Source organism: Orussus abietinus, unplaced genomic scaffold (assembly GCF_000612105.2).
Source record: "Orussus abietinus isolate OABI.00-Male unplaced genomic scaffold, Oabi_2.0 scaffold31, whole genome shotgun sequence".
Lineage (NCBI taxonomy): Eukaryota > Metazoa > Arthropoda > Insecta > Hymenoptera > Orussidae > Orussus > Orussus abietinus.
Genome location: NW_019394774.1, coordinates 613,115 through 889,461, shown reverse-complemented (window position 1 = coordinate 889,461; position 276,347 = coordinate 613,115). Strand labels below are relative to the sequence as shown.

The window sequence follows — 276,347 nt, the reverse complement described above, 5'->3', positions numbered from 1 at the left end:
TGGAAAGGCTGTCGCCCCTCGTCACCGTCATCGAAGATTCGCCGGAATCCCCAGAAGGCTACGGGCCGCGCGGCATTACGAGGGCCCTTCGAGTTTCCCCCATGGGCCGCTCGCGGCGCTGATGGTATATCCGGCGCATGCGCGAACCGGCCCGCATCCACGCTGGCCACTCGTAGCGCTGCGCCGTGAACGGTGTTCGCGCATGCGTGAAGGTACGCGCACACACGCCACTCGCCGGCAGCAGAAGCCGCGTGTCCGTGTAATCTCTCCCGCGGTAGCGTCGACTAAGCTCGGCTTAGCCATTTATAGACCGTTCCGCCAGGCAGTGGCTAGGAGGCTCACTTTTTTTCTCGGTCCCGTTCTCCCTTTTCCGCTTCCTTTGCGACGTCGCGCAACCGCTGCGCGAACCAGCGGGGCCACCGACGCCGGAAGTACTACACAGAGAACTCGAAGATTGATCGTCGGAGCGGAAACATCGAGACATATGTATGAGCGTGTAGTATATTGCATTTAATGTACTTAATACGGTCTCATCGTATAGATGTTATTCCTAACGGTCTCGGCTATTCGTTGAATAATATTTGATGGAACACCGCGGGTTCGTACGCGAGCGATTCCGCCCATAATGGCGGACTCCCGAAAGTATATCGCAAACCGCGGAGCCCCCGATTCGACGAGTTTAACGCGGGGATCGATGGAAACATTTCCCGAGGGATAATCCGGCTGTGACCCTGCGCGACAGGGACGCGGCCGTCAATGGGAATTAGCGACATCACCGACACGGATTGCCTTCACCCCGACACCTCGAGCCCCAGCCCCGAATCGACGCCTCGTCGATTATTCAATGATCCGTGGGGCGACGTCGCGGAACCCATCGGAATCGAAAATTTCCATGCCGACTCGGAAAACGGAACTCGCGACCGGGACGTCCGTACGAACCGGCGATACCGTCGAGCTCAACTTCCGCGAGGGAAAATGGCGGGGACAAAAGGAGCGAGGACTTTTTCGAAAGGAAAACTCGAGGGGGCCGGCTCGAAAAAGCGGGATGAAAAATTCCAAGGACCCACTCGAGTCCGGCCTATCGAGTCCGTGCTCCGATTCGCCGGGACGTGCATGCTTTATTGCTCGCATTTATCCTGGCGCACAACCGGGCCGAGATCGCGCTGTCCATTTGAGCCCTCCGCCGGGCACAAAGAGATACAGATATTAAATCTTCGGCGCAAACTCAAGAGCCCGTGCACGCGTCCGTCGAGTATCGTAATGCCGCCATTGTGCCGGAGGCTTTGAGGACGGATCTCGGGAGCGGGATGCGCATGCAGGTCCGATCGCTCGAGGGGGTGCGTACCCCTGGAACTCGAGGCTCCGAGAGGACGACTTCTTTCATCCGGCATGCCACTTTGCTATTAAGAACTCGCTCGAAAGAAATCGACGCTACCGAGGAACTTCGAGCGACTTCGTCGAAGTGGCCCTAGGTGATCGGAACGCCGAATCTGCGTTAAGGGGATGCGAAAGTGCCATCCGAGAGATACTTTTCTCCGAATTGGATGTACCGAAGCGTTTCAAACTCTATAACGTTTATATGAAAGCCATAAAGAAAAGCCCGATACCCATGAAATTTCATTTGTCGTAACAAATTTGGATAATGTCTCGAAACAAATTTTTTTAAATTGAAATTTCATCGGTGTCAGGACCTCTTTCTTACAGCTTTCGCGTTTATATTGTAAAGTTTCAAACGATTCGGTGTACCCAGTACGGAACAAAGGTTCATAAACGAAACCTCTTTGACGCCACTTCGCGTAACCTTAATTTTCACGTGTATAAGTAGACACGAAAGAATCGCCCGAAGGTGTGCGTACCCCCTAAACCCGACTCTCGAGTTCCTCCAGATTTTTTTCGCATACGTTATATATTCGGAAAGAAAATGTTGCACTGTTGCGAAGTCGCGTCATTGGTCAACATTTTAAAATCCCGGGCGAAACTGTTAATTTGACATGCGAAGTCGATAGCACGAACTCGAGAACAGGATCCCCGAAACCCTCGTTTCCACGAGGACGAAATTTCGCTACGCCATTGAGAACTCGCTCAAAGAATCGGCGTTAAATTTCACGTATATCGGTATCCCTCGGATTTAATTGGAGAATCTGCGTTGGACCGTGCATATAGACCCCAGGCAAGTCCGACTTGTCGTTTCCGCGATCGCCCACCGAAGTGGTCCCAGCGGGCTGGAACAAGGACCGGCGGTGTCGATTGCAGGGGGCCGGAGGAAGGAGGAAAAGGCTCCTGAAAGCAAGGCGGCATCCTCGCCTCGCGTGACGCGGCCGGACAGGTTAACGCGGCGGGAGCGGGACGGCGTCGCAGCCGTGAAACGCTTAGCGAGATTGCGGCCGACAATACGACAATACGCGCGCGTGACACGCCCGATAGGACGCGGAGGGACGCGGAGGGCCGCGGACAACGGGGCTGTCGGGCTCGGGGGCAGACACTGAAATCCCGCCAATTCCGGGGGCGGATTTCGCCCCGCCCGGCTTTTATCGCGAGTTCTCGCCCGACGTGGCGGAATACCCGCGCAGGGGGGGGGGGCGGAAATGGAAAACGCTCGTTAGCGGCCGTGCGTCTCCTTTTTTATTTATCTCGTTGCCCGTCCGCCTTTGGCCGTTGATTTCGAGTCCACGCGTAGGCCGGCGACCGGTGGGTATTATCGTGGGGATTTGTATCGGCGAACTCGAGATAAGCCGGACGACTCCTGCGGAGGATTTGGTCCGGTCGGCGTCGATTAGAGCGCGGCGTCGCGCGATGAGATCCCTTCTTTCGAGGCAGGACCTAGGGCCAGTGTTCCTCCGGCCAATAAGCCACGGGCAGTTTCCGCCGGAATTCTTCCTGGCGGAAAGGACGCCGACGTCCTTACAGGGACGCTCGTCGGCCGGGATGAAAGAGCCGACTTGCAACTGCAATGCCCGCGACAAAGGAATCGACGATGCGAGGCTCCGCGGACAGATTATGACCTGCAAATCGGCACACGGTTCATTTCACTAATGCCCATAATAATCTAATAGATTACGATTATCTGTTTAGTGCGGTTCGTTTGCGTCCGGCTTGCAAGGAATACCGGTGGAGGCGGCCTCGGCTCTTGTGAATGAACCCCGAGGAGGATCTCGCAATTAACCTGGGATCGGTGCACTCGAATGCGGCTCTAGGTGTTGCCCGATGGTTCCTCGAATTTCACCGGGATCGACGTCGAATCCTATTCAAAAATGATAATATATAACCGAGGAGTAATTCGTGGTTATTCGCTCGAGGAGGGTCGACCGACTGATTCGTGCAGGAAAAAAAAAATGATATACGCTGATTCTTTCTTTTTTCCTTGCGATCCATTTAGATTTGAAATTTCTCTCAAATCCCTTTCAAATCACGCAGGATCGTTCGGTAATCAAAGAGACGCGCCTTCCAGGATTGTCGGGGATTATCAGGGGTTATCGGAGGTATCCCGGAATTCGAGGGGTCGATTCGCGGACGGAGCCTCGAATCCACTCGACGACAATAAAACCGGCACGAGGAGGCCGGGCTAAACGTCGATCTTTTTGTCGGGAGGCTTTAGAGGTCCACGCCGAATTTAGGGGCGGATTTAATTTAATCGGGGCACCGGGGGCTGAAGGGGCGACCGACGTGTATCGAAGGGGTGAGTCGCTCGAAGACCGCCGGTCGGTATTTAGTGGCGTCTGCGGTTGACGGGTACGCGAAATTCCCACGAGCCGCGAATTTCCGCGAATTTCCGCGAATTTTCCCGGAAACCAGTCGAGCGGGGGAGTTTCACCCCGGCGAGTCGCCCTGCAAACGTCTTATCGGAGAAACAACGATTCCAAATGAGATTCGAGGAGAACGGGGAGAAACAAAAAAATTCAAGGGAACCTTTAGACGCGATCGCCTCTTCCCTGAAATTACGAGCCGCCCTTCTCTTCTCCTTCTTTCTTTCTTCCTTTTTTTTTTCCAAAATTTGGCGATTCAGCGCCAGTGACTCGGAAATGAAAAGCGTCCCGACGAAAGCGCCTCTTCCCTTTGAAGGTCTATGCTAGTTCGAAACCTATCAGCCCTCCATTAGTCTCAGACAAATAAAGAGGGAATTTGGCAACAATTTCTTTTCTCTCCCCTCCTGCAAGAAAATAGGGACCACTTCCGACACAGTGGCTTCCCTTCGGCCGCGTTCGCGCGAGCGTCGGTCCATTGAGGAGTTCAGGATGTGCGCTCCAACGGGAAGCAGGTAGTGCCGTTTCGCCGCAGACATAATGGCGGCGGTCCACCGGGGCAAAAACCTGAATGGGCTTTTCAGACGACCTGGAAACACGTTTCGGGAATTATGTACGCGAGTAAACGGTCCTGGACGGACATCAAAACGTTTACCGAGCCGCGCCGCCGCTGCCATCTTGAATTCGAGAATCGATGACGACTCCGTGACGAATATAAATTCTTGACAGGAGGACGCGACGTTTAAATCCTTGACTTACGTGGCAAGGGGATAGAAAAGACCCGTTTCACCCTCGCGTCCTTTATTTGCTAAAATAACTAACCGAACTACAGGTTTTAACCCGTAAATTTGAAATATTTTCAGCGCTACCCCGGCGGAGTCGCGAACTTCCGCAGGGGAGCGGGAGCGGAAAAACGGGAAAAACGGGAAAAAGCGGGAGAAACGGGGAAAAAACGGGAAGTCCCGGTGCATTATGAATACGTAATTTCCTGCCGACAAAGTCCCGCCCCGGCAGGATAATTGAATCGTCGCGTTTCGCGAGGGCCCCCCTTCCGCATTGTTCGCCGATAACAACCTCGTAAACGCAATATTACGAGCGCCATCTATAGACGGCCGTCTATAGACCGACTAATGGACTCCGACGTTTCCGAAGAAGTGGGTCCAAGGTGACAGGGAGACCGACTCGTCGTTATTCGGCACCTCGAGGGTCGCATCTCGAGTCGAGAGCCTTAAATCGGCCAGTGGTGGCGGGACCGCCATCTTCAATTTTATGAGATCAGAGGAGCCGGCGAACTCGTATATTTCACCTACGATCGATCCTCATTTCGCGAATAACTGAATTTTATTGAAATCGTCGCAACCAATTAAGCCCCATGAAATTTCATTTTTTACAAAGAATTTTAGAAATATCAATAAGTAAATTAAAAACCATGGTTATAGTTTCGGTATACGCGTTGTAAGGTTTGTTAACGTTCAACGATTTCATAAACGAGACCTCGCTGACGCCTTAATTCGTGGAGATAAGCATAGATTAATCGTGGAAATGCGGGGAAAAAGAAAGCAAGCTCGTCGAGATTCCGACATAAGACGGTAAGAAAGTTCGGAGAGATATAAGCGCGACCCCGAGAGGACGTTACGCGAAACGCGAATGGAAACACTCGGGCCGATCGACGCCAAGTGGTCTTCGTTGGGCGCGTTTCGAGAGGGTCGCTCGTCAAAGACGGCGATATAATAACGAAGGGAAAATATGTCGACACCCCTGAGAGAACGAGGCGCGTGGAAATCGCGGTTCGGTGGAGTGCGGCCATTGAGGCCGAAGGTACGCCGACATTCTCGAATCCGTTTAATCTTGGTCCGCGGCGCGTAAGTGAAAGCTATCTCCGGTGAATGCGAAACGAAACAAAGCGAGAAACAAAACCGGAGTCAAAGTCTCGCCCACGGGGCGAGATGGCAGAGGCCGCCCCAAAGGCGGCTTTGATGACACCACCGCCTCGCACTCCAAGTGTTTATGAACCGCATCTACGCGCGCTCTCTCCTCTGATCGCTCTGAATACGGGGACGAGTGCGCCGCCCCTTAGTCCACTTTCGTTGGATAATTAACCGGCTACCCCTGCCCCGGGTCGATTTCTCCTTTGCCTCGATTTTTTCCTTCGTCTCTCGTACATTCGGATCGCGTCTAGATCCACGCAGTGGTCGATTTCGTCAAAAACTACGAGGTATCGATAGCGACTCGAGCTTCGAGGGTTCACGAGCCGCATTTAATGAACTCTTTCTTCCGATCGCGGGAACGAATGCACCACTTCTTGTGCACTTTTCTTGGATAATTACCCAGCCACCCCTGCTCCGCGTCGATCTCTCCTTTGCCTCGATTTTTTCCTTCGTCCCTCGTATTCTCGCGACGCCCCTGGATTTACGAATTCATCGATTTCGCAAAAAAATGAGACGGTATCGACGGCGACGATTCCGCCGCATCCGGGCATTCCGGGCATGGACGGCGAAGGCTAAGGAGTCCCCACGCGGATGGGTCCCCGGGATCGCGCGAGTTCCACTCGAAGTCTCGACTCTTGTCTCTCCGCGGAAGGAAGCGCGGAGGGAGGCGTCTCGATTGTCGAAGGAATCGATACCATCGGCCGGATCGCGGGATTCGCGGGATTCGCGAGAGTCGCGGGGCGAGCACTCGAGCCTCGGCGACGTGACGCTCCCGAGAGCGTCATTATAATGCAGCGGCTTGCAGTTTCGCGCAGCCCTCGTTAGGTGTCGCCTTCGAGACCGCACTCGACTCCACCTTCGCGGCGATACGTCCCGATAAGGGAGAATCCCTCTCTCGAAGTGCGCACGGTATATGGCGAACATCTGCGAAGCAGCGCGCCCGACTTCCCGCTTCGCGAACGAGTCAAAGGTCGCGAGATGGAAGTAAAGACAAGGGGAAAAAAAATGGGAAGAGGCGAAACCGATTCGTGACTCTGTCCATCATCCTCGAGGAGCACTATTAATTAACGATACGTACTTTTATAACGGATCAATAAGTGTATTGATGTTCTGAAAATTGGTCGTTAGCCCGGAATGAGGGTTTAACGGTTTAACGTATATATTCCTCGTGAAGTTTTTGACACTTTTGTCTGAAAATATTATTTCCTTTGGGATTCCACGGAACGTATTTTTTTCCTGCCGAGCGAGTCGGCTTCCCGAAAAGCAGAGTCGTAAGCGTCCCTCGATTTTCGGAGTTCCTGCGAGGCGTCGGCCCGTGGATAATGATCCGGAGGTGCACAATGAAATCCACCTGGTGGGGGAGGGAGGACGCATTGCCGACACCTGATCCGCCAATTATGTGCCCTCGGCTCGTTATCTGCGCCGACACTCGTTCTGCGAATAATGCGCCGGCTTCCTGCCGGGCAGCGGCAATTTATTCCGAGGATTATCCCCGAGAGCTTTCCGAAAAGACGCGCCGCTCGGGAACCCTTCCGCCATTTTGAATTTCGCGCGCTGGAAGGAGAAGCGAAGAAATCGATGAGCACCTTCCTCTGCGTATCCGAATAACGAAAGCGTAAACAGGGAGACAGGGTAAAACCCGCGTAAAACGTATCGAGTATAACATCCCCGATATGCGTACCTCTGTATCGGATTTAAAACACGCGTCGTTATTCGTCGGTACAAAACGGCGGCCCTCGAATTCGAGAGCGCGGCCTCGAATTTTCGGCGGGGGGAGAGGGCGAAATTCCGCGGATTTCGAGGGCGGCTCGGAAGCGCGTAATCTTTGAAAGTAATCGAACCGTTAAGTCTTTGCCGCGGGCTCATCTGAGCGAATTCCCGACGCGTTCCGGCGATCCGAGAGGGCGCCGCGCACAATGGCGGCACAAGGAGCATAATGCCTCGCCGATATTAGCAGGGATCAAGAGGGTGACGAGGAGGTGTTGAACCGTGCCCCGATGGAGCCGAGGGTCTCTCTTCCGTAATAACTTACAGTTCACTCATCAGTTACGGGTTTTAACCAATTACGGGGTATTACATATTAACTCGAACGCCGTCGAGGGTCCCGCGGCCGCCATGTTGGCCACGCGGGGCCAGCGTCTAATTTTTTCCTCCCCCGGGATGAACCGCCCGACTCTTTGGAATCCCGAGGGCATTTTCTCCCTTTCGGACAATCGCCTCGCGGCGTTCTTGGGCAAAGAACGGAGCTGGATTTGAGGAAACCGGAATCGCGGAGGAGCGGCGTCGGGCAAAGAAGGACGCGGGAAGTTCTATTTCGGGGTGTTGAGCTCGTAACGGAAGCAAGGAGGCACCGACTTAGGGAACAGCGTGACGCCCCGCCCAGGTGTCAATAATCCTCCCCTAATTGTTCGTCTCATGCGGTAATTCCCATTAAATGCCGCTAAATACTTGTTTGTATACAAGCGCCCCGCGGCGCATCCCCCGGGGGGTGAAAATCGGAGAGAACGTAGCTGGGAAGCCGCGGGAGAAAAGTTTCCACGGACGAGAGACTCTCTTCTCTCCGGCGTCCGAATCCAAAATGGCGGCCGGGAGTGACCCGGAGACCCTCCTAAATCCTGTCCCAACCTTGACGTACGAATTTCTCTTCCACCCATCTTTAATAACCCATTTGTTAGCGATAAATCCTCCCCGGCTCTAGAAATAAAGCTCCACTGCCTCGAACTATTGATAAAAACCCCCGACTGCCGATAAACCGGAGCCATAAATCGCGGAGGTGGAAATAATCGTTTGGGGGCGAAAGGTGGGCCCGCGTTGCGCAGTGGCGAGGCGATGCAAAATCGTTAAACCTCAACGAGCCCGTAAAGAGCGGAGCCGCCGTAGATAGGGCCTATATGCCGTAACGAGAGCGGGGTAGTTTGATAAGGGTCGAGTAGGTGGCGGATGGGAGCGGATTTAATGGATGGAGGACAGATTCCGTAGATACATCAGAAGGCTCGCGGATATCTCCCGGCACGATCGGGACGGAAGCACGTCTCCCTTTCTCCGTCCCTCTCTCTGCCCCTCTCGCTCGCTCTCGCTCGCTCTCGCGGCCCGCAGATCGCATCGAGCCTAATGGCAGATGATGCGTCGGACCTCTCGGCCCGGGTCGCCCCCTCTCTCCGCGGTTTTTCCCCTCCGGAGGAGATCGCATCGGGTCGCGCGCGTCTTTCCCTCTCTCTCTCCCTCTCTTTCTCGCCCGTTTACGAGAGATCGAATCGGGCCTCGGCCTGCTCGATGTGCCTGAAAGATTGCACCTCTTCCATCTAAGGTGAACCGGCACTCCACGAGTGCTGATCACGACCCTCCCTTTTTTATACGGTATACAGGTCGCGAGGCACGAATTTTCTTAACATCTTTTTCCAACGATTTTTAGCCGCGTTTTAGCTGTTTTAACGAAAGGAAAAGAATATTTTTTAAGGTGATATGAAAGTTCGTCAAACTTTTCAATGTGAATGTGAAGGTTATAAAGAAGGTCCTGACACCCAAGGAATTCTAATGTTTTGAAAATTTGTTCACGGACATTTTCAACATTTTTTTTTTTTTTAAAGTATGACATTTTGTAGGTATCGAGATCTTCCTCGTAACCTCCACATTCGTGTTGTAAAGTTCTAAATGATTCGGTACACCCAGATCGGAGATAGATTTCATGAAAGTGAAAGGAACATTTTTTTTTTTTTTTTCTGATTTAAGGAAAGGATATATGTAATGAGGGTGGGGAAATGTAAGGCAGCCTTTTTTGAGAACGGTGAGGTGGTTTTCGATTAATTATCGTGATGTCTCTTTTTTGGACAGTGACTGAGCGGTGGTCTTTACGTGGACGAGTTTATTGCATTGGATCGACTTATATTTACAACGGGGGACACGTACATATGCACTTTCATCTGCTCTACCGATGTTACATATATCTACATACATTACTTCGTAATCGGTCCTCTTAATCCTAGATAGTTCATTGTTTATTGCGGCGTATCTACTTTGCCGGGTTACAGATGCAAAGATGGACTTTTGATAAGGGCTCGCACTCGAGGCGATCGACCGCCGGTACGAAATGGAAACAGAAAACGAGAGAGAAACGACCCTTCCGATTCCTGATTCGATCAAGAAGTAGAGAGAAAACACCGAGCTGGAAGAGGGGCGCAAATGCCGTATACGTACGCGATAACGTTATCATTAATCAGCTAGCATATCAGTCAATTCCGAAGTTCGCGGATTCCCAAGCCCTTGAGTTTGGAAAATTGGACCTCGACCGGTGGGCCGAGAAAAAAAAAAAAGAGCTACGGTTATGCATACTTTACCCTGAATCGTATAAACGAAAGAAAAACGGATAATTACCCATAGCTGCACGTGTAATATTTATAATATTTATATACCGTCCCGAATATCTCCGAAAACGCGAACGACACTTCCCCTCGCCACTATTGCAAAGCCTCCTGCCGATCGCAATTGTTTGTGCGGTCGCAATACAACAATTACATCCGATAGTATTAAGAGACCAGTGTTCGCCGAAATCGCGAGGTGTTTGGGAAAATCTCGTCGAGCGTAATTTGTCAATTTTACGGGGATTAAAAAATAGGAGAGTAACTTCCGCCCGAGAAGAGTCCGACTCGATTTCCCTCGCGCCGCCATTTTGGCGAACACTGGCGCGTCTAACTGACATTTCATTTGCTATCTACCTTAATGCCTTAAAGCTACTATCACACCGATTTATACATTTGACTAATGGATAGATAGATATGCGTCCCTTCCTCCGACAGCATCCGACCCTTTCGACCGCCCCATTACTCAAAGTAAATCCCCCCATTAATTGATACATCGATTTAACAAATGAATTTCGAAAAAGTGTGAATCGATGTCAAAGAACACATCCCAGCTGGGCCTTCTCCCCTTTTGCTCTCCGCCTGCGATTTCCTTCCCTCCACATAACATCTATCGCTAATGTAACACATTTAATATACACACAGGGTATTTACAAATATTTACAAACAAACAGCCACTCGGGATACCTCGATTGCACCTCCTCGATTAAACATACCGCGATTGCCCGTACCAATCGCGAGCGAATCGATCCGTCGCACGAAGATGGCAACGGATCAGAAATTCGCGTTTATTCCGCCGTAATTCCCACTTTAATCGCGCCTCCCGTCAATGCCTCCTACTAATACTTATAACTTTGGTAAGGAAAGGACTACCCGGAAAAGAAAAAACTGCCTAGCCTTCGATATAGCCGGAATAAGCGTTATGGGAAACAATGTTCTATTCGCTCGTTTTCGTTTTTTCCTATTTCTTTGATCCTTCCATTGACATTGTAGGGTAACATCGGTTCGATTTACCCTCGGTTCGCTTCTTTCGACCTCGCACAGGGAGAAAGTCTGGTAAGCCTGTACAGGTGTACCACTTCCCACTGGAGCTGCGCACTTCAACAAGTACGGGCCCTCTGGGGGCATATCGAGAACACAATGCCGGTTTACTAGCGGATTTCAGGCCAGCCCGACAGATAATTCCACGAGGACTCATGCTTTGCGAGTCGCCTGCGAATTTTTCGAAAGAGCTTCCCCCGACCTCGAAAAAGAGGATCTCGAAGATCCGAGGCCACGAGAAGAACGACTCGGCCCGAATTCCTTTTGCCGAGGCTCTTGTCAGCGATTTTCGCTCTTAGACCCCGAATTAACAATTCCAGAAAGATCAACGATCGTCGAATCGGCCGAAAAGGTACTCGATTACGTCGTTCCAGTCTACATGTAGAAAGCCCGCGGCAGGGCGAGAGTTACTCTGCGTCATTTACCCATCGATCAGGTAACTGCTCCAATTAGCGACCTCCGCGTTTCTCGCGACGCTAAAAAGTGATCCAGAAATCCAGGGGAATTAAAATGACCCGGGAGGTGCCGATAAGAGCCAATTCCCGGACCCCAGGTTACGGAGTTCCAGCCTCATCGCGACACCCATTTATTACGGTTCGTCGGATGTTCTTTGGTATCATTCCGGAAATGCACGACGATTAGAGTCCCAGGTCGCCGGGCTCGGCCCATAGTCGAAGCCGCGGCCACGAGGGAACACCATAACCCAAGCCAATCCCCATCGGCTGCGTCTACCTTCGCCCCGGGGGCTCACTCCGGGGACCTAGTAAGCTGCGCCACGTCCGGTGGGTAGCACCCAGGAGTCAGAATCAGCGGACAGTGAGTCTTCCTCGCGAAGTGTGCGTTTTCCTGTCACAACATCTTGCCGAGATATCCGGTGGTCCCGGGTGGAGGCAAAAGAAAGGGGCTGACAAAGGAGTGCCCACCGTGATGAACGGGCGAGTAGCCGGTCTGCTGGCCATGGTTTTGGGCGCCTCCACCTAGCCCACCCATGACCGGCGATCCCGAGTCGTGCAGCTTCCTCATGTGCTTCTTCAGATCGAAGTTCCGGCAGAACCCCTTTCCGCATATCTTGCAGGAGAACGGTTTCTTATCGTTGTGCGTGTGCATATGAAACGTGAGATTGTAGATCTGGTGGAACGCCTTGTTGCAAATGGTGCACTTGTATGCCTTTTCGCCGCTATGGGTCAGCTTGTGGTTCTTGTAGTTTCCCTTCTGGTGGAACCCCTTGCCGCAGAACTCGCAGACGAACGGCTTGTAGTTGGCGTGGATCCTCGTGTGGGTGTTCAGGGTGGAGCTGCGGTTGAACGCCTTCCCGCAGGTCTGACACTTGTGCGGCTTTTCCGCAGTGTGGATGATCTTGTGCCTGCAGAGGGTGCTGGCCTGGCGGAACCCCTTGCCGCAGATCTTGCAGACGAATGGCCGAGCCCCCGTGTGGACGGGCATGTGTCTCGTCAGGTTGTAATGAGCGTTGAACACCTTGCCGCACTCGGGGCAGGTGAAGGTCTTCTGCTTGGCAGGGTTCACCTCCCTGGGGGCAGGACTTTTCTTCCCGCGTTGGGCTTCCGAGGAACCGCTCGTCAGAGGATTCGCCCTCGAGGGTTCCTGCAGGGTCGACGGGGACGAATTTTGCGACGCCCCCGAGGACGCCGTCGAGGCCGGCTGTGGAAACGCCCTCAAGAGCGGACTCGGGTGGTAGTAGAGCAGCGGGTAGTGCTGCAGCAGACTCTGGTGCCTCAGGGTGGGCACGTACTTCTTGAAGGCCGACTCCAGGTGTGCCGAGTACGACAGGGACGACAGGTTCGTCGGCTGGTGCAGGATCGTCGGCGGCGTCGGCTGCGTCGGCTCCGACAGCCGCTTGTCCGGCTCCATGATTTTCGCTATCGAGAATGTCAGGTTCCTGCATGGCGTCGGCGAAGACACGCGTTCCGGAGGAAGGCTCGTCGGCGTCTCCGTGCCCGTGGTGGTGCTCGACGAGAACGGCTGCATCCTGGATCTGTAACGCGGACAAACTTCGTTAGTCAGGGATGAGCTCGAAGGCGTCCAAATTTATAGCTACGATTTATCGTTACGACTTATCGCTACGATTTATCCCTACGTACGGAGAAATCTGTTACCCTACGTCGTCAATTCGTCCCGGAAGAGGAGCCCACGCGTCATCGAATTTTTAACGACATACGGTACGCTCTCGAGTACCCTTGAATTAAATTATGTGGGCTGGACCAACGGGAATGAAAATGGCAAAAGCTGCCATTTTTATGAGCCCATTAAATAGATTGGTCCAAATTGTCGCAGCCTCGACCTGGAAACGAGTTTCTCCAACCTCGTCCGTTCCTCCCCGATCTACTCCATACACCTTTATGACGGAGACAGGGGGAGATTTAATGCACCGCGTAATAATATCTCCCGGATCGTAAAGAAGAGACCTCGAATGGATCCGTACTTTTCGCGTGGCACGTCGCGCTTCTCCGCGGTTCCCGAGGACTCCACTGCGGGGAATTGTTGAATTAGTAAAATATCCGAATGCGCGGAAGGGTGCGCCGCCATTACCGAGCGAAAAAGGGGCGAATGCGGATGAATGACTCGCGAAATGGTCAGCACGGTTAAAGAGCAAGCTCCGGGGAAGGTACCTCAAGGTGTACGCCACGGAAAGGTAGAAACGTTTGCCCCACATAATGCCGCCATATTTGGACTTGGAATGACGGATGGAATTGAATGGGGTCTCCTCGGGCGCCCCATGAAATACTCACACCGCTAGATGGGACTGTGCTCCCGTCTCCTGTCCCCGTTTTAATGCGGGCCGCGAATTTCCGCCTTGTTCTGTCCGTCCCTCCGAGAAATTGGCGGCCATCTTGGAAGCGCGGAGGATGGAGGCATAAAAAGTCTCGAAATAACTATGGCGACCCATCGACAGAGATACCGAGTAAACCAGGGGCTGGAAATTCGATCTCTTGGATCTTTTTACGATGCGACATATGTCACTCGTATAGATATACGAGGACGATCATGGGGTAGTGACCCTTGCCGTCGGAATCTTGGGTTGCCGATCTTGGAATTTTTACTCGATATGTGATTAACACTCGAGAAACAGAGAGAAAAGGAGAAAAGCAGGGTCGGCGGGGTGTAAAAAAAAAGGATGTCGAAAAATCCCCTTCCCCTCGAGCAAAATAGGGTCGAAGGACCCCTGATATTCCCTCCCTGACATCTCGCGTGTTGTGTCGGCTTTCGGGAGCCCCGCCCATCCTGTAACTTTCAATTGTTGCCACTTCCGAGGCAGCCCTAATTGTTAGAGGCCGGCGAGGAAGAAAAGCTGCACAACCGGCGCGAAACCGCCCCGGGTTTGTCCTTCCTCGTCGACCCCTGTGTTACGAACGCCTCTGTAACCCGGGAACCCGGGAACCCACCCTTGTGCGACGGAGCAACTGTCGACTCGGCGTCCTAGATAGCGGCGTTGCCCCGCACTTGGTTATCTATGTTTTATTCTATTTTTCGTGATATAGGGGAAGCTTGAGGGCGAGAGGAGGGGCAATGCGCGCGTCGATTGGCTGCCGCGGCGCGGAGTGGGGGAACCTGCCGCGGAGTGGGGGGCGTCATTGTTGCAGTCCGCGACGTGCGGTCGAGGCAATCGGTGTCGCTCCCCGCTGCCCGCCGGCAATTCGGCCAATTTATTTCAATCTGGACGAAACATGGCCGATGCCGAGGGGCCATTTGGCTCTTCCGATTTAACTCGATTCTCTCGAGGAAGAATTACGGCTGACCACGTGGTAGCTGCGACCTTGCCCGTGCAACCGCTCGTTGACTGTCAATTTGTCTCCACCGGTAATCTCAAAAATCCGTATTTACGCAGGACGGAAAGTCGTCCCCTCTTCTTTCACATTTATCCTCGTAACGTAGGTTGGTAGCGATTTCTTTGCCACGGTGGGAAACGTCGCGAGAGGGTCCACGTATGGTCCATGGACACGGGCTCTAATAGTAGCGTGGCGTACACCCTCGTTGAACGGGCCGTTTCGTTAATTGATCTCAATCCGGATGAAACATGGCGGACCTTTGAGAGGCCATTTTGCTATCATAATTGAAATCAACTCAATTGGCAGTGGCTCCTACGCAGCCGGCCACTGGCTGGCATTTCGAATCTCCCGTCTCCTCGTGTCTCGCTTAAACGCATCTTCGAGTTCCGTAACGCATTTTTTTCCCGTGTAATAAAAATTCGTTTCGCTAGAGGAAAAAAGAGCGAACGTCATCCCGCTCGATTCTTAACCGAACGAGTCAGGAGGAAGGGAAGATAAAGTCCGTCCGATCGATGTTGGCATTTTCAATCTCAGGAGGGCCAATGCTCGGCTTGCTCGAGGAAATTGAGTCGGTGTTCGATAACGATGCTCCTCGATAACGCTCGACGGGTCTCTCACCGAGGCAATTCACGGCAGGGCCGGTAAATCGGGCGCGTCGCTAAATGTGCAAACTTTGCCGATGCCGTTACCGGCGGACCGGCGAATCCAATCAGCCCCAATAAACCGTCAGGCGCCGATGAACGGCCGCGTCGCGGACTTTAAAGGAACCCGAAGGAGTGTTCCTCCGAGGAAACTTGAAATGGCTTTGCAAATTTGCTCGGGCGCGTTGCCGAGCCGTTAATTACCGCGGCCACCCCTTTCCGCGCCGTCCTCGTCGATTGCGCTCCTCTTTCAATCGACTTCCTCCTCACCTCGACTGCCGGCGTGTCGCGTGCGCCGCCATTTTGGATAACTAATGCGCGCCGCCATCTTGGATAATTCGCGCGCGACTCGAAACTCTCTACATAAACCTAGATATATTTTTTTAAATCGAGAGTACCATTCGCCCAGTCACGAAACGCGATCCAGTCTTTCGAGGGAACATTCTCCAGTCGGTGGGAAAGGATGAGTAGGACGGTGGGCGGCTCGGGGCGCATCGCGTGTGGTGAATGCATCGATCACATCCCCTTCTGGAAGTGGGTACGTCGGTTCATGAGCTCGCCCGACCATCGTTCTTCTCTCTTAAGTGGCGATAAGAGAATAAGGCGTGCCAAGAGGCTCGTTGCCGAATTCTTCGGAAACCCGCTCATCCCTTATCGACACCCGCTCGCAGTCTAAAAGAATCCCTCCGCGCCTTTAATTGCACTTTTTCCCGGTTACCGCTGTTCATCGAGAAGTGACTCGAAATTCGGTGGAGGTTATTTAACCTCTAAGTAACCGGCGGTAGGGAACCCCTTGGCGATTAGGGTACCGCAATTTCGAATCGGTTTATGGGCGACGTGGGGCACCGGTTAGGGCGAGGGTGTCGCCTGACCGAGTCGTAGGGTCTAGGGTGAAGTAGGGATGCATTGTGTCTCCTGTCATCCTCAGCCGGGCCTTCTTTACGCCGAATGCTAATTATATGTCAACCGTTCACGCGCCAAATCACGGAAGGCCGAGTGTCGGAGGAGGAACAATGGGCCTCGCCCTAATAGGCCAGACAGGGAAGAGCCTTCGAGGACGGCCGATGTTCCCCGAGTAAGTTTTTCGGCAACCCCACCTCTCGTACCTTTTCCACCTCGACGCATGACTAACCCTATCTAACGCGAAGTGTTCTCGTCCAAGTTGTCGGAGCCCGGCGGAAGGGGACGCAGCGCGAGGTCGAAATTCCGGGCCAAGTGAGAACCGCGGAACTGACGGGTGATTTAAAGTCCCGAGGTGGTAGAGAGCGAGAAATAAGTAGAGCTTTACTGTTTGTCGAGAGCAATGGTTGCCTGAATTAAGTAGTTTCGCCCTCCGAGAGGCGTTTCTATGTACTTTCGGGCCAGACTTCACCAGACGACGCCTCGAGGGAGCTCTTTCGTCCGTTTCGAGGAGCAACCTCGAATTTTCGAAGTGGCTTCGAAACGGAAACTTGCCGAGGCCAATTATCCAACTTTGTTATCTCCGACTAAGAATAAACAAAGATATCCGAGAAAATAAAGGCCTTCGCGCAGATTCCATGTTTTTTCTTGTATATATATTTTCTTATTTTCGATCGAACCTATTTTTTCAATCGATCGTCCACCCAAGCCGACACGATAGGGCGTCGAATTCTCACGAGACGGCTTCAGATTTCACGGGGCGGCGAGTTCGAAAAAAAGAAAAAAGAATCCGCACATATGAGCAAACGGTCAGGGGTTGAGAAATCGTCGCACACGTGCTATCCGCGGTGAATAAAAGGGGGCTTGCAAAGTGGTACTCGGGTCCCCGGCGGCGGCGCCGCTGGACGCGCCTCCTCCAATCCGCGGGCCGCCCGAGGTCACGTGCTCAGGCGCTGCGCGCGGGGGGTGCGCAGCTGTGCGAACCGCGGGGGTCCCCCTCTCGCCTGCGCCACTGTACACCGCGAGGTGCCTCGTTATCGCGAGACTCGTTTTTATCCACCGCGCGCCTTCGATTCCCGGCCACCCCTCGCTGGGAGCCTGTCGGCGATCGCCCGCCGCCATGACACATGCCCCCTGACGTTTCACGTCCAGATCCCGAGCGATTCGTTTATAAATTCCCCAGAAAATATGCGCGACACTTAGCCGAGCCGACGCGCGCATTAGACATAACCCCAACGTCTCTCGCGAGACCGAAGGTGCGAGGGACTCGCGCATTAGGCATGACCTCAACGTCCCTCGTGAAAACGAAGGTGCGAGGGACGTTGAGGTTATGTCTAATGCGCGTTTCCACCCACCCCTCGCATGCCCCTCGCAAACCAACCCCCCGCTGTCCGCACGCGTTCATTTCGGATTTCGCAGGCCCCCACGACGCGGCGTGTAATCCGAGAACCGAGGAGCGTTTTACCAAATAATGGCAATAACAATAACCGGCGCAATAATGAACGGGATAGAAGTCAGGAAAACAATCGCCCCGTCATTCTCCCAGGTCGCATTCAAACTCCCCGGCGACCCGACTCCGCGAAATCGAGAATTCCCCCGACGGAAACGTGTCCAGGTTTCCTGCGCCTTTCTCGAGCAATGGCGTACCCCGATCGGTTCCCCTCGTCGAGTGTTGAAGAAAAAAGGAACGCCGATGGTCCTTGCCCTCGAGGAGGGCATCGAGTCCTCTTTACACCCTCTGGCTGTCGAGGGGCGATTATTTCCCGAGATTCTAAGAGTAAGTACGCTCGAAGATTCCAGAAACGAATCGGTAGGTTTAATACGCGAGGTACGAGTATGCGCGTTTCCGGGGTTGAGGCGACACCCGGCGGCCGCGCTCCTGCACCGGATCCTCGTCTCAAGACAAGACAAGAGCTCGGGCAGACGGAGAAGGACGCAGGAGTGGCTCGGAAGAAGAGAGCAGCCCGGGTGGCGGGAAGTTAGAGGTTAGGTTGCGCCTCGCTGTCGACGGCGCGGGGCACGCGCCACTCGAGAGGGAGCTCTCCGTCAGCCGCACCTACCCGCCGTCCTTCGAGACGAACCTAACCTCTTGCATACCGGGTGACTCTCGTTCCCCTATTTCTCACCTTTAAAATAATCGTTCCACTCATCTCGTCTCGGTGATTTCGACCTCCGACCCCCTCGCTGAGGTTGGAATCGACCTTGTTTGTACTTCCCTGATTTGCGCATGAAATGAAAATTGGTTTTAAAAAAAATCCATTAAAGTATGCGTACCAGACCAAGACCGATTTTGCATATCCCTGAACGCGATGGGCCATTAGGCTTGTTCGTATTAATTGCCGAACTTGACGTTAAGAATTCGGTGCCGTTCGCGCAAGCTTTTTAATGTGGGAGAGAACCGCTCTACCGAGTTTCCCGATTAAATCTTGTCCGTCGTTATGCTTTGGGTACTTTCGGGACACCTTGTACGGTGTTCACCTCGACAAATGGCACGCGAGACTTCCGCCGGTCGGTATCGGGTTTGCCGTCCCATTCTCCGGAGCCCGCAGCCTCCCCGGGCGCGGAACCGAGAGGGCCGACGTCTCGCGACTGAATGCCAGCGGAAGCGGACATGTGCCGACGCTCGCGGGCCCCCGCGAACCCCTTTGTCAGCGGCCATTGTCTCGGCAGGGGGCGGGGGACGTCTTTAAGAACCGCGGCGCACACGCCAGCCTGGCCCCCGTAACGAGTCCCGGAAGATCGGCGACTGCCGACCGGCCGCCAGTTGGCGCTCGCTTCCGATCAGCTGCCGCCATTTTGGACAGGGTTGCCGAATCTCCGAGATTCGCCGATCCTCATCTCGGCGCGGCGCGAGAATTCTGTCCCCCGTATCGGGCCCTTATCGGATATCAGTTATGTGCTCGATTTGGGGTGCGTGCAGCCTATTACCCCCGTGATCCATTGATAAGCACGTCAAATACGCCAACAACACGCTCGCCTGGGCAACCAACCCCACCGAGACTCCAACTTCGAGACTCCGGCTCGATCACGAATGCCTCCTGAGATTGAAATCGCTCGATTCCACCCAACTCCACACTCTGCGCCGTCTCCGACCGAGTGCTTCCGGGAAATGGGAAATTATGGGGTTTTACCGGCCAGACCCGCCAGAAACCAAGGTTTCTGGATAGACTCTAGGTTACTCCCACTCACCTGGAGCGCGCTTGCACTTTTTGAGACCTAGAGCAGGAATGTAATCGGGGCCGATCGTCCCAACCGTGATTGGGATGAAATTCCTTACTCTTGAATCGGTGCAGTGTTGTATGGACAAAAATCGGGATTAACCGAAGATTAAAATCCATTTCTAGTAACCAACCGAAATCGAGTGATTGACTCTAATCGCGCGTTAAGTAATCCTCGATTAACGATCTTAACCCGAAAATCCGTGCAACCGGCCCCGGGTCTGCACTGAGAAAAAAAACATTGGGACAAAATCCTGCAATTAAAATACGTCCATAGAAATGTCAGATGGAATGAAGAAAATTTGTTTAAATCAACGGCGTCAATTTTTCTTCTCGACAAGATAATTGTTTCTTGCAATTGTATATTATTCGGGCTACGACATATATTTGTTTCACTGGATTAATTTTCTTTTCAGGGTGTGAGAGTACGTCGCCGCGGATCTAGAAAAATCGGAGAGGGAGGGGTTCGCTCTTGGAGCGAGATTGTCGAATTTATGGGCCGGTTTGGGGCGCGCACCCCTTGACGTTCAACCACCTCCCCGTAGGAAATCTTTCCGGTGTTTACCGATCGCGGGAACCTCTCAATCCGGACATTGATTACCGCCGAGTGGTTCTCCCGCGAAAACCCTGTTAACGTCTCCGCCCACCACTCCCGTGTTATCCTTTCTTCGCGTCTCTCCCCCTCGCTCCCCGTCTCTCTCGCCGCCCTCGTGCGCGTCGCCCCGTCTCTCTTCGCAGAAATAAGTACTCGGCGAGCCTGGGGGGCGAAGTGCCGGAAAGAACTGGTCTAACGGCTGCCATCTGCCACCCCCAACCCTCGGGGTCACCCGGGGGTCTTTTCGGTCTCGAAGGCAGCGCCGACCTCGCGAGTGGCTCGGACGGCTCAATGCCGCGGTCGTCCCCGAAGAACCCTCGCCGTCTTTATTCCACTCCGAGTCATCGCCCGACGCCCTTCCTCCGCGATTAAATAGGGTATTACGCATTAAATGTCGGCGCGCCAATTTCACGCGTGCACGTACTTTCGCGAGGTCAGGTCGCACGTTTATGCCCCTTAATCCAACGTTTGGCCGTTTCGTGGGGATATCGTTTATCGCGCCTTGAGGAACGCATACGGATACATAAATCAACGAATAAATGAAACCCGGCGTCAATTGGCATCGACAAATCGAATTATCACCGAAATGTGACGAATGCGATGCTAATAATGCGATGTGGTTTTTCTCGAGTTTTATCCAAACCTAACTTAATCTGCCCTGACCTAATATGATTGGTTTGATTTATTCGCTGATTCGTGGATCGGTGTGTGTTCTTCGAGGCGCGATAAACGATATCCCCTCCTCGATAAACGGCCAAACGTACGATTTCAATGCGCCGGACCGGCATGTGACATAAAAAGACTTCGACCCTCCCCCATTTCGAGCAGAAACATCGAAGCAGCTGGCCCGTTCGCCAAATTCATTAGAATAATTCCAAGGAGCCGGCGCGTGCCGGCGTTTCCCCTGGACCCAGGCTCCGATTGGCATACCCGGGCCGGACACGTGGCCGGAAGCCGGTGCGGCTCCGGCGTTTCCGCCCTCGCTGAATGCCGTCTCGACGGCGTATCGTATCGCCTCCTCTCCCCCTCGTCTTTTCTCTCGAGGAGTTGCCGGGGGTGAAACGGCAAAAATCTATACCCGAGATATCCATTTCTCCCCGGACGAGGTGCACGCGTCTTGGGAGAGAGGTCACCCTCCCGCGATTTCGAGCCCGGTGGAACGTGAGCTTGGTCCCGGCTCGAATCGAAAAATTCACGCTCCTCGATTTACCCCTTTGACCGGTGAGTGCCAAGAGAAAATCATGACATCGCCAGGGGTAAGAAGAGAGATGAATTTTAAAGGCGCGACTTGGTAGAACGAATGGAATTGCCGGAATGATTAAAATTAGTAAAATTAGCGACCTCTCGCTTAATTCCGTTGAAAGGGATGAAACGAATTGGGACTCGTCCCGATGGGCACCTTTCGAGATCGAGACCACACGGTCCATTTGGAAGGCCAAAGAGTCCGGCCACTTCCGGGCGCTCGAGGGGGGTCCACCGAATGACGGATTCGAAATTGAATTCCCGGCTTTCTCCGGGAATCAGACGCAATCCGGGAGGCGCCCTCGAGGGGGCGTCGCTTGCCCCAATGGCGGAGCAATCAAAGTGACCACTCCATGAATGCGACGGCCATAATGGACCGCGGTTAGGGGGAAACCCATTTGAGATTTCGGGGAGGTGAGAAGTTTATTTAAGACCAAATCATCCTCCGTCGATTAAGGTGGGCGCCTTCTCGAGGGCCGAGAACATCGACGGGGTGGGATCGCGTTATTGCTTGTATTGTGCCGCACCCCTGGAGACTCCATTTTCCGGAACCGCCGACTACGGGGAAGCCGCGATTTCGCATTCGCCTCTACTTTCCAGCCGAGAGCTCGGCGAAAATTAAAATTAAAATCACGGTCCAGGAGAAATAAAGGAGAAAAAGTGAGAATAATCGGCGCAAGGAGTCCGAATTTCTCCCCAAAGACGAGGAACGACGCCACCGCGATGACTCGAACCCCGACCTACGCCAAGAGGCCGCGATTAATCGGCACAAAGGAGCGCCTTCGGCCCTGCTCGTAAACCGTACACGCTGTGCCCGCTATATGGCCGAAGATACGCATGGACATAAATTCCTCCTCGACCCCGAAGAAACGCTCCCCCTTGCGGCAGGTGCCTCGGTTGCTTAGATAACGCTCGCGCTAATTGCGATCCGATTTTTACGGGCGCCTTCACGCCGTCGCAACAGGTCCTGTCGAAATTCCCAACACAGGAGAGCTCTCGTCCCATGAATTATGCATGCCATCGGCATATATCCGCGCAAATGCGTGCATATTTGTTCACGGACGTGTGCACGTACCGGGTGACCGGCTGTGCAGCGAAACCGGAATAAAAAGTTTCCCCGGTAGAATGATGGATGATTCCCCCTTAAAACGACGCGAAACTAACGTCAAAGAGGTTTCTTTTATGAAACTTCTCCGAATTGGGTGTACCGAATCGATTCCGACTTTACAATGTGAATTTTTTAGACCATAAGGAAGATCTCGACGCCCAAGAGATTTAAATTTTCAGAAACCTCCTATAAAATAAAAGGAAATGAAATTTCACGAGTGCAAGGACCTCCTTTAGGGTCTTCGTACCCACGTGGAAAAGTTTGAAACGATTCGGTACACCCAGTTCGGAGAAAAGTTTCATGGCCGATTGATCCACTTTCGCATCCCCTTAACGAATCCACCGCAGATATGATTCCACCGTGCACTGGCGTCGTTACTTCTTTTTATTTTTCTTATGACAAGACCATGCGCATTCGTCGCGGCGTCCACTTTAGGGCAGTCCACCCAGTAGGTGCACGCACGCATTCGGCCGAAGGAGCCCTATCGGGGCGTATCAATCTTGTCAAGTGAGCAATGCATATTCTTACGAGCACCGGACAGTTGCAGCGAGGCTTGAGGGTGGACAATGGCCAGTGGGCATCGTTGGCTCATGCATATGCATTCATGTGCGGTACCACCGGCCGGATATTGCCACCTGCCGGCCCTCCTTCGATGTGGAGGTGCCTTTAAATTAGGACCCGCAAATTCGCACGGCATAGTGCAGCAGAGAGGGATTAATGAAAATAAAAAAAAAGCTTGAAAATAATCCCGATCATCGAGAAATGTATGGGAAAAAAGTGTAAGAGAAAAAAAAATGAAGGGAGCTCTTTTCCGCCCATGGTGGGCCGAAAGGAAGGCCTCGGCTCATCCGAGCTTTGAAAAGCTCTCAATTTCTGAGCAGCCTATCCTATCTGATGGCGAGAGCTGATCTCGATCACGATAGAGCACCGGGGTTACTTTGCCGAGACTCATCCTAACCACCCCATGGCCGAAGGGTAGCTACCAGGGGGTGCCGAACGTTTAGTGCCTGCGAGATAGGCGGGTGCGCATTTAATCATAATCTAATATTTAAAAGGTAATTTCACGGCTTGTTTACCCCGTGCAACCTCCCCCGCGATGCACCTCCCCCTGCAGCCCTCGAAACCGTGGGAGACGCCTTTTCCGCCGGGTTTCCAGTTATGGGGTTTCGGGCAAAAAGTCGTGCCAGGGCGAGGCGAGGTCGGAAGGTCCACGTGGCCGGCTAGGGGAACCCCATGAGAACGGCTATTAATTCGTTTAACGCGCATAAACAAGTCAGCGATGGTTATTATCGCAGATAGCCCGTCGCGATTAATCGCCTGCCGTTGATTCACCCGGGCTAATTTATTCGGGAATTATACCCGCCGCCCTTTTGGCCCTACGTGAATAAGCATGAACTTCCGGGGCCCGATTACGCCCGCGAAAAACTCGGCCACGTGACTCCGAAATTTCGCCTCTTCCTGGGACACAAGTGCCCTACAAGGGCAAAAAAAGAAAGGAGAAAAAAGCGTCTCATGAGACGATCGTTTCCAAACCTCTTACCCGGGTTAACGAATGCTTATTAATGTTAAATATTAATTATAGGGCCGCGTCTTCGGGGCTGGCTTTTATTCGGAATGGGGACGCGCGTACTAACTAGCCGGGGCGAAAAAATAATCCGACGCACGGGTTCAACAGGTAATTTTAGAGTCGACTTAACGAGCCGTTACTCCATCGCTTCACGCTACTTTGAGGCGAGTCGCGTTAAAGGTACGCGCTAACGTGGCTCGCGTATGCTTATTAGTCACGGCACGAGGCGGCCCGCGGTGTGCGTGGCGACTTGAAAAGGCCCTCGCGTAATACATCATAATTCCCATAGCGTGACTGGACTCTCCGGCGAGATCCCTCATCCAGGTTTACGTGCTCAAGCGCCTCGAATTATAACCGCCGCTTCTCGAAACGCCCCCCCGATCGGTCGAGGCATCGTCCTAACCTCGAACGCAGAATTCAAAAGCGAAATTCGAGAGCGCGAATAGATATAAATACAAAAATGACTTCTTTAGTTTCCGCCAAGGGCCAAAACAAATGCGTCGAACCGTGGCAGGGCTGCAGTTTAAGGGAAACCAAGATGGCGGCGCCTCGAATTGCAGCGCTGCAACACGGAATTCGAGAGTGCGAATAGAAATAAATGTAAGAATGACCAGCAATTTTCGCCAAGAGCCATAACGGGGGCTATAACGGGTGCCATAACAAGCGATAAGGCGCGAATTAACATCGAACTCAACGCATATCGTCGATTTTATGCGTCGAGCCGCGGCAGGGCTGCAGTTTAGGGGAAACCAAGATGGCGGCGCCTCGTTTTCGCGGCAGGTTGCGCCAAGAGGAAGTGGCGCATTAATTCCGAGCCATCCAAGGCAGCCCTTTTTCCCGGGCCGTGTACACACGCGTGCAGGGCGCGCACGCTCCCTCCGGGCCGTGTACACGCGCGTATAGCGGCGTTCGTGTTAAAAAGCCATGTACGCGGGGGCATTTACCCTGGTTGGGAAGTAGCAGTTACCCAAGGCGGAGGTGTTCGAGGGCCGGCTGGTAATTTGTAAGCAGATACGCGATAGGCAGTAACAGCCAGCCCGGCCGACGCGACGGGGCAAGGGGGAAGACAGTAACGACTAATTTGTTTGTCATAATTCCTTCTCGATTTATGGCGGCCACTGTTCCACCGATGGATCCCAATAAGGGTCTCGATCGTTCTCGAGCTTTTTACGCGGTCGTTAAACCGCGCCTCCTATATCTTCGGTTAGGTTGAAGCGGTTTTTCTTTTAACGTAGTTCGATTTAATACGGGGGCGTTAAAAACAAATTATCCCGTATCTATGGGTAGAGTAACGAAACCGTTTTGATTTTTAACTTTGGTCGATTTAAAACAGGAGGCCTTAAAAGAATCATCCCGTTCCCAAGGGTGGATTAAGAAAACGGTTTCGATTTTTAACTCGACCCGATTCAATCCGAGAACGTCTTGGGTTTCTTAAGAACCGTCGAATCTCGGCACGCGCCGCCGCCTCGGATCGGATGTCTACAAGGCGTGACATCTGTAGGATGCCGGAAGTGGACGATCCAGAGCCGACAAAGGCGCGGGATTAGCGGGGGAGATGGGCGGTTTTATGGGGCTCCGTGATGTACATTGTACGGTCCGTGGGGTGGCCCGGTCTGAATGGGGAAAAAGGCGTTTACACGGGCACGGTTTGAGGGCTCGCTCGGACCGTGCGGAGGCCCCCCTCGTGAGCACGATAAACTCCGCGTAGAAACCTAATTAATGTCCTCACAGAGGCCCAACCGTCGGCCATTGTCCTGGCACAATGTGCGAATATCAAATGCGACTGATCGGATCGGCAAACACGACCCCCACCCTCCCATGCTTAGACAAAAACCATTAAACTCGGCGAATCCTCGACGTTCAAATTTTCTTACAATTTTTTTCACCAAAATTTTATTGCAAAAATTACATTTCAGATGGCAATTTTCTCGAGATTAATGGATAGTCTTTCGATTTATCACGGGTTTAATTTAGGATGAGGCATCCTTAGTCGAGATACCTCAGGGGGGGTGGCAAGGAACGGAGCAACCCCGGGTTCGTGGTACCTTCTCGATCGAGCACGCGACCTCCTGGAAGAGGTTCGTATTTCTCGGCCTCCGACGAGATACCAACCCCTTCGACCTCCTTGGCGCGCATGCGCGAGGGCCTAAGTCGCCGACCGAAACCGCGATGGAACCATGGCTGGAACGAGCGTATCACCGAGCCTATCTCCCGAGCCATCTCCCATCCCGTCTCGAGACTCAGACGAGAGGGCTGGTCTTCGGAGGGATGAGATGGGCCTGGAAGTCACGGAAAACTCGAGACGTTCGCCTAAAATCCCACCCTTAACCGAGATCCGCCCTGGAATACTTGGAATTCTTAGGTTTGCGTGATTCGCGACTTTGCGCCGCTCGTTCCGCAAGTGGTGATCTCGATTTACGGCCAAGTTGTTTCTCGAGTTTCGGGAATTTCCCGCAAAAAATAAGTAAAGCATCGCTCGAGCAAGTCTCGGGGGGTTACGCGATGACTAACGTAGTTCCTGCGGGTGGCGCGCGAGATTTGAAAATCCTCGACTCCCTGACCAGTTTTTCTCGCCTACGCGATCGCGACTACGTTTTTCGCGCTTTCCATCGTCATCCTCGAGTAGGTCCTTCGGTTTTCCGAGTTTCCTTTCGCCTCGGCTCGCGTGCAGCTACATGGAGGGTTAGGGGTAAGCTCGCGTCCTCCGGTGCCCCGAAGAAACGAGGGGGCCTTTTTCAAATATTAGCAAAGGGACGCAGCGGGTTCTTTTCAGGCCAAGTCCCCGAGACGTCCAGTGCTCGCAAGCGAAGACAGCTGGTTCGATGTGAAATCAAGTAGCGTAATAACGCGGGGTGCCCATCCTCGAGGAAGGACCCTCAAAATCGGAGATCCTGGAAATTCCCTCTGCAGCGTTCCTGCGCCCGTCGTTCGTCCGTTTATAACCTCTGCCGAACTAACCCCAATTTACGATTCGCCTAAGAAGGGAATTTAAAATAAAAACGAGTAAACCTCCGCGTCCCATGGAAATCCCTATCTCTCCCCAAGGGAAGTGAGATCATAACTTAGTGCCGTTCCTCCGTTTATGTCGTCGGGGAGCGCGGCTTTAACACCACCTCGGACAAATAGAAGATAAACCCAACGATAGGTATGCTAATCGCGGCCCGCGACGTGGCCTCGCTCGTCAGCTAACCAGATTCGTCAGGCGTGCTCGTAAGTTCTCTTGACAAATCTGACGTTTCCTCGAGAGCGTCGACGGACACCTAGACGAGGCCTCGAAATAAATCCCCGGAGTTACGTCCGACGCTCGCGTTCTCCATGCTTCCCCCCCAGGTGGAAAGCGACTTCCGTCACGAGGACGACTTCTTTTTTCGCTTTCCGCGAAACTCGAGAATAAAATTGAGGTTAGGTCGGAGTAGGTTCTCGATCTTTCGATTTCCTTTGGAGGGGTTTGATTTTAGATTCGATTTTAGGTAGGATGTTAGGTTAAAATTCAGGTTAGATTTTAGAACGAATTTTAGGGAAATTATCCGACTACGGTATTCCGTCCAGGATACGATAAATCGCGGAGCTCGCCCTCGTCGCTTAGGGTATACACGGATTGAGTGAATAAGAAATGAAGTGGCCGGTCGTTCGAACGAGGACTTATTAGGATATTAATCGACGTAGCAGACTCACGGGTTGCCCCGAGTGTTTACACGGGGGCTTCGAGAGGTTACAGCAACCGAGTGTTCGATGCTCGCAACCCCCGGCGTGACCCGAGGGGGTTGAAACCATCGACGGCGTCTCGAAAAGTTCCCCAAAAAGAGTGCCCCGATTCTACCCTCAACTTCTCCAAAATAACGAGTAGAAGGAACCTTAAATCGTGAATAGCATCGATCAGCGTAATCGAAAGCACCGAATGGAGAATATCGCTTTCCAACGCCTTCGATTATTTTATATATAAATCCTTAACCTCCAAAAAAATAATTACATCAAGAAATGACTCACTTTTTAACCCCCTATTTTTACAGCCCCGATCGCGCCAGGTAGATGCGAATCGCCGGTTAATTTGGAGAAAAATCTTTGTCTGGGCCCCGTCGGGGGTTCGCAGGACCCCTTCGGGCAACCTTGGCTGTTTAAATACTCGCCTACTCGCTCGAGTGCGCGAGTGCGTGCGCGAGTACTCGAGGTACTCCAGGTACTCGAGTCGGGGGGTAGCGGCACGAATCCTTAAAATAATGGCCGGTCGATAGGGTCCGTGTTTATAAAACAGTGCTCGGAAGGGGCGGGCCACTAATTGTTCCCTAATTTCCCTCGGCACTACAGGCTCGAACGCGACACGGGGCGCATATGGCCTGCGACGAGAAAGACATTGTACCCCCTTGTTGCGAGCTGGACCAACCGTAATGGCGGCCGAGTGCGCCCTCCAAAACGCGCCGCCATTGGCGAGACCGTCTAAATTATTCGATAAAGAATTTCTATTAACCCTCACTACTCATTCGGAAAAATGAACGAAACAAGTGAATCACAAGCTGGGCCAAACGTAATGACGGCCACGTGCGCTCTCTAAAACGCGTCGCCATTAAATTATTCGATATCAATTTTTGGTTAACCTTAATTCCTCTTTTGGAAAAATTTTCATTTAATTCATTGTTTCGTTAGTTTTTCTTCTTTTGGAATGAACGAAACAAGTAAATTGAAAGCTAGACCGACCACAATGGCGACCGAAAGCGTCTTCTGAAATGCACCGCCATTTGCGAAATCGACAAAATTATTCGATAAGAAATTTCTATTAACCTCAACTGTCGGAAAAGTGAATCGTAACGCCACTCGCAGATAGCCAAATACCTAGGGGTCATAAAAAAGGGAATGACTCGTTTCGAAGTCGCGGAAATAATACAATTGAAATAATTCGATCCGTTTAGAGACGAGGGACGATATGGTGTCGATCGCGAAACACCCATTTGAATCCCCTTACGAAATCCGGCTAATTGTCTCGAGCCAATTACCCCGAAGACTGCACACGCACCACTTATGGTAATCCCATCTTTTTCATCTCGCCCTCGTCTCTCGCTCGTTTGCCTTTACGCGGTGAAATAAATTCCACCCCCGCCGACGATGCGGATAAACAAAGTCCTAACGTGGACATGACTGCCACCTAAATTTCCGAGGATAATTGCATTCCCGCGTGCCGTCGGCCAATGCCAATTAAACGCTAAAGAGTCTCTTTCTTTAATACGAGAGAGATCATTTAAAGCACTTTGAATCAAATGCAAATCGAAAATCATCCGAGTAATTCATGTGCATGACGACCGATTAAACTGACATTCCAATTAATTATGATTGTCGACGCGGAATTTACCGTAATTTCACTAATAAATGCCCGTGGAATTCGAGGGTGCGTCAAATAGCCCTGGCAAAACATTTGAATTTCCAATTTCGTAAATTTAAGAAGAAAAAAAAGAAGATGCCGATTATTCATTGTTATAAACCTAACCTTATAATTGAAAGCGGCTATTATGGCTCGATACACCCGATAATTACATCAAGGTATTCAACGAGAGATATATTTCTTTGGAATTCTTTCGGGATTTTAAAATATTTTTAATTAATTAGGAGACGTACGTACATTCGTGTGAAGTCCGGCCAGGTATGGACGAGGGCCCTCGAAGTCACAGTACAGGTACCTCCTCCCTTGCGTCCTTTTCTCGCGTCACTTTCACCATTCCAGAGATCGAGTCACGACGACAGGAGCCCGGTAATGTTTGAAAAAATCCGTGGAAACGGACCAACGTTAATCATCCGATTCCGCTCGAGCGGCGTCCGGCGGGACTCAAATTCTCGGCCCCTTTTCCGCGATGAATTGAGACAAAGTGATCACTGGTATCGTCTTAACCTCCAGTCCAAAAAGGTGCAGATCTCCATTACAAGGCTTTCCCGACAGCAATCCGCGATCTCCTATCAAGAGTAATTTCGAATATTTGGGTAGATAACTGCAGAAAAGGTTTCCCGTCGGTCTGCGGTAGAGCGATCCAAGATGGCGGCGTCGGCGTCCTCGACGGTCGACGCAATTCCTGTCGCTTCTCTCCTTTTCTTTGATAAACCCTTCCAAATCTTCAGCCAACTTCACCCATTAGGTTATTTCACCCTCTTGACGGGATCTCGTAACGAGTCGAGTAAGTGTATTGAAATTAAGCTTTAATGTTATTAAATTTATGCGTCTTTCTGAAAGCGTCAGTGAAAGCGTTATTCCTTGTATTCGTTTATAGGTTTTGCAGCTCGAAAAGATCAATCCCTCGATTTATGATTTAATTTCTAGAGCCAAGACAGTCGGTGGTTTGTCTCGAAAGTCGAGGCTCCCATCGGGGACGATTCCTAATCGATTTTGATCAAATTGAAGCAATATCCAGGACCCAAAGTCCACTTTCAGCCTTCCGCGGATCAAGTCACCTTTTTATATGGAAACATCGTTGAGTCGCTCCACGGTGAGAGACCCCGATCGCACCTTTTGGAGAGGGTCCGATTCCACCATGACGCCTCCATGGGGTCGAGGTCGAACCTGGAGCATCCCGCGGCGCTCACATCCGGTCGCGGAGTCAAAGTTCGCACGGTCGACGTATCCCACCTGTCGCCCAGGTCGTCTTCTGCGGTCAGACTCGAAATCTGGTCATTCGTGGACGATTCACTCACCGAGTCATTCCTCTCTTCCCCGCCGAGAAGGGGACTCGTCGGGCCTCCATAAGGATCACATCCCACGCACTCCACGAATTTCCAGCCCGACGGGGCCCAACTGTACCATCAACCCCCGGGTGTCTTATCAGCAGATAAAGATCCTCTTCCAGGGGTTCTTCGATTTTATCCGAGCTTCCTTGGGCCCCTAGGAGTCAGGTCCAGCTTCAACCTCGACGCACCTCGTCCTCTTCCGGAAGATCAGGCTTCCGGATCCGGCGGTGTCCGTTAAAATTCAATTTCTCGGGGATGACGAATGAAGTCGTTCGGGCATCTTGAAGAAGGCCGCGGGTTTAATTTCTTGGAGAAGTCGAGACGCGGGCACCCTCGAATCCTGGTCCCGACGGTCTTGGAGGGTGCGCGCCGGCTCGTCGTGGAGGAACGTGTGCGGCGTTGCAAGTCGCAGGGCCGAAGTAGCTGCCGTGCGAAAGAAGGGCGAAGGGTGCACCGCGAAGGTTGCGGCGTGCAAGGGCGTGGCCGTCCTGGGTGGAGCGGGCATACCGCCCCCAGGAGACGCCTACCCGCGTATCGGCTCGCCGGTCGCCTTCGGACAGGGTCGGCCGTTTCCGTCGAGTCCGCAGGGAGCGAGCGAGCGGGCGGGTCGCCCCCCACTGTCGCCGCCGCTCTACTCCCCCACCCGGGATCCCTGGCAGCGCAGCTGTCGAGGAATCCCCGACGCGACTGCCGGGTCTTCCTTCGAGCCGTTCCTTATCCCGAGGTTTCTAGTCCAAGGTCGTCTCAGGGATCGAACCGACTCGAAGCCACGCCGGTGTAACGTATGTCTACGGGGCTACACCCAGGGGTCATTTTTCTCGCTCGGAGTTCCTCGTCCAGATTCCCCAAGTTCGCCGCGTACGCATCCGGATCCTGACTGGTATAACCGTCTATCGCATCGATTCGTTTAAGGTCAGCGGCTCGGATCGTTCATGTCCAATATTGGAATTAATAGGGCAAGGCATTTAGACTTGGGAATCCGAGGTTTCTAGTCGATGTCACGGTCTCCATGACTAATAATCCCTACCGGGAATTTATTCCCTCGGGAGCGGCAGCTCCCAGTCCTCGCAGGTGGCGCCACTTCTCAGCGGCGTGATGTTCGCGCGAACTCTTGGGGCGAGGGATTTACTCCGCGCCCCTCTCGTGCATTACCCGACCGGTGGTGGGGTGGAAGGAAAAAGGTGGAAAAACTCGTCCCGCCTGCCAGGGTCGTCGGAGGCGCACGGGGGCAGGGGTAGTTCGGGTCTTCCGGCCCGGGGGGTCGGTGGACGGGGTGGCCAATGGGAGGCGGCCGCTGTTCCGCTGGCGACCAATCGGCGGCCGCGATGCCACCCTCGGGGCAGCGCGCGCAGCCAATCTTCGCCGCCCGGGACGGCGCGGTGGTGGAAAACACCGGGGGAAGGAAGCATTGGTCGACGCACCCTGCCGGCTGTCTACCCGCTCGGCTGGTAAAGACGGCGGGCGGACGAAGGGGCCGCGCGCTGCCACCGCGGAACGGATTATGCGCCGCCGGCGAGAGACTTCCGTCCGCGAGCCAGCTCCGCGGCTTAACCTCGACTAACCCGACCTGACCTAACCTAATCGTCAACGCTCGACTCACGTTAAAAGCGCCAGCTCTCGTTCGATCACCGAAGTTAAGCAACGTTGGGTGTGGTCGGTCCTTGGATGGGTGGCCGCTTTAAAATACGTAAGATGTATGACCAGACGTTCCGCCGTGGAACGGGTACCCATCGAGACACAGCTGCTACATTGATGCGCCAGTTTTACTTGCTGTAAAGTAGTATTTAGAATTAGAAGTGGAATTATATACTAATGGATTGACACGCACGTACCCAATTGTTCCGTTTGTCCTAGGATTAGGGATTAACGTCCCTAAGACGTTAAAGCCTTGTTTGCCCGCAACGAGCTCGGTGTTAAGCCACGTGTCGTGCCATGTGACAGGCGGGTGAAGTGTATTATCCGCAAACACTAGACGACGCAGAGTTCAAATTTGATCGTCAGCTCGACGTAAAGTGCGAGGGCGTGGTATTCGATTCCCTCGGAGGAGGTCAATTTCAAGCACCGACGCTTCCGCTCTCAAATCCGAGCAATAAATGTTCCGAGCCGCCGGACAAAGCCAAAAAATAAACCACCTGGGTGTCCAAATTTTCGGCAGAAAGTCTGATACCTTTGCGACCGTTTGTCCGTCTAAATCCTGGCTCGGGGAGTTTACTTCGCTTAATGAGACTCCTTGGGCTCGACCAGGGCGTGTAGTCGGAATCGTTCGTCCCTCAGAGGCGGCGACAGGTTTTCTTTCTCTAAGCAACCCCTGGTGGCTGCACCGCATCCGCACATCGTCCCCCTCCTCCGCGACGGGACTAGCGTACTCTATCGAGGGGGAGTTACCGCGAACAATATATCAGTTTACAATGATAAAAAGCAAACACGGGAAATAACGTGAGGAATTACTGAACCAAACAATATGTCCCCCGTCTCGGTGGAGGACGGGAATATTTTGACCGGCGAGCCGGTTGGGGTGCATCGGCCGTGGGTTGCAACACTAGTTCTTCTTTGCACCGTTTCATTTCCAACTTGGGTTGGGGTTGGTACAGTCCGGTCAACGAGGGGACCCACAGTGTCCTGGAGGAAAAGGAAAAAATGTCAGAGAATTCACGAGGACTAATAAATTCTATATATAGGAATACTACATTTCTCCCTATTTTCTCTATTCTTCCCTTTTCCATCGGTGAAACCTGAACGCCTTGGCCGATCTTGCCGATGATAACGGTAACGTTGAAAACCTTAAAATATTCAACAACATTTTATTCAATGTTTAGGGGCAACCGACCTTCGGTAAGGATGGCCAGGACGGCCATCCAAAAATTGGTACCCTTTAGTTCACTGGAGCCTCTTGGTAGATACAGAGACGGTCGGCACTCGTGTAAGCACCGACTAGTGAGGTAAACTCGAGAGGCAGGGTGCACGAAGGGGTTGAGCAGGGTGGAGGGAGCCGCTCGAGTGTGGGGCGTATGCCCCCAGGGGGGCGAATGGTGGGTTTTCCTCCATCTGAGCATTCCGCGCCACATAGGTCTACCTACAGGACAATGCCTCGCGATTAGACTAAAATATGGCCTTACGCGTCCTGTCCGTCGATTAGGACAATACGTGCCTTATAATTTATCGTCGCACGCGTGAAAGAAAAAGAAAATTCAACGCATGGACGCACCACTCTCGTGGAGCTCCATTTTATAAAACTTGGGATTTGATGTGGCGTCCTTTGTCACGGTTGATGTCGAGACGTTTCAGGATTTCCATCACCCCGACTCGCGACTCACTTCACGTGACTCGTTCCGAGTGCCATTGCAAGGTTAGTCAAAGGCACAACGGGAAATCGGTACCCTTCGGCACAGACCCTCCGGTCTCTACGAGCCGTGCCCGTGTAAACAACGACCAGTGAGGTAAACTCGAGAGGCAGGTCTCAAAGGGGTGCATGCCCCCAGGTGGAGTTGGCTTTTCCTAGGTCTGAGCATTCCGCGCCGCGTGTGGGTGTAAGCACGGAATCCGACGTGCGTGGCCGGACTCGGCCACTCTCGGCTCCACTCGGCCACGTTCGGCCCTCCTCGACCCCGCTCGCATGCGGCGAGGCGACAGAGGACCGGCAAGAAGTAGACAATTCGCAATTAGCAAACACAAACAGAAGCACGAGAGGTTTCAAGTTGGTGGAACCGCTCACTCGGGTGGGACGGGAGCAGCCGGGAGCGAGCGTTGCCGTCGCCATCTAGGGGAAGAGACGCGACTTAGCCGGGCAGTCCCAGAGCTTAGACCGTATATATCTAGACCTCGCATTGGACCTCCCACTCCCAGATTTTCAGTCTACATAAATATATGGTTTAAAATCTGAGTGGATCCGTGTTCCGTCGGCACACGTGGTCCATGTGGTATTCGAGTTTACCCCTGCCACTGCTATGCGAGGTCTAAAGTTCCTCCGGGGCGGATTCGCAAAACCCGTGACGTAAGTGTAGAGGTTAACGGGGGCTACTCGAACTTCGAAAGTACGAAAAAGGAGAGAACTCACCAATCGCATATTCGACGCGCTCGAACGCGACCGATCGCACACGGTGAAAGTGAACAAATACACTAAGGCCCAGCTCCACGAGTCAAGTTAACCGAAGTTTAACCGGTTTACGGCAGGTTGAATCAAGCAAACCAGTTAAGCTTCAGTTAATTTGAGTCGTGGAACCGAGCCTATGTAGGAAATGCAGATTCTGTCAGGAAAAATATGACCGTTCCTGCAGGTCGCGGAGGGAAGGCATTAGCGAGCTGGGACGTTAGGGTACATCTGGAATGCTTTTGGGAGACGAGGTCCTTCGGGACAGGGGCCGTCCCAAAGGCACACCCGGTATACCCGCGCATCGAGGCTCTCGCCGTTGCGTTGGAACACTTGAAGCCCCAACCAGTTACGGCAACAATAGGCTTTGTCTTCGCGCCGTCGGCGCTCGCAAATTGGTAGAAATCTTGATTAAAGGTGCAATTCCGCTGCTGCCTACGGACAAATATGAATTGCACCCCCCCGATGCTCCGCGTCGAGGGGGAGGCGCGGACACTCGGAATTCCGACGGATGAAAATGGTTAAAATTCCGCTCTCCCCGCCGCACTTCTCTCTTTTCCCGTCTTTTCTCTTCGTTTCCAGTTCCCTGCTGGCCCCTGTTGTCACTTTGCCCCGTCGACGTGCACCAAAAGATGCGCCAGGTTGCGACATGCTCGTTTCCTAATTCCAAGATGGCGGCCGACCGATTTCCTCGCGCCCCGAAATCCCGGATCTACGATCCACGAGTGACGAGTCCCACGCCCCGATATCCGAGGGAGAGTTTTCCAAATCGGACTACACCTACACCATACACTCGCGCTATCGAAAATCGTCGGGGGTAGGGCTCGGAATTTTTCCAAATTAGGCCGAATTCAGCCGAACCCACCATGACACATCGGTCGTTCGAAAATCCGGGGGTGCGACCCGCCGTTGTAGTGGGCGGATTATATTCCAAGAGGTTGTCACATCTGTCATACGCGGTGTGTTATTAGTGCGTTCCGGGCAGCCGCGGGCTGTTTATCCACTTAATTTAGCGAAATCGTCCGGCGATTCCGAGGTAGGATTATTTGCGCGCATTATAGGGCATCCCCCTGTCCAAGGAGGCTCAACAATGGCGATTTCGCTTTTCCACGATACCTTACGATACGAATGTCCGTCGTACTCGTAGTCCTCGTGGAATATATGTAAATGACAAAATAACAACCAAATAATATAGAGTTGCATTCGCGTTATTCCCCGACACCTGAAGTTCCCGTCCATTTTTTGTTTATCCATCGTTCCGACGCGTGTCAGCGAAAGATTCTGTTGTAATGCGAAACCGCGGCCCGCCGGGTGCACCTACCCGGCAGTGTTTGTCAGTTTGACGAACAAAGTGGGACACTTGCGGTATCCGCGTGAAAATCGGCGAATAACGCGACCGGGCCCGCCAATGAGAGCATAAAATCGAGAGATCGAGTAGGTACACTCGGGCCGCGCGACAGCTTCGTTTGTCGCGTGCTTGACGGGCGATGTCGACGAAACTGCGTTTTCAAAATTCGAGAGCCACCGACACGAAGTGCCTCGTTGTTATCATCGATATTTTTCGATTTACAGCTGGGAGGTGTATCATCGAAAGTAGCATAAGGTGATAAACGCCATGGATTGAAATTGTTCCCCCTTTAAGAGCCCAAGATCTTCAGATTTTTTCCAATCTACTGCCGAGGCGCTTCCTCGATAAAATTTTGCAAATTCAAAATTATCGTCTGCCAGTGGTCTTTATCGCGATAAAAACATCACATTCCGTGCATCATGCGCGGATTATCGTTTCGCGTTGCGTATGTACCTTAATTGCGAAATTAAAAGTATTTTAGGTCATTTACATCGATAGGAAATGTTTTGGTTATGGAGAATTGGTGTTCTCCCATTTTCCGCGCGTGGCGCTCGCATCGTTAAATCAACGAAAATCTGAGATCCTGGGTCCCGATTCCGGGGTCACTTTCTGTGGAACCGATTTTCTCGCAGTAATTCCTGCGAAATTAATTAACGGCGATCAATTAAAATTCCGCGGATTCTGCGATTCCCCGTGGGGAGAGGCTCCACTTCGCGGGATAATTTAAAGACTCCTCCGGAGAGGGTCGTACCTCTCGTAACGAGACTCGCCGTACGCAGACGTGTCTATCGCGGATTCGAAATCGATTCGCTTTTCGGGATTCAAACCCGCCTCGCTCGTGGACGGTATTGCGCGGCTCGGAAGGGCCTTTCATGTGCGTCTCAATTATCGTTATGCAAATTGACTCAGTTTTGCCGGCACTGTACACCGCGCGACCCCGCAAAGCCTTCGGGAGGTCGTATCCAGTCGTATCGGCTAGGCCTCGCAATCGCGATCGCGAAAACTCGTCCCTCGAATGGCTAATGCGATTCGCTTGGCGAATTATTACGAGACAAAGGAAAAACGCCCGCTAGGTACACTCGCGGAAATTGACCTCGATGTCAGGGAACCCCGACAAAATTGAAATGCATTCGGTGCAACGATTGAATCGCTTCTACCCGAGAATTTAGGGCTGAAACTTAACGGAATAAACGATAGACTTTACATTTCAATAACACCATTTGCATTTCGTATACATTAATGTCCTAATCACATCACACTTATCCGGAAGAACGGGATAATAGCAGAACTTATAATAAATAGACTTGAATTCGGTTCAAGTTTCGTTGTGCGCGCTCGTTACAATCGCATAAATAGTTTGGTAATATCATAAGGCACTTAGAATTAAAGGTAACACCCTCCTCAACAAGTTTGGCACTGGGGTAGCGGAAGTCTTATCACTCTATGCTTGGTAAATGCAAGTAAATAATTAAATAGAAGTAGAAATACAAGTCTCATGCTATCAACATTGGTTTAAAAGTGATGTTAACGTTCTATAAAGGCACTTCGCGGTTCGAAGTTTACAGCCATATTCCTGAAGGCACTTTGTTTTAAATATTCATTCGACGTATTTAAATCATTATGTTCTGTGAGCTGGGCTCTGGCAGTAATCGTACATCGGAATCTCGGGAGGTTCATCGATCGTTAATCGCGGTGCTCGACTTCTCGTGACTGCGATAATACACAGCGTAACTGCGGAGGCTGCTGCAATGTGCCACGAGAATGCTAGAGCAATTTTTTCTGGTGGGATAGGTTCTATCCGGTATAAAAGAACCATGTGTGCTATCCACGAACCGTGCAGTAAAGTGGCATTGGCTCGTAGAAGCTTTATCTCCGACCAAACTAGCTCCAGCATTATGACGAGCGCGGTCGTCCACACGACCGCGGACAAAATCACGATGATTAAAGGATTCGAAACGTCATTTGTCCAACTGAATAGAAATCCTTCGATAAAGAAGCTCTGCGCTAGTGCTAGCTTAACGAGAGAAGTGTCCACATTGTATGGAAAATAAAAATTAAGGACATCGACCAGTCCTGATAATGCAAAGAAAAGATATATAGTGACATGTATAACTTTTGGGGAGACTATGCTGTCGTTTGGTAACCCACTCATTAGAGTCCCTATGAGACCTACAGCTGTAGCAATTAATTTCAGACTTCCCTCGAAAGGGTGGCTTCTCCATAACCTTCCACAGTGCCAACGAAAGCCTAGTAGCGTGACACTCTTACGTTCCTCTTCAGATTTTGTCGACGACCAATATTTCCCGCATTCGTAGCACCATTTTAAGCCAAATCCATAGAAGATGCATCCAATTAGAAAATAAGGCCAGAGACTCTCGGACGTCGTCATTGTTCCACTCGTTCTAGGGCGTGCAGAATGTTAGGTTAGAAATCTACAAATAATGGACGAATAATGGACGAATCAGGACATGAAACTGAATCGCACTTAAATACCATTGTGATTAAATTTATACGACTGTCAATAAATACCTGTCAGTGATTGACGGACTTCTACTCTCCGTTTCGGAATTCAATACATTTTTCACGATGAAAACGTCTTCCATTTTACCAGGATTTCATGCTCGCTGTAAACGACTTTAGTAATGTGTTGGACAGTTTTCGCCAATTTTCATAATGCCAAGATAATACTCTGGAAATAGAGAAAATTCAACGATGCAGGACATCTGTGAGAATATTCGAACGGCAATTGAGCATGGACGAACCGATATTATCAGATCTCTCTTGGACGCATGTTAGTATCAGCCAGTGTAAATATTTATTACTACGTAACCTCACATTCGGCTTCTTCCGACTTCCGCCATCAAAACACTGATCTGTTTCCTGACCTGTATTATATATGAATTTTTCTACTTCCCTGTCGTAATTAGGTGAAAATGGAAATGCTGGAGATGGAGTTACAAGGGAAAAAATATTGAATCAACCTGTTTTAGAAGATGGAACATTCCTCTTATATGCTTCCAAAGTGAGTAGAATTTTATGCATTATTAACACACTACGCATACATGCACTACAAATAGATTATACCGTACATAGAGATAAGACAATAATTAATATGATAATTTGTTATTCATGCAGACAAATCAACCTGATGTAGTTCGGACTTTGTTAAGTTACGGAGCAGATCCATCTGTACAAAATTCACAGGGACAAAATGCAGTTGATGTGGCTTCCACTGAAACAATGCGCCAGATTTATGTAGAAGAATTACTAAGAGCAACAGCTGCATCTAAGTGAGATTTTTTAATGTAAATTGTTCGTTTAAAGAATCGATATACATGGTGCATATTTTTTGTTCACAGAGTGAGTAGAGTAATTCAGTTGCTTGCCACTGGTATAGATATTAACTCATGGGATTCCGAAGGTAGTAAAAATACACCACTTCATTGGGCAGCTTGCTATGGTAACAAGGATATTGTCGCTTGTCTTATAGGTAATACCTTAACACCCAGTTAATTCACAAATTTCATACAATATTCAAGTAATTTTAAAAATTAAAATATTTATTCCAAGATCGTGGGGCAGATGTTAATGCAGAGAATGGATGTGGTGCCACACCTCTGCATGATGCAGTGAATCGAGGGGATGTTGCTATTTGCCAAGAATTATTGCAATCTGGAGCTAATCCTCTTGTGCATGCAGTAAAAGGGTATAAATAAAATTTCGATTTGCCTTTTCTTCTATTTGATTTTAAGAAATTATCACAATTATAATATTTCAGAACGTTCTCCGGAAAGTCACCTTATGATCTCTCTCGTAATAAACCCCATCTTCAGTGTTTACTTCAAGGATTTCTTCCTAGTAACTTTAGTAGAGAGTCCGAAGCCATGCATAGCCCTCCCGTCCAATTTGCAGAAACAAATTTCTCTCAGAAATCTCTTTCCAATAACATTAGTCAACTCTCCGTCGATTTGAACAAGTCGTCAGATCAAGCATATGACATTCCAACAAGAGAATCATGTGGCTCTGAAAGTCCTCTTGGGGCAGCAATGGAGAGAGATGGAATATACAATTTAATTTGGCCAGTGCCAAAGACCATTATTGAGTTCAACACACTTTCGGGACCATTCATTGCTGGGAAGGAACTTTTCATATCCATCATCCAAGTAAGTAAAAATTAAAGCCTATTACATTTATTAATGAACAAATAGTTCAGATTTCCTTACTGGACCTAATCTTAACTTCTTAGGGAAGTGAATCTATACACAGGATATTAGATGTATGGGAAGTTAGTAGAACACACCTTCTGGATTTGGGTCACGACGTAAAAATTGGAGAAGTTCAGCCAGGTTCGGGCAGACTTCCAGAAGATAACAGAATAGAATGCATTGTTAACAAGAAGCTATTCAATTGTCCAGAAGGCTATCAGTTGCATATATCCCAATCATCGATTAAAATTAGTGCCGGTAGCTTAGCTGGACTCCACTATGCAGTTTGTACCCTGGTGCAAATTCTGCGGTTAAGCAAAAATCCTAACACAGAAGTGTGCGAAATTGATTCAGTGCTGATAAAAGACGAACCTAGGTTTGTTCATCGAGGAGTACTCCTCGACATTTCTCCGAAAGGCCGAATTCCCAACATTGAGTATTTACTCCACACAATAGATCTGTGGTCTTCCTTCAAAATATCGCACCTGCATCTCTATTCTAGATTAACTCTAACCTGCGAGTGGCAGCTTTGTTACTCAAGATCTGAAATGGTCACTATTGATCGCTACTGCAAGTGAGTATTTTGGAATAGTTAAACCTTGTATCAACCATTATCTAAAATTATACATTTCTCAGAGAACGTCACTTGGATTTAGTGCCAGTGCTAGACGTTGATTCCAATGTAAGTCAACGGCACCTGGGTCAAATGTGGCCAGTGTTCCAAGAATTATTAGCAACCTTTCCAAGCTTAAGCTACGTCCACGTGGGACCAAGATTGGCAAGTCTGCTGGTCCAGCCGGAAAGCCTTGACTCCAGTTTCTCAATAAATGAGACTGTGGAAACAGACATGTCTGAAGTCTTCAAGTCATATTCTTCTCTTCAAGAATTGTGGCATATTCTCAATCTGAGCACTAACACTACTCTATTGCTCTGTTCTAATGGCCTGCATTCTAAACCAGAGTTTCGAAGTGTACCCATTAACGTCATCCTTGTTGAATATGGTTTTCAGGTTAGATTTATCGTTACAAAGTGTTTGTTCTCAGTGATTGCCAATCCTTTTTATATTCTTTTATTAACGTTAGTTTTTATCATTTCGTAGGCTGATTACGATTTTTCAGAATGGACGGAGACATTCCGAATCGCTGGTGGAAATGTATTGCCTAGCTCTGGTACTGCGAGTTACAATAGTCTTGCAGGTTGCCCTGCTTCAACTTATGCTAATACAAGAAATGCTGTAAAAACTGCTGCGGAACAGAGTTCCATAGGAATATTAATTGCTCATTGGTCTGGTAGCCATCATTTGACTCCCCATACATTCGCTTGGGTGGGATATTTGATCGGAGCTGGTTTAGCTTGGAATCCAAATACTGAAATTGATGTGGTGCCTTTCGATGGCTTTGAGCTTCGTTCAAGCAGATTACAGTGAGTAAAATCTTTGCTACGTGGTCCTTTCTTGTGGGCATTTTTTTTTAAATTACATTAATTTGATTAGGCACCAGCGGTCTTTGATCAAATTACTGGATATTCATGTCTTCCAAGACTCTGAGCACAAAATAGGAAGTGCGATCATAGAATTGGGACGTGTGGACACTTTAGTTCTCACCTTGAGCAAGAACCAAGGGACAAACGACTTGAAACAGATTCCGGATAATCGAGGATCTACACTCTACAGATTGCTAACCGATCCAAATAACGTCAACTTGGAGTTTCTGTCAGCTGATTTATTTGCGGTAAGTCTCGTTACCTCCTCATTTTGACAGGTTACGTTACACTTTATTGATACTGTCATATTTAGCATCCTTTATAAAATGATTATAAAAATAATTCATGTACCTTTTAGAAAATGACGAAGCAGATTAAGCGAGTGTCGCATTCCTTGTACGAGGGGAATCTCGCATCGAAATTTGCTTCAATGGAGGTGCAAGAACTCCAGTTGACAGCTGATCTGATGTTGACAGCTTGTCGAATCGGTAGAACTTTAATGGGCGTCGGAGTGAATCCTAATAGTAACATGGGCCTTGCAGTCATCAACTTGGGCGTGTGCAATTTACCACCTACGTTCAGGACTGACATAGCAAATAAAATGCTGGCACACATCGAACAGTATAAAGGTGCATGGTTACAGAGGCACTTGCCACAAGGCCTGCAGAGTTCATTACTAGTGTTGACCAGTGCTCTGCACAGATTTGTCCCAGAGCCTTGAGTTATCGTCATCTAGACTATACAGTTCCTACGAGGTAAAGCAATGTAAACGTCACAGAGAATATTACCCTAATCTATGAAACACTTGAGAAAAATTTACGAAATCCTGAAGCAACTCTGTTTTTTAATTGACAAGTTAACCAGCTGTTATAAAAAATTATTTGAGACGTCGACAACTCACAGTTCACCATGGGAATTGATGCATCTTACCCAATGCGGTATTATTTATTAAAGACTGTTAAGTAGGTAAACTTTAAAAAGCAAGCAAAGATTGTACAGCGGTACGAAGCCTTTATGTACAAATTAGTAATGATAGATACAACCTAATTAGTATTAAAGGATTCGATCCGTGTTAAGCAAAACAGTGATGTTAATACTTTGACAAAGTAATATTATTGGATCGGTACAGTCAACATGTACGTTTAGATGGAACACTCATAGATGTGTTCACAGCTTCAGTATTTTGTTTAGTAATTTTCGATTGTATAAATATACTGAAGAGGGTAATCTTAAACATTATTACTGATTACTGAATAAAAAGGTAGGACTATCAATGTATAAAGACTAATTAGTAGATCCGCAGCATTTAGTGCGTAGAAAATATTCTTTTTTAAGCAATCCATATTGGCCGTTTACTGCTTTGTAAGGCAATTTTAGCGATGGAACGCAAAATATAGTCTGAGAAACGATACCTAACACGCGTTACAATTTATTCCTTATTTTAAATTAAGTTTACCACGGACTCACTATGTTGTTTTTATTTCAGTTTCTGCTGTGTTATTCACAATAAGGTTGTTCCTGTTTTGATCGTTCCAACCACCCATTTCCAGATCTTCCCTCTTCTTTTCTTCAGCTTCGGCAGCTTGCATTCTTAAGTACTCATTGATTTCAAACTCATACTTAGGAGAAGTTATTCCTAAAATGTCAGCTAACCATTCCCCCATGTAATCGCAGCCGTCAAGGACTTTAGAACTGGCGCGCATGGTCTGATACCAAATCCATGGTACCCATTCCAAGGATGCCTATAAAATATTCAGTTGTGAATTTGCAATCCAGTTGGGGAGAAACTTTTATGTACCATAGTACATGATACACAACATTTAAAAAACAGATGTTACCGGGTTTACAAGAGCAACCTGATTATCAAGAATTCCAGTATCGGTTTCGTCCTCTGAATACTCCTCCAGATCGCCATCAGAGAAGTGCAGCACTTTTTTAAGGCGTCTTTTATGCCTTCCTCTACCCTAAGATGTCATACATATTTAATTCGGAAATCATGCAATGTATACAAAATAACGTAATTTCTAGATTTTTATATTTTCTCCTAATTACTACCTCTACAGTATCAGCACTCGTATCCTCCAAGACGACATTCTCTAAATCTGAATTACATACTTCAGTCATAATTTCTCATGAGCGAGTTTTCAAGAATGACATCTAATGATCATTGCACACCTGTCAATAAATCACAAAAATGAACAATTTTTGCCGAGTTTACACTGCTCCTAAACCACTTTGTCCAATTTATAAATCCTCTTCATATTCAATACCAACATGCCGTAATGTAGTTTCCTATACAGATATGAGCAGAGATGAGTTGGGAGATTGCTCACGGGCAGGGTCGGGCGATCACATCGTGTGCTGCCCTCTGGTTTCGTACGTTAGCTTTCACCGTTTTTTGCCCCCAAGGGCGGCGCAACGAATTTCGAGTAGGGGCTCGCGCACTCGCGATGACTGTGCCATCTACCAGTTGCCGTTGGCGGCTCACGTATTCGTGATGGTAATACCATGAGGCAGTTGACGGTGGTGGCTTACCATTATGGCAATCTCCCAACTCATCTCTGCCAAATCAGCTGCTTCCAGGTGATCCACCTGCCTAAACCTGCAAAGGGGCACTATTCCGCAATACCATTTGTGAAAACTTCCTAAAATCTCTATTATTTTAAGATATAGGCAAATAGTTAAACGTTTTATCCAGTTCAAAAATTTGCTTGACATGTTAATATAAATTGTTTGTACGTTTCGGACTACATCTCGTGTATTTTTAAGTCAGATCTTCAACAGGTTGTACTCGAGATTTCAAAAATTGTTACAGAAGTATGCTAAAAGAGTATTTCTTGAAACATCACTTATCTGAACTTAAAGAAATCTTGGACGCGGAAAACGAAGACGTATATTATTCGATATATGTCAAGTAAGTTTTGTAGCAGTCATTAAATCCTACAGATTATAGACGTTTATTATTTCCTCTATCACTTTTATATGCATTGTTTTTATAGTTTTGTTTCGTTGCACCATGATGATGCAGATGCAGCCGATAAAATATGTCAACATCCTAGACATTACTTACCGTTGTGCGATGAAGGTGCTATCAAAGCCCAAGAAGAACTGGTTGCTAAAGGACAAAGCATAAAAAAATTGGCATGTAACTGCATTTCATAATATTGTGTCATGAATTATATGTATCATATGTTTCGCCCATTCAGGTGCGAACACGAATAATAGCCATTCCAGTGGGAATTACTGGCTATCGAATCGGAGCTTTAGTCTGTGCAAGAGGAACTGTGGTACGGACGTCTCAACCAACAGTTTTGAAATTAATCAAAAGGTTCAACTGTCGGAAGTGTAAACATGTTACCTTAGCCAAAGCAAGTATTCTAATAATTCTACTCTATATATGCGTGCAAACAATAGATCTTCAATGATAAAATATACAGCTCGAGTGGGAAAGAAAGATTTTCCCTGATGTTATGGAATGTGAAGCCTGTCACTCGCATAGTGTCTCGGCATTGGACACATTTCTAAACGAAGACTGCACAGACTATCAAGATATCCGACTTCAGGTTAATTTTTTCAAGTGATATCGATTATTGATTTTGCTGTGAATATATTTAAATTTAATTTATAATTCCTAACAGCAAAAGCGAAAGACTGATGGAAGCTCTCTTTACACGGAACATTTACGGATTACTCTGATTGACGATTTAGTGGACAAATGCAGACCAGGAGATGAAATAGACATAAAGTAATCATTTACAATAGGAGCAATGATAGAATTACAATTATCTTTCATTTTAATCTGTAAGAAAATTAAATGTAATTAATTTTCCTTAATTCTACAGCGGTGTACTCATTAATCGATATCCAACGCTAATAGTTGGTCAACGCATAGAAACAACACCTTTTTTGTTGGCGAATAGTGTTACAATTCATCGAAAAGTATTAGATACGAAATTTTCAACTCAGGAAACTCAGGATATTTTTGAAAAATATTGGGCAAATTTTAAAGACCACCCTTTAGTCGGAAGAGATAAAATCCTTGCTTCGATTTGTCCACAAGTATGATTCAATTTTCTTTACAAATATTACAGTGAATATAAAATATTTTATTATTTTAGCTGTTTGGGCTCTACACAGTGAAGTTAGCATTAGCTGTCGTTCTTGCTGGTGGAGTGTCAAAGACTAATGCTTCGGGTAAGCAAACTTTCTCATGGCATTCTTTGACAACCTTCTATTTAGTTTACCAAAAATGATGTGAATGAATTTGTTCTATCAGGAATGCGTGTCAGAGGTGAACCCCATCTTCTTTTTATTGGAGATCCAGGAACTGGCAAATCCCAAATGCTCCGGACTGCTTCTCGATTGGCTACGAGATCAGTATTAACTACTGGTATCGGCAGCACAGCTGCTGGACTAACGGCTGCTGCTATTAAAGTAATGATTAATAAACTACTTACTACAATGGAATTTTATGTATTTTATATACATTGTATACTTCAGGATGGAGATGGCTGGCATTTAGAAGGCGGAGCCTTAGTATTGGCTGACGGAGGAGTTTGTTGCGTAGATGAGTTCAACACAATGAGCTCTCATGATCGAGCTTCTGTACACGAAGCTATGGAACAACAAACAATATCAATAGCAAAAGCTGGACTAGTGAGCAAATTAAATTCAAGGTGCACCGTTATAGCTGCTATGAATCCTATAGGGGGTTACATGGAAGAAGGAGCGGAATTGAAAACTCGGTTGGGAATTCCTCTGCTCTCGCGTTTTGACTTGATACTAATTTTACGCGACAATAAAAATCCAGAATGGGACCTCTTAACAACCAGACATATTTTAAAAGCTGCCTGCGAGCCTGAAGAGAAAATAAATAAAAAGTAACGATTATAGGTTTTATTGAAGTCATATAATAATTTTTTAAAGACCTATCATCGAACTCATCAAAAGTTTCAACACGGTATACTGCATTCTAGGACAGCGAAATCACACATGGATCTTTTAAAGTCCGAAGGTTTATGGAAAGAGGACAGTTTACGAGAATACTTGGCATATGTACACATGTTGAAACCAAGTCTGACCCTTGAAGCCGAGGAAATTCTAAGAGCCTCGTATCTACGCCAAAGATCTCATCCGGATAGAAAGCAGGAGAGAACAACGGTGCGTCTCTTGGACAGTCTTATCAGGTATCGCCTTCTTAATTTTTTGACATTTGAGGCCACACAGAGGAACACTGTCTTAAAATTTTAACTGATTTTAATCTCACATAAAAATTGAATTAATATATTCTTCTGTTCGCTACTTTCCACCTTGTTAACCCCCAATTAAATATTATTCAATGCCAAGCAGGTTAGCCGAGGGACACGCTAGACTAATGTATCGCTCTCAAGTTCGAGCGATGGATGCCATTGTGGCTGCTCAGTTGATAGAACCTACAATGATCAAAGAGGACGTCAGTTGCCTTTTCCCTGTTGATCCTACGGCTGTGTACCGAGCCGAAGGTACTTCCCCAAAAATACCGTTACAAAAAATAATTGATACAACATCCATCGTATTTTATTTTACAGGTGAAGAGTTACTCCACAACCTGCGATTGGATCATTTAATAAAATTATTATAGTGTAAACTTTAATGTATAGTATTATTTACAAGGTAAATGCAATTGAAAGCACGTTATATTAACAGAAAAGTAAATCTATTTTTCATTAGAAAGATGTGTAATATTTAAACAGCGATCTACAGATGCACATTGAGAACCTACACATACTGCATTATAGATAACAGTTCTTTCACATATGTAGCCGAATTGCTGAATCCAGATTTAAAAAGAAAATACTTCATTGAAGGCCGACACGTGGATTGCCTGAAACTACTACGGAGTGTCTTCGAATTTGTGGTGGGGAGTAGAAATAAATCTCTAGGGAATACTTATCTAAGAAGCAATATCACGATGACTGACAGTACCCGGCAGGCCGAATCGCGTACGAGTGCCTCGGTTGATCGCGAATCGTGCTCTTCAGTTACTCCTAAACAAGGAAGAATGAATCGTTAAAATCGGAACGCTCAGCAGAATTTGGCTCGTACTTTTAAACGGCAGTATTTTAAATAATTTACAGCCAATTGCGCGTATTAAAGTTTGAAACCAACGACGGCCATGGCGATGCAGCAGAAGATGGAAATTAGAAAACGAAAGGTACGTCTGCTTGCGATCGAATTTTTCGATAAAACGAGATACGCCGAAAACCTGGAACGTCGAAATTCGGCATTTTGAGGAAGAACGGTGATTAGCGTTCGAGAATGTTCTCGATTATTAAAAATCGATACAAAAGATCTTCCGCGCTTCGGGCTAAAACGTGCGAGGCGACACGTGAGCATCGAAATCGAACCGATAAAAACGGCCGAGCAAATGATAGGTTAGGAATTAATTGTTCCGAGAACCTGCGTGAAACCGTTTAATTTGACAAATTGTAATCGCGTTAAAAAAACCATGGCCTTGGAAACGCTGAAAAAAATATTCAGTATTAAGTAAAGCGCATGGAATACTACTCGGAGAATTTATAAATAGCTCAAGAACAATTGCGAGCTTTGTAACGTGACTGATTTTATTATGAAACCCTATCCCGAGATAACATTTCTCGGAACTCGATCTCGAAAAACCCTCTTTCACCATTTACGTAAAAAAGAGGTTTTTCTCGTAGGATATTTTGCTTTAAGCTTCCTGTTTCAAGGCATGCATTATCAATAGTCAGTAGCCTTGACAACCACTTTACCGATAAAATGCCGCGGTGCATGAAATGTGAAAAGGTTTTCCTTATGCGGATATTAAGTCAATTGCTGGATGATAAGCACATTTCGCTTACCTGCTCGAAACAATAAAATAATGAGGGGGATCTTAGTTTCATTAGAATTGACATTTTATTCGTTGAGAAGAATTCGATTTCCCAACTGTTTTTCCAAAGGACAAACGGAACAAACCGGGATTTATCGGAAACAAAAACCTAGTGTCAATTCACTCCACGTATTGGTAATACTGCATCGGTATCACCCAGCAATCCGATAATCCGATGTGTTTAATTCACGCCACGATGATAGAGCATTGTGAAGTGTAAACGAGTGATTTTTCGTCATAATCCTTATCCCAAGGTCGATCGGTTAGGTGTCATCGAGCCCGGAGATAAATGCGATACACGCAAGTGAGCAGCTCAAACGCAATATATCGTCTTGGGCAGAAAAGGGTAAAGGGTGGTTGAATTTTAGCGAGGTTAAGTTTTTAAGCATTGATCATAAAATTTCTGCAAAGGGATTCCCACACGTGTTGCATTTGGAAAATGTTCACCTGAATTAACCGAACCTGATTTATTCAGCTTGGGTAAACTTAATTATTTCAGTTACAGTCGCACAATGGTAGCTTACACGACAATGATGTGGCATCGCACTCGAAGAAAGGAAGCGGTCAACCTGGCAGAAGATACTTGGGAGCAGCGGTAGTGTTAAGCATACTGTTTCTTGGCTATATAGCAATCTCGAACGACGTCAAACCTGTTCGCATGGGAAAAAGTGCCATCGACACGTTGGCTTTTTCATTCAACTTTCAAAAGCCCTTCTACGTGGTTGTGATAGACGCTGGCTCAACTGCCAGTCGTGTGATAGCATTCAATTTCCACGAATCTATCTTAAATGGTAAGCCAATACTCGATGGTGAATTATTCCACCAGATAAAACCAGGCTTAAGTTCGTTCGCCGACAAGCCTAGCGAAGGAGCTAAAACGTTGCAAGCATTACTGGAGAAGGCGAAGACTGTTGTACCTAAGTCGGAGTGGTCGCGTACCCCACTAGTCATGAAAGCAACTGCAGGCCTCAGATTGTTACCAGATCATAAGGCGAATAGCTTATTAAAAGAATGTAGACAATTATTCGAGACCTCTGGCTTCTTGGTCACAAAGAACTCTGTGTCCATAATGGAGGGCACTGATGAGGGCATTTTCTCTTGGTTCACTGTCAATTATTTATTGGACAAACTTGGCTCCCATAGCTCCGAAGAGACAGTGGCGGCTTTAGACCTAGGAGGAGGTTCTACGCAAATCACTTTTGCTCCTGCTGAGGAGCACATCAAGAGAGAAAAAAGGCATATCTATTCCATTAATGCTTTCAGTCATAATATGAGTGTCTATACGCACAGTTACTTAGGAATGGGCCTGATGGCCGCTAGGAAAGAAATTTTAACTTATAATATTAGTCAAGAGGAACTGAACAACCATGACCTTGTAGAAGTGAGATCAGAGTGTGTGAACCCTATTGTATCGACCGAATGGAACTATGGAGGTCATAATTATTTAGTAAAGGGGCCGATAAATGGAATGCACAAAATTGTCAAGACACAAAATTTTGCTGGCACCGACGAAGACAGACCCGTAGTTCGATTTCCGGAGTGTCTCAAAATTGTGAAGAGCTATATTGAGAAGATCAAGGAGAAGCCACTGAATCTAAAATCACACGATATTTATGCTTTCTCGTACTACTTTGACCGAGCTACCGAGGTGAGTATTGTGGAGATAAAATTAAAAGTTGGTCTAATTGGTGTATCTAGTCCTGACAGATATTTTCATTATTATAAAAATTAAATTGTTTTAAACTGCAATAGGTGGGTTTCATAGATCCATTTTCTGGAGGGATTATCACCCCGGATGCTTTTCTAAAAGCTGCAATGGACACGTGTGACTATCCTAATACAGATCAACCATTTATGTGCCTGGACTTGACCTTTATTTATGTGTTGCTACGAGATGGCTTCCATCTAGAACCAACAACTAAATTAAACGTAAGTGGATAAGATTTAGCAATCTCTCCTCGTTCATTAACATAAACCTATTTCATTAATTTAATATCTTTTTTACAGCTGTACAAAAAGATAAATGGTCACGAGATAAGTTGGGCATTGGGTGCTGCATTTAATGTACTTCAAAATGGACTCTGATGGCGCTATAATATAGGCTGAAATAATAGACAATTGAATAGGACTTGTAAAATCACAAAATTTATAATTTCTATAGTGGGTATCGCACTTCTTTTCGCAATATTCATGGAACTTCCAAGATGATTTCAAGGTCCTATGATAAGAATGTCAATTACACGAGGTTTTAAAACCAAAGGTTCATATACACAAATGCAGAAGACAATTGCATGTAAGTTAGAAACCTATCAAGACGGGGAGATATTTTTTTACTTCTCTGTGCTTTGCATATCGATGTTAAATATTAATGTATTGAGTAGCGATGCCAAGGAAATGATATTACCTACATTGTACAGTAGGCTCACAAAATATGTAAGATCCGAGCGTGTACATGTACTAGACTAAAGTGTTAAGTATTTTTCTTTGACGTTATCTGTACACTGCTTTTTAGATAAGTCTTGTGTAAGGCCCTTATCGCTTATGTGCATCGCATATAGGTAGATGCAGCCAGAAATCAGATACACATCGATCCTTAGTGCCTTTCAAAGCACAATGCTGTGTAATAGATTAGACATTCCATGTGAAACGTGACGTATCGTACAAACATGCACAATTGTAGGATCTCATTAGATGGGATAAACTATCGCTTTTAAATTCCATTTTATTACCGATGACTACCCTCAAAAGACCACTTTTAATAAAATAAATGTTCTCTGCTATTAAACAATAGTATAAATATCCCAGCCACTACCCCAAAGTCGACTTCCATATAAAATTTTAATATTTAACAATTCAATGCCTTATACCTAACCTCTACATTAAGCCTTTCACAATACGGTTACCTTAAACATCAATGAAGTAAAAAAAACCTGTAACGTCATCATTCCAGTAAACAGGTATCAACTTGTTGAAACATGCGCCGCCTCATCAATTGTAAAGGTTAGTTTCTGGAGTTATGCGATAAATTGGGGTCCCGAAAAAAGCGTCGCAGCGAGACCACTCATTCCCGTGAGTTTTTTCACCGTTACGTCGAAGGAGTGAAATAACAGCTAATCGTAGAAGCCGCTCCACAATTAGCCATCGTGGAAACGTCCCGTGGTCGTGCGATAAGCAGAGCGTCCATTGAACGCGCGTCAATGCCGGCGGCGCGGCATTGTAGACGGCCGACCTTTGACCGCAGCGAGTCGTCGGTGCAATTACGCCGTGCGCGACAACCTTGGCTTTTTCTTATCCACTCAATCGACGATCTATTCCGGCCGAGGTCCGCCCAGGTCGGCGCGCAGCTCGAAGTCGCGATCAGACGCCATCGACTAGTCGCGGTTAGTTCCAACAACGGCGTTTACGGATTCCTTCTTCGATTCCATTGTTCGTACTGCTCGGCCCTGCTGTCGGCGTCGTGCGCCACCCCATATCAACATGTACCACCCATCGCCAAGGTCCGTCGATTAAGGTTCATTCCGTGGCGCGGGAGGCACGCTCGACGCGCACACGCATTATGCGCATGCATGTAGAAAATTTGCACGGAAACGTTACGTATGTAGATTAAGCGCCCACGGACATAACCTAGTTCCGCGCCAGATGATCATGTCGCGTCCGCGAGAAGGACGAGTGTTGTCGTCCGGGTTAACTTTCAAAGAGGCGCGTCGACCGTCCCGCCAGTGAAACCAATGAGACCTAACCTCGAATAAATGAGCTCAACCACTAGACTGTTGACGGCTGTCTCCGTAGCAAGTATAGTGTGTAGAAACGTCCATCTTGCGAGCACGTACCAGGAACTAAAGGTAGGACGTGGGTTTCGTTCCACGGGACGTCCCAGGCGAGACGTTGATTTTCGGTGCACGCAAGTTGGTCCTTTCTTGTTGTACGTTAACCCTTTGTCCCTCGAGTCAGTTAATAACGAGCTTTGCCGCTTGTAAATCGACCTGGACAATTTGTCCTTATCTGGCTGTATGTGTGTAGATACTTCATATGACGGAGGTACCACTGAAGCATCTACTCCTGAGACATCTCTCCAAGGCACCCTCTATCCCGGAAGCGCTCTTCTCGACGTACCTCCACTTATTGGAGACCGCAGCCAGTCCTGTAATGCACCAAGAATTCAATAGAACTATCATGGAGCCCTTCTTCGAGTCTTGTATCGTTCCAACCGATGCTCCTCCAGTGTGCGAAAGGACTGCCGGCATTCAGATGAACGTTAATCGAGAGCTGACTTCTGTGTCGAGTGAATTAGATGCTTGCGTCGAATCGGAATGCAGTGCACTTGAAAATAGGTACCTGAAAGCAAGGGAGAAATACAAAGCCATGCGTTGGTGGAAGAGTCTTAAAAAAGGTATGGAAATCAAATTCAAGTTGACTAGAACTTGACGTCCATTACTTCGGAAATACATGCTTTACCGATTTGGATTGATACTAGTGGCACAAGATACTTGTTCGGATAAGTAACAATGTGTGTATCTTTAGGGAAGTCTAAGGTAAATTCAGATGACAGCTTTGTAATAAGGCTTCTCTCATTTAATATATTGGCACAATACCTCTTAGAGCGATACCCCTTCCTGTATAAGCAGCATGATAAACGAGCATTGCCATGGGATGTAAGGAAACCATTGTTGCTGCAAGAAATAATCGAGGCGGATGCAAATGTTAGTCCTTACAAAATTTCCTCATTTAGGCATCGATTGCATAGTATGTTAGGTTAACCACTCTAAAACTGTCTGTAGGTGATATGTCTGCAAGAGATGCAGGAAGATCATTTGAAAGATTTTTTAACTCCTTTTGAGGAGCTCGGTTATAAATACATATATAAGAAACGAACAAATGACAAGATGGATGGTTTGTTGCTGCTATATCGGGGGGACCAGTTCGATGTGGTGGAATATGCCAAAGTGGAGATGTTTCAATCCGACAATGAACTTCTTAGCAGAGACAACGTAGGGCTGGTTGTCAAGCTAGCCGTCAAGGAGAGCCCAAACACTCAGATTGTTATCGCAACGACTCACTTACTGTACAATCCCAGACGAGACGATGTCAGGCTATGCCAGACGCAGTTGTTGTTCTCAGAAATTGAAAGGATTGCATTCATTGAAAATACAGTGTGAGATTTTTTTGATTGGTATACTTTACTTAACTTAAAATTGGGCAATAATATTAATCGTATGTGACATTGATAACGTAACTTTATTGACTTTTAAATAGGACAGGTCCAAAGTATCATCCGATACTTCTGGCAGGTGACTTTAATCTCGAACCAAACACTGGAGTCTACAGGTTTATTACAGAAGGCTACTTCGAGTACGAAGGTAAAAGTCGTACCCTAGAGGAGGCTGACCATCACCGTTTATCTAATTATTTAATGCCACCTCGTTTACATATTACGGACAATTGCCAGCATCTTAATATTTTAACAAAGAGGTTGTTCGAAAGCAAGAACACTGGAAAAGTCATGGTAAGAATGTAATTTTACTTGTAATAATTTATTGAAGAACTCTACCCTCTATCTATTAATACATCGTGATACTTTCAACGAAATGAAGCTTGACAAAATAATACTGTTATGATTCTATTCCAGTTGGAAAATAGCGAAGGCAGAGCCGAAGAGGTGAACTCTTTGGTCGAAAGATTTGCCCATGGCGAGTTTGATTCAAAATCACTCATTCATCAGAGGGTGGAAATACTTAACGGATACTATGTGAACTTCTCCTCGGGCTGTCTAACGCATCCATTCAAAATGCAGAGTTTGTACAAACACGTCACGGAAGATGGTAAAAGGGAGGCAACAACGAATCAAGGAAGATGGATCACAGTGGATTACATATTTTTCACCGAAGTCGAACCTCTCGAGAAATATGTATTGCCCACAGTTGCGGAGTGTTCCACCTTTCCTACAATTCCTAACTTCGTAGTGGGCAGTGATCACCTTAGTCTTGGTGGAAGCTTCAAGTTGCAGAGAAAAGGATAATTTCAATTCCTTCATATACCACTACCCTGTGACAGGGTCCTCGTGGTTTTGCCAAAATGTGATTTGCTGGTCAATCTGCTGTTATCTGTCAAGCTAATCAGATGGTACAACATTGAAATAGGTTATTTTAAAGAACAGGCGCCATGAGCTGTACAAATAAATTTTTTTTTTTTATGTACGTTAGACATTAATTTGAGAGAAATGGTACAATCCTTAACGAGGACGCTCTGCAGTGTAAATTGACGCATCGGAAGATACACCCGTGTACATAGCAGAGGTTGTTACTTATTTTGAATAAATAACTCTACATTCTTAAATCTAATCGGATGGAATGCTTTCTCTTCATTATGATCAGAAGAAACCAGGTGGAGGATGTGTTTAAAAAATACAGATTTATTTGTCATACTTGATTGTTATAAAAAGAGGGCTAGAAGGTATTTTATATAATCTTTATAAGGTATCAAAAGTATAAATAGAAACTTTTATAAAAATAATGGACATAGGTAACCAGTCTTAAAATTGAAAGACTTATACTTAAATATTCTTATGTACAGTATGAACAATTATACAACTTTAAAAGGTTGTACTTGCGCTCTACCTTTCCCTGGCTTTGCCTTTAGGTAAGCCACGATGCAAGTATTTTTAACGGAAAGCTGGGCAGGTCTTACAGAGCAAGTGAAACGACAGAACTCTGTAAATTCTTTAAACTTTACCTGTAGCGCGGTATCTCCGCCATTGGGCCCGACGTCAAATTCGCACTTCAATTTCTTCTTCTTTCCTTTGATACAACAATTTAAATATCTATAATCCATGGCGTATGATTCATGAATGTCTTTCATGTCTATATTTAATTCCTGCCTAAGAATACCGGTAACAAAAACATCATCGATCCAAAAGTATTTGGAATGTTGTCGGCTGCGCTCAACCAACAATGACACGGTTCTTAATCCAGCCACATATAACCAGCCAGATAGAAACTCTGGGTAAACATCGGATGAAAAATCTTCTTTGGTGACGTACCATTTATTGTTGGGCTCTCTTATTGGAACCATGTTTTTAAAGATATAACCCATCAGTGCATCGCTAGGTGCAATGAAGTGAATTTTGTCCAATATGGAATATAAGTTCAAAATAATATCGTCATCCATTTTCATGACGTATCTAGCATGGCTGCAAGTCGTTACAGCCCATTGTAGTCCCATTAAATGCTTATACGTTAAATTGTGGTAAGCTTCAATGAAATTACCTTGAATTATATCTCTGAATCTATGGGCTTCATCCAGGATTGCTGATTGAGAGACTTTAGTGGTTTCTGTGGATTGGTCATTTAATGTACCAAGTAAGAATACTCTTCTTATTTTTAACGCTTGCAGTTCTTTCTCAGTGTATGCTCGACGTAAGGCACTACGATCCGCAGGATCACCTGCATATGACGTTACAACCCATACTAGGAATGTTGTATTGCAATCAGTATTTATAACATATTTAAAATTCCTCAAATCTAATAAATTGCTTGTGTTCGACAGAGGCAACGCAGCGTGTACAAGTTGAGATTTTGGGGCCACTTTTGACAAGTTGTTCTCCACAATGGTAACATACAGAATCACAAAAATAGTGCTCAGGACTAATGCAGGCAGTCCAAATTTTAAAGACATTGCCAGAAATTTTATAATAACTGTACATTACTTTTTGCGATAACATGGAACGATAGGTTAATTTCTCACAGGGAAGAATCCTTTTAAAGGTGCGACACTTCATTTGAATTATTTCGGCTTCTTGTTCTTTTTCTCACATAATCCGTGATTATTTACCGTTTTTTTTAACTGGAATCCCAGCACACACAATAAATGTTAATAACAAATGAAATGCATTGTCATTTTTACGTTATGTCTAGGGAGTTTTGCTGTATGAAGCGTACCATTTCTCCATAATCCATTGACGACCGCCAGCTTTGGAGTGGATGTGGATGTAAAAGTTGTCATGGCGTTTACGTTGTGGACTTTATTCGAAGCCTCTCTTTTATGTTTAAATGCTGTCTGCGTTCTACACGAAGAAAGATTCCTTGTAAAAGGTACTGATCCTATACGCTTTCTATTTCATTTGTATATCATATTATAAACATGTGCTGCAATTGCCGAAGAGGTTATGTCACGACGCGGTACAAATCTGTTAGGTGTTGAAACTGTTTTCTTTTTATTTTCTTGGTTTGACAAATATTATAATGTCAATGGAAATGGTCGAATTATACTATTTTTATTCCTGTAGTTGGCTGGGGTGCACAACAGAACATTCAAGGATTCGGAGAAGCACCGACGATCAAATTCCAACTATTGAATCTTGTGCGGTCGATTAGAACTGTGGCAAAGTGTAAGTATTTCGGTGTTTGTTATTTTATGTGATTACACAGTTATTATTTTCTTACAGTTCCATTGATATTCCTGAATATTTTGACCATCGTCGTGAAGCTGATACTTGGTTGAAGTTATAAGAACGATATTTGGTATGTGGTTCGCATGTTATGTGATAAAAATGGAATAACTGTTCGTTAGTAACAGTTCCAAACCAAATAATCTTAAGTACAATTAAGTTTGAAATGGTAAACGTTATTTTTTCACGTGAACTTTATTAAACCTAGATCTTTATACCGTAAGTGTACCTTCGAAACGTATAATTTATAAGAATCAATGGAATGTGATTATTTGGTATTGTTGATATGTAAATAAAAGATCTCCGGAAGTACTTTTAACGCTCGAACCGATTCTTCCATAAAGTATTAAGATCTATTCCCTGAAAGGCGTGACTCATGGGCTATAAAAGTAATGACTGAAAAATGTTAAATAAATCACTCGTGAAAGAGGCAACCAATTTCGTCCCATTACGCGCTAATTGCACTTGCGTAATGGAGACATGAAGTTCCTTCAACGTGTCTCATGTGCGGAGAAAAAAGGCTTCTAAAGAGAGGCAGAGTTCTCATGTTTTGTGGTGAACGAGACCGGTGAGAGGCACTGACGAATTTTCTATACAGTGGTATTATACTACTTAAGAATATAAAATACTTTGGTCAAATGTAGCACGGTAGAAAAAATCGTAGGGAAGATGTGCTCGGAAATATCGAAGGAGAAACGCCATTACGCGAGCTATTGGCAATTCTTTAAACACACAGCATGCCGTTCTATTTTACCTTGCGGTGGTATTTATCACGGCGAACTCGCGTGGCATCCCAAACGCGACGATTTTGCCCAATGTCTTTGGAATAACAAGATGTTCACAAATTTAAAGCTACGCCGATCATGTCTTGTATACAAATGGCCTGATTTTCTTCTCTGTGCATGTACCGATGTACATGTACACGGACGAGCCTCTAGGATTAGCGGTAAATTATCTAACGACTCGCGTTATAATCTCACTTCGGTCTACGAGCTTGTATTTTCAATAACGAATTTTGTATTAATGCAGAATAATGACTAACACGTAACAATTAGTTCTAAAGAAATATTTGCGTGTGCGCAAAAGAGGAGAATTAAAGACAGGATGGCGTCGACGGGTCGATACGTTATGTAAATCGCAATGTGGAGAGCAACGACGGTTTTTATTCCCTTCAAGGACGTCGGTGACGAGGTCCACCATCTTGACCGAGTAACCCGGGTGCAGGTGCGGGAGATCGAAGAGTAAGTCCCGATATTTCGTCAGTTTCTCCTCCTGCTCCTCCGTTAACCCGGCCAGAGACGAGAATTCGATCGCGTTTCATTCCTTTTGTAGTCGGGGACGACAGCAGGTTTCGTGGCGGTTGTCCTACGGTCGAGAGCAGTCTTTTGCTTCTCGATGGCCTTAAAAAGGAGTTCACGAATTTAATCGGATTTAATTGTACTTCATTCCTACAGACCTAGAAAAGAAAAAACGACAATGCCGATACGTTAATTAAAATGTAACAAATTGTCGTGATTTCTTTTTAAGTTTGTCTAATGTAACATATTGTAATTATTTTTGTAGGTTTTGGGTCAGCGGGGCCCTAGGGTGTAACGTTACGCGCGCCATTTTGAAATCCGATCGACTAATTGGCCGCCTCGCCGGGGGGCAGATAACCTAGAAGGCCCTGCTTAAATCCGAAGCACCGTAAACGTATACTTCATCCTCCGCGTTCCGATTAACTATTCCCCTTATTAATAACGCATTTTTCTTCACGCGTGATTTTGGGCAAGCAGGCCGTAGGGGAGAAAGTTGCGCGTGCGCGCCATCTTGAAATAATCATCCGATTCTAAGGTAGTCCTCGCTGCGTACCTTCATTACGCTCGACGCAACGCGTAAATTCCCAATCCAGCATGAAATTCGCATTCCATCTGCAAGCGAATGCACGACTTAACAAGATTCGACGTGACGCAGAAAGTATTCCGAAAATTTCACCCGAGGATCGCATAAACATGGTGCGACCTCCAGGACCTTGTCCAACTATTATACAACATTCCCAACTTGCGAGTTTCATGACCAACGACTCCATCCTCAGCTGATTCATTTCTTGTAAAAATATTACGTCAGACTGATGGGTGGACAGTGTCGACATGGGAAAGAGTGTGCGAGAAGCGACCTGTGACACTGTAAAGCCTTACGAAAAAAGAAAAAAGTTTATTATGTAAGGGTCCCCAAGAGGTCGAGGCGTCACGGGAAACGGCGGCCATTTTGGAAATCCCGATCGAGACACTACTTTGCAATTTCCGTAGTAAAGCAATCCGGAAGATGAATGCTCGCGAATCCATAAGAGCGCACGTAAATCCATCTATTAAGACATGAGCGATTAATCCGGGCGGATTTTGGGCAACCAGGCCAAAGGGGAGAAAGTAGCGCGCGCCATTTTGAAACGTTCCTGGGATTGCGAGGCGCCAGGTCGCGGAGCTTCCGCCAGCGGGTGTATCTCGATGACGATGTCGTCACGGGCGCGAAAGCCTGGGCCCCTCTAGGTCTAGGACGCGATTTCCGAAGGTCCGTGGCCCGTGTCGCAATCCCGTGGGGACAAAAAGCGAAGGAAAAAACGAAAAAAGACATACGACCGCGGAGGAAGAAGAGTCCCGCGGAAAAGAAACGCCGCGGCGCGCCGGCGGGTTTCTCGCGCGCGGAGAAGAGAGCCGGAGGAACGGAGAGGGAGGGAATCGCCGGCTGGCTGAATTACTCTCACTCGAGAGGCTCCTGTCTCCTCTTCGGTAGATCCCCACGCATCCCCCTGCTTCTCTTGGGGATATAAAAGCCCTGGGTTCACCTTTCGCGGAGTCACAGGACTGAGCGGCGTCACAGAAGCCGATATGAAACCTCTGATCGCGGTAAGCCAAGACACTTTCCACATTCATTACGGGAGTAAGGGAGACAGAGAGACGCGGGGCCGCAGGAGAGCGAGGGAGATCGAGCGAGTGCGGGCGAGTGCGCGGGTGCACGTGGTCAGTCGAGAGGGACCGGGAAACCGTGCGGTTCCACTTCCGCCGGACGCGGTCCTAGCCGGCCGGGCCGAAGTGGAACTCTCGCGGGACCGGACCCTCCGACTCGTCCCGGAGTTAGCCGCGTTCGTCTTCGACCTTTGAATCCGGGAAAAGGAAGTTACCCTCGTTACCGAACACTTTTATAATTATTAATTTTACATTATCACCACACATTATTCATTTTAAAACCAAGATTCAATTTTTAAGGTACGTTTCCCCGGTTGCTACGCGAGGTTACTTTTCCGGCTGATTTCCTGTTCGAGTTCACTCTTCGAGATCGAGGGGATTTTTCGTAACAAAGATTAAAGGGAGAGAATTTTAAAGAGGCGAGACGAGGGAATATTATTCGTTCGGAAAGTAGAAGCTAGGAAATCGCCGTTAATTAGTGGATTAAAGCCCGGAGGCTCGACGGTGATAGGGAAAAGTAATCGAAGTCGATTAAATCTCGAGAACGCGGGAATAAATGCCTTTACGTGGGTCACTTCTGTTGACCCATTGAAGGCCCCCGGGCAAAGCAGCATCCTCACTGCACCGGGAACTTTCTCGTCGCGAGGGCTTCGAATAAAAAAATTCGTGATTGGATGTAATTACGCGCTCCCGGGGGGGATTATTTAGACGACAAGTAAAATGTTCCGCGGCGTAAAAACTCCTAATGAGGAAAGTACCCAAGTACAACACCGGCATGTCGGATCATTAGCATTACGCGGTACCAAGGAATCAATCAAAATGTACAACGACCTTTGCACTCCTATTCCGTCACTTCGCTGCAACGTTTTCCCCATATTCAAAATTAAATACACCCTACAAAACCATCATTCACCATTCGTTCGCAACGAAAGCGAAGTGAACTTTTCGCATCTGGAGAGACTTTCGCCATCGATCGGTGACCCAATCGATCGGTGATGGGGACCAGTTCCGCGTTAGATCGAATCATTGGCCGATAGCCAGGATGCGAGGGGGTATTCACTCAGGAACTCATTTATTTTAACGCTCGAAATTATGTGGAAATCGTTGGAAACCACCGGAACACTTTTGAGGCGGAACGTCACTTGTTACCGTATCCCATTGTCTGTCATAATAAGAGATTAAAATCGTGTTCACCGATTTCCAAGTAAATCGATCATGCTGGGATCGTTAAAGCGAACGACGACGAGTACAACTCTATTTTCCAATAATTCTTTATCGAGCTCGTTTAACGATTTGAATTTCTTTTCAGTGTTTGGTAGTCGGTATGGCGGGGCTCGTCCTGGCCGAGCCGCCGGTGTCGGGGTACAACTACAATAGGCCCATCGGAGGAGGCGGTGGTTACTCCTTCGGGGGTGGCGGAGGCGGCGGGTACTCCCTCGGGGGTGGCGGCGGCGGAGGGTACACGCAGGTGTCGACGGGCTACCAGACAAGCGAAGGTGCATCGGTGGACGGAGCCCTGTTGGAGCAGATCCGACAGATTCTGCTGAAGGAGGAATCCCAGGCCCAGCAGAGCGGAGGCTTCGGGGGTGGCGGATACGCGCCGAGTTCCAGCTACGGAGCGCCGTCCCAGCAGTACGGAGTGCCCAGCTCCAGCTACGGCGTGCCCAGCTACCAGACCAGGGTGGTGGGCATCGACCTCGAAGGGATCCGACAGGCCATCCAGGTGGCTCAGTTCAACCAGGTGAGCCAGGGACCTGGCGGCTACCCGAGCGGACCCAGCAGCAGCTACGGAGCGCCCAGCAAGCCCTCCGGCAGCTACGGAGCGCCGTTCTAGAAGAGGCACCCGAAGAAAGGAAAGGTGGGAGAGGAAGAGGACATCGATGACGACTTGGACCACGACTGCGGCTACCGCGAGGGGAACATCGAGCGGATCGTCCGGAGCTGGAGCGAGGGTCGACCGACCCGCCGACAGGGGTTAGAGGGGATTCCCAGATGAAGAGCTTGAAGATCCCTGGATCCCTTCAACATAGTCGAGTTCGGAGTCCGACAAGACCTGGTCTTGCTGGGAATCATACCGAGTAGGTTGATTTTTCTACCCGGAGGACTTGGTTCCCTGGCTCCGAGGCTCGACTATGCGCGTGGGGTACTTTATTACACCTGGAAGGAAGACCTGGAAACGGGATATCTCTGTAGTTCGAGGACCCACGGCCAGGAGACCAGAAGACTCCCGGGAGAGTCGAACGACAAGGACAGCCGGAGGGTGGAATGATTCGAGACGCGATGCCAGATCGCTTACACCGACTCATGGATCCTTTCCGCCGAACTTAACGACGGATCCGATTACCTTAACTTCGAGGACCACCGAGTGGATCTCCGACTGCTCGTGTCGTTCTCCGGCCACGTCGGCGGTCGGGTCGGCTGCTGAAATCTGGACCACTCGGGACGTTTTCCAAGACCACGTATTGAGATCACGGACGTGGTCATTGCCCGTGCCAGGATCGAAGGGACGAGAGGAACGAGAGAAAGAGAGAGAGATGTGATCGGCGCAGCGAAGCGCCTCTTGTAAATACAGAGATACCACACGTCAGTACGGAGTTAACACACTCTACACGCGCCTCGGAGGAGCCTTCTCGGCGCCACCCTTGGAGTCCACCTAGGGAACCGGATGCGGAAGCGGAGGCTTAGTTAGAGTCGCCGAACGATGCCGAGGGCCTTCGAGAGGTCGTGCGCCGCACTTGGCACGACCTACGAGGGCCGGCAGCCTCGCTCGGGGACGTCGAGGCGGTCGCTTTTCGTCCCGACGCCATTTTGGAGAACCGCGACCGCCGAGAGGGATGCTCCGAGGCGCCCATACATATACACTATTTTTGTACCCTATCGTAACTACCTTTTAACCACGTATACTCTTTTTATACTTGTATAAAGGCTTCTTTTTGTAGAAAAAAAAAAATAAAAAAACACGTCGCCACCGTTAACCAGTCTACACTGATCTCATCCGTTGCCGAGCGCAGGATGCGAGTCCTCATCCTTGATTCGCTCTTTTTCGTTTCTTTTTTAACCCATCCGGTGCATCGCCAGATATCTCGGCAGACGCTTTACGCTCGCCGCGGGTCTCGGCTCCGTTTTTTTCGAGGCGAAACCATTTTTCGAGAACCCGACGCCTTTCTCCTTTCACTCCGAACCGGCCGCTGGCTGGACCCTCCTCCGGGAGAGCATTAACTCGGATGCGAGGAGAATCGACCGATGTCTCTCTCGCGATGGCCTTTTCCGAATGAGATGCGATTGCGAAACGAGGCTCCACTCGAGGAAGCACTTCGGACGGGCCCCAGGCCTATGGCCGTTTTTTCTTTTCCTTGGGGGCCTTTTTATTTTTATCATCCCAGCCTCCTGGAGAAATCGACGTCTGGAGATTAAAACGAATGGTCCCGGGTCTTTCCGTGGGGTGATATATCGGAGTGGGCGACCCGGAAGTGACGATGCTTAAGAACGATGCTCATTTCCGACCACCACGTGCGGTTCTTCGGGATAGGGTATCGAGGATAATGGTACCGGAATTTATAAGCCAGGTTGCTGGCCGATCTAATCGACATTCCGGAGGAAAAGACGCGAAAAGGTTGGAGGTTTACGCGAGACGGCCGGGATGGAAGGAATTGCTCATCGAAATGTCTGCACGTCCAGCACCTTGCGGAACGCGAACGCCTTAGGCATTTTACTCGACCTCGTGAATCTTGGGTTTATCAGTTTTTTTGGAGGGGAAAGGAAATGTGTCCGAGATCCAAGATGCGTTTTCGGGACCAAACGGGGGCCATGAGATTATTCCAGGATGATTCAGGCCGACAAATGGGCTCCTTTCTCGAGGACTCCCACGCGGTACACCCGTCGGGTAATTCACCTTAATAACCACGCCGAAGTGCATTATCGTGATTTCACTTCTTTGTTACCTCGGGAACAGGTACTCGATGTACCGCTTCTTCGTCCCGATTGACATAACACGTTTTACCTCTTAAAACACGTACTCTTTACGCAGTGAGATATGTTGCATTTTTTAATTTTAAGGATGGAAAATGAGAGGTAATGTGCGGTTGAAAAATTTTTCTAGGAAGCTTGAGAGGGGCAGGAAGCGAGGAATTAGATGGTTATTGGATATCGGGGCTGAGGAAATCAGGAAAAATTGATTTAATAGCTCGCAGAGGAACGTCTTCCTGTCTCGGGGAGGCGCGACGTAAGACGCGTTCCCGGACCAGGGAAAGTGGTGTGACGTGTCAGCCGTGGGATCGTGGGACTCTCGACTTAATTTTGCAAGAGCCCCGCTCATAATCCACGTTAAAGGCGTGCGAACCGTGAAATGTACCCTAGGTGGGCAAGCGCGCCCCAATTACCGGAAGCCCGCCGAGGCGGTCGTTAAAGATGAGAGGAGATCTCGAAACCCGATGCCCGTAACAATGCCTCGCTTCCCCTCCTTCAACTTCCATCTCTAATTATTAATTAACAATTTTTGTCAGACTCTAAATAGTCGTCTAAAAAATATGACGCCGAAAGAGGACGAAGAGAATGCTGAAATTAAGAAGACCTCAAGAAATTGAGGTTTTGGTTCTGAAGATTATTAATTAAAACTTTTTTTTTAGGCCTTAAATGGTCCCCGAGAGAACATGGCGCTGAAAGAGACCGAGAGACTGTTGGGTTAAATGGAATTTCTGGAATTTTCCAGAATTCTCCGAGAATTCCCAGGTAATTTCTTCGGGTTTCCAAGAAACCCGGGTGACAATCAGGACGTTTAGCGAGGTACTTTCTAGCGTGCCTCGACGGCAGGTACACTTGTCGTATCTTTAGGAGTAAACGTTGTGTCAACGGAACCGGTATCTCGTATTTACATGTGGTTGCTGTTACAGGCTACCTGAATTCTGGTGCCGGTTAGATGTCATTCCACTGCGTGCAGGGTCGGAGATCTCGAAAAGTGGGCCAAGAGTTCACAGCGAGGGATAATTAAATTCCCCGGTGAGGAAAGTGTTTTCCCTTTCACAGAGGCGACGGACAGCGCGTCGTTTTGGCCGGGTCGAATTTACATGGAACTCGCTATGCCAGAGACGGACCTTCGCTCCATCTCGCCTTGTACTCCGATTTCTGCATCGAGAAGCATTTAACCAGGGTCATGGATCCCCGAAAGTAGGCCAAGAGTTCAGGAATAATTCAATTCCACGACGAAGAAAGCGTTTCCCCGTCGTCCCTGAGAGTCGTGTTACCCCGACACGATGTCCAATGACGAGGCCAATTGTGCACCAAAGGTGCAAAGACTGGACATTGCCGTGACTGGCTGTAACGAGTGCCTAAGTACGCCTCTCACTCGAAGGGGAAGTCGAAAAGAAGCTACCGACACGAATTGAGGTACCCTAATTCACGATTTACAAGCATTTACGCGTATTTCATTACATTTCTAAGCTTCTAGATGGCAATGAGGAGCGCAATGGAATGACTCGCTAGACAAAATTTGTCATTTTTCATTTTTCTTACAAGATAGCGTCACATTTTTCCAAGTTTAACGATGAGGCTTATGACGATTACGTTCACCGCGAGAGCACGGAAGCGCTCTCGGTGATCCCAGGGTTCTCTTCCTGATGGCGAGGCCCCCTCCACGGGAAGACGCTCACCTCGACGAACTGTCGGTTGAAAATCTTGGAATCTCGAAATCTAGAAATCTTCCGCGCCGTATTAGACTTACTCCTATCCGGTACGTCCAATAGACGAGTTACTTTCTTCCTCGCGAGTCTTCTCTCCCGGTGATGGGACTCCTACGTAACGTCTTCGATGCCCCTTCGATATCTCGGACCTAAGAGAACGTGTTTCGATGTAAATTGATGTATCTGGACTCGTAATGAGCTCTGCCTCGCAGCTAGATCCAGAGGCCATCGGAATTTCCTCTTCACGTCCGGACTGTTTGTAGGCTCTTCAGGGTCTGCAAAGCGAGGTCCTCGAAACAGGGAAATCGATGCCTCTTGGACGGCCCTCCAGGTTTTGCCTTATAGGGTTTTTTTTTATGGGGTATATTAACGGTGATCATACATCTTTTGACATTCAATTTTAGGAGCTGCAACGTGTCTTCGAGGAGGAGTGGACGACAATTGATTGCAGTCGGTGAAAATCTTGCGGCGGCCTTAAATCATCGGAAGTCGTTGAAGACCGCGATCTGTCTCGGTGATTTAACAGCTGATAAAAGAAATTGTAAAAGAAGCAAAAGAATTTATCCTGATTGTTTGTCGCTCTTCAGGGTCTGCAAAGCGAGGTCCTCGACCCGGGGAAACCGATGCCTCTTGGTCGGTCCTCCAGGTCTTGTTTTATAGAGTTGTTTTTTTTTTTATGGAGTATATTAATGGTGATCATACATCTTTTGACATTCAATTTTAGGAGCTGCAAGATGTTTTCGAGGAGGAGTGGATGACAATTGATTGCAGTCGGTGAAAATCTTGCGGCGGCCTTAAATCATCGGGAGTCGCCGAAGACCGCGATGTGTGTCTGGGTGATTTAACGTCCAACTGACCACAGTTGGTTTAGGCCAACTCTCGTGGTTTCTCAGAGAGTTATTTATCCTCGGAAAATTGCACCTTGTTGCCATGTACGGGCATGTATGGCCGGTAAATTCTCCGAGTTGCTTGGCACCGCGCGGCCTGCAAGAATTCCTGGAATTGGTTCCATCGAATCGCCAAAATTCCTGGAAATTTTTCATAAATTTCACCGAAAAGTGGCCAGGAAATTTATGTACACGTAACGACTAGTCGGACTGGAATCGTGACAATTCCTCGGCTTCTTTAACGCGATATTGCGAATAGGTGTCGAGAGATTTCGGTGGGGAAGGCGTGAGAGAAACCCGCCCCGTGGAAAGCAGAGGACGTAAGAATATGACTTAAATACGGATATGTGGCTTCGTACGCGGTCGAAAGCATAACCGGCAGGTATTACTCCAACGCAACGACCGCTTACATAGCGTCGCGCGCATCTTTCCTTATAATTATCACGTGGAAACGGGAGAAACGCTTCCGGTTGGCAAACCGCAAGAGGCCCAGTTCTCCGTGCTAGGATGGGTGACCCCTTGATTTACGCGATGCCTGAATCCTCTTACTTTTCAACAACCACTCGAAAATATACCCGTAATTTATTAACTATACATTACAAAATATACAAACGCGATAACCCACAATTACAGTACAGAGGGTTGAAACGAATCGAAAGCGTCATCCGCTGCATCTCGAGGTCGAAGGTTGCCTACTTTTCCCGATTTTTCGAGAGTAATTCAGTAACTAAGGCAATTTATTTGTAAAATAAGACGTCTATTTTTTTCTGAGTATTTTATATTCTATCGAAATATCGAGGAACTGGAATATCGCGAAGAAATCTTGGATTATGACGCGCGTCGCTGCAAGAGTGTTTTCCAATATGGCGGCGACGCGTAATCGCAGCCGCGACGCTTCCTGCTGCTCTTTATCGGCTCGCTTTCTTCTTCGCGAACCCGGGAGTCTCCTCAGCGGAGAAGCGCGACCTTTATAGAGGTCACTTGGAAGCACGCTCGAGTTTCACTCGAGCGAATAGCGGGTACCATCTCTCCATAGTCGATGGCCTAGCGTGCAACGGCGCTATCGGTCCGCGTCGGACATTTTCCTTCCGATTTTCGAATCCTTAGAAACTCATAATGGCGATCTATCTCGATTCTCGTTTTCGCGTGCCCTCCTCGCGAGACTATGCGAGACTTCCTCCACGTTTGCGTAAATCGTTTCCCTCGGGAATTTCGAGAGACCGAGCACGAGACAACGCAATTCCCCGAAATGGAAGTCGTGTTTCCTCCTCTTCTTTGTTCTTCTATTCAGACTCTAAGGAGAAGGGCCTCGCATTAAAACATCGAGTATGTTGAAAATAAGCGTCTCCTCGACTCTATGAATATTCAAACAGCGAGGATTGATAACAGGCTGCAGTTTTTTTATCGGGTCCCTTATCGATGGCTTCTGCATAGGAAACGGTTCGGAGCGCCGCCGCGAGATGGCGCCACGCGCGCGTCTCTTCCCTGCGCGTCAATTCAATTCTAAAGATTCTTCGATTCTACCCAACTCTGGTGTGATGGCTCATTAATGCGCAATAATAATACGCGCGTGAAGGTCACGATTTATTTGCGTCACTTAATCGCTCATTACACTGTAGAAATGAATTTTCAACGCAGTAGATCCTGCATACAGGGTACCACTCGACGTACCGATCTACATTTAACCTCAAATCTACATGTTCCCGTGGTCGAATTCGCCGCCGAAGAAAGTGCCATAATTCCTGCCGATTTCCTGGTTCAAGATAATGCAGCTCATGCCTGACCTCGGGACTACCGAAGCATCGTAATCAGCTTGAAGTTCACGGTCAGTCCGTATCGATATCAGCGCCCAGAAAATGCCAGAAAGTAAGTAACGTAACGTGTAATTAAATACGTCATGATACGTTATAAGAAGTGTTGCATAGAGGGTTTGCAATAACTAGTATTAACCTCAGGTATGCAGGGATCTATTGTGGAGGGCCCTTAACCCCCGAAGACGGTACAAGGAAGATGACCGGTGGCACTTAATTAAAGTCGTCTCGGCGCCTTATTAATGAAGGATAAAACGAGGCGCGCCTCGCTCAAGGTCGCCTCGTATCAGCGAGCGTCAGGGCGCTTTGCTTGGCTTGCTAGCGAATTTTAGTCTAGTCTCTGTCGAGCAGGCCAAACGCGAGGACGATGTTCCGGGGGAAAGCTGCGTTGGCGGTCATGGCCGTCGTCCTGATCAGCCTTGGGTCGGCCGAGGGTAAGATCATGAGCGAATGCGAGGCCGTGAAGGAGCTGCAGAACGGACGCATCTCCAGGAGCATGATCAGCAACTGGCTGTGTCTGATGAAACAAGAGAGCGGCATGGACACGCGTCTCGTTTCTGGCCCGAAAACCGCGTCCAGCTACAACTATGGAATATTCCAAATCAGCAGCCTTAAGTGGTGCACTCGCGGGAGAAAAGGCGGGATCTGTAACCAACGCTGTGAAGATTTTGCCGACGACAACATCCAGGACGACATCGCGTGCGCCAGAATCATTTATAACCAGGATGGATTCAAGGCTTGGGGTGGATGGCTGAGGCAGTGCAAGAACAAGGCCCTGCCTAATATCTCTGGCTGCAGGCGTTGAATTATCGATATTTACCGATCTATGTTTTACAATAATTGAGATTACCGGATATAGACACGAGACTGCTAAACGCTACACTTTTTGTAAGCCCGATAGGGCGGAATGGGATTTTTTGTGCCGCTGCGGAAGTTGAGCGAGAACCGCGTTGAGACGCCCTCGGGGTCGGCAGGTATTAATTCATAACACCAGGACTTCGCTAATGCGGTGTACCGGATATCTTTCTACCGGAATACAGGAATCACTGTACATCCAGGGATGTACGGTAATAAATTGTATAATTGTCGAGGGGATTGTATTTTGAGAGGAGCAGGTGTAGCGAAACTGTGCCATAAGTGTAACCATGGCTTCTGGATATTTAAACGCGGAGTTAAATGATAAGGCGCCGCAGACGGCCTTTATCTGATAAGCGGAATATGCTCGTTTACTCTCATTTTTACCTACGAGTCGATTACACACCGGGTACTTCTGTTCCGCACCCGCTGTTAGCCAAGTTCCGAATGTTGCGTCGAAGCCCGAGTGCATCTACCCAGAACAAAGGCATTTAGCTAACGAACGCCGATTCCGGGAAGGGTAAAATTCACCGCGACCGATCGTCGTGACGTCGATCTTAGAAACGGACGGAAAGACCGCACGTGAAAGTCCATAAAGTTTCATAAGTCCCGTAAGTTACGATTAGCCGGCTCGTGCCTTACGCCGTAAAGAACCCGCGTTACCCAGAAGCCACCGGCCGCCATTTGCAATTCCTTCCTGCGCTTCCCGTGGGGATCCTTTTAGGATTTCCGCATAATACGCCGACTCGGTCTTACAAATCCACCGTGAACCCGGAACAATCCACAACTTTGCGAGAACTACTGAACTTTGTAACATTTCCTATCTGAAACAGGCCGTAGAGTCGGAAAAACGTCGAGATAATTATTCACGCGTCCCCCCGCCGGCGACGCGCCGCATTTTCCTCGTTCCATGAAGATAACGGGAGATTATTGAGAAGGCGTAAAAAATGGAAGAAAAATGGGGGAACTGGAAGATTCGAAGATTCGAAGACACGAGCGGACCAGCACGAGGGAAAGTTTCGCCGCAGGCCTTTGAGAATCCCCTTCTCGATTCTTTTCCTCTAAACTCCTCTCGTGTTCCTTCCTCCCCTCCGCGAACCTGTACATTAAATATCCGAGAAACTCATCACGGTAAAACTGGACACGGTAAAACGGCAGAACGTGAGCGAGCAGCTTTACGGAAGTCAAAAACGGTGGAATTTGCACCTTGGGAATCAATTTCGGCATGCGTTAACCTCGCCGATCGCCGGGTTTCGATGATGACGCGATATGCAAATCGATATAATAAATAATCCCCGATTTAGGCGCCGGGGAATTTCAGGTTTTTCTAGGAGGGGCTTACCCGTAAAGGAACATTTTCGGGTTTTGATCTTTACGGGGGAGGACGTACGAAGTTTGTTTAAGGATTTATTTATTCCTTGTATAAATTCAAATAAAAATTATATCTCGGCTTCTAGAGTCGTCGGGAATTTCGCGCCTCGGGTGCACGAGACGATCTACATTTAATTAATTCAATCCATTCGTTGTACACCTAATATACTATCTTAAACACAGCGATTCGGATTGACTACTCTGGACATTTTTAATCGAGCGATCAATTGTCCTACTCAAGATCTTTATAGAATTACGTTAAAACTTATTGCAAATCGCGCAGGCCAGATGTATCGTACAATTTACAAGTGCGGAAAGCTCTAAACTAAAGAAGGAAATTTACCACCGTCGGGCATTTCGTTTCGTTTTTTCCTGGTAACCTAGTATCAGCGAAACTGACAATTCTACCTAGACTTTTAGTTAAAATAGTAAAATCTGCGGACAGGCCTGGTCGGATGCATCACAGAATGTTTGGCCACTTTGTGCAGTGTTCTCTTAAATCTGGCAGAAAAAAAAAAATGAGAGTTTGTTCGGAGCAGTCTGTACACATTTTTCAGCTACCTAGAAGAGTTTGGGGGACTTAGGGGACTTTCACCTCCCGGGGCCATTTACCCTCTTCCTTCGTTCCCTGGCGAACCTGAGGTACTCTGGATGTTTGTAGATAATCTTTGCGAGTAATTCCGTGCCCGCGTAAGTGTCCGCTCTCGTTCCTTTGCACATCAACAATTGGGATTCGGGCAAGTCCTCGTTGCACTCGACTTCGTGGTAGACGTGCACGAGGTTCCTATCAACGGCCCTAAAAATCGTCAGATTGGACTTGACGACCTTCTCGAACAGGTCCACGTCCTCCTTCCCCCAACCATTGATGGACAAGTCGAAGCCACCCACGGTTTCGTAGTCCTCTTTGTAAAGAGATACTATCCCAAACCCAAACTGTCTCCAGTACCCACTAAAGTCGTTCACGAGCATGTCGTCTCGCTTCTTCCGGTCTCCATACACGACTTTGGGGTCGAACTGACTATACACTATGGGGAAATACACCTGCCGGTTGACGATGGTGTTCAGCCGTATCCTGGTGAGAGCCTCTCTCGTGAAAACGATGTCGACGTCGATGAAGAAGAGGAGGTCTTCTCTCTTGGACCTCGTCACGCCGAGATGAAGAGCTCGCGCTCTGGAGAAATTCCCAGAGCCTAGAACCACGTCCATCCGCGAACTCGGGTGCTTGTACTTTAAATCGTCTATTAAGGTCAATGGTCTCGTCAAGTTGGCCTCCAACTTGTCGGGGAACAGGACCAGCAGGAGCTCCACGTTCTCCTGGTGCTGGAGGCACACTTCTTCGTACTTCTTCAGGAACCTCTCGAGGATCTCGTACCTTCCCGAGAGGGGAAGCACGAAACGGATCAATTTATCCATTGGACTCTTCGGATCTCTGCGATGACCCAGGCCGAAGCTGAGGAGACCTCCGTGGAGCAAGCTCTTCAGGGATTTCTCGTTCCTCGGGCCTTCTGGCGCCAATTCTACGCCGTCCACCACTTCTCTGATCTCCAGACCTGAAACGCGAAATTAGTTTATATCCGAGGTAGTCAAAATAAATTAGATCCATGAATATTTTCTTTATCTTCCGTTTTCAGGGAGAAGAATCGGAGAATACCGTTGAAGTGTTGGTGCAGGTAGACGTGCCTTCTGACTGGAATCGTCAACTTCCGGCCCCTGTACTTCCGGTAAACCAGAAGGAGATCCAAGATGGTGTCCGCTCCGAAAACGTCCACTCTCCGGTAGCCGTACAAAGCTGATCTTTCCTCCACGATTCTTCCACGTTGTCGAGAGCAGGCATTAATGGAGGCCATAACTTCTCTCGTGATGTCTTCCAGGCCCTCCTTGATGTGACTGTGGATCCTTCTTCGGGGATTCGAGTCTCTCAAACTGAACTCCGACCTCGAGATGAAGTCCCAAGGTATCACTTCCTTGACCGATTTGGGCTTGAAAGCCGTAAGTCCCGCAGGGACACCTACAATATTCAATACACCCAGCAATGTAAAGAAATCCTCCACATTTTTTTTCAGACCTGGTTTAACTAATTCAAGCTCGAGTGAAATTCTACCGAGAAATTTCGTGTCGCCTGGATAATCCTCGGAGTCGGATGTAACAGGAAACAGCGGCACGTTTTTGGCCAAGGAGTGAAATTCGAGATTTTCGATGCCGATGTTCAACTGCTTGGCAGATGTGTGGATGTCTCTGTGCAACTGGATCCTTTCCTGCTGGAGGTCTTGTATCTTGAGACCCTGCAACGGTTAGTTAAATAAATAAATATTATTCCCAAAGGAAAGCCCGAAGTTTCGGCCATACGAGTCTCGGTTATAAATATTGCTTCCGAGCGGAGTTAAAATAGACATTCCCGCGGCCCACTCTTATTCATTTTTAAATAGATCGGTTTAAAGTCTGGGGTGAACAACACGTGTGCGAATTGCGACGGAATTTTTCCTTTTTTTTTCCCACGCTAAGAGATTCGATTTCTATGCACGAATCTATACAGCCAGTTACATCACCCTCGGAACGCACTTTCATGCAATTATGCAGTCTGTTCATGTACAAAAGAATCTATTCCACTTGTTGCGTCACAGCGGAGACTCACTTTCATGTAATTGTGGAGTCTATACATGTAAGGAGGACTTTTGACGGGATGCAAAGTGATGGCTCGGTGGACTTCTTTCCTCTTCAGGTTCCCGGTAAAAGCTTGCTCCCCGCTGCTATTGTGATACAAAATGGACTGCATCTGTAACAAGGAAGATACCATCGATATTACGGAAGGTATAGAATCCCACCATTTTTTTTTACGAAATTCATTACACGCGGAATCAGGTATTCCGGTCCGTTTGAAAACGGTAACAACCACTTGATATTCGTTAGACCGAATGGAACCAAGTTGAAGACTGCAGAACTCCTTATCGGTCCAGCGAGGCATGCTTCCTTCAGGAAATTATGCACATTTGACGTACACTCGAGTGCCCATAATGCTGACCGACCCTGCATTGTCTTACATTCTACATTATCGTAACTGCCGAGTTAACCGAAAAGGTCACCGCAGCTCCTTCTGGACCGACGATATGGAAAAACGTCCCAGATAAAAACTGTCCCTCACATCGTGCCCCACAACTATCGTAAGGAACATTTATTCCTATCACGTAACGTTAAGCGGAGAAATCAGTCTTCGTCTCAATTGGTTTAAGAGATGGATGAGTACGCCCTCGCGGACGCTCGTACGTCCTGAAGTAATTTACCGTTACCGCGTGAGGCATATAAATCGCGACTCTCTCCGCAACGTCACGCAATTCGGGAAAACGTCTCGAATAAAAGTTGTTCCTTATATCATGAGCTGAAACTTTTGTGGGAACTATTTTTCTGTATCATGCGAGCCTGGCGATAAAAGTGGGTCTTCACGTGGCGCCGCGAAGGGGGACGAGTCCTCTCGACGTACGTCCTAACGTAATTCAACGGCGGTGCGTAATGCATGTAAATTAAGAATAATTCAATCGAGCCCGAGAAACCAGAAACTATGTTAGTGCATGCATACAAACCGGACGCTAGGTCTTGACGAGTCTGCAGAGCGTACGCGCGCGCATACGTTATGGATGTATTCCACATTTAGCTTAAGTGAGATGGTACTATCTACAGATGAGGATGTTGCCTGTTACGAATAAGTGAATCGTACCCTGCTAACCCAGTGGTCGGATCGTTCAACTATTCGTCTTGGCATTGAGGTGATTCTTCGGGGCTGATTTCAATTGGATTCGATGTGGCTAAACGAGCCTCGACCTCGCGCAATTCGCCCATCCGATACTTCGAATCGACCATCAAATGCCAATTCTGAATTTTTATTCAGCCTCGTTATGGAACAATTGAGCTGCAGAAAATGTTTCTAGAAATGCTTATATACTAAACAAATTATTGCAAATAAATTATCATCCCTAAATTATCGAATAGAATTTTCTGCAGAATTTTAAGTTTAGAGCCGACCAGTAATTCCGGTAAGATGAAAGACATGCAAAGTGGAGTAATTAGGAAGACCTTCGTTACAGACAGCATGCCGAGCGATTAGACTCCATCAAGTCCCCTTTGCCAAGCCGAATCTATAGCGCACCATAAAATAATTAACATCGGTTATTGCAAATCGAGACTATTTTCAATTTCAAGATACCTCGTAGCTCCAGGTGCAGGGTATCCCGGCGTACCTCCTGACGCACCTGCCTAGTTCTACGTCTTCATGAGTGGTGTACAAATTTTTCAGGCAATGCTTGATATGGGGAATGATCCTCCTGAGGGTCTCCCTGGATAGAACGACCCCAGGGCCGCCCATGCAGAAGTTCTCATCGTACTCCAGCGAGAGCAATCCAAACTCTTCGGAATTCCCTCTTCCAGCCTGACCGATGTACCTGTTCCTCCTGGAGTCGACGGACCTGAGGAGCTTTTCGAGCTGATCCATCCTAACATAGACGTCGTCATCGGCCCTGAAGAACCACTCGAACCTGTCGCCATAGTTCTTCCACATATACTGGAGCATCAGGAAGGACTTCTTCTGAGGAGGGTAGCTATCGTCCACCGTGGGAAGAGGAACCAGAGGAAGGTCAGGGCAATTCGACGGAACCCTGGAGCTCTCCGAAGAGAAGAAGGCGATTTTTCCTGGGACCTCGGACCCCCAAGTCTCGTAAACGGCCTTCGCTCTGGTGCTAAGATACTTCTGAGCGGTCATGACGCCCACCAGCAACAAACTAGAAGACGAATTGCTGATTCCACCGTCTTTTCGCGGGTCGATGTTCCTTAGAGGCGAAGACTGGTCGTTCGGGTCCATAGTTTGGTTGGGTCCGGCCTTGTGGGTCCCATTTGCCGGGCTCAGGAGGAGCGTAGGCAGCATCTCGTAGTTCAGGATCGAGAATCCCAGGATCAGGCCCAAGATCAGGCCCAGGAAGGCTCCGGCTAAGCCGCGTTGTTTACGCATCACTGGTTGCTCCCTCACCTCCAGCATGGATGCTCCTCCTTGGGTCGTTCCCCCGGGATCGTGTCGGGACGCTCTTCGGCCCTGGATTTCTCACCCATGTGGACTGCCAGGTGGGACTTTCTTCTTTTTCTGCAGGCCACGTGGCCGAGGTTTGGAGATCCCGCCTCGTCACGGGCTGGAATTTACGAGACCGAGGCCTGATCCCGGAATGGATCCCTGACGCCTCCGCGCTCCATTGCGGTCGGGCCTGAGACCCTGAACTCGACCCTGAACAATTTTCCCTGGCCTTCCGGGTGGGATCCGACTTTCAGATTTTAATTTATAGGTGTTCCGGGAATGAGAAGCGCCGAGGGCCTTGCACGAGAGTTATCAAGAGGCTCCTTTCGTCGACACAATCGTGGAGATACGGTAGCAAGGTCCGCCCCTGGAAATTATGGTACATTTTTTACTCTCGCTATTTATTACACTTGTACTGTCATTTTTTTTTCACTTTCAGGCTTTTATAAGTAATACCTAGTGGGTGATACAGTCTTAAGAGTCACAGATACCTCAAGGAAAATCTCGCAAGTCGGTTGCTGCAGCCTTCGGCGGTTCCCAGGAACTCCCTCTGATGTCTTCGAATGCCGAACGGAGAACAGTCGGCGATTGTTCGGTTTTTGTGCCCTTGGTTTCTTTTAGAGGATATCTTTCCCTTCTCGATTGCCCTCGGTCCGGCCCCGGGCGTTCGGTCGGCTCTTTTTTTCTCTTTTCCCCCTTTTAGACCGTCATACGAGGCTTTCGGCGGGTTTCTTCTTCTGCCGCCGACGTTTTTCGAGGAGGGCTTCGAGGAAACCGATTCACTCCGCCTTGCTTTTTATTATTTATTCGATGGTTTACGTGCCGATAAAATGTTCTCCACGTTGTCCGCGTCCTCCTCCGAATCGCTTATCACCGTTAGAGGATTTTTCTCGTACTCGTCGCAGTCTTTTTTTTAACGCCACTCCATTTTCTTCTTCTAATGGTCACCGGGACGCCGACGCGGTCTCTCAAACGCTTTGCCATCTGCAACAAATGTTGACAATTTTGCAAACGGGGATTTCTCCAATTGCCACGAAGGCCTTCGTCGTTGGTTTCCTTTTTCGGGATTTTCGATTCGAAGGTCCCTCGGTTATTTGCCCGGCACTTAAGTCCACTCGTTAGTGAATAATTTGCATGCCACACAAAGTAAATATTGCACGTCCATCGCGTCAATGTACACACCTCGTTGCGACACGGCGCGGTGTTGGAAAAACGTACAAACGTTGTATAAAATTATTTACCACGGACTTTTTTCTACCCGACATTTTTATTCTGCATGAAATTGCACGTAGCGATATCGAATTGAGCGATGCCTGAGTGGAATATAATGACATGTTATACTCATGGAGCATGAAACCCGAAACGCGTAACATAATAGATAAAGGTCTTACCTGCTTAGGAAATGAATTATTATGCAACGGTATTACGCAGATTGCGGGCGAGACTTCGTCCTCGATCTGCATCTGATTTATCTGAAACCCATTGCGAGCGAGAGTTGAATATAAAACGCGCTAAAGTGTATCTAAAGTTCTGTAAAATTCGGATATCACGTCTTTGGAATGCGTGTAATAAGTATTTTAATATTGATAACTGCAATCGCGAGTATCCCGGTAGTCCGCACGGCCGGATAATCCGGACGTCCGCGATCCGGATTACGGACGTCACTATCCGGATATCCGTTTAGTCGGTTAATTTCAACAGTCATCGAGACATCTGGCTGCTGCCACGATCCAAACGCAGCAGTTCTCTTTCGCGGGTATACTAAAAGCATAACAAACGGTCGCGCAAAAAGCTCCCGTAAAAAGAGACGCTATTTCGGGTTCCAAGCCGCGCGGAAACCGCCCGACGACGGAGGCTAACTTGAGGCACGATTTAAGCCAAAAGAAGTGGAATCGCGAATACCGATTCACCTGAACGTTCCATTGCGACTTGGTTTAGATGATGATTCGTGTACTTCTGATATGTTAATGATATATTAACGATTTTTCAGTCAATTATTAGCGTGGAGTCTACCAGGAAATAAACTGTGAGACCCCACTCATGGCACGATTACATGCGAGCCCGTTATGGGAACAAGTCGACCCCCTGTGGGACCGATTGCGAGGTACTCCATCCTCCGACCATAATCCCAGATAACCATTTAATTGCAATCTGTATAAACAGATTGCTCCACGAGTTCATCGCCATCCGTCCCCGTTGGTTGACCGGCATTCGCGTAGCCGCATAAAAGAAGCGTCCAAGAAACTAGCAAATAGTTATCCCATATTAGCAGCCTCGGTAATACAAGCCGTCCATTCCAGATATTCCCTCTAAACCATGCATTGAAATCTTTTGCACGTCAGCGGCCCGTCTAGTCTAAATCACAGATTTTAACATCGAACCCCCCCAAGAATCGGTCTCCTTCCTTAATCCATTTATAGTGAATCGAACCAATAGATACTAAGCCGGTTAAAAATCCTCGCGACTGTTTAAATATTTATACATTCTCTTTATAGATTTTTAACTGACGAAATACCACGGTTAATGGCAACGATTAACACCGGAGCCCCAACTGGGTGCTGGTCAAGATCTAGGTACTCCCCAAGGCATCCGCACCCCACATCGTTATCTCACGATGCGTTAACATCGGTACCCCCTCACCTTGCATCCTTTATCGGCCGAATTGGACGCGAAAATTCCCGATAACCGTCTTCCGCTTTCTCGCCGGTTACGTATCTGGGGCAGTCCAAGCACGCCGGCTCGGGCAGCGACGCGGATAACCGGTTCCACCGAAACCGGCAAACGGCGCGCCTAGCCGCCGCGAGCTGAGCCGTCGACAGGAGGCCTAAGGTCGGGGTCGTCGCGTTTCACCGTTATGACGCCCCGGCCCTCTGCTCGGCGTCGCTCGTCGAAGATCGTCGACGCTCGGAGTCGATCGCTACGCGAAGATGCGCCGATCGCGGGCCCGACTGGGCCCGGCGCGCACTTCTGGGCTCTGCCGGGCCCTTTAGGTTAAGGAGTGGGAAAAGTGGAGGGAAGCCTCGAGAACGGGAATGAGTCGGGATGAGGCGACTCCGCGGACTGGCGCGACCGGCGCGGCGCGGCCACGACTAATCGGGGAACGGCGCTGGGAAGGGTCCGGATCGGCTGGGCAGCTCCATAAATGTATGCCCGTGTAGCTGTACAGTTGAACCGTTGAATGTACGACGAGTTTAAGTCTTCACATCCGTAAGGTGTCGCGACTGCCTCCAGGCTCGATTGCTCTCCTCGACTGACGTAACTTGCCAAACTTGACGCGCTTTATGCGAGTCGCGTGCCTCTTCCCTGGAATTATCAGGATATGTAAATCTGAAGTCGTCGAGGGAGAAGTACTAGATTTTTATACCTACCGCTGGAGTTTATACGATTTCCTGGAGAGAATCGAGGGATTTAATGAATTACAACCGAATGCATGAATAACGTAAGGGTTTTCTAGTGTTTCATTTGCTTACTGTAAGTATCTTTGGAGAAAATCGACGAAGAGTGGTTTGCGACTTGGGAGACGAGAAGGAGGTTCAACGCGCTGCCGCCAGGCGGCGCCACTTCTCAGGGCAAAGATAAATGTAGGAGTTCCGGATATCGTCGTCGGTACCAGTCATCTCCGTCGATACTTAGTTGAGACGCGAACCTGGTTCATCTGAAAAAATGTAGACTTTAAGCCTATCCGGATAGGAAGCTCTTAATTATAAGGTTCATCGGTCACCGATTCGGTGGTTATTTCGAAGATTCGAATTTTCGCGGTATGAGGGAAGACGGAATCCGAGGATGCGCTTTGATTGGTCGATTTAACCTATAATTTTGAGGTTGGTTACCTTTTCTTGTCCAATGCTAGCGTCGCGGCGAGGTGCCTCACCACCGGAGTCACCCCCACCACCGAAAATTGCGGCGAGTCTCCCGCCCGCGATTTTGACTAGCGCAGTAGCGGAAGTGACGCTTGTCGCTTCGTTACGTTTACATTCTGTTCTCGACTCGGGCATCGCGTTCATCGCGGGGAGCCATTACTCCTCGTCCACGCTAAGGCATTGTGCCATATTCCCGCTTGCGACCAGCAGCCTACCGTCGCTCTGCTAGTTTTAAGTGAAATATTATGAGAGTGAAGACCGAAATGGACGACGACGAAAAGGGGTGAGTGCATACCTGATCGCGGCGACTCGCGCCGAGACCCGGCCTCCTTTTTCTCTTCCCGGCTTTGCGCCGCCCCGCGTCCCGCGCCCTCTTTTCCCGTGACCGACGCTCGTCTCGCACGCACCCGCCGACACCTCCCGTCCTTTATTGCGATATCGCGGTTCGCCTCTGTCCGCGTGCGACTCTTCTCGACAAGGATCTCCTCGGTGGTCTCGCTCGAGCGGCGTCCCGACGCGCGGCGTCACTCACAGGAGCGTCGGCCTACGATCCCTGCTCCTACGTAGTAGAGTTTGAGTGCTCGAGGATTCTTTCCTTGCGTGGACGCGCCGGAGAAAATGAATTGACTTTTTACTGTTCTTCTAGGCTCACTGGATACTCCATTATGTTTAGTAGGTTCCGCAGTTGAGAGTTAACGGGAGACACCGGAGATGCGAAGTGCATGCGAATCGATGTTTTATATAGCGTATGGTGTATTTGTTTCCAGAAAACTGTTTGTCGGTGGCTTGTCCTGGGAGACGACACAGGAAAACCTTCAACGTTACTTCGGCCGGTATGGCGAAGTCATAGATTGCGTGGTTATGAAGAACAGCGAATCCGGCCGAAGCCGTGGCTTTGGATTCGTTACGTTCAGCGACCCCAGCAATGTTTCGCTGGTCCTTCAAAACGGACCTCATCAACTTGATGGACGCACGGTAAGGTTTAAGCTCATTCTTCGAATGCGTTTAGAATTTCGTAGCTTAGTATGGGAGGTGGGGTAAAGTTATATTTATTTGGGTGAAAATTTTCTTGCAATCTGAAATAATTTTTATTGCGCAAGTAGTTTATAATGTATGTATTTTGACTACAGATTGACCCAAAACCGTGCAACCCACGTACTCTCCAGAAGCCAAAACGCAGCGGGGGATTTCCTAAAGTTTTCTTGGGTGGGCTGCCGAGTAATGTCACCGAAACGGATCTGAGATCTTTCTTCAATCGTTTTGGCAAAGTAATGGAGGTTGTTATCATGTATGACCAGGAGAAGAAGAAATCCAGAGGTAAGCATACATTTTAATCTTACTTTCATAATCCTCTGATATGCAAAGACTTCGACAATTTCCACAGAGTTAATGACTGTTTTACAATTATTTATTTAGTACATCTTATAACTTCTTATAACTATTGATGATTCCTTTTTATTTATTTATTTTTTTTATTTAAAATGTATGTCTTTGCTTTTATTTCTTATGCACTGCAAAGTATGTGGAAGTTGCCGAATTCAAAGCATTATAATGCCATAAAATTAGGTGCCTTTTTAAATATTTCTTGAATGCAACGTTTCTAATTATACAAGAAGTAATTCCTTCTTATCTCATTCTGTAACACAAGTTATCCGAAGAGGCACATAATTTTGTAGGTATTCCAGTAAACTGAAGCGTACGACTATAACTTCCCACGTTACAATGTGATTTGCTTGATCGCAACTCTTGCCTGGCCATTATACATTTAGAAAAGTGGACACTTCCTCACTTAATAGAACGTCTTCTCATCTTGTCATTCCCCTTTGTATTTAAAATACGTTAAGAACAATCGTAAGATTATTTTAACTTTAAATTTACTAGAAGGTACCTCTGACTACTTTTACTTAAACTATGCAGTTCCTAAATTTAATATGCCACTTTAACCTGCCAACATTATATATCACTACATTACGTTACTTTACGTTACCTTACATTACTTTAAAATTATCCAACGGTACGCAACGTTGTGCGTAGATCTGTACGTTAAATACATCTGCGATTAAGTACAACTTGTTAAGTGTAGCTTAAGGCTCGGTCAGGCTACGCTACTGTAAGTTATACGTACATAGCCTAAGTTGTTTAAGCAACAGTTAAGATGTTTTGTAAATCCTGTATTACCTTATGTTAACGCCCACTTACCCACTAGCGAGTTCGCCCACTCGTATCCCCATGCACCCTTCATCTATGAATCAATGTGCATTCTGTGTATGTAATTTGTAATCTGCATGGTTTCGATGAAGCAAGGGAGGAATTCATAACAAAGGTCGTATTTAATAATTCCACGTGCTCGATAAGACTTCTCACTTGAGTATCGTCTCGGGTTAATTGCAATTTTTTCTTCTGTGCCTAATTTTGTCTCCAGGTCAAATTTTAATTGTAATATCGATTATCGCATATTTAAACATTAAGGAAATACGTTTGTGCGACCTGGATTTAATCTTCCACTTTGGATGTAAACTATTGCAGTTAAAAATTCTCCAAAAATTGTCATCACTTCATTTCTAGAGCTTCTAATAATTTCAAATTAGTTGTTGCTTGAGCAATTACACAAGGTGTTTAAAATCATGAACCTGGACATTGCAGATATATTTAATGTCTTTTAATGCCCCGATGATCAAACCATCCAGATGCATTTTTACGTACCGATGCACACTTTCTTCTCTGCTTGATAGTTTGGTGCGAGGGGCCCCCCCAACTCTTGTTTTGGCTATATTCATGTATCCAATATTTTTCCAGTTCCTCTACAGAGTTTTCAGCTCCTGCTCCACATGTCTGTGAGATCATTTAAGTTCGGTGGGATATCTGGGAATTGTTTTGTTTCGGTTACTGTTGACAACTTTTGAAGAGTCGACGAGGCACTAGAAGTCGTGAATTTGTACGGTGTTAGAGCAGTAGAAATCGTAGAAATATCAAGGATGTTCAGTGCTATTTAATTTATTTAAAAACGTAGATTTCGGAGAACCAAAGGGTCAAGTCGATAGAAACGACCCGATCTCTTAAACGAGTTTATTTATTTTTTCTTCTCGCGTTCCTCTTCTTTTTCTTATGAGAAAAATTTGTTTAGTGGCCACTAAATTCACTCGTAATTTCGTAGAACACGGTTTTACAAATCGTTGCTTTGTTTTCATCCAAGTCGTGTACTGCCTTTTAGCCACTCGACATAAAACTCTCCATACAGCCACTTCCACATGTGCGTTAATTTATGTATGACTAATCGTATAAAATAGTACGGTCGCACTGTCTGTCAATTCCAAAGCTATCGATGTAATGTTCATATATACATATATTTATACACATATATTACAACTATTAAGCTGTAACCTGGAGCATATTCGCACGGGAACTTTTTTTCATGTAAATGTGTCACGTTTGGACGACAGGATTCGGATTTCTCAGCTTTGAGGACGAAGATGCAGTGGACCGATGTGTCAGCGAGCATTTCGTCAACTTGAATGGAAAACAGGTATAGCATATCCACACAACACAAGTATTCGCATATATGCATTTGGAGAAAAACTCTTCCAAAGAACGGATCCATTCCGCACGACTGACTGCGCTCTATTGACACCTGATTGTTTTTTTTTTTTCTTTTCCTGTTTTTAATCGCAACCGGATGAGATTTCCTGCATGTGAATTCCATCGCGTAGTGACGAGTTAATCGATCCGTTCGAAAGGAATGAGTTTTTTTCCTTTACAGGACACGCGTATCCGTGAGTGCGCGCCACGTGTACCGCGATTTCGAGCAGCCATGCGGTACTCGACGTAAACGCACTTCTCGGCTTAACCGTGCACGACACGAGGAAACGTCTCTTACAAAAGTTGCGCGGAACAGTATCCGGAGGAACTTTTGTTGGAGGGGTTTTTTCGAGATCGGGCACGATTAAGGCAAAAAGTGCAATTTTTCCTTAGAAATTTTTCATCCGTTGCATCTGCGGTACACCTGTCCGCGCGCTCATGGGTGCGTCCCTAACCAATACGTGTCAAAGGTTTACGAGTATATTAACACTTATATATATCTTATGGTATAATGATGTAATTTGTATGTGGTAATTTAAAGATATACGGTAGAGGAGACCGAACGGGGACTCTCTGTGCACGAGAGGTGCACACCTCGTGGTAGTCCCGTGTGCACCGGTCGCTGTTAGTGGAGTTACTATTAAATTAGCGTAAATGGTATATAAACGATTAAAACGGAGTGTTTTCGCCGTGCGTTTGTATGTAGAGGAGATAGATACGAGGAGTAGAGTGATAATTCGGAGGTGAAGGAGAAAGACGAAGACTCGTGTGACGACGCTCGATGGGACGATTAGCGTCGTTGAGACCGATCTTTATTCTTTCTCTTAGATTGCAAGCTCCTAGCTCGATGATATTGAATATTTAAATCCGGGTGATGCGGTAGAAGTTAACGGAGTTGATCGACTCGTTTAGCTGCTCTTAGCTTGGAGGGTTCACGAGATGGAGAGTGCCCACCGGAGGGCTGATTAATAGGAACGATAATTCGCGTTTAGTCTAGGATCAATTGAAGGACCTTGGAAGATTTCTCGGTATACGGATTCTCTAGACTTATTTACATATACATATGTTTAATTTATACGTATTTCGGAGAAATATGCTCGATTTGAGGGGGCAACGGGGTGATAAGCTGGGTCACATACGAGCTACGTCTCTTCCTTACTGAGCATGCCGTTAGCCGGTTAACCAACAAGTGGGTATTTTAATTACTTCGGACCTGTATCTTATTTGTAATTACCATAAGAAATATATACGTATGTGTACCGTTTAGTTAAGATCGGCTCAAAGTGGACCGTTTTGATGTCGGCCAAGAGACCAGTCCCAGGGTCAGTCATTGGCATTTGATCGGTGGCTAACAAATTCCTAGTTACTCTTAATTAGGCTTCTCTAGAGTTATTATACCATGTCAACTGGAGAGAGGAAAAAAAAAACAAAAACCTGTGACTAGCCGTTAAGGTGTTGCACATACTTTCGCTTAATCCATATACTTTTTAGACCGTTTATCTAAGCCGTTCAAAATTCCTGATCGCTGCTTGCTCGCCGAGGTTAACTCGCTCTGGTCGCCTCGAACTTTCGGCTTCCCTCGAGGGAATTTCCCTCCTCTCTCTCCCCTCGACGGAGAGACGTAAAATTGTTGCCGGCGATTGCTAAAAGAGAATAGGGAGAGAAAAAAAAACATCGAGTCCGAGTTCTCCTCTCTTCCCTAGGGGAGAGAAGGAAGTCGAATGGGCGATGCGACCAAGCTCATCCAGCCGTGCTCAGGAGAAGGGTATTAACGTCGGTATATTAACTTCTGCGAAGCAACAGGTGACTTTTTTAAACGTTAACGACGTGTCGCTCTCTGGGTGTCGGTCGCTACGGTTAAGAGTCGTTTTTCAACGTTTTACCCGCGTAGACCGCTTCGCAGGTCTCGACACCGAGGGTACCTTTAATTATTAACACCGACACGAGGACCCGGTTTTTCAAATTTTTTCAGAATATTTTCAAGTAGGGAAGAAACAATCCCTCGATTAATCAAAACTCAGTCTTTTCATCGGTCTTTCCTAGTCAACGTCGAGTTTTACCTCCGTGCCGCAGCGTTAATAATTAAACATCCCCTAGGTGACCTGACTTCTCGAGGGGGCCGCGACTCGACGGAATTAAATACCCAAATCGTTGATGAAATTTGCGAGAATTTGCGAGGGAAAAAAATGTCCTTGGATCGTTGGAATATTTGGTCAATTCGAAGAATAATGATTCGACTCGAATACATCGGTCGCGACGTTTCTTCGGAATCGTGACAATTTATTTGATTCTATTCGAGTGGAATGATTCATTGTTTGGATTAACGAAACATTTCTTTGGTACCGTTCGAGGAGAATCGAAGAGGTTCCGTGAGCGTTTCTTTCTTCCCTCCAAGGAGAGGGAGAAAATTGTCGTTTCCATCGAGTCGAGGTCCTCCTCCCTCTCGGAAGTGTTGGGAGGGCGCGCGTCTGACCGCGTCTCGTGCACTCTGGTTTCAGGTTGAAATAAAACGGGCGGAGCCGCGGGACTCGTCCAACAAGATGAACGACAGCCACCAGGGCCAGTGGGGCCCACCTCAGCAGGGGGGCCCGCCGATGGGCATGGCGGGGAACATGGGCCCGATGGGCGGACCCAACGGCCAGATGGGAGGGCCCATGATGGGCGGCCCGATGGGACCTCCCGGCAACATGATGCAGCAGTACCAGGGCTGGGGCACCAGCCCCCAGACCGGGGGATACGCCGGGTACGGGACCCAGTACAACACCCAGGGATGGGGCGCCCCGCCAGGGCCGCCGCAGCAGCAGCAGATTCCACCCCCGCCGCCCCACCAGTGGGGCAGCAGCTACAACGTGCAGCCCGCTGCGGCCACGCAGGGCTACGGGGGAGCCTACGGTTAGTACCGCGCCGGACTCCGACGGGAGCGCGTCTACGCGGGTTCGGGGGCCTCTGTAAGTTTTCTTTTCCCAAGCTCGAGGAGGAACGACCGGCTACGCACCTACGGATGGATCCAGACCTGCCGATCTGCACCGACGAGATACGAAAGATAATCGATCGATGAAAGACGGACAAAAAAGATAGAAAGAAATTGGGGCGATTCAACGCCATGATCGGTGATATGTATTTTTTTTTATTTTTTTTTATTTTTAACGCGTAATGATCGAGGGGAAATATACGTATATGTATGGAGATGTATGGGACGTGGATGGGTTTTAGAGGGTTAGATCGGTGCGAGTTTGGAGGTAGGTGTGTAGCCACCTTAAGGGATACCGACAAGGGTGGGAATTCTTGGTTTGTCGCTATGCGGTCCGAGTCGCCACTTCCTGGGGGTGCCTGCCGGGTGGAAGAGCACCAAGGGAAACGAGTTGAGGATCTATTTGGCGGTGAAACGATCGATTGCGTGGAGGGCAGTCTCGGAGTAACCGACTGTCCCTCGCGAGCTTCGCGGATGGTCGGTCGCCGACGTTTTTATGGGACGCTTTGAAGGGTTTTCTCCCTTAATCCGGTACTCGGCGAAGCTCGCGTCGAAGGGGTGCGAGTTCGGACGTAAATTGACGGCCAATCTTCCATTGGGATTTTCTCCGTACGAGGGGAAGAGGTGGAGGTTGCTGGGCGAAACCGCAATAGATATATCCGTTCGTTGACTCGAGAGGAAGAGAAAGAGAGAGCCGAAGCGTCCCCTACCTCGCCCTCTCCGTCGGCCTCGCCTTTAACCACTGTTTAATATGGTCAGGGCCCCGGTAACAGCGGTTAAGGGTCGAGAGTGTACCAAAGCAACGATAAGGTCATTGTTATAACGATTAACATAACTTTGATCCTGTCCCCTCCCCTTCCATCCTGCTTTTGGAGAGGTTAGCTGCCACTTGTTCGAACCGAGCACGGCGAGTGCTGACAGCAGCCGAAGGTGGGATGCCTCGTCGTTACTTTTCGTCGCGGAGTCCTCGGAGTACATTTTTAAAACATCCGTGGAGGTTCGCGCGAGAGACGCCACGTGACCGTTGGGGGGTGGCCACCTTGATTTCATCCGGCTGACTCGACCGATTCTCGGACGGAATTACCTCGAGGAGTCCTTAAAAACTCGGCGAAAAGTAACGAGTCGGCGCATTTTACCCGACATCTCGAGCGAAATACGAGAAGAAATGACGAGGCGCGAACGAGCGCGCTCGGGCCCGCTCGGCAATCTCCGGCCGTTTCCGTGCGCGGCTCCAAGATGGCGGCGGCCAGCTCCGCTCCCGCCGCCGTTCGGCTCTCTCGGCCAAACCGGGCGAAAGAGAGAGGCGGAAACAGCGGAAAGGTGGTGGCGAAGGGCGAGAGGCGACGCTACGGCCGGCGAGGCGAAAAAGGCGTGCGGTTGTTACACGTGTCTCGTGTGGTTAATGATCGCAGGTGGGCCGGCGGCGGCCGCTTCAGGGGGCTACGGGCCCACGGCGGGTACTGGCGGGGCTGCGGGGGGCGGGCCCGGGGGTGCCTGGAACTCCTGGAACATGCCTCAGAATGGGCCTCCTCCTGGGACCCAGCCCCCACCCCAGCCCCCTCAGCCCAACTCCTCGCAGCCCAACTCTAACTCGAACCCCTCTGGCCCGCAGGGTGAGTCTGATACACCTCAGTCACACACGGTGTCTCTCCTTTTTCCAACTCCGGGCCCCTGTCTCATCGGCGACTCTAGGACGGGACCGCGTCTCTGCCACTGCCTCTGCCTCCGACTCCGACGACGCCTCTGCCTCTGCCTCTGCTGACTACCGCCAGAGTGGGCGCCGGTGCCGAACTCTTCCGTCAGAGAACGGCCCTGCACGGACATCCGTTCCGCTCCCATAACCTCGAAAGTTCTCCTCTTCTTATTTTCCTTCGGATTCATTTTTACACCTAGTTCATTTATTATTTATTGTATATTGAATTTGAAAGTACACGGTCCCGGTGGTCTTAAGCTCCATTCTCCGATATCGAGATGTTGCTTTCGATTTTATCTTTTAAACGCGGATGTCCGCGCATGGTTGAGTTCGGGGGAATCGGCGGACACCGCGCGTCTCGTCACTCTCGGCAGTGGTAGAGAGGACTCGAAGTCAGTGCCGAGGCTTCGTTCATTGGATTCTACTAAAGTCATGTGTGGTTCTTTGTAGCGGAGGCCCCCGGGCTGCTGCGCTGCCCTGCCCTGCCCTAATCGTCCGGCACCGTTGCTCGTCCTCTCCGATGGTTAACCTCACTCAACCCTGACCGAACGGCGAAGATCTGCCTAGCGTCCCGGGCTCTGCGGACTTCCCGGCTCGAACATGGACCCCGGGAGGTCGTCGGGACTCGTCCGGCGCCGTAGATGACGATCGAGGCCGCGTCGCATCGGATCATTTAACGTCCAGTTTTTTAACGATGCGCCGAACGAACCCCCCGACGCCTCCTTCGCCCCGGGAAATGCGTATTTGAGGCCTCGAAGCGCAATGCCGAAGTCGTCGCGCCGGGGCACTCCTTTATCGATGTATCTCGTCCATGTTCTTCCTTGGAACTCGTAGAGGCACTACGACGACACACCTTTTTATTTCTCGTCCTCGAGCACAAGATCCTCGGGAGTATTAATCCTTAGTGTGCACACGTTCGTAGAGAATCGTTAAGTGCACCCAGGGTCAAATTTGACCTCGAGCGATTTTCCAATTTTTTTTATTTTTTTTTTTATATATATATCACCGTGCACTTTTCTGGAGCAACGATTAAGACGTTCTCTCTAGCGGATTGATTGAAGTTTAAGGTCGCACGGTCTAATAAAAGAAATCATGTCTGAGAAACGTAGGTAGAATAAAATTTCGGGGTCACGTATCGAAATGACCCCGAGTGCACCCTGAGGGTTAATCCGGCGTTAATACTCGTTGACCCTCCTTTCCTGGCTCTACCTCCCGCTTCTCGTAGCTTGGCTTTCGCCGAGGATTTGCCACGTTTCTCTTCATCTTTTCTCCCTTTCGTTACCTTCTCTTCTTATTTTTTTTTCTCTCTCTCTCTGTACTCGCTAATGGTACTCGAAGAGTCGTAGAGCTAGAGACGTAGGTTCGTCATCGGAGGAGAATCCGCGTAGGAAGGGTTGCTCGAACCGAGTGTCCGGGCGCGACGTCGACGAAAGACGAGATCGATTAGGCGGTAGATTAGGATAGTGCACTCCTGTTCTTAACTCCTCCGACCTTTCTCCCCTGCCAGGTCGAATGAACGACGAGTCGCCTTTTGGGGTATCCGTCCCAATTTTTTCGGGACCCTCGCAGTCGTTCATTCAGGCCTGTCCACGTTCGAGCCGGGAATCGCTTCGTTTTTGGTTCTTTCTTTTTTTTTGTTTGTACCCCCCCGTTTGCTTGCCGTGTGCCTGCAATCCGTTTATCGATCGTCACCTTGGTGAAGCGAGCGGAGATTTTTCTTGCGATCTCACCGTACACGGTGAAAGGGATTAGGAAATTTAGGGAGAAGAGGTCAACAGTTAAAGGACGGGTCGCGTGTCCATGATGATTGCGAAGTGCGTGCTAGTCGCCTAGATTGTTAGATAAAATTAGATAATATTAAATATTATTAAATAACGTGGGAGACGATCGAGTGCTGGATCGTTAGGAAAGAGAAATTGATTTGGGTGACCGGCACGCATTTGGCAATCTCTTTCCGTCCTTTAAGTGTCGAGGGCGAGGCTCGGCAGATCGGTCGGCGCGAGTCGGAGAGAGAAAAGAGGCGAGAGGCGGCGTTATCGGGGTCAGGGAGAGAGGAGAGACCCGGGATGGGCTTCGGGAGCGGCTTACTAAGTGACCGTTACGGGTGTTCCAGGTGACATGTACTCGAGGCAAACCACCGGCTCCGGGGCACCGGGGTCGAGCAGCAGTTCCGGAAAGACCCAGGACTACAGCTACTCGGGTTACGCAAGTTACGCCGACACGCCGTATCCGCAGCGCTCCTACCAGGCCGGGGAGAGCAACCAAGGTGGGTATGCCGCCAGCGCCCCTAAACCCGGCCAGCAGGGCTTTGATTTCAAAGACTGGCAAACCTCATGACTGTATTAACTCACCCGGAACGGAGAGACACGCTAAAGGGACGGCTTGGCTTTGCTCGGGGGTTGTGTTCCCTCTTTCTCTTGGCTTTGACGACGACCGCGACCTCGAGTTCGCCCACGGCCACCTCGGCCGGCCCTTGTCGACCTGACCACTGAAGAGGGGCCTGGCCTCCTGGACCTTGGACGGACGCTTCGGGTGCAACTTGCACCTCTCCTCGAGGAGAGACACACTCTCCACATGGACCGCCTGGGAATAGGTTCTGCGACCCCAGTGGCGACGGCTGACCGGGAGGAATTACGGAGTCCTGGGCTTGGAGGCGACTAGGTGTTCGCCGAGGACATCTAGACGTCCTCGATACCACCTAGGTACTCCCAGGGGAGGCGAGTCGCGATCGAGGTCCACGGGTGTTATCGCGTGGAATACGAGGAGGTCAGATCGCGTCACTGGATCCGGTCGACGAAGGTATTCCTGGGGTTGCTGTCCAGGATACGGGGTTTATCCCGTATGGGGCGACCTCGTGGGTCGTTTACCTTGATGTCTATCTTTCCGTCCAACGGGTCCAGGGTGCCGGACCGAGGTCGGAGCGAACGCGGTGCGCGGTCGGTCGGTCCTTCAGTTCAATAAAGTCGGAATCGTTGAAATTGCATTTCTTCCTGTCTCGGGCTGGAGACGCGGAACCGCCGAGGAAAGAAGGAGTCAGAAAAAGCGACGGAGTGTGCCGGATCGCGCGGCGAGCCCTGGGAAAGCAAATAGAAAAATAGGGGTCTGATTATAGAGAGAACAGGAAAACTACTCGCCGGTAAGAGTGGCCTTGCCCAGGCATGAGTTTTGCGCAGAGAGAAAGAAAAGAGGCAAAAATTCTTAAAAAATGGAGAAAGGTACAAAAACTAACGAAGGAGACGAACTCGAGTCGGGTCCCCGCAAGGGGGAGCCGAGCACTCGAGGCGGAGGAAAAAAAAATGGGGGGGTCCTGGAACTCTTATTTTTATTTTTATTTTATTATTTTTCTTTTAACGTGTAATTTCCTGTTTCCACTCTCTTGAGCGCGCGCGCACACGCACACACCTACACCTTGAAGAGAGAGGGACTCGACTCGCGCGATCCGGCCGAAGGAAGGAACGGCCTTCGCGTTGTGAGCTCGCGATTGGAAAAATCGAGACGCGAAATTCCTACATAGAGGGCGAACGAGAGACGACGGAACTATATCAAACTGAAAAAAATATATATATATATTATACGTATATACATATGCACGCGAGAGAGATTTTGGAGAAAGAGGAAAAAGGGAACACGTCTCGGACGTCTCCGATGACGCGAGCGAGCCATTTTTGCGGCGCTGGGATTGGCAGGAGGACTAAAAGGGAAAGATGGCTGCGTTCGTCTTTTTGGGGGATTTTTTTTTTTTTTCTTTCGTAGAGATCCGTTTTATCACGCACGCTGCGTCGTTATCGGCGCAGCTGGATTGCGCGGAGAGGGTAGATAATTCAGGAGGAGAGAGAAAGAGGGAGAGAGCTGGCGTGCGGATGAAACGACGGAGAGGAAAGTGGGAAATGAAACGCTGAGACGCGCTGAGACTAACGAGAGACCGAGCGAACGTAAATATATGTTTAGTCGGGAAGTCGAAGTTTATTTAGTCCTGGTCGTCGTGCCGGTCGCGGACACTGACGAGGAGACTTCCTAAGGGAATTGTCATACTTTTTTTTTGCTTTTTGTCTGCCGCCGTTTTTGGAATTTTACTCGGTTCCTCCGGCCGAATGCGAGTTTTCTCGACATCCCGAAAGTGTCGCCACCTGCCTAGCGAGGTGTGCAGCTCTGGACCTTCTAATGAGACTTTCGATTTTAGTGGGTGCGTCTCCTTCCGTCAGTGGTCGCGGGCCATTCTCGCGAATTCTCGCGAATTCTCGCGGCGCGAGAATGACCGAAGAGGAATTATACATTGGGCAACGCAGTTTATAAAACGAGGAAGTATTGAAAAAAATATATACATATAAATCCGGCAAAGCGCGACTCGAACTGGCCCATAGTCAGCGATTTTAGATTAGCATAATAGGAAGGAATGCTCCCATTCGCCTCTGCTCCGACGAATGGCCAGAATCGTGAAAAAGGGAAAAGTTGCGCGGGTCCGTCCCTCCACGATCTCAGAAATCGCTACATAAAAAAGGAAGAAATGGATTGAAACAAAGGGGAAATCGATGAGATAGGTTGTTAACGCGTTAGCCGAGCAGTAAACGAGGATAAAGCTAGCTAAACCTAGAATTACTTAATCGAATATAGACGTTCACAGGCTGACTTATCTCTATTATATATATACATAAAAATGAGTATATATAAATATAAACCGTAGTTAGCGTTATAACGGAAAAAAGCAAACGATCATCACTATATAATGTATGTACATCTAATCTACGAGCACATTGACCGCGGGGTACCGGCAGGATCCCCCTCTTCCTCGCCGCCCGACCGACGACCGTCGGTTTTCCTCTCTAGTGTACTTTTTACCTCCTAGTGTACATTAGTTTTTTACCCTCCGCACTCCTCGACGTGTATCCCGCGCCTCTTCGTTTGTTTCGAGTCCTCGACTCACTCGGATGACCCTCTCGGGTCTTCTTCTTCTTCTTCTTCTTCTTCTTCTTCTTCTTATTCCCCTGTGCACGTCAGTCCGCTCTTTACGACCTATAAAAGATCAACAGTGAATTTCCCGTTATAAATATCAATCGTAGGATCAAACCAGAACCTCGATTTTCAGTTTCTCCTTGAGTCCCTCCCCGAGGCGGCCAGAGGACGAACGAAATTGTACCATAACTACGAATTGCCGAGCCGGCGTCCCTGGCCGCCATCTTGGAGGCCCGAGACCGCCGTCCGGCGTTTAAATTTTAACCCTCGGATTACACCTCGAATACGCGCGATTTAACGGAGTCATTGTTATTGTACTATTACGATAATTATTATTATGATTACTATATGTCTATTATTACTGCTACTGCTACCGTTACTATTGTTTCTACTACTACTACTACTTACTACTACTACTACTACTATTACTATTACTACTGTCGCTGCTGTCCATTACTTGTCTACGATACATATATTTCGACACACACTACGATGAAGTGAGGTGACGCTTAAACCGGATAAATTTAACACGGCTAGGGTAAAACTCTCGCGAGGGTTATACGAAGGGACGATCGTGAAGGGACGGAGGAGGCAAGATGGCGGAGGCGGAGGACTCGAATCGCGCGCATGCGCGCGCGCTCTCGGGGATGGCCGGGCGCAAGAAAGGGCTGGCGTCGATCTGAAGAGTCTACCTGATTAAATATATGGCTTAATTATATATTTACTCTAGAGAGGATTTACCATAGATCTAAATAAAGTTATATCGGATGGGCGCCCTCCTAAGCTATATCGACGTTTATTATCGGGCGAGCCGCAACGCGACCAAGGGGGATCGAGACCTGGCTTATCGCGTTATCGGGAACGATCGAACAATCGGATTTAATGTCGACAATTCAGAATTTCACCCGATATCAGTGACCTTTGCCTTAAGTATATTTCCTTCTCTTCCTTTGAATTTCTACCCCTTCTACCCGAAATATTGTTCAATTTTCCACGTTCTCTTCGGCGTTGAATTCGATTGTTAAAGTGTTCTAAAAATCGACGCATATTCGCATTGATTAACATTCCGAAAATTTGCCGAGATTCGCGATAGGGCAGGTCAGGGCTTGGGGGGGTTGCTTCAATTTTGGGGCCCAACAATTCAAGTCCGCGCCGTATCCTTCATTTCTAGTTAAATAGGGGAAGTTTTTGAAATATGTAAAATTTAGGGGAGTCTTATCTGTTCACATTTTCTAAAATTTATTCCTCAGAATTCTAGACTCGTCCGGATGGTTCGGTCGGGCCCGAGGACGGAAGCGACCTAACCTCAAACTCGACGATAACCCGGAAGCAGCGGTGCGCGGCTCGCAACGCATTCTGGGATCAAGACGACATTGCATTATTGCACGGTTAATTAATTCATTAATCAATCAATCGACGCGGTTAATTCCACTGTAGTATCGAAGCCCAACGAACGGGGAGCTCAAATCAACCGACGTGACATTCTCTTGACACGTCGATCGGTCATGGGGTTAGATGAAGTTACGCCGATTTAGGTTACTTAGGCAATAAAACCGGAAGAGAAAGAGAGAAATCTGTGAGCGGGCAGAGAGAGAGAGAGAAAGGAAGGAAAGGGATATCCTCGATCTCGACGCGACATTTACCCGGGGATTTAGCAAACGGATTATTAGTTACGTCGACGCGACGAGAATTTCGTACGAACCCGACGCTTTTTAGTATTATTATTTTGTAAAAGTTGTATTATTATTAATCGTATCTGGCGACAGTAATCAGGAGTCGGTCGTGGGCTTACTCGGCGCCGCGACGCGGGCTCCGATTATCGTTACGCGGATATTAATTCTTAACATCCGGAAATAAATGGAAATAAATTGGAAACAACTGGAAAAGAAAAAAAAAATTAGAAGAACTCTCTCGTGACCACTGGTAGTGTTTATAATATTTCACGAAATAGATATTCATTAAATTCGACGATGTCGGCGACTTGAAAAGTGCTTCGTTGAATATCATTTGCACTATTGTTGCGTGGTCGTTGATCTTCTGTATGTGTTACTATTATTTCGTTCCTTTTCTTTTTCACGTGGGTCTGCGTTTATTACCATCTACACACAATAGTGCGTTTGTGGTGATATCAAGCGAAACTCTCGGACGTGTGTCGGAAGAGATTAGGAGTAGACGATAGGATGTTCAATATTAAGTTGACGGAAACAAAAACCGTGACTTAATATCGAACAACTTAATACTAGGGGAGGAGGATGAGGAAAGTGACATTTTTTTCGGATCTTTTTATTTTTCTTCGTTCTTAAGGGCGCGCATAATTAATTGGACTCGCAGGGGACGCGTTAACGTTAAGGGGTCGTTTTGTACATAGGGGGTGGGTAATTAAAGAAGAAAGAAATGAACAAAGGGATCTTGATTTTGTTTTTCTAATCAACAGGTAGGGGGTAGCTTTCTCCGACGGGGGGTTGATGATTATTATCGGACGCGGTGGTACTGTCTCGGGTTAATATGATTGATTGACGATTACGATTAATTGTATAAAATAACGGTATGATTGTACACTTAACGGAGTATCTCGTTAGTACTTTTTAAAGAGAGACAAAATGACTTATTAAGGATAATGGATCGTTAAGGCTCGGGGGCGAGGGGTACACATGACGAAAACAAGAGGTTTCTTTATCCAGGGAGTGGATCGTGGTTCTCGCGACCGTTGTTAGCTCTCGCCGGGTTCTAGGGTTCGTTTTTTATCGACTCTCCCAGAATGAGGACCTCTGGATTCTTATTCAGTGATTTCTTTCCCCTGGTTTCTTCTGACGAGGGACCGATGCATCCCCCTCTTCCAGTGGGTGTGCCTCTTCTCGATTTTTTTTCGGCGACTTTCTCTTCCCGGGTTTTCTTGCTCGCAGTGGTTCTGGAACCCTTCCGGATTATCGGGCTGGGGAAGCAGGTGAATTTTACTGGGGATGGTTTTCTTTTTTTTTATCCAGGTCATCGGTTATTAAGTTCTCGAGTGGCTCTCATATTTGTCGGTGGCTTGTCAACCTACGAAGCCGGGATCACGGAGGGTCTATAGGGATGTAATAATGGGCAGCGTCCCGCTCTTCGGGTTTCGTCTTCGTCGATCATCTTCCCCGGACGGCCTTTCCGTCTTGGGTTTTCATTTCCCCGCAATGGTTCCTTCGGAACGACCAAAAACCCCGATGAGGGTCCCCGCGTTGGGAGCCTTTGCTCGGTGGTGGGGATAGCGGCGCTCCGATTGGCTGCGCGCTTCCCCCACTACTTCTCCGGCCAGTCGCGCTCAACGCGGGGACCCGCAGACTCGACTGACTTCCCGCGATCTCCGCAACAACCTCCTGCAGTGAATTACCTCGTAAATCTAACCGCAATGGTGCGCGTTTTGGGGGAATCTCCGGACCGAGGAACCGCGATCGGAGGGCATCGCGCGTCGACCGTATTTTTTATTCACTCAACAAAAGGCGAGGGCTTAGGGAGAATCGCGTGTGACTAGGATCTAGAGGGAGGGATTTGCCGAGGGATAATAGGGCCGAGTTGAATATTACACGCAATTTAAACGATGTTAATTGTATACGTAAACCCAGAGCGCGCGTGCGCGCGACACAGGTCGGCTCCCCCCCCGGCGTGGGCGCGCACGCCGCCATCTTGAAGACTGGTTATGTAATTAAATAATACGTTTTAATGTTTAATACGTCTACTTGACCGTGAACATCCGCGGACGCGGCTCTTTTTGTTTCTTTTCCTTCTCTTTCTAGTTTTCATCTTCGTTTATTAGGATCGATGTAGCTCTTCGCGTACCTTTTTCTTCCCTTAAGTTTGTTCCCTCCTTTTGTATCGTCTACTCCGTTTCTTCCGTCGTATATGTACAGCATAGCTTTTCCGTGACTTTTAACGAAATTTTCTTTCTCTTTGTTCTTCCGTTTTCCTTACGTTTCATTTTTTTTTTCCTTTTGGAATTTCCAAACTTTCGTGAAACGCGTCAGGGAGAGGACGCGGGTTGTCTTCTCTCTCCCCGTACGAAGGGATGGGGAACGGGTTTCCAATGGGAGGTGCGAATCAATAATCAAAGGGAGATCCCAAATTTGCTGGACGTATCGATTAATTATCCTAAAGAAATCGTCGTTTCCGAAGGCTCTTGATTTTTGACGTTGCTAATCGGGTTGAGTTCTTTCTTTCCTAACGACGGTGCGTCACGCGTCTACAAACTCTTCTAAGGTTTCACTAAATAAATAAAAAAAGCGAGCGAGAGAGAGAGAGAGAGTAAAGATAAATAAACAAACAAAGAGTTTATATTAACGATAGGGAGTTAACGAATTTTCCGAAAAGTTTAAAGCGGGTCTATAACTGTTACAATTAAAGCAGATGTATAAGGAGCAGCTACGATTACGAACCTCTTTAATACTCGAGGGAGGCAGACAAATTAGGTAATGGATTTTCTTATGCGAGCATATACCAGAGATTCTAAATTATGTTTACCGTAGGACTTCGATTAAGGAATTAATAACGTATTCGTCTGATATATATACATATATAGGGATACATATATATCTATATATATCCATTAATCGCCTTGCGAGTGTTAATAGTCGCAATAGTAAAAACAAAAAGTGAGTAATAGGGGTTAAAGGAAGGTACGTTAAATACAGGAAGTTTCTAAATAAGGAGTTACTTTTTAAGTCCTTTTTTAAGGTAGACAAAATGTTACACGGTGAGACTTACAATTAGTAAAAAAAACGACGCGTCTTGCATCGACAAGAGAAGAAAAGTGATATACATATATATAAATAAATACTTATGTGACCTACGTCCGTAAACATGCGCGCTCACGTTTCGATACCTCGAGGGTGGTTTCCGGAGGGCAGGGGGGAGGATCGACTAATGATCGACTGGAGAAGCACAAACGTGGTTAATAGTCAAGCAGGAGGTGAACACCATTAATTGACTCGCTCATTCGCTTAATATATACGTTACATTCTTACTGGAAGGAGGTTTCGTCATTGAGAGTTTTCACGTTGTCTCGTCGTTGACCGAAGGAACGGAGTGGCCATTGAGTCGTAGATATCTCAAATTTATCCGAGATAATTAATAAGTACTTCTATTCTATCAAGCCGTGGACGCGGTTGCCATAGATACGGCGTCCACGCGGTAACCACGGTAACCGCGTGGACGCCATAACCGTGGCAACTGCCGTTGCATTTAATTTAAAGATGACATTTTAAGGAAAGTCACCGCAAATTCGATGGTCATTTCGAGGTTTCAGGTTGACATTCATTTTTAAATGAGGGGAGGGGGAGGGGTGGAGATGAGGCAACGAGATTTCGGACGTTCGCGCAGTTGTCCAGTTCCTGGCTACCCAATTTTTAGGTTGGGTTTTTTGAGTGCGAGAGGAGGGCGTAATGGAGAAAGAGAGAAAAATCGAAAATCAGTACCTACTTCGAGAGCAGTGATGATAAAAGATCAACGGGGGAGGGGGCGGGGGGGGGGCGCATCGATGATCCTAGACCGTTCGTCAGATAACTTATTTCTGATTGGCTCGACGCCGGAGTCTGCACAGTTTTACAAAGTCGCATAGTAATCACGATCGATCGGTCGAGATCGATTCCGAGGGACTTCTTATCAGGTTTTAGTGAGAATTAAGGTAATAGGAATTACGTCGGTAAAGATATAATAATGATATTAAGGGAGAAATTATTATTAATGAATAACGGGACTTTGTACATGTGACTAAACTCTAACTTTTAGATTTGTATCGGTAAGATCATGCCAACCCTACGAGCGCCCTGCGGCGAGAACGCGTGCAGAAAGCGCCGACGATTCGACTCCCGGGAACTCGACGGACGCCGTTTTTGGGCCCTGATAGACTGGACAAAGGCTCCTAATTATTCATTAAAGTGAGTCCCGCGACTCATTACGACACTAGGCGATTAACCGTCTCCAATTGGGAGGGCTCGCAGCAGAATCTTGAGTCGCGGGTCCAACCTCCGGGATGAGCGCCACTGCCTTCTCGCCGTGACTCCGCCCACTCGCTGGTGCGCCAACCAATCGGAGCACACGCAGCGTAGGAGTGGGGGAAGGAGCGGTGGAAGGGCGCAGCGCTGCTCAACTTGAGGCGACCGGAATCCTCTTTTCGGCCGACTTTTTGAGCTCCTCAAGAGGAGAGAACTACTGTACGCTTTAACGGGGGGATGGGGTCACATCCAGGATACAGGGAAAGGCTAAGACCCTGCAAGGCTTTACGTTCGCTCGTCTCTCGTCCACTGGCACTCCCAGTACGCCCTGTCCCCCGTAATCGAATAACTCGAATATTTAAGACCCAGGGATGCTTGACTCGTCAAAGAGAAAACGAAAAAAATGACAAAAAAATGAGTAACGAGAGGAGGCGCCGGGTGGGAGATTTTGGAGTCAGGCACCCCTTCCTTTTACGGTGCACCAAGCCAAAGCGCATTGTCTCTCTGTCGACATTTAAATGAGCACACACAACGCTAACGATAGAGTCGCGCGAGACACACTGATAAGCAGGGAGGAGGAGGTGAAAGATAAGGGAAAAAGGGCCGCGCTATGGCGCGCGGACGTATAAATTAAAAAATGGCGGGGGGTCGCCATACACGGGCTGGCGATCAGTGGTCGGGGGAAAAATGAATTATCGTCACGACCCACACGTTATATATATACATATTACCGATAATAACGATACGAGAATGATGGTTATTACATTACGTGAGATATTGAAACAAGAAAATCACTATTACGCTATATTATCTCCTACCTACACACAACATTTATACATATATATATATATATACACATAGATATATATCTGTATACATGAACATGTATATCTAGATATATATATATTACTGTTCGTACATATATACATAAATATTTAAGGTATATGCATACCTACGTATATTGCCGTATGTGTGTGTGTGTATATACGTACATACGTATATGTATACCGTGCATCCTCTTCTTTCCATTAAGCAGTTTATATATAGAGAGTATACAGTTACATATTATAGTGGTCGACGTACACGTACATGTCTGTCCCTAAAGGGGAGACGCGCCCATCGGAATGGACGTGCGTGCGCATACATGTGCTCTGCCCGTACATGTATGCTCATGCCCCGTAAATATATATAAATATATATATAAATATATATATTTAAAAAGAACAACCATATATATTATACATGCATATATGTGTGTGTGTATATATATATAATTTCTCAATATTTAAGAGGAGCCCGACTTTCGGATATACAAAGGTTGCGAGACTGTATGTGGCAGCAGGGGGAGGGGGATCGTAATCGTAGATAATCTATCATTATCCTAATATACAAATCGTCGTCGTCGTCGAATTATGAACTATTGATTATGGATTTATGAATTATGAATTGTGTCGCACCTACAAATGAACGGAAGTAGAGACGCAGTGACGAGTATTGTAGCCTGCTAACCGAGAAGAAATATAAATTTATTAATAATTCACGTTTTAAAGTATAATGTAGAGAGAGATTCGAGGAGAGACGGAGAGAGGGTGAGACAGAGGGGGAGAGAAAGGGAGAGAGAAAGGGAAATTTGTGTGGGTGAATGGCGAGCGATTGGTCGAGCGAAAGAATCGGAGGTGCGTGTGTATGCGTGCTGTTCAATCTCTTATTTTCCTCTTTTCTTTTTTTATTTTATTTTCTTTTCTTTTTTTGGACACTTTTATTTTTATTATTTCTTTACTTATACTTTTGGTCCTACTTCTTTACTTTAGCTTTTATTTCGTTCACTTTTCTTCGACGTGGATGGGGATAAGTGACTTGCTGAGGTTTCGGTTCACGTGGCGCAGCGGCTAAGCCTGAGATATATACCGTAGAAATTTCATGAATTATCCATCCGGTAATTCAACGACTGAATTATTTAATAATTGGCCGTTTAGGGATTTTATATAGTTGTTGTACTAGTTTTTACACGATTCACGGACGGAGGAATGAGAGAGAGTGAGAGAAAGAGAGAGAGAATCGATTGTATCGTGTTTTCCTTGATTTTGAGGACCGCCAAATGGTCGGTCGGTGGAAATGCCGTTAACATAATCCCCTGGTCTATTTTTTTTTTCTTTAAGCTTTGTTATCAACTTTTTTACGACTTTTGGATTCGCCCGCCGAGCGTCTGACCATTGCTTTGCATTTGCAGATCATTTTCTTTATGTTCTTTTTTTTTTTTAATGCAATCTAATAATGGAATTTATTGGTAAGCCATATTAAGGGAGTACATACTCGATAAGGTGAAAATTTAGAAGAAGAAAGAACGTAGATCCCTAGGCACACCCTGCCTTGGACGGTTTTTCGTTCCCTTGGGAATCGACATCGGTATATGTGTATATAATAATATACGTATATTATTAATTGACCTGTAAATACAAAAGGGATGGGATGTCGGAAAATTTCCCCGGAGGTCCTCCCGAGATTCCGGACTTTCGGTTTAAAGGTCCCGTGGATAAAGATAATACGATAAGGATACACAAGTGTCTTGGCTTGCATAGAACTTATAGAGGTAATTACGAGTTAAGGGCATTCCGGTACAAATAACTTAATAACTTATTATACAGGCGTTCCTTGTATTAAGCATAACTCGAAGTGTCTTTGTATAATTAATCTTCACGTGCCAAATGAAGCTGCGATGGATTAGCATAAACCCGTGTCACATGTTTCAGTCGAGGCGACCGTTTGATCTCGTAGACGAAACTCCGTTTATTTTTCGAAAGTACGACACGATTCCGAATTGACTTTTATTTTCCTTTTTTTTTATCGTCTCCCCTCCTTTCTTTCTTAAGCCGCATTTACTTCTGTAATTTAACGATGTCGACGCGCCGGGATATCGGGATTGTCTAATCAATTAGAAATCCCGCGGTAACGAAAATCCAGAAAAGTATGTACTCCCTGAAAGTCGGCGAGGATGGTTTCGAGAATGCATCTTACAGTCTCACGGTTATCATTTTAATTGTAGATATGAATTTCGCACGTCCCTGAAATGTCGGGCTGTAACGATGCTGTCAACTCTCTCTTTATTGCCCCAAAATCGGCAGTTCGAAGCCTCGATTATTTTTATTCTTCATTTAGCCATTGTTCTCATTACGAGAAAAACGCTCCTGGAGCAACTATTTCGAGTAACGATTGTATGCATTTAAAGGAAGCGGCTTTTAAGCGAGATCTGCATTAACTGTTTTAAGAGAATTAGAAGTAGTAGAGGATTTATTTCTTTTCTAAGCCATTACTTCTCTCCGGCCCCCGTCGTTCCTCCTTGCGTAGTGCACCTCTTTGGTTTAAATGCCACCGCTTAAATTGCATGGTTCCGTTGCACCAAATTTCCGCAATAATTTACAGTCGGCGAAAAGGAGGAACGAATTTTCCAAGTCTCCCGCTCCGAGCATGCCTCCAAGGGGGATTACGTTAAGACGACACTTGGCCTCTGGAAAAATTAAGGGCCGATTAGAAATTCGTACACATGTCGCCATAGAAATCAGCCAGGAGCGAAGAATCCGAGGAAAAAACGGTCGATGAGAAAATAAGAGAAGTGCGGAAAGTGGGGAAAAAGAAAAGCTACGAGTGGAAAGAATCTTTGGGAAACATTAGGAGCCGTGATAAAGGTCGAGCCAGGATCACTCCACTCGTATTCTGTCACAGCCTGCGGTCTAGCGAGTCGGTAACTATCGTTAACAATAATTAAATTAACAATAACGAGCTAATAAGCAAACAACCGAGGGGGTAAATAAGGTTTCGTCTTAAGGGGGCGAAGCTTACGGCGGCCTGGTCGAGCTTTTCGTTCCGTCGTTGTTTAAACCTTTTTTTCCATTTTTTTTTCTTCTCTCACACCCCCGAGATCTCGCCGGCGTAGGCTTCGCGAAAATCCACACAACCGGGAAACTAAGAGGCACTCGTTAATGGTAATACTAGTAGATTATTAACAAATTATTTGATAAATTATTTGATAAATTAGGATTAAAGCAAGCGGGCCAATTTTTATGCGCAACGCGTGTTAGGATCGTTGCCACTGATCCCTCGGAATATTTATATACACGTATAGATGTATATATACAATATTTATATTTATATATATATCCCTCGTCAGTGTAAGTCGTATAATGTGCGGATTATTGACCTCCGGTACTGATTACTACTATTGTTACTGTTATGTCCTTATTGCTATTAACTATAGCTAATGCTAGTGCCCAGACTATTAATATTTAACGCAACGATGTACTGTTGTATATTATTTTATACCGCGATCACAACCACCCTACTTAGATGTATATTTATATATATACATACATTATTTGTATATGAAAAATCGGTCTGCGTGTACACTCACGGGCGAGAGACAGAGACACACGTTACATGTATAATTTAGATTTTAGGATGACGATCGCAAAGTGCAATCTACCGCCATTTCTCAGTCACTAAAAAGTTAAGGCACCGGATTAGGTGGGAACGACCCTGCGGAGTTTTCGGCCCCCCTGCACGATTTTGCACGATTTTGCACATTGTTCGGTCGAAGTTACGCATTTTTATTTTTCATTATTATCTCTCCTACTGACTTCCACAATTTCCGACAAAACATTTAAATAAGAAAAATCACGCGTGTATGTAAAAAAGGAAACATCAACGATCTCTTTTTTTCCGACATGGATGAAACCATTAGTCTCAGGAATTCACCCGTTTCATTGCAAATAATCGCGGAAATTGAATTTGCCGAAAAATTTAACCCCGACACGTGCAAAACCGTCCAGGTTGGCCGGAAACTGCAAATGGTCATTCTCGGGTAATATAGGATCTCTGAAAGAAAGTTTCCGCGAAGCCGCAGCTGTGACAGACCACGAGATCGAGGGGAAACAATAGGCGATAACACGAAAGAAAGTACCCTGAATGAGGAGAAATTGCAATTATTCCGAATTTTCATACAAAAAGGGGTGGACGTTTATCGGCAACCGAGGAGGATCCGAAAGCTCTAACGACCGTATTTCCCACATAAGTGATCCACTTAACACGGATAAACAATTAAATTTAACGTGAAAAATCGAGAGTCCGAGGGGGTACGTTTGGTTGAGAGAAAATGGGAGACGAGAGTGAGAGAGAGTCGAGAGTGAGTGCTGATAAGTCCGTTAAGTCGCAAGAGTTAAGTAGAGAGAGAGAAAGAGAGAAAGAGAAAGCGAGAGAAGGAGAGAAAGAGAGGGAGAGAGAGAGAGAGAGAGTAGAAGACCCTGGAATAAGTGGGAGATAAAATACCGTAAACGAGCCTTAATCGATAAGTTCTTCTCGGAGTTAAGAGTTAATGGTTAATTAGATGTCAAGACCAGATTAACACAAAAGGAAAGCCCTATTAGACAGTACACTTACGGATGTTATTTAAGGCATTAAAGGTAACCGATTAGCGTGTTAATTCGTTATTAATTGACCATCTACGATTATATAGTCGATACGTAACGAGGGTTAAGCCTACGAATTAAGCTGCTTGTTGCATTTAAGACCGCCAAAACTCGGGAAAGAAAGTGAACTGTGACCATTAATTAATATACGTGTCTCCTGTGGTTAATCGTAATTCACCTTAACGAGGACGATGTTTCCTTTCTGTACTATATTACGGTCTCTTTATTAGAAGTATTGTATTTGTAACCAATGTGGCGGGTACGATATTTCGCACATACATTCGGTATAACATGACCACGATTGTTGATTATTGCAGTGATACGAAGATGACTGTGTCGAGTGTATATTAACCAGATTTAGGGAAACCTGCTCCCCGTAAACCTGGAGACGTGCACGATTTTCCTCAATTTTCTTTTTCAATTTCATTTTTTGCTACTGCACATTTTACATGAAAATTCTTTTCTTTCTAATTCAAATTGAAACTGAACTTTTTATGTGAGGATTTCACCCGGCTTTGAAAAAGCTCGATTTTTAATATAACGCGTGGGAATAGTCATTGAAAAAGAATATTCAAAATTATTTTTTATCGAAATTTTGCGAAGAGTCGGAAGAGCTCGAAGTTCCTTTTTGGAGTTCTTTTCGACATTCGAGCTCGTGTATGTCTCCGGGTTGTACTTGGAGCACGGAAAATGCAAATTACGTTATTATTAACAATTTCCCCTGGTCCGATCCCACCCGATCCTGTCGATGATAAGAGATACGAGAGCACGAGTATAAGAGACGGTGCTCTCTATTTTGCTCCACAATGGGTGATCTTGGAATAACTAATTATTTATAATTTTCTATCGATTACGAGAAGTCGTCGCAAAAATGCAGACCTTTGCATACGCGTTGAGCTGCGCACTCGATCGTAGAAGTATTTATTATTAATAGACGGACATTAAATAGCGGAACAAAAAAAAAAGGAAAACTGTCGGAAGTGTGTAATTTTGGTGGTGGTGATTTTGCGTGGTTTTGCAGATACTGTCGCTGAGAAATATTGTACGACTTGTTTTATTTTATTTTTTTAATAATAACTTTATCTCTGAGTGAACACTTGACGTTCGGCGGATTCAGGTCTATTTCCCTTAATGAGTTCATTGACAAATTCGAGTAGCGTAGCGGTTAAGAAAACTCCATTTTGCACTTTTTCCATTTTTTTTTTTTTTTAATTCACGAACCATTCATTCGACCGAGATTGTATCCCTAACCTACGACTATTTATCCATCCCATTAATATTTAATATACCACCGCCCACTGTCATGTCCGAATTTCTGTATAAAGTACTCTCAGGATGGGTGAAAGAAGGAAATATTCCGATTTTTGAAAAACTGAGCAGAATTCTTTAAGTAGCGATTGTTCATTTATCCAGGAAGTGCTTTCATACGATGAAGTGAAAAATGATCTTGACTTTGGCTTGTTTTTATTGCTGGTACCATGGAAAGTCGAAGTTACGTTTCGGTTGCCTCTCGCCCCAACATCATTTTTCACTCGACAATCCTTGGCCCACTAGATCCCACGTGTATAAAACAATTTTCTCCTTTCTTCCCACAGAAGCCTCCCCGATCCCAAAATTCAAGGTCAACGAGACCGGCAGCCCGATTTTCATCCAAAACGGTGACGCAGCTCCTGGTCCTCAGCGGTTCTCCTTGACACAGCACACGAATTACCACCCTTACAGACGTTAGACAATTCGATTGGCCAGAAAGCTAATTCACCCTGGAGGGACTCAAAAGGGGCTTGAGATTCGCGTTGCAACGGAGGGGTAGAAGAAATGTCAGCAAAGACGTGCGAAAGTACTCTTAAAGATCTTACGCGACTAACGAGCGACTGCATCGACCTTTAGACGAGCTTTCATTGAGACCGGATATTACTCCTGGAAGCCTAAATCATTGTCACGTTTTATCAGCAGGATTCGATAGACGTGAGATTTAGAAACGTTCCCGTAAAGAAACTCTGCCGCGTACGTGCCGTGCTCTTGGCGCGCGACTCAGTCGAGATATAAAAAAAAAACGCGAAAACGTGAGAAAGTCGTCGATAGTGGGGGAGATCGAACCGAGCGGGCTCGGTTTTCTCGATATTTCGGGGAAGAAAGATTTTCCAAAATTTGTAGGTAGCGGCAGATCGAACTTTGCAATTTATAACGCACACGACGGTACTCCCTTTACGAAATTTTTGCTCATTCACGCGAGATTCCAGGTTTCTTTTTTCTTTTCTTTCGTCCACGCGGTGCCTGTAACACGCGAGAAATCTTTACCCGAGTACTTATCCACGTGATACGACTTTTAGATGGGATCCCGATTGTTTTCCTTGACTCGATCGACGTTGGCGGAAGAATCGCCATTTTCTATGAATGCCTTCGGCTGTCATTCTCGATGTATACTTGTAACTCGTTTATAGGGTTCGTACTTAGGGAATTAAGTTAGTGGACTGTTTAATAGGAGAGTAAATATGACCGCTGCAAGGTGGTGGCGACGATGGTATGTATTAAATTAATCTAAACAAACTGAGTTTCATGACGTTGTGCTCGGTTCTCGTCGACGTCCACTTCGGTCGCTGAGAAAAGAATGGAGAGGGAATTTATGCGTGGATTTTTTCAAATTCGACCTCGCTCGGTATTCCTAGACATCTCTTCTCCGGGACGGAATTTTTCGCGCGATCTTCGATACGTGACTCCTTGGTAGGAAACATTTCTCGTTAATAAAAAATGAGCTAATTCATTTTTTTTAATTCGCAACAAGATGTTTCGAAATCGAAGTCGACGGACGCGTCGATCACGCCGATAAAAACCGCGCCGGGAATTAATTCGAAGGATAAATCATCCCCTAGAAACTGAGCCTATGGGGTCCCTGACTGAATTATAAAAAAAGAATAATACCACGCGAAACTAGCCCGGGCAACGCCGGTCTTAACGTCTATATTAACGTCGTCTATCTCACGTTACCTGACCTTAACCTATCCCAACCTCCCGAAACTACAAATTCTACAATACCTTGAATGAAGAAAAAGATTTGACGGCATTTATACAAGTAGTACGTATAAACATATACACATATATTGCACACATGGAGATCGCCATAAATGTCCCATTGAGTAAGGAAAGACTTGACTTCACCTGCCAATCTGACTCCGCCGTCGATGAATCTAGACGTCCTTGCCTTGACAAAAAAGAAAAGAGATATCACTTCTTCTCGGCATATACACACGGAATATAATAACCAGGATTATTTTCATAACTCGAGACTTTCCAAACGCTATTCGTGTCTCCATATTTCGCCTGGAGCGACATTCGTCGAGAAATCGCTAGCGAGTCGCTCTTCGACTCCTGGTTGGTTGAAAAATCCGGCTTGCCGAGTCCGTACTTGGCGATCGTTCCGTAAATACTCTCGCCAAGTCCACCAAAAAGTTCCAAAGCCTCGACGATCCGCCACCCTTAACAACCCTCGGCGGGTGAACGACTCGTCCCGCTCCTCCTTATCTCGCCTATCTCCTCGTCCGCGGTCTAACATGTCCTAGCACCAGTACTACGTTCTTTTGTGCGATTCTAACAGGCTCCGGATACGGATCATCGACCCTCGCGAGCGTTCCCGCCGCCCCAGGAACCAACGACAGCTACAGCAGCGGAGGGCCCCAAAGGGGTTACGCGGGATCCGGCGTCAACAATTACCATCCCTATCGTCGCTAAGGATTAACGAGGTCTCTCTTTCCCTCTTGGCCCCGTGCGTAAGCGGGTTGCGCCCATAGTCGAGGTGATAAGTACATGCCTCGGGCTCGCTTCCTGCCGACCTTGAGAAACCTGAGCGAAAAGGATTGAGAAAAAAAAAAAGAAAAAGAATCAGATACGAGGAACCCATGAATACGTGCCGAGTGCAGTAAGTGTGCGTGCAAGTGTGCAAGTGCGAATCGCGGGTCCAGAATGAGTGCGTGAGGCTGGCAGAGGGAGCGAGTGTAGGGGTGAAAAAGCGAGATTATCTGCCATTGAGAGGGCCGACAGACGAATCTGTAACGAGCGTATTCGATTATCGTCGTTATTGTCCCTTTTTTCAGTTTCTTTACTCGAGAGCTTACGAACGCAAGGAAATCTGCGGGAGAGCTCGACGCGTGCACGGTTGTCGGCCGGGATTTACTGTCTCTATGAGCTGGAATAACGCCGGTCGAGGGTTCCGTGTATCGAGATCTTTTTAACGAGTTGGAGGTATCTCGATCCTCGGGGAATATGAATTTGGGAGACGCACGGCGGGTGTAAAGCTTGCGGAGACGCGAGTGCGCGCGAATCCAAGATGGCGGCGGCCGGACGCGAGCCGCGCTTCGCCGGCGAAACCGCATCTCGGCAGTTTGTCGGCTTTTTTCTTAAACGTTTGTGATCTCCCTTGGGAAGAAAAGGGAAAGGGTGCTTCATTTACGCGGAGCGACGGTTTCGAGGGTGGACGGTAATCGATGGGAAACGGAGTTGACTCGCCCAGGCGGTAAAAGAAACATGGCGGCGTACCGTATTGCGAGGTTCGAGAAGGGTTTTTGTTTTTGCGCTGGCCGTACGTGATCCAGGAAAAAAGGTTGGAGGTTCCTTCTTGCGTGGTTTTCGATAGGAAGGGTGCTGCAATTTTGTGGAGGGTTAACGTTGAGTGGTTTCACGGGAGGAACCATTATTTTGCAGAGCCTCGATTCCCGGCTTGACGCCCCGGATTCCAAAATGGCGGCCGACTCTTGTATCAGGCGCGGTGCGTGTTCGCACGTACCTTGTAAAATCGCCGTACATATATACGTGCTGAGTAATCCTAGACTACTCCTTGCTTATTTCACGAGGGAGACTTCGCATTTTACCTCGTCCAGCCGCCTCCTTTTACTTTGTTTTCCAGGCCTCTCCTCGCGTCCTCGCACCCTCTTAAGTTTCTCCCCGTTAAAAAAGAAAAGAACGTTAACTTAGGGACTCCTTTTTTGTGACTCGTCGCGGTAGAAACCCCGAGTACTCGAAACACCTCATCTAACGTCGGAGGATAATTGACGTGTATGAGAAACGATCGAACGATTAATTTAAGTGATTATATCTATCCGACTAGACGAAGTCTGAACTTTCGAGACAACCGGAGGGCCAGCGGAAATGAATTCCGGCAGATTGGAAATTACTACGAGAACCGAGAACACCGCCTTAAAACATAAGTCCAACACTTGCGGCGCGTCATGGAGACTCTCTTCTGTTGAGGGTCCTGTACAAAGCTTAGGTTTCGGTACGGCAGATTATTATACTGGATGCTACTTAAGCGCTAACACGTCCATTAGAGTTAAGTCAGGAGTTCGGCTAAGAAGCTGTGGACATAGGAGGGGTTTGGCTTTTTTCCCTTTCAGGACGATAATTGCGACAACTATCGGTACTCGGGGAGGTTAAGGACTCGAATCGAATTTTTATAAACCGAGAAAAAAAGTAAAGGGTTTGCTGGATAATTAGTCTTATCGAAACCACCAAATTTTCACCAGTGGCCATATTCGGATGCTTAGCGCTGTCAGTATTTAAACGAAGTGGGAAAATAAAAGAGATTAACGAGGCTCACATTAGAACGAGTGGCCCCGAGATCGTCTTCCTTGAGAGTCGATTTCTAATCCTTTTGTTTTTCAATTTTTGCCGTAGGAAGTTTATTTCCTAGACGCCCCGTACATTTTTCTGGGTGGATGACGCGAGGCTCTTGGAGCTAAGGTGAAACGCCTTGCATGTCGCAGGACGCAGTAAATCGAAGGAAAAACGCTGCTAGCGAAAGTACCGAGGACAAAAATTGAATTTGCCATATATCGGCACTGGATTTTGGCTTATTTCGAAGTTTTTTTTACCTATTTGAAAGAGGACTGTCGGTCGCGTCGGGGTCCGAGATCACGAAACCAAGATGGCCGCCTTGGCGAACATCCAACTCGCGGAAAAATTTCCAGAAAATTCTAACAGAGTATTTTCGTTACTCGGTGCTGCTTATCTTTCTTTTCGAGGTTTCTTCAGTTTTTATTCTTCCCTTTCTGATTGTCCCGAGTAAGTTTCGCTGTAAATTTGGTGCCTTCCAAATTTAGAGATAGAATCGACATAGGCAAATAACGAAACTCGCAGAGATGTAACGTCCAAGAAAAGGGAAGAACAGTGACGCATTCGTGCGAGCACCAAGACGAGTCAAGCAAGAATATCGTACCGGAAATGTAAGATAAAAAGAAAGTACACTGTTCTTTGGCTAACGGCTAAGAGCGAACAATAGGCGCGAGTGGACCCAAGCTAGTATAAATTTAGATTTACATTTAAAACGTAGGGTAAGAACCGAGATCTTCAACGAGTCAAGGTTGTCCACGATATTGGACATTTCATCCGCATAGTCGATATAACTGGGCTTTGTGTCTTTTCCATTCTACTGGTATTTAAATGATAAGGTAAGAATTTTTATTTAAGATTTCCGGGAGTCCCTGCTACCTTCTTGCGATTCCGTGTCGTGTGAAAATAACTCGTGAAAATACTTAGTAATTCATAATTTTACAAGTGTACGCGTGACAGTGAACAATTTAAATAGGAAGATAACGCAAAGAGGACCTTAATCGTAACAATCTTATTAACGATGCGATTTCTACTATTACCGTTAATAATAACTGCCGCAACTATTATAATTACTAGCTCGTAGTTATTCGTGGCATCATCAGTAATTTGTCATCCAGCGAGTGCACTAGCTCGACACAGTAGAAAAATCCTTGCAAGTAAATAAAAATCTTCATATTTTAATATAAAAATACAAAAGAGTACAATCGTAATCTTTCGCGAGCCACTGATTGCATAATTTTATCTTAGACCTGTCTATATTAGTTTGTAGTGATCGAGAAGAGCTGAGTCATGCTTAAAAAAGTACAAGGTTTATAAATGTAGTTTTAAAGGGATTTTGCTCATCCAATGGTTTTCTTTCGTTGACAGTTCAAACATGATCTAGGTTTCCACAGGGAGGCTGCAACAATCCGGAACATCAAGACGAATACCTACTTACAGATAATAAAGATACTGAGAATTGTATAAATGATTTATTACTTATATTAATTGCGTTGCACAATTTTATTCTTTATTACTTACTTTTTATACAGTTTGGGGATTTCTTTGGACAATGAGCACGTTTTTTCTTTTACTTTTTGTAACATCTGGTTCATATCTCGTGCCTGGGGTATATAATTGTTTATAGATCAGAATTAAAAATGTGGTTATGAAGTTTAAAATAAATAATTAAATACTCACAAGACGATTTGCATAGTAATCTCTGAGTAGATGCAGAAAGTCTTCTATTGTCCATGTTAACTCATTCTGTTTATTTAAAGCAATAAATGGACATGTAGGCATATGCTTATGATGCTCGAACCTAAAATTAAAAAATGAAGATGGCGATAATTCTACCGAAATTCATAGAAATTCATTAACGAACAGTGGCTCGTACCAGGGATTGTCATTAGCTTCCCAACCATCGAGTTGTTTAAGGCAAATGAAGCATTCAACGAGATCAGGCTCTTCCTCGCCTCCGATTGCCACAAAACCTGCCGAAGCCATCAGTTCAGGATTACAACCATTTGTCGACGATTTGAAAGGCCAGTGATCGTAAGTTTCCAGTCTTCCGCCCTTCCAGAAAGTATTTTCTATTTGACTGAGAAGATGTGATTACTTTAACCTCTACAATTCAATATTATAGCAATGAAATTTATTTAACCATAGATTTAAATATTACATAAAAACTTACCTGCAAAAGACATTTAAGATTGCGTTAATTTCACTATCAGACATGTTTCTGAAATACTCAAGAGGAACCAAATTGTCATTCACGCACAAAACAGCCACTTTAAAAATATTAACGCCACTTGGCGCTTAAATTTCTGCCACTGATGTTAGATTTCTATAGATGACACAACGCGCCAGATATAACGACCGACATCTGGTCACTATAAAGCCCTTTGTAACTACGTCCACTTAGTGTCCGTTTGTGTTGCAACTTTAAACAGAGAGAAGATGAGAGTAGCCATCAGGGTTGGGTAAGTAAAATAAACCAGGTTATTTACATGGTTCTTTACGGTAAATTACTAGACATTTTACTCTAGTTTCATACGTGTGTAAATTACATGAATATGGGTCTTTGGTTTTCAGGATTTTCTGTTTCTGTTTCTAACGGTCTCTCTGCTATCAGTTGATAGCTGTCCAATGTGTACATACCATATATATCTTAAGAATAAAAAAGTATTTATTAACATGGGGTGATAGAGTAATTAAAGCAACAACTATATATGTTTATACTAAATATGCAATAGTTTCGGTAGAAGGTTGACAGATGGCAGCAGTTTGACATAGCTACATAATTAGAGCATGGATACTCTCTTTATGAAATGGCGTTTTCTGCACATTGACTGGCCGTGCCTGGCATGCATTTCCGTCGTATCTGAAGCCGAACGAGGTTATATTTGACATCGCGGAACTCACAGTCGCAAATATGGCAAAATTCGATTTAACATCCCGCATAGGGCAATACCTCGATCGGCATTTGGTATTTCCACTGTTGGAATTCTTATCTGCGAAAGAGGTATGTAGATTCACAACCCAACGCACGCAGTACGTCAGTGTCAGTTTTTGGTTATGTTAACACTTGTTTCACAGATTTACAATGAAACTGAGCTGTTGCAAGCCAAACTGGATATTCTTAACAAAACTAACATGGTGGATTACGCTGTAGACATTCGAAAGCAACTGTATCCTGATTTGGAAGTGACGGAGGTTGGTAGCAGGTTTTTGTATCTCGATGTTCGAGAGATAATATTACTCTATTTCCCTTTAGGAACTGAAAACACGGCGTGCTGAAGTTGTTCAGGAACTCCGTGGATTAGACAGCAATGTTTCGGTGGTCGTTGCGCTGATGAATAATGAGGAAGTGATGAAAAATATGGAGAAGATGAGGGACCCTAAAGCACTTAACAATTACCTTACACAAGAGTTTAATGTAAGTAAAGACAGATTTAATGTCAGATTCTTCTTTGTACTTGTCTGAAGAATTATACTAAAAAGAAATATAGATATTTAATAATATTTTAATGCTTTCTATAGTTTAAGATAGAGATGATGGATAACTTTGTCAAGCTGGCAAAGTATCGGTATGAGTGCGGCAATTATTCAGTGGCTACCTCATATTTATATTTCTACATGCTTATAATGCCACCCACAGATAAGGTAAATTAAGTTTATATCTCTTCTGAGACGTCTTTAAACTTTTAATAATCATTTTTAACTTTTGCAGAATTACTTAAATGTTCTTTGGGGTAAATTAGCCTCAGAAATTCTTGTCCAAAACTGGGAGACAGCATTAGAAGATGTGAATAAACTGCGGGAATATATCGACAGTAACGTTATTAATAATTCGTTACAAGTATTACAACAACGCACTTGGCTTATCCATTGGAGCTTGTTTGTTTTCTTCAATCATGTGAAAGGCAGAGATCTCATTATTGAGATGTTTTTGTATCGGCCACAGTAGGTTTTTAATTATTCTCTTAATAGTTAACCTAATTTTGATAAATATTTAAAAGTTCTGATTTCATTGCAGTTATTTAAATGCGATTCAAACAATGTGTCCTCATATTCTCCGTTATTTGGCCACAGCTGTTATTGTGAATCGTTCAAGACGATCCACATTAAAGGATCTCGTCAAAGTTATTCAACAGGTAAGAAGCGTCACTTTTATAAATCATTTCCTATCTTCCCATCTGTTATCAATATTGGTGGTAAACAATTGTTTCTGTGTACGAAACAGGAATCATACACATACCGTGACCCAATTACTGAATTCCTGGAACACTTGTATGTGAATTTTGACTTTGATGGTGCACGTCAGAAATTACAGGAATGCCAGACAGTTGTCTTTAATGACTTCTTTTTGATCGCCCTTTTAAATGAATTTGTGGAGAATGCCAGATTGATGATATTTGAAACCTTTTGTAGAATTCATCAGTGCATTAGCATTGGGTACGTATATTACATAAAAAGAGATAGGAGAATAAAATTTAATTTTAGTTTCTTTCATTGATAAAACTTGTTTTAATACAGAATGCTTGCGGAAAAGCTAAATATGAAAGCTCACGTTGCTGAATGCTGGATTGTAAATTTAATACGTAACGCAAGGCTGGATGCTAAGATTGACAGTAAATTGGGACATGTGGTCATGGGTGGGCAACCCGCGTCTCCTTATCAGCAGCTCGTTGAAAAAATCGAAACACTAAGTGTACGAAGCGAAGCATTAGAAAATCTAATCGAAAGGAAGCTGAAAGCTAAAAACCAAGATACGAGTAGTATAGTTTGGAACTAATTTAAAACGGATACGAAATCGTGTAAAGTGCGTCACTCAGAAACGAACATTTGAATATATTACTTATACAAGCCAGTGTCAAAGTTTCTTTCACAGTGTGAACAAACATCGTTAATACGTAATATATTGTCATATAATGGAAAACCAGGTAATAGATGAAGGTACTTCAAATAAACATCTGCACTTTTTATATAAAATTCCTTTTATTTTCGATCAGTCCCATGTAACAATGGGGGAAGTCAAAAAATCATATATTTCGAACAAGACAAGTCACTCTTTTACTTTGGAGATTTCTTCCTTTGTTTCACTTTGAGCATTGTCCAGGTGCGAAGGTGAAAAATTGCAACCTGTGTAAGCACCCCGTTCCCGGCAGTAAATAAGGAGACTTCTCCAGTAGGGATCTCGAGATAGCAAATATGGATTCCCAACAATGACAAGCAACGCCCGCGCTCGAGTTATTGCGACATTCAATCGTTTTGGAGAAGCAACAAAGCCGAGAGAATGCCTGATATCTTGAGTAACAAAGTCCTTTGTTGATCTTACTGTCGAAAGTATGATCACCATCCTCTCTTGGCCCTGGAATTCCTCCACACTACCAACTTTTGGTGCCTCGATGTCTAATTCCAAAAGTAAATCTCGAATGTGCCGAACCTGAAAAGAGATGTACAGGTCATATAATGGTTTTACTTTAATGGTTTAATGGAAAATCGCTAATTTGCAATAGTACTTTAGGTCAAATACTCTCTTAAACATATAATAAGTTTCTACTTGTTTCTTTACCTGTTTTCGATATGATGTAATAATGCCAATATCTTTGGCTTCGATGCCACAGTTGTAGAATTTTAAAAGGTACAAATACACCTGGCTAGCTTCTTCCGGGTTGTACCAACTTGGTGTATCGATATCCTGATGATTTTCCCCGTCTACTCCATGGAACACCACGGCAGGAGGTGTGTCAAGTCTCTGTGGGATCTCGGAAGACAGTAACCTCAAAACTTCTGCTTCGTTACTTTTCTCAGGGGACACCTGAAGGCATCATAGTGTTATTTATTGTAATCATTTTGTAGACGATTACTCGACTTAATAAGAACAGAAATAAGTTTGCATAAGTAATATTACAGCGAATCAGAAATAAAATACCTGCGATCGTAGCTCAGAATCATAAAACAGAGAATTGGGTATCTGTAGAATCTCAGGTAGACTTCGATAGTTCAGTAATAGCTTTGTAACGAGCCTTGGATCATAGCCTGTATCGAAACCTTCCGTGTCTCTTTGATATGGGAACCGATGCAGCAGTCGCACTAGGAAAGACTCTCCAAGGCCAAAGTGAAGTGCCAATTTACTTTGCACAACCGGTCCAAGTTGCATAGGATCACCAGCAAGAATGACACTTCCATAGTTCGAACGAACAAAACTAAGAGGTATCATAATTTCCGGTTCCGTGGCTTGCCCAGCTTCGTCAACAAGAATGTGAGAAAAATGTCCGCGAGGGAAGCCCATATTATGTAAAATTCCAAGAGCGATGCAAGTGCCAATAGTAATTCGGTGTCGTCCGAGAAGACTGGCTGGGCAAGAGATCTTTGGTCCTCCGTTATACTCCACGTGGTTTGTCTTGCCACGACAGGTCTCAGCAGCCAAGTCACCCGTTGCGCAGTATGGTAAGAGTCTTTCAGGAATCGAGTCATTTTCCAGACAATGATGCGCAATGAGACGTACCTGTGAATAGACAATCGTCCATAATTATTGAAACAAAAATGATAATTGCATATAAATTATCCGTGCGGTAACTTACCATATCACCAGGTTTAAGAGCTCCACAATCCAACAATCTCTCTGCAATTAAATTAGCAGAACTGTTCGAGGGAGTAGCTACAAGCAGACGGCTATCTGGAATGGTAGTTAAGATTTGAAGTATTGTTTCGCATAAAGTAATCGTCTTTCCTGTTCCAGGGGGACCAAATATTACATAGGGCAAAGGACGAGCTAATCCTTTCAATATGTTACGCACAGCCCTCTTCTGATGAAGATTCAACTTTCGGTTAAACCAGACTAGCTTGCGTTTCTTCAGCTGCGAGACGTAAGGGTCCACAACAGACTTGTCAGAATTTTCAAGGTTATTTGTTGGCTTATTTTGAGACATGTCTCTTTTAGTTGAGTTCTGACCAATGATCGTATTTGTGTGGTTGATAGGACGAGTTTCGTTTGCAACACATACTATTGGTTTCTCCAATTTAGGGCGTTCTCTTACGGCAGCATTGAAGAGTCTATCCGCAACTGAGATTCTTGGGGGACTTCGAACAATGCTTTCATTCGATATATCACTTGCAGCTGCTGTCCCTGAACTTGAGCATGAGGAAGAAATAGATTCACTTCTGTTGCGTATCAATTGATTGTTCTTTGGTTCTTCTTCACCAAGTTCTTCAAGATCTAATTGAGGCTCTTGTTCGACAACTCGATTGGGAAATAAGAAATCAGATCCAAGATAGTTTACAGCTGAATTAATTGCCGTATGACAACGGTTTATAGGGGACTGAGAGCATTTAAAAGTTACTTCGCACTCTTCATGGTTGTAGGTGTCATGAAAACTTGCATTAAATTTCAGAAACACTTCTGAACTCTTGATCTTATGAATATAGCCTTCATATTTCAATTTTCCTATTTGTTACATTATTGAAATATTAGTCAATCATAATTTGTACAGCATATTGTGGTGCAAATAGTAAAAAGAAGGAAAACAAACCTCCAGATGAGTCCCACTTAAAGGAGACAATCGCTCGATCTCCAGTTAAAAGAGAAGGTCTTTTCTCTGCCAATCCAGGTACACTTAAAACTAGATATTCTCCACAATGTCTCATTACTGCACTATTTATATCATACTGTTGCATATCCAATGTACGACCAATCTCCTCAAGGTACAAGAGTGCATGAAAGCGATCTTTATAATTACCGAATGATAATGGATTGGAAAGGCAAGGAACTGCATTTTCCACAGAAATTTCACATTCTACTTGAGTTTCCTGATCTCGAAGAGGATTCAAAACGGCATTCCAAAATATCTGCGGAACTTTGAATATACCATTTTTAACAGCCATAAACGCCGGGGGCTTGATAGGGCGTACACCTGGAATGTACATTGATCGATCTTCTTGTCTTTGGTTTGAAAATCTTTGTGCTACTTGATGCCGATTATTCCTGGAACGTTGAAAATTGGTTGTTTTTGCCTGTCCCTTACATCCTTGAGATTGACCCTATGAATTGATAACAATACATGAAAGTAAATAAGTCTTTTCTGAGTAGTGTAGGAATTTTATTTGAATTGCATCTTTTTAACTACGCTTACCTGGGTAAGCGGGACTACAGTCAAAGAACGCCATGTATACATTCCTTGGTCGCTCTCTATGCTATCGCTGACTACTTTGTCACCAACACAAGGAATATAGCCAGGTTCACAAGATGTTTTTCTGAAGAAAATTGTTTTATCAATTGTTCCCTCTCCCATATTCACATTATACTCTGTAATGACTCCAACTGTTAGCTTCGATCTTAAGGGTTGTATAGCATCAACTTCTAGTACCTCTCCACTATAACTGTTAGAATCTGTATCAATCTGTACCAGTGATTCAAGTTGTACCCAATCTCCGACTGCTGGTATAAATTCAGACTTGACTTTATCCAAATTGATAGACACATCGATAGGCTCAAGGTGAACAGTTCTGCCTTCACGCCGCTCTATTCTTCCAATGGTATTTCGTTTCATAATCCCCGTTTTAACGACTGCCACTTGTTCCTCGGCTCTTTCATCGTCCCAGCACTCGTCAACCACATAAAGTATTTTTCGTATCTTCTGTTCTTCATCCTGGTTTCTTTGGAAAGCTAAATAATAAACTTTATCGTCTACATTTATCGTGCTACAAGAAATATTGATTCTCTCGCACATGTATCGACCATCAATGAGAACATAATCATCCGTTACAAGGGAAACTTTTCCCGTTTTATAAAAACAACCTTCTTGTAAACCCGAAGCAACATTCTCTGCAGCAGATGTGGGTTCCTCATACCTGCTTTCAATACGCGCTAGAACCTCATTTATATCAGGTTCAGCATCGGGATTATATCCTAACACATATTTAATGGCATTTGCTACCAGGGAAAACATTGTCACTTAGGTTCTGTTACTGCTATCCAAATACCTACAGGAAAGAAACTTTAGAAGCTTTTTCATAAAAGTAAAAGGCATTTTAAATACTGCAACAGTTATGTTTACTGGTCGATCGACTGATATCTCCATTCGGTTGCCTTCAGATACTCAAGTTCTTTTCGCAACGACAGTACACGTTTCAGGTGCAACTCTTTAATCTGTCGTTTTTGTTGCTTTTGCACGTGTAATTCAGATTTCATAAGATTCAGGATCTTCGACGTTTGGGTTCCACTCGTACTTAATTCTGACTCTTGGGACTGGCTTTGTCTCGCCGACGATAACGTTGTAGGCGATAACGTCGTCGAATTCATAGTTTTATCTTATAACATTCTACCTACAAATACGGTTATTTTCACTTAAATCTAAATCAACAATTATACACTGTAACTATCCGAGAATACACACGTGTGAAGAAATACCTAACTTTTATTTGCGCGTACTTGCCTTACACCATAGATTATAAGGTGATAAGGTGTGCTTACACCTGTCAGCCAATCAGAGAGCGAGCACAGGTCCTATCGTCTTGAAGGGGGGAATTCGAACTTCAACCTTTATTGCTCCATTTTATTGGTTGTCTACAACGGAAAGAATACCAATTAAAACCATGGATTCATAAGAAATGGATGGAGCATAAAGTATGTACAATTTTAAACGAGAGATCTGAATTTCTAGACATAAGAAGAGAGGATGTAACGGCCATCTTCCGTTGCTACGCACACACGCGCAATCTCGTATTCGTGACAGCGGCAATCAAAGTGTGTTTACGGTGTCTTTTTTTTAAATACGATAGAGCACATTCCAAGAGATATGAAATGAAACAATTCTCTTGGACATTTCTTTCCAGAACAGGAAATCGCGAATGTCAGGAACAATTGCCATATACGTAATTTAAATTCTTTTTATATCTGTTTAGAACGCATGAGAACGCGCTAGCAATGAAAGATGGCCGCCACTCGTTCCTTCCCCTTGTCTTAAGCTTCACCTGACAACGATATTTTTCGTCTCTCTTTTCTTAGATCTATGGCTAAACTCGTAACTATATAGACGGCACAAACATGAAACGTGGATTGCAAACCTAGTTTCACCTGAAAGCAATTTCACTATCTAAGAGCTCGGTTTTTTTTATCGATACCTCAAAGAAATTTAATCCAGAGTGAAAACATTACGAAAAGGTAAACCGTATAAAGAAATATCAAAGAGTATCGACGTTATCTCAGTTAAGCGTAAACACATCCAAAATATACGTATACTTTCTACTTTCGCAGGCCATTTTACTCCGAAATAACGAAAACCTCTTTTCCCTCCCACCCGACAATTTCTCCCCGTCATTAACGGCGAATTTTCCAAAAGAAGCAGGCGAGGAGACGTGAAAGTGATCTCGCACGATATGTTAATCTTTCACCGACCCCGATATTGCGTAAGAGAAAGGGCCGTTAACCGCATAGGTGGAGACTCGAGTGCGATAATTTTTTAATAGCCTCAGAATCCGAGGAAGCGCGATCACCGAAATAAGCGAAGAAAAGCGTCGTTTCAGGCGCCAAGATTAACGCTAGGGGCTCGGGGACGAAGAAACGTGTATAAATTCACGGCAACCGATGGGTCCAAATCGATTTCGACTCGCGTTATCTCGGCGCCTGTCTTTTCTTGCCAAGGGCGGAGAGGTCCCCTCGTAGCGACGCCACTGCGTTCGATCGCTCGCGGATAGTCGCGCGGCGATCGGCGGCATTCAGGCAGTAGCCGTTGAGCCATTCGGATCGCTCACGCTTCGTGTCACTGCGAGTCTACGTACGAATACGAAATAAAAGCGTTAAGGACGTTTCGAAGCTCGTCAGATCGACCCCTCTCGTCGCAGGTGAGGACTCGTCCATGTTTCGTGGCCGTAAGGTTAACGTCTTCCCGGATTCACGTGTGCTCTTCGTTCAGGTTTTCCAGGCGACCACGAGCGACACCCCGAGGCGCTCGCGCTCGCCCTACCAGTCCGCTCCGAGCAGCCCTCGACGCTCGATCCAATTTTCACGCTAAAAGGCGGCCGTCCAGCAGGGCGTTACCATTTTATATGACTTTTCTTCGACGACGAGGTGAGTCCGCCCGGGGGAGGCTAGCAACTCGCGCGGCCATGTTGGCGCCTCGTCGCCACTCGAAGCGTCGAGGTGCCCGAGCTAATTTTAGCGACCAGCCATTTTGGTCGTGGAGCGCGTCGCGGAATTCCGCCGCCGAGAAATTTGTGGAACGGGTCAGCTTTCCGAAGCATCGGCCTCTGATTTCGAGAATCTTATCGTGGGCTTCGAAATGACACGCCATTTTTAAATGGCTCCGGCCGACGACGCAGTTCTCGCTAGAGGGTCTTGATCCGGAAACACGAGTCGTTTTGTAGGTTAACTACTTCACGCGGTCGGCTGAATCCTGGTTTCTGCCTTCGTCCTAGCCCTAATTTAAGCCTGACTTAATTGTTACAGCGAAAAGAATCATGGGGAGCGTTTATGCCTTCGTCATTGTAACCCTAGTCTGAGGTCCTAATCCTTAAAATTTCCCAATTTTGGATTTAATGTATCCTGAAATTTGAGAAACAGGCGCATGCGCCTCGTATGCAAAAGAGCGTGATTTAAATGTGCTCATAACTAAGAGTTGAGAGCTCATGAATAAGAGTTAGAATTTGAACACAAACTGTTTCAGGATAATATGATAGGGGAAAAGGTAAATGAAGGTTAGAATGGAAGGCTTAACATAAACACAGTTTAGCTTTGGTACAACTTCGATGTCATTTAAATACAACTCTAGTTTATCTTTAGTTTTGGTAGAAGTTTAAGATCGAGCGGAAGTTGCGAACCTGGACACAGGGCAGGTGTTGGCTGCTCTACGTTGACTTAACGTGTTATGGATTCACTCATCGTCGACATTATATGGATTTTCAATGCTTTGTTAACCAAGGATGTATCGATATGTTTTTTGAACTCTGTCAATCCAAGAATGTATTCAAACATGTTTGCAGAGAGAAAAGAAGGCAGTCACAGGTGTTCGCTTCTGCACACGTTATCCTCACACATCCTGTGTTTGGAAATAGGTCTTTTTTGCACAGAGACTTTTGGGAGACTTGAACGCAATTGGAAGTTTTTTTTCCATTCTATCCTTGGTACACGATTTGCAATAGTTTTTGTGTTTATCGACTCGAAGCAAAGTGAGATGGCCTTATTTGACCCATAAACCATACATGTGGACATATACGATAACGACAAGAAATAAATATTAACTCCCATGATAATAGGATTCCAGAAGCTCTGGATGATATCTCGACGATAGATCGATAGCCAGGAAAATCATTTTCATCGCATCTAAATCACCCCCATTGCTGTATTAGATTTTCTCTCAAAGTGTGCTTAAATACACAAGGATAAATTTATTTATAAATTGACAATTTACAAACGTCTTGATTAATACAAATTTATACGAATCGTACATTTCTAAATAGACAGTTAATATCAGAAGTTTAATATTTGCAATGTACTCGTTATATCGGTTTTATCTTGGCTAGAAAAAAAAAAAAAAATTGGGTTATGGAGAGTTAAGAAGTGATTTCCACATCGGAGAAGTTCAAAATCATTTCCTGCTTGAGAACCACCGTGGTAAGCGGATGTTACATTGCGTAAGATATTAATTACACGAGCAACGTAATCCTCGATAAAGCTCGCGAAACGATATCGTACACATCGGGGACAAGTTCGAGGAAAAGGATGCAAACCGCAATCGCGTCGACCGTTTGCCGAATCCGAGCCGGTAAAAAAAGAGAGGGAAGGCTTCGTAACGCCTGCGGAGCAGCGATTATCGAGACGGGGGAGCGATTTGCTCGTGTTTTTAAAAACAATATCGCGTTTCATAGTGCGCCTCTGAGAAACAAGTGCGCCAGTAAGGCCGGGGTCCCACTGAGTGCGTCGAGTGGCTCACAGAGCGCGGCGCGTCAGGGCGTCCAGCGTTACGCGGAGCACAGCGCGTCGCGTGTCACATAAGACGCGGCGCGACAACGCGTAGGGTGTTGCGTAGAGCACAGCGCGGCGAGTGTCACACAGCGCGGCGCGACAACGCGTCGGGGATGAAAAATCAATCAGAGCCGCACTTAACCTCGTGCGGCCATTGATACGTATAATATTAACTGCTGCATATCAGTCGTACTAACAATGTTTGTCGGATCGGTGTCGGTACGCGTTGGTACCGATACTTGTCGGATAGTCTGAAACGACCTTAATTGGTGTATCGTACAGGGTAGCCTTTCAAAAGCTTGGAGTAAAACTCGAAACCTTGGAGGACTCGGTCGGCCTGCTTGAACTTTACATTTCGTAATATTTTCCGCGGATCCGTTATCGCGATACGTGTTATCTTCGGTAATGACGACGCCAAGACCTCCGGGGAAAATTTCCATTTCTCGGAACCCGGGGAAGTTCTATACTCGGCGCTCGACGAGGATGAGAAACGAAAATATCTGGCTAATCGTTGCGGCGATTACGCGGCAATACCGAATTTAAATTCGGGATTCACGGACAAGGAATTAATTGGCCGAGAATCGCGTAAGGTCGTGCGACATGGGGAATGGTATTTTTCAGTTAAATGACAAACGTGTCGATTTTGAGTAACAGGAAGTATTACCCGTGGGTTGATACGGCGCGGTGATTACTTTTCGTTATCGGCTGTAATATATCCAAGTGCTCTGGCAGCTTATACAGGGTGTCGGATAGCCTCTCCACCTCTGTTAAATGGAGAGATTGGTTTAATTGAAAATCCAGAAAAATTGTAACAAGTGAATCGGGTATGCTCCATCGAATGGTGATCATTCCAACTTCCGGTAATAAGTGGTAGTGGGATATCCATACCGGAAGTTCGAGTTTTTCAAACGTTGCATGGTTGTTTTATCGCAGTTTCAGGTGTACGCGAAAAAGTAAGACAGTTTTGTCTTGAAGACTCTTCTCTTTTTTATTCTTTGAAAATGTCGCCATCAGGCTTGAAACGATCTTAAAAGTAATTCATAAATAGGATAGCCAGCAAATGATCCATTCTAATTAGAAGCCGTATTTCTTAATACATTTTCTTTATTGCGTTCGCGCGTAATTTTATTTTGCAATTAAAAATAATCATATTTCAAACATTTTACTTATAATTCGAATGGATAATTTTCTGGCTAACCGTCCTATTCATGTACTACACATTCCAAATCATTTCAGGTTTGATGGAGACATTAAAAAAAAAAGAGAGAACTTTGAAACAAAATTTTCTCGTTTTTTTGACGTGGAATGTAAAACCGACGAAAATTACCATGTACCGTTAGAAAAACTCGACTTCCGACGTCGATATCCTATTTCCGTTTATTACCGTAAGTTGAAAATATCAATCGATATAACTTGGCAAGGGTGGGCGAATTATCAGAGACACCTTGTATAGCGATTCGCGTGTGGAATTTCAGTTTCGCTCGCGCGATAAGAGCTCGAAAAACGTCACGAAACTGGCGAATTTATCGTGTCGCGTTTATCGAGCAGTGCACGGCTAATCAAGGCTTGCATTCGTAATCTCATTTATTTAATTGCTTTTTCTCTACCTTTTGCAATTTAACCCTGGAAATATTACTCAGTCGAGAACTCAAGAGCTCGCGACATCGAGTCGTCGATTTATCGAATGAATTTCTTTTCTAGAGCCAGGACTTTTCAACGGGTTCTCGACCTCGATCTGAGAAAACGTCTCCAGTTTAGCAGTTCAGCTCTTTTTTTTTTTTCCTTTCCGCGATTCCTTTGAACGCACACCGGGAGAAATGATATTCAACGGCTTAAGCCTCGTCCACATTGATTCCTGGCAGGGGCATGCCAGCGAAACTTTGCCTTGAACTTTAAATTGCCGTCCGTTTCTTCTGGTCCGCGGTTGCATCGGAAATGCAGCGTTTCTCCTTGACCTATCCTACGGACAGGATTTCCGCATTGCATGCGGCCGAAAACCCGATATATAATGTCATTTTGCACCTGCCGGTTGGATTCTGATTTTGGTTCGGCTATTTTGATCGATCGCCTCCAAGCGTTTCCGACCTTTAACCGATACTTCGATTAGGAATAAATCCGATTTGATGGACCTCTGTCGGAACTTCATGTTTATGAGACCTAAAGGGCCGGTTGCACCTACCATGATTGGCGTAAAGTTTCTTAAAATGATTAGTTACGTCGAAAAAAAAAATTTAGCTAACCGAGGATTAAAATCCGCTGTTAGGTAACTACCCGAAATAGGGCGATTAACTCTAATCGCTCGTTAAGTCATCTTTGATTAAGGATTTTTACTTCAATGTCGGTGCAACTCGGGCATGTACTCATGTCTCGCATAAAAACCTCGAATAACAGTGGCCGTAAGCATAACAAGCAAGAATTGACCAATCAAATTGTCAAACATTGACGGCATATTAAATTTTCTGCAATTCGATCGACCGAGATTGATTGCCTCGAGATTCTTTGACCAGGATTAATCTCGGATTAGGGAGACTCGCGTTGCACCGGAAAAAATGAGACTAACGGAAGATTAAATTCCGCTATTAGGTAACTACCCGAAATGGAGCAATTAACTTTAATCGCTCGTTAAGTCATCCTTGATTAAGGATTTTTACTTTAATGTCGGTGCAACTCGGGCATGTACTCATGCCTCGCATAAAAACTTCGAATAACAGTGGCCGTAAGCATAACAAGCAAGAATTGACCAATCAAATTGTCAAACATCGAAGGGATATTAAATTTTCTGCAATTCGATCGACCGAGATTGTCCCGAGATCTTTTGACCAGGATTAATCTCAGATTAGCGAGATTCGCGTTGCATCGGAAAAAGATATACTAACCGAAGATTATAAACTACTGTTAGGTAACCACCCGAAATTGAGCGATTTACTCCAATCACGCTACCCTTGATCAGGGATCGCTTAACGCGTTATTCGGGATAAACTCTCGATTTCTGGTAGTTATCTGACGGCGAATTTAAATGTTCACTATATCCTAATCTATCTAGTTGCAATACGAAGTACACTAATCCGAGATTAACTAACTCTACTTAAGGAATCCCTTGAAGTTACCAAAACGATTCAGCCTCTTCACCGAAGCAAACGAGCTCGGTTGAGTGAACTAGCCGAGGGATTCACTTGAAAACCGGTGAAAACGATTTCTTTCTTTAAGAACCGATTGTCATTGATTTCATACGATTCGGTTTCATCCGACGCAAGTGATGGTTCGGCCTTAAAATCGTGACATTGCCTCGATGATTTCCACCGATTTCCAGGCGATATTTCTCGCATTAAAATCCACGATTTCCCGAGTGAATAACCTTCGGTTCATTCGACCTACTAATTTATTTTCCGAGGCGAGGGGTTATTCGCTGAGAAATCAGTGAAAACGATTTCCTTCATTGAGTGCCGATTGCCTTTCATACGATAATATAACATAATTTCACACGATAAATGACAACGCGATTCGGTAATGAGTGAGGGTTCGAGCCTTAAAATCGTGACAACGTTTCGGTCGTTTCCACCGATTTCCAGGTGACATTTTTTGCATATTAAAGTCCACGATTTTCCGAGTGAATAACCTTCGGTTCCCTCGACCTGATTTATTTTTCGAGGTGAACGAGATATGCGGTCGGTTTCGCGCAGATTTCATAATTACAGATATGAAATGAATTTTCTGCGAGCCCTAACCGTCTTCCAGCCGGTTCCACGTGGAGGTTGGCTTCCCTGACCTACCGCAGGCACTTTCCGGGCCGGCTGGGAAGATCCTGAGAAACGAGGAAAATCGGGTGAAAATCTGACCTTGGCCACGCGGGGGGCCTGGCCAGGACCCGCGCTTCCCGATCGGCGGCCCCCTAACCCGATCAATACCAGGGCGGCCCGCCGAGTGTGCACGTATATATAGCGCCCCGTACACCCCGTGTACACGGGGGCGCGCATGCGCGCATGCGCGGCACCCACCCCGGAGGACACGACCATTGGCCGGCCGCGCCGACCCGGGACAGTTCCTCGTTACTCGCTCGCCTCCTCGCAACGGGCCCTCGCCGCCCTCGCCACGGTCTCGACCGATTCGCCAAAGAGCCACCCCGAGAGGGACACAGGAGCCGAGCCTCTTCTACGCACTCTAGGACGAGCCGGACCGGGGCCAACCACCTTCGGACACACCGCGACTTATGCGTCTACGCCGAGGAGGTAACGCCCCGGTCGTGTCGTTCCCGTTTCCCCGGTCCCCCGGTCCCCCGGTCCCCCGGGGGTCGATACCGCCCCAGGACCCCGAACACGGGGTCGGCCAGTGCCCTTGGATTTTGTTTATTTATTTTCCTTACGCCCTTTTTAGTTGAGTTTTTGGATCTCGAAGGATCTCGAAGTGGGTCCGGTGCACCGCATCGGGGTTCCCATCTCCCGATGATCCCCCTGGAGGAACGGTCAGGATCGATCGGTCCTGCGAGGTTCTCGTTGCATCCTCGATTTTATATCTTGAAGGGAGACCGGGAGGACCCTGGGATCTTAATCTTGGGAGATGGTTCTTGACTCGTAGCGGATGATCCGGAGACCCCGGGGATCTTTATGGGGTAAAGGGGTCGGGCCTTCCATGAGATGGTCCCGGATGCCAGGGGTCGATACCTTGCGAACTCCTGATCACGCTTAAGGGGGTTTTGCGGGCTCGAGGCCCACTAATCCTGAGGTCTTTTTCGGATTCAATTATTGTTCGAAGGGGACAAACGAAATATTGTTATCTCTCGTACGTCGTTACTGTAGAGATAATAAAATTTCAGACAAATATCTTTCGGGGTTTGGGGTTGCGGTGGGTCCTTGGAGAACCGGAGCGCATCACACGGTGTACGTGGTTTCGACGGAATTTATTGTTAGCAACGAATGCCGTTAAACATTAGTGATATGTCCTCTCGTGTCCGCATTGTGGGACTCGACGAACATGTTTCAATGAAAATTTATAGATTTACGGGTAAAAATGTGGGGCGAGTCGAATTTTCTACCAAAAGTCTGTCTTTGTCATTTAATAAAGTGGATTGTTTGTCCAACATTAATGCACGAGTTCCATATTGTAGATACAGATTCACGTGTCGCATATGTTTAATGGCATTTATTTCTAACAAATAGTTTAGTCGAAATCCTGTGCGTGTTAAAACTCGGTATGGTGCCATTTCTCTAACGGTTTAATATAACTGTAAACTGGTGAATTTTCGTTTTTTTTTTCCTTTAATAGTCTTTATAGTAAATTCCATAAAAATAGGGCAAATAGAAGTATTGCGTCCCTTTGTCTTATAATTTAATTCGAGGGAGGCATTAAGCATTGACCGCGTTAAACCCATGTATCCCCTTAATCGCGGACACGATTACCCATGGTGAACACCTTGGCGGAGCCCGAGGGAGGAACGAGGAACACAGGTCGATATCTTTCGACCCCCTTGGAGACGTTTAATCGTGCTTGTCCGTCGATAACGCTTTGCCCGGTCTCTGGGGCGAGGAGGAACGCAAAATGCAGGGCGCGGAGATGCACTCGAGGAAGGCTCTTTTTAAGCCCAGAGGAATCCTGGTCGCGTGATGACCCCTCGTTGGACCAGGTGCCAATCGGTACTTGGCACCGATGCTCGCGTCAATATTGATCGCCCCCGGGATATCGGAACTTTATTTCGAAGAATCAGCCCCTCCTGGAGAGCGAAGTGATGCGACTATTACGCGTTGAAGTTTCAGATGATTCGGTGTAGCCAGCTTGGAGAACAGTTTTATAACTATTTTGACGTTTTAGGTGTATGGAGTGACCCTTTCGTATCACCTTAAGGGATCCTCCCGTGGCAATTGTTACGGGGCCTAGTAGCTCTCGCTCGTCCTCTCCCCGTGTTTTGTCCGCGGTTCCTCGCCGGACACCTTCTTCGGACGTAAAGTAACGCTAACCAAATTCTTCCCGGCTATCATGGTTTTCGAGTCGGCGAGTTCGCGCGAAAACCACCTCGACGATCCCTGGAGAGGCCAGGGGCCCTTCTGAAATCCTGGAATCGGCGACGTCGCGTCTTCCCCTCCATTTTCTTCTTCTTTACTTTTCCTCTTCCGGGAGCCCGTCAGCAAGCAAAAACCCGCAAATGAAAGAGTCGGAGGTCCCTGTCCGAGGGCGGCGATAAGGAGTCACCCCGATGGTCCGACCTGCGCCCTTTTGAACCGATCCAAGCCCCGATGAGACGGAACTTCTCGTCCTTCTTCTCGCTTTTCGCCCTTCGATTGCGAATGCCCGCGAAATGGGCCCGGGATGTCTCGTCGCGATGTCGCACGACCTCGAGTGTTGACTCTGGGGGAGAATGAAGAGATATGGCGAGACCAGGGAGGTAGAAATGTGGACGACGAGTTCCAGGTTCGGTTCTTCGCCAACCTTCCCTGATAAGGCTCCTCCTTTCCTCGATTTCTCCAACGTTAATGGCCCTTTAACCCTCTATGGGCCCGTGTAACTTTCAGGTCACATTTTAAATGAAAAATGTTTTTTTCATTTGCATATATAGGTTCCTAATTGGTGATTTTTCGTTCCCCCAATTTTTTTTTATTTAAAACTAAAATTCGGCCCATAGAGGGTTAACACGTTCCCTACCACGTGGGGCGTATGCGCCCCACGCTGAACTTTCCGTTCAAGCCATTTGGTATTATCATTGTAAAGCGAAGAATTTTTTAAAAATTCATTATGCAGTCAATTATGGGCATCTTAATGCTATTAGTGATACGCTCATTTGATCGTGGCATGTTGGAAAGTCTTCAAAAAACGGTCTGGCAGGGAACGTGTTAAATGCGAGGTAACACCCTTTGCTTCCACTTCTTCTGGGGGAAGGAGTGCTCCGGAACGAAGGAGACGGTTTCGAGGAATTTTTGGGTCACGGGCGTGCAAGCGTGCGTTAAGTTTAATAACATTTCCGGAATTAAAGGCCGGTGTTGCGACATTACCAGCTGGATGAGTCAATGGAAAGCTATGCAGTCGCTTGCATCGGTGCAAACCTGCGCGATCTGCTCGCACTTGGTCCCTCGATTAATGGGGGATTAATTCGTTAATTATTCCATTAATAATTGCCCGGACGAGTGTCCACTCGAGGAGAAGAAAAAGATCGAGGTAAAACGATGACTCGTGGGTCGCTTCGATGTTGGTCGATCTTATAGAAATGTCGTCTTCTTCTCTCGTCCGGTATTTTTCTTTTTTCTTTTTATTTTTTTTTTTTCAATGATGGCGCTGGTCTTAAGAATAGACTCCTGGGGGTGTCGAGAGACGGGAGAGAGTCTCATTCGGTGTTTTTGCATTTTCAGAAACATTCAGGATATCACCCAGAGGGAAAGAATTGGCGTGCAGCAAAGGCGGTGGCGGCCGGACATTGTCCAAGCATCCGACGAACGGCAGCATCATCTCCTTCGCGAGGTCGAGGCGCTTCTTACGCTTAAACGAGGGGTCGACGTCGCCGACGTGGAACCCGGATTTTCTTCAGGGCACGAGAAACGGACAGGCAGCGTGTATGATCATTGAGGACCGACCCCCTTTGTCCACCAGGTCGAGACAAAACCTGCATCAAGATAGCACCCAACGATTTCTGAACCACCTGGTCCTGCCCAAGCACAGGACCTCAAAATTTTCCAGGTCGATAGAGTCACCTAAAGTTCACTTAGCTTCGATTCGTTTCAAAGTTTACAACGTGGGTATAGAGGCGCATGAAAATTCAATTTTTTTTTTAAATTTAATTTGACTATAGGCATTTTTATCTTTATAAGAAATGAAATTTCATGGATGTTCACTCATATTCACGTGGTGAAGTTTGAAATGATTCGGTGCACCCAGTTTGAAGAACGGTTTTATAAATATTTTGACGTTTCATTTTGTTAGTTTTCATATGACCTTAAGGTGCAAAAATCGCGAGGATTTTCCGTTGGATTTTCCGAGGAGTTGATTGACGATCGGCGTGTCTCGGTTTTTGCAGTAACAGGCATCGGAAGCTGCAGCCATTCAGGGAAACGTGACTGCCGTCACCGTGTAGCGCGGCGCCCCGAATCGCCACGTACGAGAACAACCACCCTGACTCGACACGTAGAGAGCTACCAGCGGGTAGCGAGCACCGGGCGAGGTCGTCTAGGAGCGACCAAGCTGCCGCTCTCGGGCCACAGGGCCAGGTCTAGAGGAGCGAGATCGAAGACGCTGCCCACCTGAAGAAGCCTCAGAGGAGCGCGCAGGAGGAGTCTCTTCGGGGTCTGTTGGACTCGGACAACGGGACGGCGACCCGACGCGCAGGATCCCTGGAAGAAGCATCGGCGAAAGCCGCCAGGTAGAGACGAAGAAGCCGAAGAAGACGACCACCCGCCAAGATGGGGAGCGTCAACGTGAACCGGAGCGTCAGCGACGCGTTCTATCGGTACAAGATGCCGCGGATCCAGGCGAAGGTCGAGGGCAAGGGGAACGGGATTAAGACGGTGATCGTGAACATGGTCGACGTGGCCAAGGCGATCGGCAGACCGGCGACCTACCCGACCAAGTACTTCGGGTGCGAGCTCGGGGCGCAGACCCAGTTCGACTTCAAGAACGAGCGGTTCATCGTGAACGGCTCGCACGACGCGACCAAGCTCCAGGACCTCCTCGACGGTTTCATCAGGAAGTACGTCCTCTGTCCGAACTGCGAGAACCCGGAGACCGAGCTGATGGTCAGCGCGAAGAAGGGGACTATCTCGCAGGGGTGCAAGGCCTGCGGTCACCATGGCTTGCTCGAGAGCAACCACAAGCTCAACACGTACATCCTGAAGAACCCGCCTAGTCTTAATCCCGCGGCCCAGGGCAGCTCGTTGACCGAGGGCAAACGCGGCAAGCGCTCGAAGAAGGCCAACGGAGACGCCAACGGCGACCGCTCGGGCTCTCCCGAGAACGAGACCACCGGGACCACCACCGACATCGTCGTAGAGCCGCCCGAGAAGACCCCCGGCAAGCGGGAGGGCGCCAAGGACGAGGACGACGACAACTGGGCGGTCGACGTCTCCGAGGAGGCGGTCAGAGCTCGCCTCCAGGACCTCACCGACGGAGCCAAGGGCATGACCATCAGCGACGACCTCGACAAGACCGAGAAGGAGCGCATGGACATCTTCTACAAGCTGGTCAAGTGCCGCAGGGACGCCGGCCAGCTCGACAACCACAAGGAGCTCGTCAGCGAGGCCGAACGCCTCGAGATCAAGACCAAGGCCCCCCTGGTGCTCGCCGAGCTGCTCTTCGACGAGGCCATCGCCATCCAGGCCAAGAAACACCGCGTCCTCCTGCTGCGCTTCACCCACGACGACATCAAGGCACAGAAGTATCTGCTGAGAGGTATCGAACAGGTGATCGCTCTGCACAAAGAGAAACTAATGCCGAAGGTGCCTGGAATTTTAAAAGTAAGAACCCACGGCCCCACTGGCTATTTTATAGAGAGTATTTCGTCTGCGAGGTAGTCCCGGTAACGAGATTATACCCCGTTTTCAGCTTTTCTACGATTATGATATCTTGGAGGAGAAGGCTGTGGTCGAGTGGGCTAGCAAGGTCAGCAAAAAGTACGTGTCTAAAGATTTGTCCCAAGAAATCCATGACAAAGCCGCACCCTTCCTTACGTGGCTGGAGCAAGCCGAGGAGGAGGAGGATTCGGAAGATGACGATTTAGAGGTAAACGCTCACTTTCTTTCATTGTAGTTCTCGACCGATCCTTCTCAGAGAGTCGGTGAAGAATGTAGTTGGCGCGAAACTCTACCAAACTCCCCGATCGGTGTATAATATGGTATGGATCACGGATGACGGGAGTTGTGGCGAGTTTAATGGGAAAACTTGACCGCGGGTGGTTCTCTTCTTGGGGTCTCATCGAGCGAATTACGTAATTTCAGATCGAGTACGATGACAGAGCGAAGCAGCCACTGAAGCAACAGAAGCAACAGCAGCAAACTCCTCAGAAGACCGTCGACAACGACTCCGACGAAGAGGACGACTTCGATATCGATGCCATTTAAAAACGGACGCGGAACGCTCGGTTTAACGTAGATCAGAAAACGGCGAGAACTCGAGATCGGTATCCTGATCGAGAATTATTATCCGCAGGACGCAGAGTCGCAAGCGCAATGTCCAGTTCTAATTCCCAGACTTTTCCTACATTTAGTGAGAGAGCCGTTTGGAGGATCCAACTCGCCGCGCCACTTAGACTTGCGAAATTTTTATCGATTTCCATATTTAGCCTGCCATGTCTCTACGATTACGTTTTTAATTATTCTTCTTGCACCCTCTTTACCCCTCTCTCTCTCTCTCTCTCTCCCTTCATGTATTTCTCAAGTTTTCTTTTTTTTACCAATGCAATTACGAACGATTAATGCAGTTACCTCTTGCGGTTATTATTGAAACATTGAATGATTCCTTGAGACCCCTCAGCCGTCCCCTCGTGCACCTCCTTCGCGTAACGATCGGTCATTGGTCGAGAGTTACTAAGAAGTTTGCCTGCTAAAAGCGTTCTCTATTATATCTATTTACTATTCTGATGATTGATTATTCAAATAAACATGGTTTATTGCATTATTCTTGGGAGTTCCTGACTTGGAGTTGCAATATAATTTCAATATTCTATCCATATAAAAGTGGACCGCACTTGGTAGGATAAATGTAAATATCCTTTTAATCAGGGTTGAGTAACTTTACGTTTTTTGAAGTTTCGACGTATATATTACATAACCCACGTAGTTTACCGTAGAAGATTGTGGAAAACCAATAAATGACGTGTCCAATATGAAGGTTGCCGCAGATGTGCGATGTACGGCATCCGCTAGGTTATAAACGTCTTTTAGCGCATGTGTAAACACGTAAAGATTTTAAAGGAATAATTAATTTAGCGCTTGTGTTCTAAACTCTTTCGACTTCACCCAGTTAAATATAATATTTTTAACATTATTTATTAATTTCTATTTAGAATTAGAAGGGTACAAATACTTCGTGGTCCCGTAGAAAATTAGGAACGTATATGTTGCCATATACACGTAGAAAACCACGTATATATAGTATTATACCTACCCAACCCTGTAACAGAGAGGGAGAGGGTTACCAGAGATGAGTTGGAGCATGACGTAAGAATATATGTACGGAACTCAAGCCAGAGGTGTGAGTGCAGAGTAAGTAGGGGGAACACGTATGAATAATGGTAAGGTAGTGTGAGTGGGTCCGAAATCTTAGCCTCCTGATTGGCTGAGATTTGGTTGCATCTAATTGACGATCGAGCGATCAGGATCGATTTGCATTAACTATTAATGCGATAGAGACATGAGATTTACTGGATCCGGATTCGATAAATCCCGGACTGAGGAGTACGGTGGAAACGTGGTTAATGTTCGATCGGTATTTCATGAGCGCTACAGCAAAGCGCGAATAAAAGGTTTTGATTGACTGCAGAGAACGTACGGCGGAAGTTTTCCCATTCTACTTTTCTCTGCAGCGAATCAGAACCTCTTATTCGCATCTCGTTGCTACGGTGCTTCGCACTGTAGCGGTAATGAAATATCGGCTTAATATTAGACGCGCACAATGGGACTCCGGTCCAACGGAAATAGACTTACCATCGTTCAATATGGCTTCCCATTTATTGCCGTGGTTCTGACATTTGGAATTGAAAACGATCGTGATGTAGATACGATATACGAGGATTTTTTTCGAGATTTCAGCCAATTCCGGAAAAGCACCGGTGTATCTGTTTATTTTTCTTTAGATATTCTGGGAGAATATCTACGTATTCTAGATAGTACCGATGGGTTCCAGCGGGTCGTGAAAATATGTATTCATTACTTGACGCCTGTTACTGACTTGGCCCAATTTTAATTCATGTTTTTAACCCGAGTATAATCAATTTTTTACGGGAATAAGGTCGATATAAAATGGATCCCCGAATTCATAGGAGGTCAGAGCCGGAAAAAGAATCTGGTGATTTGGTTAGTGGTATAACCTCACTTTTTTTTTTTATAATACTGCTGTATATCATTGAGATCTTCAGAAATATAAAGCAGTTAAACGTACTCTTGGACATGTGTTTTTGGGGTGATCGATATATTCCTTAGTGCAAAGGATTCACATTAACTTTTATGAATTTCAGATTATAGAATGGCTAAACGAAGCCTCTATGAGCACTACCGAGGTGACGAAGGTTGCGAATTTAGCTAAGGCTCAAGAAGTTCTTGTAAATAAAGAACCGCATTTGCTTAATTTATACTTGGATGAGGTATTGCAGTTTGCTTGTGATAGGAATGCCGAGGTGCGAAAGACCATAGCGGGATTTATCGATGATACTGGGTAATAAACCTGAATTTTAATACGTTCTGAAAATGTTTAATACCGAATGGATTAACGGTACCTTAAAGGCTGCTTTACAGCCATTTACTCAATTATTTAGTCGTGGAATGTGGTAATGCTCTGTAAAAATATAATATGTTGGTTTTCAGAGTAAAACATCCAGATGTTATTCCTTGCATGGTACATGTTTTATCGAGGCTAGTTTCTGATGATGCATCTGCAGTTTCGAAGCGAGCTCTAAGGGCAAGCAGTCGAATTCTCAGAGCTGCTTTGAAATGGATAGCAAGCGCCTCTTTAGTGACACCTGAAATGGAAATGGCATGGACGCAGCTTAGTATGCTCAAGGTTCAAATTATAAATATGATTGACAGTGACAATGATGGGTAAGTTTACTCAATTCAATGAACAAGCACTGTTCAGTATCTGATGCTTTTGTTTAATTTTTATTAATGTAGGATCAGGACGCAAGCGGTGAAGTTCTTAGAAGGCGTTGTTCTAATACAGACGTACCCTGATCCTGATGCTCCAAAGAAACCTGATGATTTTTCTTTGGAAGATGTGCCGTTGACTCTCAAAATTGCTCGTAGACGAAAATTGGAAGAGGAAGCTAATCATGTAATGGAATTGTTAATTAAATTTCACGGTTCTCCACATGTCAGTAGCGTAAATCTGATGACGTGCATGGGATCGCTGGCGCTTATCGCTAAAACGCGCCCTCAATTTATGCCAGGAGTAATTCAAGGTACCATGAACCAAAAACATATATAATTTGCAACTCCTTATAAGTCCTCGAAATCTAATAAATTTATTCAACAGCTTTGCAGAGGCTTCAACATGATCTACCACCGACACTTTCTGACTCTCAAGTAACAAGTGTTCAGAAACAACTGAAGCTTACTCTACTTGGCTTGATGAAACATCCTGCAAGCTTGGAGTTTGCTTCATCGATAGCCCGACAGTTGAGCCAGCTTGGAGCAAAGGAACAAGAGATTGTCAAGGCATACCCAAAACCAGAAGATATTCGCCGAATGAAGAAAAGGCAACAGGTAGCGATCGATTAATTTTATCTGAGAACTATTAAATAAATTTGAATGTTTATTGTCAGTTTTATTTTTTACTCTTTCAGGAAACTGCAGCGGCTAATGCTGCGAAACGAGCGAAATTGGAGGCAATTCCTATTCTTCCTGAAGAACCCGAGCCTCCAGTAGTTCCTGTGCAGCCTCCAAAACCTCCAGAACTAATCGAGCTCCCGGAGAGTTATATTGCAGAAAGATTAAGTGTAGAAATTGCAACAGATCTTGTTATGGACAGTATGGTAAGATTTAGAATTATGACAAGGAAAGAGTTTCGACATTATTTTTACTTTTGAGTTATTTTTTTTTTACTTGAAAATTTGTATTCATAAGGCATGGGTACCAGATACAATGACTGCAATCTTCCAACGAGACTATCAACCAAGTGCTACGACAGATATAACTATTCAGCGACAAACCATTGCTAAACTGTTAGCGAATCAAATCAAGCAAGCAAAAGCGAAGAAAACCAAGAAAGATGCAAAGGATGAGGAAGCTGTCATGGAAGATTTGATTAAAAATCCAACGATAAGCGTGGCTGAAGCAAAGAGGGAACGGAAGCGGGAGAAAGACAGGGAAAAGGAGAAGGAAGCAAGGGCAACGCTTGAGGCTGAGAAATCGCTTGCGAAAGCTAGAAATAGATTAAAATCCTTAAAGTTGTCAGAAGTTACGAAGCCTCTTTCAAAGGAGATGAAAGAGAAGATGCTATTAATGGCGGTGAACAGAATCCTTTTTGCAGAAAAGGTTGCGATCCTTGGTGGCGTAGCTCCTGTCAGGTATTCCCTCCTTTTATATTTATAAACTTAATTCATTTAGTGATTTCTTGATTTTAACGAAATCATCAACAGGTCCAAAATTTTAACAACTCTGGCTGCAACCTTTAATCCATATATCAAAGAGTCTGTTCTTCGTTACATTACGGATGACATGCGTACTCGATTGGACCTGGCGTTGGGGTGGCTTTACGAGGAGTATGCATTACTTCAGGGTTTTCAGAGGAGAACTACTTTGTGTACGAAACCTCAGGAAGCTCCACACCAAGCGTATAATTTTTTACTTTGCACTTTAGTGTCCGCAATCGATTTAATCCAGGGCAAAGATAGAGATACGTTACTTTCAAGGTGCTTATCTTGTAAGACACTTGCACGATGAAGTACATAGAATTGCATTCTACTAAATTGTTAATTTTCACATTTAAGGTTATATTTGGAAGCACCGCTCATCACTGAAGATGCTGTGGAAGCATTGAAATTAGTGTCATCGGATGAAACCCGAGGACTTGCACCTTTGCAGCTCCTTAAGGAGATGGTCATTCGCCGGCCCACAAAACAATTAGTTTTCTTGAATGTACTGCTCTGTCACACTGGCCACGAAAACAATACGGTAATTTTTTTAAAAGGTTTTGAGGTTGTTAACGTATTTATGCTCTTATTAATCGTGTTATTGTTTCATTGGCGAGAAGATAAGGGAGGCAGCGATTCGATTAGTCGTAGAGCTATATGCACGTCCCGAGCTGAGTAAATTGATAGAAGAGTATGCAGTTCTCTATTTGGGTTTCTTGAGGCTACATAATCCACCAGAAATAGTATTTGGGCAAGACAGAGGCAGGCCTCAAATTGAAGACCTATGGTCAGAGTCAACTACGAGGGCATGTCTTGGATTGTATCTGGCTCTCTTAACAGAACATCAAGACCTCATTTACGAGTAAGATAAATATGGTTTAACGGTAGAATAACTTTGCATTCAGAATGCATTGATTATGTTTTACTTTTAAATAGATTGGCACGTGTATATACGTCAATGGGACCAGATGTGAAAAGGATGGTTCTTCGATTAGTGGAAGGTCCTGTCAGGTCCCTGGGTATGGGAAGCCCTCAGCTTTTGGCGCTTGTAGAAAACTGTCCAAAAGGAGCAGAGACATTAGTTACTCGAATTATCCACATTTTGACGGAGAAATGTAAGTTCTATACTAAATACTTGATTTTTATTTTAATTTTATTAATGTTGCTAAAACTTTCAATGATATTACTTACTTTTATCATTACAGCTCCTCCAAGTGCAGAATTGGTAGCCAGAGTAAGGGAGCTCTATCAGACCAGAGTCTCCGATGTAAGATTCTTGATACCAGTACTAAATGGGCTAACGAAGAAAGAAGTCATTGCAGCACTGCCAAAATTAATTAAACTGAACCCTATTGTCGTCAAAGAGGTTAGTATATCTTTGTTTATGGCTTACAGTCAGTTTTAGTAATTAAATTCCTTGTTTACCATTCATTGCAGGTGTTCAACAGGTTACTGGGGAATCACAACAATGATGGCAGTATACCACATACATCTCCGATAACACCAGCTGAATTGTTAATCGCTTTGCACAGTATCGACCCAACGAAAGCAGAGCTGAAAACTGTAATAAAAGGTATGGTGGTTTCTTTAATTTCTTTATCAAACATTTTTAAAATTTAATGTACATGTTTTAACGTTTCCAGCCACTTCATTGTGCTTTGCTGAGAAGCAAGCATACACTCAAGAGACCGTAGCAGTTGTAATGCAACATCTCATGGATATGACACCACTGCCTACGTTACTCATGCGAACAGTTATCCAGAGTTTGGCACTGTATCCAAGACTCAGTGGGTTCGTCATGAACATTCTCCAACGTCTCATTCTTAAGCAAGTGTGGAAGCAACCAAAGGTCTGGGAAGGATTCGTAAAATGTTGCGAACGCACTCAACCTCAAAGTTTCGCAGTGATCCTACAACTGCCTCCAGTTCAGCTCGCCGAAGCTCTTAAAATGGCGCCAGGATTAAAGGCTCCACTTCTCGCACATGTAGAATCGTTTGCTGAAAATCAGGTAAATTCTTTCATGCCCAAATCAACAAGGAGAGATTAGGGTTAAAGATAATCACTTAAGAATACTTATCGGTTCCTTTTCTTCCAATTTTTAGAAAGCACACATTCCACAATCAATAATGGATGTCATTCAAGGAAAATCACTATGTGATCCAAATGATGATTTTGATATCGTAAGTTGAATCATATTGTTAAGAGTAAGTTCAACTATCAAATATTAAAATTTAATTTTATCTTTAAGGCACCTCCGGGAGACTACTCAATTGAAAAGGCTGAATCGATGGAAATTGATCTATCGGAGCCTGCACCGCCAGGATTGGATTAACATCCAATTTAGTAAACTTCGAGTATACAGGAGACTCCGTGACGTCTTTTAAGAATGTGAACCTCACTGAGTGAAGGCCTGAACTTTTATTTCGAGAAAAATGAATATTTAAGAACGTCAACGACTGAATAATGCAACGCACTTGTATCGCCAGTGCATATAAATATCTTTCAAATGGACTAATGAAAGTCGTCACACTAGGAATTCTTGAAGTCTCACAAGTGACAGTTCAGTTGGTGAAAAGACAAGGAGAAAGTAACTTTAACGCGAAAAGGGATATCAAAATATAAACGACATTACGGAAAGAGTGAGTCAACGGCTTCTTCAAGAAATTATGTTTTTTAAGTCCCAATCCCAGGTCTGAACCCTTGCAACAAATCTTTATTTACAGTCTGTTAATAACAATCTACTAATAGTTAGTACATGCTGCTGGATATATTCATGGTCGAAGAGCATCGCTTGGAATTCTGGTAAAGTAGGAACGTTGTCCCAAGGCATTTGAATCCCTGCAAAAATAGGACGTCTCCTACTTAACCTCAAAACTGTTACTTGGGCGATACACCGACATTAGGATATTTTAAATATAATGTACACTCCTGCGTACATCGAGAAGAAGTTATCTAGGTGCCGCTAAAATATATAATATATTCCGTAAACGAATCTTCAATTTTGTTTCCGATCTAGTCAAGAATTTTATAGCGAAGATTCCAGTCTCATCGGGACTCGACTCCGTAGCATTTGCAAACAGCAGTTGGATGTGTTGAATGTAAGCATTCTTTCTCACTGAATTAACGATTAAGAGCTGCATTGCAAATGACAATTACGTTAAAGCCAATCGTCTCCAACCTTTGGAGCCAATTGGCAACTGGTACGCTTTCTTTGGTAGAATTTCCTAAGCAAGATCTAACTTTGAAATCAATTCTCTCCGGTCTTTTAATCCATCGGTGGTCTGTGCGACGAGAACCTATGCATAGAAGGTAGATCCGTGGATCTACCTTGGTGGTATCAAAGTGTTCCTGGCAAATATTTCCCAAGCTGATCGTCTCTAACTTCGAGTTTATCACTCCGGTTTTCGTATCGATCTTGTAGTCATTGTGACGATTTAATTCCAGGAGGTAGAGCGATAATGCCAGTCTGTGGAGATCTACAATGGTGGTAACGTGACGGTTTTCGGGTCAACACTTCCTAATGTAAAGTATCCGTTTCGAAGGAAGTCAGAAAACTGTCACAGCGTAGGATCAGCCGTCCTGAAAGGAAGGATACAATCAACGTTTTTTAACAATGAGGGATTTAGATTCCATATTTATCCCTTGCGAGCGGAAATCTAGTATTAAGGTGATGCGAAAGTGGCGACAAAGAGATCTCGTTTATGAAACTTTCCTCCGAACTGGGTGTACCGAATCTATTCAAATTTTACAATATAAATATGTAAGACATAAGGAAGGTCCTGACCCCCATAAAATTTCGATTTTTATTTTCAAAATTGTTTATAGATATTCTTAGCATTTTTTATAAAAACTGATATTTCACGAGTGTCAGGACTTTCCTTAGAGTCTCCACATTTACGTTGCAAGGTTTGAAACGATTCGGTACACCCAGTTCGTATAAAAGTTTCATGAACTATTGCCGCTTTCACATCTTAACATGCTTCTTCTCTTTTCTCGCGGGAAAAGTCGTCAATGTTACTAAGCCTCGCTTACGGTCTTCTAAGGGCTCGCATCTGCTTTCGTCGTGCCTGCACGACTCCGTAGACGACTGCAGCGAGGCTGCGACAAGTGCTGGTGTGTTTAGTGGACCCTCCAGGATGAAACGTCCCCTTCCCTAGGACGAAGTAGGTCTCCATAGTCCCTTTGCCTTTAACTTCGATATGTCCTCGCTTCTGCGTCTGGTATCCTCGAGATTCTAGATACTAAAAACCGAGGGAATCATTTATCTCCTTGTATCATCGAAAATCAAGGCAATCTTCACTTATCTCTTCTTACTTCCGTATTTATTCGGTTGAGGAATATGTTACCGCCGTTTTGATTACGTTACACTACGTTAACCTTTTGCCGTACAAATTAACTCGGCAAAATCCCCGCAAAACAAGAAAATTTGTTTTATCCGAAATTGAGACCGGGAGTCTGACTCGTGGATGTTCATGTTTGGCCGAACATTTTTATCACGAGTCGGACTCGTCAAAGTATGTAACGGCGGGTATTTATTCCGCAATTTGATATTTAATTTATCACTTTGAAATTAGCCAAGTCAACTCGTTAGATATTGATCTACGAGAATAGGTACCTTTGCGATGTCACGAGGAACTTGGATCTTCCCCATGACACCTGTTGAGTCCATTCTGGATGCCTCGTTGACGGTATTACCCCATATGTCGAAGACAGGTTTTCGAGCTCCAATGACACCTCCGACTAGAGGGCCACAGCTGATTCCTACTCGAAGGTCGAAATTGTTGAAGGAGTGGACGTTGACGTCCTCCAGTCGGAGCCTCATCGACATGGCATAGTCCACTAGTCTGCAGAGGTGTTCCTTGTCGTCTTTATACTTTTCCTTTGAAAAAAAAAGATGTGTTAAAATTTTAGCGATCATTAGAAGAGCCTTGATCGATAAGGTTCCACCGAAGGACAATAACTACGTTTTGGCTTGGATTGAGACCAGAGGCCGCCATATAAGTTGCTCCTACGGTTTTGATCTTCTCGATGCAGTGGAATCGAGTCTCGTCCAGTAACTCGTCAAAGTCAGCTAAAAAACAATCGTGGTAAGCGAGCTTTGACTTGGTAAATCAGAAAGAGTTTAATCGAAAGAAATTAATCAGGTTTCAAGGAGGAATGAATTTGATGTCTAGGTGACGATTGCAATTTTATCGGAATAAAAATCACTTGACACTCACCGATGATTTCATTCAGTAATCTTATGCATTCCATCCCTTTGTTGACGTCCTCTGAGTAAAATTCCGTAAAATTGGGGACACTCGCAAACATCACGCCCACTCTGTCTCTGGACTGCGAGTACAGCTCCTTGAAGTGAAGGGGGTTCAGAGGTATCGAAGGATGCCTTTATCGCTACATTTTTAATACTTAATTACCAATTAACAAGTAAAATGACGAACCTCAGGGGCTCTTTCCTGCGTAAGAAAGTGATGAGCAACGTGATCGGGTAAGATGTTCTTCAGAAGCTGCATGTTATTGTGCCGTGACTCGATCATGTCCGATAACTCCCTCTCGGCTTGTTGTTTCCAAAGGAAGTCCAGCCTGGAGGTAACTTCGACGAGCCTGCCGTGATATGTCACCATGACCAGGAAGACGACAAGGAAGATCATCATCTGGGCCGAGAGAGGAGTCGCCGTCCTTCGTACAAGAAGTCACCACTTGAACCTCGTATAGAAACTCGACAGTTTCGCGCGAAAAGCGCAAGAAATTAAGGAAAATCGCGTTTACTTACGTCTTATCCCCATCAGAACTTGAGGCGAATAATTTCCGACAAACGACCAGGATTAGAACCGCATAGACAAGTACGATCACACTCGCCAAGGCAGTCTTGACCAAGTAATACAACTTCAAAGCTGAAGCGAGCGCAATGAGACATAGGATCCACGTGAAGACTATATGCTCCGGTCTTAAACAACTGGGCTTTATTCTTTCTTTATCAAGACCAGCTTTATCGTTAACGTCCAATGGCTCTCCTGCATAGGACAACAATTTCCTCCCAAAAGCCAAGAAGCCATCCAGTTCTTTCCTAGAACTCTTCCTCCGTTCCTCGTGCTTCTTGTAGTGTCTCTTCAGCTCAGTTTTATAGTACTCCGAGTATTTGTAAAAATGAGAGAACTTCCTAAATTGCCGGTGGAACATCCTGGAGCCTCTTTGGAAGGCGGTCGTCAGCTTCGTTCGGAGATTCGAGGTCGAGGAGGAGATCGTGGTCACGTCCTCCAGGGAGGATGAAGATCTCCTGATGGAGTCGTATGTATTATCGTCCTTTAAAGCCACTTCTAGAAATCCTAGAATTAGTTCGTCCAGGCCGACCGTTGGCGGGGCGTCTTCGAGTTGGTCGATCAGTTTTGATGCGGTTGATGTATTACTAGGGTCGGTTGGTTCTTCTAGCCATTGACCCTGGGCTGGACAGACCAGAACGCTCACGGAAGAGACCAAGGCCATCAAAGCGATGACCCCGCAGATGAAGGTGGTACGGTGTTGCTTCTTGTGCACCAGCAAGGAGGAAGCACGCTGAAGACACTTTGGGAGGCTCTTAAACTCTTCAGCCATTACCAGAATAGAAGATGCCACCAGTAGGATCGTCGTGCACAGGAGAGATAACAGCAGTACCGTGCAGCTTTGGATGGTAAAACATGTACATGTTGTATGTATAACGAAGTTAAGAAGGCATTTAATACTTTGGAGGCTTTGACAGACATTTAGCGAATCATTGAAGGTATTTCTAATAGATTATTATTAAAAAAAAATTAATAATAATAACGAGATTCAATAGCAAAAAAGGGATCAAGCTTTACTTGCGACGGGGTACAGCGTACCTTGGTAAGATTACAGCCTGGCACGTAGCGATGAAGAGCCAGATGACGAAGCAACAGGTCATGTTCGACTTGAACATGTCTTCGCGCAGTTGGCCGAACTGTAAAGAGAGTCGTTATTTATGTCATACATAATTTGTAAAATTGTTGGTAGCGTTTATATTAATTAGCATGTTCCTTTTAACCCTTTGCGGACGACACTTTTCCTTTGTAAAGGTTTTTAGGCGGCTATTTGCCGACACTCGTCCGGAAAGGATTAGATGTCAGGAAGAAATTTCAGAAATGGAATCAACCTTCTGCTCGAGGCTTTTATCATTGTAACTCAACGTCCAGGTGTTAATATTAGCAGTCCTCATTCTTTTATTACTGGCAGTCTCTAGTCCACCAGCTTTTGAGAAGAAGGTCGTCGTGGACTTCTGATTCTTGTTGTCGTTCTCGTCGTCCAGATACTCGGACTCCAAATTACTGATGGAGGTCGCAGTGTTCAGCTGTAAAAATCATTTCCTCTTTTAAGCGGCTTTGCATCGGGATAAACGCCATTGTCTTAAACAAGGTTCCTACGTTTCCGAATGGAATCTCTGGGGTCCAATCCGGACCAACATCTTCCTCCGTCCCGTGGCCACTGTTACCCGAAAGGGGATTAGAAATCCTGAAGCTTTTGCGAGTTCTATTCGTGTCGTCTTCGGCCCATATTTTCGGCCGCGAGGAATATCTTCTTCTGGACCTCAGAGGCTCCACTTGCTTGATTAAATACGTCACCACGTTTCTCTCCTTTAAATAATTGTCCCTTTCAGCTCCGTGACCAGGCTCCACGTCGTACGCATCGTTGAGACAGTTCAAGGTGTCGGCAGAGATATGCACTCTCCTAAAGGACGTTAACCACAGAGAAATAATTACGATCTACTCTAGTTACATCTTTAAAGAAATTCTAGATACCCAGGTATGCCTCCACTCTCGAGATGATTTGCCAGGGTTACATCGTAGGACCAGACGTCGAATTGCCACTTCCGCAATCCCAAAACTCCACAAAGCACGGAACCACTGTGAATTCCTATCCGCATGTTCAGGTCCACCTGTGCTCAAAATCGACTACTTATGGATCGAGACTTGACAAAAGGTAAAAAGGTACGAGAATGTACTCTCATCTTTTACCTATATAATTAATTTAATCCTTTGAATTCTTTTTTTCAGGGAATTAAAATCCGGAGGCCATACCTTGGTGGTGTATCGTACGTCGCGGATGGCCTTTATCATGTGCAGCCCCATTTCCACGCAACAATGTGCATGGTCTGGTCTAGCAGTGGGAAGACCCGAGACGCAGTAGTAACAATCTCCAAGAAGTTTGATTCGCAAGCAATGATTCTCTGCCGAAAGTCGATCGAAGCGAGCGAAGAGGTCGTTCAGGACCTTGACGAGTTCCTGAGCACTGCATTGACTCGCCAGGGCTAAAAAGAAATGAAATTTGCGTACCTTTCGGCACTTACTACCCTACATTCTTGACCGGCACTCGCTATTACCGGTGAATCCTTTGATGTCTGCGAAAAGAATGCTGACGTTCTCATAGCGATGTATGTAGATTCGGTGGAACTGGTTAGGCGTAAAAGAAATTGTTCCTCCTCGTGCCGTCTCGCGAGCTATGTCGCGAATCATTTCCTTGGCTACGAAGTCCGGAAGAACTGGAAAATGTTGAATAGAATGCCTCGGATTTATGAGAAATTAATTACCTACGTCTCACTGCATTGCGTTTTTTTTTTTAGGAACTCCAGAAAACAAGGTGTACAAGTGGAAGATGCGGTAAAAGTACCAGAGAGTAGCAGCTTTTCCTGGCGATTGTTCTCGTTTTGGGTGCGTTGCCGCGTCTCCATTGATCGATGGGTCTCCAAAAATGCTTGGCGTTGTCCTCTATCCGTTAAATACTTTGTGTACAGGCCGGCGAGGTTCACAGCGAGATACAGGAGTACGTTTGTTGCAAGCATTTGCAATATGCATTTCGTCTCCTGGAACTGAGAAAAACGAGAATCATCCCTGAACTTTGTGATACGATGGTCGACACCGCGCCAAGTACACGTATGCAGCTGAAGACCGAGTCTCTTTACCTTGACCGCCATCCAAGACCTCTATACTACTTTTATTTTTTATTTTGTTACGGGAAGTAGAAGCTTTCTCTCGGGCGAAACAAAGTATAGGATGGTACCGACGTACTCACGTATTGCGAATCGCGCATTAGAGTGATAACGGCCATCGCTGAATGCGTAAAAGCAGTTCCAAAGCCGGCCAAGACGCACCATCGCAAAGGCAGAGGCAACATGGCATAAGGAGCGTACACCACGAAGAGAACGTACCACATCCACCTTTGTTGAGTAGTGAAATTCAGTCCTGCGCCGATGAAACCTGCAGATTTAATTCGCAGGGAGTATCTTAAGAATTTCTTCATCCAATAAAAAGTCCCCCGGATTTAATTGTCAATTTGCCGTGAGATGTTTCAGGCCCTACCTTGAGAGTTTATGAAAAGCCAAGTGAAGACTGAGGCCCAGTACAAGTAATTATTTGAGAAACACCGCCACCAGCCCAAAATGCAGACCATCAAGTTTGCGATCATGCAACAAATCGTCCAAGATATCGACTCGACCAATCCATCGCTCACCTCGTTTCTTCGCCACAGCCAGGTAACAACGAGTGCAATCTAACCGCCAATTAGCAGAAATTAATGACAATTTCTTCGCATGATTTTTTATTAATAACATTCACCTTGAGACCGAGGTCTATTACGTTGAGCATGATGAGTGATTTCTGTCTCTGACAATTGGAATAAATCAGATACGACGACTCCAACTGTTCGTTGTGAAAACTGTTGGTCAGGGATGGGCAGAATATTCCCTTGATCATGATGCCTTTCTTGAAAACGTCTGAAAATTGACGAAGAACGTCGAAGAACTCGCACACAATGGGCAAATCGTAGAGGAGGAGCTTTAGAAAAATGGAGAACCTGGCTGAGTATGAGTCTCCTCTTCCAGAATAGGTTGCTTAGCAGCGGCAGGCTCCGCTTCCTCGACAGTTTCCTTTTCGTCCTCGACTATTTTCTCCATGGCTTTAATGTCTATTGCTCCGAGTTCGGAGTTCCAAGCTGCAAGACCCTCCCTTCCGAGCCTCTCGGATGTGAGCTTTTTCACGGCCTTAATCCATAATTGCTTCCGCGGTGAAATACCCGATCTGAGATACGAGTCTAGTTTTGTCGTTGAGCATGCCCAGCTAACTTAATTTCAACTATGACTTACACGGCATTAGCAGAATTTCCTAACGTCTTTTCTTTCTCTAATAAAAATAGCATGCAGATTACGAGCACCGAGCGCAATTAATTCGTGTAGAGGTACTCTGGGTTACTAATTTCAAGGACGAGGTGTTCCGGCAATAGGCGGTCCAAGTGCATGATAATGTATTTTGTTTATTAAACAGCGGAATTATGCGGACTGGATTTCAGTGGGGGAAACTCAGTCCTCGTCGGGGGAAGGATCCAAATGATTTTTACTAAAAGTACACGATAAAGGGCTTATGGTACTACGTTCGATCCATTCTAAATACCGAAAGTTGCTTACTCGTTCATGCTTGTAACATCACTGTCAAGCATCATACTCCACGTCTGTTCTGTAATCATTATCTTGCAATGATTTATTTTTTCTTAATGCCTCACGTTGCTTCCAACGATGCATTCGTGCGAAAATTCGACATCGTGAGTGATAAAGTTCTTCCTAAATTATAAATGATAAGGATGTAGGCGTGGTGACCCTACAGTTTCATAGTAAAACCATTTAATACCGAATAATTATTTATGCGCACTTACAGCAGTGGCTTATAAATTCAGTTCTGGATTTATTCCAGATCTCTTTGTTTTCAAGATTCGTATCGTCCTCGACGCAGCATCGTTCTGTCGTATCTTTTTGCACAAGATCACCAACGAGGACGAGAAATCGCTTCATTTCTTTCACATAAACAATGGTCCTGAACTTTAACGCGCAACTAATCTTCCTACTAATTCACAATTGCTGAAGTGTATTACTTTCTCATCCAGGTACACATTCTGGAAATAATCAACAATTAGTTATGCATTATCAGTTATATTTATTTTTAGGAGTTGCTTTACGTGTAAATCTATTTGATATTTTAGGCAACTGTTGCGGAATTTTGAAAAGAGCTAGCGCGTAGTTTTTTTTTCTTTTCCTCTCGTATGTGTATATTATATTTTTTATTGATATCAAGGCCGCTCGGGTGTTTTCAACCGGAAATCGATTTACTCACATTCACTGAAATCCCAGAGCTTACCAAAAGTAAATGCACAACTGCACCATAGTGAAATTTGACCACATACATACATCCCTTTCATTTAATAACAGCACGATATTAACTTTTTACCGCAATTTATTAGCGGATTACAGTGAGGTTAATCTTACAGAACAATTTCATTAGATTTAATTTAATTTAAGAGAACGTTTTAATTTACCTTAATTTAATTTCACTCTTTCGTACATTAAATTTCGTTGAAACTGATACAACTGAATGCGGTCGTTTACAGAGTCTCCAAAAGGAGGATATTTATAGGAAAACTGGAAAATTACACATTAACTTTCTAATTACAACTCTCTCTGATGTCAACTCATCGAAGGCGAAAATCAGATTTTCCGTCAACTGGAAATAGCAAATATTATTGTTCGCGCGGTCTCTAAGAAGACGATATTTATTGGGAAAATGTGGTCACAAATATCTGGCACAATTGCACCAAAGTAAAGTTTAACCACATACATACACCCCTTTCATTTAACAACAGCACAATATCGTTAACTTTTTACAGCAGTTTTTAAGCGGATTACATTGCCGATCTCACAGAACAATTTCATTAGATTTCGTTTAATTTCAGAGAACGTTTTAATTTACCTTAATTTAATTTCACCCTCTCGTACATTAAAATTCGTCGAAACTGATAAAACTGAATGTGGTCGTTTACGGAGTTTCCAGAAGGAGGATATTTATAGGAAAACCGGGGAATTACACCTTTATCTTTGAAATTACACTCTCTCTAATGTCAACTCATCGGAGGCGAAAATCAGATTTTCCGCCAACTGGAAATAGAAAATATTATTGTCCGCGCGTCTCTAGAAAGAGGATATTTATTGGGAAAATGTGGAGTCACAAATACCTGGCGCGCGTCGCACCTTTACCGGACACCTTTGCGTCTGGCTGATCTTCGAAGGCAGCCATGTGAATCCACCGACGTGCGATAGCCTATTGACGTCACAGAGTTTCATCCCCTCTCGTTTATTGTACAAGGGATGCTGTGAGAATTGCCTTCGGTTGGTATCCCAAGTACACCGGTATTCGTTAATAACTTTCGAGGGGATTTCGTATTCGGCACCCAGCAATTCTCCCGAGGGGTTTCCCTCTGCTGCCATTTTTGCAGCTCCGAGATCGAAAAAGGGGATGCGATTGAAAATGAATATTTAAGACCACAAGCTAATTAGTGCATTCGGTTTACTTACGAGCCTTCAGGAAAGAAGAGGAAGATGCATCTCATACGTTTACGATTTTCCCATGCCAATTGTTGCGGTTCTTGTGACGTAGGAAAATGTGCTCACGAGGGCACCGTCTTCGCCGTCGTTATCTTACTATCTGTAATGGAAGAATATTGCTACGTAATATCGAACATTATTTAAGGGTTCTTAATATCTATGGGACGTCCAAGCGACGTAGGAAATTGGTTCATGCATGGGAACATGTCTCGATTCTTCCAGAATGTAGAAAATGTGCTCACGGTTAGCATTGCTCTCGCTGCCGCCATCTTGCAAGCTGGAACGGAGGAGCGGTTATGCGTTAAAGAATTCATTTTGAAGTTCACCGTAATTTCCAGTACCTGCCGAGCAATTAGACCGTATGATAAATCTCCCCATGAGTGTGCTTTAATGATTTCATCGTAATACAATTCCGTCAGAATCGACGTGGCTCCGTATTAGTAAAGAGCGTGACTCACGGCTGATAAAATTCTAAAAAGAATTGAATGAACACCATTACGCATCGCGCTGATTCTTGTTTGTTATTTCCCTCTCATTACTCTACATGTTCAGAGTGGTTTCAATATTCTTCCAAGATCCCCGTTCCTGGCCATTCTGTGAATAAGAAGAACATCGGTTAAACAGTGTTTAACTTATTTTCGTACGGCGGAAATTCTTTTTTCCGTTTGCCTAGAACTAGGCAGGTACTATGAATTTCTCCATGATACATCGTTACAACATTCGTCACCTCCACTAACGGGGTGCCGTATCTTATCATCGGATAAGAGCGGCAGGTCCTCCGATATCGGCCGAGAGGTGTGGTACTCTACCTGGATGATACTAGTCGACTCTCATCGTTAGTTAAAAAAAAAAGGAACGAGGAAAAGGCGACTCCGTGCACTGACCGCGATGAGTTATGCGAATTAAATCTGCCTAGATTTGTGATCTCGCAAGGTGCAGTGAAATTAATTTTCAGGCGGCCGAAAAATACGTGAACATTCGCATTGCTTCAAACATCAACAATGTATAAACGTTTGTACCTGATCGTCGCGTGTATCTTGGGTAAGAGTACTTTTAAGAATTACATGAACAATCTCTGAATGAACGCCTGACTTAGACATCTTTTTTTATCGATTTGATGTACATGGGCTGATGTTTTGCAGTAATTTTCGCCCGTGAAAATGCCTCGAAAAAATTGCCATCCGTGGTTGTGGAGTGTTACAATGATACCTATATCTTGAACAAAGACAACAGGCTACCTCATACCATGCAGACTTTGATCGCCCTTCTTCGGAAAATTGAGGACATCGAGGGGTTAAATATGGATTCTCGCACTTTATCTTCAGTCATCCTGCACAGGTAAAAAAATATTGATCAGCCAACGAGTTGCTAGTGACATAAAGTAATAAAAATGTTATGATCGTTACTAAATATCATTTTCAGATTCCGTCGAGACGGTATCGTGTTTAATCCCTCAATTCGCGACCAGCAAGGTGTTACTCCATACGCCACGAGTTCTGAACAATCGGCTAAGCAAGAAGCAACTTTACGTCTTATCCCCAGTAATGCGAGAACGTTTCCTAATGAGAGCCTCACGATTATCGAACGGGTGAGAAGCATCACAAGTTGTCCTGCATGAACGTCAATAATGCATTAACTGGATCTTCGCCATCCTAAAAAAATGTCTTCTATTAATATTAATTAATAAATGTTCACAGTGCTCCCTTCACGCCATGTTATCGAGTAGTATCGAATTATTCGAGCGGGGCGACGAAGGAACCACATGTAAACTGACAAACGAGCTTTACAGACAGTGGAAAAGAAGCGTCGACGATGACGACAGTGGCATCCGAAAAAGTATACCCGAAGACGTGGAGACGTTAACGCCCGAGCAGTTGTAAGTACAGATCTTGAAAATCAAGTGACACATTTAGATTATACGAATATTATGTAAATTTATCACGCTTAAAATTATCAGGGATTTAATTAACAGCAGCGAAGGCAAGCCTGCGACGATCACGGTGGATCCAAATTCAGTGTATCCGGATTTACCACCGAATCATCCGGACACTGCTCGGTTTTCCATTGAACACCCTCGTAGTAGATGTCCCGTAGAGAATGGAGTTATAAAGACACGGTAATAAGGAATGTTTAAATAATACGAGTTAAAAATTACGATGAGATTTACGTCATCGTTATCATTTCAGCTGGGGTGCGGTATCAGCTGGGGCTGTCCTAGCTGGCCTCGCAGCAGGTTTGCAGCCGCAAACAGTTTCGGTCCGTGATGTTCTACGAGGTCGAGCCATGGATAGTGGATTATCCGAAGATGTGTCAGTAAACAATGTATGGCTGGCGACGTTAGCTGGTAAAAATGAATTTGTTTAACCAGATACCTGGGAATTCCTTCGTTTTGGGATTTCTATTAATTAAATATATTTACCCACAGGCGACTTGGCAGAGATGGCGATATTGCAGGGGCCCCACATGCGGAATGAAGAAATGGATATTGGAGTAAACGGCAATTGGAATTCCTCAACGTTACCTCGGTGGTACTTCCTCGGCTCGAGCGAAAACCTCGAATTCACCGCTGCTGAAATCAGAGGAGACTTGGATGGATTGATCATTGCCGAGGGCTTTGAGGACTGGGACTCAAAAGTATCGAGTTTACGACTTTCGCAAGTATTCGACATGTATTACGGACCTCGAGGAGTATTCAGCCCGACGATACGAGCCTGTAATCGAAAAGCCTTATTCCCCACGGCTGCTCCAGAGCCAGCTTTGTTTGGACAGGTACTCCATTCTTGCAGTCTCGCTGCATTTAATTGTTGTATGTAACAGATACAAGATAAACCATTTGTTTCAGGCTTTCAGTGCTTCTTTGATATTGAATCGTGAACTAGCGGAAGCAGGCATCGAATCATCTACCATGCAAAAGTTCTCCATGATCGCCGTGCAGACGTTATTGAACCATGTTGGTAAGTACCTTGAAACAAGGAGTTGAAATTTCCCATAAAGTTAAAATTATTAAGTATACTTGCATGTCCCTTTAACTGCTAACAGAGACGTCGATGAACGGTGACCCAGCCTGTCCGGATTTAAACAACCCGAAGGATCAAAGTCGTCCTGCGGTGGATCTGACGGTCGTTCTGGACATCGATTGGCCTTTCACGTCCATACAGCCTGTTTTAGCGTAATTACATTTATTTATTAATAATCAACTGCAAACCGTCGCCGTAGAGGAGCCATTAGAATACAAAGGATTAAATAAAGATTTTCATTATTTTATTTATAGAACGCTCTTCGACCTCATCGACGTCGACAAGTATGGCAGCAATTTTACGTTGATTAACGCGCAGGACGGAGGTGTCGTTATTCCGAGCACCAACACAATTCTGGACTTCCATGGCTTTAATATCACTCGTTATCAAAATTGTACGTATACCAAAAGAACGTGGAATCCTTATTAATTAGTATTCATGAGAAATGACGGAAGATTATTGCGTCTTTTGTATTCATGTGCACCTTTCAGCGTCCGGAGGCTTCAATTTGCCAAAAGTGTTGGAAAATGTTCGCCTTTCGCGCGTTGACAAGATGAACGAGGAGCAGCGATTAGGCATCGGTGGAAGTAATTCGGACGTGGTCCTAATAATTCCTTATCAGTCCTCTGCTATTTCCGATCTTGACAAGGAGTACTGCATGGAACTCCTGAAAACTATTTACGAGGAAGCACCAGGTGAGTTGTAGGTCACTCTTCACAGTCCAATGCACCGTAATGCACGGAGAAAAGGGGTGAGGAGAGTCGCGGGGCCTGGAAGAGGACGTTAATAAGGTTAAACTAATGCCCCAGTTTCTGACTGCATATAAATATTGACATTCTGCACTTCACACGGAATATTAATTATACTTTAGAAGCACTACGGAAATGGTAAGACTCCTGCTGATATTTTCTTGTTTGTATTTTAACAGACCTTACGATCCTGTTTTTGACTTATGGGCCGAAGGACAAGTGGTCGGAGTTGGTTCGAGATCCAATGAAGGATATCTTCAACGTTCAGATTGGCAACACGCCAGAATCATTCTCGTATTTGGATAACGTTGTGTCCAGGATAAAGCAAGGTAAGAGAAGGCTCTTTAAATAAAAAGTCAATGATCAAGCTTACGTATAAAACGTTGCAAAATATTATAAAAAAGGAGAAAGAGTCTTCTTCCGATTAAAATGTCTATTCTGAACATTGTTATCATTTTTCTTATGCGATAAATTATTTTCCACGCGTTTTATGCAGTTCCTAAGAGGCTCATCAATTCTCAATGCGGAGCTACCAACGACAAGAAGGGAAGTTCGAGGCAATTCGTAGATTACGTGGAACCTTCTACTGTCAATTATTACAGACTTCATCCAAACTATTTCTTCGCTCCAGGTGCCGAGGACATACCTAGAATAAAGGTAAAATTAGTATTTTCTTGTGTCGCATTTGCATAATTTGTCGGATTTTCTCATTAGGTGCTTTTTCTTTCACGAAGTGAAAAGTCGTTATCAGAATTGTAGGGAAGAAGATGAAATTAATTTCATTTTGCAGGTTCAAGGAGCTGGTTGGGGCACGCTGAAAGTCTGCGTGTCGCGAGATGCTCCCATGGATACAACAGAAATCTGGACCAATGGTACTTGCACATCAGTAACTGGTAATACACACACAATTGAATTGCCCTGCAACGACGCAAGTTTAATCCACGAGTGTAGTCCTGTTTATTTGTCGATAACGACTACAAATTCTACTAGCCAATCGTACCATTGTATAGGTGAGCTTTAGATGATACAAGTCTAAGGAATCGTTCCTTGACGCATTTTTATTTGGTGTATTTTAGACGTACTATTTAATATAAAAATATAAATTATTATATAATACATTCACCTTTAATCTGTTTCAGATAAGAAAGTCTGCAGATTCCCACACATGATTAAATTCACAATTTCCTACGAAAATCTAGTCTGCGTCAGCAGCGCAGGCATTGCTGGCCTCACCGTACCATTAATTTTAATTCTTTCCATCATACTTATAAGTTATTAAATAATAATGGTTTGTTGTAGGAGTGGTGAGTGGGCACTTGCAGAGTACTGTAAGTTGAAACTTAACAACAGGAACTTTTGCTTTTTTGGCCACTGTAAGTTGTCAATTGCAATGTTCTGGACCTATGCTAATAACGAGTAGTAATTCATAAACTGTAATTTTTTGGACCGTATAATAGAATATAATTTTTATATTGTGTAAAGAAAATTACATGGGACACATACGTATTCGCATATTGTCGCACATCCTCGTCGATAAACGAAAATTGTAAATAAATCATTGCTAGAAGAATCAGAAAACTATCAGAGTAACTGTGTTCTGGAAGAGTTTATTTCAATATCTATGATGCTATTGACAGAACACATAATTCGTAATTTATAAAAAGTATAACAATTAATAATATAGTCAGCTGCCGCTTATGCAGTTGAGCAGTTCTTTTTACATATTTTCTATACAAATAGTGTTTCAATAAGCAATTACCTGTAGCTCTCTTTAAACGTAAGGTTTGCAAAGTGACACCGTGTGATCGACACCGCAGGCCACCTTCACCACCTGTGCACCAACAGAGACCTGAAAGCATCGATTATATACAATTAGAGATAATTTATAAACCAGTTAACGGTAGATTGTAATTATAAAGTTGTTTTCAGTTATTAACGTGTAAAGCACAGACCATCAAATAAAGGTGTTGTCTGGCTTATAATCTTACTTTTAGAGGGAAGTATTGATTGTTTCGATGTCCAAGTCCAAGAGATCCAAATTTATTAAGTCCCCACATGTAGAGGTCTCCTGAATTTGTTACTGCTGCTAGTTGACTGGTGCCACAGTATATGCTTGTAACCTGTGTAAATAACAAAAACAATGTCAGTACCTTAAATGATTTACTACTTGTAACCACTCTTGAATTGTTTTTTACACCCTAAAAGAACATAGCACAAACCAACCCTAATATTTTGCTCATACTCGTTTACACCGAAAAGAGGGGATGGAATTTGTGTAGGTTTCAGGATACTTTGTACTTCAGGGCCAAGTCCTAGAATTCCATAACCCCATACGTATACTTTCCCTGTATCTGTAAAATAATTAAAAATAAATATTGTACAAGTTTCATTGTATGTTAATCAATTATAGAAGAATAATAATAAAGAAACGTACCGTCTAGTACCATACAAAAACTGCCCCCTGCAGCAATATCCACAATGCGTCCAAAACCTTGAAAGATGTCCAGCTCGGTAGCAATATTTATCTGATGATTATCGCTTTTAATCGGGAATTGTCCATATTCGGAATTACCCCATCCAAAAACTTTACCTTTATCTGCAAATATTAGAAAATAAAATATTTGCTCTAACGTGTCAATTGCAAGTTCTTACCACTAAGAGCTAATACGCAATCAGCTGCACAAGCCACTTTTGTGATACGTTGACCAGCTAAGTCTCCTTTAACTAATGTTGGTTGATACTCATTCCGATAATGAGCGAGCCCAGTTTGCCCATCTGCTCCCCAACCGAATGTATAAACATGGCCAGATTCCGTCAGCAGTATACTGCAAGAAAATTGAAACAGTTTAAATCAATGTTATATAAATAAAGTAACTTAAAACCTTTGCATTCAATAAGCAAGATATATTGAGAAATATATTGTTTACCTGTGATCCTGACCAGCCATTACTCCCGTGATACATTCCCCTTTGACATTAGGAATATAATGAACCACTAAACTCTTTGAATATTTTTCATCTGGAATAATTTCTCTGCCGCATTGGCCGTATCCATTGTTACCCAAAGTAAACACTCCTTCTTTAGTTAAAACTAACAGGTGCGCCCGGCCTGCAGCTATTCCAAGAACATCGGTAGTATCTTGTTTAAGAGGTAACTGTATAGGTCTTGGTGCAGGTATAATGTCTTCTTTAAATTTCTTATCACTTTCGTCAAATCCTATAAAATGAATCATTTTATTCCAATGAAAGAAATGAGACAAAATTTCTTTTATCGCAGTGTTGTGAAACAATGAATTTGATGTCATGAAGTAGCTGCATTTTGTCAGTAACTCATTGGTTAATCAACAATAACAATAATTTGAAAGTACCTACCCAATTGAGAGTCGGTATTAATGCCACTGCCATAAAGAACATTCTTGTCCTTTGATTTCACTGCAAAAGCAGTGAAGCCGTAACCACAAGCGATATCGGTGACTTTATGATATTCTCCAAAGTACAATCTACTTGGTTTTGCTATATAAGCTATATTATTCTCCCTTAAAACCCTTGACGTCGACCCAAGTGCACCGTGCTCTGCAAGGCCCCACACATAAACTCGATGATCACCTGGCTCGCTTACTGGGTACTGAAACACTGTAAAATATGATTAAATTAACAGTGTACAAAATAAATGATAGTGTATTATAATACAGTACGAATATAAATTTAAATTTTATACATTCCCATTCATGTAAATGTATAAAATTACCTCAACATAGGATATTAATCTAAATTAATAATGGAGCAACCAATAACTATTTAATAATTACGTTACTCGTCGACATCGTGAACATTTACCGGGTAATGTATCCTTCTTAACATTACGAATTTTATTCTTCTTCGATTTTGCGCTGTCCCTGGCACTTTTAACAATGAATGTTGTATAAGCTCTTGTAGAACGAATCATTATCATTTACGTTAGGAACATTATTCATAATTTCTGTAAATACAATTATTTACATCCACGTAGGAGGTTATGTTACTCAGTTCCGCATCGCCATATTTTCGGCGCCATGAGGAAATTTAAAAGCCTGAGTTTAGCTCCATGTAGTGGAGACGCGTAGAAGCTTTAGACCCATGGACGTAAGAATCTTACGTCCATGGTCGGCACACGTGGCCCATATGGTATTCGAGTTTACCCCTTCCATTGCTATGCGAGGTCTAAATATTTATGTCAGAGGTGGAAGCGAACTAATGAGAGAGAGTTTCTACCAGAGATAAGCAGGGCGTTTATTACGTATTTTTGACGAGCGCACTCACTTCTCGCACTACCATCTCACGTGGGTTTATTCCCCGAATTACGTATTCGCTATATGAAAGAACGAGATCACTAGCACTTCCAATATTGCAAATAAAGGTATATACCTTGTAAATCGAACATTGTTGAGAGGTGTGGGTTATAGGCAGGAAAGGCGGGAAGATGGAAAGCCGTTAAAAGTAAAGAAGAGGACTCGAGTCTATTCATATTTTTTAAATATGTATTACATTCATATTTACCATATTTTTGAGCCAGTTCATATGAATGGTCTCGCATTTTCACCACTAGAAAAGTTCCGTAAATCGTGTGCTACTCATTTTTCACATTTTCGCTCAATTTGCTTTACGTAATAGACCCTCAGTTGGCTTTTACCGGGAAAATACATTTATTATCTGGAAAGAAATGACAATGAAATATAAATGAGTACCTAAATAGAACTATCAAACCGGTAATGATTAAATAAACCGAGAAAATTACGTTTCACTATTTTCCACAAGAACAAGAGTTTGTGCCGTTTTTCACGTATGTATGTACAGAGATGAGCAGGCATCTCTGGTATGTATGTATATACATCAAGGTTTCTCCCTTTGTGTAATGAAATGAATTTGCAAGTTAAGGAAACTTTGTACTTCTCACAATACATATACTTTGAACGCTACATGATAAACTTAATGTAGTACATATAAACCATGACTCATTACTGCACGAGGCTCCGTATTTTCCTGCTCCAAAGTTAAACGTAAGCCGAGAATTCCATGAAAACATTACTCCATAATCGCAGCAAAAAGTTTCTTTCGTGACCTTTAAAATTCGCGCTTCCAGAATTCATACCAGCAAATATCAACAGGTGTCAATTTGAAAGTTCTGAGGGAAGGTACTTCCAGTGTTTTTAATCGTATTTACAATTTAATTAGATGCGGTAAATAAGATCAAGAGACATTGTGGCGTCGTAGACATAAATGTATTTGTAAGTATGATCTCTTGTTTAAAAAAAAAAGAAGTAAACTCAAATCGGCTCCAACGGAATAAACCAATCACGTGTGTTAGTGATTTGCCGCGAATCTAACATGGAGGTCGCAGCAAGTGAACCAAAGTGAACCGTTAACAATCAGTCTTTAATTACGTGTCAATTGGATTAATAATTCGATCAGCGAGGCTGATGATTTTATTAAAATTCTGGATATTTCGGCATTTGAGAACGCAGAGAAATGCTGTAGACTACGTGGTAAAAATGGATTTCCTAGACGTTAGAAGATCTTGACGGGCATTAATGTGGCCGTTTTCGATTTACATCAGAGAAGTTTCGCAAATGCGAGTTAACGCGTCTCTGGGAAGCTTTTCCATCACTTGAGAGTACGAGAGAAGAGCCTAGGTAAATCACCTGGCCTGATCGTCTCTACTAGTTTGCTAGAAAGAGTTTAGGAATTTATTCCATATGCGTCTCAAAGGCACATTGGTCCCAATCATTATATTATCAGGAATGACTTTACTTGCAAGGCATGTCTGCTAACTCAGATTAGAAACTGGTAGAAGAAATCTTAAGCTTAATCTCACATACGCAAATGTCCAGAGAGTCGTTATGTGATTACGTTTACTTCTAAGATTAGAGTCGTTAGTGGGAGGATTTATATCTTGTCACTGAAATGTCATTGTATGCAAGGAAGAGACAACACGTCTCAGTGTCTCGGTCGTCTGACACACTTTATTGTAATAACTGTGATTGCGTATAAGTTACAGTGGAGATGCCTGAAAGATTAATGTTTTCATTACTGTAGAGGTTATGTGAACAATATACAAGTTAAACGGAGGAGTATATATAGATTGAAATTTGTAAGAAAAGAAACTTGTAAAAATCTGTGAAATGTTAGACTTTTATTTACGTATAAGCATGTCTCGTTTAGTTAGTTAACTTTGATTAATTTTTAATTCTTTTAGGTTATGATCTGTGTTTTTGGTGCCCTGTCAAGAATCAAGCTCAGAGAATGGTGAACAAATTGCCACAGGAGTTTCGGAGGTATCAGCGGAATCGGAATCACCTGCGACACATATTGAAGGAAACCCAACGCATACTTGGAGTGATCAATTTGGAAAACTTTTTCGTTGGAGGTACATATAAGTCAATTAATAGAAAAGTAAAGCTGTTTTTTTAGCTGCAATATGAAAATACATATATTTCCCTTTCCTTGTATGTCAATTTATTGTTTCATCATAATCTCTACGTTCGACAATGTATTTTAATTTATGATAGAACATTGAGTCTGAATTATGAGATAAGTATTTCTATTGTGTGCTAATAGTGCAATTTGTCTCTAATAAATACAATTGAAATATGTTAAACTTTTAAATGTTTTCAGAAAATATCCTGGAAGAATTATTACCACCGCTGACATTAAATAGGATTACTCACATACTTGAAAACTGTCCTGCAATAATTGTTTTTGGTCAAGACAGCAGAGCAAAGGCATCGTTAGTGAACAACCTCCTTTCTACACCAATTCTTCCTGTGTGTACTGGTTCTTGGCGGTGGATTAAATTTGGCTATGACAAGACAAATCATGTCAGCTTAAGTCTTGGCTTGGAGTATGAAGTGGTAGAGAAATTGCATGCAAACGAAAAGTCATGGAATACACTGCCGACAGATGATTTATGTAAATCTGACAATGAAGATACCAACTGTCCAACAATATTGGAGGTGAAGCTTGATCAGTCGACTTTAAAGGATGGTGTGCAGATTTTTGTCGTTCCTAATGGAGGAGCCATTGATATTTTGGCTAAAGGCTCTCTGGGTATTCTGCCAATCTTTCTTTATGCTCTCAGCGATTACTCTCTCACAGAACAAAATGTAGAAGAATTGAAGAACTTAAAGGAAACTTATCCTTATAATCCAGTTCTGTTTGTGTCATCTTTGACCGATGTTTTGGTGGAAAGTACCGATGAGGAGTTGACTGAGTCTGAACAGCACAGACTCCAGGCACGGCTACAGTCCTCCGACCTGAGTCACTCCAAAGATGACAGCACAGTCGAGAAGGAAAACTCTCTTGAGCCAAACAGAATGAATTCCCTCGGCACAATGTGGCTGGACCAGTTGACGAGGTTAGGATTCTTGCGAGTTGAAGAGTCTGTTGAGGTGGATCAAATGTCTTGGCAGTACAATTCGAGCTCCAGTGACTTTGTAGAATCTTGCAAAAAAATTGACCGTGTGGCATATTTCGTGCGCAGCTGCCTTCGCAATTACCTAGTGAGTGCGAGTGACTATTTGAATGAAGTGCATACAAACAGTCTGCGAAAGTGCATTTTAAGTGCATTCGACATGGCCCGTGAAATTCAAATAACTCCAAAAAGGATACAATATGTTCAACAGAAGGAAACAGAACTATATTCAAATCTTCTAAATGTGGTCAGTGAGAAGCAAGAAGAGTTAACGGAAATGATTCAGACAATAATACAGGAGATGAAGGATAACCTCGAAACGGCCAATGATATGTACCTCTGTCAGGACATTTCACTGGACGACGAGGAGAGAAGAGAGTGGTCAGCGACCGTTCAAGCAGCAACAGTAGAGGTCCAGAGACTAGTTCTGGGACGTTTGGGTGAACGGGTTGCGAAGCAACTTGTTAAATCTGTTAACTGCTTGAGAGATACCTTTGTTGGAACGCTGCAACGTTGCTTGTCAAGTCTAGAGAGGAATTACGAACAAGAATCCAGCTTATTGGCTAGTGACGCCCTAAAACAGATCCTTTCTGCAGCCTACAACGTGGACCTGCAAAACTCCTCTCCATCCTTTGTGCACTCTTTTCTAGAGAGGCTTCGACAGCTCCTTAAATCTCTGCCACTACCTTGGTCTCCAACACCTACTCTAGATGAATCTTGGAGAAAGAAGGTCACCATTGATATCCTGAATTCTCTGTCTTCTGCAAGACTAGCTCGAACTATTTCCACTCAGTTCAAAGATAAGATAAGATCTTCTCACGACGCTTTTCAAGCAGCATTGAGATCCCTGGAGAACCATTGCTCCGGCAAACTCGAAAGAACCGAAGAACAACGAGTGGCCATTCGAAGGTACCATGCTCCAAGGCTCGCCAAGCTTGCTCTAGAATCAACCTCTATGAGTGACATAGTGAGGTATGGGATTCCCTACCAAGGAAAGGAAATTGGAAGGGGCCAATATGGTGTTGTCTTTGCCTGTGACGGATGGGGTGGAGCACCAGGACCATGTGCTGTCAAGTCAATCGTGCCTCCTGACGATAAGCATTGGAACGACCTGGCAATGGAGTTCTACTTTACAAGATCTATTCCAGACCACAAGAGGATAGTGAAGCTTCGTGGTTTGGTGATAGATTATTCGTATGGTGGCGGATGTGGCTTCAATGCTGCCGTTCTCTTGATCACCGATCGACTAAGTCGAGACCTGTATTGTGGTATACGTGCCGGTTTAACATGGCTCGAGAGAACGCAAATAGCTATCGATGTACTCGAGGGCATTCGATATCTGCATTCCCAAGGCCTGGTGCATCGTGATATTAAGTTAAAGAATGTCCTCCTGGACACCGATAATCGAGCCAAATTGACAGACCTTGGGTTTTGTATCACCGAAGCCATGATGTCGGGCAGTATCGTAGGCACCCCTGTGCACATGGCTCCAGAGCTACTTTCTGGTCATTATGACAGCAGTGTTGATGTTTATGCATTCGGAATTTTGTTTTGGTACATCTGTGCTGGGCATGTACGCCTGCCGATCGCTTTTGAACAGTTTCACAACAAGGAACAATTGTGGAACAGTGTTAGAAAAGGTTAGACCTAGTTTTAGCACTTATAGAAAGTGTTTTTGGTTTTAAAAATCCGGGTTTACAAGGGTGCTTTCGTTTCAAAACTAGGAATCAGACCAGAGAGATTACCCCACTTTGATGAGGAGTGCTGGAAGCTGATGGAACAGTGTTGGGCAGGCGAGCCATCTCATCGACCATTGCTTGGTGCGATCCTCCCTGTGCTGGAGTCGATAAACCAGAGGGCTGAACGAGGCAAGTCCTTACAAGCAGACATGCTGAGGACACCGGAAAACTCTCCTGAGCCGAGGAGTCCAGCATTAGCTCTGATGGAACCTTATAATCAGAGAGGCACCTCCGCCAGTCCGCACCCCTTAAGACGTAGACCTCTGCGGGCTCTCAAGCACCCTGTCCTCCACATGACCAATTTCTTCCAAAATAGTGTTTGCTCCAACCTCTACATACAGATGCGCGAATTCTGAGACTTGCATTCACTTCATTTCAAGTTGTTATCCAGAAACTTAGACGTCAGCTTTGAGCTTACTCTTTGACTTTTCACTGATCTTTGACTTCTGCAGTGACTCTTGTGTTGTCTGATGGGTTCTTCCTTCGATGCTCTCTCTCTTTCCAAGGACCTCTTTATGGTCAAACTTGCAATAGTGTTGTGGATAGCATTAGTGTGTTGGATTTTTGGTTTGTTAGATGTGTAGTATTCCTCCCCTTGGGAGGGAGTCTTAATTGTTGACATATATTTTATTACAGTGATTCTCATTGGCCTCGGAGCAAGACTGAATATTTACATATTTTACAGTAGAGAGAGACCGTTCTATCGCTGCCTGTTAGGTTCATGTAAACTTTCTCATTGATTGTTGATATTGTATATTTTATTCAAATAATACTCATTGGTCTCAGGGCAAGACTGGATATATGCACTTTTTACACGAGAAAAAACTGTCGTATCTGTAATAGGTTTATATTTACTTGATCGTTGACTGACTGATAACTGCATACTGAACATTTTTGTACGATATAGAATCATTGTATGGCTCTCTAATAGTAGGTTCACATAAGAGCTTCCATGGAATATGTTAACGTTAACTCTCCTTTTTGTATATTTTTTTATATTTAACTATGTAAATAATAATGGAGAATTTGTTCACTATTACCGTGATTCATGTCAATGAAAGCATTTCCTTTCTAATAAATTGTATTTAATTCGTCTTTATCATTTGTATTGCATTCAGTGATCAGTGCTTAACTAACCTACAACGCTGTCAAACGTGAGAGGCAAGTGTACAAATTGTATTATCAGTTACCAATATCAAAGTGTTTGATAAATGTTTCTTTCCGATTTGGAAATTTTAAAATTTGGACTGGAAAAGCAAAACGTCTGGACGCGTTGTTTTTCGCATGAATTGTCATAAATAATTTCATAAAAGCTGTTGTATGATTCTTTATTATGTCGGAGGTTAGTTTCGATGTGTTGGTCGGGTTTTTGTTTCATATAAGTATCGCACAGTCGACTCGATTGACTCAGAAAAACTCAACAATGGTCTCTACTAATGATTCTATGTAAGCAGCTTTGACAATTGGATCGTACATCTCAATTTGTTCACCATGTCAGTAATCTTCTGTATTTTTTCAGATAACAGGTATTTTGGAATGGTGATACATCAGGAGGGATTTGAAGAATTGCCCACCAGTAGCAGTTTGCAATTTATGATTGTATAAGAAACTTCTATCTTGGAATGCTGGACTCTGGTTGAATACTCTTTCGCAGTCGGTAGTGGAAAATGCAAATTGTCAGCCAGTAATTTATCCCTATCTGTAGACAATTTGAATGCTTACCGAAGCTAATTATGTTATGGTTTTTATATGTGCCATTGCAAACCTTGATAATCGGTTTGTGGACACAGGGAGCATTTTATTTCATCGATAGTTTTGTCAACGTACTCGTTTAAATTATTGCAAGAGGAGAAATGCAAACTTTTTTTTCATGGAAACATGCTTTTCCTGTGTACCAATGTGCTCAAATAAGGTGCAGAATACGATAAATTCTGATTTTAAGTTTTATGTCTTCAGAAATCTGAGTATTAGTAACGAGGTTTACTTATAAGGCTTGTGTAATTATAGTGCATAATAATAACTCGAATAACTCTTTTCTATAAATTTATCGTATGAATGGAAAATATTGAATTTTTAAGAGCAACTGTGAATGTTTTCGACATAATGATGTAATTATACATTGCCTATTTTTGTAAATATTTTTGATTGGTAGATTTATTTAAACTGTTCCTGATTAGAAGTAAAATTGTCTTGGCTATAATTAATAAATAAATGCGATTCTAGTAAGTGCATGTAGTGTTATTTGCTAGATAGAAAATATGAAGCTTTAGATTATACTTAATTATATACAATACCAAGAATCTTAATGCTATTATAAATTTCAGACATAGACAATGAATACACGGAGTATATTTTATGATAGTAAATCCAGGTTGTTTTTTGCCTTTTCTAAATCATGGAAGAATTTGTAAAATTCAGTCAATGTCATCTCCGTAAAGACGCTGCTAGTCTTTCCGGCTGTATCTATGAGAAGCCTGAGCTGGAAAAACATTTTTCCAGCTTTATCCAATTCGCTACTTGCTGCGGTCACTGTAGACATAAAAATTCATAATCTAGTATCGTTCGAATGCATATTATTACTTAAGCAATATGACATGTGCATGTTTTTAGCAACACATGTGGATTACATTTTAAAATTAAAGTCAAAGACTCTCATACAAAAATAAGAGACTGTTATAACAATGCTTTTATGATCTATGGTCTTAAAAAAAGATGTTCTTATACGTGTACACTCAATTTAGCACTACATGTATTTGACAACCTAACCAAACTTTCCTTTTTCTTAAACAATTAGTAAGGCAACAAATATAAATGTTTACCCCCAAATTTCCAGGAAACGTCAAGAATTTTACTGAAAGCAATATCCATTTTGTGATCAGCCAGTCCAATTCATTGCCATAAATACATGAATAAATTCAGGGATGACATTTTCAGCAGCCAACACCTTTTAATCAATTGTTATCAATTGATGAAATAGGAAACTGCACTTGGATTAGACGTGGACCGCCATCTTTGCTTTGTATCAGGTACTCGGATCGATGAACTATCTGATCTATTATCGATAAATCCAATAATCATCGGTGTTACCGACGTAAATGAGAACCGATGTACGTAGTAATTCTTCTATTATCAGGATGTAAATATTATGTTGATGTATCATATCCCTCAGAGATGGCGCTAACGTCTAATATCACTCCTTGAAATGAAGCATCGAGTACCGCAAAATTCCGCATTCGAGGCGGCGCTAGTATAATAAAAAAATGATTTTCGTGCATCGGGACCATGGATCTAATTGTAAAAAAGAACAGACGAAGCATAAAATTAGATTTAAATGATTACCTACCTTTTTCCTACTCGATCATCCAGCGCGTTGATTTTAGTACCCCTCATTCCGTGTGTCTGCATTCACGTGCTTTATTACAATAGATATAGAAATATTGATGCTAGAGTATATCTTATGCTCGAATTAGAAAGAACTACGCTTTGAAAATTCTGAGAAAATGTATATTTAGAATTGTTAATATCAGAGTACCGCTCAACGCGTCAGGTGTCGCACAGAGCGCGGTGCATCTCGGACCTTCACCCACGACGCGTTGCGGCGCCGCGCTCTGTGCGACATCCGACGCTCTCGGTAGAATTCCGGCTTAATTTTCGAGGGAGTTTTATCACTTTCCACGAAGTCTGTAATTCTGAGTTTCATCCTGCCACGCAGAGAGACTCGTCCCATCTCTCATTCGCAATTAAATCCGCGAATGTTCTTTTTCTCCCTTCCCGCGCGTCCGTTTTTCGGTTTATTCACGTATTTTGTCCGGGTTAATTATCTCATGGCCCAGACTCGAGTAAACGAGCAAACATTATTCGAATAAATAGGTTTCACGCGCGCTTTAGTTGAACGTGTATTTTTAGCGATTGAAAGTCTCTCGTTCAATAAAGTCTGATTTATTTTTTTTCCATTTACAGCACGGTTCGACTGGTCTCATATTATGGTTTCACCAGGACGTCAATTTCGTGGAATTTCCTCCAAGGTTTGCAGATCTTCTCTAATGCCAAGAGCCCGCGTTAATCTCAATTGCAGAAGGCACGAATGTTATATTTTTAGCGATTTAGAACCTCTCGTTCAATTGAGTCTGATTTACTTTTTTCTATTTGTAGCACGGTCTCATATTATGGTTTCACCAGGACGTCAATCTCATGGAATTTCCTCCAAGGTTTGCAGATCTTCTCTAATGCCAAGAGCCCGCGTTAATCTCAATTGCAGAAGGCACGAATGTTATATTTTTAGCGATTTAGAACCTCTCGTTCAATGGAGTCTGATTTACTTTTTCTCTATTTCCAGCACGTTTGGACTGGTCTCATATGATGGTTTCACTGGGACGCCAATCTCGTGGAATTTCCTCCAAGGTTGGGCAGCCTTCTCTAATGCGAAGAGTCCGCGTTAATCTCAATTGCAGAAGGCACGGATGTTATGTTTTTAGCGATTTAGAACCTCTCGTTCAATTGAGTCTGATTGACTTTTTTCTTTGCCATTTTCAGCATGTTTCGACCGGTCGTCCATAATGGTTTCACCAGAAATTTCCTCCAAGGTTGGCAGGCCTCCTCTAATGCGAAGAGCTCGCGTTAATCTCAATTGCAGAAGGCACGAATGTTGTACTTTTAGCGATCGAAAGCCTCTCGTTCAATTGAGTCTGATTGACTTTTTTCTTTGCCATTTTCAGCATGTTTCGACCGGTCGTCCATAACGGTTTCACCAGAAATTTCCTCCAAGGTTGGCAGGCCTCCTCTAATGCGAAGAGCTCGCGTTAATCTCAATTGCAGAAGGCATGAATGGGCGACGTAAAGAGCGAGCTTTGAAAAAGCGATTCGAGTTTACAATGCGTCCGGAGTACCGGCGGGTACTAGCCATTCCCGATCATAACCCGTGAAAGTTTGAGGTCGTATTAAACTTTATATTGCCACTTCCGCAGAAGAGGGCTTTATACACGACTTGGCCGCTGCGGTGTGTGCCCGTGTATGAGAGAGTTACGATAAGAATTTATGAGTGACGTTTCGTTACGCTTCACGTAATAAATCTCTTTTAGATATTGCGTCGAGGTGGATCTTCCCGGTGTATATGTAACGCCGGTTGTAAATAGCCGGCTCCAATGGATCCCTGGACGTATCGGCGATAAAGGGCGAATATAAGGCCGAGGTTACAGTCGATAAAGGACCACGCATAAGGACGAGCCGCAGTCGATAAAGGGAGGACGAGAAATTAGCCTCGGTCCTTTTCCATGGTCCGATCGACCCCCGATCCCCTGGACCGCAAAACGAATCGTTATCGGCTCGGCCCGTAATGCATGTACAGTCATTCGACGAGTTGTAAAACAAGGGATAAACTTTGGTGCACTGCCAGGTGTGCGGTTGCAAGCTCTGCGAGGGTGTAAATGTACTCCGGGCTGTAAAGACGTCTATAATCGTTAATACGCTGGCCGTGAACATTCGGATGCGCTCCGCCCTGATACCGTGTCACGCTTTGACCCGGTTCTTATCACGGATAGACACGTTCTTCTCCGATACGAGGATTACCCGTACACGGGGGTTATTGCGTAGTTAGCGATAATTATCCGGAAATACCGCGGCCGAGGCGCAGACCGAGAAATGGAGTACATGCTCTAATAGGCCGTGCAGAAATCTGTATCGATTATTATTGTAAGTGCTCGCATGTGCAGCACCGGCTCGTTAATGCGCCGCGGCCGCGATGTCGACGGTGCTACAATTAATTTGGCCAGATTTATCGGGTGTATTTAGGAATGATCGGCGGTGGCGTACATAAAACCCGGTATAAAACGCGGGGGCATTATGTGTCACATAAATAATGCATGCCGCAGGGCGGACGTTCCCATGACGTGTTCCCCTGGGCTCAGCCGATCGTCCCTGCCTTCTCGGAGCTCTTCTTCGCGAAGTACTTGCTGTGAAAAATGGAAGGGACGATTTTTCAGATTCCTGGAACGAGCGGCTCACTGCCTGGCCATTGGGACAGGTGAAAATCTTCTTCGGGGTCCTCGTCGAGGGAAGGAAGTGGAAAATATTGGCTCTCTCGTCCCGAATCCGAGCCGAGCTCGAGGAGAACCGCCGAGAAGATTCTCGGAGTCTGCGGATTACTTACTGATAAGTTATCGTGGGCACCAGGACCATGACCACCGATAATGTCGCCGTTACCATGATGCTCGCCAGAATTGCGGCTTGGCTTGCGGACGTCTTGGGACGGCTGGCAGAGTCTTCATCCTGAAATGGATTTCATGTAATCGCTACTTTAAGCAGTTTATGTTCCCGAGGCTAAGAGGAAAGTACCAGCTCGGGAGACAACCAGTACGGATCATGATTTCGATTTTTCTGCGCTTGATTTCGATCGCGGAAGAACATGTTACTCGTCTGCATGCATGTATAATCGGAGACCGGGTTTTTTTATAGCTGAAATCATTTATAAGACGTTATACAATGCAGTTTATGTAACCTTGACGCGAGTGATCGACTCGTGCGAGTCATTGCGAAGTCTATGACTTATTCATTGATCCAGGTGCATATACGTTGACTTGATAAATGGGTTTTCTTTTTTTTTTTTGCAGAAACGAACGACCTTGCCATTAAATGGACACTTAGGAAATAAATGACCAGGCTTGAGATTATATTCCGAAGGGGGAGAGGACGGTTGAATCCCGAGCACGGATGGCGTTAAAGATACTCCAAGCGATTCAGGAAACGGAATGGATGACCTTATTAATTAAGCCGTGATTATGACTAAGTGGGAAATAGTAAGAAACCGCGACGCACCGGGGCGAAGGGGGTCGAGGGTTGCGACAATTAATGTGTACCGCAAAGTAGAAGGGTGGAAGTTTAGGAGTACTCGCAAACTCCCATTGCGCGTCATACATCCCGCTGTTACACGAGTCCTGGCGGGATGCGAAGTGGTATCCTCGATTAGAATTCGGGCTGCACTTTGCACAAGAAGGTCCTAATCCCTTAAGTGTAGCGATAACAAACGTAACTTTATAATCGAGTTGCCGACACGTGCACCCCTGAGTGCACTTATACCCCCTTCGTTCCTCCTATAGTTCTCTGACTGCGTCTCTTCCTTACTTCGAGTCTCTCGTTAATGAGAGAAATAGGAGATAGAAAAGAATGTCCACGGGTAATTAAATGCACCGCGCGAAGGATTGCACCATAGATTCGGCCGTGGCCTCAAACTCGAGGAAGGAAGGTCGCAAACGATGTAATCACTGTCTCCTTGATTCCGTTTCTAATGTCAGACGTGCAGCGGTCTCTTCTTGGCATCGCCACCAGTCGAAGCCATTAGCGATTATTCCGCATCCGGAATAATTCCGCATTGTACCTTCGGCGCGAGCACCTCGAGCGATTCCATGCTGGACTAGATCGTGGAAATCGAAGCCGAATAAATTTCGGAATTTGGATGTTTGGAAATTTAGAAGAATCCGAGGTCGTTGCCACGCTTCCGGCTTGGTGCAACTTTTCCGCAGGTCAGTCCGGAATGAAGCCGCAACCTGCTGTGTTTCTCAGGCTCCTTGACTTCCTTTTTGCAGGCCTTTGCAATCACCGACCACGACGGGTTCTCGACTTCTCGGCCTGCATTTTAACTCGGCTCTGAGACTAATTTCCACCCAAATGTCGCAATTTGCTGATTACACCCTGCTCCACGTTCGTGGCGTGTTCCCGATGCCAAAGGACTGGGTCTGTTTAGCTCGCCGTTCTAAGAGGAATGCCGGGTGATTATCTTCCCGGTGACAAGGTAAAAGGTAGATATGCCCTGCTAATTGGTGCTAACTGCGCAAACGGTGCCCGCTGTACACGCTAATTCACCGGGAATGTGTTCACGTGGCACGCAACGTGCCACAAATGCGACTAAGTTGTGGTGTACGCAGGGTGTTGGGTTGGAATCATCCTGGTTGTGTGAAGAATGCTCTCCTGTAACGCGATCACCCTTTAAATACCCGGTTAATCCATTTCAATCGTTTTTAGGAATCGGTAACCTGCACAGGAAAAAAAATCTCCGAGATCCGGTTAAAGAATCAGTCATGCCAGGACTTCACGAAGAGGATGATCTCATTTCTGGGCGCATTTTGGACACTTCGGTTATCGGAATGCCGAGCAAGTCTTATCATATCTTAAGTACCTGAAAGTCTCTGAAATCCACTCGCTTAGTTTCCATTATACGTTTGCATTAATTTCTATAGAAAAACCTTACACTTTAAGGTGATATGAAAGTGTGATATATCCATAACAAAATGTGAAAATATTTATAAAACTTTTCTCCAAACTGGGTGCACCGAATTATCTAAAACTTTAACACGTGATTATGGAGGCCCTAAGGAATAACGCGCTGCTAATGAAATTTCTTATTTCGAATAAAATTTTGTATTTATCTCGGACAGAAGCAAAAAAAGATATTTTTTTTCTCGAACAATGAAATTTCACGGGCAGCGCGTTCTTCCTTAGAGTCTCCGTAATCACGTGTTAAAGTTTTAGATAATTTGCAACACCCAATTTGGAGAGCAGTTTTATAAATATTTTCACTTTTTGGTACGTATATATCACACTTTCATATCACCTTCGTGTTTAGTTAATTATAGTTAATTTATAGTTTCGATAATACACATTTTACCTCTGTCTCATGTGCACAGCAGACGCAGATCGCTAGACCAAGGAGGATGGAAATTCGAAGAGCGGCGTTTCGGAGGAACATCTCTGTAGGGAACTGTTCACTGGATTCACCCGCGAGTTCAGATAATATCCCTTGGTGATTATTCGATCTAGGTAAACGATGAATAAATCGAGCGCGAGCGAGCAAGAAGCGGCGCACTCGACGGGTACTCGCGAAGTATACCACGGTACGAGTCTTGACGTCCGGAGTAAATATATCTTATCATCGATAAGTAATGGTGCGACGTCGAAGGTGATATTTCTCACCGGCGTGCATGTGCGTACGTCGTGGTACGTAAGCGTGCGCACGCGCACGAGTGCACGCACCGTGCGAGTGCATATAAAGCCCCTTTTTATGCACTTCTCGTGTCGCATAACGGGAGCAATATTTCTCCCTCTACGGGGTTCAATTCGGCGACGTCGTCTCCGATCTGGGCGCGATTTCATCGAAGCTGAAGAGGAGTCGGGGCGGGTTCCTTACGGTGATATTTCTTGCTGTCTCGATCCCTCCCCCGGGGATGATCGACCGGGTCGAGCCAGGTCGACGGTCGGTATAATTCAGCGGTCGCGTCGACCCTTAGACACTTCCGCTTTTTGTATTTCATTTTGGCCAATTTCGAGCCACGCTTTCTGCCAATTTTTCTCCGGACGTCGCATTATCGAGGGCGCGTCGTCTTACGTATGTTCTCCAGCGGATACGTTCCTCGACTTCGATGTACGATGTGCCTTTTTGTAACCTCGTTCCGCGCGACTGTATTTTCATTGCCTCGCGATACGTCGAAGGGGATAATAATATTTCGAGAGAGAGAGGGAATGCTCGGAGTCCCCGGGGTGGCGCAGAGTACCGAAGGGGAGGCAGGTCTTAATTTAATTTTCATCCCTCCACCAGGCATCGGGAAATAATCCAGAGGGAAATACTATTCTGGGGAGCATCCGCACCTGCACTTGCATCGGCGTTCCTCTCCGTCCAGGTATCCATGGCCATCGTATTCGAAGAAACGAGCCTCCGGGGTGCAACGTGAACACTTTGGGGTTGTATCATGCTTTTGCCGCAGGAGTTAATAATTGTTATTATGGTTCAAGACTCGTGGAAATATGAATGATATGAAAATTCAAGGATTTCAACCACTACCCGGCATTTCCTCCATGCAGGAATCCATGGACATCATATTCGAAGAAACGAATCTCCGTGGTGCAATATGAACACTTTGGGGTTGCACCTATGCTTTTTCCGCAAGAGTCAATAATTGTTATTACGGTCCAAGGCTCATGGAAATATTAATGAAACGAAAATTCAAGGATTTCAACCACTACCTGGCATTTCCTCCATACAAGAATCCATGGCCATCATATTTAAAGAAACGAATCTCCGTGGTGAAATATGAACACTGGGGTTGCATCCCACCTATGCTTTTTCCCCAAGAGTCAATAATTGTTGTTACGGTTCAAGGCTCATGGAAATATTAATGATATGGAAATTCAACGGTGTTTATCTCTACCTGGTACGTAATCATCTTTTTCCCTGAGTTACCGTACACTCGATTTGAATGTTCACTTCCTTGTTACGTCTAGGCTGACGAGCGAACTCGGAATTATTCCCTCGGGTTGCCCAGGCTGCCGTTGGCTTTTTCGAAAAATCGATAATGCAGGGATCCGAGGACATTTTGAACCTCTTGCTTTCCCTTCGGCATTGGTAATCAAGATATACTGGATGGTCCACCACCCTCGCCTATTCCGTGCCATTTCTAGGGAAACGCGTTCGCTACATTTTGACGACTCATAAATTCGAAATGCTTTCAAATCAGAGCCGTAATGGCAAGTCGGTCGAACTTTTGCATGATTCAGGAGATGCTTAAGCATTGCGTCCTTCGACAGCCATTATTAACGGCGCGAGAGTGCATTTTTCAAAACGGTACGGCGACCCAATAGACACTGTACATATTATTCAGTTTTGTAGACTTCATGTTTACGTCATACACATTTTTTTTCAGGATTTGCAGTATATTCGGCTCTCTCTAACCATTGGAAAAATCTCGCCGGGAGTGGCCAATGATGTACAGGAGAGAAGCAAATCCCCGTTCATACCCTCAATCAAAAAATTCATTCTTGAGTGGACGTCTTCTCTCTGGCCGTTCATTTGTTTCCAATATTCGCCGCAAGCGGGTCGATCGATCGAGCAAACAGGTAAACAAGCAGACCCTCTTTCCCTTTCGATTAGATTGGCCCCTAAAAACGACTCTCGGCTCTGCCAACCTGAAAGAATCCGCCGCCTCGTATCAACATCTTTTAATATCGAACTTCTCGGTATTTGCCGTTTGTTAGCTCTGGAGATTGGCTTTCCAGGGTTTCCAGAAGAGCGCGAGTGCCGCTGCCAACTTGAAGAAAAACTCCCAAACCGGTGGTTATTGAATGTCAAACCAACCCTGAGGTAATTCCATTAGTCTCCTTGAACCCCTTGATCTTTTCTCCAGCGCAGGTCTTGCCGTCTGGAATTTTATAAAAGGTACACGCGAGCACCGGGGGAATCATTTCGTAATTGCGGGAGAAATCGCAAGAATCCTTCAGGGTGAAGAGGACGAGGGTAGTTCGCGAAGAAGTAACCCGAGTCCGTCTTCGTCCGAAAAATCTCGTCTTAGCGTCTCCCCCGAGACGGTAAGCCGATTACGTAAAGGCGAGGAGGAAGAAGACACCCACCACCCTCTTTCTGCACACGTGAAGAAGAGGGGCTGCATGTGACACCCTCTCTTACCTACAACTGCACGTGGGGTGGCACGAATGCTATCCGATGCATCTTCCGAAGGATGCGCCAATTAAGATCGGACTATTCGATCTTCGATTCTCCGATTACTCGTGGCTGCCTTTCTCGGAGGAGACTCAAGCTCCTCGGCTCGAATGCCCTTTGTCTCCACCGGATGGGGATTGTTGATGAGAATGGACCGACGATACGTGGCGAAACGTGGCGACTCTTCTGGAATGCTCCCGGAATTACGATCAGGCACGTCGGGTATGTTAATTTAGCGTCATCGCACATACGTTGCACCCCTGGAACGAAAGAATTGAGTTACTGCTAACGAAATTACCGGATTACCATAGTATGCAACAGGTCTGCAGAGATAACCAGGACAGTACTACGTTTTAAGCCCACGATAAAGCATACCAGACCAAACGTATGGACTGCATACCGCTTACTTCCCATTTATAGGTAAGACCCCCTGCGATGATTAATTTAGAAAACATACCGGCACGATGATCGTTTCTCCCAGGACAGATATGAGTTCCAAGGATCCGATATCGATGACTTCTCTCCACCCAATCTCGTTTTTTGCATCGTCTTCGCCAAAGGATGCGTACTCTGTTCGTGGTCGTGAAATTGCGACGTCGCCGCTGCACCGAGAGATTTATCGCAGGAAGTACATGCAATATAATCGAGAATGATAATTTTTCACTTCCCTCCCGTGATTTTCCTTCTTCTCTAGGTTCTCTCCTCTTTGGGCATTCATCCCGTCGAACTTTTTCCCCCGGAATATCGAATTACCCTTTTCTTCTAGATCTTGAAGGGAATGAGTAACGATCGGGACTCATCCGAGATGTACTCCCCGCACTCTATGTACTCTATGTGCTCTACATAAGTCCATGTACTCCGGGAACGTCGTTAAGCTTCGAATCTTAGCCGAATGGCTCTCGATTTCTCTCCCGAATGTATGAATTTCACCCCCGTAGAATTTCCCTCAGACTCAGGATATTAAACGCAGATTAGGATCTCACCTGGGTTGGGTCGTGCTGGGGTAAACTCCGATCTCGAAGGTAAATTACGCCCTTGGCCTGAAATGCTCTCCTTTAATCCTTCGAGTCCTGGTCGAGGTTCGTACAAAGGTCCTCGTCCCTTTTGTGCGAATTACTCCTCGTAATCGTGTCTGCTTATCTCGGCTACTACTTACAGGAGGACGAAGCAGGATAATTCGGGTCGAAAGGCTTGACCACTCCCATAGAGAAGATTTCCTTTGGGACTCCAGGACACAGGATTCGGATCAGGTTTTTTCACATGCCCTGCAGATTGGATCTCGTCATCTGACGAGAGAAGAGAAAAATTTTGACACACGGACGACACGACCGCTTCATAAATTTCATTTTATAAAGGTCTTGGTTCCTTCTGTACGAATTACTTCCCATAATTATCTCTGTTTATATTTGTTACCGTTTATAGGAAGACTAAACGGGATAATTCGGGTCGAAAGGCTTGACCACTCCTGTGGAGAGGATTTCCTTGGGGATTCCAGGACATATGATTTGGAGTTGATTTTTTCCCACGGCCTGAAAGAAGAGGAAAATTTCGACGCACGGATGACACGACCACTCCGTAAATTCGCGGATCGGTGGCCTGTGGTCATGCGTGTAATCAATGGCCGAACATAACCGTAATCGTCGCCGGGTTCGCGCGACATTGCGCCGGTTCTCGTTGGAAAATGCGTTACAGTCGATGTTCTCGCTGTAAATTGGACCCCTGTCGTCGCGACCATAATTCCCATTAACGCCATTCGCGGGGTCGATGCGAATTCAATGATCAGTGGTCGGAGAATCCCGGGGGAGAATTCCCCGCGAATAGTGTCCTATTATTGACCTCGATTCGGTGTTTTAAATTCACGGGGGGGTCAAGGTGCGACCATAATTCACATTACGAGTCGCGAGGACGCCGCGAAATTGGGTGGTCAGTGGCCAATGGGAGCTCGCCATTGGAAAATTCCCAACGAATCATAATCCTCTTTAACATCATTCTCTAAGTAAAATTACGATGTCGGGAAAAGAATCCAACCCATCGGAAATTGTCCTAATACTTTCCTTCGAGTCTCTAGGGCATGAATTCATATTTACATGAATATTGACAATGACCTATAAATTTGATTCCCCTTGAACGAAAAAGAACTGGACGAGAAGACGCTTTTGTGTATTATTTTTATAAGCACGTTTTACTTCCGCTCTCTAATCTGAAACTATGCATTATACTTATAATTACTAATTTTCAGAAATTGAAGCTCTCGGAGATTAATATTTTCGTTTGAAGTAGTTGTTCAAAGTGTGGTTAAAAGTTCGACCGAGGTTCTTACGTTCTTTATGGTCCCCCTAATTTTTCATCTCCTGAGTGGGCAGGAAATTCGCTCGCTGTTCCCAGAATGAAGGATCAGGGAAGGTCCCGGAGCTCCACCTCGACCTTGCGGGAAGTTCGAGGAAATTTGCGAGATTTCCCTTCCCAATGTCAGGGCTGCGCAGTGGAAGAAGTCGAGGTCGGGTCCGGCAGGTCTGCACGTATGTGCTAACACGCCTAATGGACGGCGATTCGTTTCACTTTAACGGAGCCGACGTTTTTCCTCGCCCCTCGCCAGGGGATCCGACTCGGCGAGATCTCATTTTTGGTCTTCGCTTAATCTCCGCTGGCCCCGACAAATCCCTCCATTAATTCCCGTTGGATCGCCGGGGTCGGCCATTTTTACGCTTGCCAACGAGCCTCGTCGTGGATCTCGGCGACGAGGCCTCGTCAAGGATTTCGGTGGAAAACCTGATTAAGTAACGCCCGTGGCTCAGGAGATTTCGGATTCTGCCTTTCGCTTCTTTCTCCGAAATTTTCCCTCGAATTTTCCCTCGACTTCTCCCTTTTCCACGAGTCTCGGCCTCGTTGCCGGCTGACGTTAAACCGACACTCGCTACTGGAGGTCCTTCCTCCTGGGAAAGGATATTCTAATGATCGTCATATCGACTGATTCGTCCTTCGGCCTGTCCGTTGGCGAATTCACGAGTCAACGAGCCGTAATTCTTCCGGAAAAGTTCCCACGGAATTTCCACCAGGGACGAGCGCCCGTCTCTCCGTAATTGAATTTCCTCCCCCAATGTTTCATATCTCTCGGCCGGACGGTCTCCGCTTGTCGGCCCTTCGTTGGATCAGAAAACGGGAAATAGATACGTCCCTGTCACCCGGAGCCGGGATCTGGGGCGAAAAATTTCCCGACGGCCAGCCCTCGATTTTTCCTCCCTGTGCTTATGTCCACGCCATGCCCGAGCTCTCCTGCAAAATTCGAGGGAGATTATCCGCCTAGGTGGATATTTCTTTCGTTACAGTCCAGGGGATAAATAAATTAGCACTTTATACCCAAATTGGACGCATTTATGTTCGTTGATTGTGATACTTAGGTGTGCCCTTGAGTCGAAATTTTCGTTTTACTTAGAATCTTTAATCACAGGTTTTAACTGGGGTTTGACGTAACGTAAAGAAGGACAAGTTTTACATAAATAAACAGTGAATTGGAACCAAAGGAGGGCTTAAAGGTTTAAATTAGGATTAAAATTTTCACACAGTTTCCCAGGCAGGTTTTATTATATTCGCTCCATCAAATTTTATTAACTACCTTCTAAAGCGCCGTCATATGGAGGCAATTCCATTTGAATTATCACGAATTTGTTTCGGAAAAATCATGCGAAGCTTGGAATGGGAAGCCGAAAAAATGTACCAATTTTACATTTTTTTTTAAATCCCTTTCCAATTATTGCAACAAATTTAATTGTTTTTGAGATCGAAAAAGTGCCTGGACGTTCGGAAAAATCACGCGAAACCTGGGATGGGAAGCTGAAAAAAGTAACCAATTTTACGTTTTTTTAATTTCCCTCCTTTTCAATTTCCTTGGTTTTTTTTCTATTTTGCTTCGTTTTGTAAGTGCCTTATCACTGGTTTATCAAAGGAGCCGAGATAGCACCCCTTGTCTCCTTTGCATTACGTTCTTGGAGAGTTCGCCAAGGTTGTTCTCGGCAGCAATACCAGGCATTTAAGTGGAGGTCCGGTGAGAGCGGAATCGCGGTGTAAAAAGCACGCGGACGTTACGCACGATCGTATTGCGTTATTTGTTCTACTTGAGCTCCCCTCTCTCTGGGCTGGCTTTTTGTCCATGGCACTCTCGTTTACATTGTCACGTTGTCCCGGCCGTTTGCTCGTAATGCCTCGTTTCCGCGTAACGACTTATTTCCGCGGTGTGGAGCAAGCGAAAATCTCCCGTCCAGGTCGGAGAAGGCGAAGGCGAATCGAGGGAAAGCGCGGAAAATCGAATGCCGAGGAAATATCGAGGCGAGCTGCCGATTTCAGATTTCTCAAAGTCCCCCGTCCTCTCCGACTTCCTTTCAGGCTTTATTGGATTTCGGAGAACGTTCCTTTTCGGAAAGTTTTCGGGTAGACCGCTCCCTTTTATTGCCACTGGTCGATTTGTTATTCCTCGACTTATTGGCCCGTTATCTAGTGATTTAATGATAAGTCGCGCTAGGGATAAGTTGCACCAAAATGGCGGCCAAGTTCTCCAGGGTTACTCTAGAGTGTTGAACATATCCATTCTTGATGTAACACACAACTAATGGAATTTCTTTTAAGATACAATGTTCCAAAATCTGGTGCACGATTGTGTCCTGGGTTTAAGTATAGTATATTAATCTCAAATTTTGAAATTTATCGTACACCAATTTTCGATCATTTCTTTAAGAATTCATGCACAATTGTGTACGAGGATACATGTACTGCTGGGCGATTGTCATATGACATGCATGCGAAAATTTATATTCTTTTGTATATTGACATTCGATCAGGTACACCCAATCGGATGTATTTCCGGAAAAGTGCGTTTTAGTACATTGATTAGCATTTTTACCGATGTTTTTCTACATCTTACGGTATTGTTCAAGATTTTCAATATTTCTGTAAGAATTCTTACGTGTGTATAGATATTTTTATTGAAGATGTAGTATTATATAGTCCGGTTTTAATTCTGAGAGTCGCTGTTTTCGGATCTGGAGTAAATTTTCATTCGAAAGTGTTCGAAATATCGGAAAATTTCCAACACTATAGCGTCGACGGTCCTAATCGCGCCTCCACGCTACTTTCGTCTTCTCTCTTCTTTCCGAATCTGAAAAAGGTCGAAGTTCTTGCCGGTTTTCGTCACCGAATCGATCTAATTTCCTCCGTTTTAGAAAGTCCACACATGGACGGTGATACGTAACGGAAAGTCTCATGGCAAGTCGGTAGTAGTGAAACAATCGGAGAAAGCGTCTCGGATCGGCGCCTCATTTTTCTTCCGCTTAGATTTTGACTTTGAGGAATCTTTTGACATTTCAGGACTCGATGAAGCAAGGAGGACCGGCCAATCGACGCGGTGACAGTTGCGCCACGTGGAGGAGCTTGACACGGTTCGCGTCTCGTTAAGAATGCAGGACCTCCTGCAGTAACGCCGCAACGGAGTCAATTGTTGAAATGGTACCTAATTGTTCACCGGAACAATCCCCTTTGTAACGGTATTTGGATTCCGACAAAGGATGACCCGTTCCGTCGCCTTTGAATGGCCCTTGTCAGTGGAGCGACGATTTTGACATGTGGAGTTGATATAACGTGCGACTAGATGAAGGAAGCGTACACGACGGAACGTTTTTTTCTTATCAGCCAGCTATGCCCGATTTCGATGGATTAAGGTGATATGAAAGTGGCGCTAGAGAGTTTTTCATGAAGTTTCTCCAGGTACCAAATCGTTTTAAATTTTACAGTACGAATATAGAGACTATATTCTCTTCCTTCGACCATGAAATTTCAATTACAACAAAAATTTGTATTAGATATTTGCAAAGTTTGTCATAAATGAAATTTCATGGGTGGAGGGATCTTCCTTAGGGCCTCCATGTTCACGTGGGATAATTTTAAACGACTCGATACGTTTGGAGGAAAGTCTCATAAACGATTGAACCCGGCTTTCGCATCGCCTTAACCGCAAATAAATGACAGACAGGCTGGGAATGAATGTTTTGGCCACACTTTCGAAAACGGTGACTTTAAAAATCCACGGTATCGTATATTTGGCATTGAGTTCGGTAGTAGATAATTAATTCCACTTATCATCTAAGTGTTTGAAGTAGGTAATTAATACGGAGGGAACGTCGCGGCCGAAGAGTTTGCGGCCTCGAGGACCTTTACGAGCGGATTTCAAGGTACACGGTGCTCATTAAGAATTGATTATGCGGTCACTGCATGTACCGACAATGAGTATGATACCCAGGACACGGAGCCCAGAGTATCGACCCGGTGGAGGGACGTTTACAGGGACAAGCGAAACACTTTTCTGCTTGATATTCAACGAGGGCATCTCTCGATTAATCTCTGGAGTAGCTGCTCCTCCGAAATCGATACCACGGTAGTTGTGTACACTTTAAAGGAATCCCTCGCGTATTGATCTCTTCTAGGAGGCTGTGTCCACCTCCTGAATATTGACTGCGAGGTGCATTTTCAGGCTGAAGGCACACAATGAAATGCTGCCGCAGAAGCGATCAGCGGTCTCGTTCCTGGTGCGGAGGTCCCAGGAGGTGATGCGGATGTCCTGGCCGGCTGTCAAGGAGGAACGATCAACGGTCTTTGGTACGGCACTTCCTGGACGATTTTTCGACTCGTTTCTAGCGGTCGTCTTGCTCCTCTTTTCCGTGGTGGTCGCTTCCACGGGTGTTGTGCACCTGGGCGTGGAACCCATCATGGTCCGCGTGGTAACGCACGATCCTGACGTTGCCTCCGGGCTCCATGACGGTGTATTCGCCTACCACTCGGTCACCTGGATGCAAATTAAGCGGCTCATTAAATTCCCCGCAGTCTCGCGAGTTCTCCGAGACATTGGCACCTCCACGAATCGACTCGCGTGGTAGCCGAGTCGGAAATGTTTACCTGATGAGCTTTGTGTGCGCACGGGAGGGTTTGGAGTATGATACGAGAATTTCGGGACGATGCGAGAATTTCAGGACGATGCGAGAATTTCAGGACGATGCGGAAATTTCAGCACGATGCGAGAATTTCAGCATGGTACAAAGATTTCAGCATGATGCGAGAATTTCAATATGGTACAAAAAGTTTAGCATGATGCGAGATAGGGAGATCTTCACGAAATCGGTCTCGTTTGGACATCAGATAAATATTTTATAAAAACTGAAATTTCACGAATGTCGAGAGGTTCCTTATAGTCTCCAAATTTACGTTGTAAAGTTTGAAAGGATTTGGTATACCCAGTTCGAAGAAAAGTGTCATGAGCGATTTGCTGCTCAGATACCACTTTGACATCCCCTTAACTCAAGTTTCTAGTACGTTTTCGCGACGAAACAATCAGTGCAGGTGCGTATTTCCATTTGGAATAATTTTTCGATCTCAGGGGTTCAGGGATCTAAGACCTCGAGGTGACTCCGTTAACAGGCAATAAAGAACAGAGTCGTTTCCGTCGCGACGGCTGCGGAGCATTAAGCGCACCGAGAGAGCCTCGGTGCTCGTTAAAACGCTGTAATAATGTTTATTAATATTCGCGACGTTAACGCGCACGCCCGGGCGTGTAGCGAATACGAAAGGCGGGGGGCATAAGCGAATCGTCGGGTAATCGAATGAATTTTCTCGGCGAAGGGAACATCTCCGAGAGCGAGGAGCCTCCCGAATCGTAATGAGAACGAACGGTGGCACCTAGCTTGGACCCTGTAATTAAGTAATTCGGGACGAGCAGAATGCAGCGCAGAGTGCCTTGCGGATGGCGTTTCTCCAGCTCCCAGGATTTCGTCGACGAAAAACCAGCATAAAAAAGATACTTTCGAAGCCCCGTCGACCCGGACCTTGAATTTACACTTGGGTCTGTAATGATTTTTGGAAATCAGCTCTATTTATTAAGGGGACACGAAAGTGGCATTGGAGAAGTCAATCGCTCATGAAACTTTTCTCCGAAGGGTGTTCCGAATCGTTTCAAACTTTACAACGTGTATTTGGAGGCTATACGGAAGGTCTTTATGCTCATGAAATTTCATATTTGTAAGAAATTAAAAATCTGTATGAACAAATTAAAAAAAAAACTTGATATTTCATGGGAACGATCCGGTACACCCAGTTTGGAGAAATGTTACACAAACGAGACCTCTTTGGAGCCACTTTTATATTACCTTAAAGTCCCGGTTCCATTATTTTTGTTATTGGCTAATATTAACGCAATGCATCTTCTCGATGGTTACCCATACATCCTTGTGGAGGGACCATCTGTAATATCGTTTAATTTCGCTGATATTACGGAAATCGGTGTATCGAAGCGGTTTGAGAGTTGACCGAATTCGCACTTAACGCGGTATTTCGCGGCCCCGAAAGATTCCTCGGGTCCTCGAGATCATCTTTATTTCACGCTCCCGGGAACGAGGGAGTCACAACATCTCCTTGAATTCCCAGATTCAAGTACTGGCTAAATATTTGCATTCTCCGCTACCCCCTAGCTGGCTTCTCCACTGCGCTTCCCTCCCGCCTCTTCGGCACACCGAAGACCGTCGAGGAACTTCAATGTTTAAACCTGGCACTACCTAAACATTTGCATTCTACTTTTTGCGTGCCTGCTTTGCTCGCTCTCACCTTTCCCCTCGACGTCATCTCCGCCCCGCATTTTTTTCTCGCTGGGGAAACGACCTTTCCGAGAGCCGATTATCAAATTCGGTAGCGGGTCGTGAGATTTACATTTCATGTAATGACCCTTTGGTACTCGATTTAAAAGTAGGATCTCAGGGATTTTTTCACCGAATTGTTTAGAATTCAAACCAAACTTTAGAGGTCTTGATAATCACCCCGACCCCCGTGAAGTATGAAATGGAACCTTTATCATTGATATCTAGCATCATTTTGACATCGCTTGACATTTGATACGTCCTATTTTCTAACCGCTGTTTCCGTTTCAGGTGCAGCTTCTTTCATGTAATGACACTTTGGTACTCTTAAGGCGATCTAAAAGTAGCATCTTTTCTGCAAACTGGGCGCACCGAATTGTTTAGAATTCAAACTAAACTTTAGAGGTCTTGATAATCACCCCGACCCCCGTGAAGTATGAAATGGAACCTTTATCATTGATATCTAGCATCATTTTGACATCGCTTGACATTTGATACGTCCTATTTTCTAACCGTTGCTTGCGTTTCAGATGCAGCTTCTTACTTACCATCTCGGTGCTCCTTCTGGCCATGGTAATCTCCGGTATGATGGTCCTCGACGCCATAGGCGAACTCGTAGCTCGGCTGGGCCGAGAAATCCTGATGCTGGTGTCCGTGCTGGTCCTTCCAGGTGACCTCGTGGTCATCTCCGGCGACTGGTCCGTGGAAATGCTGGAAAGAATGAGCGTGTCCTTCGGCCTCGACGTGGAGCGCCGTCATGGCCAGCAGGACCAAAGAGGACAGAATCTGTCGGTAGAAAAATGAAAAGATGAACCTGTCAGCGAGGGAATCTTTCTCTTGGCCTTCTCGCCTTTCATAGCCCCTCGGACCGACTTCGATTATAAGGTCGTCTGGTCTTCGCAAAGTGAAGAAAAAAAAAATGGACGACGCGCGGGCGTTGATCGATCGAAGACGCTTTTTCGCACAATGCCGGACCGCCGGATCCCTGTTCTTCCACAAAAAGCGACCTACCCGATTAAGCTGGTTACCTCGAGGAACAGGGAGTAAAAACGCGTCTTTAGGGCGTTTCCAGGAATCAAACGTCGACCGAGGGGAACCCCCGTAGAGGAGCGAATAAATGTTGGGATTTTAGAGGAGAGGCGGAGAGACGTCAATCTACTTTTATCCACAATTCGGAGATTAGGTTCATTCCAACTTCTCTGACGTATCCATGCACTGATGAGGATAACGTCTCTTTGGATCTATGTTGGAGTATATTTCATATCAGTTCCGCAGTGGTACCTAAACGTATGCCAGGAATCAAACGTCGACCGAGGGGAAACCTCGTAGAGGAGCGAATAAATGTTGGGATTTTAGAGGAGAGGCAGAGAGACGGCAATCTACTTTTATCCACAATTCGGAGATTAGGGTCATTCCAACTTCCCTGACGTATCCATGCACTGATGAGGATAACGTCTCTTTGGATCCATATTGGAGTATATTTCATATTAGTTTTGTAATGGTACCTCTAAACGTATGAATACCCTAATACAAATCCAAGAATATGTTAATCTCACCATGGACATGTCATGGATATGTTTGAAGTGGCCTCAAAGAGGGTACGTAAGCTTGACGTGGTTAGATGTTAATGTTTTTTTTTTTCGGGTTGAATCGTAAATACCCTGAAAAGCGAAATGTTTCAACTGTTAGTGCGTTATTATTGCTACCGTAGAGATTATAGAATCAAAAAGGAGAGAGTATTATAGTCGTTATTTTGATTATTTAATGTCTTTGTAATTCAACTCAGAAGAGACGTTTATTAGGAATCGACCGCGTTATATCTACGTACCCCTTAAATGTCCACCTCCCGAAACCGGGGTTTATCGAGATACCCGAACATCGTTATCGAGGGATAATAGAGTAGCCGAAAGGAAAGTGGGTTAGCGAAGTACTCACTTTGGCGGCCATTAGGTTCCTCATGGTGTGGCCCGATCGATCGATCGCCGTGATCACTGGAGCACTGATCGGCCGAAACGCAGCGTGATCTCCTTTTATAGGATGTGGCTTTCCTTTTGCCTAATTTGTCGGCGATCTGCGCCTCCACCCGCGTCGTGGCCGTCACAATACCGACGTCCAGTTACAAAACAGAATTATCCAACACCTCGGCGGCATGGCAAAAAGCTCACGAGGGGCTGGCTCGCTGGAGCGATTCGTCCGATTTTCTGGAATCCAGGCTGGCGGGGAAAAAAAAGAAAATCCGCCGACCTGAGAGACGCTGCGGAATTGCGGCTAGGTGGAGCGTTCAATAAGTTTCGCATCCGTAGGACAACAAATGCTCGTTCCGCCTCCACCGGCGATCGCTTTGACCGGCTCGCAAAATCCTGAAATTCTTAACTTCGTCAATTATCGGCGGATTTGGTTATCCCAGGAAAAGAGGGAAAAGCTCGTCGCGCGTTTTTTTTTATCGGTGGGCTTTTCCTTTTTCCCTCGTTTCGGCTACCCGGTGGATTTTCTCGCGTTCTAGAGGAGATCGATGCACCCTGCGTAACCGCTGCCGTGAACACGGCGAGTCCTCCGCCAAGAGATTTCCGCGAAGCGGCGTTTCCGCGTTTCCCGCATTTCCCGGGATCCTCGCGAGGTCGTTCCCGAAGGGTGCGAAGATCTTTACGAGGAGGGAAATCGATTCCAAGGCGAGTCATGGGCGTCTCCTCTTCGTCTTCGTCTTCTTGGGTTCTTCCAGCCGGGATGGAGTATGAAGGCGCTCTTCCAGGTCCCATGGGATATCCCTCGGAATGGTCGCTTCGGTGGATTGTCCCGAATAAAGTCCCCAGGGTGAGAAAATCCTCGGAGTGGCCCAATGAAATTTTCCGAAATCCTGGCTTCGAGTCTATCGGTGGGGCCTTCGGTCTTTCCCGCCATTTTTCACGCGTCGCTTCCTTTCTCGGACCTTTCCCTTCTCTTCATCTAAAGCCTTCATCTAAATGAGCTCTGTCCTGCTCCTTAACTTTCCCATTTCTCCGCTTCGCTGGAAATGGAAATTAAATGGACAATTTGGGTTGCCAGAGAAATTCTTTCTCCTTCACGTAGTTGGAACGAATTGTGCCGGCTTGAGTAAAATCTCTCACCTTGGGAGTACACTCGTCCGCTTAGGATAAATTATCCAGGAAGGATGCTGGAACGCGAATAATAAATTAGGTAACAGTGAGAATATTTTAAGTATTATTATATATTATATAATCCACTGTGTCAGGTGAAGCAAGGGTAATTAAAGGAAACTCTGTCGAGAGTTTAGCTAACCAAGTCTCTGCAGGGAAGGCCGCGTAGCTCCTTCAGGATTCGGGAAAGGATGCAGAATTTGCAGTAATTCCGATATTCCGTGTACAAGTCTTTTCATGCCGCTGGAAATGAAAATTAAATGCATAGTTTAGACAGGGAAATTCTTTCTCCTTCACGTCGCAGGAACTAATTGTGTCGCCTTGAATAATATCTCTCACTTCTGGAGTACACTCACTCACTTCTGGAAAATTATCCTGGAAGGATGCTGGAACGTAAATAATAAATTAAGTGACAACGAGGATACTTTAAGTACAATTACACATTGTATATAATTGTTCTAGGTGAAGCGTAATAGAAGGAAACTCCGAGCTCCACGACAGCCAAGTCTCCGAAGTGAAGACGACGTCGCGTCGGTCCTTCAAGATTCAGGGAAGGATGCAGAATCCCCGGTGATTCCAATATTCCGTGTACGGGTCCTTTCATAACACGGCTCGTATATATGATGAGATAAAACGCGGAGAAGGAAGTCGGCGGAACACGACAATATCGCCTAGATCCGAAGCGGTGCACAACGCCTGGATTTCAGGGAGTTCTTCCGGAAAATCTCGCGTTCCCGTCGACAGGACTCTGAAGGACCTGCCCCGAGGCTCGAAGAAAGGCTCCGATGCTGCTGAAGATGCACTCGCAGGACTCTCAGGTCCTGGACGCGTCCCTTTCGAAAGGCGGATTTTATAAGAGACTTTTTCCAATTTTCTCTGTAATATCCTGAATCCTGGGAGTGTGAGGACCGGTAGGGAATTCTCAGGAATCCGCGTCCTGAAGAACTAGGAGCTAAAGATGAAATCTTGCTGGATGATGGTGTTCACGAGGGTGTCTCTCGTCAAACGTCAAGAAATCTTGTCTCGGAACCGTCGCGGTCAAAATCGAATTTTATGAAAATCTCAAACGATAAACAAATTTTATACAAATTGAAATTTTATGGGGGCCAGGACCTTCCTTACAGACTCCACATTTGCGTTGTAAAGTTTGAAACGAATCGGTACACCCAGTTCAGAGGAAAGTGTCATAAACGAGACCACGTTGACGCCACTTTTACATCGCCTTAAGGTGATGTGATCAGGTCCTGAAACTCATGAAACTTCAATTTTTTAAAAACTTGTTCATAGATATTTGAAAAATTTGTTATAAAAAGAATGAAATTTCACGAGTATCGGGACCTTTCTTATAGCCTCCGCAATCACGTGGTAAAGTTTCTAACGATTCAGCCCACCCGGTTGGGAGAAAAGTTTCATGAACGATTGACTCTTCGGATGCCACTTTCACATCCCCTTAAGGTCTGATTCCAGAAGTGCGAATTCCCAGGTCCCCAGGCCCTCCAGGACATCGAACTGCAGGTTGTCAAGGGAATCCAGGGAGGTGACGATGTCTGCAAGGATGTTCCCGTCGTTTCTCGTCCCGGAACGATCGCGGTCCTTCGGTCGCTGCATCCTTGCCGTCACCAATCTGCGTAATACCGCGGGATGAAGGGGCCACTCCCGGGGGAATAAATCGGGAGATTAGTCCTGGAGGCCCGCGACAACCTGCCGGAGTGTCCTGGCCGAACAATATGCACGTACATACAAACGCGCGCACTTCCATTGTTGCTCCCGTGGCCCGCCAGAATCCCTCCGTATCTCCGCGGGATAAATTTCGAGGAGATAGCACGCCGAGATAAAGACGAATAGTTCTGTTTGTCCGCGAATTTCGCGGTATCTCCGCGCCGGCCCCGGAGACGCGGATCTTCCGCGAGCGGAGAGAGAGAGGAAGTCGAGCCGGAGGAGGAGAGAATCCGTTTTATGGGTCACGATCTCGGCGCTGCGGGGTCGCACGACCCCCGACTCTTTCGGGCCATTTTCCCACCGAAAACACCCGGTCGTCCCACTAAACGTCCTGGCGGGTCTATCGTCGGGGACGACGATGTATCGCCTCTTGGGGTTGTTTTCCGTCCTCGGTTATTCGCCGCTTTTCACCCTGGCTTTCGGTCCGGTCAAGAACTCCACCCTCTACTTTGCATGCCGTAAGAAATTGCTGGGATCTGCCAATAAAAAGGACATATGTGGTTGTAGTTATGAAGTTGGTTAAGTAAAAGTCCTTAAACAAAAGGATTTGTCCCATATTTTGGGTTTATGTATTGTAAGAAATAGTCGGGATCTATTCTTGAATAGGACATGTGTTCGTAATTTCGAAAGTGGTTTAAGTAAAAAATCTTAATCGAATTTATCCTTTTTGTATTCATCATTGAAAAGGACGTATGTATCTGTAATTGTAAAGGTGTTATTTAAGCAACAAGTTTTTACAAAAATGAATTTATCCAGTACTTTGAGTACTTTGAGCTTCCATTGATATCGCAACCGGGTGAAGTTAGTTTTTCGACAATAAAAATGAGTTAGACTTTTTCGTAATTACGGACACATGTCATAGAGAGAATTTAATATTGGACGAGTGTTTGTAATATTTCAATGTTTTTATGACGAAGTCGACAAAGGTGATTAGGTGTTTTTTAGACTTTGTGAGGTGTCTCTACGGTCACAATGCATTCATTTAGGCCAATCGCCGGTATTAGTTCCACGTTGATGTCGAGTAATAACCGATCTCAGTTTGCAATTTACGCAGATCAAAGTGCACCGGGGATCGGGTGAATAATTGATGAAAATCAAGCTTTGCAGGTATTGGCACGTCCTTTAATATAGCCAGCGAAATGAGGAGGGTATTCATTATGCTCTATGAACCTGGGAGTAATCATTCGAAGTACTTATATAACGAGCCATTACAAGGTAGGGGTATTACCCCTGAACGTAATGTAGGCACTAGTAACATTAATTATTCCCATTCGCCTCCGTTCATTAATAGATCATTAAGAAACGACTCCTTCAAAGACATCTTAGTTTCGCCCTAATCACTATCTCGGTTCTAAAGCGTCTTTCCAGTTTAAAGTCCATCTTTTTGGGGACGGAAAACGACCTCCCCAGGTTCAAAGCGGTTTAGTAAGTTCACCGGGTTTACTAAACGAGGAAAAAGGTCGAAGGGAAGGGAAAGATGGAAGAGTTTCGTGCAAGGAGCCCATTTCAAGGATAGTCCTGGTGATTACCCGGTGTCTCGATTACCGGGTGATAGCCGGCGAGCCTTCATTGTTCCTCGTCGAGTCCGAAGCTGTTCGCATTCTTCCTTGTACTCCCGGTTTATACTCCGTCTTCTGTTAACAAGGTTACGAACGAATAGGCGGTTCCGAAAAAAAGATGAACGCGTACTTTTGCCATAATTCGGATATCCATTTTCAGGTGGATCGAGGTTGAGGAGGAAGAAGAAATTTTCGGGCTACTCGTTCGGAATCAGTAAAAACGATTTCCTTTCTTGAGAACCGATTGCCTTTGATTTCATATGATAAACAACAATGCGATTCGGACATAAGTGACGATCGGTCTTAAAATTGTACTATGTTTCGGTGATTTCCAACAATTTTTAGTAACCAATTTCATTTCGAGCAATGAAATCCATGATTTCCTGAGTGAATAACTCCTCGAGAAGAAATCCTAAGCACGTCTTCAAACAGTGGTAGAAGATTCCGACTAGCAAGGAACCGCAACAATAATCAGGGGTGCAACGATTCGAACATTTAAATTCGTTAAACTGAAGTTAAGCTCGTACTCGAGTAGTTTTGACTGTAACTCAAGTTATTGCGACGAATGCAAGTTACGCGGTACTTTACCACCTACTTAGTGTTTTACTCGAGTCATCGTTATTGTTTAGATGTTTTTCTCGTTAACTCGATTTTTCGTGCCAGGTAATATGCGAGCAGTTTCCTTCTTCCTTCGCCGAGTCAACATTGTCAACTCGAGTCAGAATTGAAGTTGGGAACGAGTCGAATGCTTCATCAACGCGAGTTACTCGAATTCGAAAGGATGAATCTGGAAGAAACGTCAGGCATTAGAGGGCCGGTAGCGAAGTTTCATTTGGCCGTGCTCTTCCGGGGCGTAAACTAATTTGAGAACGAGCCACACTCACGGCGGGCGACATAAAGGGGAGCTACAGGGAAAAATGGCGGGTCTCGTTCGGACGGTCCGTCTCGAAGCCCGGAGGTGGCGTCGCGGTCGCGTCCTGCCGGTCCCGCGTCGCCGTCCCGCCGGGACACGCAGACTCCTCCAATTCATATGCAAATGAAAAGCGCCAGTCCCGGGGGCTATTGTTCCCTCGGAGTTCCAGTGTCCGGGCTTGACTTACTAGGCGAATTTCCTGTAAAACTCTAACGGGTGGCACCCGTGTAATTGATGCCCATCCCGGGAGCAGGAGGCGCCCTTTCATTCTCACGGAAGAGAGTCCTCTCCCGACGAGCGGTCCCCCGTCGTAATCGCGGAGGTCCCTTTTGCCTCCATTGGGTTTGGTTCCCCGGAAGACCCTGCCATCGCATCGTCGGCTTCATTTCCTAACTCGCTCTCTGTATGGCGTCCATCGCGACCTCTCTTCTGTTCTAATTCGATCTGGAGTTCTTTTTTTTTCACCACTCCTTCCAGGAAGCTCGGATGACGAATCTACTTGCGTGCAAATGCGGTATGCAGATGGTACAATACCTTTCCTACAGTCTTTCTGCCTTCGTGAACCTTAAGGCGATATCAAAGTGGCTTCAAAGAGGTCTCGTTCGTAAAACTTTTCTCCGAACTGGGTGTATCGAATCGTTTAAAAATTTACAACATGAATATGGAGTCTACAAGGAAGGCCTTGACACCCGTAAAATTTCAAATCCATCATGAACCTTGAGCTCCTTTTCCTTATGTCTCTTCATGTTTCCTTCTTAGGTTCCAACGCTGCATCTGGAAGGATAACTCCTCGTGGTGTGGTGCACATTTACCTGGAAGATGTAACTTCGTTACCGGTGTTATCCATTTTCCTCGGCTCGAGAAAGGTGCCCTGATCAGTCTTGAACCATAATCACCGGAGATTATACCTTGGGTTTGCTCGAGGTTCCCATAGGAGGCGCTCTTCCCTTTCAACCTGCCAGAATCTACTTCCACGGTAATTTCGTTCCGTATCGACGACGTAAAACAAACCGGCGCATTAGGGTGGACTATCACGTACAGGGTGGTCTGTTTACCAGGAGCTCCAAAATATTTGTTTTTTTCCTAAAAAGAGAGAAAAATATGAGAGACTCTTTCTGAAAAGTGTGTAGATAATAGTAAAGATAAGTACAGGGTCTCCGTTTAATAAATTTCTTCTCTCGGTTTCTTCCAAGATGGCGGCCGCCGTGACCCCCGTCGGCTCCACTCAATGTCTTTCTTTTCCCTGCCATTTCGACCTCCGCGGTTTATTGTGCTCGAACCCTTCGTCCACGACAACCTTCCGGCTCGGCTTCCCCATATATCTGTCTCTTTCTCTCGATTTTTTACTATTTCACTCTCTTTAGTCCGTTCACGCGTGTAGGTCGTCATCTTTCTCTCTTGTCGACGCTCCAAATACGCCGCGCGCATCTAGTCCGTATTCCTGCCGAATACGCAGAATTTCGTTACGCTTAAATCTCGTTATCGAGGAAATTCAGGTTAAATAATTACCCTTTGTTCGAATTAATCCGGCACGACGCATCGAACCAATGATATTAGCCATCGATCGGTAATCACGAAGTCCCTTATATCATCCGCGAGAGGCGCCCTTAGAGCGTTGTCAGTTTAATTTCCGGACCTTTTCCCTAGATGGCGCCACCGCGGTCTCGGTTCCCGCCACTTCCTCCACCCTTCATCCAAGGCTTCTCTTTTCCGTTGGGTCTCTGTCGGCTTATTGCTCCCGCGTCCTTGGTTTCCGGGTCTTTTGTGATCTTTCCGTTTGCTCCTTTCCTCCATCTCCTTGTCCTTTGACTCGCGGTAATTCCTCGGGGAAAGTATTTACCCGCAATGCTCCGCGCTGCCGCCATCTTGGAAGCGCTCAGTGGCAGCGGTCGCGGTGCAGGATGGGACTTGTTGACACCTCGTCATTTCTTTTTCCCAAACGACGCCGTAGTTTCTCAAGTAAGCTCGAAATTCCGTAAAGTTTAACGGTGGCCATATAGTGCGCGGTTTTTATATGGTGTATTTGATTCGACTAACGGTTTCTCGCGGTGGAAGTGATATGTGAGGTTAAGTGCAATTCTCATCGGTTCATTCGTGATGCGTCGCCGCCATCTTGGAAGCATCCAGTAGCAGCGGTCGCGGTGCAGGACGGGACCTGTCGACACCTCGTCAATTCTTCCTCGCAAAGGAGGCTGCAGTTTCTCAAGTAAGTCCGTAATTCCCCAAGCTTTAACGGTGGTCATACAGTATAGACTTTTTGTATGGCGCGACGCGCTCTGTGCGAGATTCAACGCACTCATCGGGATCTCGGCTAATGGCGACGATAGAATTTTCGGGATATTTCTGGCGATTTGCGGCGACCGAAGGAATTCGGCAGCGAGGCCGCTTTCCACACTCGACTGCGCGGCCGCCTAGGTCACTTGCAATCCGGATTGCGGAACAAGCCATAACCTAGATCTCGGCGGGCTTCTTGCAGCGCGCATTTTTCGCGGAAACCACGAAACTCGGTCTCGCGAAAAACGGACGCGAGAGCCGTCGAGAGTCGTACCGAACGCGTTGGGTGTCGCACCGAGCGTGGCGCGTCAATGCGTCGACAGGGCATAATGAGTCAAAAAATGCACCGGGTGCCCTAAACCGCCCGAATAATAATCCGACAATAAATGTAACATTGTAAAGTGACGTTTATTAATGTCGATAACGTACACTGTTTCCATGAAATTTTACATAATTTCGGAAAGAGGCGCAACGATGTATTCGGTCAATCGGTTTGTGTATTAAGACTTTAACCGTCATTTTATCCTTGACGCGTCAATGCGACCCTCGACGCGTTCTGTGGGACTATGATCTGTAAATTCGAAATCCTCCCGCCGCGCCGGCGCGTGCGTCGACGGCAGCTGCGCGCGCAGCTCGTCTCTCTTTTGCCGCCATATTGTCTTTTCCGGGTCTCCTCGTTTCCGTCTTACATCCGGTCGGCGACAAACGACCGCTCGTTCCCGAGGACATCCGTCACCTCTTCCTTCTCCAAAGGACGTGCTGGGCGTGGAAAATTGGTGGGTCATCCCGTAGACAGGACCCCCTCGTTAATGTCCCCCTAACCCTTTCCCCGTTCCCCTCCCGGTACATTACCCGCGGACTCGCGCATTCCGTGAACTTCAACTTTCGGACCTTAACTTTTCCCTCCCCTCTTTTCTCCTCCTCGGCGACTCCTTATCCGGCACATAGTTTCCGTGTTAATTGCGCGGAATTTAAAGGGCTCTTTCTCGAACTATTTAAGCCCGGGAAATGGCCGAATTTACGCCGGAAAAATCCACCTCGGAGGTCGAGTTTTTCCGCGCGAAAGGTTTTCACCCGGGACCCGCTTCACAAGTTTCCGGAAACTTCGATGTAGCTTGACATCGATATTACCCTGAGAACAAAAAAATATTTCGTTAATTCGAAGAATAATTATTTGACTCAAAATTCTTGAATGAATTGGATGCAACATTTATTCGGAATTATGACAATTTATTTGAGTCAAGTAATTATTCTTTGAATTAAGGCGAGGCGAAAGCGGCGCGAAGAGGTCTCGTTTATGAAACTTTTCTCCGAACTGAGTGGATGTTTTTCAAATTTTGTATAAAAAATGAAATTTCATAAGTTTCAGGACCTACCTTAAGGTGTCTGGATTCACGTTGTAAAGTTTGAAAAGATTCGGTACACCCACTTCGTAGAATAGTTTCATGAACGATTAACTTTTCAGATACCACTCCCGCATCCCCTTAAAAGTATATTTCTTTGACACTATTAAAAGAAATATTTCTTTGGTTCGATGATAGTTTTTTCCCAGTGTACGGGGAACATGTTTCCACTGCCCTTAAAGAAATCTACAGATCTGTAAAATTTCCAGAAAATTTATTTTGGAGTTGTTTTTACCCTCTCTTTCATTTTTTTTCGAACCCTTGTTTGGAGCAGGAAAAAGGGGACGAGTGATTTCATCGTCAGTCTTCGTTTATGGCAGGTCGAGTGGAATTATGTATTCGCGGGAATTCGCTCGGTCGTTTTCCGTTCTTGGTTTACTCGGGAGTGCACTTTTGTACTCCTGACCCAGTTCCGGTGACGTAACACCGGATATCTTTGGCATTTTCCGGCCGCTTTCCCGAGAGGGTCGCGCATGGCGAGGTGGTCGCTCCTTCGCATAGGAACCGGACAACCTCGACTTTTGCGCCCGCGGATCCGCAAACAAATTAAAACGCATTGCCGCGGAGGAAGGAGCGTTCCGCCGCGGTACCGCGTTTCAGAAATTACCGACGGAAATTACCGGTCACGGTCTGCCGTGAGGAAAAAGAGCGCTCGACGGAGATAGAAAGGTAGCAGGTCAGTGGCGAGGCAGAAGGTAATTACCGGAATTTCAAAACCATTAAGAATAATTAATAACATCTAATCATTTTCCGTAACTCGGAAGTTTCCCTCTCGAAGTGCATATTTGCCAGGAAAGGAATATGAAATTGTTATTCCCTTTGAAAATAGGAAAACCACAAACTCCCTTACTTAGTTCGGACGCGGTGGTCAGATTTTGTGGCATTGGGTGAACCTTAGACAGAAGAGAAAAAAAGTTGTCAGCCTTTTATACGAATACCTATCTGATATATTGATAACCGATGTTGCAATTGTAACGCGTCACAATGGTCCTCGGTCTGCCCTATTTGTAAAACGTGTCCGATATGATAAGCGATATTTGCTAAATTTGACATATAACCGATATCACAATTGCATCGCGTCGCAACGTCCCCCGATCTGCCGTATTAGTAAAACGTGCCCGATATGATAAGTGATATTTGCAAAATTGGACATTTACATGCCCGGCACGATAAGTGATATTTGCAAAATTGGACATTTACATGCCCGGCATGATAAGTGATATTTGCAAAATTGGACATTTACATGCCCGGCATGATAAGTGATATTTGCAAAATTGGACATATAACCGATATCACAATTGCATCGCGTCGCAACGTCCCCCGATCTGCCGTATTAGTAAAACGTGCCCAATATGATAAGTGATATCTGCAAAATTGGACATTTTTATAACCGATGTTATAATTGATCCGATCTGCCCTATTTGCAAGACATGCCCGGCATGATAAGTGATATTTGCAAAATTGGACATTTACATGCCCGGCATGATAAGTGATATTTGCAAAATTGGACATATAGCCGATATCACACTTGCATCGCGTCGCAACGTCCCCCGATCTGCCGTATTAGTAAAACGTGCCCGATATGATAAGTGATATTTGCAAAATTGGACATTTTTATAACCGATGTTACAATTGCATCCGATCTGCCCTATTTGTTAGACATGTCCGACATGATAAGTGATATTTGTAAAAGCAGATATACAATCGATGTTACAATTGCGCTCGATCTGCCTACTCGTAAGACATGCCCGATATAAGTGATATTAGCGAAATGTTTGCAAGAGGAAAGACGCCTCAGCGTCTTGTAGAGGCAAATAGGGAGTGCACTCGAAGTTAGAAGGGTACATCGACGGGGGATGTCGGGAGCAGGACTTGGGAAGTTGCCCCAGGTAGACCTAACAGGTGCTCCAGCCAAGGATGCAGTTCGCTGCATCGTCTGCATCTACAGCCAGCGGCGCCTCGTCGGAAATTCGACGATCGACGCGCAACATCGGAAGCGCCGCCGGACGATGTCGTCCTCTCTCGAGCTCCTATCAATTCCGTCGTTTATTCGGCCGGCGAGCATTTGTAGATCTTCGTTAATAAACCCGCAAACACGCGGTGTGTACGTTGTAATAACGCTGGCCAGTCGAGCGTGTGGCCTCCGTGTACGTTCCGGCTCGTCAAGTGTGTATGTACGGCTCGGTCACAGACGATCGTTTACATAATCGGAAAGCCCCGCATGTATGTACGTACTGATTACAGTACTTTGAACGGCGCGAGTACGTTCGGACACGTCAAACGTACCGACGCTTGCGGACGATTACGTTTCCGACCACGGGCGCAGTCACATCGATCCTCCTGTATACTCGGTAAGCGATTTCACGCCGGGAATAATCGAAGAAGCAGCCGATCGATTCCTGGAATACTTGGGCGTCGACTGAGAGTAAGGGAAAAAATTGGTAAAGATCGGTTAAGTCGGCCAGGGTGAAGCTTGAGGGTGTATCGCATCCTGTGTAATAACGTGACTAGTCAGAAACTTCACCTCGAATTTCTTAAATTCTAATACATCGTCAATTGAAGCTTATCCTCGAGTAGAGACGATTCGGGTACTTCGTCGACTCGAATTACTGGAAGTCGCAAACATACCAATCACATTGTACATTCGTCGATGCGTCAAGTTCATTGCGAGTAATGAAATAACCGCAATAACGACAATTTTTGAAAGCTCACCGACTGTACTAACCCCTTATGAGATGGTCTGAAAGGTGCGCTCGATTCCTGGAACAATGCGCCTCGGTTTTCGAGTGCGCCCGCGAAGCGATACTCGACGATCGAAATTGCAGGAAATTAAGACGGTCCACTGGGTCCTATTGTCCGTGCAGTTTCCGCATCGGGATCCAGGGCCGAAAAATCGGCGAGAATTCATTTTCTTCGGCCCGTCGAACAACGCCGGGAAGCGATATTCAATGGGGGAAGAGAGTGATCGATTCGACGGTCTTATCGACATGTCCCGCAGCCCTCCTCCCCCGTTTCTTCTCTGTACACGGCCGCGTTTCGTGGAGTGTCATCACACGTTATGCAGCTAAAGCCAGCTGCTCTATATCGCCGGATTACCATATTTCCCCAGATAGTCGTGACAAGAATATCGTCACGCCGCTGACACTCGTCTGCATCGATCACTCGGAGTATCTCTACCTCGAATTTGGAGCTCGCGATTCCAGCCGACCGGGCCTCTGCGAAATAAGCGACAAATATCGGGGATCCGTTTTTTTTTGCTGGAACACTTTCTTTCGTGACGTCGTGCTTTCGGAGTAAGCGGGGGAAATTTTGGGGATCGAAAGGGAAGTAGCAAAAATTTGAGGGTTCGATTATTCGACGAACTGCAACTTTAATATTGCATATTAGAATTACGTGCGAAATAAGCGACAAATATTGGGGATCCGTTTTTTTTTTGCTGGAACACTTTCTTTCGTGATGTCGAGCTTTCGGAGTAAGCGGGAGAAATTTTGGGATCGGAAGGGAGGTAGCAAAAATTTTAGGGGATCTCTCGTTATTTCGCGACGCTCGTTGCGATAATTCGGTACCACGGATGAAACGAGAAGAAAGATACAAATCTACGTAAAAAAAAATGGATAATTTGTGTGTGTCCGTTTAAATCTCTCGTTCTTTCGCGACGCTCGTTGCGATAATTCGGTCCTACGGATGAAACGAGAACAAAGATACAAATCTACGTAAAAAAAATGGATAATTTGGGGGTATACTCGTTTCGATCCTTCGCGGGGAATTGCGAGGAGCAGAAACGAATCGCGGGGAACCGCGCTTGAGGGAGCGCTAACGCGATCTCAGGTGGAGTTTTCGAAAGCTGCGGCGAAAGCTCGACGGGGGAGAGATTCCGGGAGAAAGCGCGGTCTCTAGGAGAAGGATCTCGCGAGATTTCGATCCGACGCCCGGTCGGGCGGGGTCGCTTCCCTTCCCTTTGTCCTCGCGACGCCGCGGCGTCGGGACAGATGGGTTTTCCTTGTATCTTCCTCGCGAGAAGGAATTTCCGGGCCGACTGCTCTCGTCGAAGGCCCGACGAAATGCCGCTCCGCCGTCGTGCAAATGAAAACAGATATTTGCGCGTGCACCCCCGGAGACGCCGGGCGTCGCCGACCCCTGACCGATCGCGAGTAAGGATCTCGCCACGGAAGAGCTTTTCCTCCACCTCCCTCGAAACCTTGCGACCGAGATAATCGTTACAAAGGGTAAAGAAAGTACATACATTAGAAATGATGGGAGCTGGAGCAGAAATTTCTGACTTTCTTTAAAAACTTGAAAGACGCATCAATTATCCCTCGACTCAATTCTGCTTTGCAGATTTGACGGAAATGGAAAGTTTACCGGGTGGAATGGAAAGAACCTTCGCGACCTAAGATCACTTTTGGCCATTTTACTTTTTATACAATACTTTCAAGTTTGGCACGGTCTATTTAATGGGAATTATTTCACTTTTTATAGAAAATTAGAAAATGTTTCTATTCAAATTGAAGAAAAATGTAATTTAATGCGCATGAGGGCCATTTTTAGAATCTGCATATACAGATAGTGAAATGTAAAACGATTTGATACGCAGTCTCCTTTCATAAAAGAGACCCCTTCGATGCCGTTTTCATCCCGCCTTAAGAAGTGAAGGGAATCATTGTATAGAAGTTACCCTTCTTTGCATTATCTCAGCTTAATGGCTAGATGATTGATTTCGGGAGATTTTCAGGGGTGTTTCGAAAATTTGTAAATTTCGGGGGTGGTTTGGCAAAGTGTCTTCCGGGACGAGAGCCGTGGAGGCGTCGCTGGCTCGTTGTAAAAAGCTCGGAAGCTCCGAAGGGCCGCGAGCAAATTAACCCGGGGCAAAAAATGCCGAAGTTTTATCAGGCCCGAAGTTATTTCTGCAGTCTGTCGTGCGGGTAATAGCTTCATCATCTGCAGGGGGTAATTGCGTTGCGACGGGGCTATAATTAGAGCGTATTCCGTGCCCGAGTCCGCGCACACGGTGTCCAAAATCGAAACGAGACCTCGTTTCGTCGATAAACTCGATTCCGAGTGCGGAAAAGCACCCGCTGTCCGCGATGGAGCTTTATGGAAGCTTCTCTCTCTCTCGCCCTTCCCACGGCTTTCTCGAATCGGGCGAACTTTACCCGACACCGACTCGAGATTCGAGATTCGAGAACCATTACTCGAACCAGTTGCCGAAACGCCGGATTTTCACTTGGCTTTCGTTTCCCGACAAATTTTTGCGGCGATTCCGCAAGCTTGACTTAAGGTCGCCAGAAATTCGAGAATTGGGGATTCGCAGGTCGCCGAGAATAGTTTCTTTGTTTTTAAGGGGGTCGTTTTTTCGCCATGTCTTGTAATCAGAATAATTGGCCAAGGAGGGACGCGGATTTAATTTAATTTTTCTGCGGAAAAATCTCGCATTTAATTACTTCGCATTAATTCTGCTCGCGTTTTAACGGAAGTCACGAAAATTGTCCGTGTAACGAGATTCATTATGTGCCGCGGTAATTAATTCCAAAGCACCGCAATTCCATTCACTCTGCAGGTAATTTTAATAAATGGTTAAACAGTCATAAACACGGCAGAATCCATAAATCATGTGTCGCGGTGCGGAAAAACCGGAGAGAAAGGATTTCTCTCTGCGAGTAACAATGTCCGCGAAAACGAGCCTACCGATTGTTCGTTACAGGGTAAACGTTGTTTCTCCTATTTGGTAAATTTCAAGATTACGTCTTGTAAACACTCAGGTAGATTTAGGGAGTTTCTATAAATTGTTTCAATTTTGGGACCCCCCAGAGTCACGCAATCTCGCTCGTAGTAGCGTGTAATACACTGACGTAATTAATTGTAAGGAACATTCTAGTCGGTTTTTTACTCGGTAAATTTCGAGATTACGTCTTGTAAATACTCCGGTAGATTTAGCGAGTTTCTACAAATTGTTTGAATTTTGGGACCCCCCGGAGTCGCGCAATCTCGCTCGAAGTGGCACGTAATAAAGTAACGTAATTAATTTAAAGAAAATTCTAGTCGGAGTTGGCTAGTGAGGGAGTTTCATAAATTCTTGGGGGAGGAAGCGGTAAATCACGCTTTTCGGGGTAAAAATAGTGGCCGGGTTAGCAATTTTATCCTCCCCGGGTAACATTACATACGAATTAGCGTCGGTAAGTAGGAGTGTCGGGTGAAATTGGGGATGAACGTTTCGCATCCCCTCGTCGGAATATCTCGAGACAGCTTACCGGAGATAAATGGATCGACGTAGTGTTTTACACATGTTTTTTTTTTTTTTTCCCTAGAAAACGAGCCCTTCGCCGTTGGTTAAGGGTCGTTGCAAAAAGGGGCGGAATGATTGCAACTTTTCAACGAGCTCGAAGCTAACGCCACTCCGCGAGTGCTCTGGCAAAATCTGTATTTTTTATATTTTTTGCCGGGGGAAGTTACGTCCCCTTTCGAAAAAATTCAGTCGCATTTCCGGCCCCTCGTATCTGTCGTCTCAATAGGCATTTAAATATTATCTTACCGAAAAATTGAAGTACCTCTAGAGCGAAATTATCTCTCTAGTTTTACCGCAAACCACACGTCTCTGCGCTAAATATCCTCCCTCGGGGTATCATTATCGAGGATATTATTATTCACGAAATTGTCCTGCATAAATATAAGTACTATGCACAATCGGAAGCTTGCCTCGTCCTATATCTTCCGGATGCCGACGGAAGATTGTCGGAGATAAACGTTTTTCATGTATATACATATACATTACCGCTCATATATTTTAGGGCGCTGCATCGCGGCCGCATAAGATGGAAATCCCTCGATTTACTCGATTACTTATCCGATAATTAATTATTTACTGCACCAGTTTACTAAGTTTTGTCTACCAGGGCAATAATTTCCGTCCTAGGAAATTCAGGAATTTTATTAGACGTCCCAAAGTATATGAGCTGTACTGTATTTCATCAATGTGCAAATTTTTACGCTTAGAGCTTAAGTCACGAATGGACACTGATTAGGATACGTTTAATTGTCGAGTTCATGGCTTTTCTTCCTTTTAGACTCGTCGATGAGGAAAGGGAAAGAATCCAGGTGGAAGTCCCTTTATTTTGAAAAGTGTTAGTACTGACTTGCTCCGAAGACTTTCCCTAAAAAGTGCTGTTTTCCAACATAAACGTGGAATTCATGGAGCGATCGATACAAGCGAATCGAGGAACGCGTAATCCATTTTGTGATAATCGCGAATATGATTACCTACGAGTGATAAGCTGCTTCGGATTAATTTTAAAAGTGCTGCTTTCCAACATAAATGTGGAATTTACGGCGAGATCGATACAAGCGAATCGAGGAACGCGTAATCCATTTTGCGATAATCGCGACTATGATTACCTACTTCGGATTAATTCTATCTGGATTTCTTTTTGCCGGTTTAATCTGCGCGTACTTATCGCTCGGGAAGGTGAAAATGGGAGGCCTCGTCTTCGAGACGTCGAAGAAGGTTATCCTCCCCGGGAGACGATTAACGCGCATAAAATGGCGGCTTCTTCTTTTTCCCTCCCCACGGGAAGGATATCACCTCGGGAGGGAAAAAGAGGACTCACACACGTAGTCGCGAGAGAGGTGCCGCAGACTCGGCGGATTTGCATGAGGCGAGCTTAAAGCGACGGCATAAGGAGGGCGGAAGGAAGGAAGGAAGTGGCGATCGATCTAGCCGAAGCGACGTTATTTTCGTGGTGCCTGAATATTCATAAAACAATGATTTGTGCTTTATTGCCGAGCCGACGTGCCGTTCCCATCCCCGTGGCATCATTCGCACGCCACCGCCGATTCGTTTCGTGTCGTCCCTTCTCGAACATCTCGAATTCCCTCCTATCAACCCCTGATTGTTAGGGAAATTTTCGCCCACGCTGCACAAACGTTTGGGGGAATCAATAAAGTTTTTGTTGACTCGATTCGCGTCGTCCCTTATCAGACATCTCAAATTCGCCCCTCTAAGCCGCCGATTATCATTAATTTTTAATTCGCTCACGTTGAAAAAATATACGGTTGAATCAATAAAGTTTCCGTAGACTCGTTTCGTGTCGTCCTTAATCAAACATCTCGAAATCGCCCCTCTAAACCCCTGATTATCATTAATTTTCAATTCGTTAACATTAAAAAAAGATAAATGGTTGAATGAATAAAGTTTCCATTGACTCGTTTCGTGTCATCCCTTATCAAACATCTCGAATTCGTTCCTCTAACCGCCGATTATCACCAATTTTCGATCCATCCACGTTGAAAAAATATTTCAAACGCAAGTTTCAATTTTGAAAGCGATCGAGAGTGGTCAAGTAAACTAAAAATGAGGCAAATGCAGCTAATCGAAACCGACTTTGTTAAAGGAACAAATTACTTTTCCGCGAGTCTTTCCTTAGACCTCGACTGGTTCAAATGAACTCCCTCTGATCGCTAAAGATGTCGGCGATTTTGTCGATTAATACCCTCGGTGTAATTAATTATTAAAAAAAAACGGCGATCGACAGTCCCGGCCCCGCGCGGCGTCAGCTGATCGCCCGGACGATCAATCCGCGGCGATCCAAAGGGCGTCCATTTTGCCTCGCTTTCTCCTGTAATTTCTTTTTTCCTCTCCCTGGCGAAGAAAGAAGTCTTTCTAAGCATACATCGGCACACTCGGTATATTCATCCCGTAGCATCCCATTCCATTAGAGACCCCGAAGGAGGCTGCATCGCGCGATCATTAATAATCGTCCGCGGTCCGCACCAGGCCTTGGGTGGTGGGCCGAGAAAGGAGACGGCGAGGCAGCCAGTGGCGCGGACTTGATCTGCACTTGACACTCTTCCTTGGGCCAAGGCACCGGGCCGACCCCCGCTCCCTCGGCGCCATTGTACCGGTTCGTTGATTAAACGTCGGGAACAAAGCTGCGCGGCTTTAATTCTGCCCACTTGTTTACGCCGAGCGCGGTCTCGTTTCTTTTCTCCAGCTGATCAGTATCGAGATCGGTGGTGGGGGAAGAGGAGATGGAGGGGGCGGAGATAAAGTGGGAGACGAGCTGGAGTGGGGGGACCAGTAATCGCCTTTGAACCTATAGATATAGAAGGGAAGGTAAGGGCGCAATTACGGTATTAAGGCGATTTGGAAGAGGCATCTGAGAAGTCAGTCGTTTATGACACTTTCTTTCGAACTGGATGTATCGTTGTACTGTTTGAAGGACCTTTTTTAGGACCTTCCTTCCTGCCATATTCACGGGCTAAAATGTCAAACGATGCGATACATTCAGTTCAGGGAAAAGTTCGTAAACGATTGACCTCTGAGTTGCTCCTTTCACGTCGTCTTAAGTCGGCTCGAATCGGAGAATGGCGCGCTCCGCTAATAAAAGGGCTCGACAAGGCATATTTCGAGGAACCTTGAGAAGTTTCAGGACCTTTCAGAGAGTTTGTCGGCCATTTGTCGGGGCCGAGTTTGCTGGGGAGGTCAACGCTTGGCCACTTTACGCGATTACCGCGGGAGGAGGAAAGGCGAAGAATTAATTAACGGTATTCATTGGATCCGCTTGCTTGGGAAACTTTCGTTATTGTCTCTCTCTCTGGGAATGGACCTCCCAGTTCCCGGGGGTTGCAGGGGACGAGTTCCACCCTCTTGATCTCGAGACGCTCCTTCACCGGGATCAGCCGCGATTTCGTCCCGTCATACCGTAGTCCGCGTTTTCATTACATTTTCCTCCCTTGTTTCCGCCGAGGATTCCAGTTACGTTCCTGCTCTCCTCTTCCACTATTCCCTCGGGATACGGGAGCTTTTTCGAGAATTTTGAAAGAATTTCCGCGGACACCTCGGAGACGCTTCGCGAGGGGCGCGGGAGATTCGACGATCTTTTTCTCTGGTTATCTGGGTCTACTTTTCTTTCTTCGGCATTTTTTTTTCCCCAGGGATTTTGGAAATACTCTGGAAACTGGGGAAGATCCTTAGAACGGTAGAGACGGGAAATTTACTGGTTGACCGTCGCAGTTTAGGGAGGATTTACGAGGGCGTCTCGGGGAGCAGAATTCACGTTTGTTCGTTATTGTCTCCGGCCTTTGAATGGACCCCCTGACACGAATCCCGGGGGTAGCTAAAGACAAATTCCACCCTCTTTACTTCTAGGGACTCTTTAGACGCGACGCGCCCCGTGGAGCCCCTCTGCGTTTTCATTACATCCCCCGCGTTACTTTCCGGCTGGAATTACAGCTCGCCTCCACCCTTTCTCGCGTACCGCTCCTCACCCCTAGACTCTCGCTTTCGCAAAGGCCGAGGAAGGAATTTTTTAATTTCCTTCGCGTCTTTTTTAGATATTCCTTTTCCCTAAAGGTGCCGAAAAACTTGAAAAAGGCTCAGGATTCGAAAACTCACGGCGCTCAATGAGTAGAGTTCCCGCAAGGATGAACCTTTTCGAATATAGGAATTTTTGAACTTCATTCGTGTTTTTTTTTTTTTTCAACAAGGGGCGAAAAGCTTTGGAACAGTTGCATTTTTTAATGCGTCTCGTTTTCTTTCGTTTTTACGTAAAAATTCGGAAAATTGTGGAACAGTCGTGGGATTCGAAAAATCGCGGCGCTCAACGAGGGAGATATCGCACGGACGAAAGGACCGCGCTTAAAGGACCTCCGTCAGCAGCGTTTAGCTTTACTTCCGGCTCGTTTCTCGTGTCGCATTCGTCACTGCAGCCGCGATAATAATTGCGGTTTCGCGTCAGCAATATTCCCTCGCAGTCGCACGTCTCTGTGCACTCGCGCGAAATCGCGACAACGCGGCCCCGCACGTTCGCATTTCGCGAAACGCGCCGGCGAGATGCGGAATTCCGCCAGCAAGGACGCCACGTAATGCAGGCGTCTCGATACTTAGGGATTTATGCGGCACTTGGCCTGAAAAGATTTTTTTATTTCGCTACTTTTTGCGAGTAGTCTTTCGGGGTGAAGTCGGGAAATTCTCCTGACGCTCCTCCTCTCCCGAGTCGAAATTTTGGAATTTAAACCTATGAGACCCAAGGTCTCTTCGTTCTATTATAGACTTTATTTTCAATTTTGCATCATATGGTCTAATTAATATGAATTAAGCCCTTCTAAGAAGAAATGGAAGTATCTGCCACCTTCATATCACTTCTACCGACATTCGACTTAAAATCCTTAATCAAGGATATCTACCTATTAGAGTCAATTTCCCGATTTTGGACTGTTAACTAAGGATTTCAACCTTCGATAGCCTAATTTTTTGTCGGTGCACCGCAAGTTTGACTAATTACTAGGTTAAGTAATCATAGCCAAGAGATTTCAGATTAATCGTGATTGGTGCACGCTGCCCTTAAAGCGTAAAGTGGGATTGAAATTGTACGACAAGTTACCTTTCTTTGGATTGTCCGAAAATCCATTTAAGCCCTGCAATTAGAGGTTACAAGTGGGATTAAAATTTCGACTCGGGTTCGGAAAATGGCTCCGAGATGAGATTCACAAAAATGGGCATCTCGAGTCCGATCAGCTGACGTCTGAAGAGGAGAATTCTTCGGTGTCTAGCTTCTGGACGAAGATAAATGTATTCCCCGTGCATTCTTCTCTGAACTCGGCCTTGTTTCCGCTTTTCTCGCTTATTGTCCCCGTCTGATTCCGTTACCGAGATACGGAACATCCGCGAAAGTGCTCCGCTGGACGGAAACGCCTTAACGTCGTCGAGAGACGCGGAGTCGCGCAATATCCGCGGTTGGCTTCGGAATCTCTTGTCACGACTCCGTCGAGTCCAGTTACCTTAACCTCTTTGGACGACAAATTGCGACCCAATGTCGGAAAGAATGAATTATCAGAATTTACATGTACGAGCAAATCCGTCCCAGCGGCTCCGAGATGTATAATAGAAATCAAGGCAAATTTTAGCTGTACTTTAAAATTGGTCAACTTAGGTAATCTCTTCTGGCCCTATTTCATTCATTATCATATTTTTATGTTTTACGTTCAAATTGCGACCCAATGTCGGAAAGAATGAATTATCAGAATTTACATGTACTAGCAAATCCATCCCAGCGGCTCCGAGATGTAGAAATTGAGGCGAATTTTAGCAGTACTTTGAAATTACATAACTTAGGTAACCTGTTTTGGTTCTTTTTCACTCATTGTTATATTTTTATGTTTTATGTTCAAATTGCGACCCGATGTCGGAAAGAACGAATTATCAGAATTTACATGTACGAGCAAATCCATCCCAGCGGCTTCGAGATATAGAAATTGAGGGAAATTTTAATTGTACTTTGAAATTGCATAACTTAGGCAACCTGTTTTGGTCCTATTTCACTCATTGTCATATTTGTATGTTGTACGTCGTATTTAATGTGGATAAGGACCTACTTTAGGTCTATATATAGAAGTGATCTCGCATTTTTAAGGTCTAAAGTTCAATTTCATTACATTTCATTAAAATGCATTGAAAGTCTACAATTAGAGGTCCTAAGTAGGATCAAAGTGTAGGGTCAGTCAATTTCAAAGTATGTACCCTTTCTTCACATCGCCTGAAAACCCATTTAAGACCTAAAATTATGGGTTTAACAATGAGCAAGTCGAAAATTTCGACTCGGGCACTCCTCTCGATTTTCGCAACACTTTCCTCAAGCCGTCGAAGAGGCGGTCGCGATAGCAAGTTGCAAAAGGGTGAAACGTCCGGGTCGGACTTTGCAGGAGTTCCGGTCTAAGGTCCTGACTAAGAGAGGCCTTAAGTCCGGGAACTTTGAGAGCGATAGCGCGTCCCTTAACGCCGGCTCCCCTGCTCCTCTTAACGCGAAGACACTCGGAGGGCGAGGACACTCTACGAAATTGCACATTTTAATCCGTCTCGCCTTTTCACTCCGGTGACCCAGGGCCAGGATGCTCCCCAGGAGAAGCGATAAATCCTTGCCGATCGAAAAACGGGGGGGCGGAGACGGGAGGGAATTTATTAATCCGGACCCCCCGCGATACCTCCTTCGAGAGGACGGGAAATTAACCCCGGTTTCGAAGATAGCCGAGATGGGGATCGACTTAAATTAAATAGAGATTAATTTAAACCAGTGCAGCCCCTCGATTCGATTTATCTGGCTCTCCTTGCCGATCCTGAGGAAAGGGCCGAAGGATCGGCCTCGCCGGATGTAATCTCGACTTCTGTTCCATAACCTCGCCGGCCCGTTTAACTTTTATTACGGTCGCCTTTTTTTCCTGGGGTATTCTCTTTTGCCTTCGTTACCTCTCCTCAATGAGTCGGAAATTCGCCGCGTTAAGGTGATATGAAAGAGTCAGCCTGTATATATCTGAGAAATCAAATCGTTGGGAAAAGCATTCTCCAAATTGGGGGCACCGATTCGTTTCAAATTTCGCCACGTGAACGTGGAGACCCTAAAGTAGGTTCTGAAACTAATGAAATTTGATTTTTCATAAAAAATTTATTTACTCGTTGGAATAATGAATGCCCTGGATTTCGACAGTTTTACATCCATCACTTCATCATTACTTTACAGAAATGACATATGGAACGCTTCGTTTCGTATAATTCTCAACGTAGAGGGTATAAGACTTGAACATAAATATAAATGTCGGGAACGGGACGCGCCAGTTATTGTTACCACTTGAGTATTCAAAATGACGTTACCACCAAAAAGGGTGTAGATGAATTTTAGTTTATCGACCTCGATTAAATTCCTCAGCGCCTTTCATATCATCTTAAGTAACAGGCAGGGATCTAATTAGCCTCCAGCTCAGAAATTCGCCTTTAACTTCAACGAGATGTAGGAGGTAGCAAAGACGATCTCTGTACACGATACGCGTTATACATATTCTGCCCGGGCGAATTAATATTCCGCCCCCGTGGCGGATCCTTCGAGTAAAGGGGAGGACCGTACGGAATTGTCGCGTCCGTCCGGAAATCGGCGAAAATTCCCAGGTTTGCGGAAACGTGCACTTTTATTCGCGACTCTTCGGCCACCCCTTCGAGGTAGTTTGGGATTCCGTCCGGGATTTCTCGTTCCCGAATTTTTTTCCTCCCCATTTCTGGGCTCTTCAACGATGTCAGATTCGCGGGGATAATCCGGGCCGCGGGAAAGTCCTCGACGGAAATTCGGAAGTGGCGCGGAAACGACGTCGCCGGCGCCGGGACGACCCAGGGCGTCCGCCCAGCATCCCGGGAGCATGGACCAGTTTCCATTGAGCAAAGGCTTCGTTTGGGGAAACAATCGCGGCCTGGTGTCGGGGAATAAAACGCTTCTCCGCGGCCCGGGATATATCGACGAGTCGGGCTGGAAAGAAAGGGAGAAGCTCGTATATAGAGCGGCCATCAGCCCGAGGGGCCGCGTTAAATGGGCTGTGAGGGAACACCGATGGGAACCACCGGGAAAGAGGTTGCAAGAGGTGGAAAAGGGGAGCCCATCTCTGAAAGCCCGAGACCAGGGGTCTTCGTGTTAAGTGATTAAGATGAATTAGACCAGGCCCCCCGTCTTGGGAGTTTATTAGCGCCGACTTCGACCACCGAGGACAAATCGGGAATTTGTCCCTTTTCCCTCGCGCTTCCACAACGGATCCACTCCTGTCAACCCTGAAGGGATCTCGACCCATTGCGAGCGTGGATTCGAGCCTCGCCTTTGACCCCAAGGGAAGAAAGGAGAGAAATCAAAGACGCGAACGTCGTTTATCGAAGTACGCGAAGATCCAAGCAGAAGTGGATGATCAAATTGCAGGAAATTCAAAATGCCGTTCCATATTCGGGAATTTGATACAGCAGTCGTTAATGACTCCTCGGATGCCTCGCGTAATGATAATCGCTTAAAGAAGTTGAAAATTCCCTGGTCAAATTGCAGAAAATTCAAAATGTCGTTCCATGGTCAGGATTTATGACGTCCATGCAATTAAATCTGCGTATGTCGGTTTGCAAGGGCTTATCGCATTCGTGGTTCAGAGGGGAATACGTGTACAGCGAGTACGATGCATTGCGCTAGATTCACCCGGTACCTTTTCCGAGTCTGTTAACAGGAGTTTCTATACCCAACTAATGGTCACTCGTGTGAAATCGCGGAGATGCGATCCGACTCGTGCGAGATAAGGCAGCGCTCGCAGCATCTTGCGAGATTGCACCGGGAAGAGGAAGCTGCAGAGGGTGGGAATAAATTCGGCCGTCTTGGAATGATTTTTCCTCTTGTTTTATTCAGGGCAGGCCTATAAACCAGAGCGAATGGACGAGCTCTCTCGGTGGTATCGGGTTATGGTTCTCACTCCGCGATACGGGGGTCTGATTGCATTAATTATTCGGCGATCGAAAAGCTCTCCCAGCAATTTGTCGATCCTACGACTCCGTGTCTCATTTTAAGCATGTATGTACACACGTGTAACCTTAATATATTAAATCTCTTATTATCTTTTTTTTTTCGCGAAAACATGCGTCCCTCAATTTACTCGGAGAATCCACGTGGATTCGTTTTACGCGAATGAAAATCGCGTAAATATAGTCTTTCACCAGAAAAGAACAAATATTGGAAATAAATGTTAGTACATATAAATTTTGGAATTGCATATTTATTTCAAAGTAGTTTATGAAAGAAAAATAACGACGTTTGAAAACCGCGTAAATTGTGTTATAATTTACCGCATAAATTGAGGGAGGGGTGTATGCGTGACCTTATCATATTTCATCTCTTATTATCGGTTTTCTTGTTCTTTTTTTTTTCGCGAAAAACGAGAGGTCGATGGACGTCTCCAGGACGCGTTTTCCGGGGCGGGTCGTTTTTAAAGCGCGCTCATTAATTTCATTCTTGGCCGGCCGGCGTTATTTCCGCGCGGCGCTATTAATATTGAGTGTATTTATAACCGCGGCGGCACGCGTTATGTCACGGGGGAAATCTCGTGGGCGAAACGAGCCCCCGTTACCCATTTATTTCGCCGACCGACGTCGACGACGCCGACGTCCCTGCGCGCGCATCCATCGGGGATCCACGACTCGCCGATCTCGCGGGCGGAAATCGCGGAAAGAACGTCGAGCGGAATCGAGGAAGAGGGAGACTAGGTTTAACCCCTTCGCTATTACAAGCAACTACAGTCATTCGTCACGAAATGCCGTTTATATACGGCGGGCGATTATAGTCCCTCGCTATGAATCTGCATCTATTTACTGCGATCGATTCGAGTTACTCGACATTTATTATCACACATCTGAAATACCAAGTTTGCAATTGTCGAGATATCAACGTTTTGCCCTTAAAGTGATATGAAAGTGTGATATATACATTCCAAAAGGTCAAAATATTTATAAAACTTTTTTCCAAATTGGGTGCACCGAATCATTTGAAACTTCATCGCGAGATTATGGAGGCCCTGAGGAAGAACGCGATACTCGTGAAATTTCATTTTTCGAGAAAAAATGTGTATTCATCTCGGACAAGAACCAGAAAAAAATATTTTTCTTCGAAAAATGAAATTTCACGAGCGTCGCGTTTTTCCTTAGGGCCTCCGTAATCTCGTGATGATGTTTCAAATGATTCGGTGAACTCAATTTGTTTATATATATAGAGAGAGAGAGAGTTACCCTTTCATATCACCTTAATATGTCATGTGAAATATTTGAGCAAACTTTTTCGCACTATTATGTATTATGCTTATTAATACTTCCGGAGGCCTCGACAATCAGTTCATGAAATACAACACTGAGAAAAAAATGTCACCGAACCAAGGGAATGTTTTGGTATTATAAAGAATAATTATTTGAACTAACAAAGTATTTCTTTGGTGCTATTCTAGGAAACATTTATTCGGTTCAATGAATCCATTTTCCTCGGGGTGGAAAGAGTAGAATTGGGAGTTAAAAAACGAGCGACATGTTAGAGAGAGCCAATAAGTCTACAGAAACGACTTCCGTCACGGTGCCGGCAGAGCATCGAACTCGCAGGAAAAAAATCTGGTTCATTGAACAAAATCGTTTGATTGAGGGTATTCGGTTCATTTCAGAAATCGCTTTGATCGAGTAATCGAATTTCGGTTCACTCGGCTGGACTCGTTTGCTTGGATCAACTAAAGCGTTTAGTAAAATTCATTTCTACTATCAAAAAATAATTTATTCAATAAATCATTCATTCTGGGTTAAACCCGTTGAATCATTGTAATATTCAGTAGGATACTCAATGTAATCCGCCAAATGATATTAGCCAAATAATTGTATCGCGGGTGTTTTATGGTAGCACGAGGGAAATAAATGTTATGAATTAATCGGAGTACTCTTCTGCGATTACTATCCGTATATTGAAGGTGTCGGATCACTGTCGGTGCCCTGACGGATACGGATACTGACGCGGAAATGTACGAAAACCGCATGTAAATCCAAGAAAGCATATCACGGATATGTTCGACAATAAGTTGGCCTTTACAGTGCACTCAGGAATCGCGAGACAAGGTGGAGGAATTAAAGCGAGATGGAAAACAGGTCGGATATGGATATCCCGGGGGATGATCGATCGACGCCTCCTCGAGAGGCGTCGGGACGCCCCTTACACGGGGCGGCAGGACGCCCGCGACGGAGGAGCTTCCTCTCTTTACGAGCGGCAATTATCCCCGTTCTTTGTCTTCCAGCCGTGCTCGGGGGGTCGTTATAGGTTATGTAACACAGGGCCACCCCTGCACGTAAGTGCCCGGAGTCGCCGAGCGATTACGAGTTAGTCCTTGAAGGATCGGGCTTTAATGGTAGTCGCCGTTCCAAAGCGGGAAATAAATACCCCCTGCTGCTTCGGCCTGATAATAACTTCCAATTCACCAGGACCAGGGCGAAACTTCGCGGCTTATCCGAGACCGGGCCTCTCCTTGGGGGTGGAAGTCGCCTCAAGGGATGGAAGAGGCGCCGCGCGAATTTTGGGGATACTTTGTTCGGATAGGTTTAGATAAGGAAAGACTGGCGTGGGAGTTTTGTCTTATCGACCCGGTGGTTCGAGCACATGCTTTGAGTATTCCTCGGGGTCCTGACCTAGGGCAGGAGACTTCTGCTGGGGAAGGAAAATCCGAGGTTGCATCGGAGTCGAAATTTGGAACCTACTTGGAACTAATTATGGGCTTTAAATGGGTTTCGAGGTGATATAAATTGGTACGGCTCAATTCGTGTAAAGTAGGACGTACAAAGTGGGAATATATCAATGAATGAGATAGGTTGAAAAGAGGTTTTTCTTAGGTTATGCAGATCCAAAGAAGGGCTAACGTGATTACAGCTGAAAAGATGCTGCAAGGGTCTCCCAATGTTCGAGTAGTTTGTTTGGAAAAGAGGGAATCGAAGTTGGACCAAAATTTCGACTCTAGCTGGTGCGCACGATTTTTCACCTGATTACCCGGACGGACGGGTGGAGGGTATAATTGCAGGGAATAAGGGGACAGCAGCAAGGGTTCTTTTATGGGCTCGGCATGAGCGCACCCCAGTATATATCCGTGGCAATCGGTGCCCTGACCTAGGACAAGTCGAGCTGCGGTTTCTCGGGCTGGAAAGCGGATCAGGGGGTGGCCTAGGGTCGAGGTCGATGGCCCCCGGGATTCCTCGAAGCTGCGTCGGGGATGAAGCCTCGCGTGAAAAGTGAGGTTAACCTTCTTCCAATTCGACCGAAGGGTGGTTGGGGGTTGTGACGATCCCCTGTTTGCCCCCGGGGGGGCGTCGCGCCCCTTCCGGGCGTCTTGGTCTCGTAAACCACCCTCCTCCTCCCGGAAATGGCGTGACTTCCGTCGATAAACGCACCACCGCGATGTGCAACTCGCTGCGTGTTCTCCGGACGTTCCCACGTAATCCGGGGGTGCCCCCGGAAACGCTGATTTACCTGAAAACGTTCGAACGGACTCGACTTACCTAGGAATTTGTTGGGGCAGGTCCTGCTTCGGGAAACTCTTCCAGGATTCCTCGAGTTTCTAGATAAAATTCAGAACCAGGGGTCAAAGAGTGCTTATGCGTAATCTGGGGTTGTTTTCGGAACAGCTGATTTACCTGCAGACGTTTGAACGTAACCTAATTGCCCTAGAGCATGTTGAGGTAGGCCCTGATTATGATTTATCTGCCCACGTTGGAAGAAATCAACCTTATCTAAAATTTTTTTTGGCCTAGGTCCTGGTGTGAGAAATCCGCTTAGGATATCCTAACCCTAGATCTATCCGCGGATTTTTCTGTCTTTAGCGGGCTATCTGAAATCCCTCATTTTTATGGATCTCGTAGTTCTAGTGTTAACGTTTCCGGTGGAATTCAAAAACACAAGTAAGAGGACCACCGGCAGTAAATAAGGCGACGGCATACATTTTATCAAGGGAATTCCGAAATGGTATCCCGTGTCGATAAACGACGCGGACCCACCCCCGGGGGCTCTCGTGACCGGGCAAAACTAGGGAGTCGCGCGTCTACTGGGGGGGTGAACCGCCCCCGCAGTTTGTTAGGTTAACTTTGTACGAGTGGTCGAACTTTTTGCAGTTTTGGCCACGGGCCAATCCCGGAGGGGGCGCCCCCTGGGGGAGGGGGCGGGGGCGAGGGCGCTCGAAATTAGTGCTAGATTTACGAGGTGTTGCGACGAGCCGAGGATTTACGTATTTGTTAGTTCGCGGCTTTCGCCGATTTATCAACCCTCACCCTCGGAAGACCGCCATCTTTTCGCGGAAGCCGCGATGCCATTTTTTTCTCGCCCTTGCGATATTTTTCCGTATCGTTATCAGGTGCAGATATCCGCCGTCTTTTTCAGAATGTCGCCAAATTTTGTCGCCCTCGCGATGTCTCTGCCTATCGTTATCAGGAGCAGATATTAATAGGCTGATTCGAGGTGCTATCATCGCTCCTAGGCTGTATTATGGCACGAATACTGCGAGCCCTTCAGGGGGTGCGCAGGGTCGCCTTGATCCGATCAGGTCGGACTTAATCCATGGTGCAGCTTAAGTAGGATTCAGGGGGGTGAATTCGACATGAAGCTACATAGACCAGATCCACCGAGAAGGGATCCGATCACGCGCGACCTGGGAAATTGGAATCATGTAGATACTTCAGATCTGTGAAATTCGCATCCCTGGTACATAAGGTACCCAGAAAGTAAGAAAAATTTCCTGCCGAAATTTCCCCCTAAATCTGAGCCCCCGTAATCTAAGTAAGCCCTTTTTTGGTCCTATTTAATTATTCAAAACCTACTTGCAAACCTTGTACGTCCTTAATATGAAATCGCTTTAGGTTTACAAATAGAAGAAACGGAAATGTCTGCCACTTTAAGGTTTAAAGTGGTGTCATAAACATACAGAAGTTACTCTTTATATTGTCTGGAAACCTATTTAAAATAGACAATTAGAGGTTCTAAGTAGGGATCCAAATTTCGTCTTTTACTGGGCAAGGAAAATGGCGGGCAGGAAAAAGGGTACAAAGATGGCTCGCGGGATGGTAATTGGTACAGGGGTGTACGGCGGGGCCACCCTCGAATTTAATCATCACTTTTTATTAGCCCTCCACCGTGTGGGTATTATCTGTCCGCCGTCCAGGTGATTGTGCCACCCCTTAAGTGGGTCGCGGAAGTTTGGACTGGCTCTGGGGAATTTCATTTTTCCCCTAGGCAGCCGGGCTCGCAACTACTTGTGTAACTCGTTTCCTAATAGCCTTTTTCGCTGCTGGTACATTAAGGGTGGCTGAAATACATCGTGTCGGCAGTCACGGAAGGGGACATTACGCGAAGGCCGACATTACGCAAAGGCCAACTCCACATAAAAGGATCCCCTCTTCGGGGTGTCTCGACCATGGGACGAAGGGGTTGTTTCAGGGGGACCTTGGCCGGTACACCCATGGAAAGTATTTCCTCGGTTCGATCACATTTTTATACACTCCTGGATACACGGAAATCGAGTCGATTCGGCTTTCAAGGTCCCTCCGGGTATTCTTCAAGGTTTCTCGGTGGTCCTCTTCGGGCCATGCAGATAGCTCGCGTGCGGTTCCGCCGCGGGCTGTTTTCCGCGATCGAGATATATCGAGTGTGCCCAAGAAAGCGCCGGGAATTGCATTTCCATCGTTTTGAATTTCCCCGGGAAACGCGGAGTTTCGGCCGGAAACGTGAAATTCTCGGGTTGCGGCTCTTCTCTTCTTCCCCGGCTGCGCTTCGCCGACAGTCGGGCTTGGTAATAAACTTTTGGGAATTCTCCAGGAAGCAGAATTCCGTCGCGGGAAGTGGGACAAAGTTGGGGAGATTCCTAAAGGTTTTTAGATTTTTTTGCATATTTTTTTACATCCCTTTTTGGGGAAAATTCTCCAAAATATTGTACATATACGCGATACAGAATGTGTTTGGGAATTCATCGAGCACTTCGTCCTCGTACATTCTTTCCCTCGTGGGAAAGACATGGGATCATGAACACGTCTTATGGCGTCTTTAGCTCACACGATCTTCATGATCCCATGTCTCTTCCACGAGCGAAAGAACGTACTAAGTGCTCGATGAACGTGAAAATGTACAACGATGTAAATTTTCTGAATTAACTGAACCGGTTTCATTAAATTTACTCGAATTCAACGTCGTATCGAAGTGCTCATTGAAACTTGTTTTGTCATAAATGCGCATTCTCAATATTGTACACGTTGTTGGTGAAAAGTATCAGAAAGTCAGGGTGATAAAGAACGGGTTACAAAACAATCTGATGCAGATTTTTTTACTGACTCCCAGACATATTCGCGTCAAAAGACGTAGGGGGAACTCCCTAGAAGGGTGAGTCGTAGGGCATGCCAGAAGAGTTCGAGTTCGCGAATCTTTCTACGCTTCCGGTTGTGTCTCTGAAGAAGACCCTCGTTGTTGCTCCCGTAATGCGATCCCGCGCGCTTTTATCGCACCCCCTAGGGTCGGGATGGCTTCTATCCCTAGAGGCGCGGCTACGCACGGGGGTGCTCGCGTTTTATCCGCCGCGGATCTTCCGCGCCGGTACACGATGGGTGTTTACGCGGGCCCGGAGATTAAGAGTCCTAATAAAAGTTGGCCGCCGCGGGGCGCCGAAGTGCCCCTCGTAAAAAAGGAACGCGCTGGAGCCCCGCCACCCCGCCGACACCCCCTGGGGGAGGTGACCCTAACAAGGGTGCGCCCTCTTTGGGGCGCCTCGCGATCGCACCTGAAAAATCATTCTTCCTTCTTGGCCGAAGGGAATCAGGTAGTTTTGGATTGAGAATTAATGATAAATATCGCGGATCCCGGAAAAGGGGTGCTTGGCGATCTAACTTGAAAAATCTTGATTCTTCGCTGAAGGGAACCAAGTATTTTTGGATTGAAAATTAATGATAAATATCGCGGAACCCTAAAAAGGGGCGGTCTTACCTGAAAAATCCTCCTTAATTCCTCACCGAGGGAAACCCCTCGGGTCAGCGTAAAATATTAATGATAAGCATCGCGACGATTATGCAAATGCCGTGGAAATTATGAGAAGGTTTCGCCATCCATGTCGGAGATAAATATCGCGGTGACTGATATAACCCAAGGCCTGTACTTTCCGGGCGAGTTAAACCCTCGATAAAGTAGAAAGCAGCTTCGATTTCCCCCCATTTTTCGACCCCTCGCGAGCATGAAATTCGAAACTCCTCGGGTATCAAATATGAATATTTTTTCGGTGTCGCGTGTTCCTCGTGGCCTCTCATACACATCGGGGGGAATTCTCCGTCGCTTTATCTTTTTTCCTAAATATATCTCTCGAAATCCCTCCCGAATGTAGGTTTATGGGCTCCTTATTTCTCGGGATTTCGGGGGGCGGTCTCGAATCCGCGTCCGATATACACCCTTTCGTCGACGCGGCCGCGAAATAAGCCCCGCTTCGATTTATTTCACGAGCGGGTCTATAAACTCGGTCGTCCCCTCTCGGTCAGAGAAGGTAACGCAATATCGCGGGGCGCGGACTTTGCGGAATTTTTATTCGATCCACATCTTCTCTTCATCGTTCCCTCCTTCGCGGGGGGCGTATACGAGGCCGGTATATATACACACCTATATTTATTTCTGGGAGATTGTTTCTCGGCGAGCCCTCGATTTGATGAAGAATCACTTTTTTTCATCTCAACCCGTCCAATTGAAATCATAAGTCGTTATACTCCAGCGACTCCTCCGGCGATTTTAAGGTGATGTGAGACACGTCGAGAAACTTGACCGACGTCGGTAAAAAAGATTATTCTAAATACCTAGGTTGCTGACTTTCGTTTCTATATCGACAGCTGTGCCGAATTATATTGGGTATTGGAGTAAATGCCATACTCCACTTGTCGTTTTCGTACAATAATTATAAAGAAATCGAAGTAAGATTCGAGAAATCCTCTGGATTCATGATTTCTGAGGTCCTAATTGACTACAGAGGAACACCCTGTGCCATCTGTGATTTCCGTGTCAACTAAACTTTCACTCCGAGACCTCGTATTACCATCGACTTAGCATAGCAGCGTATAAGACACTTTTTTGTCTTTATCTCGTTCAAATGCGAGTTTATCGATTACCAGAGGGTTCTAAACTGTCGTACAATTGCCCTGACCCTTTCGCGTCTCATATTAGAGCCTTCAATAATTGGATATCGATCGAAGTATGAGCGTTTGACGCCATTTTGGTTCTGGTCTGGGCTAAGTCAACATTTTTATTTCGAAAATTTAAATTTTCAAAGTGCCAGGGTAATGCCTAGGTGCTCACGAGTCATGTGTCAAAGTTTCGGACGGACCCTTACGAAAAAGGTTTTATTTAAATCGAGTGATTCGAGGGGGGTTTCACTTCACCTTAAGGGTACCTCCAAAGTTCCGGATGCAGTTCCCTGGGATAATTTCACGGGGAATTAATTAAACTCCGGATCGAGTATCTTTCCGGCCCTGATGCCACGGCTTATGCGCCCTGACGGGATCCCTTCGGAAGAGATCGGGAGACGGAAGCTGCGCGAGTGGGGTTAGAGAGATGTAATCTCGTCGGGGAACAGATCCCGAGGGAATTCCTGAATTCCCGGATTCCTCGAACGGGGGTGCGCGAACACCGGGCTTTCGCACCCCCTCGGAGACGTTTAATTAACGTCGACCTTCGATATATCTCGCCATCTATTTTTACATTTTCTACCTTAGGATTTACTTTATTCGTTGCTAGTTTCGAATTACTCAATCGAAGGGTCGTAACTTTCTCTCAGGTGACGTGAAATCCGTCGTGATACATCGTTGTATTTTGCGAAAATAAATTCCTTCCACTGATACGATCTGAAACAGCGCGCCACGTTACCGAATCTCATATTTATTATTTTATTTTTATTATTTCGACAATATATCGACAGCTCTGTCGCACTATATTCAGAATTTTCACGGAGTGGTATTCTCCATGTGTCGTTTCGGTAGAATGGTTAGAAAGAGATCGAAATCAAGTAATCCTTGGATGTATGATTTTTGATACTCTAATCGACTGCACCGCCATCTGTTGCATTTTGTGCCCATACGAGTCACGCGTCCAAATTTCGAACAGTTCGGTGCAATACCTTAAAAAAAAATGTTTTTTAAATTGTCTGGTTTAAGATGGTTTTCACTTTACCTTAATGTCGAGTCTCTGGCCTCGAAAATTCATTCCGCGGCGGCTGCACCCGGTATGCGATATCTCGTTGCATTTCTAATTTAAATAACGCACCGGAATGAACGTAAAAGGAGCCGCAACACCGAGGAGGAATTGCGGCGTAATTACTGATCCAATTATTAGCGGGCAACTGATTGGTAATTGAAGCCCCGTTTTCATACCGGGAAGAAGGACACGGGCCGGTGCAATCAGTCTAGGTGATCGGATTCAAATTTACCGAAATTTATGCCGATCTCTCAGCTCGTTAGGGGATCTCCTAGAGGGGGCCAAACCACTGTGCATAATGTCCCCGGAGTTTTAATTAATCCCTGGGGAAGTTTACCGATTTTTCCACCCTGCAATCGGACCGAGCTCAAAGGAATCCCGGGTAATCTCCGAGGAGAGATCGATCGAGACATTCTGCTAGAATCCTCTTACATATCCGTAGAAAAATACTTTTATCACCAATATTAGTGATTTATCATCATTATCATCCAGTATTGACTGTTGATGCAAATTTATTTGCAAAATTAGCGAGCAGTTTTTTTTTACGGAATCTCTCCTGCGATCGTACATAAAATAGATGCAATTGCAAGTATTTCTGCGTTTCTATCTGGTCACTGCGATTATTACCGCGGTATGAGCTATATATAAACTATTCAGTTGTCGGAAAAGTCATGACATCTGTTACGAAAATGCGTCATGACTTTTCCGACAAGCCAATACATCAGCGATGTATTTACTAAGAGTGCAAATGCTTCTTTCGCGTGCACAGTATCCATATCTATCCACATGAGGGATATTTCTAATTAGTTCTCTATTTTTTCCACCGTGAAAACTCACCCCCTTGTGCCCCCCTGTCTCGGGGTGCATGTAGATGCAAAGCACAGGTCCCGAAGTAAGTCCAATTGCGCGGCATCTGCCTGTCACCCCTTTCGGCTCTCCCCCGGGTTGGCCGAATTGCAGACGGGGTAAATTGCGTTAACGTGTAGTGCCAAGTATAATAATAATAATGATAGTAACAACGGCGCAATACCGAATCTGCCCCCCTCGAGGGGCACTACGAAGGGCTGGTTCCACCCTTCCACCCTTAAACGGACAAACGCGAGAGAAACACGGTAATTGCTGGAATTACGTAGTTCCTCCTAGCGTAATTCCAGCAATTACCGCGTATTCCAAGTATATAAATGTATACGTACACGTATATCACTTATAATGCATAGACACAACGTATATGTATCGTCTAACGAGGCCATTTTTCTCATTTTCGAAGCTATAATTCAGAGGACTCGAATTTGAGTGCTGGACCCCCTGGTTAGATTTAACCCGAGTTTATCTCTCTGCTCGAAGGGCTGGACGTAATCGAGATCTCGTTACACTCTGTCGATTCGGGTATCACTGGGGGCAAGTTATTAATTGCCAATGGGGAGATTGCGTATCGGGGAAAAAATGGAGCAGAGGCTCTCGAATTAAAGGGGCGCGATGCCTGCGGGGGGTCTCGAATGGCGGCTTCGCGGACCGAGGCCGGTCATCGGAAATTCATCCGAGCGCGATTCCGCGGGACGACCATGAATATATCGATTTTATTGGGGGATGTCGGGGATCGGAGCGATTGTCTTCGGCCGAAGCTCTGCCTCCGGAGATCTCGGGTTATGGGGTCGCGCTAGATTTACTGGCGTTTCGTGCCCTATACCGGACCTGGAGGATTCTCCCCGTGATCGCTCCTAGAGACACCGGGGAGACTTTACTGAGCGGAATATTTACTTTCCAGGGAAAATTAAGAATGCCCGTGGAAGTATTTCCTGATAAAGGAAGCTCTTGGCTTCAGCGACGTTCATTTTCCAGGAGTACATCGGCATGCCGAGTAAATTGATGAGTATGGGCGTGGCTTGTTTAAATTCCACTCGTCGTATTTAATCGTTAAGGTGATATGAAAGTGGCGTCTCGATTATGCAAATGAAACTTAACTTCTAATCGGGTGTATCAAATCGCTTGGACTTTTAACACCTGAACGTGTAGACCTTAAGGAAGGTCGCGACACCCGCGAAATGCAATTTTTGAAGCTTATTTATACAAGATCTATAAACTTCTTATTAAAAATGTGTAATTTCGTGGGTGGCGGGACTTTTTTTAGGGTATTTTATATTCATGTGGTTTAATTTCAGACGATATTATATACTCAGTTTGGAGAAATGTCATAAGCAACTGATACCACTTTCAAATTGCCTTAAGAACCCGGAAAATAATCGGAAAAATTGTCAGAGATTCTCTGCTGCGTTTCGGGACACCTTGGACGATTTTCATAGAATTTACCCATGAAGGAAAAATCGGAAAAAGCACTGGGGGTCGCGGGCTTGACGCGGCCAGATCGACGTGCGGAAACGCGTCGAGCATCGCCGCCCAAATTCACTTGGGCGTGTTGTTCTTGTTCCGGGTCACTTGGGCATCCGTTTTCCGCTTTCGTTTTTCCCGGGGAAAAAGTGGGCCAGATTCGACGGCTTCGCCTCCGCCAAACCCGAGAGGATCGTTGACGTATCGCTCGTCCGTTCTCGTTCGCGAGAATTATCCGCGACTCTCGCCCGCGCCCGCCGATAAAACGCGCGACGGGGCCGCATCGGAACGGCGGAAAGAGAAATACGGCGGAGCCCCCCCGCGAGCTTTCGCCGAGCTTTTTCCCTCCGCCCGGGAGTCGTTAAGGCCGATAAAAGTCCGGTTTGATTGAAGGCAGCTTGAGCTTTTTTCCCTCCCTCGGTTTTCCCTTCGGCTTTTTCCACGACCTCCTCTCTTTCTCCTCTCTTCTCTCGATCCGTTCGCGATCTCTCTCGCTTTCTCGAGGGGGACACTCGGGATAATTAGGAATACGATTCGCCGAGTCTCGAGGAGAAACGTCCCCTTATCAGATCACTTGAGAATTGACGAGAATCCAAAAACTGTTGATTTGAAGAAGTTTTTCGAGGTAAAAATATGAACATTTTTAGAGAAAAACAGGAGGAAGGGAAATTATTAACGATCAGAGACGTCGATTTAAACAATTCTTGTATGGAGGGGGAGATTGAGAAGACGTGTCAAAATGGAAGTTATTCATTATCAGGGTTATAATTCGCTGATAAGGAGAACGTGCCCTTATCAGCGCACTTGGAAATCGACGAGAAGTCGAAAACCATCGTTTAAAAAAATGCAGAGGGCAGAAAATCGAGAGAAACGATTAGAAGAGAAAAGATCAATGATTAGAATGCAGTTTGCCGATAAGGAGAAACGTCTTTATCAAGGCATTTGGAAATCTACGAGAATCCGAAAACCTTGGGTTTAAAAATTTTTTTAGAGTGTAAAAAGTTTAGGAAAAAATGGAGAAAATTCGGACGGACAGGATGTCTCTCTCAAGGAAGGCGCGGTGTCCTCGCCTCTTCGGAAATATCGGGGGAACTTGTTCGAAAGCCTAGGGGGGAGGAAAGTTCCCCGCAAGAGTTACCCCTGAAATTCGTAACTCGTTCGGCTCCCCTCGGGTAGGGGTGTCTTTCTCTCGCCGACGCGCGCTCGGTACCTCCCTCTCTCTCCCTCTCTCCCGAGGAGACGGAGGAGCGATGCTTACGCGCAATTTAATTAAGGATCTGTTTGGCAAAAACTCCCTCGTTGAGATCGCCGGACAAATCTCGCTTAATTAGACGCGCGATCAGGCTCTCTTCCGGTTCCACGTGGCGGGAGTTTCGAACTTTATTTTACCCCGACACGTTGATTAAATTACTCGCCGCGAGGATCGAAAGAAATTTTATTCCCCCCGGCCTGACGTGAAGGGGGAAAACAGAAGAACTGCGCGAAGAGAACGAAAGAAAAGCTGAGAGAGGAAAGATGATCTACCAATGCGGTAAATCATCTTTACTCCATGCCTCATCGAAGTAACGACACCCTGAATTACATTTCGAGCCGAAGAAGTTTCCCTGCGGTAGGGTGTAAACGTTACCCGTTCTTATTTCTAAATTGTTTAAGGGAGGGCAATTGTCTACCGGAATCTCGCAAGTGTCGGGGGTAATTGGCGCGTCGCACGTAGGCTCGATAGATGGGTATATTGGATTTCAATTACGGAGCCTCGGGGACTCCCGGGGAGCGGTCTGAATAATGCACCCGGTACCGCGAGCCCCGACGACGTCCTCCTTCCCTTTATCGGCGCCATTTTTCGATATCAATATTACCATAACTTTACATCGGTAATTGGTTGGCGCGACGCCAGGATGGGGATGTAATTTTTTATTCCTCGGCGACTTTGATTTTGCGACGCGCCGATTTGTAACCCCCAAGGGGAGAAAACTGCGAATTCTGAGGACCACGGTCCACCTCATCGAATCTCCAGAATTTCTCCCCTACTTCCATATTCTGGAGGTTTATAACTGTGGTTGTTCTTCTTCGCGATGACATTAGCTCTCTGGAACTCCCCCAATGGGGTAATTTATTGCGGGAAAATACGAGGGCATTCGAGATGAAAATGGTCTCCGTTGTCGAGTTTCATCGGTTCGAAGAAGATCGGGTCCATTTTTGCTCGGATATGTCAAGAATTTCTCCCCATTTCCGACTTTGAGATTTATAATCATGGTGTTTTTTTTTTCGCGATGAAGTTATCCCCTTATAACCCCCTCCCTAAGGGGATAATTTATCACGGGAGAGTGCAGGGACGATTCGGGATGAAAATGGTCTCCCTTGTCATCAGCTGAAAGACATTCGAGTCCATTTTTGCTTGGATATCCTAAGAACTTTTCCCTATTTCCGACTTCTGGAGGTTTATAATTACCGTTTTTCTTTTCGCGATGAAATAAGCTCCTCTAAAATCCCCCGATAGGATAATTTATCACGGGGGAGTATAGGGACCATTCGGGGAGGAAACGGTCCCCGTTGTCGAGTTTTATCGGTCCGAAGACGATCGGGTCCATTTCTGCTCCAGCTTCCTCGCCAGGATCTACCCCATGCAAGACGCGGACCGATGGGCACTAGTTTACGGTCGCGAGTGTATATACAGAGGCGTAAAAAAATCATCTCCCCGGATGACGTCCATTTGATGCGGCCTTTTAAGCGACACTGCGGTCAGGGTAACGATTCGCCCCTCGAATGGACGTACCCCTCCGTAGAGGGGCACTCGCCCGGAAGTACATACTGAAATACGCCCCTGTGACGGAATTGCCACTGCAAACTGCCGCGACTCCACCCCCTCCGTCCCAGGTACGCTTTTCCCATTTTTTATCGTCCCTCCTCGTCTCGCGACGAGGATTTCCCCTCCCTCTTATTTCATTTTAACCGTCACTTCTTTTTCGAGTGCGTGTCAGCCTTTGACTGGGGCATTTAAATTTCCCCAAGGGTGTTCGGGGGTGCACCTGTCTTATCGACGTAGGGGACTTTCCTTGTTCTCCTTTTCTTGCCCCTGTCTCTCTTCTTAGGTACTCGTGCCTCCACTGCCAGACAGGAAGTACTTCTTTTGGAGCATGTACTCGAGTACATGGCCGCGGTTAACCCGCAAGTACTCCTCGTTACCCCTTCCAAGCTGACTCGAAAACGTTCTCCACAGATCGGCGGTTTTCTTCTACTTCCGGTCCCTCTTCAGGGTGGAAAACCGGAAATTTTTACCCCAAATGGGCGACAAGAGAATTCCAGATGAGGAATCCAATCTGCCATGTCGCATAAAATTGAATGAATGAATTATTTAATTTTTCAATTTTTCAATTGAGGTTAGGAACTTAAATTCAGATGGCTGAAGGGACGCGTAATGGTCGTTCCCCGTCACTTGGTCCTTTCTTTTGTTCTCGATTTTCCCCCCTGGCGTCCTTCCTAGGAAGGAAGTTCTTCACCAGGGGTGGCAAGGAAACCGGGATGAAACGATGCAACCGTCATCCAGACCGGAAATACTCCTAAGGTGCCCTAGGTTATATCACGAACGGTACTTCCTTCGCTCTTTTTGGAACCCTTTTTGTCGCACCCCCGAATCGACGAATTCCTCCTCTTCAGAGCTGGAGAGCCAAGACCCCCCCTTTTGGCTTTGTGCAACGATTTTGGCAAATCTGGAGACGCAAACTCGCGTCTAATTTCTTAATGGAATAATTGCAGTCGCGGCAAGGAGTCTCTTTGCCCGTTTCGAGGGGTAAGCAACCCTTTGTCCGTTTTCCTTTCCCCCGGAAGGGGGCAGGAGGTGCACCTCTCGTCTTTTTTTCTCCGCGGCGGAAGCGCCGTCCAGACAGGAAGTACTTCTTCCGGAGCATGTACTCTTTACACGCGGCTGCGATTATGTCACGAACACCTCTATTTCTCAGCCTGGCTCGTAAACGCCACCCCCCCATGGGGGGATGAACCAGCATCGTTGAAAACCAGACCGAGATTTCCCTCCACCTAGCGTCCGGTCATTTCTGCGCTGTAAAAAGTGTCCCCAAGGTAATCCCCCTGGTTACCTCCAGGTCTCTTTTCCCGAGGAAAATTAGCGAGAAACATCCCATTAGAAGGTAGCTAGGAATTGCATATTGTGTTTCCGAGAGAGGGAGAGAGAGGTATTTCTCTGACACGTGTGAAATTTGAGGCACGAGCGTAGTGAAGTGCTGCAAACTTCATACGCGTTGCAAATGCCGGCTTCTTGCCAAGGCGCGGATATTTTTTTTTTTTTGTTGGAAAATCCGCAGGGAATGGTCGACTTTTTTTGCGCTTGCACAGCGGGCGAAAGGTAACGCAGAGGTAGGAATTTGAATGTGTAAAAGTCCTAGGTAGGAAAATCTCAGAGAGAACTGCGTATGCGTTGTTCCGTTTCCATCGCTCTCACCTGTCGAAAATCGACCCTTTTGCAGATGCTCTACAGGCGTAGCAAATCCCATTTTCCATGTTCTGTTAAAATGAAATAGTTTCTTGTTGACGAAATGTTTGCGAAACATGGAAAGTTGCACTTTCCATGTTTTGCAAAGAAAGAAAAAATAGCATATTGTGCATCAATGAGAGAACCTAGATACTTTATATTTTTATATTTTTTTACCCTAACAGCTCTCCTCGGTTGTACATCGGCCATTTCGCGTTCATTCTACACGCGTAGAAAATCGCCATTTCCACATGAGTTTCATAAAAAAGTCAAACATTTCTCGTGAAGTCGAATATTTCAGATCGCTCCTCGGGTCGTCCTATAATTCGTTTCATTAAAAATTGCACATGCGCGGAATTTGCAAAAACAATGTATCTCTCCTGAAATTTTGAGCCACTCCTCGGGTAGTCTGATAATTTGTTAAAATTGAAAAGTGCTCATTCCGCGCGGAATTTGCAAAAACAACGTATTTCTCGTGAAGTCGGATATTTCCGCTAGCTTCTCGGGTAGACCGCGAGGCGCCGCTTCGGCGGTCATTCCGCGAGTCCTTTAGCGGAAGTCGCGGCGAAATCGCGGCGATTCGTCAGCGGCCGACAGTCGCGTTTGTCAACGAGTCGCATAAACGGGGACAAACGTTCCGCCGACAGGCGATGGACTGTCGCGAGGATTCGCAATGTCTCCGTTCGTGACCACACGGAGGTGCGCCTCTACCCGTAGGAATAAAAGATTCCGTGTCCCCCGAGTTTCCGTGTTACAAGACCGGAGGATAAAGGAGGTAAAGGGACAAAGAGAGAAACCGCGGAATTCATTTCTCGACGGTCTGAGACATGCGCCGCCCTGGAAATCTCCTAAGGAACTTCCCGACCCGCGACTTCGACGTGTCGACTATTTCGCGCTAAATCGTCGAGAAAGTATCACTTGCGACGAACTAAATGCTTTTCCTTTCAAGTGAAACTTCAACTTTAGCGAAAGGAAATTAAATTTAGGCGTGCGTCGCGTGAGACTAAAAGTGAAACTTCAGTAGGTGAACATTCGTTGGGATGACCCGCGACTTCGATGTGTCGTCCTTTTCGCACTAAATCGCCGATATAGTATCATCTGCGTCGAACTAAATTCTTTTTCTTTGATGTGAAACTTCAACCTTAGCAAAGGACATTGAATTCACGCGTGGGTCGCGTGAGACTAAAAGTGAAACTTCAGTAGGTGAACATTCGTTGGGATGACCCGCGACTTCGACGTGTCGACCATTTCGTGCTAAATCAACGAGAAAGTATCACTTGCGTCGAACTAAATGCTTTTCCTTTCAAGTGAAACTTCAACTTTAGCGGAAGGAAATTAAATTCACGCGTGGGTCGCGTGAGACCAAAAGTGAAACTTCAGTAGCGAAATATTCGTTGCGATGGAAAGGAGCTATTTACTCTTTTTTAATATAAAATTTCAATTACAAGTTGCCCGCAGAAGTTTCCTATACGTAATGAAGCTTTTTTAAAATGTATCTTATCATGACATGGTAGCACGCATAAGTTAGGAAATTATGAAAGGGGCTCTACATGCGGCTACAAAATAAAAAACCTGTACAATTTATAATGTTATTCTTAGTTCGTATCTCTTTAATCATGTGTGATTTTATTTTATATAATTTAATTACGTGTCATATCTATTTAAGGACTGGCTCCTATTTTCCTGCTCTTACTGGTAATACCTAACTCTATTTTTTTCTGGCTGTGAATCGTATAACGATTTTCACTCGGGCCGGACTAAATGCGACTTTTTCTGGAGATAGGGAAGGGAGGTGGTCCGGATCCCGCGGGACTCGGGTGTGCAAAACGGGAACCCATTGTCGGAGATATTGGGGCAGTCAGCATAATCGGGGATGGTCCAGGAAGGCACTGGACTCGGTTTTGCAATATCTCGGTACGGCATCGAGGATGTAAAGGGACCGGGAACGAGAAATCTGGGAATTGGGAAGGGTCTACAGCGCAGGGGGAAGTATCGATGAATCGCTGATGATTTGGCGAGTCTCTTCAAGGTCTTTCCGGATTGACGAAGAAAAACGTTTTCAAAACCTGCCCTTCTCCAAGAATCGTTTTTCTCGTGCAGCAAAGGGTTGTAAAACCGGACATAATTTCCTCTCCAGGTGGGGTCACATTTAACGATCTAATCCAGGTAAAATAACCAGAATTCTGGTTCTTTTACCTGGCCAATTTTTTGAAGGGAGGAGTTTCCTTCTATTCCCATCCTCCCGAGTTTGAGGAAGTCTTCGAGATAACGGGGGGAAGCTCGGAGAAAATAGCAAAATATAGAAAGTTCGGGAATTCCGTGGAACGATTTTCATCTGCGTTTTTCCACCGACGAGTCGGTTTTCGGGAATTCCGCACCAGATTGGAACCGAGTCTGGTCTCTAATGATAAGTCGATGAACAAGGGTCCACTCGAGGAGCGGTATAAGAGAGAGAAGGTCAGCTCTTTGCACTTCCGGCGACGCACCTTCTTCCTCTTGTCGGAGTCTTGGGAGGAATATCGAGACCGCGAAACTTGGCAACGATCTCCGCGATCTTCCCCAACCTCCGGACCCTCCTCGACTTCCCTTGGTCTCTCGGATACTCTCTTCTTCCCTCTTCTTCCTCCTTTTTGGGAACCCGGCCAGGGGGCACGGGGTTTCGTGTTTATACGCCACCCTCGAGGAGTTCCTCGCCTCCCCTCGAGGATCGATCTGCAGCTTCCGACCTCGCGCTGAGATATCTCCCAGAAAAGGAGGACCTGGACCTTCGCCTGGTCTATATTTTCCCAAAAGGGAACAGGGTCCGAAAGACGCCGAAAGGAGGGAGGAATGATGATACGTCGCTCCTCTCCTCGAATAAAATTTGAATTTACGGATTTTCAGCGATACTCGGTGAGGTATAAACGTGATTAGGTCGCCCAGTCACCATATCGACGAGAAGAAATAAAAAATCTGGCTGTCCCAGGCCTGGGTGAATTCTTTCCCCACAACAAGAAGGAATTCTTAGGTTTTCGTCTTTACTTCGTGAGGTATGAACGCGAGAAGATTAAATTCATGGCGATGTGACAAAATTTACGTTTTATCACAAGCAGGGGTGAATGGTTTTTCAAAAATGAGAAGCGAATCCGTGGATTTTTATCTTTATTCGGTCAGGTCGAAACGTGATAAGGTCTTTTCGAATTTGTCACGTCTATGCGAAAAAACCTGCGATTTGTCGCAGGGCGGGGGAAATATTTTCTAAAAATAAGAAATTAATTCGCGGATTTTTATTTTTATTCGGTGTGGGTGGAACGTGATAAGGTATTTCCAAATGCGCCAGGTTGATGTTGAAAAACCAGAGATCCGAATTTGTCGCAGGTTGGGGTGAATTGTTTTCCGAAATGGGGCAGATAGGGGAAAAAGATAGCTATTCCGAATATTTGGTATCGATGCATCGGGGAAAAGTTGATGGAGTCGCGCAGCCGATATGCGCCGCGCACAATGCCAATGAAATTTCGATCGAGTTTACGCGGCGTACGCCAAAATGTAATGTCGGTAACCATGGTCGCGAGGAGGGTGGCCGGAGATGTCCGATTTAATAATGACCGCGGTAGGAAAATATTTAACGATTGAATTTCCGAGTTCCCAGACGCCAGAAGGGAGAACCGATGCAGCGGAAACGCATCGCTTGCCGCGGGCTTCCCCTAGGATTTCCCCTAGAATTTGGAGCGGTAACCGAGTTTTCGGAAATCGATCCCTGAAAAATCCCGAACAGCGCCGACAAAATGCCGCGATTGGTTTTTCGAGGGGTCTTTGATATAAGTCATTCTCATAAATTCATTTTCCTGTTGGAAAGAAATTATTCGGACGCGTTTTGGGGATCGAGATGAAGAGTTGCATAAAAAGACATGGCAAGATCTCGATAATAAGTGCCCTAAATTTCAGGAATTTTAATTGATCCTAGGATTTAAAAACAGATATCGTGATGGAGGTTTTCGAGGGTTCTTCGATACAAAACATCTTCAGAAATTCATTATCCCTCGAGCCATACATTTTTGGCAGCGTTTCGGGGATCAACAGGAAGAGGTGCATAAAACGACATGGCAAGATCTCGATATTAAGTTCCCGGAAGTCCAGAAACTTGGAGTGGTCTCGAGATCTCTGAAGCGATTCCTCGATTCCGTGATAGACTTTTGAGAGATCTTCGATACGAAACATCTTCAGGAATTCATTATCCCTCGAGCCATCAATTTTTGGCCGCGTTTCGGGGATCAACGGGAGGAGGTGCATAAAAAGACATGGCAAGATCTCGATAATAAGTTCCCGCAAGTCCAGAAACTTGAAATGGCCACGGAATCTCTGAAGCGATTCCGTGATGGGGACTTTCGAGAGATCTTCGATACAAAACATCTTCAGAATTTCATTATCCCTCGAGCCATCAATTTTTGGCCGCGTTTCGGGGATCAAGGGGAAGAGTTGCATAATACGACATGGCAAGATCTCGATAATAAGTTCCCGAAAGTACAGAAACTTGAAGTATCCTCGGATTCTTTCAAGCGATTCCGCGATACCATAATGGGGACTTTCGAGGGATCTTCGACAGAAAACATCTCCATTATCGTTTGAGCCATCAATTTTGGACGCGTTTCGGGGATGAAGAGGAAGAGTTGCATAAAACGGCATGGCAAGATCTGGATAATAAGTTCCCGCAAGTCCAGAAACTTGAAATGGCCACGGAATCTCTGAAGCGATTCCGTGATGGGGACTTTCGAGAGATCTTCGATACAAAACATCTTCAGAAATTCATTATCCCTCGAGCTATCAATTTTTGGCCGCGTTTCGGAGATGAAGAGGAAGAGTTGCATAAAACGGCATGGCAAGATCTCGATAATAAGTTCCCGCAAGTCCAGAAACTCGGAGTGGTCCCGGGATCTCGGGAGCGAATCGAGGCCTGTCCGGGTCGCTCTTTGGGGTCCTTTGGCCGCGGAATGAAGAAAGTTGCCGGAGAAAAAGCCAGGCGAGGAACAAGCCGAATCGATACTCGCATTCGTGACATTTCTTGCAAAGACGTCACGCTCGGTGCGCTCCTTTGGTCCCGTTGTATCGAGGTCGGCATTTCCAGGGAATATCTATCGGCGTGGAGCCGTACACGGCCTAGAGGCGCAACCAATCGGGACGCCTTCTTTGCCTGCAGCGGGACCGTTCACCAGGAAGATCCGTTTTTTATTGCCCTCTCTCCAGAACGAACAGGTCGAGCGAATGGGGCCGTGAGTAGGTAACAGTTAACCTGGAACTCCTACGTCCTCTAAGGACCTCACGTGGAAAACTAGCTAGGAAATCCGAGACACTGTGCAGGTTCTAGATAGGTTCAGGACCTTCCCAGCTATAGCCAAGGCAAGACGATACTGGGAGTTGGTTATGACCGATCATTTTCCTCGTTTAATGAATAACGTGATACGCGGTTAGGGTTTAATTTGGCATCCTACCCAATTTTATGTAGGATTTCTTCCCAATGCTTATCTAGAATCTACTTAAAATTTAATTGTGCAGCTACATAATTTTGTCCAACTTTTTGTTGTGAACCAACACCCTAAATTGAACATTTAGGGTGTTCCATCTAGGCTCTTTTCAAATTTGAAACTCCGATTTTGTCGATGGAACGATTTTTATTCAGACAAAAGGCGCCGGTGAACGATCGAAAGAAGGATTTTTATTCAGACAAAAAACCGTCGGTGAAAAACGCATTTAACCGCCTCTCATGACCGACGCGCGATATTTCGCTCTGTTTCGAAATTGGTTGCCAGAGAGACGGAACGTCGTATGTCAGATGTGACGTTTTGACCGATGGTTTAACATTTTGCGTATACAACGGCATAACATTGCTGTCAGTCTGTTCAACGAAGCAAGTCCGAAATTCCGGAGTTTCTGGGACCCCCTTCATTTTCCCCAATCTCGGGGATTATTAGAAATTATTAGCGGTTACTTTTTTTTCACGCCAGTGGTAACCATTTGAATTGTTCAAGTTTAACCATTTCTTTTAACCTGAGCGGTTAATCCGACCTGAATCGGACCTTATGACTCCTTTCTCGTCGGTGGTTTCAGAAGAAGTTTCCCTGGCGCCTCCACCTCGATCCTGTTAAGAATTTTTACAGTCCCTTTTATTCACGCTATTGGTAATTATTCGAATGGTTCAACATTAATCCCTCCCTTTAACCTGGACAGTTAACTAGACCAGAGTTGAACCCGATGACCCCTTTCTCGCCAGCGGTTCCCGAAGGAGAGGAAGTTTCCCTGGCGCCTCCACCTCGATCTTGTCCTTCGTCTGCAGGCAACAGACCGAGTCAGGCTCGATGTTCGAAAACCGCTAAATCAATGGAAACTCGTGCAAGTCTGCTCTCGACGCTTCACCTCGAACGAGCTTAGCTCGGGTGTGAACTTGCGCGAACACCTCGGCCGAGCACGCATCCCTGTAATCAGCTGTTATCACGTACCGATTGCCTTGCGCGAGACAGGACGCATATCCAAGTTCTGCAGGAAGCCATGGACTCCGACATAACTTCAGGGGCTTGAATGCCTCGTGAAAAAAACTATTAAATAAGCTAACGTTTGATTAAACAAAACATCTGACGTAGAAAAACAATATATCCAAGCCCTCTTCTGTATACATTTCGATCGTTAAATTGTAATTATTAACCAAAGGTACAAATATTTACCGAAGAGTCATTTCCGAGGTTCGGGAGTTTTGACTTGTTTTTATTTAAAAAGAAATGGATTTTTCTTTATTTATGTATGCATTACATTTCTATGATTTTCAGAACATAAAGTACGTGGAGGAATTTTGGATAAATTTGGAAGATTAAATGTTATTAAGAGCTCTTGCTGAACGCACAGTGGTTGATAAGAACGATGAAATATGAAAAGTGATAAACCGATTAAAAGTCAGGCCGAAAACTTTGAGCCGGTGTTTCTTAAAACCAGATCTCTAAAGTGGTTTCCCGTGATATTTCACAGACCAATCGACTGATATTTTGGATAATTCAATTTGTAAACAAATTTTCTATCGCCCGTACATCAACTAAGTTACTCAATTTAATTTTTCGATCTTATGGGGTATTCATGGGCAATCGGGTACTTGCCTAGGCGCCATAGAAACCGATGTCAAATGTAATTTCATAATTTATTCACAAAAGTTTGGAAACTGTTCATTCTAATGAATAAATTACTAACGTTCCATTTGCATTATTCTTTTGCGGGGAACGAGTTTCCATTGAGTACCTATTTTTAAGGCTTTTAAACGCGATTAGTCCCTTAAATCGCAGCCAATCATGTCATACGGGGAAGATCCGGTCGAATGCGATTAATTTGGCGTCTATGGAATGATGCGATGTATGGCACCGGGCTAATTAGCGCAATTCGACCCATGGGAATCGCAGATGAGAGGCCCTCGGCGTACTCCCTTTGCGGACTCGTGTAACTCCGGGCTTTGAGAATTAGCGAGCTTTTCACCGATTTCCACGAGCGTCGGCAAACGACGGTGGAAACTGTCAAATAGACGGTATGACAGTCGTGCCTTGAATGGGAGTCGATGATGACGTATCGACCGTGGGCGCGGATCGATATGTTACCATTAATTCCACCTAGTTAAAAAGAAATAATGGAATGTCAGGATTTTCCGGAATTTTGAAAACTAAACGGAAAATCTCTGGAGGTGGATTTAACGGTGCATGTTCGCGTGAGAAATGGAAGAAGAGAAAAAGGAGCGACCCGAGGGTCCGTTATTATCGCAACCCACTTGATTTTTAGATATGGAATTTTGAGAATTATGGAAAATCCCTGGAAAATCTCGACAGGCTCTATGGGGTGTTTTTGCGGGGGATTAATCTGATACTTCATTTTCAAAGGTAACGGACTCACAGGATTCCGGTGAATTTGGAAAAATCTCTGGAAAATCAGGTTAGGCGGACGTTGCTCGGAATTTTTGCATGGAAAATGAAGTACGATAAAGTAATGGTTTTTTTTCACGGGGGTCCATACCCTATCATTGTGCACCCGATACCGAGATATTCGAATCCCAATATTTTGGAGGATTTAAAGAAAATCTCAGAAAAACACATCGAGCCGGCTCTTCCGTTTTTGCAGGAGAAATAGGAGAGAGGCGGCTCGAATTGCCAAACGGGGCAATGCGAGTCCAATTGCGAATAATTTCCCTCCTGTCGACTGTAAGCATTTTTCGGAACGAGGAGTCGAAGGAGTTTCCGCGAGGCGGTAATGCGCTTCGGGGAAACGTCATTCCGCAAGTCGGGCCGCTCCTTATGCACTTCGCCGCGTCGGTGCAACCTCGCCTATGCATTCGGTGGGCGATGTCGTGAACTGCACGCGGGGGAAATAGTTCGTTATCGGGAAATCTGGATAGTCCGAGAATCCGGGAAACGCGAGTCCTGGACAACCGAGAGCCGGTGTCGGCGGAAAGCGGAAAGCGATGCACAAAACCGAAAGTGCATCGCTATGGTGCACCAGCTCGACAGGGCTCCGGCGATTCGCTATTTCCCAGCGAGGAATACGTTTTTTTCCCCGTACTTTGATTTTCCCCCTGTTATCCCGGGCCCCTTTTTCATCGGGTTTTTCACCCACGATCGAGGCTTAATATTTTCCAGCAGCGTTGCACTCGCTGCACTCGCTGCACTCGCTGCACCCTGCGTCCGGAGGGCCACAAGAGGCAAATGGCTCCGGTGGTCGGGAAATCTCGATGGCCAATGGATTCCGCGGAAAACGCGAATCCGGAGCTTGTGTCAACGGAAAATACAAACAGGCACCGCGGGGAATCCGTCGCGGAACCTGCGAGGTTCCCACGCTGCGATATCGGCGCTGATTTCTCCCTCTGCATCTGCTCGGTGAAGAAATTTCAATTTCACTCGATGTTATTGGAAGCAATTTTCAAATTTCATTCTTTTAGCATGGGGCGTTACTTTTGTTGACTCAATTTGTAGCTTTTACTTTTGCTTTTTTTTTTCCAGGCAATTAGACGAGCGTAAATAAGCAAGTTACGGAGGCGATAAGTTCTCGTCCTGATGTTGATAAGGAGTGCTGGTGTCAATTGATCGTGAATTTTAATCGTTTTATCCAGGTTAATCTAGAGTTAAATTGAACACTCGTGCTAACTTTGTAGATTAACCCGTGTGAAGTTTTTAATATGTTTGTAATCTTCTTTCTTTAATTGACGTCGCGAGATGTGAGCTTTTAAACATTTAATTTTCCATTTGACCGTGTGTTACGAATTTTTCGAATATGCAAATTATCTTACAGTGATGATCATACGGAAAATCAAGCTAAAGCTTGAGACTTCATTTTGTTAGTTTCGAAGATTTGCCTAAACTTCTTTCTTTTTTGACACGGCCAGGCAGTTTTCCTCTTTCGAGTGACATAATTTAATGTTTGTAGTACAATTTCTTGAATTTGTGTGCGATCGATTTTCGTCACGTCATATGGCTTATATGTACTTCCGTCGAAGGCGTATTTTATCATCTCAAAAGCACCGTCGGTTTTAAAAAACAAGGCTCCAAAAGATCTGAGAAAGTTACAGCCGTTACAAAACGGAACGTACTTTCATTATGTCATACATGAGTCCATGATAAGTTCTGTTATTTGAGAAATAAATCTTTGTCGAATCGAAGTGCCGAACTTTGGCGTTAAGTATTAGGTACCCTTCGCGCATGCTTTTAAATGTATTTGGGGCGAATCTCTATCGAGTTTTCGGATGTCAAAAAATCCAAAAATTTGCGCCCATTTTGATCGTTAATTCCTGTCCTGTTAATTCTCCCTAGTCTTCCATCCCTACACGCATTCGATCGAGGACGTCGCGATTCGCTGGACACGAGGGAAATTGCTCGTCGTTGTTAGGGGATCTCGGTGCCCGCGAGAATGTGCCAATGGGAAAACGCAAATCCATGGCCCACGAAGGGACATCCATGGACGATGGAAACCGATGCCCGAAATCTGCGACCTTCCCACGACATGTCTCAATTTCCTCCGATTTCGAGTCCCCTGACGGATCCAAAAATAAAAACTTCAGTTAATTCTAGCAAATCTCCGTTTATTCCCGTTCCCTTACACAAGCTCTATAGATGAATAAAAACTTGTAATATTTCATGAAACATACCACAAGTTTCATCCACGCATGCCTATACCATGTTTGAGATGAAGAGATTAAGTAGATGTACCGTGTACATCTTTTAATTTTTATAAGCTGCTTTAAAATAATTCATAAATCCTCATAAAACAGGAAAACTTGATCATACGTTTCTTGTTACATACATTGATTTAACCCTTCACTATTATCCTATGGTGTCATGGGGTGTTTTAACCCTTTGACACGCGTGTTTTCCGTCCCGTGAAAATACAATGTACCTCCTAGTTAAAATCGCCGTACCGAATTGGCAATTTTATTACGACCTTGCATCTTCATATTCTATGACATTTGGAAACAGAGTTTTAACAGAGTATGCACGTGGGTGTATACGTACAGTGGGGGACACTAATGCCTTCTCGTCGCGTATTGGGGACGCGATTTCTGCAGGGAAGGCATTCATGTCCGGCTGTGTACATACGAGGCGAGGGTGGGCGAGGCAGTTCTCGTTTTTGGAAAATCTCGGTTCCCACGGGAGAGCCGCACGAGCCGGAGGACAACGAAGGGCTTATATGTCCTGGGAAACTGCAAACCGGCACGAGCGACCAGAGATGTACGACCTTCGGGCAATAAATACGGAAGCAGGGTGGTTCCGTCGGTTTTCGAGTTCGATTTTGGAGGCGACGCTTTTCGGGGCTCCGGCTGCGCTCGAGTCCCTCCTATTCCCTGTACACTCGTATTTTCCCGAAAACAGACACGACCCGAATTAACCCCCGTCGCCCCGGTGTGTAATTAGACCGGGGGATTTATATTTTGCGAAAGTACCTGACAAATTCCGGGGAGGGAATAAGGAGGGAGATAATTGGGGAATTTGAGAGAAAATCCAGGGCGACTCCATGCGTCATTTTGATACTTAAGATGAAGAGGTTTCGTTTATGAAACTTTCCTTCTGACTGTACCGAATCGTTTCAAACTTGACAATGTGAATAAGGAAATTATAAAGAAGGTGTTGACCTGCATGAAATTTCATTTTTTTTTAAATTTGTTTACAGATGTTTTCAAAATTTTTTATAAAAAATGAAGTTTCATGAGTTTCGAGACCTACCTTAGGACCTTTACGTTCATGTTGTAAGGTTTGAAACGATTCGGTACATTCACTTTGTAGAAAAGTTTCACGAACTATTGACTTATCGGTGCCACTTTCACATCCCCTTAATTCGTCTTGGTAGAACGTATAAGGTGGAAAGTAGGATTTAATTCAACTTAGAGCGTATATGGCGGAAGGAGGATGTGATTAAACTTAGAACATATAAGGTCGAAAGTAGAGTTTAATTCGTCTTAGCAAGGACCTGAAAAATCGAAAGTAGAAGAGTGAGACAGAACCAAAAGAGGTCGTGCGAGTTTACGCGAGTTCGAAAGTAGGGGCAACATTTCGACCGGGGAAAATGAACTTCTCGGAGAGGGTGGCTCGAGTATGAGAAAAGAAGGACACGCGTTACTCTCGAAAGGGAAGTCGACCTAACCCGATTACATGCATAACGGGGTAGATTTCTCAGCGAGCTAATTTATTACCCCGAGAATTCATTATTCTACCGCGGCCCGATAGAGCGCGCCCGGTAGTTTTAATCGCGCGTAATCGCGCTAATTCTTTACGTGGAAGCCGAGTCGCGACTCGGCCGGAGCCAAGACAAATTAGGGCACTCCCAGTGGCGAAAAAGCCGGAGCTTCTTCGGAGCTTTTTCGAGCCCTAGCCGTCACTAAGCGAGTTCCACCTGCCGGGGAGGCAGATTCCGAAAGCATCCCCGAAGAAAGTTTGCGGTCGCCGCCCGAGGCCGAGGGGGAACCCATTTAATACTATTTTTCGTGAAAACTACCCCGGGAAAACTGGGCTCCGACTTTCGGGGGATCCCGGAAAATTGAAATTCCTCTCGACGCCCGGGAAAAGAGGCGTCGACTCGACTACACGTGGTCGGGAATCATGATGCGAGGATTCTCCGAGCGAGATGGGTCCGAGAGTTCTAGCGTTAGGGATCGAGAGGCTGTTGAGAGGATCTTTCCGGATGAGACCTTTAGGATGCATTCGGGAGTTCGTTTTAGGACGAGATTGGTTCGAGAGCTCGGGCATTAGGGATTGGAAGGCTTGTTGGCAGGATTTTATGGGAAGACGTGGATCTGAGAGTTCGTCCTACTAGGGATCGACATGAGAAGATATTTTGGGATGAGACCTTTAGGATGGACTCGGGAGTTCGTTTTAGGACGATATTGGTTCGAGAGTTCGGGTATTAAGGATTGGAAGGCATGTTCACAGGATCGGGAGTTTGTATTAGGACGAGATTGGTTCCAGAGTTCGGGTATTAAGGATTGGGAGCTATGTTCAGAGGATCTTTTGGGGTGAGATGAATCTGGGAGTTTGTTTTAGGACGAGATGGGTTCAAGAGATCGGGTATTAGGGATTGGTACGCTTGTTTATAGGATCCTTTGGAATGAGATGAACTCGGCAGTTCGTTGATCAGGGATCGCCGAGGTCAGGAATCATGCTTCAAGTCTTTTTTAGAATGCGATAAACCGAGAGTTCATCTATTAAGGATCGTGACTCACATTGCGAAGATTTTTTTCTTCCCCAATTAAGGATCGGAAATTATGGTGGAGGGAATTTTTAGAACGATACGAGTCGAGTTCGCCAATCAGGGATCGTTTCATAAGTTCTGGGGTGAGAGCCAGAATACGAGGCTCACGATTCTTACATGTACTTCACTTACTCATGCATGCAGGTATGAAGTGTGCACGTGTAGCGAAAAAGCATGTAATTTCAGTTATGAAACACGCAGGTACAGCGAAAAAGCTCCAACTTCTCGTAACCGGAGTCGATTTATTTCTTTCGAGTATAATCGCGTAAGGGGAGCCCCATTATGTCTTCTTTGTCGGCTCGGTCCGAGAGTTCGCCAATCAGGGATCTCGTTACACCGCGAGTACGTCGCCAGGCTCAAAGAAAGGGACTCGAGTTTCCCGCCAAGAAAGTTTCGGTGTCGATGTCGACGTTGCGGGTCCTCGCGACGACTCGAAGAGCGAACCGTGTCCGGTTACCTAGGCCGGGAACATGGAGGACATTAATTCCGGGATAAGAGGCAAGAGGAGTATACAAGAAAGGGAATTTTCAATGAATATGATCTCCCGATATTTACAGAAATTTATTTCCCATTAAAGATCAGCTCGAGTCGCCCGTTTCCACAATATCCGAGGATTGGTCGGCTCTAATCCCGAAGGAGACCAGGATTTCCAGGATCCGTTTCGACGAGGACCTCAAAGCGAAGCGATAGGGCGACGAGGTGAAAAATTGCGTCGGGCTGCAGGAAGTAGGACCGCTGGGCGGAAGCAGAGAGAGAGAACCATGGGGAAGGGGAAAACTCGAAGAAGAAAATCTCAAGTTCATCCGAAAGGGCTTTCAGCTGCTGTATTAAAAAGCTCGGGCACAATGAGGTCGGGCCACGGCGGCCATTGTGGCGCCCGGCGCAGTGTCTCTTCCCAGTCACTTTGGCCTCTGGGAAAAGGAGGGAAACCGCAGGAGGGCCAGGACGAAGCCTCTGAAGACGGCCGGGATGACTTACAGCTAAACAGGACCTCCCGGCTCCTTTATCCGGGATATAATTGCGATCCTCCGAGGGAAACCTGGGTCGAGGGGCGATTCGCAGCTCGTCGTTCTCACCAAGAGTGTTTAAAGGACCTCTCGTTATCTGGTTGTCCTCGGAAAACCGAGCGAACAAGTGTCCTTCCCTCCCTCTGCCATATTTAAGGCGCCGCGAAAGTGGCCCGTGAGGACGTCGAATTAATTATAAAACTTCCCTCGGGTGCATCGACTCTTGGGGGGAGCACGTGGAGGATCGAAGAAAGCACTCATGAAATTTCGTAATTCATAAAAAAATTAAAAATGTTTATAAATAAATTTAAAAATGAAATTTCATGGGTGGCGGGACCTCCATATCCACGTGGTAAAATCTTAAACGATTCGGTATACGCGATTCAGAGAAAAGTATCACAAGAGAGACTCCTCACCTTAAGACGATATGAAAGTGCCTGAGAAGTCTCGTTTTTGATACTTTTCTCCTAACTGGGTCTACCAAATCGTTTGTAATTTTACCACGTGAATATGAATGCTTTATGAAAGGTCCGACCCTCATGAAGTTTCATTTCCTTCTGAAATTGACTAATAAACATTGTTTCCTTAATTTCGTGGGTGTCGGATGTTCATTGGGGCCTCCACATTCAAGAGGTAAGTTTTAGAGTTACATATTCAGTTCGAGGGAAAGTTTCATATATCATAAATGATTGACCATGTCACTTTCGTATCACCTTAAGGCAGTTAGCAAGTCCGGCCGACGTTAATTTTCGAGGGCGCGGTTTCGGAAACCGCGACCGATCTCGCGCAGGGATTACGTCCTTGCCAAAGGACCCCCCAGCGAGGAGGGACTTCCTTTGAGACTTAGCTCGTGCAATAAGGAGGAAACGCTTTTCCGTGTCGGGAATGCCTCCCTCTAAGAAACGAGGCCGCTTTGTCGTCCCCGAGGAGGGCTCGCCGCGCTCCCCAGGGAGCGGCGGGATAATCATTCGAAGAGGGGCGATGTCGGGAAGGAAGCACCGCCGATACCAGGTAAAGCTTACCTGGACGACGACGAGCTCGCCTCCTTATCCCCCTCCCTGTTCCTTTCGTTACCCACCCGAGATCCTTGCAAGTGACGTGCCGACGATCTCCTTTTAAACTCTCCAATTAGCGCGAAAAAGAGAAATATCAAAGTGGTCGTCAACTGCCGTCCTTTCAATAAAACCATGATAACCGGAATAAAATAATCCTCCCGTACCTATTAATAGGAAAAGAGAGGACTTGGCGGGTCTGGATGTACAGTAGATATCAAATTGATAAGGCATAATAATGGATACCCCGAGAAAAATAAATTCTGCTTCATTATTATGCCATACCCTGTTTCTATAATTCGTAATACATCATTGTCTCTTATTTACCTTCATGGTATTATTAATGCGTTAACACTAAGAGAAAAAGAAACGAATGCAAATTGGGCAGGAATAAGGAAGAGGAATTGCAGGAATAAATGAAGCAAACTCGATACCAGAAGCAGGAGTGATACCCCATTTTTTCCGATTTTTCGAATTTTTCTTCCCGGCAGCGTCGTTTCCTTCTCTTGGAATCTTTTCAGGGCATCGCGACGCGTCTTTGTGGGGGATAAAATAGGGGAGGATAGGTATGGCCGAGTTAACGTTAAAATATAAAAACAAATCGAAAATAACCGTAAATAAAAAAATCATGTCACATTTTGAAACCCCTTTCACACATGCACAGGTACAGATACTACCTTGCCATATGTGTCGCTTCAAAAAGTAAAAGTACATATGAAGCGCGAATCAAAGTACCGTATAAATGAAGCAAACTCTATACAAGTAGTAGGATTGATTCCCCATTTTTTTCGATTTTTGGAAGTTTTCCTTCCTGCAGAAGTCGTTTCCTTCTTCTGGGATCCTTTCAGGGCATCGCGACGCGTCTTTGCGGGGGGTAAGGGGGGAGGGCAGGCGTCCCCGAGTAAGCGGCTTCGTAGGAATCCCCATTGATGGTATTAGACATCCCGGAAAAGGGGAATCCTCGTCTTTGCCGTGCGCTTTCCCCAGGAATTCAGTACTTTTCAAAGCCTTCGCCCGTTTCGACTCGACTCGGCGACAGTTTACCTCTTTCCCGGCCATTTGAGGAGAATTTACCAAGGGCGCGTATGCTCGATAGAAGGGGGGAAGTCGATAAAAGGAGGGAGGTCCTTCCTGGCACCATAAAAGCACCCCAATTTCGAGTTTTCGACTCACTCGGAGTCGCGGTCATGAGCGTCATTCGATCGTGTCCTCGTCGAGCACGAGCTGCGCGCAATTCGCAACCGTTTCCACGGCGCGGAATTCCCGGACGACTCGAATTTCCGCGGAATCGGGGCTGGGGAAATAGAAAGCCGGACTCGGGTCTCTGGAATCGCGAATCGACGGGTTCTTTGCAAGACAATCCTCGGATCCCCTCGATTTTCCGGCTCCGCTCGGTGGAAACGTGACTGGCTTGTGGTTAGGGGCACTCCACTCGCTCGCTACAAAGTGCCCGGTAAATCGAGCGCAGCGGGATTTTTTATGAAGCTTCCGTCGACTTTTTATGTCGCCCGGTAAACTGCGATACGGCCGATCGGACCGAAAAAAAGAAAAAAAAAAAAAAAAATGGGCCCGAGCGCCTCGGTCAAGGGGAATTTTTTGGAAAAATTTCCCCGCGGCTTTTTCGCGTTTCCTTCTATTTTTTTTCCGCTTTCCATGTAATATAAAAAAACCTGCGGGGAAAACGCGCCTTTCCACCCCGTGCGGAAGGTGGTCCATTTTCGACCGGTAAGAGCGGTAGGTGCGAAACAACTTTTTCCCTACCTAGGAATTATTTACTCTCATCTTCCTTTGTAGCACGCATTCATTGGTAATACCTTCTGTAAGCGTCGAAAAGTCGCAGGGTCCTTGTTTCGGTGACAAGCAGGCATTCTTATCGAGAATGAAGTCTTCTTGCAGGGGAAAACTTTATATAATAATGTCAAATCCTATCCTTTCTTTTCCTGTAGGTGCAGAATGTACCGCTTCGGTCGGAAGTCGCATTCATTTTCGGGGGTCCTGGCGATTCGGTTATCAAGTAAGATGACAAGTTTCCGGGCGTTGTCCCGAGGACACGAGTACATGACACGTGAAACGTGTACCCGCGACATGTACTCGCCAGGGCGCAGATTTAAAGCCCAATTGTCGGTCCGCCCGGGCGAAATTACTTGCAATTTTTCATCCGGTCCTCGTCAGGAGCGCGAAGCCGCCGATTATTAATCGGAGTGGGCCGATTTAATTAAACCGCATTCGTCCGCGTCGAATGGGGCCGTTCCTCCGTTCCGGGTTGCGTTTTGAAAAATCCTCCCCGACGACAGGTGGAAACCGCCAGGATTTATGCCAGCAAGTCGGCGCCTTCATAAAGCCATTCCCCTTTAAAGCTTCTCCTCGATGGAGCCGTTCGCGGGAATTTAATATACCTTCGTCCGGCTTCGGTTTGTATTAATTCCGCGCCGTGCGAGACGCGACGTCTTCGCCGAAAGAGCGGTCCCAAAGCGAAGGCTAAGGCGATTTCCGATAATTACAAATTAATAAAGAGGAAGACGTCTTCCCCGCGCGGGTGGTAATTTCCCTGGCGAGGGATCGAAAGTCGGCCAGGGGGCGGGAAAAAGTGGCGGAGACTTAAACAGTTTCCCTCATCATCGGAATAATTATCGGTCGCGGCAAGCTCGACTGCCTTCTGGACCGAGATCGTGCCGTCGAGATTTATAATTCGCGGTTTCCCCGGGTCCGACTTTTATCTCGCTCCTTCTCCCTTCGCTTCCGGGCGGATTAAATCTCTCGCGATGCCGCGGAATGCCGAGTCGAACCGAGTTACCCTCGTCGCGGGTAGAAAGTTGGCCGTAAATTAAACAGCGGATTTATTAAAAACTCCCCTCCCCTGCCGAGGAGCCCCGTCTCGGAACATCGAGTGGCCGGGGAAAAGATACTCCGGAAGTTGGCCAAGTCTCGCGGATTCCCCGGAAGTTGGAAGCTGCGAGAGCTCGGCTCGCCGTTGGGAAGGGTAGTAACGTGAAAATAAACGTTCGGGGCGCACGAGTGGATGGACTTTTTCGCTCAATTGGACCGAACGGGGGGTCTAATCGAGCGGCATTGCGTGTTAATTTAATTAAAGCTCGCACCGGCCCGCGAAATCAAGCGCTCTCGAGTTCGGCTGAGTCCCGCGGCAAATGCGAACGCGCGTCTGCGCGAGATACCGAGTTTCTTTACATCTCTGGGCCACTGACGAGGTTCCTCGGGGTGGGGGATTATTTTGAAGCTTCCTTTATATCTGGACCAAGTGGGAGGTTTAATTAAGCGGTACTGCGGGTTATGTTAATTAACGCTCGGATCGATTCGCGAGATTTTACCGCGCGTTCGAGCGCTCTCCAGTTCGGTTGAGTCTCGCAACAAATGCGAACGCGCGTTCGCGCGAGACCCTGAGTTTCTTTACGTATCTGGACCACTGACGAGTTTCCTCGGGGTGGGGGATTATTTTGAAGCTTCCTTTATATCTGGAACAAGTGGGAGGTTTAATTAAGGGGTACAGCGGGCTAATTTAATTAACGCTCGCACAGGTTCGCGAGAGCTTCTTGAGCGATCGAGCGCTCTCGAGTTCGGTTGAATCCCGCGCCAAATGTGAACGCGCGTCTGCGCGAGACCCTGAGTTTCTTTACATCTCTGGACCACTGCCGAGTTTCCCCGGGGCGGGGGATTATTTTGAAGCTTCTTTTATATCCCCGGAAGGCCGAGGTGATCCAGTCCCGGCTACTTTTGCAGGGCTCATAAAGCGCGGAATGTTTTGCCGATGCAACTTTTCCACTCCCGCGGGGGATAAAGCCGCCCCTCGATTTAGCAAATCTTCCCAGGGCGACTCGAAAAGTTTTCGGGTCTCCCGGCCGAGCTTTTTGGACTCCCTTAATGGAGCAAAATGAAATTGATGCCGTCTCCAGCGCCCGGCTAATGGCCCATCTCGGAACGGCGCCGGCGGCCTCGGCGGACCTTGGCTTGTAGCGACGACTTTCGGGCTAGCTTGCAATTTTTTCCTTGTCTTTCCGTTCGAGCTTTCGAGCGACGCGGCTCTGGGAGAGCGATCGATGCCGGAAGTGCTTAAATAAGCGCTGCCAAAGTGCCGCTGTACTTGTTGAAGACACCCTCCCAGCGAAGCGGCCCGTCGCCGTTTCGCGGTAAACCGCGCGAAGACAAATGTTTGATTAACAACGGGAGATTAAATCATAAAACTCAGGTCGGCCGCGTTGTTTCCGGATGGTGTTCTCCGGAAGCTTAAACGTTTGATCGCTGCAAGAGATCCGGGGAGGTACGAAACGCCCTTCGCGGGAGTCGTGCATGAGTTTCGCGCCAAGTACATACCCCGTCGTGGAATTTTTCTCCAATAACGCATCCACGCACCGCAAATACCGGACTAAGAGTCGAGGTTTCCGCGGGCGGATCGAAGGGTAGAGGGGCGTTAGCCCCCTGCGAAGGGCGTCCCAGACATCTCCCTATGAAAATTGCACCGGGGGTATTTCCGAGCCTTACGGCGTATGAAAAGTGCTTCTGTGTTTATTTCATTGCGAGCCTGAAAGCAGATAGGAAGCTGCACTCTCGAGTTCATTTCCGCTCCACTCGTCCCCCCTAGGGGGCCGGGGTCCCCCAGGGGGGCGTACAGCGCCGTCGCATCAAAAAACATCATAAAGTCGGAGCCCGCCCTCGCGTCACCTCCGCCCCCCCCGACCTTTGCCAACCGCAGCCCCCCGACGCCCTTCGGCACCCTCTGCCACCCACCGAGTCATCCCTCGCCGCGTGCGGAATCCGGCCACCATCCCTTTTCCGCGCGCGCCGCCTCGAAAGCGCTCCAGCCCCGCCAAAGGGGAGCCGGAAGTCGGGGGGCAAGCGCCCCCGACGGCCGCCCATCTCGCCGCCGCTGGTTTAGGAACAACGACGCTTCGCGAGGCGCCGCCACCCGTCGAAATAATGGAAACCGTGCCGCGGTACAACGGAGAGTGTCGCCCTTTTGTTCGCCGCTTACTCGGCGGCTCGTTTCGCGCCTCCCGACCACTCGCCGCTAGAGGGCGGCACGCCTCGCGCCGTGATTCTGCCTTGCCAAATTACCGGTACTGCAGATTCCTCCTTTCCTCCTCAATTAATACTAAAAACTTGGAGAATTAACCCGCGGATTAATTATTCAACCCTTGAGTCGCCTGAAAATAATCGAGTAAGCTCGTAAAGAACCCATGTCGCGCGACGCGTGTCTTGGCCAAAAGAGGCGAGGAACCGAATCCCCTGAGGACGTTCTAGGGAGTCAAACATTTTATCTGTAAGTTTTTTCATTTTTTTTTTCTTTGAATCGTTTTTCGTAATAAATAAAATCGCCCGGAAAATGATACACAAGCGCGTAAAGGACCCACGTCGCGCGATGCCCGTTTCGCCCGGGAAGGCGCAGGATCGAATCCCTCGAGGACCGTCTCGAGAATGAAACATTTTTTTTTCCTCCTATTTCGAATCGCAAGGTGCGCTCCGGGCCCGCTTGCGAATTTCCGTTTCGCTAATGGCCCGAAACGAGAAGAAAACAAGCCGAGTTTCGCGCCTCCCACGTCGTCGTTGCCAAAGAGTGGCGGCGCCGCTGGCGCGCGAGTTGCGAGGTCGGCCGAGAAACTTTGCGCGATCTATCTCAACGGGGTGACAAGAGGAAGAGGGGAGGGAAAAACTTTATTTTAATTAGGATTTGGCAAATGCACCGCCGTCTTCTGCCAAAGCCGGAAATGGCCGCCGGAGGCGGCGCCGGGCCGAACAACATTTTCCTACGCGCAGCTTTCGCGGCCGTTCTGTCGCGGAAGATCAATAAAAAATGTCGGGATTTACATCCAAGTTCCACTCGGCAGTCCCGTGGGATCGGGTAATACCTGGTGGAGGGGTTCGACCGGTGCGCCGGGAATTTTTCGAGCTTTCAGAGAGAAGCTTTCTCCTCGAGCGGGCCGACCGCGAAAAGCTGAACTCGGCGGCCGCGAGTCACTTCCAGAAAGCCGAGCTTTTTTCCCCCGAAGCTCCGTCCGACGAAACGTCACTTACGTTTCCGGCACTTCCGCTTTCGCCGGCGTTTCTGCCCTCCCTCTTTTCCCGCTCGGAGCGGATTCTAACGTCGCGTTTGTCCTGTAAACGCGTCGTTTGCCCCCTTTTATCTAGGACTGGCTGAACCGGGACCTGGGGACGACTATTAAGGCTGACGCGTTTATCGCTGGCTCGCAGCTACGCCAAATGAAAAGCTTCCCTCTGCATATTTACCCTCCGTGGGTGAAGATCCTTCCAAGGACCTCGGCGACGCTTGGACCCCGCCTTAAAGCTCCTTTTTCGCCGCTCAGATTTGGCGGATTCACCTTGGACGTGCACTTTACAGCAGGGCGGTTTACTGCTGCTCTAACTCGCGCCATCGCGACCCCTCAAACCAGGAACGACAGTCGGCCTCCCTTGATGTCCGCTCCCTTGATGACCCTCTTCGCCATTGTCACCCGCGTCCCCTCCCCTGATGTCCCTGCTCCTTTAACACCCGAACGAGCCCGAACAAAGACGACTCGCGAGATCGGCCCTCTAGCGTTTCAGAAACGCCATCGTCGAAATTCATCCCAATCCCTATTTGCGGGAAATTAGTTTCAGGGAGGTGGAAGAGAGTCAGGTGAGGATCGGGACGGGCGTCAAAGGGGTGGAGGGCGCGAAACGCCCGATTGCGGAGCTGGGATGGCGCAATCGAGCCCCCCCCGGCCAAACCGCGGTTAATTTGCAGCACAAAGTGCGCCGGGGCGGATATCTTGCAGGATGCATGCGTGTCTTTAATCAGGTGCACGTCTAATTATCAGCGGCTAGGCCGGAAGCGGCGGGTGGCGGGGCGCGGTTAATTCGGACTGTTGGATGTTAGACATCCTCCGAGGTCTCCATTAGCATACATCCGTAACAGCGGTGTCCTCCTCCCCTTGACTTGGCGCATCCCCTAGCTTCCCGAGGGGGTAAATTAACCCTCTCTCGGGTTCGCCTGGCGAGGCGTTTGCGACCCTTTCGTCCCCCTTCGGGGCACCTAAGGATCTGGGGAGATCTTGGTCGCGTAGTGCATTTCGTGGATGAACAAGAACGGTTTCTGCATCGAGTATGTTCCCTTACTGGGTGGAGGAACTGACAAAAACCTCATTTGGTGGTACCTCTTTAGTGGTTCCTTTCGCACCCCTGCGGTGTCCTCCCCTATCTACTAGGAGATCTAAAGATCCGGGGAGGAGACTTCGTATTTAAAAAAAGCCATTCCAATGGCACTTCTTCAGCCAATCAGTAGTTCTTCACCCTCGGAAGTCGCGAAACACAGAATACATGATACATAGTAGATTGTACATAGATAACAAAATTTCCTTCTTTTTTATTTATCGTTCAAACGCATCTCCACGTGTTATAAAATATGACTCCTTCCTGTAGGCGAGAAGAACAAACGAAAAGAATATGCGATGCACCAATTAAGACGCACTAGCGTCTTCTTTGAAGTCAACGCCTGGATCTACCCTTGGAGCCTGAAATCTGGTTACCCTAGGGAATCCCTCGGGCGGAAGGGATTCCCTCGGGATGGGAGTCGTCGACGGGCGACGTCGGCAGACGAGCAGTCGCCGCTCGACGGGGAATCGTCGCGCGCCCCAGGAGTTACGACCGAGGGGTTCTTCCTCGCGGATATGATGTCTAATGTACGGCATGGGGTAGCAAAAGCGGGATAAGGGGTTGCGGAAGGTAGGGGATGGCAGGGGACGTCGTTAGCGGGCAAGTCCGGGTGGAGGCAAGGGTGGTTCTTGGCCAAGGGCCCGGGGAACGGGCTGGGGGAGTCCGCGCCGAAAAGAAACCCCTTTTCGGGAAGACTCGTCGAATTTATCGCCGAGAGTGTCACAGGTCCATTTAGGGAGGCAGAAGTCGCTCAAAGGGATTCTTCCCCTCCCGGAGATCGAATTTCCGACGTTCGGCGGATTCTTTGTGGAACGTTTGGCTCGTGAAAGCGAAATCCACCTCGAGGAGAAATAATCAGACCATGATCAGGACCGGATCATGCCAAATTAAGGTGGTGATCTGGTTCAGATGGTTAGGCACGATCGGGACCTGAGAAAACTGGGAATGTAGGGCCATCCTCAGGGATTGATTTAGGGACCTTGTCAGGATTTGATTTGGCTGTGCTATTACTAAGCTATGCGCGAGTGGTAGCTGGCGATTGGCAAAGCACTTTTGAAAGACTGATCTATATCACTCAAAAGAAAAAAATTCAGGTCAATCAGAATCTGATAAGACGTATCTTATTAGGGGTGACCCGAAGACCTCCCTTTAGTCCCTCCTGTAACATCCAGTCAATTTCTACTCGTCTACTCAAAAGACAGCTGTCAATTGATGAGGCACCCTTGAAAAAGCCCACATCAGGTATTGATCTCGTTAGGTTCGATCAAAACTACCTAATCTATTCACGATGAGGAAGAAATCCACTCGACCCCAATCAGGACCCGATAAGATGTATCCTATTACGGTTGACCCGAAGAACGCCTCGTTGGGTCCTTGCGCAACATCGGGTCAATTTCTTATACTCGAATCCTTTCCTGAGAGGAGTGGAAGAAACGTAAATTGCGGATCGATGTCCGAAGGAGGATCCTAAGGAGCTTCGGGGATCCTCGCGGGGGGCGCTTCCGGTCCGGCCGACCCTCGCAAATGGCAAGCCGGCGGGTAATGGAATTGCAAATTCGAGGACGTTACATGCCTCTTGGCAACTTGCGATTTCGCACCCGGACCCCCCTCCCGGATTCAGAAGCCCCCGCGAGGGCTCGAATTAACCACCCCCTAGCTCGTGCGTGAACGGAGCCGACTGGAAGAGCCCCCGGGGGGTCCCACCCCTCACCTGGCTTGCCGGAAGTTCCTTCTTCCATCTCCCATGGCGGCCGACTTCGCGGGAGGATCCAAACGAGAACTCCCTACGGAAACTTCGATTTCCGCCCGATGAGCTCGCCTTATTATTTTCGCCCGGTTGCTGGAAACGGAGAGCCGAACTTCGGATGTGGACCCGTCGAATGCATCCGACGTAATCACTTAATGCGAAAATCGATCGTGGGACGGAGACGACCAACTCCTTCTTAACCCTTTCATCGATGTGGACCCATAAGTGCGTCCGACGTTTGGTCCAATATTGCTTGTACGCCCTGATGAAATTCGCCCATACGCCAAAGGGGCTTAACGCTGAAAGGGTTGTCATTATTTTGTATCCCAGGGAGATTATCGGAAAATTTACATCCCAAGACTTCACAGAAGAGAGTTGAGCTCGATCATCGGACTAGTGTCTCGTTAAATCGTTTTTTCGTATCCTGGGACCATTGTCAGGATATTTGATTTTTTTATGAAGTGATGCGGAAATTCGATTTACAAACAATTTTCAGACTATTTGCTGCATGAAATGTCTGGAATATATGTACGCATATTACATAATAAATTTGTAGAAAAATTTGCGGTAAATGTGCCACGGCTTAAATATGAGCTACGAGACGCTGCAATTGTTTATCGGCAATGCGTGAGATGAATTTAGTCGTACATATGCCTACAAACATTGAGACATTGCATGTACTTAACTTTGTTTCATATTTCAGTATTTTTGGTTCGTCATTGTGTCCTGTAGATATGAGTTCCAAATGAGGACTCATAAGTAATACATTCATGACTAATTTTATGATCTTTTATGAGGCAAATTTGATGCAAATTTGTCATCACTGCGTCCATTTGGGAAGTTCTTTCCCTGAATGATAAAAATCCTTTCCGAAGTTTCGGATCTTAACACACTTCGTTCTTCAATGTTGACGAAATCTCTGCTCCAGCGAGCGAGCGTTGCTCGTGTTCAGTTCCTAATCTAACCGTGTTCTACGAGGAGCGAAACCTCCGTTCCCGAATGAGAAAACTCATTTCTGAAGTTTTAGTTCCCAACATAACCGTACTCTAAGGTTAACAAAACCTGAGCTCCAGAAACGGAAAGAGCGTCGCTGGAGTTCAGTTTCTAACCAAACCGCATTTTAAGGTTAACGAAACCCCCCTTCCGGATATAGAACGACCCAGTGTCCGTAAAACGGCGAGAGGCTAATAGGTCCAGGTCGTTTGGACGCTCACCTAGTCTAATCTGGAAATTATAACGCCTAGAGGAGGACGCTTCGGGCGTTACGACACTTTGATTGCTCCCGAGAAAAGCGGTCCAGGGGAGAAAGTAGTCGACGCGTGACCCGAATTTCCCGGAGTTTCTCCGAGGTCGTGTCTCCTAAGAGTCCTAATTTGGCTCGATTTAGTACCCTAATTACCATCGGAAAAAAATGGAAAAATGAGGGGTAAAATGAAAAAAAAAACAGAAGAAATGGACAAAATCGAGGAAAGATGTATAAAAGATGCAAGAATCAGAGAAAATGCAGAAAATTGATAAAAATGAGAAAAATGTTAAGAAGCGAGACGCAACGGGCGCAATCACGCAATTAGGGCAGATTTCTTCGGGGCGAAATTAGACCTTATTACCGAGCCCCAAAAAGATTATCCTGCGGTTACTTTAAGCGGCTTCTGGGGCAAGGAGTGACTATTAGCGAAAAGCATCGGGCCTGTTTACGCACTGGGAGCGCAAACCGGCCGCGTAACGAGCTGGCCTTTATTCCTCTTTAATTCCATAACCAGAGGAGGTTTAACGGCAACGTCGGCCATCTCGAGAGACCCGGCATAATTTCTCTCTCTCCACCCCGCCGACTTTTCCGAGTCGACGGTTTCCCCTCTGATTTATGGCGCGACTTTCCATCGTTGCACTTTGCGCGTATCCTTCTCGACACGGCGGTGTATTTGGCGCGGAACTCGGTCGAGTCTCTTTACGGGCCGAATGGAAAAACTGGAACGCCCTCCTGCGAAGTGGGCTCCTGTTTTTCGAATATTTACGGGAACTTCAAGATTTTCAAGACTTTCAAGATCTGAGACGGCGACTCGATTTCGAGTTACGCGGGATTTAGTCGCTTTACGTCGGTCGTCGGACTTTTTTCCCGTCGTTTCGAGCCGGCGAGCTCCCTTTGTGATTTACGGGCCGACTTTCCGTCGCTGTTGCACTTTGCATATCGGTCATACTCCCCGAGCATGCCGCATAAAAATTTAATCGAGCGAATTTAATTTGAAGCCATCCCGGGATAACGGGGCTGTTGGTTCGAGGGATAAGTAGATATTTAACCGAGGGAAACTTGCCTACCGAGAGCCCTGCATTTTTGATTACGGTGAATTATTACTCCTCGCTTGGCTGAACCGCTCTTCTGGGTGCTGCTTATTCCTACACCGATGTATAATGCATTAACGATTCTTGCCCTGACCTCGATCGTGTCCGATGGTACTTTAACGTCGTCGTTGTCATGTTGCTAGTGTGCCGATTTCTGGACATGTCCTTTTAGGGATTTTTAATTAAGGTGAATTAGTACTCCTCGCTTCGCTGAGCGGTTCTTCTTGGTGCTGGTTATTCCCACATCGATGCGTTAAATCCTCTTTTAGGCATTTTTGCTCACGATAAATTAGTACTCCTAGCTTGGCCCAACCCCTCTTCTGGGTGCTGGTTATTCCTACATCGATGTATAATGCATTACCGATTCTTGTCCTGCCCTCGATCGTGACTGATGGTACTTTAACGTCTTCGTTGCCATGTCTCCAGTGTGCAGATTTTTTGAAACGTCCTTTTAAGTAGATCGACTCAAAGGAAGCGATCCTAGGCATTTTGGAATCAATTCGCAGATCGGAATCCCGGCCAGAGGAAATTGCCACGGAAAGTAAGGACCAAGTTCCCCGGGGAATTCACTCCGGGAATTTGGCTCGGCCTTAATCGCAATCGGAAACGTTTACAGCGTTCCCTCTGCGCGATACTCGGCACCGCAGCCAAAGCCTAAAACGCTCCGGAATCTCGGTATTAATGCCACCACGGAATGCTAATCCCCATTCGAGCGGATCCAGATTTACTCCAAAGACCTCCTAAAGGGTCCAATTAAGTAAAAGAAAATTCTACCCTTTGGGAAGATCATCGCGCTTCGTCCTGGCACGTCCACCGTATCTTTCCGCACGTCAGCGTGTCCTGCAATCAGGACGCGTCGATTTGGCAGTCCTCCACCAAGACGTCGACAAAGGGCGCACTCGGGGATGTCGAGTCAAAATCGAAGGGTGCAACGATCTTATCTTAACGTGTCCAATTTGAACCCAAGGACTTACTAAATGGCAATTAAAAGAAAAAATCATCTCAATCAGAACGCGTTTATTTGGCAGCTTTCCATCAAGACGTCTACAAAGAGCGCACTCGAGATGTCGGGTCAAAATTTAAGAAGTGCAACGACCTTATCTTAACGTATTCAATTTGGACCCAAGGACCTACTAAACGGACATTAAAAGAAAAAAATATCGCACGCGGAATGCGTTTATTTGGCGGCTCTCCATCGAGGAGGCAAAAAAGACCGCACTGGAAGATCGCATAAAATTGTAATAGCATTGGAATCCTCTTCCAAAGCGTTCTGATATATTTCAAAGACATGCCAAAGAACTCCTTAAAAAACAGGCAAAAGAAAATTACAATCCCCGGGAAGATCATCGCACTCCGTCCTGGCACGTCCCATATATCCTTGCGCGCGTCCTGCAACGAGGATGGCAGACCTCCACGAGGGGTAAAAAAGGGTGCACTCGAGGATATCGGGAAAAAATGTAGGGAGCGCAATATCTCATATCGCCGATCCCGGAGGCAGCGAGGGATCGATTAATTCCGCGGCAGAATTTCGTGCTCGCCCGAGGAGGATGTGCCCGTTGTCTCGTCGATTATGTCGCGCGTGTTGTCGCCTTAATGAGGCGACAACCGGGAAAGGCACGATCCGGTTTGGAGGGACGATAATTTTGCTAATATTCGCAATTGCTCGATCTGCAGCTACGACTGGGACGTCTCTCTCCCGAAATCCCCGAATTTTGCCGCTGGTCAAATTACGTTCCCGGCTAAAGTCTTATCCGATAAGGGTGACAAGGGTCTCGAGGCATCCGAACTCGCCACTCTGTGACATTGTGCTCGCAACAAGGAGTCCTCGTTCTCCTTCGTTCGTTCGAGCTTTGGCCCTTTGTTTTTTCGAGCCCCTTCCGCCGGGGGGATGAAGAATCCCGGCAGATGGACGGCCTCGGAACCCGGAATAGTCGAAGCCCTCTCTACTCCTCGGAAAGCCATTAATTAACAGGACTACTCGCGAGCTCATGCAATCCCGGAAAACTTTGCCATTCAGGTTGCTCCCCGCTTTTCGCCTCCCCCGGTGGAGCGTAACGCAATATCGTTTTCGGCCCTTTGAAAACGAATCCCGAGTGCAATTGTTACTCCGTCCTTCGCGGCCTCCATCCGGCTCTGTCTTTCACGTTTTACTCCCCTTTCGGGTGCCTCTTCTGTGGGGAGGCGCGCTACCCGACGTGAAAACGAACCCTCGGGATTACCGCACCCCGGGCTTTTCGCGTGCCTTCACATTCCCCCCATCCCGTAAAACTCAAAAACCGTCTTCCGCTGTTTCTTTTTTTTTTTCACCTGTTTTTAACCCTCCTTTTCCCTACATTGGAGGACTCAGGGGTATTGCGGAAAATGCTTCGGATTAATTCCAGGCATTTTCCTCTGAATTTGATGAGCAGTGGAACGCGTTGTCATGTTGCTCGGAAATCCAAAATGTGACTAGATTTTTTTGTATTTACGAATCCTCGTTTTTTTTTTTAATTGGCAAGCTGGGAACATCACGCTAAATGCTTGGAATAAAATCGAGACATTTTCCTCGGAATTTGATGAGGAGTAGAACGCGTCGAGACGTTTCTCATTCGTTCTTCCGAAATCCAAAATGAGACTAGGTTTTTTAGTTTTTACGAATCCTCGTTCTTTTTATCGGGAGGCTGGGAATATCACGGAGACATTTTCCTCTGAATTTGATGTGGGGCGGAACGCACCGTCACGTTCCACCGAAATCGAAAGACCCACCCTAGATTTTTCATTTTTAACGAATCCTCGTTTTTAGGCTGGGAATATCACAGTAGATGCTTGAGATAAATTCGAGACCTTTTCCTTTGAATTTTATGAGGAGTGGAACGCTTCGTCCCGTTTCTCATTCGTTCCTGCGAAGTCCAAAAGGGGAATCTAGGTTTTTTTATTTTTAACGGATCCTCGTTCTCTTAATTGAGAGGTTGGGGGATATCACGGTAAAAACTTGAGATAAATTCGAGAATTCTTCCGATGAATTTTAGAGGAGTGAACCGCATCGTCGAGTTCCTCATCGATTACCAGAAACCAAAAATTAACTTCAGGATTTTTATCGTCAAAGAAACTTGGCTTTCCTCTGAGAGGCTGAGGAGTATCACGATAGATACCCGAGAAGAATCAGAAATATTTGTCTCTTAATTTCACGAAAACTGGAACGCATCATCACGCTCCTCGCGTGTTTCCTCATTTCCCGAAATAGAAAAATCGTCTTCGAGATTTGAACTCGTTCCAAACCGTTGTTTCCTTTCCCAGAAAGTTGAAAAGCACCGCCTGGGATTAATTCCGGATTTTTTTTTTCTCAATTTCCCGACACATTGCTCGTGCGCTCCTCCACTCTCGGAAACTCAAGAACCAACTCCAGAATTTTCATTTTTTCCAAGCCCTCGTTTCTTTCCCGGGGTGGCAAAGAGGTACCTAGGACAAATCCGAGGTTTTTCAATCGTGCCGCGATAAGAGAAATCCGAGATCTTTTAATCATACCGCGGTAAGATAAATCCGAGATCCTTTCTCTCGATTCCAGAAGGAGTGGAACGCGTCGCGGGAAGAAGTTTCGTTAATACTTTCGCCTAAGGGGAAAACTCTTCGGGGGAGTCTCTCGGTTTAGGGGCGAAGAAATGCATGGAGAACCGTAGAATCCCCTGGGAGCTGAAAGCACAGCTCGAAAGACGCTTAAGAAGGGAATTAGTGTTCGTATTCGAGAGTGAGAGACTGCCAGCCGAGGATTATCGTAAGCCACAGTTTAAAGGGAGCTTCCACCGGAAGCTGTACATCACCTGAGCTGGTTCAATTAACACCTATCGCGGTAACGTCGATAAAAAGGAAAGAATATTTTAAAAAAGAAAAAAGAGCAAAAAAAAATACGAAAAAGTAAAGCAACTCTCCTCAATTAATTATCAAAGTCGACTTAACATCGATTTAGGGCCACCGAATCCATTTCCGATTTTGATAAAAATTTTGAAAAATATATACCGAGAAATCCCGCGCAAAAACGACGTCGAGAAAGGCGCCTCTGCCAGCGACGCTTCAGAGCTTAACTAATTTCCGGTCCCTTGGTAAGCGTCCATTACAGTATCCGACGAGACGCCGGCTTGGTTGATTTAAAGTAATTAATGTTGACTTTATTTAATAACGATTGCCTCGGGCGTGCACGTAATAAAGCGGTCTGGCGGCGCAATTATGCGCAAAATCGAGTCTTTCGCGGCGAGAATTGGTTCCGGGCTCCCCTTTTGATCGAGCTCTTTTTTATTTACTCTTCGTATTTCCTTTCCGAACACGCGATAAACTCACCTGGGACGGCTAAAAGGGACTAATCCCGCGCTCGGGTAAATATGAACAAATATAATATGATAATGAGTAGTGCTGCCGTGGGATATCCGGCGAGTCGGCCGTACGTGCGAGTAAACGATAACACTCGGCCCAGAGTTCGATCTCGCGGGGTGATATCGTTTCGATAGTGATAAGAGCGATGTGGGGAGGGCCAACTTTATCGACTGCGGGTAACGATCGATTGGGTCATCGATAAATTTTACGGGGACTCCCGACACTCGATGCTCTACGTGCCCCGGACCGCGTAAGAGCGGCTCGATATGAATTTTAAGAGAAGATTCCCCCTGGCAATATTCTCCTCGGGAAATTTTATGTACGCCTCCAGTTTCAATTTCGGATGAGCGAACGACTTCGATATGGACACTCCTGGTGGCGCTTTTCCCGGTTTTACTGCCCGAAACTTCCGGGACTCCCTATTTACTGACCGCGGTTCCCCTGGGATGGAAAATGCCCATCGCTCGGTTTGGTCCAGGAAATTGGGAATTCTTCAAATTTCCCAGAAAAATCATTATTGGTTTGATATTCTGATTAAATCGTAATTATGCAACTGGACACAGGTGTGGAATTTTCCAATTTCGGATGAGCGAATGATTTCGATGTGGAAACTCCTGGTGGCGCTTTTCCCGGTTTTACTGCCCGAAACTTCCGGGACTCCCTATTTACTGACTGCGGTTCCCCTGGGATTAATATTGCTTTGATATCCTGACTGATTATGCAACCGAACCAAGACGTGGAATTTTGTCACGTAGGATGACTTCGATAAGATGTTACTAAAACATCACTCTTTCGGTTTGTTTTTAGGGGTCTCTTTAAGACATATTTCCTCCTTTCAGGAAAAATAACGAAGGGAACCATTATTGATTTAAAGTTCTATTTAAATTTTGATTATGAAGCTACGTGAAGGAAACCTAATTTCGTCGGGTTGGGCGATTTCGATTGAACGTAATTAGATCACCGTTCTTTCGGTTCCTTTTCTGTTTTGTATAGACTAGTTCTTTGAAGTCCATTCCTACTTTTTGCGGGGAGAAAGTAAACAGGGGATTAATTTAACATTGGGGTTAAATCTTCATTATGCGAGTGGAAGGGTGCATTATCTCCTGGTTCAATTTCCACTGACTTAGGTGATCCTTTCGCAACCCCTGGATTGGACGTTTCAGTTTTTAACACGTCGTCGCACCCTTAAACGTCAATTTGAGCGAGAATTACGCGGAGTGGGATAGAAATTCGAGGGGTGGATGTTTCGAAAGCGCAGGGACGGATTTTGGGTCTTGATCAGCTGATTTGAAATTGGCAATCTCGCCGAGGGCTGGTCTCGCAATTCCGGTGAAATCTCCTCCAGGAACTCGGTTAGGCTTTCCAATCGTGCGTGGCAATATTCTTCGCGGGGGGTCTCGTGTTCTAATTTCGAGAGTGCGAGTTCAATGTGTGCCTCGCCGGTGGCGTTTTCGAGTTTCCGAGCTGACCGGAACTCCGGTTCAGCCGGGTCTGCGGAAAAGTTGCGGACCAGCCGCAATTTGCACTCCTCCAGGGCTCGACGTGACTATCTACAGATGCTAGAAATCCTCGTCGACCTTTTTCCGAATTCTTGCATTTGCAACGGTGGCGATTGGACGCAAAAATTGCCGACCGGTAGAGGAACGAGAGTCGCGACCTCAAGATTTATCGCGTTTTCCGCGCCGCAAGATTTTCCTGGCTCTTTGTTCCCGACGCTTTTCCTGGGCTTTGAATAAAGCCTAGAAAAAATGATGAGTTTGACGGATCTGGTACTTTTTCCGAATTCTTGGGTCTTTTTAACGGTGGCGATTAAACGCGAAAAATTGGAGATCGGTTGAGGAATACAAGCCGCGACCTACGGATTTTCTGTGTTTTCCGCGCCGCAAGACTTTCCTGTTTGCTCTCGACACTTTTCCTGGACTTTGAATAAAGTCTAGAAAAAATGATGAGTTTGACGGATCTGGCACTTTTTCCGAATTCTTGGGCCTTTTTAACGGTGGCGATTAAACGCGAAAAATTGGAGATCGGTCGAGGAATACGAGCCGCGACCTACGGTTTTTCCGCGTTTTCCGCGCCGCAAGACTTCCCTGACTGTTTGCTCCCGACACTTTCCCTGGACTTTGAATAAAGCCAAGAAGAAATGACGAGTTTGACGGATCTGGCACCTCCTGCCGAGAGCACTTATCCGATTAAGTTCTGTTTGCGTTCTGTTTATGCCGAGAAATCGCTTGCGCAACGTGCCGGATTTTCTTCGTACTTCTTTGTCTCTCTCCCTCTCTTCTGCGGAAAATTCCGAAGAAAGTCCCACTTTTCGGCCGAGTTCGAAAGATCGACCCCGGGTGTCCTGGAGGCCGTCCAGAAATATTTCGGCAGCCGGAAGCGGCGATGACTGGGATCGGGGATAAATCGAATAACTTTGGGGGGTAATCGATGAGAAAGGGATTTCGTTTGATTTTCCTATTCTCCCTATTCTATCGGCTTCTGCCTTCGACCCTGGAAGAAGGTCCTCGATCGCCAATTGATATTTTCCAGTCGCCCGAAACTTCGCTAACAGAGGCGGGATCCAATCGCGAGAGAAGTCATCTATCGAGTTGTACTTTTCCCCTGGAGCCGGCCGGCTCGACGTGCCTATTGGCTCAGAGCGGCTCCAGGGGAAAGGACCCCTGCGGTGGGACCGAGTGGATTCCGATGAAAGTCCAATCGAGTCCCCTCGAAAGTTCTTTCTCCTAGATTGCCGCCACCGAGAAAAGACGGCGATGTACGAAATCGAGGCAAGGATGCCGCCAGGAAGTCGTCCGCCAAAAATGATATCAGCCATGCCACGTCTCTGTCGCATTTCCTTGAACTTTATTATTTTTTACAATTTTCCTATTCTCTATCATTTTTTTTTCCCCTTTTACTAGCGATCTAAACGTGATTCTACAAGTACACGACGAAGACGTGGGTAGAGAGGATTAGAAATGAAAAATGTCGAGGAAAAGGGAAATGTACAGTTTAACGATATTAAGCAATAATATATTCTCTTTCGCTGTTGACTTTCTCCCTCGTTCAAAGGAATATGATAACGTTTTAACATTTAGGCAGGTGTACGACATTTTTTGAGCATAAGAGGTTTACTCAAGACATGAATAACCACTCAGAATAAAAATTCATTGAACCACCGAAATATTCTGTTATTTGTCTCAAACTCAAATAATTTGTCAGAATTCCGACGAAATGTCGCGTCCAATTTATTCGAGTATATCCTACTTTTAACTATTGTATTACTTTTTACTATTATTCAGTGGGACGAAATATCCTGCGGAATCGTGACTTCGTTAAGGTGACATAAAAGTGTGATATATGCATAACAAAATGTCAAAATATTTATAAAACCTTTCTCCAAACTGGGTGCACCAAATTATCTGAAACTAACACGTGATTATGGAGGCCTTAAGGAATAACGCACTGCTCATGAAATTTCTATTTTCGAATTTTGTACATATCTCAGATAAGAACCAAAAATAATATATTTTTTTCGTATATATATGTACACATACATATACCAAAAAGTCAATGTCACGCTTTCGTATCACCTTAAAGCGTCGAAACTCGACTCTTTGGATCTCCGAGTTCGTATTGTATTACTTTTTACTATTTTTCAGTGGGACGAAATATCCAGCGGAATCGTGACTTCATTAAGGTGACATAAAAGTGTGATATATACATAACAAAATGTCAAAATATTTATAAAACTTTTCTTCAAACTGGGGGCACCAAATTATCTGAAACTTTAACACGTGATTATGGAGGCCTTAAGGAATAACGCACTGCTCATGAAATTTCTATTTTCGAATTTTGTACATATCTCAGATAAGAACCAAAAATAATATATTTTTTTCGTATATATATACACACATACATATACCAAAAAATCAATATCACGCTTTCATATGACCTTAAAGCGTCGAAACTCGACTCTTTGGATCTCCGAGTTCGAGATCCGCGGATTTCGGCTTGGCTTTCACCGGTTGCTCGCGAGTAACGAGCCGTTCCTCCTCGGGGCGCGGTTGTAGGTCCAATTTGTGGCAAGTTGCCAGGACCTTTCGCGACTTGAGACGCCTCGGATCGAGCCGTCGAAAATCGTAAGTGTCGCGGGGTCGACGTCGAGTCGACGCGCGACGAAAGGGGGGTTAATTAGAAACTTCCCTCGACTTGCGGACATAAATTAATTACGGCCTCGCGGCGAACGCCGGGAAATATTAACGCCGTCGGGCTTTCGTTTCTTTTCGGGAAAACGTCCCCCTAGGCAGCCGGGTTTTACTTTCCGCGTTTCTTTCCTTACTTTCCTTACTTTCCATTAGCTCGCTCGTTTCTCCCCGGGCGAGGGGAATTTTATTTCCTTCGGCCCAAGTCCGGCGGGTTATGTTTGCACTCGGAATAATTCTCGGGAGCGGAGGACGTACGTTCCGTTTCCTCGGAGAAGAAAATAAACGAGAAGTGTCGGGGTGCGCGTCGTATATAGACTCGGCACTGCGTGCGATGTACTTGGCGCGAGACTCAGTCGAACTGTCTCTCAGCGTCGGGTTCTTTGCTCCCGGAGTTGCGCGATATTTTTGCGATTCCTCAGAATGGTCGACAGCACGGGATGTGAATTCTTTTTCACCGAAAAAAAAAAAAAAGAAAAGGAATAGGGGTGGCGCACCGTATAGAAACTCCGCGCTGCGTGGCGCAAGAATCGGTCGAGCCGTTTCTCAGCGGCGGATTCTTTGCTCCCGGAGTAGCGCGACATTTTTGCGATTCCCCAGAATGGTCGACAGCACGGGATGTGAATTCTTTTTCATCGGAAAAAAAAGAAGAAGGAAGAGGAATAGGGGTGGCGCACCGTATAGAAACTCCGCGCTGCGTGGCGCAAGAATCGGTCGAGCCGTTTCTCAGCGGCGGATTCTTTGCTCCCGGAGTTCTACGACACTTTTGCGATTCCCCGCCGTGGGTAACCGGGTGAAACGCGTGTTCTATTCCATCGGAGAAAAAAAAGAAACCTAGAGGAACAGGGATAAGCGCCGTATAGAGACTCGGCACACTTGGCGCGAGACTCGGTCGAACCATTCCGCACGCCGTGCGAATTTTTCGCCGGTTTCTGAACGTCGGCTTCTTTGCTCCCGGAGTTGCGCGACAATTTCACAACTATCCACAATGGGCCCTCCATAAACCGATTAGAGGAAGCTTTCGGTGTCGCGCTCGGCTTTGTGCGAGCCGCGATTTCGAGCTTTCCGACGGGCTCAGGGGGAGAGAGAGAGAGAGAGAGAGAGAGAGCTTCGCGCGAATTACAAAAGCGATCTCGAGATAATTAGGTCTACTCGAGCCGAGCAAACGCACCCCCTAAGTCACGAGTGGAGTACTCTCGCGAAGTATCCAGGGTGCTTCAGACTCCAGATTCCCTGAGGACATTCATCACCCCGGGAATTCGACGAGCTTTTCGATCTGCCCCCGAAGAATCGATCCCGCCGGATCACGAGTCTTCGATCTTTCTCTGCCGCCTTTTCTCCCCGATTTTCCTCGTCCCTTTTAGCATATGGACAAATATTTTCCTGGATCAATGAAATCTTTGCTAATCCCACCTTAGAATATCGCTTTTATATAGATCAAATATTTGGGCGACGTGACATTTATGCATTTTAATTCCTGGGAATTATGGAAATATCTGAAAGTTTATTAGAGGAAGATATATATTTCCCGCTTCCTGGTTTGAGTCCTAGGTCAGGGTCCACCGATCTTTTCACGACCCATGCTCGATAGCGTTTATCTGGAGGCTTTCCGCGAAACGCTTCATAAAGTTAAGCTCCCGTTTACGGCCGCGTTTAGGGGAATCGATACAGCGCGAATCTTAGCGAAGGGTGTTCGAAGACCCGATTGTCACTTGGCTTCGTTAAGTTCAACCTCAAAGCTCAGCTGACGAGAAGATGTCTTACCTACACCCCTTGCATATGCGATTGAGGTCGACACTAAGAGGCATTTAGCTCATCAAGGAGCTCAATTAATTAATCGATCGATTCGGGTCGTTTTCCACGTTTTGGATGTTCATACTATTTTCTTTTTAAATTTTTATATCCCTTCTCCAGTCGTGATCCCTTCCCTTTCAGCATCTTTTCGACATCCCAATCGTGATGCGTGCACTTGAAGACCCGCAAAATAATGTTTATATTATTTTTTTTCAATTTTTACATTCCTACTCCATTCGTAATTTCTTCCCGTATTTTACTTTTTTTAAGTTTCATATTTTTCCTCCAATCGAAATCTCTCGGTTTTCGGAATCTCTTCAGCATCCCATCGCGATGTTTACACCTGCAGACTCGTTAAATAATGTTAACGTTATTCTTTTTTAATTTCTACATTTTTCCTCCAATCGTGATACCTCCGCCTTTATCATCTCTTCGGCATCCCATCGCGGTGTGTTCACCTGAAGACTCGTTAAATAACGCTAAGTAATTTCCGCGCGGAGGAAGTTACACTCGGCAGGTCACAAAGCATCCTCGTGCCCTGCCCGGGGTACCCACACCGAGGATGCACCTGTCCGGATGCATCCGCACAGGTGCAGCGCTCCCCGGCGGCCCGATATGCACTTGCACCTTCCACTCGTGCAAGGGTGTACGCTTAACTAGCTCTGTACTTCGTCTACTTGCGTGCACACGGTGCATGGAGGCTCATCCTCGCGGAAGCCGGAAGTGCATCCGAGGCTGCGCGGATCTCTAACGAGAATTTGCTAAATGCACCCAGGTCTTCAGGAATAGTGACCCGAGGCGGTTTCTCGTTTAAAAATTGGCCCTTATGAAAAAAAGAAAAATTCCCTGAAAAACTGAAATCGTTCCAATCTCTATTCCAAAGGTTCCGTCACATTTTGGTAACCTCCCTATGCCGTTGACATTACCGATTTTTACATAAAGACCAGATTTTACATAAATTATTAACTACCTTCTGGGGTTCGCTGACGAGCTTCTCGTTAAAAAATTGGTCCTTACAAGAAGATCCTCTAGAGGAATTAAAATAGCTTTAATATTTTCATTCCAAAAGTTCCGATTTGGCGATTCTCATTGCCGTTCTTCTTATCAATTTTATATAAATTGCTGACTAACTTTCGTTTGGTTTGTGGTGTTCGTTTATCTACGGCAGAATTTTTCAAACGACCCGATATAATCGAATCAATATTCTGATGGATTTCTGGCAGCTCGAAAGCCAGAATGTTATTGAATGTCGGCCCTCTCGAATTTGAAAAATTCGTTTCGGTATCCATTATTTTATGCCGAGGCACTTCTTCCCCCTCGTGGGCACTTGCGTCCTCCACTCGTGTAAGGGTGTGCGCACCCAAGTAGGTCCGCACTTCGTCGAGTACCCTAGACCTGGTGCACACGAGCTAATCCTTGTGTAATGCAAAACCGCATCCAGGGAGGTCGGGACGAGATCCCGAAGAGGATCGGTTGACGGGGTTGGTAATTGAAATTGGCCAAATTTAGAGCAAACTCTTTCCTTTTCGTAGAGAAATTTTCCATAGTAGTGGGTGCAAAATCGCACGTTACCCCCAATTCGAAAAGATATTTCATACTTAATAACTATTCAAATTTCCTTCTGTTTTGATATCGACACAATTTCCAATTCGCAAATTTTATTTATACAGTTCATGATCGTTTATATTAATTCTCTGATGTTGGTATCGAGACCATTTACGTAAACGTCATCGGCATTAGTGAAACAAAATTAATACAACGTAATATATCGTAGTGTTAATTATTGTGCGCGAGTGATTTCATCAGTTTGACGGTTTGTGTAGAACTTCGATGTCTGCCAAGAATTCTAGAGCATCGACAGCGTCAATGGACCATTTTAGTTTAACCTGGAGGTTTCTTACGGAGTATGGGAGCGGCATTATTTCCCGAGATTTTTCGGATAAAGGGAGGGATAAAAGTCCTGCGGGAGGCTTCCTTGTCTCCAACGGGGACGAGAATTCTGGAGAAATCTGGGGAACTCTCCCCCGACGACCCATCCAACCACCGACCCGAGGCGGCGGTGCTTAACCTCGAAAGATCGCTTAGACTCAAGGGTTAATGCAACGCTAAGAGCCCTCCTTGATTAGATCGCAGAGGCGGTTTGATAATTACACTTTTAGCCTGGACTGCCGCCTCGAGGTTCGGTCGGCCGCCATTTTTCTTTCCGATCTCTCCTGGACTTATGGAAAAAGTGGACGAGCCATCCCGGCTAGCGCGATAAATCCCAGAGTCGATGAACTATCGTTCCGTTCTCCAGAAAATTTCGCTGTACCGGTTGACGGTTTAACGCAATAAATTGCTATTACGCCAGTAATTATCCCCGGAGCCTCGATGCGTACTTCCGTCTCGGATTCGAGCAAGGGAGCGCCAAACTGGAGCACTTGGTCTGGTGGTACGTGCACACGAGGCACGCGAGTAACGAGCATCATTCCCTTATGGAAAACGGATATACGCGAAGACAAGACATACACGAGGTCCTTTAATAAACTTGCATCTTGCGGAGGGAATTAATCATCTAGTGATAAGTCCTCGCGATGCGGTGCGATCGACGGTGGCGAAGAGTCGCCTGGAGGAGGCTTCTCTTCTTTCCTGCCGATTCGGTTAAATCGAACTTAGGTGAGTTCATTACCGATTTGGAGATTGGTCAGTATGTGAAAACTGGACCCAGCATCCAGCCGAGAGGAGGTCTCTTCCTAATGTAGCGCGTCCTAAGGGACATCTCGTTAGAAGACGACCTCAGTCCGTTTTCCTTAAGGTGACGTAAAAGTGGCGTCAAAGAGGTCTTGCTCATGAAACATTTCTCTTGGGTGTACCGAATCGTTTCAAAATGTGCAACGTGAATATGGATATTTCAAAAATGTATAAAAAATTAAATTGCATGCTTGTCAAGACTTTCCTTACAGCCTCCGTATTCCCGCTGTAAAGTTTGAAACGATTCGGTGCACTCAATTTAGCGGAAAGTTTCATGATTGACCCCTCTCGGGTGTCACTTTCACATGCCCTTAAGAAACATTTCTCCGAACTAGATGTACCGAATCGTTTAAAAATGTACAACGTGGATATGGACATTTCAAAAATGTATAACCAATGAAATTGCACGATTGTCAAGAATTTCCTTATAGCCTCCATATTCACGCTGCAAAGTTTGAAACTATCGGTGCACCCAATTCGGCGGAAAGTTTCATGATTGACCCCTCTCGGGTGTCACTTTCACATTCTCTTAAAGGATGCGGGGGCATTTCTTTCTTCTTGCCGACTCGGTTAGGCCGAGTTTAGGTGAGCACATTATCGATTGGCGGATTGGTTAGGACGTGGGAGCTGGACCCAGCATCAGCCGAGAGGGGATCCCGTTTCCAGGGCGAACGTCAGAGCGGCCTGGACTCAATGGTGCCCGCGTAATGGGAGTGTCTTTAATGGGAATTGGCTTCTCGTACAGTGGGGCAGATGGTGATAAGTCGATCGGTCCAGGGATGCCGAAGCGTGTCCTGCAAATGGACGGGCTCGTCTATGGGAGCAAGCTGAAATTAATCCCACGTACGGGCCCAACTCGCGTCGACGTGTCTCTTCGGCGATTCCGGTCCGAAGCCGAGGAAACGCTTTCCGCGCGCGGGAACTTCGTTAGCTTAATGCGGAATCGCTCGCGATGCGCATACCCAAGCAAGTTGGGAACGGAATTCCGGAGTATAAACGCGGGAAGATCCTTGAGAGGACATCGAGATGCGTCTAGAGGATCATACTCTTAGGGAATGAGGTGCAGGTCCAGCCGAAATTCTTGACATTTTCCAATTATCTTTCGAGATGCTCTCTTTTTGCTCTTTTACGCCGAGAAATAGAACTTATTGAACCAATGGTATATTTTGTTAATTCAATGAATATTTTTTGCTCAAACTCAAATAAATTGTTATAACTCCGAAGAAAGGTTGCATCCAATTTATTTGAGTCGAATATTCTTTGAATTAACCAAATCTTTCATATTGTTTAAGGAAATATTTCTCTGCTTCCATGAAATTTTTCTCAATGTAGGAGAGACCGAGGAATAACTATTTCCACGTGTGGCCTTCATTCGTCGGAAGATCCTTGCGGTAATATTGAGTTGCAATTAGAGGATCATACCCGAAAGGTGTTCCCTCGCCGAAATTCGGGAAGCTTTTAATTTGGAGTCTATGGAGACGGTACTATTTATTTAAATTCCAAACCGAATCCGAGAAACAACACTTCCCGCGTACGAAGAACTTCGTTAGCTTAATGCGGAATCGCCGCGATGCGCATACCGAAGTAACTTGAAGACGTACCTTCAGAGTATAAACGTGGAAGGATCCTAGCGAGGATATTGAGAAGATCTTAGAGGATCATGCTTCGAAGGGGTGAGATGAAGGTCCAGTTGCCCAAATTGCAGAATTCTCTAACTAAAAGTTATACTATTTTTTTCTTTTCGCTTTGAATCGATATCAAGGAAAAACTCTCCGCACGCGGGAAACTTCTTTAGCTTGTTGCGGAATCTCTCATAATGTGCATAGTCAAGTAAATCGAAGATGTAAGTTCAGGGAATAAATGCGGAAAAACCCCTACGAGGATATCTAATCTCATTTGGAATAATATATTCCGAAGAGGTGGGAATTCACAGAATCTTCGGAACCCTCTGATTTGGTACTCATCGAGACGCTTCTTTTTTCTTTTCTTTTAATTTGTCACACAAGTGGAGTGAAAACGAAATTAATGATTGGAGGGACGCGTGACAAGTGGGATGAAAAAGCGAGAAACTCGAGAGATTCATCGAGGGTGTTCCTCAGGGGGTGAGTTAACGAGAAACGGAAGTTCCCCTAAGCCGACGACATTAAGTCCAGGAAACCGTCGCGGGTAATCCGCGCGGTTAAAGTTCTCCGGTAAAATCGCTAGTACGTGGGGCCGTGTACGATGGGCGAGGCTTAATCGTCCGTCCATAAAAAGTCGTTTCACGTAATCCCGATTTGATTAAGGAACAAAGCCACCTAGTACCCTCGAGAGAGGGTGTAATGGTACCGTTCGTTGTCTCTTCGCCACCCTCCTCCAGGATCCTTGGAGGACCCGTGCGAGAAATATCAATTGGTATCCTGGTACCAGCCACGAACCATTGGTACCACTTGCTTGTATTTGAAAACCTCGAATTAATTATTTTTATCATTCCGTGTGTCTTTTGCTTTGATAAGATTCATTTTATTTTTCTTGTCTTTCCCCGGTAGATCCTGTTTGTTGCTTCTTCGTCGCTCTCTTTCAGGATCATGAGAGGACCCTCGCGAGAAATATCAATTGGTATCTTGGTACCAGCCACGACCCGTTTCTATCACTTGTATTCGAAAAACCCGGATTCATTTGTGTTATCACTCCATGTGATGCCGTCCGTTGTCTCTTGTTTTGATAATCTTTGATTTATTTTTCTTGTCCATCTCCGATAAATATCATTTGTTGTTCTTCACCACAATCCTCAGGCATCCTTACAGGTTCCGTACGAGTAACATCAATTGCTATCCTAGTATCAGCCAACAACCCGTTCGTATTCGATAATTTTTTCCATCAATCTCGTTTCGAGACAGACAATTCGTGGTCGTTCCCCAAAAAGGATCCCCAGGGAATTATCATACGAATTTAATTCCGGCCGATTTTCAGGGGCAGAATTTCCGAGCAATTAGTTCGGCTCCTCCCCTGTTCCGGAAATGTATTCACCCTTCGCAGAATCTGGCGGAGGTGATGACGCGAAGGGTGGCTCGAGTACCGAGGGCATTCCCAAGGGATGCCGAAGTACCGGCTAGGGAAGGAAGGTTCCGGGACGGACAAAGGACCTCGCGAGATACAAAAGGACCTCTTTCGCTTTTAGCGGTTGTCTTCGATTTTTGACCGCCGAGGCGTGCTCCTCCTGAAATCCCTTACACCCTCATTGAAAGCTTCCCTCCCTCTCATCTGCCTTTTCGGCGAAAAATCTGATCTGCCGTTTCAGCCTACCCCCGATGGTCTGATAAATTTGTGTGGTAAAAATTGAAGTTTCAAGGATGTCGAGACGTTCTCTACAGCCTCCACGTTCACATTGTAAAGCTTTAAAGCGCTACTTTCATGTCACCTTAATGATAACGACTCGCGGGATTTCGTACCAAATTTCCGCACCGGAAACGAAGAAGAGCCCGGGGCACTTCTGCCCCGATCGCGAAGTCGGGTGATAACGATAACGGCAGCGCGCCGTTTCGTTTGAGCCGGAGGGGGTGCGAACCGTGCGGCAAAACGCAAAACGCTCGGCGGCCCCGCTTGCCGCAAAACGTGTCGGTCGGACCGCAGGCTTTACGGCCTAAAGAGGAATTCACGGCCGTATAACGGGCCGTTCCCCTTGTTTGCCAAACAAATGTGTCATCGCACAGCTGCCGCGAGAACCTGAGCACCGATTGATTCGGGCCGAAACCTGCCATTGAAAGGCCGCCCCGTTTCGTCGGCCGCGGGATTTATTTTTCGAGGCCGTTGCCGGGCTTTTGTGAAAAAAAAGCGGGAGTGAGGGGGCCGCTTGTCGCTTCGGAAAACTGACCTTCCGGAACCGTCAACGAGCCGAAATGGAGCCGCTACTTTTGCCCCGCTCGCCCGAAACTCTTCCGGTGCGGCATCGATCGGGCGCCAAATACATTAGCGCGTTGTCCGCGGCGCGATCGAGTCTCTATACGTCGCTTCCGGGAGAAGTCGGGAAAAATGACTAAAAATTAGAGCGATTGGGGTAATTATAGGCAGAGTAACGAGGTTTGCCGATCTGAGACCGGGAATTCCCTTGGAGTAAATGACAAACGATCGCGCGCCAAATATTGGGTCGGCAACTAAGTGATTGTGAATTTTTTCATACCATCTATCGACAAAATCCGCAATCATTTAGTTGTCAATCCAATACAGTAGCACGCTGTCTGCGGTGCGATCGAGTCTCTATAACGTCGCTTCTGCAACAAATCGGAAAAAATGACTAAAAATTAGAGCGATTGGGGTAATTCCCTTAATTATTTGCGAGAGAGAATTCTCTTAGAGTAAACGAGCATCGATCGCGCGCCAAATACTCCAGCTTGCTATCCGCGGTCCGACCGAGTCTCTGTACATCAGTTCCAAGGAAAGTGGTAAAAAAGGTTACCAAAAAAAAAATGAGATCAATGAAGATAATCACAGAGAGGGTTGCAGGCTCCGTGGGTAGAGGAAGGGGATCGCATTTTCGAGAGGGAATTCCCGCGGAGTAAGTTATTCCTGGAGTCAGTCGAATGCACCCTCGGGAACCCGATTCACCTACAGCCCCTTTATTTCCATGCCAATACCTAACGTACGAGCCGGAGAACCTCAAAGAATCTGTTCCACTCGGTTATTTCCTTATTTGCTCTCCATTCGGCGCTCTCAATGCCACCCGAGGAGGGGGCGAAAGAGAGGGTGTAATTTATGATTTTAATACTTGCGGTCTCCGCCCGACTCGCACCCTTTCCAATACGGTCCCCGTCCTCGGGTTCCCGAAATTTCCACATCTCTTCCCGAGGGACACACCTGCTCCGTTTCCAGGTTCTCTTTTGCTCCCTTCCGTGGCCAGTACATGACGAGAAACACGAAGAGCGCGATCGCCAATAACGCGAGGGAGCCGCCAATATTGCAATTTTGTTAAGGGTTTCTCTTTTTAATTCCCCCCTCCGTTAAATTCGGGGATGCACTCTCTCCGCCGAGATTTTCCGGGTTTTCCGCATTTTCCGCATTTCTCGGCGCGCGTCTATTTTCGCCCCTGGTGTTTTCGAGCGCCCCTTTGGGATCCATTATTGGAGCGAAAAGCGTCGGATTTCCTAGGGCTCCCGCGGCGTAAAAAAAGAGTTAACAAAAAAAGGGGGACAAGTGGGATGTTGCGATTTTTATGAGGAGGAATTTCCCGAGGGGTGAAATATCGGTTATGGCGAATTTTCCGAGCAGGGGGTTCCGCAAATCGGACGGCGGGACTTGTAAGCTGCGCCGAATACTGAGCGCTTCTGTAAACCGTGAAATGGAATCACCCCCTGCCCTCCCTCTCGGGATTGGGGGTGGTGAAACGCGGAGCAAATAAGCAAGTAAAGAAATCAGCAGGTGGGAGAGAGAGATCCCTTTGAGGTCGCCGCGGGCAGGTCGAGGGAGGCGGCGAGGGGTGCATTCGACTCCATCGATAACTCACCCCCAAAGGCTGGGAATCGGGTTCGGATTTAGGGGTAAGTTCCTAGGGCTGCGCCAGGCTCCTTCCCACCCTCGCCGTAATATCGGCCCGCGAGGAGATTTCTCTGATTTCCGCGCGAAATAACGCTGACCGCCCCTGCGCGTATCAGGGGTGTATCGCGGTGCATCGGGGTGCATCGAGGTACGCGCGAGGCCCGGTCGATTGATCCGAGAGAGCGCCGCAGCTTTTCCAAATTTCCTAGGCCGTGGAAAATGCGCCCGCAGAGCGGGAAAAATTCCAGCCCCCTTGCCACCCCTTTATAGAATTTTTTGACGTATCCTAATTTTTTTTTTCCTATTCTTTTCGATGAATTTGACCCGGAACGGGGCGAGTTTCACTACTCCCGGTAGAGGAGCGGTAACATTTCTCAGTACAGAAAAAAGAAACGCTCTCGGGGGAGAATTAATGAAAAAACCCGGGAAATTTCCCCGATTTCCCGGCGAGCCGACACCCGGGGGGTGTGGCGAAGTGCACCCCCAGGTACACGTGCAATCCCAATCGATTGATCGTCGAATTTCGGACCTGTCGGGAAGCCTTTCCGTGTTTCCACGGGGGGTGTTCGCCCCCCCTCGGTGGGGGGTTTACTCCCGATTACGAGCGAGAGCCTTTAAATATTTTTTTCCCCTCTTACCCGGTTTCCAACGTGCCGCCAAACGCGCCGTAATCAACGATGAATTAATATTTTAGGCTATCGCAAATTCGGCCTCTAATTGCTCCTCGTGTTAATTAATTCGCAGGTGTGCACGGCCGTCAGAAATTACCCCTGAAGAGGCCGCCGAGTTTTCCGATAATTTCACCTGGCCCTTTAAGGATTTTTTGGGGCACGCGAGGGGTGATGGGGTTCCGTTTTATCACGTTATTAATTAATTTAACGAGCGCTCCATTCGCCGCGATAATGAGCGACTCGCGCGGCCCTCGGGGTGTAATTTCGGTCTTATCAATTCTTTCCCTTTTTTTTTTAAATAGAAAACCTCGACTATCTTCGTGGACTCCTCGCGGAATAATTCCGGCACTTGCTCCTGGGAAATTCCAACCTCTCCAGGGGCACAGAATCCGAGGTCTTCATCCCTTGCACGTGATTTGGTGCCTTATCGGAAATTTGACGAGAGCCTTTGACAAGGTTCGAAGGTAACGCGTCGAGGGAGCTGCGCGATTTGCTTCCTTTTTCAATCGTACGTTGTACGTACGAGGATGGCGGAGGGTTCACCTCGTTTTCGCCCTTTTTCCTTTCTATGAAATGCACCTAGTGGTTCCTCCGAAAAATCGACTCCTCGTCCTGGCCACGCCGTTAACCACCGTAAACCACCCCGAGGTGGCAAATCGATCTTCGCGGCATTATCAGGCGAGATTAAACGGCCGAGTAACGGCGGCAGTAAAACCGCGACAACAACGGCGATTCCCCGCGAAATCCAGATTTACGTAGTCTGGCGTTAAATCGGCCGTTTGGCGTTAAATCGAAGAGCCGATGGCGTTAAACCCAAGACCCATAACGGCGTCCATACCGCGAGGTATAAATGTTCGTTAGACGAGCACCCCTCCCGTTATTGCGCGTCCTTAGGGGCGTCTCGTTAAAAAACGATCTCAGTCCGCCGTCTTCGTTAAACGGCGTTATATAGACCGCCTGTTTTCACTATCAATTAATTCGTACGAGCACTTGCAGATTCGAGCTCATCCGAATTTTCTTACAATCAATCGTAGATCGTAAGACAAAAATCGAGCCCCTTTTGTATCCTTTCAGAATATTCTTCGGGGAATCTTCTACATTTATTTTCTTTAATTTTTCGGAATAGAAGGTCGCTTCGAGGCGGTGATTTAATACAAAAATGTAGAAATATCTAGATTTACCTAGTCTAGCATTAATTCCTCTGGTTAGCGATTAATCTAAGATCTAATATGGCTAAACTCGCAACGGCGTCTCGTTAGAAGACGGCTTCAGTCTTCGTTAAACGGCGTTATATGGACCGTATCCGTTTTTCACTGTCAGTGGATTTGAAAAAGCATTCGCGGCCCAAACTTCTTCTTGGCCATGGAAATTTCCTTGGCCGTGGAAAATGCACCCCAGAAAAAAATCCTTTCATTTAGAGAATTTTTTAACTCACCCTCAAATTTTTCTTTTTCTTTCTCTTTTCAGAAGTCGATTTCGAGAGTCTCGGAAAAAGTGCGTTGACACGTCACGGAAATGGATAACGCTCCTCGTGGGTGAATTAATGAGAAACTGAGGAAAATCCAGATTTACGGAGACGTTAAATCGGCCGTTTCGCGTTAAATCGAAGCTCCAACGTCGCCGAGCCCAAGACTCATAACGGCGTCCATATCTCGGGAATAAATGCTCGTTAAACGAGCACCTCGCCCGTTATTGCGCGTCCTTAGCGGCGTCTCGTTACGAGACGCCCTCCGTCCGCTGTCTTCGTTAAGCGACGTAACGTCGGGGCCGCCATTGTTTTTCCTAATTTTCCCCGCATTGATTTCCGTTTAACGGGCCGCGCCGTTTCCCGACTCGGTTAAAATTTCGCGTCGTCGGCGATACCCTCCCACTCGGCAATATTTCCCGGAAAGTCGCCGATTAATGCGAATAGGAATTGAATTTTCCGCGGGGACGGCGGCTCCTCGCCGTTGCACGGCCGGTCGTTAAAGCGAGTTGCCCGGCGAAACGGCGAGCACTTTCGCGAGTTACTCGCGCGATTCGATTAGCCTCGCGAGGACGCCGGGGATGATAAAACGGCAGAATTTTCCCCCCTTTCCTCCGCGTTGTCCTAGCAGGTAAATGTCGCACGAGGAAAAAAAAAGGGAGGGCGAGGAAAAAGGAAAAATCCCCGGGAAAAATCGATTTCTTCTTCATCCCGACGCTGATTTTTCCTTTTAACATTCCCTCGTTCGATGTTTATAGTCTCCGAGTCGGAAGGAGGAAACGTTTCCGTCCTTTCACCCGCAAATCGCGTTATTCCGCTCCTCTGGCGTTTTCCGAATTTTCTTCCTCCTCTCTTCGCGTCCTCCGCGTCGTTCCGAGGATCTTCATCAACCACGCGAAAGGAATATCCTGGGTTTTCCTCCTGGATTTTATGCAGCCGGATTTTACCCAACCTCCCAGGGAAAAGTGGCCCCAATGCCGTGATTACCCCGGAAATGGGAGACGCGTCCGGCGAAAATGGCCGCGGTATCTTTTTTCTTCTGTCAAGAAGATCCACAAATTAAAAAGATTTTCTTTTCATCGCGCTCATTTTCAAATTCGGATCCAGGATGGGACTCTTCGTGTCGTATTTCCCCTTTGAAGACTCCGATATCCGGAGCGACATCCAGGAAACGTCCCCCTACATCTTATCAGTGACATAGTCGGAATTTTACGTTACTTTCCGAATCCTTGCAGGACTTGTACACAAATTCCGACAAAAAATTTCCATCAAAACCCTTCAAGCTGCACAACGTCACTAGAATCCTAATTATTTTCCATTTATTATAATACGTCGGCAATTTCGTTCCGTACTCATCCTCAATTTTAGCGTTAAAAGACGCTTTTTACTCATTAGAAATCACAAATAAAATATCTCAGCTTGTTGAAAATAAGGTAGAAGTATGAACCTCCGCCATGTCTATGCAAATCGGATTATCCACATCCTCTTCAAGAACAATAATTTCGAGATTGACAGGACGTAGGGCATCTCCGGGCGTCGTTTCGCCCGTCAGGGTCCTCGAGGTAGGAAACGCGACGGGAGAAGTTGCGTCCCTTTCAATCCCGCCGGCGTTTTGTCATTTTATCATTTCCGTAGGAAAAGTCGCGCCGAGATAACTGAGATTTGGAAGCGTTGTCGGCGTCAGGGTGCCTCGTTGAAGAGGAGATCCCTCCGACGGGCGCGTCGGGTACAGGGACGTGTCTGGGACATCCCGTTCCCCTAACCCTGATGATGCGTTTCCCTGCGGAGACATTTTCTCGCCACGTGGTGCATCCCGTCCGCGTAAAAGCTGGAGACGCGCCTCCACCTTCGCCACCGGATTTTTCCTCGGGATTTTCGCGCCCCTCCCCCGAGAGGACGGGACGTTGTCTCCTCCGGGAAAAAATGATCCTTGCGGTGGGACGAAGTTTAGCGATAAAGATTTCCGAACTGGGTGGAAGAGCTCTCGGCGCTTCGAAGTTGGGACAAACGCCACTGGGCGAGTGCAACTTCGGCCGCGACCGGAAGCGCCGGAAGCGGCGGAAGCGGCGGAGGTGCCGGTGAAGGACTTCTCTTAAATGGGCCGCGCATAACGCCCTGAGAAATGGCATTGTTTTGACAGTCGGCTGTCGCCGGGGTGGGCGCGGTTCGAAACTTGCCTTAATCTACGATGCGGCCAGAAAGGCGCGCATGCAACTCCCGTTCCTATCGCTCCTCGACTTGCTGATAAGAATGATGGCCAAGGAGCCTTCGAAAGTCTGTCAACTCGAACCTAGATCTGTACATTTTATAAACCACGAAATAAGTGACTAAATTCCTCGGTATTGTATTTAATGGTATATTTCTGTTTGTTTAAGTGAAAATAATGACGCGGTTTGAAAGTTGTCTTAATCTATCTATGAAGGGGCTAGAAAGGCGCGCTTATAATTCGCACTCTTATCGTACTTGGGCTCGCCGATAAGAATGATGACCAACGTTGATATTTAAATTGAACTAAAAACTGTGCATACAGAAAATACAAATAATTATGCTCAACAGCAGGAACGAAAGCGTTTCCTAAGTTCCTTTTCTTTTTGAAGAACGGCTAAGAATAATTAAAAATAATTATTACTACGTAAACAAGGCTCTTTAACTTAGATGTCTCGCTATCATTGTGCGTGGTAGCCATGCATCGATTTTTTTTAGCGCGACTGTCACGCGATCTCGATAGGGAGTGCTTATCACCCTTGGTGAAGAGCCTCGGAGGGATCGCGGCTTCCGGGGTCGGGGACATTGGACAATTGCTAAATAAGCGATGTCGCGCGATATTAAAAAAGTTTCTCAAGGCGCTCCCTTGGACGACGGCCGTAAATAATAGAAAAGCCGCGGAATTTCGTTCATTAAAACTCGGAGCGGGGACAGGGGTGCCTTTGCGTAACCTCGTTACGATTTACAGCCCGTGCGGCCCTTTACGGAGCGGATCTCCCGCTCGCGGATCGGGCCGGAAGTTCGATTGTTAATTCCAAGCCGGAAGGAGCTTCGGGAACTTCGGAGGACTCCTTCGGCCGATACTTCCGGCTCCCCCAGGACGAGTCCTGGAACGCTCCAAATTAGCCGGGAAATATTTTCCGGGGAGAATGCGGAAAAAGAGGGAAGACTCCCTAACGAGACCCTCCTTCCTCCGATCCGAAAGTGAAATTATTTCCTAATTGGCATCTTCGTCTCCTTTCATCTCCGTAAGGTCTCTCCAAGGCCGAGATTCTCCTCTCAGAATTTTCGGAACGAAACCGACCCCTTCGGAAGTGCACTCGCGTCGTTGCTATTCTCGCATTTTTCCACATTTCCACGAGAGATGCGACGGGACGCGTTTAATTTTCTAACCGAGCCGACTTTATTTCCCGGCATAATTTATTCCTTTGCGCTGTGTTTTGCCTCTTGGAGGGGATATTAGAGGGATATTACATTTTCCAGAAGCGAGGGTTTGTTTAATCTGTCGGAATTATATTTAATCAGATTTATCTCGGGGTGCGTACCGAGTGTGTCAGGAATATGCATATAAAGCGGCATTTTCGTGTATTAATTAAAGTTTTCCAGAGGCTGGGGTGCAAGTATGCGGAAATCCACCGGGGAATCATTTCCTCGGTGCGATTTTAGGTTTCCGTCCTGGCGATGCATTTCTTGATGGTTCGAACGTTTGCAAAATCGTGCGTTTCGATTTAATCAGGAAATTGACGGAGAAGGGAAAAACGGCGAATTTCTACGATTTAATTAATACTGAGTGGAAATTGAAAAGACAGCCTGGGGTATTAATTTTCGATCTTCCTCCGCAAACATTCTGCCCGATATCTCGATGTAATGCTGCAGCTTTTTGTCCAAGTTACATGCAGTTCGCGACAATCGATACTGTGCATCGAGTGCGTGGGCGTGCGTGCATTTGCGCGAGTGTGCGCACTCGGTACTTCGCCCCTCGTGGTCGGGAACGAAAAACCTCCTTTTAGCAACAAGTCGAAATTAATTTTCCCCGAAAACTGCGAAGGAATTCAATTTTCATTTGTCCAAATTGACCGCGTTAATTGGAGGTGACCTAAATTCTGAGCGAAATTCGAATTTCTAGGAAGCTGTTTAAATGTTGATTTCGACAATTTAAACTCCTATTAGCAACAAATCGAGATTAAATTTTCCTGGAACCGTGAAAACAAAATTCCCATCCGTTTAAATTGACCGCGATAATTCGAGGTGATTTCAAATTAGTGCGGAATTAAAATGTTTAGTGAGTCCTTTAAATGATAGTTTCGACGATTAAGTTCCTTTTAGTAATAAATCGAGATTCAATTTTCATAAAACTGTGAAAAGATAATATTCCAATTCGTTTTAATTGATCGTGATAATTTAGGTGATCCAAATTTCGAGCGAAATTCCATCTTTTAGGAAACTCTTTAAATGGCGACTTCGATAATTCATAAGTCCTGCAACAGGTCGAAATGAATTTTTCTGAAAATACAAAAGCTCCGATATTTCCATCGATTCTACCTACACTGTTAAAAAAATATATTATAATTTTATAATATTTCTGCTGTAAGTTTTATTCACCCACGACATACTAAGTGTATAATATATTTGCAATAAATGTATGAAGTGTGTTATAAAT

The 276,347-nt window shown here is 46.1% G+C and overlaps 24 protein-coding genes and 1 long non-coding RNA gene across 55 annotated transcripts; 14 read left to right on the top strand and 11 right to left on the bottom strand.

Moving 5' to 3' along the window:
- Window positions 1–11,821: 11,821 nt before the first annotated feature.
- Window positions 11,822–13,050, bottom strand: LOC105698610 (fez family zinc finger protein 2-like). Its single transcript, XM_012422989.2, has one exon. It carries the CDS (start codon window positions 13,048–13,050, stop codon window positions 11,914–11,916), a length of 1,137 nt encoding a protein of 378 aa, XP_012278412.1. The 3' UTR covers window positions 11,822–11,913.
- Window positions 13,051–37,256: 24,206 nt separating this feature from the next.
- On the top strand, window positions 37,257–43,355 carry LOC105698671. Its single transcript, XM_012423128.1, has 12 exons — window positions 37,257–37,330; window positions 38,869–39,048; window positions 39,185–39,279; window positions 39,393–39,547; window positions 39,617–39,747; window positions 39,828–39,963; window positions 40,036–40,420; window positions 40,504–41,036; window positions 41,099–41,471; window positions 41,562–41,884; window positions 41,955–42,192; window positions 42,303–43,355. Exons 2-12 carry the CDS (start codon window positions 38,970–38,972, stop codon window positions 42,663–42,665), a joined length of 2,811 nt encoding a protein of 936 aa, XP_012278551.1. The 5' UTR covers window positions 37,257–37,330; window positions 38,869–38,969; the 3' UTR covers window positions 42,666–43,355.
- Window positions 37,457–39,107, bottom strand: LOC105698672 (transmembrane protein 45B-like). Of its 2 annotated transcripts, XM_012423130.2 has the most exons (3): window positions 39,020–39,107; window positions 38,787–38,946; window positions 37,457–38,659 (listed from the first exon to the last, which is right to left on the bottom strand). In XM_012423130.2, the coding sequence occupies exons 2-3, from the start codon at window positions 38,858–38,860 to the stop codon at window positions 37,876–37,878; spliced, it is 858 nt and encodes a 285-aa protein (XP_012278553.1). In that variant the 5' UTR covers window positions 38,861–38,946; window positions 39,020–39,107; the 3' UTR covers window positions 37,457–37,875. The 2 variants fall into 2 exon arrangements, with proteins under 2 accessions (XP_012278553.1, XP_012278554.1); XM_012423131.1 differs by lacking the exon at window positions 39,020–39,107 and having other exon boundaries at window positions 37,457–38,689; window positions 38,787–38,928.
- LOC105698673 (protein FAM177A1) lies at window positions 42,556–44,153 on the bottom strand. Of its 2 annotated transcripts, XM_012423133.2 has the most exons (4): window positions 44,000–44,153; window positions 43,783–43,908; window positions 43,412–43,686; window positions 42,556–42,692 (listed from the first exon to the last, which is right to left on the bottom strand). In XM_012423133.2, coding segments are annotated over exons 1-4 (471 nt in total). In that variant the 5' UTR covers window positions 44,069–44,153; the 3' UTR covers window positions 42,556–42,691. The 2 variants fall into 2 exon arrangements, with proteins under 2 accessions (XP_012278556.1, XP_012278555.1); XM_012423132.2 differs by lacking the exon at window positions 42,556–42,692 and having other exon boundaries at window positions 42,939–43,686; window positions 44,000–44,151.
- Window positions 44,154–44,504: 351 nt separating this feature from the next.
- On the top strand, window positions 44,505–47,629 carry LOC105698643 (DNA helicase MCM9). Of its 2 annotated transcripts, XM_012423061.1 has the most exons (13): window positions 44,505–44,679; window positions 44,760–44,858; window positions 44,944–45,085; window positions 45,151–45,312; window positions 45,382–45,507; window positions 45,583–45,689; window positions 45,787–46,003; window positions 46,063–46,138; window positions 46,221–46,378; window positions 46,445–46,824; window positions 46,921–47,130; window positions 47,294–47,445; window positions 47,512–47,629. In XM_012423061.1, the coding sequence occupies exons 2-13, from the start codon at window positions 44,764–44,766 to the stop codon at window positions 47,562–47,564; spliced, it is 1,878 nt and encodes a 625-aa protein (XP_012278484.1). In that variant the 5' UTR covers window positions 44,505–44,679; window positions 44,760–44,763; the 3' UTR covers window positions 47,565–47,629. The 2 variants fall into 2 exon arrangements, with proteins under 2 accessions (XP_012278484.1, XP_012278485.1); XM_012423062.1 differs by lacking the exon at window positions 47,512–47,629 and having other exon boundaries at window positions 46,921–47,104; window positions 47,294–47,441.
- A 98-nt stretch (window positions 47,630–47,727) lies between these two features.
- On the top strand, window positions 47,728–51,618 carry LOC105698645 (ectonucleoside triphosphate diphosphohydrolase 5). 5 transcript variants are annotated; one of them, XM_012423072.2, is made up of 4 exons: window positions 47,728–48,137; window positions 49,339–50,481; window positions 50,586–50,762; window positions 50,841–51,618. In XM_012423072.2, the coding sequence occupies exons 1-4, from the start codon at window positions 48,099–48,101 to the stop codon at window positions 50,916–50,918; spliced, it is 1,437 nt and encodes a 478-aa protein (XP_012278495.1). In that variant the 5' UTR covers window positions 47,728–48,098; the 3' UTR covers window positions 50,919–51,618. The 5 variants fall into 5 exon arrangements, with proteins under 5 accessions (XP_012278495.1, XP_012278494.1, XP_012278493.1 ...); XM_012423071.2 differs by having other exon boundaries at window positions 47,768–48,137; window positions 49,333–50,481; XM_012423070.2 differs by lacking the exon at window positions 47,728–48,137 and adding an exon at window positions 48,220–49,179.
- Window positions 51,619–51,748: 130 nt separating this feature from the next.
- LOC105698644 (protein angel) lies at window positions 51,749–55,171 on the top strand. 4 transcript variants are annotated; one of them, XM_012423065.2, is made up of 6 exons: window positions 51,749–52,213; window positions 52,854–53,223; window positions 53,355–53,533; window positions 53,612–53,985; window positions 54,087–54,336; window positions 54,460–55,171. In XM_012423065.2, exons 1-6 carry the CDS (start codon window positions 52,031–52,033, stop codon window positions 54,847–54,849), a joined length of 1,746 nt encoding a protein of 581 aa, XP_012278488.1. In that variant the 5' UTR covers window positions 51,749–52,030; the 3' UTR covers window positions 54,850–55,171. The 4 variants fall into 4 exon arrangements, with proteins under 4 accessions (XP_012278488.1, XP_012278486.1, XP_012278489.1 ...); XM_012423063.2 differs by having other exon boundaries at window positions 51,749–52,330; XM_012423066.2 differs by lacking the exon at window positions 51,749–52,213 and adding an exon at window positions 52,367–52,675.
- Window positions 55,172–55,271: 100 nt separating this feature from the next.
- Window positions 55,272–56,530, bottom strand: LOC105698647 (beta-1,3-galactosyltransferase 5). The gene has a single exon (XM_012423074.1). It carries the CDS (start codon window positions 56,502–56,504, stop codon window positions 55,413–55,415), a length of 1,092 nt encoding a protein of 363 aa, XP_012278497.1. The 5' UTR covers window positions 56,505–56,530; the 3' UTR covers window positions 55,272–55,412.
- LOC105698648 (immediate early response 3-interacting protein 1) lies at window positions 56,103–57,599 on the top strand. Of its 2 annotated transcripts, XM_012423075.1 has the most exons (5): window positions 56,103–56,188; window positions 56,376–56,439; window positions 56,744–56,920; window positions 57,115–57,216; window positions 57,274–57,599. In XM_012423075.1, the coding sequence occupies exons 3-5, from the start codon at window positions 56,830–56,832 to the stop codon at window positions 57,327–57,329; spliced, it is 249 nt and encodes an 82-aa protein (XP_012278498.1). In that variant the 5' UTR covers window positions 56,103–56,188; window positions 56,376–56,439; window positions 56,744–56,829; the 3' UTR covers window positions 57,330–57,599. The 2 variants fall into 2 exon arrangements, with proteins under 2 accessions (XP_012278498.1, XP_012278499.1); XM_012423076.1 differs by lacking the exons at window positions 56,103–56,188; window positions 56,376–56,439 and adding an exon at window positions 56,493–56,593.
- A 2,431-nt stretch (window positions 57,600–60,030) lies between these two features.
- On the top strand, window positions 60,031–63,179 carry LOC105698652 (pro-resilin). Its single transcript, XM_012423086.1, has 2 exons — window positions 60,031–60,158; window positions 61,528–63,179. The coding sequence occupies exons 1-2, from the start codon at window positions 60,141–60,143 to the stop codon at window positions 62,050–62,052; spliced, it is 543 nt and encodes a 180-aa protein (XP_012278509.1). The 5' UTR covers window positions 60,031–60,140; the 3' UTR covers window positions 62,053–63,179.
- Window positions 63,180–68,316: 5,137 nt separating this feature from the next.
- Window positions 68,317–69,681, top strand: LOC105698653 (lysozyme c-1-like). Of its 2 annotated transcripts, none has more exons than XM_012423087.2 (2): window positions 68,317–68,646; window positions 68,736–69,681. In XM_012423087.2, exon 2 carries the CDS (start codon window positions 68,959–68,961, stop codon window positions 69,394–69,396), a length of 438 nt encoding a protein of 145 aa, XP_012278510.1. In that variant the 5' UTR covers window positions 68,317–68,646; window positions 68,736–68,958; the 3' UTR covers window positions 69,397–69,681. The 2 variants fall into 2 exon arrangements, with proteins under 2 accessions (XP_012278510.1, XP_012278512.1); XM_012423089.2 differs by having other exon boundaries at window positions 68,724–69,681.
- Window positions 69,682–70,840: 1,159 nt separating this feature from the next.
- On the bottom strand, window positions 70,841–75,860 carry LOC105698651 (chondroitin sulfate synthase 1). Its single transcript, XM_012423085.1, has 5 exons — window positions 75,013–75,860; window positions 73,450–73,590; window positions 72,919–73,099; window positions 72,469–72,825; window positions 70,841–72,367 (listed from the first exon to the last, which is right to left on the bottom strand). The coding sequence occupies exons 1-5, from the start codon at window positions 75,835–75,837 to the stop codon at window positions 71,409–71,411; spliced, it is 2,463 nt and encodes an 820-aa protein (XP_012278508.1). The 5' UTR covers window positions 75,838–75,860; the 3' UTR covers window positions 70,841–71,408.
- On the top strand, window positions 72,667–74,790 carry LOC105698654. Its single transcript, XR_001103939.2, has 4 exons — window positions 72,667–72,771; window positions 72,881–73,107; window positions 73,537–73,625; window positions 73,725–74,790. It is a non-coding gene; the product is annotated as an uncharacterized LOC105698654 (long non-coding RNA).
- A 3,964-nt stretch (window positions 75,861–79,824) lies between the features above and the next one.
- LOC105698623 (heterogeneous nuclear ribonucleoprotein 27C) lies at window positions 79,825–110,643 on the top strand. Of its 6 annotated transcripts, none has more exons than XM_012423016.1 (8): window positions 79,825–80,010; window positions 80,495–80,702; window positions 80,858–81,044; window positions 83,168–83,250; window positions 85,802–86,195; window positions 87,687–87,887; window positions 90,081–90,233; window positions 110,001–110,643. In XM_012423016.1, the coding sequence occupies exons 1-8, from the start codon at window positions 79,973–79,975 to the stop codon at window positions 110,063–110,065; spliced, it is 1,329 nt and encodes a 442-aa protein (XP_012278439.1). In that variant the 5' UTR covers window positions 79,825–79,972; the 3' UTR covers window positions 110,066–110,643. The 6 variants fall into 6 exon arrangements, with proteins under 6 accessions (XP_012278439.1, XP_012278436.1, XP_012278437.1 ...); XM_012423013.1 differs by having other exon boundaries at window positions 107,929–110,643; XM_012423014.1 differs by lacking the exon at window positions 110,001–110,643 and adding an exon at window positions 105,932–107,911.
- Window positions 110,644–111,092: 449 nt separating this feature from the next.
- Window positions 111,093–112,232, bottom strand: LOC105698624 (baculoviral IAP repeat-containing protein 5). Of its 3 annotated transcripts, none has more exons than XM_012423022.1 (5): window positions 112,108–112,232; window positions 111,811–112,014; window positions 111,615–111,735; window positions 111,456–111,538; window positions 111,093–111,367 (listed from the first exon to the last, which is right to left on the bottom strand). In XM_012423022.1, the coding sequence occupies exons 1-5, from the start codon at window positions 112,149–112,151 to the stop codon at window positions 111,352–111,354; spliced, it is 468 nt and encodes a 155-aa protein (XP_012278445.1). In that variant the 5' UTR covers window positions 112,152–112,232; the 3' UTR covers window positions 111,093–111,351. The 3 variants fall into 3 exon arrangements, with proteins under 3 accessions (XP_012278445.1, XP_023289031.1, XP_012278444.1); XM_023433263.1 differs by having other exon boundaries at window positions 111,093–111,364; XM_012423021.1 differs by having other exon boundaries at window positions 111,093–111,333.
- Window positions 112,233–112,768: 536 nt separating this feature from the next.
- Window positions 112,769–114,886, top strand: LOC105698636 (eukaryotic translation initiation factor 3 subunit E). The gene is made up of 8 exons (XM_012423045.2): window positions 112,769–112,938; window positions 113,013–113,129; window positions 113,191–113,352; window positions 113,457–113,579; window positions 113,647–113,879; window positions 113,953–114,070; window positions 114,160–114,371; window positions 114,453–114,886. Exons 1-8 carry the CDS (start codon window positions 112,849–112,851, stop codon window positions 114,709–114,711), a joined length of 1,314 nt encoding a protein of 437 aa, XP_012278468.1. The 5' UTR covers window positions 112,769–112,848; the 3' UTR covers window positions 114,712–114,886.
- A 31-nt stretch (window positions 114,887–114,917) lies between these two features.
- On the bottom strand, window positions 114,918–119,337 carry LOC105698633 (RNA helicase Mov10l1-like). Of its 2 annotated transcripts, XM_012423039.1 has the most exons (7): window positions 118,976–119,337; window positions 118,052–118,901; window positions 117,452–117,959; window positions 116,504–117,366; window positions 115,852–116,427; window positions 115,492–115,737; window positions 114,918–115,362 (listed from the first exon to the last, which is right to left on the bottom strand). In XM_012423039.1, the coding sequence occupies exons 2-7, from the start codon at window positions 118,865–118,867 to the stop codon at window positions 114,982–114,984; spliced, it is 3,390 nt and encodes a 1,129-aa protein (XP_012278462.1). In that variant the 5' UTR covers window positions 118,868–118,901; window positions 118,976–119,337; the 3' UTR covers window positions 114,918–114,981. The 2 variants fall into 2 exon arrangements, with proteins under 2 accessions (XP_012278462.1, XP_012278461.1); XM_012423038.1 differs by having other exon boundaries at window positions 118,052–119,337.
- Window positions 119,338–120,642: 1,305 nt separating this feature from the next.
- LOC105698635 (eukaryotic translation initiation factor 5) lies at window positions 120,643–133,464 on the top strand. Of its 3 annotated transcripts, none has more exons than XM_012423044.1 (6): window positions 120,643–120,761; window positions 120,833–120,987; window positions 130,212–130,536; window positions 130,880–132,305; window positions 132,394–132,570; window positions 132,786–133,464. In XM_012423044.1, the coding sequence occupies exons 4-6, from the start codon at window positions 131,256–131,258 to the stop codon at window positions 132,906–132,908; spliced, it is 1,350 nt and encodes a 449-aa protein (XP_012278467.1). In that variant the 5' UTR covers window positions 120,643–120,761; window positions 120,833–120,987; window positions 130,212–130,536; window positions 130,880–131,255; the 3' UTR covers window positions 132,909–133,464. The 3 variants fall into 3 exon arrangements, with proteins under 3 accessions (XP_012278467.1, XP_012278465.1, XP_012278466.1); XM_012423042.1 differs by having other exon boundaries at window positions 130,874–132,305; XM_012423043.2 differs by lacking the exons at window positions 120,643–120,761; window positions 120,833–120,987 and adding an exon at window positions 123,565–127,106 and having other exon boundaries at window positions 130,874–132,305.
- A 1,343-nt stretch (window positions 133,465–134,807) lies between these two features.
- On the top strand, window positions 134,808–140,122 carry LOC105698625 (symplekin). Of its 2 annotated transcripts, XR_002762269.1 has the most exons (17): window positions 134,808–134,861; window positions 135,023–135,219; window positions 135,369–135,602; window positions 135,675–135,961; window positions 136,036–136,265; window positions 136,346–136,534; window positions 136,626–137,068; window positions 137,141–137,413; window positions 137,492–137,675; window positions 137,755–137,996; window positions 138,071–138,249; window positions 138,340–138,500; window positions 138,572–138,707; window positions 138,778–139,142; window positions 139,237–139,314; window positions 139,383–139,773; window positions 139,858–140,122. XR_002762269.1 is itself a non-coding variant. In XM_023433264.1 (16 exons), exons 1-16 carry the CDS (start codon window positions 134,808–134,810, stop codon window positions 139,464–139,466), a joined length of 3,336 nt encoding a protein of 1,111 aa, XP_023289032.1. In that variant the 3' UTR covers window positions 139,467–140,122. The 2 variants fall into 2 exon arrangements, 1 of the variants encoding a protein (XP_023289032.1); XM_023433264.1 differs by having other exon boundaries at window positions 139,383–140,122.
- A 131-nt stretch (window positions 140,123–140,253) lies between these two features.
- LOC105698632 (adenylate cyclase type 8) lies at window positions 140,254–150,188 on the bottom strand. Its single transcript, XM_012423037.2, has 23 exons — window positions 149,786–150,188; window positions 149,174–149,643; window positions 148,912–149,096; window positions 147,824–148,060; window positions 147,579–147,731; window positions 146,972–147,195; window positions 146,734–146,891; window positions 146,479–146,668; window positions 146,192–146,376; window positions 145,790–145,988; window positions 145,503–145,661; window positions 145,201–145,430; window positions 144,922–145,058; window positions 144,547–144,850; window positions 144,279–144,473; window positions 143,989–144,086; window positions 142,905–143,789; window positions 142,573–142,810; window positions 142,354–142,480; window positions 142,099–142,205; window positions 141,750–142,013; window positions 141,167–141,375; window positions 140,254–140,713 (listed from the first exon to the last, which is right to left on the bottom strand). The coding sequence occupies exons 5-23, from the start codon at window positions 147,635–147,637 to the stop codon at window positions 140,692–140,694; spliced, it is 3,990 nt and encodes a 1,329-aa protein (XP_012278460.1). The 5' UTR covers window positions 147,638–147,731; window positions 147,824–148,060; window positions 148,912–149,096; window positions 149,174–149,643; window positions 149,786–150,188; the 3' UTR covers window positions 140,254–140,691.
- Window positions 150,189–150,373: 185 nt separating this feature from the next.
- LOC105698628 lies at window positions 150,374–154,803 on the top strand. 2 transcript variants are annotated; one of them, XM_012423032.2, is made up of 15 exons: window positions 150,374–150,584; window positions 150,686–150,881; window positions 150,966–151,131; window positions 151,241–151,419; window positions 151,516–151,659; window positions 151,730–151,887; window positions 151,969–152,312; window positions 152,386–152,497; window positions 152,583–152,712; window positions 152,815–152,954; window positions 153,052–153,255; window positions 153,489–153,638; window positions 153,806–153,966; window positions 154,100–154,319; window positions 154,449–154,803. In XM_012423032.2, the coding sequence occupies exons 1-15, from the start codon at window positions 150,545–150,547 to the stop codon at window positions 154,586–154,588; spliced, it is 2,484 nt and encodes an 827-aa protein (XP_012278455.1). In that variant the 5' UTR covers window positions 150,374–150,544; the 3' UTR covers window positions 154,589–154,803. The 2 variants fall into 2 exon arrangements, with proteins under 2 accessions (XP_012278455.1, XP_012278454.1); XM_012423031.2 differs by having other exon boundaries at window positions 151,501–151,659.
- A 93-nt stretch (window positions 154,804–154,896) lies between these two features.
- On the bottom strand, window positions 154,897–158,246 carry LOC105698630 (RCC1-like G exchanging factor-like protein). 2 transcript variants are annotated; one of them, XM_012423035.2, is made up of 9 exons: window positions 158,083–158,246; window positions 157,845–157,997; window positions 156,681–156,941; window positions 156,237–156,525; window positions 155,962–156,134; window positions 155,744–155,905; window positions 155,533–155,660; window positions 155,298–155,429; window positions 154,897–155,158 (listed from the first exon to the last, which is right to left on the bottom strand). In XM_012423035.2, exons 2-9 carry the CDS (start codon window positions 157,879–157,881, stop codon window positions 155,081–155,083), a joined length of 1,260 nt encoding a protein of 419 aa, XP_012278458.1. In that variant the 5' UTR covers window positions 157,882–157,997; window positions 158,083–158,246; the 3' UTR covers window positions 154,897–155,080. The 2 variants fall into 2 exon arrangements, with proteins under 2 accessions (XP_012278458.1, XP_012278457.1); XM_012423034.1 differs by lacking the exons at window positions 157,845–157,997; window positions 158,083–158,246 and adding an exon at window positions 157,146–157,349.
- Window positions 158,247–158,362: 116 nt separating this feature from the next.
- LOC105698626 (dual serine/threonine and tyrosine protein kinase) lies at window positions 158,363–164,860 on the top strand. 6 transcript variants are annotated; one of them, XM_012423030.1, is made up of 5 exons: window positions 158,653–158,977; window positions 159,541–159,711; window positions 159,960–162,395; window positions 162,480–162,623; window positions 164,014–164,860. In XM_012423030.1, the coding sequence occupies exons 2-5, from the start codon at window positions 159,588–159,590 to the stop codon at window positions 164,097–164,099; spliced, it is 2,790 nt and encodes a 929-aa protein (XP_012278453.1). In that variant the 5' UTR covers window positions 158,653–158,977; window positions 159,541–159,587; the 3' UTR covers window positions 164,100–164,860. The 6 variants fall into 6 exon arrangements, with proteins under 6 accessions (XP_012278451.1, XP_012278449.1, XP_012278453.1 ...); XM_012423028.1 differs by lacking the exons at window positions 158,653–158,977; window positions 164,014–164,860 and adding an exon at window positions 158,363–158,479 and having other exon boundaries at window positions 162,480–163,591; XM_012423026.1 differs by lacking the exons at window positions 158,653–158,977; window positions 164,014–164,860 and adding an exon at window positions 158,461–158,572 and having other exon boundaries at window positions 162,480–163,591.
- Window positions 164,715–165,456, bottom strand: LOC105698631 (COMM domain-containing protein 7). The gene is made up of 2 exons (XM_012423036.1): window positions 165,314–165,456; window positions 164,715–165,023 (listed from the first exon to the last, which is right to left on the bottom strand). The coding sequence occupies exons 1-2, from the start codon at window positions 165,360–165,362 to the stop codon at window positions 164,848–164,850; spliced, it is 225 nt and encodes a 74-aa protein (XP_012278459.1). The 5' UTR covers window positions 165,363–165,456; the 3' UTR covers window positions 164,715–164,847.
- Window positions 165,457–180,647: 15,191 nt separating this feature from the next.
- Window positions 180,648–184,595, bottom strand: LOC105698609 (cuticle protein 19-like). The gene is made up of 3 exons (XM_012422988.1): window positions 184,572–184,595; window positions 183,185–183,422; window positions 180,648–180,799 (listed from the first exon to the last, which is right to left on the bottom strand). Exons 1-3 carry the CDS (start codon window positions 184,593–184,595, stop codon window positions 180,648–180,650), a joined length of 414 nt encoding a protein of 137 aa, XP_012278411.1.
- Between the last annotated feature and the right edge of the window lie 91,752 nt (window positions 184,596–276,347).

Coding starts and splice junctions, on each gene's coding strand:
- LOC105698610 (XM_012422989.2), bottom strand. CDS start 13,050: ATGCAGCCGTTCTCGTCGAGCACCACCACGGGCACGGAGACGCCGACG.
- LOC105698672 (XM_012423130.2), bottom strand. CDS start 38,860: ATGGAAGACGTTTTCATCGTGAAAAATGTATTGAATTCCGAAACGGAG. Junction 38,660..38,786: donor AGTCCGTCAATCACTGACAG/GTATTTATTGAC, acceptor TGCACGCCCTAG/AACGAGTGGAACAATGACGA.
- LOC105698671 (XM_012423128.1), top strand. CDS start 38,970: ATGCAGGACATCTGTGAGAATATTCGAACGGCAATTGAGCATGGACGA. Junction 39,548..39,616: donor AGAGCAACAGCTGCATCTAA/GTGAGATTTTTT, acceptor TTTTGTTCACAG/AGTGAGTAGAGTAATTCAGT. Junction 41,472..41,561: donor TTGTTGAATATGGTTTTCAG/GTTAGATTTATC, acceptor ATCATTTCGTAG/GCTGATTACGATTTTTCAGA.
- LOC105698673 (XM_012423133.2), bottom strand. CDS start 44,068: ATGACTGAAGTATGTAATTCAGATTTAGAGAATGTCGTCTTGGAGGAT. Junction 43,909..43,999: donor CGAGTGCTGATACTGTAGAG/GTAGTAATTAGG, acceptor ATGACATCTTAG/GGTAGAGGAAGGCATAAAAG. Junction 43,687..43,782: donor AGGTTGCTCTTGTAAACCCG/GTAACATCTGTT, acceptor AATATTTTATAG/GCATCCTTGGAATGGGTACC.
- LOC105698643 (XM_012423061.1), top strand. CDS start 44,764: ATGCTAAAAGAGTATTTCTTGAAACATCACTTATCTGAACTTAAAGAA. Junction 45,086..45,150: donor GACAAAGCATAAAAAAATTG/GCATGTAACTGC, acceptor TCGCCCATTCAG/GTGCGAACACGAATAATAGC. Junction 45,508..45,582: donor ATCAAGATATCCGACTTCAG/GTTAATTTTTTC, acceptor AATTCCTAACAG/CAAAAGCGAAAGACTGATGG.
- LOC105698645 (XM_012423069.2), top strand. CDS start 49,123: ATGCGATACACGCAAGTGAGCAGCTCAAACGCAATATATCGTCTTGGG. Junction 49,180..49,332: donor ATCGTCTTGGGCAGAAAAGG/GTAAAGGGTGGT, acceptor TAATTATTTCAG/TTACAGTCGCACAATGGTAG. Junction 50,482..50,585: donor ACTTTGACCGAGCTACCGAG/GTGAGTATTGTG, acceptor AAACTGCAATAG/GTGGGTTTCATAGATCCATT.
- LOC105698644 (XM_012423063.2), top strand. CDS start 52,031: ATGCCGGCGGCGCGGCATTGTAGACGGCCGACCTTTGACCGCAGCGAG. Junction 52,331..52,853: donor ATGTACCACCCATCGCCAAG/GTCCGTCGATTA, acceptor GTATGTGTGTAG/ATACTTCATATGACGGAGGT. Junction 53,534..53,611: donor TAATCGAGGCGGATGCAAAT/GTTAGTCCTTAC, acceptor AACTGTCTGTAG/GTGATATGTCTGCAAGAGAT.
- LOC105698647 (XM_012423074.1), bottom strand. CDS start 56,504: ATGTCTTTAAAATTTGGACTGCCTGCATTAGTCCTGAGCACTATTTTT.
- LOC105698648 (XM_012423075.1), top strand. CDS start 56,830: ATGGCGTTTACGTTGTGGACTTTATTCGAAGCCTCTCTTTTATGTTTA. Junction 56,921..57,114: donor AGAAAGATTCCTTGTAAAAG/GTACTGATCCTA, acceptor TTATTCCTGTAG/TTGGCTGGGGTGCACAACAG. Junction 57,217..57,273: donor GATTAGAACTGTGGCAAAGT/GTAAGTATTTCG, acceptor ATTTTCTTACAG/TTCCATTGATATTCCTGAAT.
- LOC105698653 (XM_012423087.2), top strand. CDS start 68,959: ATGTTCCGGGGGAAAGCTGCGTTGGCGGTCATGGCCGTCGTCCTGATC.
- LOC105698651 (XM_012423085.1), bottom strand. CDS start 75,837: ATGCTGGAGGTGAGGGAGCAACCAGTGATGCGTAAACAACGCGGCTTA. Junction 73,100..73,449: donor GACTCCACAATTACATGAAA/GTGAGTCTCCGC, acceptor TAACCGTTGCAG/GGTCTCAAGATACAAGACCT. Junction 72,826..72,918: donor AGGCGACACGAAATTTCTCG/GTAGAATTTCAC, acceptor TGAATATTGTAG/GTGTCCCTGCGGGACTTACG.
- LOC105698623 (XM_012423013.1), top strand. CDS start 79,973: ATGAGAGTGAAGACCGAAATGGACGACGACGAAAAGGG. Junction 86,196..87,686: donor GGGCTACGGGGGAGCCTACG/GTTAGTACCGCG, acceptor TAATGATCGCAG/GTGGGCCGGCGGCGGCCGCT. Junction 90,234..107,928: donor GGCCGGGGAGAGCAACCAAG/GTGGGTATGCCG, acceptor CGATTCTAACAG/GCTCCGGATACGGATCATCG.
- LOC105698624 (XM_012423021.1), bottom strand. CDS start 112,151: ATGTCTGATAGTGAAATTAACGCAATCTTAAATGTCTTTTGCAG. Junction 112,015..112,107: donor ATCTTAAATGTCTTTTGCAG/GTAAGTTTTTAT, acceptor ACATCTTCTCAG/TCAAATAGAAAATACTTTCT. Junction 111,539..111,614: donor ATTACTATGCAAATCGTCTT/GTGAGTATTTAA, acceptor TATATACCCCAG/GCACGAGATATGAACCAGAT.
- LOC105698636 (XM_012423045.2), top strand. CDS start 112,849: ATGGCAAAATTCGATTTAACATCCCGCATAGGGCAATACCTCGATCGG. Junction 113,130..113,190: donor CTGATTTGGAAGTGACGGAG/GTTGGTAGCAGG, acceptor ATTTCCCTTTAG/GAACTGAAAACACGGCGTGC. Junction 113,880..113,952: donor ATGTTTTTGTATCGGCCACA/GTAGGTTTTTAA, acceptor ATTTCATTGCAG/TTATTTAAATGCGATTCAAA.
- LOC105698633 (XM_012423038.1), bottom strand. CDS start 118,867: ATGTTTTCCCTGGTAGCAAATGCCATTAAATATGTGTTAGGATATAAT. Junction 117,960..118,051: donor CTGTAGTCCCGCTTACCCAG/GTAAGCGTAGTT, acceptor ATCAATTCATAG/GGTCAATCTCAAGGATGTAA. Junction 117,367..117,451: donor TAAGTGGGACTCATCTGGAG/GTTTGTTTTCCT, acceptor TGTAACAAATAG/GAAAATTGAAATATGAAGGC.
- LOC105698635 (XM_012423044.1), top strand. CDS start 131,256: ATGGGGAGCGTCAACGTGAACCGGAGCGTCAGCGACGCGTTCTATCGG. Junction 132,306..132,393: donor AGGTGCCTGGAATTTTAAAA/GTAAGAACCCAC, acceptor CCCCGTTTTCAG/CTTTTCTACGATTATGATAT. Junction 132,571..132,785: donor CGGAAGATGACGATTTAGAG/GTAAACGCTCAC, acceptor ACGTAATTTCAG/ATCGAGTACGATGACAGAGC.
- LOC105698625 (XM_023433264.1), top strand. CDS start 134,808: ATGGATCCCCGAATTCATAGGAGGTCAGAGCCGGAAAAAGAATCTGGT. Junction 138,708..138,777: donor GCTGAAAACTGTAATAAAAG/GTATGGTGGTTT, acceptor TAACGTTTCCAG/CCACTTCATTGTGCTTTGCT. Junction 139,143..139,236: donor AATCGTTTGCTGAAAATCAG/GTAAATTCTTTC, acceptor TCCAATTTTTAG/AAAGCACACATTCCACAATC.
- LOC105698632 (XM_012423037.2), bottom strand. CDS start 147,637: ATGATTACAGAACAGACGTGGAGTATGATGCTTGACAGTGATGTTACA. Junction 146,892..146,971: donor GGAGACTCATACTCAGCCAG/GTTCTCCATTTT, acceptor GTCAATTTTCAG/ACGTTTTCAAGAAAGGCATC. Junction 146,669..146,733: donor TAATAGACCTCGGTCTCAAG/GTGAATGTTATT, acceptor ATTGGCGGTTAG/ATTGCACTCGTTGTTACCTG.
- LOC105698628 (XM_012423031.2), top strand. CDS start 150,545: ATGTATAAACGTTTGTACCTGATCGTCGCGTGTATCTTGG. Junction 150,585..150,685: donor GATCGTCGCGTGTATCTTGG/GTAAGAGTACTT, acceptor GATGTTTTGCAG/TAATTTTCGCCCGTGAAAAT. Junction 153,967..154,099: donor AGGACATACCTAGAATAAAG/GTAAAATTAGTA, acceptor TTCATTTTGCAG/GTTCAAGGAGCTGGTTGGGG.
- LOC105698630 (XM_012423034.1), bottom strand. CDS start 157,260: ATGATAATGATTCGTTCTACAAGAGCTTATACAACATTCATTGTTAAA. Junction 156,135..156,236: donor ATGGCTGGTCAGGATCACAG/GTAAACAATATA, acceptor ATTTTCTTGCAG/TATACTGCTGACGGAATCTG. Junction 155,430..155,532: donor AGTATGAGCAAAATATTAGG/GTTGGTTTGTGC, acceptor TTATTTACACAG/GTTACAAGCATATACTGTGG.
- LOC105698626 (XM_012423028.1), top strand. CDS start 159,588: ATGGTGAACAAATTGCCACAGGAGTTTCGGAGGTATCAGCGGAATCGG. Junction 159,712..159,959: donor GGAAAACTTTTTCGTTGGAG/GTACATATAAGT, acceptor AAATGTTTTCAG/AAAATATCCTGGAAGAATTA. Junction 162,396..162,479: donor GTGGAACAGTGTTAGAAAAG/GTTAGACCTAGT, acceptor TTTCAAAACTAG/GAATCAGACCAGAGAGATTA.
- LOC105698631 (XM_012423036.1), bottom strand. CDS start 165,362: ATGGATATTGCTTTCAGTAAAATTCTTGACGTTTCCTGGAAATTTGGG. Junction 165,024..165,313: donor CGTTTCCTGGAAATTTGGGG/GTAAACATTTAT, acceptor TTATGTCTACAG/TGACCGCAGCAAGTAGCGAA.
- LOC105698609 (XM_012422988.1), bottom strand. CDS start 184,595: ATGAGGAACCTAATGGCCGCCAAA. Junction 183,423..184,571: donor GGAACCTAATGGCCGCCAAA/GTGAGTACTTCG, acceptor TTCTACCGACAG/ATTCTGTCCTCTTTGGTCCT. Junction 180,800..183,184: donor CCAGAAGGAGCACCGAGATG/GTAAGTAAGAAG, acceptor ATTTGCATCCAG/GTGACCGAGTGGTAGGCGAA.